General features: G+C 25.0%; 31 protein-coding genes across 42 annotated transcripts; 22 read left to right on the top strand and 9 right to left on the bottom strand.

Annotated features, from left to right (window-relative positions):
- Nucleotides 1-5214: 5214 nt before the first annotated feature.
- On the bottom strand, nucleotides 5215-51538 carry LOC129614239 (sodium-coupled monocarboxylate transporter 1). Of its 5 annotated transcripts, XM_055528723.1 has the most exons (14): nucleotides 28087-28214; nucleotides 27905-28027; nucleotides 24566-24599; nucleotides 13272-13482; nucleotides 11353-11500; nucleotides 8585-8759; nucleotides 8376-8511; nucleotides 8116-8275; nucleotides 7270-7488; nucleotides 6899-7172; nucleotides 6705-6809; nucleotides 6279-6412; nucleotides 5723-5868; nucleotides 5215-5599 (listed from the first exon to the last, which is right to left on the bottom strand). In XM_055528723.1, the coding sequence occupies exons 4-14, from the start codon at nucleotides 13480-13482 to the stop codon at nucleotides 5379-5381; spliced, it is 1929 nt and encodes a 642-aa protein (XP_055384698.1). In that variant the 5' UTR covers nucleotides 24566-24599; nucleotides 27905-28027; nucleotides 28087-28214; the 3' UTR covers nucleotides 5215-5378. The 5 variants fall into 5 exon arrangements, with proteins under 5 accessions (XP_055384698.1, XP_055384697.1, XP_055384699.1 ...); XM_055528722.1 differs by lacking the exon at nucleotides 24566-24599; XM_055528724.1 differs by lacking the exons at nucleotides 24566-24599; nucleotides 27905-28027; nucleotides 28087-28214 and adding an exon at nucleotides 51410-51538.
- On the top strand, nucleotides 30215-37178 carry LOC129614241 (zinc finger protein 567). Its single transcript, XM_055528727.1, has 5 exons — nucleotides 30215-30527; nucleotides 33351-33485; nucleotides 34945-35768; nucleotides 35829-35925; nucleotides 36250-37178. The coding sequence occupies exons 1-5, from the start codon at nucleotides 30341-30343 to the stop codon at nucleotides 36387-36389; spliced, it is 1383 nt and encodes a 460-aa protein (XP_055384702.1). The 5' UTR covers nucleotides 30215-30340; the 3' UTR covers nucleotides 36390-37178.
- On the top strand, nucleotides 45160-48175 carry LOC129614242 (glycine N-methyltransferase). The gene is made up of 4 exons (XM_055528728.1): nucleotides 45160-45483; nucleotides 47317-47444; nucleotides 47520-47776; nucleotides 47857-48175. Exons 1-4 carry the CDS (start codon nucleotides 45251-45253, stop codon nucleotides 48121-48123), a joined length of 885 nt encoding a protein of 294 aa, XP_055384703.1. The 5' UTR covers nucleotides 45160-45250; the 3' UTR covers nucleotides 48124-48175.
- Nucleotides 51539-52145: 607 nt separating the features above from the next.
- On the top strand, nucleotides 52146-53147 carry LOC129614369 (mesencephalic astrocyte-derived neurotrophic factor homolog). The gene is made up of 5 exons (XM_055528943.1): nucleotides 52146-52260; nucleotides 52327-52402; nucleotides 52461-52585; nucleotides 52721-52862; nucleotides 52919-53147. Exons 1-5 carry the CDS (start codon nucleotides 52258-52260, stop codon nucleotides 53083-53085), a joined length of 513 nt encoding a protein of 170 aa, XP_055384918.1. The 5' UTR covers nucleotides 52146-52257; the 3' UTR covers nucleotides 53086-53147.
- A 1354-nt stretch (nucleotides 53148-54501) lies between these two features.
- Nucleotides 54502-55282, top strand: LOC129614297 (uncharacterized). The gene is made up of 2 exons (XM_055528837.1): nucleotides 54502-54736; nucleotides 54797-55282. Exons 1-2 carry the CDS (start codon nucleotides 54597-54599, stop codon nucleotides 55242-55244), a joined length of 588 nt encoding a protein of 195 aa, XP_055384812.1. The 5' UTR covers nucleotides 54502-54596; the 3' UTR covers nucleotides 55245-55282.
- A 269-nt stretch (nucleotides 55283-55551) lies between these two features.
- LOC129614296 (pre-mRNA 3'-end-processing factor FIP1) lies at nucleotides 55552-58011 on the bottom strand. Its single transcript, XM_055528836.1, has 5 exons — nucleotides 57811-58011; nucleotides 56453-57721; nucleotides 56014-56313; nucleotides 55896-55963; nucleotides 55552-55792 (listed from the first exon to the last, which is right to left on the bottom strand). The coding sequence occupies exons 2-5, from the start codon at nucleotides 57623-57625 to the stop codon at nucleotides 55663-55665; spliced, it is 1671 nt and encodes a 556-aa protein (XP_055384811.1). The 5' UTR covers nucleotides 57626-57721; nucleotides 57811-58011; the 3' UTR covers nucleotides 55552-55662.
- A 2004-nt stretch (nucleotides 58012-60015) lies between these two features.
- LOC129614346 (protein winged eye) lies at nucleotides 60016-68017 on the top strand. Of its 2 annotated transcripts, XM_055528917.1 has the most exons (14): nucleotides 60016-60326; nucleotides 60747-61190; nucleotides 61255-61377; nucleotides 61867-62013; nucleotides 62094-62207; nucleotides 62266-62429; nucleotides 62523-63081; nucleotides 63148-64832; nucleotides 64966-65188; nucleotides 66319-66605; nucleotides 66679-66807; nucleotides 66868-67080; nucleotides 67149-67307; nucleotides 67464-68016. In XM_055528917.1, exons 2-14 carry the CDS (start codon nucleotides 60785-60787, stop codon nucleotides 67710-67712), a joined length of 4458 nt encoding a protein of 1485 aa, XP_055384892.1. In that variant the 5' UTR covers nucleotides 60016-60326; nucleotides 60747-60784; the 3' UTR covers nucleotides 67713-68016. The 2 variants fall into 2 exon arrangements, with proteins under 2 accessions (XP_055384892.1, XP_055384893.1); XM_055528918.1 differs by having other exon boundaries at nucleotides 60016-61190; nucleotides 66349-66605; nucleotides 67464-68017.
- Nucleotides 68018-69637: 1620 nt separating this feature from the next.
- On the bottom strand, nucleotides 69638-71618 carry LOC129614371 (dnaJ homolog subfamily C member 22). The gene is made up of 5 exons (XM_055528946.1): nucleotides 71534-71618; nucleotides 71230-71401; nucleotides 70842-71171; nucleotides 70301-70773; nucleotides 69638-69980 (listed from the first exon to the last, which is right to left on the bottom strand). Exons 1-5 carry the CDS (start codon nucleotides 71606-71608, stop codon nucleotides 69768-69770), a joined length of 1263 nt encoding a protein of 420 aa, XP_055384921.1. The 5' UTR covers nucleotides 71609-71618; the 3' UTR covers nucleotides 69638-69767.
- Nucleotides 71619-72549: 931 nt separating this feature from the next.
- Nucleotides 72550-74078, bottom strand: LOC129614358 (geranylgeranyl transferase type-2 subunit beta). Its single transcript, XM_055528931.1, has 4 exons — nucleotides 73986-74078; nucleotides 73471-73932; nucleotides 73073-73417; nucleotides 72550-72998 (listed from the first exon to the last, which is right to left on the bottom strand). The coding sequence occupies exons 1-4, from the start codon at nucleotides 73986-73988 to the stop codon at nucleotides 72813-72815; spliced, it is 996 nt and encodes a 331-aa protein (XP_055384906.1). The 5' UTR covers nucleotides 73989-74078; the 3' UTR covers nucleotides 72550-72812.
- Nucleotides 74079-76047: 1969 nt separating this feature from the next.
- Nucleotides 76048-79920, top strand: LOC129614307 (myotubularin-related protein 10-B). The gene is made up of 7 exons (XM_055528851.1): nucleotides 76048-76641; nucleotides 76705-76756; nucleotides 76816-76952; nucleotides 77055-77213; nucleotides 77422-77540; nucleotides 77763-78825; nucleotides 78881-79920. The coding sequence occupies exons 1-7, from the start codon at nucleotides 76561-76563 to the stop codon at nucleotides 79607-79609; spliced, it is 2340 nt and encodes a 779-aa protein (XP_055384826.1). The 5' UTR covers nucleotides 76048-76560; the 3' UTR covers nucleotides 79610-79920.
- A 6537-nt stretch (nucleotides 79921-86457) lies between these two features.
- LOC129614276 (uncharacterized) lies at nucleotides 86458-126128 on the top strand. Of its 3 annotated transcripts, XM_055528804.1 has the most exons (18): nucleotides 86511-87513; nucleotides 99111-99540; nucleotides 114629-114862; nucleotides 114930-115234; nucleotides 115617-115666; nucleotides 115726-115835; nucleotides 117725-117808; nucleotides 118724-118780; nucleotides 120690-120744; nucleotides 120890-121050; nucleotides 121117-121283; nucleotides 121392-121473; nucleotides 123019-123216; nucleotides 124125-124317; nucleotides 124451-124590; nucleotides 124703-124944; nucleotides 125065-125186; nucleotides 125690-126128. In XM_055528804.1, the coding sequence occupies exons 2-18, from the start codon at nucleotides 99184-99186 to the stop codon at nucleotides 126124-126126; spliced, it is 2994 nt and encodes a 997-aa protein (XP_055384779.1). In that variant the 5' UTR covers nucleotides 86511-87513; nucleotides 99111-99183; the 3' UTR covers nucleotides 126127-126128. The 3 variants fall into 3 exon arrangements, with proteins under 3 accessions (XP_055384781.1, XP_055384779.1, XP_055384780.1); XM_055528805.1 differs by lacking the exon at nucleotides 123019-123216 and having other exon boundaries at nucleotides 86512-87513; XM_055528806.1 differs by lacking the exons at nucleotides 117725-117808; nucleotides 118724-118780; nucleotides 120690-120744; ... (7 more) ...; nucleotides 125065-125186; nucleotides 125690-126128 and adding an exon at nucleotides 115983-116219 and having other exon boundaries at nucleotides 86458-87513.
- A 7278-nt stretch (nucleotides 126129-133406) lies between these two features.
- Nucleotides 133407-136261, bottom strand: LOC129614347 (growth hormone-regulated TBC protein 1-A). Its single transcript, XM_055528919.1, has 7 exons — nucleotides 135905-136261; nucleotides 135605-135792; nucleotides 135442-135552; nucleotides 135240-135386; nucleotides 135001-135183; nucleotides 134837-134949; nucleotides 133407-134781 (listed from the first exon to the last, which is right to left on the bottom strand). Exons 1-7 carry the CDS (start codon nucleotides 135946-135948, stop codon nucleotides 134560-134562), a joined length of 1008 nt encoding a protein of 335 aa, XP_055384894.1. The 5' UTR covers nucleotides 135949-136261; the 3' UTR covers nucleotides 133407-134559.
- A 1583-nt stretch (nucleotides 136262-137844) lies between these two features.
- Nucleotides 137845-139283, top strand: LOC129614363 (XK-related protein 6). Its single transcript, XM_055528937.1, has 2 exons — nucleotides 137845-137889; nucleotides 137955-139283. The coding sequence occupies exon 2, from the start codon at nucleotides 138014-138016 to the stop codon at nucleotides 139157-139159; it is 1146 nt and encodes a 381-aa protein (XP_055384912.1). The 5' UTR covers nucleotides 137845-137889; nucleotides 137955-138013; the 3' UTR covers nucleotides 139160-139283.
- A 2125-nt stretch (nucleotides 139284-141408) lies between these two features.
- On the top strand, nucleotides 141409-142439 carry LOC129614397 (uncharacterized). Of its 2 annotated transcripts, none has more exons than XM_055528974.1 (4): nucleotides 141409-141555; nucleotides 141661-141746; nucleotides 141942-142084; nucleotides 142158-142439. In XM_055528974.1, the coding sequence occupies exons 1-4, from the start codon at nucleotides 141469-141471 to the stop codon at nucleotides 142340-142342; spliced, it is 501 nt and encodes a 166-aa protein (XP_055384949.1). In that variant the 5' UTR covers nucleotides 141409-141468; the 3' UTR covers nucleotides 142343-142439. The 2 variants fall into 2 exon arrangements, with proteins under 2 accessions (XP_055384949.1, XP_055384948.1); XM_055528973.1 differs by having other exon boundaries at nucleotides 141939-142084.
- A 5549-nt stretch (nucleotides 142440-147988) lies between these two features.
- On the top strand, nucleotides 147989-148764 carry LOC129614393 (uncharacterized). The gene is made up of 3 exons (XM_055528969.1): nucleotides 147989-148139; nucleotides 148208-148462; nucleotides 148515-148764. Exons 1-3 carry the CDS (start codon nucleotides 148025-148027, stop codon nucleotides 148604-148606), a joined length of 462 nt encoding a protein of 153 aa, XP_055384944.1. The 5' UTR covers nucleotides 147989-148024; the 3' UTR covers nucleotides 148607-148764.
- A 1399-nt stretch (nucleotides 148765-150163) lies between these two features.
- On the top strand, nucleotides 150164-152710 carry LOC129614407 (eukaryotic translation initiation factor 2 subunit 3). The gene is made up of 5 exons (XM_055528995.1): nucleotides 150164-150395; nucleotides 150752-150926; nucleotides 151290-151744; nucleotides 151801-152456; nucleotides 152520-152710. The coding sequence occupies exons 1-5, from the start codon at nucleotides 150336-150338 to the stop codon at nucleotides 152590-152592; spliced, it is 1419 nt and encodes a 472-aa protein (XP_055384970.1). The 5' UTR covers nucleotides 150164-150335; the 3' UTR covers nucleotides 152593-152710.
- Nucleotides 152711-152973: 263 nt separating this feature from the next.
- LOC129614419 (eukaryotic translation initiation factor 2 subunit 3-like) lies at nucleotides 152974-155244 on the top strand. Its single transcript, XM_055529009.1, has 5 exons — nucleotides 152974-153002; nucleotides 153330-153460; nucleotides 153824-154278; nucleotides 154335-154990; nucleotides 155054-155244. The coding sequence occupies exons 1-5, from the start codon at nucleotides 152974-152976 to the stop codon at nucleotides 155124-155126; spliced, it is 1344 nt and encodes a 447-aa protein (XP_055384984.1). The 3' UTR covers nucleotides 155127-155244.
- Nucleotides 155245-155507: 263 nt separating this feature from the next.
- LOC129614418 (eukaryotic translation initiation factor 2 subunit 3-like) lies at nucleotides 155508-157778 on the top strand. The gene is made up of 5 exons (XM_055529008.1): nucleotides 155508-155536; nucleotides 155864-155994; nucleotides 156358-156812; nucleotides 156869-157524; nucleotides 157588-157778. The coding sequence occupies exons 1-5, from the start codon at nucleotides 155508-155510 to the stop codon at nucleotides 157658-157660; spliced, it is 1344 nt and encodes a 447-aa protein (XP_055384983.1). The 3' UTR covers nucleotides 157661-157778.
- Nucleotides 157779-158589: 811 nt separating this feature from the next.
- Nucleotides 158590-161123, top strand: LOC129614327 (polyribonucleotide nucleotidyltransferase 1, mitochondrial). The gene is made up of 5 exons (XM_055528883.1): nucleotides 158590-158724; nucleotides 158788-159204; nucleotides 159254-159791; nucleotides 159867-160892; nucleotides 160946-161123. Exons 1-5 carry the CDS (start codon nucleotides 158618-158620, stop codon nucleotides 161099-161101), a joined length of 2244 nt encoding a protein of 747 aa, XP_055384858.1. The 5' UTR covers nucleotides 158590-158617; the 3' UTR covers nucleotides 161102-161123.
- A 2172-nt stretch (nucleotides 161124-163295) lies between these two features.
- Nucleotides 163296-173692, top strand: LOC129614401 (NADP-dependent malic enzyme). Its single transcript, XM_055528987.1, has 9 exons — nucleotides 163296-163489; nucleotides 166869-167052; nucleotides 167124-167464; nucleotides 168087-168642; nucleotides 168701-168844; nucleotides 168943-169095; nucleotides 169405-169699; nucleotides 169785-169950; nucleotides 173335-173692. Exons 1-9 carry the CDS (start codon nucleotides 163473-163475, stop codon nucleotides 173342-173344), a joined length of 1866 nt encoding a protein of 621 aa, XP_055384962.1. The 5' UTR covers nucleotides 163296-163472; the 3' UTR covers nucleotides 173345-173692.
- A 910-nt stretch (nucleotides 173693-174602) lies between these two features.
- On the top strand, nucleotides 174603-185295 carry LOC129614402 (MFS-type transporter SLC18B1-like). Of its 2 annotated transcripts, XM_055528988.1 has the most exons (10): nucleotides 174603-174799; nucleotides 181995-182183; nucleotides 182568-182696; nucleotides 182763-182949; nucleotides 183035-183341; nucleotides 183412-183507; nucleotides 183711-183862; nucleotides 183942-184083; nucleotides 184150-184287; nucleotides 185030-185295. In XM_055528988.1, exons 1-10 carry the CDS (start codon nucleotides 174680-174682, stop codon nucleotides 185121-185123), a joined length of 1554 nt encoding a protein of 517 aa, XP_055384963.1. In that variant the 5' UTR covers nucleotides 174603-174679; the 3' UTR covers nucleotides 185124-185295. The 2 variants fall into 2 exon arrangements, with proteins under 2 accessions (XP_055384963.1, XP_055384964.1); XM_055528989.1 differs by lacking the exon at nucleotides 184150-184287.
- A 2068-nt stretch (nucleotides 185296-187363) lies between these two features.
- Nucleotides 187364-189206, top strand: LOC129614317 (putative inner dynein arm light chain, axonemal). Its single transcript, XM_055528862.1, is given in 4 exon segments — nucleotides 187364-187639; nucleotides 187724-187758; nucleotides 188375-188472; nucleotides 188722-189206. Coding segments are annotated over 4 exon segments (789 nt in total). The 3' UTR covers nucleotides 189102-189206.
- LOC129614314 (RNA helicase aquarius) lies at nucleotides 189131-199535 on the bottom strand. Its single transcript, XM_055528860.1, has 16 exons — nucleotides 199347-199535; nucleotides 198820-199288; nucleotides 198654-198763; nucleotides 198349-198576; nucleotides 193664-193777; nucleotides 193363-193575; nucleotides 193067-193280; nucleotides 192638-192922; nucleotides 192179-192579; nucleotides 191907-192112; nucleotides 191563-191853; nucleotides 191373-191508; nucleotides 190697-191307; nucleotides 190463-190634; nucleotides 190001-190369; nucleotides 189131-189888 (listed from the first exon to the last, which is right to left on the bottom strand). The coding sequence occupies exons 1-16, from the start codon at nucleotides 199416-199418 to the stop codon at nucleotides 189202-189204; spliced, it is 4578 nt and encodes a 1525-aa protein (XP_055384835.1). The 5' UTR covers nucleotides 199419-199535; the 3' UTR covers nucleotides 189131-189201.
- On the top strand, nucleotides 195117-198291 carry LOC129614316 (probable G-protein coupled receptor Mth-like 5). Its single transcript, XM_055528861.1, has 8 exons — nucleotides 195117-195199; nucleotides 196077-196364; nucleotides 196433-196545; nucleotides 196868-197023; nucleotides 197091-197275; nucleotides 197332-197717; nucleotides 197782-197917; nucleotides 197975-198291. Exons 2-8 carry the CDS (start codon nucleotides 196190-196192, stop codon nucleotides 198231-198233), a joined length of 1410 nt encoding a protein of 469 aa, XP_055384836.1. The 5' UTR covers nucleotides 195117-195199; nucleotides 196077-196189; the 3' UTR covers nucleotides 198234-198291.
- Nucleotides 199536-201319: 1784 nt separating the features above from the next.
- On the bottom strand, nucleotides 201320-208293 carry LOC129614306 (neuropeptide SIFamide receptor-like). The gene is made up of 5 exons (XM_055528850.1): nucleotides 207782-208293; nucleotides 205312-205411; nucleotides 204773-205221; nucleotides 202274-202448; nucleotides 201320-202113 (listed from the first exon to the last, which is right to left on the bottom strand). Exons 1-5 carry the CDS (start codon nucleotides 208254-208256, stop codon nucleotides 201837-201839), a joined length of 1476 nt encoding a protein of 491 aa, XP_055384825.1. The 5' UTR covers nucleotides 208257-208293; the 3' UTR covers nucleotides 201320-201836.
- A 7460-nt stretch (nucleotides 208294-215753) lies between these two features.
- On the top strand, nucleotides 215754-222291 carry LOC129614387 (vasotab-TY1). The gene is made up of 3 exons (XM_055528961.1): nucleotides 215754-216389; nucleotides 221265-221447; nucleotides 222049-222291. The coding sequence occupies exons 1-3, from the start codon at nucleotides 216362-216364 to the stop codon at nucleotides 222081-222083; spliced, it is 246 nt and encodes an 81-aa protein (XP_055384936.1). The 5' UTR covers nucleotides 215754-216361; the 3' UTR covers nucleotides 222084-222291.
- An 885-nt stretch (nucleotides 222292-223176) lies between these two features.
- LOC129614364 (40S ribosomal protein S29) lies at nucleotides 223177-223818 on the bottom strand. Its single transcript, XM_055528938.1, has 3 exons — nucleotides 223693-223818; nucleotides 223357-223456; nucleotides 223177-223303 (listed from the first exon to the last, which is right to left on the bottom strand). Exons 1-3 carry the CDS (start codon nucleotides 223752-223754, stop codon nucleotides 223295-223297), a joined length of 171 nt encoding a protein of 56 aa, XP_055384913.1. The 5' UTR covers nucleotides 223755-223818; the 3' UTR covers nucleotides 223177-223294.
- Nucleotides 223819-224831: 1013 nt separating this feature from the next.
- LOC129614279 (exostosin-3) lies at nucleotides 224832-228375 on the top strand. The gene is made up of 2 exons (XM_055528812.1): nucleotides 224832-224906; nucleotides 224969-228375. The coding sequence occupies exon 2, from the start codon at nucleotides 225083-225085 to the stop codon at nucleotides 228035-228037; it is 2955 nt and encodes a 984-aa protein (XP_055384787.1). The 5' UTR covers nucleotides 224832-224906; nucleotides 224969-225082; the 3' UTR covers nucleotides 228038-228375.
- Nucleotides 228376-230127: 1752 nt separating this feature from the next.
- On the top strand, nucleotides 230128-251810 carry LOC129614322 (protein Malvolio). 2 transcript variants are annotated; one of them, XM_055528875.1, is made up of 12 exons: nucleotides 230128-230423; nucleotides 239173-239371; nucleotides 239444-239628; nucleotides 239697-239861; nucleotides 240489-240627; nucleotides 240751-240906; nucleotides 240963-241121; nucleotides 241188-241624; nucleotides 241682-241797; nucleotides 241919-242010; nucleotides 242411-242478; nucleotides 243499-243602. In XM_055528875.1, the coding sequence occupies exons 2-12, from the start codon at nucleotides 239183-239185 to the stop codon at nucleotides 243518-243520; spliced, it is 1728 nt and encodes a 575-aa protein (XP_055384850.1). In that variant the 5' UTR covers nucleotides 230128-230423; nucleotides 239173-239182; the 3' UTR covers nucleotides 243521-243602. The 2 variants fall into 2 exon arrangements, with proteins under 2 accessions (XP_055384850.1, XP_055384851.1); XM_055528876.1 differs by lacking the exon at nucleotides 243499-243602 and adding an exon at nucleotides 251647-251810 and having other exon boundaries at nucleotides 230129-230423.
- Nucleotides 251811-253888: 2078 nt separating this feature from the next.
- Nucleotides 253889-259038, top strand: LOC129614302 (glutamate--cysteine ligase). Of its 2 annotated transcripts, none has more exons than XM_055528845.1 (9): nucleotides 253889-253997; nucleotides 256020-256201; nucleotides 256312-256423; nucleotides 256548-256910; nucleotides 256966-257347; nucleotides 257395-257764; nucleotides 257825-258010; nucleotides 258067-258248; nucleotides 258478-259038. In XM_055528845.1, the coding sequence occupies exons 2-9, from the start codon at nucleotides 256052-256054 to the stop codon at nucleotides 258653-258655; spliced, it is 1923 nt and encodes a 640-aa protein (XP_055384820.1). In that variant the 5' UTR covers nucleotides 253889-253997; nucleotides 256020-256051; the 3' UTR covers nucleotides 258656-259038. The 2 variants fall into 2 exon arrangements, with proteins under 2 accessions (XP_055384820.1, XP_055384819.1); XM_055528844.1 differs by having other exon boundaries at nucleotides 253940-254141; nucleotides 258478-259037.
- A 3865-nt stretch (nucleotides 259039-262903) lies between these two features.
- LOC129614298 (organic cation transporter protein-like) lies at nucleotides 262904-270604 on the bottom strand. Its single transcript, XM_055528838.1, has 10 exons — nucleotides 270460-270604; nucleotides 268309-268640; nucleotides 267668-267817; nucleotides 267352-267604; nucleotides 267013-267280; nucleotides 266606-266900; nucleotides 266270-266450; nucleotides 266071-266216; nucleotides 265853-265974; nucleotides 262904-263252 (listed from the first exon to the last, which is right to left on the bottom strand). Exons 1-10 carry the CDS (start codon nucleotides 270479-270481, stop codon nucleotides 263246-263248), a joined length of 1776 nt encoding a protein of 591 aa, XP_055384813.1. The 5' UTR covers nucleotides 270482-270604; the 3' UTR covers nucleotides 262904-263245.
- Nucleotides 270605-277884: the final 7280 nt, after the last annotated feature.

Here is a 277884-nt window from a genome sequence, read left to right as displayed (position 1 = left end):
ACAATAATGATTATAACATTAATAATTATATAAATTTAATTATAAAACAAAAAATAATAAATGGATAAATCAAATATGCAAAAAAAAAATCAAAATATACATGTACATAAGTTGATATATATATATATATATATATATATATGTATAATTATTTAAATTAAAATCTCCATATTATTATTATTAAACATAGCAAAAATGACTAAATCAAATCAAAAATATTTACATGTATGTATATAAAATCATTATTATATGTATATGTATATAAATATTAGCAATAATTTTCTTTTCCATATATATACATATATAGTTTTATTAGTCAGAAAACGCAGTTATATGTTACTAACGCATATATTATTTATATTATATTTATTAAATTATTGTTGTAATATAACATACATATATTATTATAATATCATTATTTATACCTATTATATATATATAACAGTTGATTAGCAGCCCATTTAAAAACTACATATATATAATTATAGATAATATATAAATAAACATATTTAAAAACATTTCAAGAAAAATTACAAAAAAAAAATCTTTATTATTAAAAAACACAAAAAAAAAATATAAAACATACAATTTTTCAAACATTTGAAAGTAGAAAGAGAATTAAAGTAAAAAATAACTACTATATACTACTAACTACTACATTATTGAAAAATAAAAAATTATCATATACATATATATATATATATATATATATATATATGAAAAATGATGTCAGTATTCTAATATTATTTTAATAAAAATATTCGAAATTTTTAGCATTAACAAAATAGTACTTTATCAAATTACAATTATATTATAAAATAGTAAAAAAACAATACATAGAAGAAAATGTTGTAGGACTAAAAATAATTAATAATTAATTTAAAAGAAAAAAACAAACAAATTTGTTATTTTTTTTGTTCAAAATTTTATTAAAAAAAAAATTAATAAATAAAATAAAATAAATAAATAAAAAAACATTTATAATAAAAACAAAACATTTAAAAAATAAATAAAATAAACACAAAAATTCCATTATATTTTTAAAATATTAAAAAACAAAAACCCAATATAGCTTATAAAAAAATTAAATGTATAAAATTATGTAATAAAAAAAATTTTTAAACTAAATTCTTTAAAATTCATGACAATGTAAGTTTTAACAATTTTTAAAAAATTGTAAGTTTGTAAACTAAATTGAACAAAACCAAAAAGAGAAAAAAAATACAAAAACTTATAAAAATTGAAAAAAACATTATTAATGGCTATAGAATAAAAATCTATAAATATACAATTATAAAAAAATTTTTAAATAAGCGAACTATCAAAAAACCAAAAAAAAAAACAAAAAAATAACATAATAAAACAATAATGATATAAAACATAAAAACAAAAAAAAAATTAGTAAAATATTAAAATTATAAAATCAAAAAAAAAACTTGTATTCATACATAACTATTGTTTTAAAATCAAATTTTATATTTTTCACCATTATTCGTATCGTATTTAATTATTAAAAAAAAAAAAACAAATTCTGTTGAAAAAAAAAACATTACATATTTAAATTAAATATTACAAAAATAACAGAGAGAATATAAATAATAAAAATTAAAAAAAAGAAAAAAAAAAAAACAAATTACCCTTATTTACATTTAAATATTCAAAAAATTTTTTTTGTTTTTTATTTCAATATTTCCCTTTCTTCGTCTACTTTCAGTGTTCCCACTCGGTAAAAACAAAATGTATCCGATTTCGAGAAAAAAATGTATCTAAAATGTATCCAACCTCATAAAGTCTAGTTATAATACTAAGTCGTCTTATTTTGAACGAATTAACTCATAATTAATAAGAATAATTTATTCAGCAATGTGAATTTTATTATTTATAGTAAATTCTTTAAGGAATCACATGCAATTTCACATTTTAAATGTAATAGTTAAGGTTAGAAAATACATATATATATGTTCTGTAGCTGTTGAACTATGCGGTAAACAAAATTCATAATGAAAACTGACAAATTTTAGAAAAAATATGTACAGCCAATACATTTTCTATTACAACTAATTTACACCAAAATATTTCTGGTACGTTCTTGTCTAAATGTTCTAGATTTGAATACAGAAGGAGACAGTACTTATTTAATAAAACATTTTTCTTACTTTCTTCTAGTAAATTCAGAAATCTACTTAGAAAAGCCAACAAATAACATTTTTTAAAGATAAAGCAATTTCGTGACTTAATATTACCAGCATTTTAATAATTTTGTAATATTTATTTAGTGTATGAGAAATACATGTATCCATATTACAAAAAAATTTTGAAATGTAGCCAATTCCGGCATTTTAGCAGATTTGAGTATCCAATTGGGAACGCCATCTACTTCTCGCTCTCTCTCTCCCTCTCTTAATAATATGGGAATTATATCAATAATTTAGTTCTAACCAGCCAAACGTACCATTTATTAGACTCATGTACCCTGAAAAATTTTGACATGTGTCATTTTTTGATTAAGATTGAAAATTTTCGGTTGTTTTTTCACGAAAAAAAATTTTCCTCAAAAGAAATAATGTTAAGGAAAAATTTTTATTATACAAAAATAATAAAACAATAAAAACAACAAAGATACTTGTGACATCTGTGACTGCGTCTATGTTTTCACAAAAAGTAAGAATAATCTATGTAGTACAATGTCTTAGCATGTTAATTTACGAAATATTCCATACGTTACAGTTCTACTTGTTTTGGTGTAATAAAATAAACTTCATTAAAGATTATGACTTTTACACTTCAAAATTGATTAACGTCATAATTTGGGAAATTTTTCATTTTTTCAACTTTTCAGTTTTGTTTTGTAACTGTTCGGTTTTGTTTCCGAAAAACTGTTTTGTTTTTTTAATCAAGTAGTTTTTTTGTTTTTTAATCGAATTGTTTTTGTTTATTTAATTGGTGCAAGGTACTCAAAATTAATAAAAAAATATACCAATTTTTTGTCGGCGGTACCATTGATTTTAGGTTTCCTGTACCACTTTCTGAAATTCAAATTATGGCAGACCCCGTTCTAACTTAGGTTTTAATATAAAGCACGTTCGATGAATTCAAACTGCAAAATCTAGAAAAATACCATGTTTAAAAATAACAGTTCTAAACGATTTTTTACATATTTTTTTAAACTACTACAAAATAGAAGAAGAGCATAATAGAAAAATGTTGGATATTGAAGAATTGCCCGACTATAGTATACAAAAGAAAATATTCAGTTTCTGCAGATTTGTAAGTATGCGTGAATATCTTTTTTAAATTTATTTTAGAGCTTTTAATGCATGTCCGAGTTATCAAAGATCCTCAATTTTTCAATATGGTGACAAATAATTTTAAACCAAAATTTGATGAACTATATACACATACTTTCAGAAATGTATTTGATATTGTACTTGGAAAAAAAACCCAGAAAATCACATAAAAATCAGATAATACAATTTATTAAAAAGAATTCGAGTTACCGGAGTGCAAAAGGAAATATGAAGTAAATATGATGTAAAATGCAACAAAATGCAGTTTGTAGTCGAAGATAATTTCAGAATACACATGTTTTTTAATTGAAGTTTCACTGTAATTCGCCGTTAAAATCTATACCTACATACAAACGGATATATGCATCTATGTATCAGTTTATATATCAATATATCTGTAAGAGAATGAAATCTAAATATTTTTTGACCACTTCTCACTTAAACATACTATTCAACTCCTCATCTCGAAACTTTGGAAAGTTGTTCAGAACAATGAACTGGGATGACCCTATTATATACTAAAATTAAAAATCATTGAAGTGAATATACTAAGTATTTATTTTTTTTAATCAAGGAACGTTTTCGGGTACGCATATTGATGGTAAGTAAAGAAAATTACCAGAAAGCATGTAAGAAAATATGAAAACTCCATTAATATTTTTCCTTAAATACCTTATTTTTTCAACAAAATTCTTTTTCAAGCATTTCCGAAATTAACTCCGGTCTTCAAATAATTTTTTAAAGCTTTGTTTTCTAAATAAATTTACATTATTCATGTGAATTCACTTTTATAAGTATATGAAAATGTATATATAGATATACATATTACATATATATATTAATACGTAATGTTAAAATTCCGTTAGTATAATCAACTATTATTTAACAATAAAAAAAATCCAAATTGTTCATCTTTGGGGGATTTTTTCAGGGTAATTTTTTAAAAGTCGTGCTTATCTTAATGACGTTATTTTTCCAAATAAATGTAAATTTCTAAGATATTAAATTCAAATTTAAAAATGAACAATACAAAATTATATACAAAATATATAATTAAATACTAACAAGTCATTATTTCAAACATTGCCCCGCCCCAGTGAATAATAGCATTCTAAATCTCAGGAAACGGGGCTATTAAATTTAAATTTAATAATTAAATTCATATATAGTTCCTTACAATGAAAAATTACCATAAAATTCATAAAATTTTAATAAATTACTAGAAAACTGTTAAATTAATAAACTGTTACTAAGAAACGAAACTTGAAAGCTATGATTTATTCTAATTAAAATACAAATTATTCACTTATTACCAAACACTTTAGCTATTGTCAATTTTAATTATCGTGACTCTGTTAATTAAGTCAAATTAAAATTTTTGAACAAAATGCATATACTACGTACATATATGCGATATATGTGTGTATATAAGTATAATATATGTAGAGAGAAAAAAATTTAAAGTATTGATGAAAATTCTTTCAGTCATAATTAATCCACATTTTGTATTAATTAAAATCATAATTAACAAGTTTATTAAATATCTACTAATCAATTCAATTAATATCAATTATTTTTAATGAATTTCAATTGATTATAATTAGTAAAATATATATTTAATTGAAATTTACGCTATAAAAACATTATTGTACAACTAATATTAAAACTATTTAAACATTTTCTTACTATATTAGTAAATGATATTTACGTACTTATGTAAGTGTACTGTGATGTTTGAACTAAAAGGAAATCAACATTAATAGTTTTATATAAATTATTTGGACTCAAATACAAAAATGTTTTCGAACAGAATCTGAATAATAATCAAGTAATCAAAATTTAAAAAACTTTAACAATTAATAAATATTTATTTTTTATTTTTACAATTTTATCATACATACATACAATTTCGTACATAGTTTTAGTCAATAACATAAGTATATAATTAAAAATATAAAAAAGAAACATAAACGGACAATGATTTTAATTTTTTTTCAGTTCTATAAAATTCAATTTAAATAAAATATTTAAATAAAATTAGGATTATTGTCATACAGGATCACAAAAATAATTAAATTAATAATATTTCTCTTAAGTTTCTGGTATCTTCCGAAAACGTTGTATCGGATGTTGTAAATTATTTGTTTGAGTTTCTAAGTCATTAGAATTTTTTTGTCTTTCAATTCCTATACAAATTTCTGTTTTAACTAATTCAGTTGATTTATTTGTTGGACTAGACATCACTTCGGATTTATTTATTTCCTTAATTAAATATGGTTTTGCAAAAGGAAGTTTTTCATATAGTTTTAATGCTAAAATATAAAAAAAAAAAAAACAAAAAAAAATAATTAATATTTGTGTAAAATTTAAAATCTTTTTCTATAATATAATATGATATTTTCAATTTAAAATATATATTTTTGCATTAAAATTACCAAAGGGATGTAATAACTCGGAATCATAAGAATCTTCGTTAGATTGAGTAAATATACTAATGATAATTGCAACAATCAATGTTAATAAAGTTCCAATTATACTATAGTACATATAACTGACTGAATAGATGTTGTGTAAAACGGAACTAAAAAATAAAAAACTGGGTTCTTATAAGTTTCTACAAGATTCTTTCTAGGTACAATAGAAAATTAAAACCTTAAAATTCTCAAATAGCCATAATAAAACAATTACATACATTTCAAATAACTAAGATACCTTATATATGTATGTAAAGAAATTTTTAAAATTTATAGCAAGTTTCCATTGTTGAAATCCAATGGAAACTTGCTATAAATTTTAGTTAGTTTATAAGTTAGTTATTATTTCTTATATAATAAGCTTGAAGACAAATTAAATCTGTGAAAATTTAAAAAATCCAATACCTAAATATTACAATTATTTTCGATTTATGGCGATTTGAAAATTTAAAAAAGGATTTTGAGTTTTTTTAGTAATATCCGCATATCATAAAAATAAAATATTTAATATATCTACCTATTGTCAGAAAATATTGGATTTGTTACTGGATTTGTCGTATTTAATAACCAATTCGATTCAATACTTGGTTCTGTTGTTGTAGCAGTAACTGATTTTATTAAATCTGATGCAAATGTGAAATTTGAGCAGCCCTAAAATATAATATATACTTAATGAAATAATTTTAAATAATATGAATATATTATAGGAAATATTTTTATAGTCTTCATAAATTAATCATTGTTCCTTAAATATAAACACCGAAATATTGAATTTTATTAGTAATAAACCAAAAGTAAGTGATTTGATTCTACCAAATTAAAAAATTCTATTACTTTGGAATAACTTTAATTATAACACGCAAATAATTTTAATCAATTAAAAATATTATTGTTCACATTAGTTGTAGCACTGTTGTTCTTCATAAATTTTGCTGAAACTTGCCTCAGTTGATGTTTGTAACATAAATTTTTTATTATTTATACTTCGACCCCCAAAAAATAACCACAATACTACACAATGTGAAGTAATCATACCAACTGATGCTCCCTAAAAACAAAAAATATTATTTTATAAGTATACATGAATTGAAAAAAAAAATTAAATTAAATTAAATTTAAAAAAAAAATCATATTTACTTTCCAATTTGCAAATGGGACCAACATTGCTAAAAGAAAAACTCCCAGTAGTGGTCCGGAGGTAGTTGAAAATGCAATCATAGCTGATTCAATAACACCAGTAAATAGACCAACACTAAACGCAACACCCATTGTTAAAAATCCAACAATTATTGTAATTATTTTAATCATTTTTAATTGCTGTTTTTCGTTTAACTTCTTAAATTTAGGTAAAAGTAAAGCAAAATCTTCCCAAACAACTATCGATAAAGAGTTTAAGTTTGAAACATTTAAACTGAAATAAGAAAAAAAAACAATATTAAAAAATTTACAGAGCTTGAAATCAACTGAACCTAACATTATTCAACTAAATAAAAACTTTATTGTCTTACCTAAGAGCACCATTAAAAAGGGTTGCCAAAAAGAGACCAAAAAATCCTGGAATATATGATAAGCGGTCCTCTATAAAGAATGGTAGTATTTCATCTGGTTTTTTTATATATCCTTCCAATAACGGATCACAATTAAAATAAGTTGAATAAATTACCATACCACTTATCCATGATAGGGAAAAGAAAACAAATATTAACGGGATATTAAGCATCATTGCTCTAAAACAAATAAAATATAATGAATATTTTATTTAATAAAAATTGTAAAAATTAAACAAAATAAAATTGAACCAAACCAATATTTTCAGGTCAGTGGCACTTTTTCTTTTAATTAATGAAAATACTGCTTTTAAAAACATTAAAAATTACTTTCCTTCATATACAAAATATAATGCAAAGATTGCATACTTTTAGGATGAGCTATGAAGGGAATTTGATATAAAAGGAAATGAAAGAGGTCTAAAAGAAAAACGATATCAAAAGTTTATAGATAAATTTTAACGGCTATTTTGTTTTCCTAAAGCTCAAATATGGTATGCCGTGGCAGAAGAAGGCATCCTCTGCTTTCCTGCATTTCCAAAATTTGAATAATGCTTATGATGTTGCTGCAACAAATAGTTAAAAAATAGCATTTTTAGAGTTTTGGGGCCATATCTTTAATAAAAATTTTCTTCTACGGAAATAAGTTCTATTAAAGATCTATGTGCATATAAAATTTCAGCTTTTTGTCTTCAAGAGCATAGAGTTGAATGGACGGACGGACAGAGTGAAATTATTAAGCACCTTTTTTTAAAAATTTTTTTGAAAAGTGCTAAAAATTACAAAAAAAATTCCTTTCCAACTTACTTTTGAACTTCTCTGACAGACTTTAAACTAACATAACGTTGCATAAAATTCTGTTGGCAGCCAAATTGTGACATTGACATAAATAATTGACCAAGCCACGCAGATGTTGTATCAACCCGTACAGTCATGTCTCCAGTAAAGTTAAAAAATTTAAGCCGACCTGCAAAATAAATTTACTTATTTCATTATTGTTGATCAAAAAAAAAATTAATATATTAAATGCATCACAAAATCAATGTTTTAAATTTCAAGAAAATTACCATTATCTTTATTTAAATTATAAACATTTTTTGGACCACCACTTTCATACATCCCCTGTATTATTATAACTATAGTAACTACAATAACCGTCAATGTTTGAATAACATCTGCATGTATCGCTGCACGCAAGCCTCCCTATTTTAAAAATTATTAAAATAAAAATCAAATTATATTTTCGGCTTTGAAAATTAAAATATTGAGAACCTACAATAACTGTAAAAAATATACAAATTAAGGATATTGATACAATTGATGACCAATATGGTATTCCAGTAGCAGCGGATAATGCAACACTTGGTGTGTACACAGCAATACCAAGGGAAAAACTTTGTCTTAACAAATATGTAAAAGATGCTAGACATCGTACCAACCGACTTTTAAATCTAAATATTAAATTAAAATATAAAAAAATTATCTTAATCATATATTTGTGTATCTATATGTATACGCTTACAACATAAAATTAATCCATTAACAAAAACAAAAAAAAAAGATAAAAATTTTAAAACTAAAAAAACATAACAACCACAACCTATAACAAACATAAGGACAACCAGCAAACATTCAGTATAACTTATCAGAACTTTTTCTAAAGCATACCATAATCGAGAAAACTTCCATGATTTATTAAGGATTCTGACAAGAAATTTGGACCTTCCATATTATGGAGGCTTTAAAAATTTGGTAAGAGGATAAGGATCTTCAGAGTTGTTTATTCGGTATTTACACAAAAATTCAATAATTTTTTTGTAGCTTAACTAGAAAAAATTTCAAAGAGAGCAAATTATTCTGAAATAATAAATTTAAAAAAAAAAATATTCCACTTTCTAATCAAAAATTTCATGTTTAAACATCTCGAGAGCGGCAAATCTAACATCAAGCATATACACAACCGTATATGTATGTTGGTCTATTAATTAGAAAAATGATGCGAATAACAGATTTCTCTTCAAAATTTAAATAATTAAATTGGAATGTTAAATAATTAAATTTTTTCAATTTAATTTTCTTTAACATTCCAATCTTATCTTTAAAAGTTTGAAATCCCCTCCGCCCCAACCCGATACACGAGCAAATTTTTTTCCTAAAAAAATCCAAGGAATCATCCCGAATAGTTTTAACATCAATTTGCGATCACCCTGTATATGTATTATGGGTATATAAAATATATGGTAAAAGTTTTAGAAAACTAAAGAGTCTCGTATTCTACACCCACGCCACGACGTGTTCTACGTGTTTTATGATCTACATAAATTTGCTGAATTCAAATGGAATGGAATAAAATATAGGTAATCTTTAAAAAATTCAACTATAATTTCATTTAAAAATGACTCAGAAAAAATTCAAATGTACTTTCTGTATTATCAACATTTTTGTAAGAATTAATATAATTATAATTGAAAGATGATATTATTTGTGCAACTAAATCATTCTGTCATTCATTATTAATGCCGATAGATAATTTCGGAATTAAATTCCGGAAATTACGAAGTATTTTAATTATCACTTATTGTAACAAAAATAATTTTAATTCATCTGTTAATTATAACGCCAATTACAAAACAATAATTACTTTTAATTGTAATTCTCGCTATTTAATGACTAATAAAATACAAATGAAATTATTAAATATTAGCTTTGAATTGCAACTTTGGTAATAAACCTACAACCTGACTTATAAATTTTTTATAAATAATCTTAGCTAATCAAAAAGAGCTCGTATATTCATATATTTTGTAACAATGTGAACATATATATATTAATTTAAATTTAGGAATATTGTAGCAAGGTTCAATCAAGAAAACAAAGACAAAAATATAAAAAAAGGGAAAATACCTTTAAAATTCAAAGCCTTTAATTAAAGATTTCAAAATTCTTACAAATTCATGGAAATTCAAATTTTTAGCAAATGATTAAGAATAAATTCCAAAAGTTTTTATTGTTTAATGATATTGATTAATTTGTGTGCACAGATTCTATTTTATGAGCTTTTCAAACACCATTTTTACGTTATGATTTTAAACTATTGACCTTATACTACACCAACCAACACAACATTTACCCTACTAAATATTAGAATAATGAAACTATATGTTATTACATACATACATTAAGAACAAAAATTTGTAAATTAATTAAAATTAGAAATTATTAAATGATGAATTTTAAATGAACAATGAATTAAAACTAGCCTTGTTACAAAAGGTTTTTCAATAAGATTGTCCGAATTTGTTATTGAAATAAACCATAGAACGAATCGTGGAACATGTAAATATTTTTATTTTTGTTGGAAGAAAGGACAGGAAAGGATTTTTAAATGACGCGTTCAATATTAATTTTTAAAGTGACAATTTAATATCTGGCTCATTTGTCTTATACACTAACAATCTACGGCCAACTGTAGATCGTTAGTGTAATTCATTCCTGTGTCAGGAATGAATTTCAGAAAATAAAAATATGGTTCCACTAACTATAATATATATAGCACCATTATTTTGTTAAATTCATTCTCCGTTTTTGAAGAAAATGAAGACCAAAAATTTTGCCGTACCACACACTACACCAAACGCTTCTATTAATGAGTTTGAAGGTTGCCCGTTAACAATTTGTGGTTTTGTTTCGCTCTAATAATAATTTTATTTATTAACGTCTTGAACGAAGCGCTTATTATAAATCGTTTAACTAAAAATTGATTTTATACTGCAATTATCATAAATTGCAAACCTTACTAAATAAAACTCAATATGACAAACATATAGCTGTCATTTCAGTTAGCATCACACCGATAGTTTATAATTCGAACACTCCTATTAAAAACCTATTATATTAATTAAAAATATGTAAACAAAAAATAAAAATAAAAAAGCAAAATAGAAAAATTTGATTAAAAATTAATGAATTTTGAGTATAATTATTTTACAGTGAGATCGCTAATTCAACTTACGGATGATAACAATTTGTGTAGAAATTAGTCACCTTAAATCTATATATTGATAAACGGAAGTGATTCGTAGATTAAAATATACTGGAACAAATATAAAGCAAACCATTGGATAAGCATTTGCCATTCCATAAATAGTCTCCCACATAGCTGATCCATAATAAAATAATTCACTGGGAAAACCTAAAAATAATTCAAATTTAATTATATTTGATAAAATAATTTTAATTTTTTATTTACATATGTCATACAGAGACGCATTGACGTACGAGGCCGGTTACGTTTAAAATAGTTGCTCCCACCCTGTTCGAATCTGTTATATGTATGTTTGACAAAGTTTTTTTGTGCGTCAAATTCAATTCAAATTATAAACTATCGTGAACTGTTGACTAATTCGGTAATTGCAAACAGTTCAACTAATTCTTCCTTTTTTCAAATATGTTTCGTATATATAAATACACGTATAGTTAATTTTAGATGTACCAAAGATCTGCAAGAAAGATATTTCATTTGACAGGTCTCAAAGAGGAAGCTTGAAATTATATAACTAAAATTTTCTTTGTACTTCAGTGATTCTTCCAAGGCTTTTTCAATTAACAACAAAGGTAATAAAATACGATTGCAAAAGAGAAGGAGAGGGGAACACTTAATTTTGTTTTTGAAATACGAAGACATACTACGGTCATCCACAAATACTTTGAGCAGCACATGGATATTTGCGGCGTTTTCTTTAATTAAGAACAAAATATAGATATATAAGTATTATATTCAAATTTTTAACGCGATATTACAAACGTATAATCTATAAAAATAGCGATCAACTCATTACACATATATATATTCATACTTGTACATATAATCAAATTTTTTTCTATTTTTCTCTTTTATCTTTTTTATTGCTTTATACATTGTATGGCCATAACAAATTTATCAACGTTAAATAAGTGCTAACGTCAGACACAAAAACAATAATTATTAAGCGCTTCTTATTTAAATAACAAAAGGAGGAATTCCGAATTAAAAAATCAATCAATCAAACAATAGTTATAATTTTTATGTTCCATGATTTCAAAGAATAAATCAATAAAAATGATGTATTTCATATAGGTATACACTTACAAACAATGATATTTGTAAGAAATTTTAGAAATTATCGATAACTGTTATAAAAATAATTCACAAACTAATTTGCCGTAATTATGATATCAAATTTTTTTAGAATTTCAACATAAATTTTGTATATTCACTAATTTATAACAATTATATGGTTAAATCAATTTTATAATATATCACTTTTAGTGGTTTTCCATAAAAAATGAGGAAAAAGTGCTTATATGTCCTACTCTATTTCTACAGTCCATTTGATTACAAAACTTCTACACTCTTTTAAGTAAAAAAACTTATTTCTAGAAACCTATTTCTGTAAAAGAAAATTTTTACTCATCCACCCTTTTTCTAAAAGTTACAGCCTCTTAAAATCTTAAAAATGCCATTTATTGGCTACTTTTGTAATGGAACTACAAACACTTTTTAACATCTACCAGTAACACTTTTTAACATACTTCAAACATCTACCGCGGTACAGCATACGATAGTAATAAGTAAGCAAGCCATTGCAAACTTTTTGATAAGTAAACAAGGTAACGGTACTCGTAAATGACATGCCACCAAAAAAAATATAATTATTTATCTTAACTCTCACACCTCACCATCAAATTCAACGTTTCTCTCTAATTTTTTTTTCTCATTCCAAATATATGCAATAATTTAATATTTTAATATACTAGTGAAAGTAATTTAAATAGCCAATAGATTATTCAATAAAAAAAAACAATATTTTGAGTTATTCAAAGAAAAGTGCTACTTCAAAAGCCATTGGTTTGATCCGAATTAACTTTTATGTTTACATGTATACGTATATGCGTATAATAGAAATAATTAAATTATTACAAACCTAAAACAGATCTTACTCCTAAAGTTCCTCTTGATATTGAAAGCATCATAGCGAAAAGTGATACACCAGTTGTCGCGAATACAAAATCTGATTTTGTTTTTTGTTGAAATTTTCCAAAAAAACGACTCCATAATGGTTTTAGAATTGAAAATATTATGAATACTGAAAAAGCAATTAAATCCCATATGAGCGTTGACCAAGTTCTTGCCATCTAAAAAAAGAAATTAATTTTAAATATTATTATTATTGAAACTGTTTGATACTATAAGAAATTTTAATAATTAAATTTGAAATTTTCCACAATTAAATCAAAAATATTTTAATAACATTTAGGTATGAGAAGTACTCGTACAAATATTATTTAAGTAAGTGATGAAAACCAATTAAATAATTTTAAAAATTATTTGGCTCACGTATTATTATAATTACTTATAATTTACATTAATCTATTTTAAAATTATTCAATTTTATTTTTCAAGAGTAGCATGTAGTTTATTATTAAAATGAACAAAAGTATAAATGTGTTATCCGATTGCCCGAAATGAATAACACTATGCTAAATTTAAAATTAACCCGCAATTGATATAAAAAATTAATAATAATTTAATATTTTCCATTATAAACAGTTATTAACGAATTTACGTAATGAAAACATTTTAGCACATTTCTGGTTTAATATTTTATCTACATACATGTATATGGTTGTATATAAAATTTTAATGTTAAAAGTAAACACAGAGCATGTTTGCAAATTCATAATCAAATAAATACATTTTTCTTAAAGTGCACTTACAAAGCAAACAAATATGATTTATTTTATAAGCAACTATGGAAAATAAATCACTAAACTGCAAAGTAACTGTTAATGTGAAAATGTGCAATAAAATCTATAAAATTTAGTATTCTTCTAAAATTCAGGCCGGGAAAATTTTTAATGTTTTTATTAGTATAGTAGTTCAGGCTTACATTCCCTAACGAAGATGCCCACAATATAATTATATGTATGTACAATATGTAATTTTTAGGCGACTATATGAATTTAAAATTTTTCCGTATTTTATTAATTATAATGAACTAAAATTTCCACTATTATGGCAAATAATGCAAATCAACTATTATGTAACATATTAAGTATTTATATTTCACATTTTATAAAACACAATAAGGGTTTTGATTTAATTGTGCATCGATATAAACTTATATATAAAAAAATTAAAACCTTACTTAAACAACCTAATGCAAAATTTAAATGAGAAATTAAAAAATTACAGTTGATTGCAAAAGTTAACTGGTTTAAAAAATGCTAATTGGTTCCTTTCCAAATATTTACTGTAACTATTTTAATTATGTACTAGGGTTTAGATAGAATATATTTTTAATCTGGGATGAAATATCCGTACATATTTTTTACACATCAAACAATAACAATATGTGTCATAAATTTGCACAAATGCTCAAATGTGACGATTTTCTATCTCTGTTGCTAGATATTTCAACTATACCGTGAAGTCCCTTAAAATTCAATATTTACTTATTCTAACTTTTGAAAATTTGTGATACCAGTTTACACTATGGTAGAGTTTTTCGTTTTAAAATATATAAAAGAGTTTAATATTATCAGCATTTGAAATAATAATTAAGCAGTAATTAAGGTATCTGTCAAATTCTTTCTGAAGAAGCAAGAATAATTAAAAAGAGCAACTTATAGCACAAATTATAGAGCAACTTATAGGGGACAGATTAAAATGAAAGCCTACCACTTTAACATTTAACACACAATTGACATTTAACATTTTATGAAATCGTCATTTAAATGCACTCACGCGTTAAAATTGTCAAAAATCCCACTAATAAAATTCTATTAATTTTCATTAATTTAAGACAGCAAAAATTAAAAACAATACTTCTAAATCAATAAAGTTTAATATTGTGTAGGTACACTAAATATTTAAATGAGTTATTGAATAAAGTGAATTAAAATTTTAATATTAAATGACAATCTGCTGGCAACTCACCGTTCCGTTCCCTTACAAAAAAAAATAAATTTGGGTTAAACAAAATAATGGCTTGTAATGTAGCACTTTTCCGATTTAGTATGTACTACATTAAAAATTATTTTCATTCATATACGAATATATTTCAAAGATTGCGTAGCTTTAGGCTGGGCAATGTATGTAATATATGATATAAAACAAAAACAAAAAATAATAGAGGCACGTAACATATTGCTCGAATTTAAGAGTTAATTGTGTGAGTTAAGAAAAATAATTATATTTTTTAATTCAAATTTCGAGAAGCGATAATTTGAGAGGAAATTTGAATTTTAATTTGAAAAACTTTTCTTTTAACAAAATAAACTATTTGTTAGTGTTTAAAAGTTGCTGAAATTTCAAACTCCTACAACCTGCAGTCTAGAAAAAAATGACATCAAAAATTTGAAAAAAAACTAATTAACGGTAAATTTAAACGGCTCTTTTTATTTTTGTAGAGTTTAAATATGGTATGCCGTAGTAAAAGAAGCTAGCCACTACTCTTCTGAGTTTGTAGATTTTAATAAATGTTTCTGGTTTTGCTACAATAATCAATTAAAAAATAGCATTCTTAGAACTGTGAGGACCTATAACTTTTAGACAGGGAGAGATAGGTAAAAATTTTTTCTACGGAAATAGGTTTCTTGTTTTTATGTACATATGAAGTTTTAGGTTTCAAGGGTTTAAAAATTTTGTTAACATGTCCATTGACGGACGGACACAAAGACGGACGCGTGGACAGAGTGAAACTAATAAGTTTTTAGCACTTTTTTTCGAAAAAGTGCTAAAAACCATAATATGCGAGAACAAAATAAACAAAATAGTATTGTTATATTGTCTGTAAGCATAAATCGAAAAATGCTATTCATACATATAACCAATGTATGTATATACAATTATATTCATAATAAATGTAAATATAAAGTGCTTACTATATTGTTAATCTAAACAACAAATTTAAAATTATAATGAATGAAATGCCTATATTTAGAAAATTCATTTAAAATTACGTATTTTAATGGACATTGACTTTGCAAATCAAAAAAGTGTCAACACAACAATATACTTAATAACCGTTAATGATATATGATAATTATTTAGACATACATTTATGTAAATATATGTATATATTTCAAATAATTTGTTTATCATTGCAAAAATTATTTATTATAGCTAATAAGTTATTAAATTTCCGCAAAATAAGTAAATTTTTAATTTAATATAATAGGAAAAATGTTTATAATGTGCTTATGTCTTCTTTTTCAAAAATTTACGGTATTATCTTCTCAAGACATGTATGCGTACACATGTAGCATGCGCGCATATAAAACACTTCTTAATTTAAATATTCCACAAATTGTTTTTAATTTTTAGTATTTATTGTCAACTAAAGTTCAGAACTTTTAGGCCTCAGCAAAAATATACAATTTTTAGTCACCTACTGCTCCCCTCTGAAAAGACAAGTTATAGAAGTCTGAGAATTTAACAGTTTGTTTTGGATAAATTAATTACTAAAACCTATATAAATTGAGAATAATAAATTTAAGATAAAGTTTCTTTTTAAAAGAAATATCGCTCAGAAGAAATATGCCACTTTTCAATTAATTGGTCGCCCAATTTACTCATTTATTATTTGAAAAGTGTAATTTTGATTTTGTTATTCAAAAAATTTTTTTTATTTGCTAGAACTTATTGTTTACAAATAATATTTACGATATTTTTGAAAACAATTAATAAACTTTAAACCAAAATATTTTCTAGTTGGGTTGTCATATGCAAGAACGAATGAAAAAAAAATTCAATTGTATTAGTAATCTAACTAAATAAATATTTGCATATGTATGCACAAATTTATTCCAAAAACACCAAAGGTATTAGCTACTCTAATTTTTTGTCACCATTAAAAATGTTGTCCGTAAACAAAGAAAACAATGACCAATAGAAGTATTTGAATTTAAGCATTTTATTCTTGAAAAAACAGTTTTTTTGCTAAAAGTGTTTATTTTTGCATATGCGTATAATACAAATAATATTCAATTCGCTATAATTATAGCAACATAATATAGATATATGCATATATTTAGTTTCCGAATTATTTGTATTAAGTATTTCATCTGTGCATTATCGCAATTAGATATGCATACATACATTAGTCTCATATTAATGCTAATCAGTAATATAAAATGCAATTTGTATTTTATCATCATTATAAACATTTATAATTGTTACAGTTGAAATAATTTATTTAGATAAAGTGTTAAAAACAATAGCAATTTTAATCAAGGTAACGATCTTGACTAAAAAAAAAAATAATTATATACAGAATATTTTGATGTTTCTGCATTGTAAGTTGTATGACATAACCAACTTCATTTTTCGGATGTTTACTATTTTAGTATAACAATATTTAATTGTAAAAAATGAAATTTATTTTTTAGATCGGTAAAAACTTATTGACATAACGCTAATTTTTGCTTTGAACTTTTTGCGTTGAATTCCGGTGACAAATCAAACTTTATATCCCAAAATGTAAAAAACAAGACTTTGTTTGTGTTTGAAAATGCAGTCTTGTTGTTGATTCATATACGGTTGGAAGGCGGTTTCAAAACTTTGTTTTTGAAAACACGGAATACTATCAGCTTTCGGGAAGGAAACTAGTTTGATAATTATGGAAATTTTATAAATACATTTAATTTTTTTCTACTTTTACAAATTCATTAACTATTCCATAAGCAACATATTAACTTGAAATGCTCTACATCACAGATTAATTTTGATATTGTTTCTCCAATAGAGCCAAATGTGTAACATGAAGAATACGTACGTTATTTCCACCTATGTACACGTTTACTCTTGAAAAGTTTTAAAAAAATTAGTAAGTAACTAATTATTTATGCTAAAGATTTCTAGAAGTCAACATGCTTAATTTTTTTTTCATACACTTTTAAAGCGGTAAATTAAAAAATTTTATAGTGATAAGAATGATTATTTAAATTTTACGCAAATTTTCAAACTAAATTACGCCCATTACTTTAAATAAATTTTAATTGACTGTGAAAATACAGTGATTACCATAATTATTAAACAGCCTACTATTTAGAATTTTTTTTAATTAATATATCATTTGTATTTCTTATGTTTTGCAATAGAATATGATACACATTTAAAATTATTTGAAAATTTAAAACAAAACTAATATTTTAAACAAATAATTGATTATTTTATCAATTAATTACGGTCTTGTTCCAAGACCACATAATATCTAGCTGTAATTTTAATTACAATTTCTACAATTTCGCAGTCAAAATATAATAATTTAGCTACAGTGTCTAATTTAACATTAGTGCAAATAATTTTGGAATTTACTGTACTGTACTCATTTTTAAAAAATTTACATAACGATAAACGAAATAAAATAAAAGTTAAATATGATAAAGAAAATAAAGAATTTTAAGCATTAAAATTTTAAAAAGTTACACTCGATAATTACATGGTATCAAAGAACCAAAAAGAAAAAATTCGATATTATCGACACTTTTTAGATTTCCAGAGTAATATTTACAAATTTCTAATATGCAATTTACTATAATTATGGCCTAAAAATGACAAAAATTGGTCAAAATATTTTTTTCCATATTAAGCCTCAATAAAAGTACATAGTTTCTGAAATTGAATTAAGAGAAGGCGTAATGGAACTGGACAAGATATCAAGGAATGAAAACGAGGATCCGGAAAAATTCTTCAAAAGGCCGGTTGGATAAGCCGTCTGTTAACGTACTCTCAATGAAAACCTGATGAGCACCGATTAGTGCTAATTAATGTGAGATAAACCCGTCGCATCGGCTCAACCAATTAACGTATCAATAAAAAATAATATAATTTTACAAAAACGGAGATAAAACGGAGATCCCCTATATAATTTGTTATCGCGCCGCGATGACAAAAAATTCTATTAAATTCTACTTGAAATTTCGCCTAATATACCAGTTTTTCATATACAGTAAATTTATAAAAGTTCAACTTGTGGTCATAACAAGTTAACAATGAGCATTAAAATTACATTATTATGTACTACAGCCTTGAGAAATCTTCCTTTTTACGTCAGTTGAGCGAGTTTATTTGAGTTTAAACCGCAATACAGTCTTACGAAATGCTATTGCTAAACAACAATCTAACTTACAATGCTTTATTTTGGTTTTTAAAAATACAACAAACAAATATTGTTTTAATTAATTTATTGTATTTTTTTTTTTCTATCAAATTTACATAATAATAATTTTTAATTACAAAGTGTTACAATATCAATTAATTAAGTTTTATAAATTGGTTTCATAAAAAATGTGTATATATATATATATATATATATATATATATATTTTTAAATATTGACTGTATAGATAGATAGATTTTGATTTATAAGTATTTTTTCTTATAATAGTATTTCACTCTAATTTATTCATTTTTCAAACAGCTTCTATAGCTACTCGTAAGTACATACATGAGGGATCGTTGAATATTTCTTTGGACTACTTAAATATTATTAATTATGCTTAGATTTCAATAAAATAGTTATAAAAAAAAACTTGAGATAAATTTTAATCATCCATAGGAACTATTGATCTTTTCCCTTGTGTTATATAATAAATTTAATAAAAATAACAATATAAGTATATTAAGCTTGTTTCTTATAATGCACACAATAAAAAAAAATATAAATATTTTTATAATTAATTAAACAAAGTTGGGTGTAACCAATGGCTGGTAAAGTAGCACTTTTCCCTTCAACAAGTTAAAATGCTGCTGTTAAAAACAATAATATCATTTAAAATGTTACTTTCACTAATATACCAAAATATTTCAAATAATTACATACATTTAGGATGAAAAAATTAAGAAAGGTGTTGACGTAATGGTCTAATTCAATGGTGAGTTAAGGTGAATAATTTTATTTTTTGATGGCTTGGGATTTATCTTTAGCTTTCTATATTAACACATTGTTGACCGGGTGTTTTTTATAAGAACTAACGCAGTTGTCCGGCGATTTTTGGGAAAAATTGAAAATTCTCAACACTTTTTTTACGTAATATATTTATAAGGAACTTTGCACACATTGTATTAAATTACATGTTTTAATGTTTTTTAAGAGTATGATAGGCTTCGTTATCGAAAGACGTCATATGACGTTCCCGGTCAACAATGTGTTAATACTGGAAAAGTTTGCAGTTTCGGAAATATAAGGGGTTGAAAATTCAAATTTTACTTTCGAGAATAACTTGAGAGGGGATGAAAATGGAAAAAACCTTTCTTCTAAAAAAATTTTACCATTTTTATGCTCAACTATACTATGCCACGGCAGAAGAAGGCAGTCACTACTTTTATACGTTTCCAGAAGGTTTCTATATGGTCCGTTACAATAAATAGTCAAAAAAATGACATTTTTAAGATTTTGAGGGGCCATAACTTTTAGAGAGGAGAAAAAATTTTCTTGCACAGAAATAAGTTTTTATTAAAGATCTGTTTACATATAAAATTTCAGTTTTATATCTTAAACGGCGTGGAAATTTTGTAAACAGACACACAGAAAGACGGGCAGACTGAAAAGCATTTTTTTTTCAAATTTTTTTCGAAGAATGTAAAAAAAAAGAAGAAAACAAAACAAAAACCTAAGTAGATGATAGGTGTAATGTAAGACTTAATAAATAAATTTAAATATTTTGTATATATATGTACCTTTTCAAATTTTAAATTTTCGTGATGACCGACCCTTCTATATATGTATGATTGAAAATTAGCTTTTACAATTAATTATAAAAGACACAATATTAATCCGTTGAGGAATTCTTGTTAAATTTATTATAAGATTTACTATAGTTATACAAAACAAAAATATCACCAAATTTTAATAACAAATTACAAATTACAAATTTTTGTTATGTTAGTGATTTTATTAAAAATATGTATATATATATAATTTCGCTTTATATTATGTGTATATAAAAACAATTAATGAAAAACAATTTAATACACCAATTCAATACTTCAAGGTCTTTAAATGTCAAGTTTAAAAAAGATTAGTTCTACATATATATTTATATAAAAATATGGAATTTTAATTATTATTGTTATTATTATAATTTACAGAATATTATTATTATTAATAATATGTCAATATTAATTAATTATATATGTGGATATAATAGGTAATATTAAAGTAATACGAGTATAGTAAATTTTTTTTCAACATATTTTATATGCGTATTCCATTTCATTTTTTATATATTTATGTACATATATACATTTAATGTACATGATATTAATTTAATAAATTTGGAAATTAAATTAATTAAATTTTAGGTATAGTAAGTATAATAGAATTAAGTTTGCTATGATATAGAGTTAAATTAATTATAGTTCAATCTATTAGAATTGTATTTTTTTCAAAATTTGTAAAGTTTATTTTTACTTTTATTCAAACTTGCAAAGTATAAGAGTTAGCTCATTGTCGAATTGCTCTGCAGATCAAATTCATATACAGAAGTTCATAAATTCACTGCAAGTTATTGTACTTTAGTTACATTTGAATTGTAATTTAAATATTATAATTCACGATATGTATTTTAAATTATATATGTATTCTAATTATAATAGTAATTGCTAGGAAAGTGACAAAATTAACAAGTCATTTATTAAAAATTTTTTATATTGTGCTACATTAAATAATTATTTTATATAAAATCCTTTAATAGTAGCTTATATGCAATTAATTCTTCTACTTTTCATTAATCAAAATTTACGAATTTTTTTTTATATATTAATTTTTTTTCTATTTGTAAAATTTGTCACCAAATTTATTTTATTGATTGTACGTGTAATATAGTTCATTAAATTTAAATTATATTCTGATTTAATTCATATTTATTAATTTTAAACACAAACCTATAAATTTCACTATAAATTTTTCATAAAAACATAGAAATTAAAAATTTAAATTTAAATATTATCAAAAATTCAAACTATTTACATACATATGTATATAGCACAACTTTTTTTCTTCTTTTAAATATATTTTAAAATAAAATAAAAACAAAATTATAATTATTACAACATTAATTTAATATTTATACCGGTTAAACTAAACGACCGGTGATCTATACGGGTCCAATAAAACTAAAGTAAAATGTTTGACTGATCAATATATTTAAAAACAAAACAAACAAAGTCAATTTAATTAAAAAAAGGAAAACGAAAGAAAAAATGAAAAAACCAAAATAAAATAACAGTTTTTATACAAGCTGATTTCAAAATAAAAATTTATTTGAGCTTCTATAGAATTCTTTTTCAGACATGTACATAATATCAAATATTTACATATGTATATTCATTACATGTATGTATATGTAAATACAAAAGTTTTTTTACAACGCTGTACTATACTCTTATGATTGTTTCGAATTCTCTGACATAAAATTGCAGACTAAATAATTCAGCAATTTAAACTCGTAAGATTAAGTGCATTTAAGTATTATTTTGGTACATTTTTGAAATCATTGTCTGTAAAATTTTGTTGTATATCAAGTAATTAAGATATTTACGGAATAACATAAGAAACTTAATAAATACATTATAGTAAAATTTTAATTTAAAAATAAATCAGTTAATTAAAATTTAATAAATTTAAATATTAATCGAAAAATGTAATTGAAATTTTGTTGAAATTTAGTAAATTTTATATAAGTATGTATGTAAGTATCTACATTTTTTTTTACCTTTTTCACTTCTAGTGAGCAGCATAGGGCTAGCGCCCCATCATGCCCTAGTTTTATTGCGTCATAGAGTTTTAATTAGAGATAGGTGACTAGTCTGTCGTAGCTTTTTCATTATATTAAATATTTAAGTTTATTAATATCTTACTGTTTATGTTTCTTAGTTTTAATATCGAATATTATGAATATATATGAAAATTATTTGTATAATATTTAAAATATTGTGTACTAAATTATCCCTAGAAGAAATAACGTTAAATAACTTTAACGAGCTGCCTGAAGGATTTGGAATATGCAAATGACATCGCTCGGCTATCCCACCCGCATTTAGACATGCAAGCAATTGAATGAGCTGCATATAAAAGCAGCAGCGGTCAGTCTGAAAATAAATACAAGAAAAACCACGTCACTCCGAACCAACGGAGCAAACACTACCCCCCCGTCCTAAATACAACCGCTATACAAGATGTTGAACAATTCAACTACCTCGGCATTTGGCAGATTACGGACCATATAGAAGTCCTCACATTTTTTCAGGAATACAAAGCTGAGATTCAACACATGTGTTAAGTAATATATAACACATGTTAAAAATATTCAACACATGTGTGAAGTCGGTCCTGTTGTATGGCTTCGAAACATAGCTAGTGAAAAATTAATACACAAATAAAATGCAGGTATTCATAAATAGGAGCCTAAGGATCATCTGCCGTGTTTTCTGGCCCAGGCCAGAATACCAGGCCAGTTATAATATTAAATACAATTTTTATAATGACCTGACCGGGGTTTGAACCCCGGTAGATGTACATAATATTTAGAAATAATTAAAAATCAATTTTCTTCTTAAATAATAGCATTTTGGCGGTGATCATAATAATAATAATATAATATTAATTCTTTATTTCAATCTTTTTAAAACTATTATAAAATATAATTTAAGAAATACAAAAAAATTTTGTCCACAGAACAAGTGGCGATAGATCAACAAAATTTAAGAAACTATTTACAATTTTAAATTCATAATGAAGTATTGAAATATTGGTGGAAAAAAAATTATATAAATTGACTTAAAAAATAAATACAAATGCATATATTAAATTAAATAATACTTTATTACTTTAAGCTACTTTAAATGCAATAAAAAATATAAATCTTCAAAAAATATAAGAATAGAGACGCATACATAGCAAGTTATTGCAATACATTATCAATCAGGTGGCAATATCTTTAGTTTGAGCGATTTAGAATTTAAATTTTTCAACCAGTCCCCAATGAATATCACAAAATGTGGAAGAATGACATTTATGGTAGTTATTAGGAACAACAGTCAACAACTAGCAACCTAGCATTAATTCTTAAATAAACTTGAAAAACTTTAATTGATATACAATCAAACAATTAGCCAATTTACACTTTTACAATATACTATAGATTTTAGAATATGATCGTAAAGAAAAAAACACAAAATATCAACAACTAATATCCTTAGAGAAAAACTTACCTCGCTTCCACAATGTTTATTTTGTAGTAAGCGACTTAAAGCAAAAAAAAAATAAATTTATTGATAGTCATATTACAAATAATTTTATGTTAATAATTTACATATTTAATTTTACTAAATAAAGCTACATGTTTGATTAAAAATATTTATTAAGATGCAGCAAGTGTTTCGAAAGCAAATATGTACTGCAAATAACGCGATATAAAAATATTAACAATTTACAAAAGTTTTTTTTGGCATTTTTTAAAAGATTAACACCTGCATATTTAGATTAAAATAAGCATAAAAATGATTATGATCAAAATAGTCGGTTGATTACGATGATCGATACGCAGACGCTTAATAAAAAATTTTATACTTTAAGACTTTACAAAATAATAGTACTAATATAAAATTAACAAACAATTTTACGATATTAATTAAAAAACTCTCGTATATTTATGACATGAGAATGCTTGTTTAAAAAAATGGAATCATTCTTTCAGTTGGTAATTCATTAAGAAGAGAAATGATAAAAACTATAATAATTCAAAATGGGCAGTATTCATGACATTCATTTTGCAAATAAAACTTAAAATTATCAATGTCACATGATCCAAGTTAAAAACCAAAAAATAGTTTAGTTAAAAATTTTTGTAGATGCAACTAAAATTTTCATACGCAAACAAGTTTTTTGTGTTTGCATTTAATTTGCATTTCGTTTTATATTGTTTCTTGTACATTAAAATATCTAAAATTATTTTGGATTTACTTCATTTACTGGAACAAAACAAAAGCTCTTCTACCACAATAGATACTCACATAGTTAAATGTAAATTATTTAAAAAAATTATAAAGAATAGAACAGCCAAAAACAAATTATTTGACAATAATTATTTATGACGTCTAAAAAAGTGCAAAATTATGATCCAAAATGCAAAATGTAAGCAATGCGTTATTACGTACAAGCAACAAAACTGTTTTAGAAGTATTGCTGGTATGTGCTTTAATTGTAAAAACTTTACAATTACGTTCCCAAAATGGATGTCAGGGTAAACAAATTACAATAACAAGTTCGTTTTGAATTCGGCCACATGAAACTGAATAGGTAAGCTAATAAACTAATAAAATTTTTCATAAAATCCAAAAAAATATTATCACGAAACACAGCTCTTGGTCGAAACTAAAAAAAGGATATATTTCTTGTAGCGATTATGATTATCTATTTTTTTGATACTTAATTTTGTAACAGTGTTATTCTGTAGGTGTAATTAATGTACACAATATATTAAAACGCTCTTAATACTCATTGGTAATGTGGGACGCAATTTTTTGTATTCTATAACTAAAAATAAAATTAAATGTCGTCATTGGCATTTAAAACAATTATAAACTTATTTTGTTATTATTATTAAAAAAGAAAATTATTTTACATTTCTTAAGATCGTGAAAATTAACAATATTTCAAATAAAAATTATTGAAACTTATTTCGAAATTTACGTACATTACGTATGTACATATATTTGTTTAGCTTTAACCGTCTCAAAATTTTCCATCTCGTCACATCAGAACAAAACTTTGGTAAATAGATTAATTTTGATTATGACGATAATTAAAAGTGCCTAAATATAAAATTTCATATGAATTTAAAATCATTTACGTATTAATTAACCAGTTTTTTAATCAACCCGGTTTTAAAGAGTTTTTTTAGTCTTTTATTAATTTTTTTTTGAAAATTATTTATTTAATTAAATAAAAATATTTTTATATTGATCAAATGTTCAGATAGAATATAAGAAATATACCAGTGCCTTTCTATATTTTTCGAACACAAAATTAGCATTATTAAAAAAATGTATATTATTAAAATATAGTTACTTAATATTCGGCAAAAATATTTTAAAATTATATGAACAACGCAAAAGCAACACGCGTAACAGTTGTAGTCTTTTAATACAAATGGGACCATCATAATACGACCGATGTACGTATGTTATTAAAAGCAAACGGATTTGAGAAATGAACATGTTTTATAAACATTCAAAAGAATTGAAACATGTTTTCTAAAATTTAGGTTATAATCAAGTTAGAAAACAACTTTTAATATACAATATCAATTATATCAAATATTCAATATGAATTCCATGTAAATGATTATTTTATGAAGTTTTAAATTTACTGTTAATCAGTAGAATAATATATAGACTCTATAAGTATCATGAGCATAATATTTCCGAAAAATAATAAATTTAGGGAGTACCTAAAGAAAACTTTAGATCCGCCATCAAATTAACATTTAAAATTATATTAAAAAGAACATTTAGATCCGCCTTCAAATTTTAAATCGGAAAACATTTGAAAATTGTAGCTGATTTTGCAAAAGACATTATTTTTGTTTAATAGAAAGCGAGCTAAGGATACAATTAAAATAAAAATTGAATTTTATAAAAAAAAAAAACACATTTTATTAAATTTATTTTAAACTCAATTTCACCATTAAAACTTTATAAATTATTTATATTGCCTCATCACTTGAAAAATAGTAAACAAAGACATTTATTAGCCGAAAGAATTACAAAATTGCACTTACATACTTATACTTAACGATCAGTTAGTATTATTTACCAAAGAATTCTATCCAGAAACATTTAAATAAGAATAGTATAAATTATATACTTAAATTTGCAATGTTCTTGTAATAATCTTGAATAAATTTCAAAAATTTAACTATCATATATGTACATACATTTTATTTTTTATATAAATCTCTATAAGAAAAAAGTATGAATGCCTTGGGTTAGTCCAGTCGGTTTTAAAATCACGTTTAGCAGTTGTTATTTCCTATTTATACAATACTTGTTCTTCTTAGGCCGGAAGTGTTTAACATTTTCTACAGTTTTGCGTGATTATAAGAAAATAAGGTTATTTGAAGTTCAAACCGTAGTGAACCGAAAAGTACTTTACTTCAAAACTTTGTTATTTTTGTGTTTTACAAGGAGACTTACCCGATGAAGAAATTTAAGAAATTACATTATTTTAATAGTATTTAATTTTAAAGATTTAAATGTTATGTTAAAAAATACTGACATACTTAGAAAGAAAATAATGACTTATTTTTTATTACATTGTTTCATGCCAACACAAAAACAAGCATTTTGACTTCAAAATTTTAAAATAATACGATAATAATAGATAATTTAGGTTATGTATCGTAAAACAAAATGATGCATTTTATCGAAAGATACTTTTTTGGAAAAAGTAAATTTCCTAAATAAACAGAAAAAGAGTGCAATTGTATAACTATTTAACTTTTTTACGTTAGGATTTCATCACAAATTCCACATATAAGAAAAACTTACATAACTGCATATATCCTTTTGTTTTTTAAATAAGGATCATGAATTCCCAGTTTTCTTCTCCCTCTCTCCTTTTCTTTAAAATATTGACTGAATGTGAAAAAATTGCTTTTAGACCATAGCCGGCTAAAAAATCGATATTTTACATAAAATTTTAAGCTACAAGCGTGAATAACAAAACTTACTTGAAGTTTATTCATTTATTTTATCATTTTCATCAAAAATATTCAGTAATGATATAAAATCACAAGAGAAACACTGATTTATTACACTAATCATTTATTAATACACCATATAAACATTAATTTAAAAATCAAAACATTTATAATTTTATTTTGTTTCATAGTTTATAAACATTTTCGATTTAATTACCGCAAATTCTCTGCAACATTTTTTGATAACTGAACCAAATGTTGCCATTAGGATTTTTCGCGTTTTTAGATAAGCTGCCGTTCTTTAAAAAATATCCGACATTTGAATTTGTATTGTGAAACGTTAAATGTCATCGTGACTCTTAATATAAATGATATTGTGAATTCAAAAAAGTAGAACTCATAACTTTAACTCTAGCATTAAATAGTAAAATTACTAGGTCGATTCACAAGGTCGCATTGAATTTTATCTTATTTAACTAGAAAAAAATAATAAGCTTTGTCTCCTGAGCGTGTTTTTTTTTAACCACGGCCTCGGAGCTGATTTTGTATTAAAATTTAACTGTGTAAAAGAAGGTTCACAAATTTTAATAGTTTTATTTTCATTCGATCATTTAGCAAAATTAAGAAAATATGTATAAATATCATATGTACACATTGACCTTAAAAAAGTTACCTATAATTGTTGTAAGTGCATTAATAAATGAGACTATTACGAGTATAATACTATTGTGATAGAATTTTCAAAATCCCAGATATGTGGAAAATCTTAAAAACAAATTAAAAATCTTTTTTACGAAGTTAGTTTATCTTCAAAATCTAAATTCACACTTAAGAATCACAAATCAAATACAGACGAAAATGATAATTGAAATTACTTTACAATTTTTTCATATCACATCTAACTGAAATACAAAAATGCGAAGTACAAAAAAACAGAAATACAAAAAAATGCGGAAAGAACTCGAAAATATATAAAAAAAAGTTATGGTTAAAATTTTGAGTTGAAATTTGAACTTTTGATATGTTGCTCAAAAAAAAACATATGGAATTTTACAAATAAATTCACAAAAAAAGCATGGTCCAGGCCTTGATTTTATGTTATATCAGATTTCACAAACAATTTCCAATTTTTTTAGCAATCAGAACATTCACATCTGAATAATCTGAATCATAATTTGTCTGCCTTTGATTCTTTTATTTTTTATATTATTTTTCTTATAAGTGAAAACAAAAATCAAATTTTTTTAAAATAGATTAAGTGTGCAAATGAAAGTAAAACATTAACACAAAATATTACACTTTGACATAAGGAATTGTATGACTACATTTAGAAATATATATATCGCCACGTGAACTAGTAATATAAGACGCAACGCGTGCATATTGTATTTTAATCAAACAGTTATTTTATTAGTGCTGCCATTTTTCAAAATGCCGTCTGCCGTCAACCATTTTTTAATTCTCAAATTCTCATTCAGTTCAGTTCTTATTAGTCGGCTGTTGGTGAAAGTATATTTATTTTTTGCTGTGTTTTAAGTTATTGTGTTGATAACCGGTTAAATAAAATTGTATGATTTTTTTTTTATAATTATCATCAGTTCTCAATACTGAAGAACTTCCATTTATTTCATTTGAAAATTTGTATTTGTTAATAATAATAAAGTTATAATTACAGCGAAAAATTAGCATTTCTGAATATTAATATCATCTCACAAAGTTCTAATTATTTTAGCTGGAAAATATTTTCTAATATCCTTGAATACAATTAAAATCATTTAAATTAATTTCCTGCCGGGGGTAATGTTCATAATTTCAATAGTTGGTGCAAACAACAAAATTACAAAAAAAAATTCTTGTACTCTTGTTAATTATTGGTATTTAAACCATTTTTTTAAACTATGTTATTAATTGTAACTATCAAAACTTAAATTTTTTTTTCTAAATAATATGGAATTAATATAACATTAATATAAAGTTGAAAAATAAATTCTATAAGACCATAACTCTTGCGAGTTTATTTGAATTACATTGTATTTCATAATTTTTTTTTTTTGAGCAATATTTTAAAATAATTATTTTAGAAATTAAGATTATGGATTTTTAAAAAAATAATTGACTTTATATTATACCAAATTAGGTATAATTAATTTGTTTAATCAGCAATAACCTCAAGTACAAATTTAAGGAGCCGGTATATTTCCTTAAAACTGAAACAAATTTTTTAACAGAAAGAAAGTATAAAAAAAAAAAATTAAAAAAAAAGAAGGAAAATAAAAGTCATAGAATGAATTTCTCAGCATTTGGTGGGCCGTTTTCCGGTATACACCAGTTTGCAGCAAAATTTGGTCATGATAATCAAACACCCGGTGCATTTTCAACACCCAGTTTGAATGGTACTGTCGGAATACAGGATAATCACACACAACGCTATCAAACAAATGGAAATCATTTTAATCAAAATTCGACTTCCGGTAAGAAAGTTTATCATATATTTTTGTAATTTTAGCAAAAAAAATTTTTTTTTTTTTAAATATGAAAGGCTTTTTTAGGGGAAGTTTTATACACTCGACCTTACAACCTAAAATAATTTACGTATACATGGAAACGTATACAAAAAAAAATGTTTTTGCCTCTAATGGCGTTTATATCGATTTTTAGTTCTTTCCTCATATAATCATCAACCCTAACATATCATATTCATGTATACACAGTTCTTTCCTATGCCTTCACACCAAAATAAGAAAACAGGCACGGAACAAGCTAGAGGACTAATGCGAAAGCAAAAAAATTCTTTACACAGTTCACTTTAAATTTCATCCTCTTTCCTTACAAACTATGTACCTATATGCTTATTGGTACTTTTTTTTTTTTATTTATGTACATATATAAGTTTTTCGTATGCATGTAAAAATGTATATATTCACATAATTATATATATATATAAATACATACATATGCATAAATAAAAATTCTACTTTATTTGTTTATTCATATATTATATTTATATATATATATATATATAACATATCAGGATATATATACATAAATATAAATGTTTTATATATTGTATTTAACTTAATATATAAGTATATATATATATATAAATATAACTATACTTATATATATATATATATATGAAAATTGCGTATACAAAGGTGTATGCGTGAAGAATTTTAAGTATAAAACATGTCGTCTTTTGTCCTTATATACAAAGCTCCATCTAAATAAGAATATAAAACTTGATTTTTAAAAATTGGAAATTTAAATAAGTAGGTACAGGATTCCGCAATATGGTTATTCTAAAAAAGTTAAAAAATTTAAATTCAAAAGATTTAAATTGGAAATTCGTTTGATTGATTTGATGCTTTAAATAACTTATTTATAAAATTATTAATCTCCTTTGAATTTATGTTTTTAATTTAAGGTAATAAGAGAAATAGCTCTAGTTGTGTCAAGAATTTTTAGCTACGTTTTCAGCTACTTATAATATAAGATCAAATTTATATTTATTCCCCTATTCATATTTTGCAATTAATTGAAACTTAAAAATTCGTTTCAAATATTCATGCAGCGGCAAATAGGTAGTATACTGTCACCTTTGAACTAAGAGAGTTTTGGAAAAAAAAAACACTATTTCGTTATTTCTTTTTCGTTTTTTTTTCTTTTTGCCGCGGCCATTTGATTTGTTCACTTTAGATAACATGTGCATAATATATCAAAAATAATTTACTGCCGACAAAAATTCTCATACCCCCCAAATCTTAAATAGTATTACCGTTTTTGTTTCAAAGAAAAAGTTAGAAAAAAACAATTTTTTTTCATTTATAAAATTATTTTTAATAAAATCATTAATTTGTACAATATTAAAGGAAGTATATGCTTTTCAGATATTTTGAATTCTTGAGAATAAAAATAAAAATATATTTTATAAAATTAAATGTAATATACTAAAACAATATTGTATTACGACATTTTATTTCGGGTTTATATTATGGAATGCTACGTCTTTGAAAAACAAAAACGGTAATATCGTATTCAAGGACTTGTGTTTTTGAAGCTATATATACGATTTTATTATATTTATTATGCTTACATATTATGTAAAAATTGTATATAAAATGTATACACACAAATTTAAAAATTTCCTTATATGTATTCATACTTACATACATTTTACATATATTTTCTAAACAATGATGTATGCATATAAAAATGTTATGTATAGTACCTCGATTAATTTAAGCTTTTATTTTCTTTCATATGTTAAAATTTTCTTATATATTAAATTAAAAAGCTCTCATATTACATAGGATATCCTTCAATATGTAATAAAAATTTCATCCTTAACAATTCAATTTTTTTAAACATTTAAAACACAAATATAAAATGTTCATTTATACATTTTATCTACATATGTACTTATATATTTTGTTGTTAAAATGTTACAAGAAATAAAAATCTTTCATTTTAAAATCAAGTGGTAATATTTTTTACAGGATTCTCCAATTTTATAATATCGTTACATTTTTGTTTATATTTCTCACAAAAAAAAAAAATTATTTTGCAATTCCCGGCTACATATCCTTGACTAAGCTTTTGTATTTTTTATCAATATTTATTCTCAAATTCCATCGATTGTGAAAACTGGTTAAATGCAAAATATATTATTAAATCATAGTACAATTAATCTTCTGTAAGAAAGTTTTAAGAACTTTTATTAATTAAATTTTGTCTAAAAGTATTAAAAATTGTATAAAGGAATTTTTTAAGAATTAAATATTTGACAATTCAGTAACGGAGATTACATTATTTACGAACTAATTAAGAAAATTTCCCCTGAAATTGATCCCTCACTTTAGATGAAATTTAAAATAATTTTAAAATAATTGTGAAGAAAACGAATTTTGATTTTATAACAATCTAACAAATTTTTGTTTGCCCAAAATTAGGTAAACTGGCTGTTAATCAGTTTTATTTTTTTATCATATTGCTTTTATTATATACCATACAAGTACCTATGTACAATAGAAATCTTCCTATTATATTTATTATAGAGAATGTGGTTTGATGTATATTTTTTATACACATTTTTGTTATACCTACACGTAATATTACTTTTAGTTGATTTTATTAATCATATGGAATTGCCACGAAAAGTTTCCCTTTAAATTTCATTGTATAAATTGGTATATAGGATTTTTATCTTTGTTGCAGTTAAACTTAATATTTAATATTTTAAAAAATTTTAAATTTAAATATTTTTTAAAAAATTTAATTAAAAAAAAAAATTTAAGTGGTTAACGCTATGCAGTACGGCCAAAATTTATCGATTCCTTATTCACAACCACAGCCGGATTTGAATTTCCTCAATACGAATATAGAGCATAAGCCGAAAATTCATCCAAAATTGGAAAGAGATCGGGAAGAAGGTAAAAAAAAATTCACATTCTTTCCTAATAAGCATTTCTTTTTTTTGCTTCTACATTAAATATATTTATTGTTTTTTATATATTTTAAATATTATTGTATATGTTTCCATTTTATTTGAAATTTTTTCTTGACTTATTGTTTAATATTTTGTTTTTATACGTTATTTATTTGTGTATAAAAAAATTATATAAAAATTAAGCAAAAATTTAAAAATCCTTTTTTTGCACGAATTTTTTTTTTAATATATTTCATTTTAAAACGATATGATGGTGTCTATATATGAATACACACATAAGTATATAAGTTCAGTGGTTCAACTTACTGACAACAGCCGATTTTTTTTATAATATATTCCTCTAATAAATGAATGTCCTTGTATCTATTTTTGTCCATGTTAAAAAGGAAAAAAAAACTTTTTTAAGCTTTTTAAAAAATTTCAGAACATTTTCCTGCAAAAACTTACACGAACCTTTTGTAATTAAAGATCAATCTTTTGATTTAAAATAATATTTTAATTTTATTAAACAAATTAAAATATACGAGAATCTATTTAAATATTTTAGGTTTTATATATTTAATAAATAAGATTGTAAAACCGGAAAAATGAAAGAGCTTTGATGGTCTTATACAAAATTGACATTAGAACAAAGTAAAAAAGATATGTATACACCTTAATATAAATAAGCTTCCTGATATAAAACTCATCTGTTGTATATTTAAATCAACACATTCTATTACAAAACAATTAAGAATAATTTTTGTAAAAATAATTGATATACAAAAAGTTTGTATATGTATATATAAGCATATCTATATATTTTTGGGAAATGATTTTTGATAATAATTCTGCCGGTTGCATTCATTTGATTGGCCTATAAATTTCGTGCAAAAATTAACCTTATTAACATATGATTATTACTTAATAAGAAATTCTCATTATAAATAATCATATTCGTGGTTCTTTTGTTTATGTAAATTCTATATTATATAATGTACGAAATGTATGGAAAAAATTTTAGTATTTGTATTTCTCGAAAATTCTTAAATAGAATTATTTACCAATAAAATTTATAATCATGTATGTTTCTCAACATCCGATTATCCGATGATAAATATTTTAAAAATTTAGAGTGCATATTTAGGATATCATACCAAATAATCATTAACATACTTTAAAGCAGTAAAAATATGAAATTTGCTTAAAAAATCACATGTATTTGAATTAACTGGGATTAAGTTAACACTAAAAACATTTTGCGTTAATTTTTTTTATTTATTTTTATTTTTATTTGTTTTTAAATTAAATATTCTCTTACTTTTTTTTTTACCATTTCAGTTGATTTTTTTGAATTTTTTTTATTCGTGTCTTGATTTGCCTTAAACTCATTATTGCCGAGATCAATTCAATTTTAAACATTAAGTTATAGCATTATTAACTTTGTTACTTAAAATTTATAGTTATTAATCAACAAATTCTTCAAAATGTAAATCAATCTTGGCAAACCTTAGCTAATTCAGCAAACACTGTTGACTATTCATCTCATTTGCTGTCTGCTACGCTACCAATTTCAATTCAACATTTTCTTAAATATTCAGAAACAATAAAAAAAGAATCAACAGGTATTGCTAGTTCACAAATTCAATCGCCAAATATAAATTTAGGCAATTTGGACCAATCGAGTTCAGGTTTCAATATAAAAACTGATATCTTTAAAAATGGCACAAATTTGGCTGGTATAGGTTTAAGTAATGTCCAACATCAACAACAACAGCAACAACAACAACATCAGCACCAATTATCTCAACCCCAACAACAGTCACAGCAAGAACAACAACAGCAACATCAACATAACAATCATCCAGCTGTCACAAATAATGAAACATTAAATGACATGAATGGTTTGGAACCTGTACAAAATAATGGACAACATATACCTAATGTTCCAGAATCGACTACAACTAATACCAATACAACTACTACTCCAAGTGGTCGAGGAACTGGTACAAAGAAAACTAAAAAGAAGAAAATTCCGAAAGAAAAGAAACCAAGACCTAAACCTGGAGAGATTCGTGAAACTAAGGCTTTGGACGGATCAACTTTATTTTGTTGTCCAGAATGTCAGATGGCTTATCCTGACAGAAGTTTGATAGAACAGCATGTAATATCGCATGCCGTAGAACGTAGATTTGTATGTGATGTATGCAATGCTGCATTAAAACGTAAAGACCACTTAACAAGACATAAATTGTCTCATATTCCAGACAGACCACACGTATGCAATGTGAGTAAATAAAAAAAATGTTTTTTTTAATGCATATAAGAAAAAATTTTAAATTTACAGATTTGCTTGAAATCCTTCAAAAGAAAGGAGCAACTGACACTTCATATTGTAATACATTCTGGAGAGAAAAAACATGTCTGTCAGGAATGTGGAAAAGGTAACAAATTTACAAAATAAAAATTTAATTCAAAATTACTTAACTTACTTAATGTACTTAATATTCAATGGATTAATCAAATATTATTATATTCTTATTCTCACATTTTCAAACGAGAATAAGTGGTTAACAAAAAGAACTCAATCCTCCTTGCGTATACCAATTGTTTTTCACCAAGTATTTGAACTATTTTCAAGTATATGTACATTTTTTACTGCTTTATTCAAAGCACGGGACAAATAAAATGAAATTATTTGTTTAAAAAAAATTTTACTTTATATCTTTAAATTTTTTTTAACATCAACGTTTTTAAATACTTTTCAGGTTTCTATCGCAAAGATCATTTGCGTAAACATACACGTTCTCATATTGCGAGACGTGTCAAATCTGAAGTATCTGCATCTGGTAATCCAAACAATACTAATTCGCAGGTTGCTGCAGATGGACAATTACAGGCCTCCTGAAGTTCGTATAAGGATTTCTGGTAAGCTATATTACATTTCATCCAAGGCGTCTAAAAAATAGATAAATTTTGCAAAATATCTTAATATTTTGAAAAATTTATCTAAATTTAGATTTGAAAAGTAATAAAGCTCATCAGGAATCCTTAGGATACAACTGACTACGACAAAATGAAAAAAACATATTTTGTTTTTAATTTATTTTCATTTATACTCTTTAAAAAATATTAATTAATTTTATTAATTAGACAATTTAGATTTAAAAAAAAAATATTTAAGTTTTCTAAAAAAAAAATTTCTTTTTTTTATGAGTTCAAAATTGAAGGTTTTATTAAAAACCAAGGAAGGAGCTTATGTAGTATATTATGAACTCTGCAATTTGGATTTTAGTTAATGTTAACAAAAATTCCTTTAATAGTTTTGTGGATTGTACAATGTTAAATTTTTAAAATTTATAATCAGTTCATATCTGTTAATTTAACAATTTTTATTAAACGTAAACAGAAAGAATTAGAAATAGAATTCAGATTTCATCAGTTAAAATTAAGTGCAATCTATAAGTATTATTGTAATTATAAAACATCTTAGTATACAACCGCATTTAAACGATAACTTGTATAACTGCTACACAATGTTTGCAATTTAATCTTACATCATTTTTATTGGGAAATTAATTTTATTTAGAATAAAGAATAACTAGAATTTCTTATTTTGTATAAATAACTTTCAGCAAATCCATTATTTTTCGTTCAAAAAAAAAAGAAAGTGAAGAATTTTTAATATTCTCAATTACTAAAAAAATTATTTTCATTCAATATCTTATTGATAATTTCGTGATTATAAAAAATAACTCAACGAACTTATTACAGAAACTTTTTTTACAAAAATGTAAAAACTTGAAGCTTATAAAAAAAACGAAATGATCATTCATCATGTTAAAATATATTTGATTAATAGTAAACAAATTTCAAATTTATATTTTAATAAAAATATTCATACTGTAATTTTAGATTTTCTTTAATAAATAATTATTAGCATTAAATCAGCTTCATGTGGAGTTAAAAATATTGTGAAAAAAAATATTTAAATTAATCTAACATACATTAATTATTATAACATTGTTGTATAAAATATTAGGCTTTAGGAGAATGTCTTTTGTAACAGAAAAAAAAAATGATTGCAAAGCAAGCCTATATGGACACAATGCGGATAAATTGAAATCTGTACTTCATTTTAAATTAACACGATGTTAAAACATTAAAGTTTGAAAATTTTTTCAAAAAAAAAATAACATAATTCTTTATCTGTAAAACGCATAGATGTTATTATGAAGTAATTAATTAAGAATCCAAACAAACACACACAAAAAAAGACAAAAAACAAAAAAGAAAATTTTCAGTTTTAGATATAATTGCTTTTTATATAATTTTTAGGTCGCTGTGATCAAATTTTTATATTTGTTTAAAAAAATATTTTTTTTTCTATTTGATTATTTTAAGTGATAAAAAAAAATAAAAAACAGAATATTTTAAGTATAAAGTAATCCTAAGATTCAAAATTATATTCACAAATAATTTTTGACAATATTATAATACTTGTATTCAAAAATATACTGATACCTGATATGAGTAATACCGTGAAATTTTGAATTGAATTTACTTTTTATTTTTCTCTTAATATTTAATTGATTCATATTAAAAATAGAAATTTAAAAAATATAAAATTAATTGTATTAACTTTAGCTAGTTTGATAATTTTAAATCAAATTAGAACTACATTATGTCACTAAATGCCATAAATTATAAAAATTTAATCGATGTAATGATCATAAATTGAATCGTCATTAAAGCGGTGCAATGATAAACTTAGATTAGTCCATATACAATAAATGTGATAAAATTAAGAAAATAGGCGAAAAAAAAATATTTGTAAGAGATCTTTTAAATTGCTATTATGTAAGTGATGAATTTTTAAATTAATTTCATCATATTAATTTGTCGCATTTAGTAGTATAATGTATGGTAAATACACGTAAACAATAATGTACCATACCAAAATCTTTACCGAATATTAAATCAAAGTGAATTTAAAAACGGATCAAATTCAATTTTTAATTAAACGCAAAAATAACTTCAAACTGTGTTATTGAAATAATATTCTTTTGAAAAAAAAAATAAAACATTAAAATCAATAATTTCGTTGTCAAAATGCACCGCCTTAATTGTAGTTTAAATTCTCCTTTTAACAAACTACATGTTCACACAAATGCAAAATAGTACAAAACTTTTTATGATAGTTATACAAAAAACAAAAGAAAACTTTGGGTAAATTTTAAATATTCTGATATATCCGACAAAAGAAATTTAGTTCATAAACTGAAGCCACCTGAAAAACATTTATTTAACTTTTAAAATACCAGTACAAATCATAAATATGTAAATGCAAAATCAGATGACTTCAAAATATTAAAAATAAGAATGAATTTTTAATGTCTTCAGTTAAAAAAACAATGAAATTTTAAAAGGTACAATTACAAAAAAAATAAAAAAAAAAACAAACAAAAAAAACACGAGCCAAAAATTACAAAAATACAAATTCATAATAGAAAATAAGGACACTACAACAATAGTTACTAAAAATATTGATTTTTAAGAAAATAAAATAATAAAATTACTTACACTTTTAAAAATTATTTAGATTATATTTTAGATTAAAAATAATATTATTACATACATTGTAAGTGCAAAGAAAAAAAATTTTTTCTAACAAAAAATTATAATAAAAGCTCATACAAAATGTACATCAACAAATGAAGCAAACAAAAACTAAACAACTGAAAAATTATTACGTAGCACTCTTTGGATATAGCAAAAGAAAAAATAAAAACAAAAATTTAAAATTAAAATTTAACAATTAACTAAATTTCACTTATACCTCATATATACACCATTTTACAAAATATAAATACAAAAAACAAAAATGTATTACATTATATAGATTTTTATCTATCTTATATACAACGTAGATATATAAACATTACAATTAAAACGTAATTTGAAACTTAATCCTTTTACTTGTTACCAGTGAATTTTAAATTCAATTGAATTTGCTATTTGTAATAAAAAAAAAAATAAAATAAAATTAAAAAATATAACACAAAATATGCTAAATTTTCTCTTATGTATGTTTTATATAGAAGTTCATTAATATATATTTACTTTTAAGATAAAAAAATATTTGTAAACATAAATAAATTATTATATATGTGCATTTATATTTCATATTTTTATATTCGTTTTGTAATATTTTAATTCGGTACTTACATAAATTATAAATGAATTTGAGAATTGCATAATATTTTAAATTAAAAAAGGTAGTTAGAAATTTTATAAAAGTGTGGAGAATGTTAGACTAAGCAGTTCCAAAAAAAATTATTTTATTTTTTTTAATTAACTTTCAGAATATTACTATTGCATTTTTCTTTTTATAGGTTTTCATTTTCTGTCAGAAATTTTGTTAAGGAAAAACATCTATGCCAATTATTTAAAACATTTTACATTTTTTTTTTCCTGATATTTGAAATTATTTTAAAATAAATATATTCATATTACCATTTAAAATAATCAGAGACAGTTTAAAAACCAAATTAAAAAATAACTTAAATTGAATATATTATTCTATTATTAAATAATATCTAAATCAGTACAAAAAAATGTTTAGTATATATAAAATTAAAAATATGAAATACCGATTTAAAATATTTCAAAATCACATAATAAAATTATTGAGTAAAAAAATATAATTATATACTTATTATTAAATTCAAATTGATTGTAATTATAAGTAAAACAGGTGTAAAACAAATATTCATAGTTCAACTCACAAAACCGATTTATGGAAAACTAAATAATTGAAAATTATTAATAAAATAAAACAAAAAATAAAAATAACAACTTTATATATTGAAAGTTTCTAAAAGACCTCAAATTCAAAGTACAAATATTTAATACAAAATAAATGTTTTTATCAAAATTTTAGGACGAAAAACAATCATAAAAAAAAAACAAAAAACAACCAAAAAAAAAAAAACTTTTTAACAATTTCCAAAATATACATAATTTGTTAAACTTCGTGAGGAATTTTCTTAAAAATTTCCGCCTATTAGATGAAATTTTAAAATTTTGATGTGAATAAAAATTCAACAAAGAATATATATTATATACATATAATTATATATTACATAAATTTAAAATATTTTTTTTTATAGTGTATTAATTGCAATTAATTCATTTCATTCTATATCTTGTATATGAAACACACTAATATTGATCAATAAATTTATAATAAATTGTGTATTTAAAGTATAAGGTTGAATTTTTAAACAAATATTTAAACGTATTTCAAGGGTAAATTAATTGCATAAATGGTTAATAATTATTGTCTCTAAGAATCTATGGATGATTTGTTTAAAAAAAAAAAATATTAACTATTAAATTTGCGAAATTATATTATGCACACCCGTATTGAAATATTAGATTTCATCTTTTTTTTTTTATTTGTAAGAAATCATAAAAATATTTTCGGTTTATGTTAGGAAGTATGTTTCTTAGAAAATTGTTTCAGTATGATGTAAATTTGTTTATTTATTTTTAATTTATTTATTTTATTTTGTTTTATTTTGTTTTTTCTTTTATTTTGTGGCAATAAAAACATGTTAGATAGGTGAAATCAATTTCACATTTTGAATGTTATTATTAATTTTTTTCATGTACATAATAAAAATATTAAATGGAATGTTTCTCGCGAATACGAAAATTTCTTTTATGGTCATTTAAATAAAAATTTAAGGCATTTATGTAAAGCAAGGAATGATTTTGGGAATTGCACTTAAAACTTATGTGCTTGAAAATAATTTTTTCAGTGTAATTTCAATACATAATTAAAACCTTCAATTCATAATTTAATTTTTTTCTTAAATATTTTGTAACAAGTTGATAAACTAAAACTAAAAAATTCCTATTACATGAAATATTTGCTTATTTATTTAAAATTCCTGTTTTTCCCTACTATGTGACTGTGCAATTTTGTAACTAAATCTAGACTGAAATTATAATCCCTGAAATGTATAATTTTTTTTGTATTTTCTCGTTTTTTCTAATTTGTTAGTAGGTTATTAGAATTCTAATTTTCTTTTATTTTATTACATACATTTTTCTGTTTAATTTTGAAGCAAGAGTGAGGTGCAATAAAGAAAATTTATTCAAACAACAATGAAAAAGAATATGACAACCGAAACATTTATCGTGTAAAGAAAAAAAGAAAATCTATTTACATATTAATTTATTAAGATTAAGTCAAAATTGTATTTTATGGATAATGTATGAAGTATTATATAAAAAAAAAGGTACATAAAGTAATTTAGTAAAAGGGTATAAAATAAATAATAAAAAAAATGTAAATTTGGTATTTTTGTATTGCTTGAATTGGAAATGTACATCAATGATGATAAAGATTAATTACATTATAAAAATTATATTACTTAGTTTCATTAGTTTTGCGTTGTATTGCCTAGGTATAAGATTAGTTGTGTGCGAATTTTTAAAACAAACATTAATTATTATTATTATATAATTGTAATGTATACAAAATATACAAATATATTTTTATAAATATTATTATTATTTGTATACATATTATGTATAATAAAATTTAGAAACAAAAAAAAGGATAGAGATATGGAAAAACAATTTTGCTAAAAATAACTTAATATTTCGTCTTTAATATAAAAATATTTCGCAAATTAAAAAAAAAAAAAGTAAAATGAAAATTATATTCTTGATTTCTTAGTTATATATGGAAAATTGCGTAAAATCAAAGAATATCTAATTTAAATCTTTGAAACATATTAATTAAGTCAGGAAAAAATATTGTATAATATAAAGTGGTTTGAAAATTAAATGTTGTTTCATTTTTAAAGAAAGAAATATATCAATCAACCCTTGATCGTGGCAAATTCAGTATATTGCCCTGATTTTAAAAAGTTAAATTTTTAAGCTCTTAAAAAATATAGTCAACAATAATTTTTTAGTGGGACTAATTTATAAATCCTTATAAAAAAAATTTCGGGCTAAATATTAAAATATTATTTTGAGAAAAGCAGCATATTATTGCATAGCACTTTTCCAAAAAATTACCAATCAATGCGACGGTCATTTTCATTTGCAAATAAAAAAATGCATTTGCGTACATACTTAGGTGTTTTTGATAATGTAATATGCTTTCGCATTTCTAACTTAGACAACAGAAAGGTGCAGCTAAAAAAAACTACATATTCTTCATTATCATAAGAAAAAAGCTGTTTTAGTTGTGAAAGTTCTTTTAGTTGTGGATTGTGATTTGCTTTTTAGAGTTTCAAAAATAAAACCACAAAATTAAATATTTTCTTGTTTGAGTTCACTGAAATATAAATTTAAAATTTTTATTAAAGTATTAACAAAATTTAAAAGAAACTTATTCTAATAAATCCTGTAAATCCGACATTGTTTTTTTTAAGTACAAAATAGTTTCCACAGCAGTAATCGTATAGATCAAATGTGATAATAAAGGCAGAAATTTTTGAACACTTGTAGATTTTTTCAAAATTGCAAATTAAACTGAGAATTAATTTAAGTTTGTTTGTGATGATTGAACTTGGGAACTAATTTCAACAAACAAAAATTTTGGCACTATGCAATTTAATTACATATTAAATAAAAATGCTTGTACTAAACTTGCATACATACATTTGCATAGATTTTATATATTATAAAATACATCAACGTTTTTTTATCTCATGTTCTTTAACGTTTTTTCTTCTCATTTAAAATGACATCAATCATTAGCACGCGTAAAAATGATTTGACGACTTCATTTGTTTGATCAAACTTAATTTTTTGGTGCTCATATATTTTTTAAGTACAAAACTAAATTAACAAAACAAAAATAATCATCTACTAATAAACACTGCATGAATAATTTAATTTATTTGAACCATGGTTCTACGAAAAAAGAAGCGTGTTAATACCTTTATGATGTAGAGTAAAAAAAGAGGCATTCCATTTTAAATACTCAACTCTTATGTATTCAATACCAATAAATGATGGTGCTTAACAAGATTAATTACACGCTAAATCCTTAATTGAATTCAAATATGTATTACTGGTAGAATTTTTGCATAACTTGAAGCTCAAGTTTATCCCATAGAAAAATTACATAACATGTATGAAAACTTACATAATTATGTACATATGTACATATATACACATTCGCATGACAGCGCAAATTAATTCAAAAGATAAGAATTTGTTACATCTGCACAAAATTCTTATATTTTTTTTAGAGTTGTACATGACGTATAGATAATGAAGCTCTTTCAAGATTTATTACTATAAAATAACAAAAAAATTTAAAGATTCTTGTATTTTTGTCAAAATTTCACGTTAGTATTTTTGTACATGCATAATACGTACATTTTAAAGTTACTAGGGTCAATTTTTTTCCGTACATACATACATACAATTCAATAGAATATATACAATTCAATATTTATTTTCATGTAATTTTTTGATAATAACATAAACATGAACATATGTACATACTTATGTGCATAATATATAAAATTAAGAAAAAAAAAAATCTTCAAATATCGAATACTACTGATTAAATTAAATATTTAAATATTTTTATTAATATAGTACATAGGTACATACATATGCAATATACGGTAGTTAGACCTGTTAACTATAAGAAATGGTTTTTTAATAATCGATAATGTAAAATGAAAATCGACAACAATTGCATCTGACGATCACCAACAGGGAATCAACAATTTATGCTAAAAAAAATTTTTGTTCGCATAAAACTTTTACGTGCAATCAAATAGTTTTTGATTTTATTTAATAAAATTATTTATCGCCTTCAAAATGTTCCATTTTGTACAAAAAACAAAATCAGCATTTGAAATTTTTATTACAAAAATTCCAAAAAATTTTAACAATATGACCTACCGGCAATAATTGACAACTTTGATTTTCAGAAATGGTTACACTACAAAATATACATAGATATCTGTTGACCACATTAAAAGTTTTAATACTTTTATTAACTGCAATATCGATTAAGATTCAAAAGGTTAAATTCAAAATTAAGTCGCATTTCACCATTAACGATTACCCCCTACGTACTTGCGAGCACTCATACTTACTTATATAGATTACAAAACATTCCTCCAACAAAGATTTTGCTGCTGAATTCGCCGGAGTAACTAACGAACTATAAAAATTTAAAATATCAAGATCAACACAGGCCAAGAACTTGTAGAAGAGAAGAAAAAATTGCTACAGAGTTCAAAAACAAATACGTACTTAGTTAGAAAACATTCTCTTCTTAATATTTTAAAAGTGAAATTATACAAAAATTTGGAATTAATTCAAAATTACTTTAATGATAAAAACCCTAATTATAAAAGAATATTCATTAATTGAAAGTAATACTGGAATACTGATAAAGAACTAGAATAGAATTTAACAGATTTGACGAATTTCAAAGAGGAAACAATTTATTATTTTAGTTTTATAATTCATTTAAATTTAATAAAAACAAAACTAAGAACATACTGGATTCAATAAGGGGGTTCTTAAGGTCAAAATAATATTTTTTTTATTTCAGTTTGATAAGAAGATTAAAAAAATTGTTGCTAGAAACTTTTGTGAAAGTAATATAAATCGAAGAATAGAAATTATTAAACTTTTAGTATTTGATTTTAATTCATCATATAGGAATTAAATTGTGTAGTAAAATTGAAAAAAAAAAAAAATTAAAGTAAAATGGCAATGGAAAGAAAAATGTCAGCAACACAGGATACGGTATTTCATGCACGTTCTGAAGGTATTTCAGCAGAAGGTATCCGTGATCAATATGCAGATGGTAAAGCAGCAAAAGTTTGGGAAATTTTTATTGGTGATAAACGTTCACGAACCGCCAATTATAAAAAATTTTTAATAGATATTTTGAGAGCAAAAGGTTGTAAAAGAATTTTAGACGTTGCTTGTGGAACTGGGTAAGAATTTAATTTCTATTTGTTACTTCTTACGTATTTTTTAATAATAAAAAAATCTTTGTATATGTGAGGTGCTATTTACACAAAGAATAATTAAAAACGAAAACTATAATTATAAAAAACAGAAAAGTTTTATATTATTTTATTTAAAGATTATTTTGTAAAAACAAATACATAAGTTCATATTTATTAACTCTATTCATCCATTCTTGTTATAGACAAGAATTCTTAGGGTTGAGCAAATGGTTCATTTGCTATATAACAGTGAAATAACTCAAAAAATAAGATTTCTGATAACAGAGATTTTATATAGAGATAAACACTTAAAATATTTCTTTTTTGTTCAAAAACACCTTTTCTTTAGCTTCAAAATTTCTGCTTACGAGAAAAATATATTGACTTCAACACCTTAAAATTTCTTTTTTCTCAAATGTACAAATTTTGAGCTACGTTAGTGTTGGAGTAAGCTAGTGAAATGTATTTTTCATTTATACTTTTTCTTATACTTTTCTTTAAAAACCTTGAATTTATTCTGTAATAGTTTCAATAAAGAAATTACTCTATATACGTAACATTATACTTAATACAATATGCAATGCGATCAGTGAAAAATAACATTAATATTTGATTATAATGAAATGCTATTGTTAAAATATTTATTTAAATAAATGTTCCAAAATTTTTTTCTAAATTTTTAATAAAACGGTAACAAAATGTACGGTAAAGGTTTCATCATATAGTCAATTATTACTTTACCACGTCTACAATATAAGCAGTATAATTGTAGTACTACATTGTACCTGGGACCAATATTATATGTAGAATAAAAAATTCATACAATGTAGCAAATTTTAAATTGTCAAAAATGGGTTTTAACTATGCAGTGAGAAAAATAACAGCGTAGTGAAAGAATCGAGACTATATACAATGCAATTGTTTGAGTCAATGAACAAAGCATTAATAATGCAGTTAAACTGTAGTAAATTTTTTACTGCATTTTGGATGTCACGAAATTTTAATGAATCTAAAACAAAATGCAGAAATTTCTTATGAAAAGCAGTTTTTCAGAAGAAAAGAATTCCAAACAATGCAGTTGTCACAGCCAACTTAAAGCGAAGTTTGCCTTTTTTATGAAATAATTTATTTTCCGAAATATTTTCGAATTGTATTTTTTTCGAATATTTTTAACGCAAGTTTTTAGAATTATGTAAATTCTATTTATATGTGAATAAGGAAATTTTTCACCTTTTTCATTTTTGAAATTCATTAAAATTTTTCATGTATTTGAAACAAATTTCATTTGTTTTAAAAACTTTAAAAAAAAAAATTTCTAATCACATGGAAAAGACGTGTAAATAAGTAAAAAAAATTTCCCAATTTATAACGTCACGGAAAATAAGACGATCGATCATAATAGGCAAAGTTCAATAATTGACGTATTTACAAAATATCGAATTTGATAAGAACTTGCGACAGAATAATTAATCATTAATAACATAAATAACTTTTGCAGCCAAAAACAATCTTAAAATAAAATATTAATTTTACTAAAACATTTGTACAAATAAAAAAACAAAAGATGGCAAAACAAAACATTTTATTTTTTAAATTTAATAATATTTTTGTTTAGATACGTGCTAGGTCATTTTATTACTAAATGGGTGATTTCGAAATTTGTAAATTTTAAAATATGATCCCAATTTACCAATCCAGCAGATAAAATTTACTTGTGATAAAATTATATATGAATCATAAGATGGCATTAAAAATTTTGATTGTTATTTAATTTATTGCCTAAAAATATTCGTAATAAAATTTTTGAAATAATTTCAGGGTAGATTCAGTTATGTTAATTGAAGAAGGCTTTGAAGTTGCTTCTATAGATGCTTCAGATAAAATGCTAAAATATGCATTAAAAGAGAGATGGAACAGAAGAAAAGAACCAGGATTTGATAATTGGAGTATACATAATATAATATGCATTTTGTTAAAATAAATTTATATTTCATACAAATTTCATATGTAATTATATATAGTAATAGAGGAAGCGAATTGGCTTACACTTTACGATGACATACATCATTTTATTGGAGATGGTTTTGATGCTGTTGTTTGCTTAGGGAATTCTTTCGCTCACATGATGGATTCCTATGGTGATCAACGCGAACAAAAGCAAGCAATAACAAACTTCAAGAAATGTTTGAAGAAAGGTGGTATTCTTTTAATTGATCATAGAAATTACGATAATATATTAGAAACAGGAGCAACACCTGCGAAAAGTTTATATTATAACGTAAGAAAAAAAAAAAATTCTGCGATCATTCATAATTGAATATTTAAAAAAAAAAATTTCTTTTTTTTTTTTTGTTGTAGACTGCCCACACAGTTGATATCAAAACATCAGTACTATTGTATTGTGGTAAACCATCAATGGTCACTATGGACTATCAAATATTAGTAAATGGAGAAGTAAACGAATTTCGATTATCATACTATCCACATGTTTTAGATGTTTTTACAAAAACTGTCAAAAATATTTTTGGAGATAAAGCTGAGCATAAAATTTTCGGGGATTTCAAACCATTAAATGAAATCGCAAAACCAGCTTTTTATATTCATTTATTGGAAAAAATAAATTGATGCAAATATAAAAGTACAATATAAAATAAAAATACGTTTTAAATAACATCAATTTCTAAGCTTATACATATGTAATTTATAACAGAAATAACTAAGTTCATTTATTAAAATCTCAAGTTCAAAGTCAATTTTAAACTTTTAAGTTATAATTTAAGGACTTGAATCTAAAGTATTTTTGAAAAAATTCCTCGTTCTTGTTTACAATTTAAGTTAACAAAAGCTCCTTTAGAAACTGTTTTGAATTCTGAAAGTTCCTAATGATTAAGAAAATAATGACGATGATGTCTGAAACTTCTATTCAGACAACATCGTCCTTATTTACAATTATAGGCACTTTCTTTCCCATCACTTTAATGCAATTTGAAAAACAGCTTGCCTCAAAAATGATAACTATTAAAGTACCAAAACAACTAGTGTGAATAGTTATTTCGAAAAATCCTTAGATGCGATCATTGTTTATGCCCCTGATTACACACAGAAATAAAAATTACTGAGTAAAATATTAAAAAATTTGAGTTGTAAAATACAAACAATTATTTTTATTAAATAAACGCCAAATTGCAGTAAAAACTGAATTTTCATGACACTTTAAATTTTTGAACAAAGTAAATTACCCTCTATTTTCCTCTTTTTTCCACCTCCATCCCCTCCCAAGCTATTGCTTGTTGAAATTGCTAAAATTTGAATTTTCGGCATTTTATGTATCCGAAACTGAAAGGTTTTTCAGATATAATGACATGTCATCAAAAAGTATAATTTATTTAATAATTAAGATAATTAATATAATTATCTTAATTATTAAATTAACTGACTCAACCGTTCAGTTCAACTATTATGTTAACGCTTCTTTCAATATTTTTCTTGTGCCCATCCTAATTGTATGCAATGAATTATTATATATCTGTATACATATGAATTAAAGAAATTTCAATAACGTAATGCATATTATGTAGATTGTTTTTAAAAGTAACAATTTCTCTTGTTTAAAGGAAATAATGCTGCTTTACATGATTTAATCCAACCTTTTTCAAAAATATTTACATACCCATATAAAAAGCACTTTTCCAAACAACATCAAAAAGATAAAAAAAGCGTTATTAAATACATATGTTCCGGAAATGTTGTCCGTAAATCAAAATTCCGTTAAAAATCGAATCTTTTTGTTTACATTACGTTACAACCACATAATTTTTTACCTAAACTTATAGAGGTTACGAGTACATATATTTCTTGTTAATTTGCAAAAAATATAATAGGATTTTATTACTATTAAAACATTAGACCACAAGAATCAGCAAGAAATTTTAATTCTTGGAAAAAAGCAATTACAATTCCTATAAATAAGTTTTTCTTAAAAAAATTTTAATTTTTTATACTACTGTTGTTCGTATTTTCGTAAAAATTTTCCGTAAATTCAATTATTTTTCCGTAAAAAGAGATTTTGGTTTAATTTTTGTATTCCGTAAAACCGAAATTTAGTATAAGGAGCTTCTGTTAAGCGAGGGATGTATTATTGCATGAAAAAAATGAGAAAATAATATAGCCGAAATATTTACATAATTTTTTTTGGAATATCTCAGATTTTCTTTGTGGATACAATAGAGATTTATCTCAATCTTTATCATAAAAACTTTAGCAGATATCTTCTACATATACGTATGTTACATAAGACAACCATTCGCCACGGACTTTCCAAAACCACAGTCTTGTGCCTCGCAAATCACATCATGTTTACTAAAGCTTTATTTAAAAAATTTATGGAAAATGGAAGTAAAATAAAAAATTTATTCCATTGGGTGTATTTAAATTTTACTAGGAATTCTAAATACTTATTAAGATTATTATTTTTATTTAGTTTTTTTTAAAAAATGTTCCTTTCTATATGATCGACAGATCGAATTCCCGCTGCAAAATATTAAAATTCATATAAAATGAACATTTATATAAACGGGACGGCCTAAAACCAAACGAAATTACCGCCGTGTACATAACAGTCGGCGCTAAAATAGCCTAAAATTTTTATTTACCTTGCTCCTTGAAAAATAATCCAATAAAAATATTATTGCTTTTTAAATTATATTTAAATTGATCTCCCATGTTTTTTCACTGATCATTATCGTTCGTCATTTTTGTTGTCAAATTTAAGTCGAACTAAAATTTTTTGAAAGTTGAATCATTTTCATAAACAATTTTTTAATGAATCCCAGCTAAGAACTCTTTATGCGTGCACGAAAATGTGTGGCCTTCACATAAATGTATGGTCATACATACCTACATTTATTTTTATATTTTGTGATTCCTGATTTGGTGCCAAATTTGTTAAACAGAAGAAACAAACAAACATTAACAAAAATTCAAAAATATTTTTTATTATTGTAATTATAAATTTTCCGCTAATATCGGTACACACATACATATGTATGTTAATATACGTCTAGTCTATGATATAATAATAATGTTTATTGCTTTTTTTATAAAAATATATAAATAATATGTTGCAGACAAGGGATGGCAAATATTTATCGATGTTCCTTGTAACGATATATGCCGGTATTTACATTTTTTCATGCTAAAACTCAAATAATATATCGATTTCACATACTCGAAGGATGCATACTTATAGGCAGTTGTCGCGCTATTTAAATCTGTGTACTGTCCTATATACCACTTAGATTTTTGTTTCAAAAAACAAACCCATCGCAAATTTTTCATTTTTTTTTTCTAAATTTTGCTTCCAAAGTTTAAAAGAGGCGCTTTCTTTAAATAAAATTTACTAATTGTTTTTTTTTTAAATGAAACATACCTTTTTGTTCCCATGCCACTAAGGCATGTTTGATTTTAAACTACGATGCAAAACACTTCGCACATTTTTATGATTTAAATAATGACTAATAACATATTTTTAGTGTTTAAATAATTTTAAAAAAATATGAATATTTAAAAAAGATTTTAACAAACAACTGTAATTTTGATTAAGGTTGATAAGATGCTCCATCTCTAGTCCGTGTATTTTTCAAAATTACTTCAATTATTCGAATATTAATATAGCAATTAAATATATGTAAAAATCAAATTTTGATACGTTGTACAACTGTGAAACTATTTTTTTTATGACACGTATATTTACGTAATTTTTAATTATACAACACATACATATGTACATACATTTTATTAACCTTAAAACTTTAATTCATTTTTTAAGAACTTTGATTTAAATAAATGCAATCAGACAATTAAAATAAAACTATAAATTTTAAATTAAAAAAATTTTGTTATTATTACTCACCCATCTAATTCAAGAATAATAGTTACATTTACAAAAGTAACAGAATTTAATATTTTGTGTTGCATCTATTTTTGTTTAATGCAAATCCAAAACTTATGAAACAATAAATTGGTTAAAATGCTACCTTGCTACATAATTGTATGTATAGTTCATCTAATGTAAGTATGTATAAATAATATTAACATTAGGGATATTGAAACTTCAATATGTTAATATTTTGAGCAATGAGGTAATAATGTGAGTTCTAGCAAAATTATATACATTTGTCAAAATGTCTGATCAAATATATTGCACAATACCCTTTTTTTGTTAATGTCAACATAAATATTGCTTAAAAATTTTAATTAAAAGTTTTTCATTTTAAAATAAATTGAAATATTTTTGATTAAACAAAGTAGGCTTTGGTAAAAAATTATTAGAAATTTCTATAAATTTTTATTAAGACAATTTTAGAAGATTTGCTACTTTAAAAAAAGCTATTACAAAAAATTTGAATAACCAAAATATGTAATATAAACAGATATAACACTTTATCATAATTTGACATCACCCACATAATATAATATAATAATACATTAAATTTTCTTACTTCGAAAATTTTGTTAACTTTTTCCACGTTTTCGTTTAAAACAAGCATGTCTATAACAAGTAAATTACCTTATAACTGTTCACAGAGCGCGGTCACACTGTATTTGACGTTCCTCATTTTCAATGTCATATCGTTAAATTTTGGGATGTAGGAAGAGATTTACAAAGACTGACGTGGTACAAACATCTATCATTAAACTTATTCAGAGTTGAACGGCATTTAGTATTTCTTATTTTTTACAGATAGTAATAATTTAAAAATGGTGTGTATATTAAAAATTGAATTATTATTTGGTTCATTAAATAATAACTAAGATTTTTTATTTCAGAAATTAATTCTTATGTATTTCTCAATTGTTTTATATTTGATTTATTTAGTTGGAGTGAAAGCAAATGATTGTGAAGGTAAATACCATTTTCTTAAATAAAGTCTAGCATATAATTAAAGCATTTATCATTTTAGTATGCGTAAAAACTATAGAGAGATTTGCGCGAACCCTTACGGATCAGCAATTAAAAGATACAAAAACTATTGAGAATGCTTTCAGAGAGTTTTGTAAAACTGCTGGAAACAAAGAGCAAAGGCTTGTAAGTATAAAGTTTTTTCAATATAAATGTGAAAGCCGGTACATTTTTTTTTGTTAAACAAACTGGGTACGTTTCTAGTGGATATGTACACATACATACCTACTTTTCTGTAACCAATTTTTCTTTTTACGGTAGTGTTATTATCTCGGAGGACTTGAGAGCTCAGCAACTGGAATACTAGCAGAATTATCAAAGCCTTTAAGTTGGTCTATGCCTGCTAATAAAATCTGTGAAAAATTAAAGAAGAAGGATATACAAATATGTGAACTACGTTTCGGTAATTTAAAAAAAAGCAAAAAAAAAATGACAAAAATTAAATGATTATTATTATAGATGAACAAATCGATGTAAATGCAGTGGATTTAAAAAAATTAAAAGTAAGAGACTTAAAACGAATTTTAAATGATTGGAATGAAGTATGTGAGGGATGCATAGAGAAAATAGACTATGTCAACAGAATAGAAAGCTTGAAACAAAAACATGCTCGAAGCGATTTATAATTATATTTAATTTTGTTATACCTAGAATCAAATTAAATTAAAACGTGTATACAAAAATAGAACGCTTTATTCAAAGTTTCATTCGGTGAGAAAGGAATTTAAGTTGAGTATCAGAAAATTAGGTATATAAACTTAAGTTTGTACATATTATGAGCTTATATTTATTGCTTTCATCAGCTTTTTGAAAACTCAGTGCATTCGAAATTTTGAATCACAATAAAATTACTTTATTTTTACAAAGCCAACATAAATATAATAGCTGTACTTTGAAAATGTTTGTCATTGTTAGTAAAAAAAAGGTGTAGGTGGGTAGTAATTTACGATCACCGTTTTTGTATAAAACACAATTTCCCTTTTTCGGAAAGAAGCATTTTGTCTATTCATTTTTTCATGTTTCTGAGAGCTGCTCAACTGCAAATGCAGAATTTTGAACTATGTAGAACGGTTCCGTTAAAAGAAAGAAACTTGATTACAATTTTTTTTTAATATTAATTTAGTTTAAATTTTAATTACCATTATTATTATAATTAATTTTTTTTTTAGCAGTTTCCGCTTTTTTCTACTTCTTCTAGTAGTACGGGATATAACAATATTTTGTTTCCCGTACTATCGTGCTCCTTCCCCGTTTTCTGCACATCTTTTTATATTTTCTAACAAAACAAAATATTTCGGTATTTGCATTGTAGAAGCTGCAAAAGCGATTTCAAAAGAAAGTTTATAAGAGGAATTTATTTAACGGTTGGGAATCTAGTTAAAATTTATTGGAAACTTATTTTAGAAAAAAACTAATTTCTATATTATACATACATATGTAGTAAATGCCAAAAATGTATTTAAACTTTCTTACTTATGTTTGTTTTAAAAGTTTCGCCGTAGGGGATTTTCGATAATTCAGGAAAGTTCTAAATTAAATCTTAAAAGTCTTTTCACAAATACTTACAAATCTGCAAAAACTGAATATTTTTAGCAGATTTGTAACATGCTCTACTATTTAATTCTTCAATATCAAACATTGTTCTGTTATGCTCTTCTTCTAATTTATAATATTATTGCAGTGTTTTTAAAAAAATTTAAAAATTCCTTTAGAAATTTGAGCAAAATTGTCATTTTCAAGTTAATTTTGCATATTTTGCAGCTTAGTTTTAGGGACGTGCTTTATATTAAAACATAAGTTATAGGTTTTAATATAAAAATCCTCGTGGGTTGCAGTTTCATATTTGTTGTAGGAAACCATGCCCTCTTTTCTCGAAAATAACTCCCTTTTAATTGAAAAAACTTCTCTTCTACTGTATCGAATGACAACTGTCAAATTTAAGCGCAAGCAGGAAAGTATGCGCATCTACTGTCAATTGTATTTTCACATCGCTAACAATGTGTCATACAAATTTGATTACAAATTTCTATGACATTTACTTCAACTTTTAAGCTTAAATGTAAAGTATACGGTAAAGACCAGATAAATTGCAGATTAAAAAGAATTTTTTTAACATTGTTTCAAAAATATTTAAAATATGGGAGCTGATAGCACATTATTATGCAAGGGTACCGCTAAATTTGATCTTCTCTGTTTAATTGAGAGTCGAATTGATAGTTTGAAAAAAATTCTAAATTCTGTATCCAGCAGCACTGGTGATGAAGATTTTTGTGAAAGGTAAAAATATATAAAAAAAAATATTTAACAAGGTATATAATAATAAATCATTTTCTTCAGTTTAATATCTGCCAATAGTTTAATTGCAAGCACGATGAGTGGGCACCAACAAACAATTAAAGCTGCAAGCAGATATGCAGAAATAGAAAGTTACACAAATTCTTTGGAGAAACCGCAGGATGCAAAAGCAAAACAAATGTGTGTAAAATCAATTGCAACAACTTTGGCTGTAACATTTGAAATGCTAAAAAAAATTAAGGAACTGGAATCTACAATAGGTGCTGAATATTTTAAATCACTTCCAGACGTAAGCGATTTAATAGAAAGAACCAATAAACAGTTAAGAGAAGCCAAGCAAAATAATGAACTTATAGAGGAAAGCTTAATACTAGCTATGCAACGCTACAGTGCTTTACAGAAAACAACAACAAACTTCTTAAAAAGTATAGATGAGAAATTGACCGAAATTGAAGAAAACACACGTCCTAAAGATTATGTTTGTAATTGATACGGAAAGATATTTTTTTATTGCAAAATATTAGTTAATTTTGCAGTTTAAAATGCATTATTCAATTAATCAAATAACTTAAAAATATTTAAATTTACATTTCAAAAACTACGAAGATATTGGTTATGTCGCAATAATACAGAAAAATTAATAAAATTATGTTATAAATCATTACGTAAAATGTATTTTTTAAATAGGCACTGCAAAGATATCAATAACTTCACCCTTTTGTGGAAATGTAGGCACAATAGTTTAACAATTCCATATTGAATAGCATAAAAGGATGTTATCTTTAAAAGTATGTATGTGTATACGTGTAGTTTCATATATTAGCTAGAGAAAATTTCTTACAAGGCTACATATATTTTTTTTAATTAAAAACTTATTTACAATAAATTGAAATATTGAAAATATTAATTCATTCGCTCCCATTTTTTTCCTTAACTTTCTTTTTATCCCGCTTTTCTTTGCGATCACTGCTTTTTTCGTGACTTTTGGATCTCCGTTTAGATTTTTCTCGAGTTCTTGAGCTATCTCTTCTTGAAGATCTAAATATAATTTAATATAATTTTAAATTTATAATAATTGTGTAAAATAACGCAAAATTAATCAAGAGAAAAATTTTTCAGGATAATTGTATGGATGGTTTACCTTTCTCTGTCACGATCACGTTCCCTTCCACGATCTCGACGACGTTTTTCTCGGCTTTCATCAGATTCCTAAAAAGAAGGGTGTATTAAATTTCTTTTAAGTAGCACCATCAAATTACCTCTGATTTTTCTTTATTTCTTTCCCGACTTTTATCTCTACTTCTTTTTTTATCATCTGTTCTCTCTCTTTCGCGGTTATACTCTCTATCAGACCTATCACGATCAGATCTTTCTCTTTCTATAATTGAATCGCGATCTCTACTTTCTCTTATCCTATCTTTATCTCGGCTACGTATTTCTCTCTCCCGATCTTTGTAATGCATGTCTTTATCTCGTTCCCAATCTTTATTCCAATCTCTATTAGGAAACGGAGGAGCTACTTTTGGCGGAAGCATTAAACTTTCAATTGGCCGAGGAATCTAAACAATAAATAAACAAAAAAAAATTTATCAAACCGCGCCCGTTAATCGACATGCTGAAATAAGCTTTGAAAATTTTTAGAAAGAAAACCGATTTTCTTTGAAAACTAAGATATTTCGGGAAAACAAAAGTATTTACCGTTGTTGAAGGGGTCATTCCTGTTGGTTGTGGAATGTTCATCATAGGATGCTGGCCCATTTCTGGGGCAGAGTGATTAGACATCTCTGCTGGGGGTCCAACAAGTCCCGGATCTAAAGTAAGCTCTTTAATGCCGGTTGGCTGCCAACTTTTGTTTACTTGATTTAACCATTGCAAATCTTGCGTTGGCTCAAATCCATAATTATAACCATCATTTTCAAAAAATGAATCATCATGTCCCCCAGCAAAATTCATTTTGCTATAGTCTCTACATTCTGCAGTCATCACTTGAATAGCGTTTTCTCTAGCAAGCTGTTGACTTGGTGGAAAAGAGTTGCGCGATCTCATTTGACCTGAATATTTATCAGTATTTGAAACTGGTGTAAGAGTTCGATTATTGGACATAAATCCAGTGGAGGATATAACTTGGGGTGTTTGCCCTTGCTGTTGATTATAAGTATTCGGTTGAGGATTTGGCATTCCACTTAATGCGGCAGTTAAAGCTTGTAAACCTACGCCACTTTCATTAATACGAATACGTTTTTGACGTTCACAATATGCTCTCCAAGTATCTTCATTAAAACCATAGTTAAAATAATCCGTTATATCTGCTCCCGGCTTCCGCCACGGTTTTTCGTCTAAAGAATCTATACTGAATTCATGAACGGATACTCCGTTTATAGAACCCATGCTTTCAAATTCTTCAATACTAAATTTTCCGCTAGTTGGCTTTTTCTCTGTCTGACATACGACATTTGGAACGAGAAAGTTTTGCCTTTGTTTTGTATATACGGGTCCCGTTTTTATGCTGTTAATAACTATATTTATGTCGTCATCATCGCTATCATCCTCGGAATAGTCTTCATCAGTGCCCTTACTTTTTCCATTTGCCAAATTTTCCGTTTCTTCACCACTTATATGTATTGTCATTTGACTTTCTTCTTGTTCTTCCATCTCCATCGCCGGATCATCCTCAATACTAACCTGCTTCTGCTGATTCGAGTCAACATTTTCGGTTGTTTCCTCTTTTCCTTCAACTTTATCTATATTACTATCGTTATTTTCATCAACAGTTTCAGCATTCTCCAAATCATTTTCTTTTTCATTACTGTCTTTGATATCAGTGTTTTCAGTTCCATAAAGCCAACTATCTTCATTAATATCTTCAGACATGATTTTATTAATTTTATCTACGTAAACCAAAAACTTTATAACATAACTCCAAAAATTTAAGCACTTGCCTCCAAAGAATGCTTCTAAATTAAGTTTCTAAAATATTTATATATGTAGGTACTGTATACAACTTTGACTTATTTTGTAATTTTAACCTATACAAATACAAAATTTTTAATTCTTACCAAAATACTGTTCTTTTAGTTTCAACTGAATATCCAATTCAATTGAATTTAAAAAAAAATCTTTAAATAAGTAAAATTATTCTCTAAAACCTTGTGAAAATAAAAAATTAAGAATCCTTTTAACCACTTTAAAGGAATTGTTATAATTTACGAGTAAAGAAACAGCATAATGAATGCGATGGTGGTAGGTCGTGAGCGTTTTAGATTATTGACGTTTTGACTAATAGTGAGGTGTATCAAGCGATTTTCCGAATTTCGAAAAGAAAATATACGCACACAATAACGTGCCGTAAACGATACGCCATTTCATTTGGTTATATTCATGTTTACACTTTTAAGTTACTACTGTGCTGTTATGTTTATTAATTTTATTTGAAAATATTCACTTTGTTTGTTTTGATATTTTTCATTTTTCATATTTCTTGCAAATGGATGTTTTTATTGGTTGACATATTTTAGTTCCATCGCGTTGCCGCTTTAAATATACGTATAAAACGTGGGATGGTAAGAAGTATAAATATTAACTCAACCTGTATCACCACTTGGCCAAAATTACTGAGTTAAATTTAAAGCAAAGCTGTTATCAAAAAATGATTTTGATCACTTAAATCTAAAAGGGGTCAAATATAATTTGGACAAAGGAATTTTAGGGGGCAAGGGAATGAGACGTATGACAGCCATTCATACAAAGGTGATCGTATAAACAAAGGTTATGATCGTAAATTGATCGGCACCATGGCTTATTTTTGCCATGATGTCAGCTTCCCACAAAAGATCATCAATATGATTTGGTTTGCATTTTATAGAGTAATAATCCGTTTGGAAGACATTTTTCAAAAGTAACTCAGTTAAATATTAATAAATAATAAGCCTCAAGACTTATTTTAAAATAACACCATTTCTGATTTTTACCTAAGTTATTTGTTAAAAGCTACAAAGTATATGCTAAAATTAACACGATTCATCAAAATGTTAAATAATAATTCCTGTTGAAGAAACATCCTTCCGAGACCAAGCTTATTATTTTTACTAAAATAACTGAATTAAAATTAAATACTTAAAAATCCATATTTAAAATTCAAATTCAACTTTAATTTAAAAAATTATTATTTAGGTTTTTGACAACATGTACTTATACAATATGTATATATATTTTTTGCCATCCGTAAACCATGGCGTTCGTTTAATATTAATATATATATATTTTATTTTGAGAGTATTTTATTTTATTTATTATTTTATTATAATATTAATATATATATATTTTATATTCTCAGTCGCTCTCACACTGAATAATGTCTCAAAGCGTGTATAATATTAATCAATTTGTTTATGATATTTTATTTAAACATCAATCTTATAGTAATAAAGGCCAATAGCAATAGTTGCAACTTCTGTATTTCAATTACCGAATTTCACGATTTTTTAAAAGTAAAATGGCTACAATTATTTTTTTTTAGGCATTGTAGCTGATTTTCATTTTGGTTATCATTTTCATAGAAAAATTACTAAAGTTTGACGTATGGTGTGATCTGATAATTTCAGTGTGATTCATAAATAGTCATTAGAGTTATTCGTAGATTTACTTTTTAGATAATGTCGTATATATAAACAATACCTAAATATTTTTCTAGAATATTCGCTCAAAATTTTATCACTGTCAATGTAAACTGAATTGGAACAACGACATTTCTGCGACAACTTGTATGATCCTCACTGTTGCAGTGTCGCAACTATGTCATCCTCCATTAGAATACAATTTGGTGGATACACAGGAAAAATGTTGATCGGTCGGTTTATATGCCGGTTATTGAATATCTATTTCTTGTAAACGTTAATAAAATTTTTCTGTAGATAAAATGAATAATTCTTTGTTGCAAATTTTAATTCCCGTCGTATATCTCTTTTCATACCTTCAGATGTTCTATTAGCTGCCTTCCATATAAAATGCAGAATAAGTATTAAAAAGTAATTTCATTTGGAATATTTACCATTTCATTTTCCTAACTTATTTTTAAAAAGGTACTTAGATATGTTATAGAACTTATTTTAAAAGGTACATAGCAAAACTGTCAAATAACATTTGTCAACTTGTGTAAAAATACAAGAGATATACAAATACCAAATTCTCTAGTGAACAAACGTAAATATCCGAATAGATAGCCAAAGTATTTTGGGGTATAAACGACTTGATTAGGCAGGAAATTTAATAAGCAAATTAAAACTTGGTTACAAAAAAAATTTGCAAATGGTGATATTCATGCTACATATTAAAGCCTAAATTATTCAAAACAAAGATATAATTTTCTTTCCAATATGTTTAATTAATTTTACTTGAAAAGTATTTCAAAATTAAAAGAAAATTCAAGAGGAAAATATTTTCTAGAACTAATAATGAAAATGAAAGAATTTGTTTAAATTAGTGTGTAATTACTAATTACACATTCATATTGCAGTTTTAAAATTATCTAATTAGACTTTTTCGAAACGCAAGTGGTTAAAAGAAGTTATAGAATGTAAACGAATACAATAAATAAATGTGTAGTTATTTAAAAATTTAGTTAAAATCATTATATTTATGTGGAAATATGACACATGGAGTATAAATTTATGTTTACTGTGAGCGTTTTTACGGAGGATTGAAAAACTTTTGTAGAGTGTATTAATAACACTTTAATTTTTAAAGCTAAACAATATTTTATTTTAACTAATATTTGTTTATTTATAGTTATTTTTAGTGAATCGTGGTAACGTTGTTTGATTATATTGTATTTTGTATTTGTCTATGAAATTTTGTGTATAGTTGCAAACTTGCATATTTTTGTGTCGCATAAAACTGAAAAAAAGCAATTTGAAGTGAACATATCTTTAAAATATATTCCATCATAAAAAATCTGTGTAATATGTTGTAAACTCAGATTAAAATTTGGTTTTAGGTATAAACAATGTGAAAGCGTATTCAAATACATATATTATGCAACAATTTGTACCTACAACAACGACCCTTGTATATTCTAATTTCTCCCGATGTTGCAACGTATCCACTCCCAGTTCCTGGGGGGGTTCAAGTAACTCTGACACATCGAAGAGAACACTTACTACTATCAAGGAAACAGATAATCAAAATAAAAGAATATGTGATAAAGTTGTAATTCCTGAACAAAAATTTAGCACAACTGATTTCAATTTAAGTGAATTAAATATTAAACAGGAACCTTGTCAAGTAGCTGAGATATCAGCTTCGGACAATATTAATCTAGAGCAGCAAACAGTTAATCCGATAAATGACTCAAACTGTCCTATTTATTGTACTTTTACAAAAGCAGAAGGTTGCCAAAACAACCCAATGGATAATGAAAATACTTTACAAACCAATAATGGTAAATACCAATAAATATGACCATTTTTTAAATTAATTTCATTTAACTGTTTTTTGTATTTTAGAATTCACTGGAGTTCCTATTGGTTTCGGTTATGCCAGACAAAAGTTGCCGGAGCATTTAAACAATCTTAATACACCGAAAGACACGAATAGATTTGCGGTTGGCATAGATCTCAGAAACATAGGTAGACGTTCAATTTATTTTTCATAACCTTCCTTTGATAATCAGATTTTTGCAATATAACGTAAGCGTTACGTATAATGGAAACATTAATATATAAGATTTTACGACTAAATGCGGAAATATGAAATAAATCAGTTAAATCAACTTTATCTAGCATGAAAATAAATAATCAAATTTATTCACGTGTTGTTTTGCTGAAATATCTGATAAACAAAATTTCGATTAAAACCTAAAATTTTATTATTTATAGGTTTCTAATATTTACTCATTCTACATTTGAAGGCTTTGAGTATTTTAATTTAAAATAAACACTAATTTATTGCTAACCTATTATACCTATAACAGTTTTCTATCTTTTATTTAATTTTATTAAAACAAATCTTCTGCTAGATATAAAAAATAAAATTGCAATAACCTTATAATATAAAGCCTTGAATTTTTAAAGCTAATTTTGTGAAATTTTTTTAACTTTTAAAATGCTTTATTTCAGAGAATCGAAATGCACCTTTTGCTGTTAATCAAGAAATATTGATAAACGGTACAAATTCAGTGATAGCTCTTAACAATGAAAATCATAATCACGCCGCAATCGGTATGCATAATTTGAGAACATCAAACTCCTTTTGGCAATATCCTAGTAAGTATAATTTTTTATAATTTTTGTTTGGTGTAAAAATAGCCAAGGTTCCGAAATTTTAAATTAAATTTTCGTTCTAGTTGCAGTTCATGAGTCCTTACTTGCTATGCCATTTCCTTCCTTAGGGGTTCAATTGATGAGAGATCATAATACCGGCCATCTTTTATTTTTACCGCCATCCACCGCTGCTATTGGTATGGAATCATGCTTTGTTATCATAGATTCTCTTTTTTAATTTTTTGTTGTATTTAGATACTCTTCATCCAACGATAGTCTGGCCATCATTTCAACAACCACCTCAAACAACTCAAATGCCGCATATAGTATTTCCATCGATACCACAAACTCTTCCTACACCCTTTGCTCCTTTACATTTGACGGGTTCTGACTTTTTAACTAGCACAACTTTGCATCAGGTATAACTTGTTTTATTTTTCCTTTAACACTTTAATACAAATTGCATACTTGATATTTGAAAATTTAATATACTTATAACACATATTTATTAGCATACCCAAACTCAAACACGATTAGTTGCTGTTTCAACTCCTGATAATAAAAGGAAAGTAGTTATTGGGCCAAAGTTTCAACAGAATACAACTATAAAAATTGAGGATAAAAATGAAATGAAAATTGAGTGTAAAAGCTCTGAATTCATGTCAAATATAGACTCTAAAACATGTTCTAGTGAAAAAACTGCTAAAACTACTTTACATTTCAATCAAGAATTGAAAGACACAATTTTATCTAGAGTGCAACAAAATAAGAGCACGCAATTAAACCCTTTTACGTGCAATCCAATGGATCCTGTTCCTGCTTTAACAGCTTCTGTTAGTCAGAATAATAAAAATGAAATTTCCACTACAGAAATTTCTTCTTCAAGTGAGTATATGCCCGGGGGGCTAAATAATGAATTATTTTGTTATAAAGGGAACGAAAACATTGAGTGTCAACATTGTCCATATGTCCTTGAAAGACAGGATGCAAATATACAAACTGACAATTTAATCATGAATAAAGAAGATGATATGATGGAAGAAGACGAGGAAAGTTTAAAAAGTGAAACTGGTAGCTTTATATTTGTTACAATAATTTCCTCTATTATTACAATTCTTTTCTTTTTTTTTGTTTTAGAAAATTCAATAAAAGCAAACAATGTATGCTTCAGAAGCGAACCGAATCCGAATCAAAATCCAAAGTATTGTGAAATGGAAGAAGATTGCGAAAATGTTTGCAATAAAAACAGGATGGCAAATAACTCCATGGTATGCGTTCCACCTGAAAATTTAGAGGAACAAAAAATACCATCAAAAACTGACAGCTCGGAAAACTGTAATTCGATAGCGCCCGCAGAAGAGTCTTTAAACCCAATTGATTTGAGTGGACTTGAGCTCTTATCTAATATTAGTATAGAAGCGATAGAAAGTAAGGTAATGCATTTAAAAAAAGAAGATAAAAAAGAAGAAACAAATGATTACTGCGAAAATCAAAAAGAAAAAGAAACTAATAACAACCTTCAAGAATCCTTGGAAAATTTGGAATCTAGTCAGTCAACTTTGGGCGGTTTAAACCTTTTGTGTGCCTTGGCTGAACAGAGAATTCAAGAAGAAGGTAATAATACAGATCGCGAGATCTCTAAGTCATGTAAAAAAGAACGTATGCGTCAAAAGAAACGCAAAATTGTTCGGTGCAATAAAATTCGTAGAGGAAGAAAATTAAAATATTTAAAAGGAAGAAATGAGAATGGGGAAAACGTCAGCGATGATATTCGACACGTTCTTAAACATGTGAAATCAAAATGTAATTACTGTGATGAATGTAGGAATAAAAAATTTTCTGAAGTGTCTGATTGCTTCCACCGTGATGTTAAATGGCCTACAGCCGCCGAAATATTTAGAGCTATGGAGTTGAAAATGCGTCGAAAATTAGCTGCGATAAGTCAAAAATGCGAAGGCAAAAAGAAAGAATTAGATAAGAAACCAATTTCGAACTTTCAAGAAAATAACTCTGATGTAGGAAATCATAATGATTTCAGTTCTTCTAATAATATACAAAATCAAAATATATCAGCCAAAATAAAATCTAGATCTCCTTCGCCATCAAATAGTCAAAATGAAATTATTAAATTTAAATCACTACCTTCCATATTAAATAATGGCACTAAACAACGTCAAGCTCACAATATTTTACAAGCAGAAATTCCGACATTTTTGCCAAAAGATTCTTTAAAACAAAAAATTACTGATTCGAATGCATATAAAAAGTCATTCAATATTGATGGCGAAAACAAGTGCATTTCGACTTCCGTAAACATTTTGCCCAGTGTGCTAGGAAATAATTTAGCTTCTCATTCAACAAATGCTCATTTTAATAACCCTAGTATGCTTGTAGATCATAATAATTCAAGCTTTACGGAAGAATCTTCAAATGGGAGACCAATTGTTCTCCGATTGCAGAAACCTAGTTTTAATGAAACGCATTTTGCTGATATGGATAAAAAGAAAGGAATTTTAAAAGATAGACGTTTACGGAAACTTTTGAAAAATCATTCTAATTCAAAAAAAATACAAAAACACAAACTCATGAAGCATAAATATATTCACATGGAAGAAAAGAAAAAAATTATTGACGGTCATTTAAGAATATCTGACAATCACTTGAAAGAACCAAAAGTACGTGTTCTAACAGCAATGGGTGGTTTATTTTACGCGGGATATTTGCAACCTATAGAGCCACCGGATGTGTATGCAGTAACTTTAGATGGGGAGAGGGGCAATAAACCTCATATTATGTGCAGAGAAGAAGTTTTAAGAGACGTGGTAAGATTTTTTTGAATTTTATTTATATAACATTAAACAACAAATAAATTCAAATATAAATATAAAATATTTACATAAACTAATGTAAAAGAATTGATTGGTAAAAGTTTATTGTAATTTTTTTTTTTTTTAGATTTTAGAAATATCCCCTGCTTCTATTAACGAGGTGCCACAAGGCACTCGAATATGTGCGTATTGGAGTCCACAATACAGATGTTTATATCCAGGAACAACTGTTGAAATGAATGAAGAAAGCAAAGATGGGGTCTTTGTCAGTGTTGAATTTGATGACGGAGATAGTGGTAGAATATCATTAGAAGATATACGATTTTTATTAAGTGATTATCCTATTGCTGGTAAGTTCTTTTTAAAAAGCTCAGAATTTTTCAAAAAACACTAACATCTTATTAGGACATTTGAGGTGAAAAAAAAAATTTTCATTGTAGTTATTAACTTATATTTATTAATTATTATTTGGCCTCCTTCATTTTTGTGCTATATTTTTTAACACATAACATTGTAATTTTGAAATAGGACATTTGTTTAACAATTGGCTAATTTTGTGAAATTTCTGACACAAATTAATACATACTAACATATTTACTTTTTTTTAAATTTTCCCTTTTGTTTTTATTCTTTTGGTTTTTCTCAACAAAATAAATTGTTTTCAACATTTCTTGCAGCTTAATAATTATCCAGAAAATAAAAATTAAATAGCTAGCATTTTCTTGCATTTGCTCTCACGTAAATGAAGTTAAAGCACTTCCAATACCATTATGTTAAAATTCTTGCTTCTAAAAATTGAGTAGTAATTTTAATTTTTATTAAAGTAAAGCGAATAAAATGAACTTTTAAATATTTATGAACATGCTATGCTCAAACTTAAGTCAAGTATATTAATCATATAACTTAAAAGTTCGGCTTTCAAATATACGTTTAGATATTGATATCCAATCTATATCTTCGTTTGTTTTTATTTGCTTAATCGATACCAAAACGTTACCAAAGTTTGTTAAATTTGATTAACACATAAAATAGCAGTATTATGTATAATTCGTCAACTAATGGTCACTATCTTAATTGATGTTATTTAAAAAGTGGATATAAAACTAACACATTCCTCCAATTTTTAATTGGTTAATACAGAAAACACAAATTGGTTCTGAAAATACTCAAAAACTACACGTTTTGTATTCAACCGTTTGTTATAAAGAAAATTTCGTGAACTAGTTGCTACTGACCATTTCATGAACCGCTTTTATTACTGTACAGTTTTCTATTCAGCTTTAACTCGCTAAAACATTAATTCTCATTTTTAACTTCATTTAAAATTTTATTGTAGTGTCAAATTTAACATAAAATTTAAGTTTCGCTTATTAATAGTAGTACTTATCAAGTATCACGGAATTGTAATAATAGTGGGTAAAATAGGCCTTGCATTTATATAAAAGACAGTCATTTTAAAAAATTGAATAATTATTTTTAGAATATAATACTAATCCGTTGACGTCGCTAGGAAAAAAAAAATCTAGAAAAACTGAGGATGTGTTTATTAGAAATGACAATGTTCCACAACTGAAGACTGATAATTTGGCTATTGAGCGATGTAAACATCATAAAATTCGGAAAGATTCATGTATTGGTTTTCATTATGAACACTGTAAAAAACATAAGCAGAAATGTACAGATGAAAGCTGTTGGCCAAAAAAACAGAAAAAGAAGAAAAAGCATAAAAAGCATCATCGCAAAAGAAGCACTTCATTGAATAGACAGGTAATTTAAGAAAAATTAATACTATCAATGGCATCACTAAGAAAAGATAATTCTTGTTTCTAATTAAAAAAAGGTTAAACATGGTGAATCCAACTTAAACTATAATGAAATTTTGACAAATGACGAATTTAGCTTGCAAGAGGATAACTTAAAAGATGTCGATGAAAATTCAAATAATGATGTAAAGGTTGTCATAAAACAAGTAACTGATTATTGTAATTATTTGAATGTTAAATTTTTTAACAAGAGTAATTTTTTTTAGGAGATTGAAACCAAGAATGAAAAGCAATGTAATAAAGAAACTGAGGTTAAAAGTGAAAGGAAATTTGAAAAGAGTAACAGTAAAATTGCTGCATTTTTACCTGAAAAACAATTATGGCAATGGTTAGGTGACTATTTTAGAAGGCCTGGAGCTAAGGGTAGAACTAAAAAGAAATTCTACAAATCCATTCAAAGAGGAGATGAAACATTAACGGTTTGAACTTATACCAATAATAATTTAACAAAATATAAACCAAAATCAAATTTTTATATTAATTTCAGATTGGAGAATGCGCGGTATTTTTATCAACTGATACTGATCGACCTTATATAGGAAAAATACAAACTATGTGGGAAACATCGACAAATAATAAAGTTGTTCGTGTAAGATGGTTTTATCACCCGGAAGAAACTGTAGGATGTGCGAAACTTAAATATTCCGTGAGTATTATTTTCATGTCGCCCGAAATTAAAATACATTTGTAGTATCAAAATATCATTCTAAATTTGCCCTAATGCAATTTGTTTTGGCCATAGAATTTTTATATCATTGTTATTGAAAATCTCATTATTTATTTTATTCAACCATAATTTCAGGGTGGCCTTTTCGAATCTTCTCATGAAGATGAAAATGATGTGCAAACTATTTCCCATAAATGTGAAGTTCTATTGCTGAATGATTACATTGAAAAGTTTGGGGTGGATCCAAAGAAATATTCAGTATACAATAACAATGATACTTATTATTACGCCGGTTTTTATGATCCAGTGACACATAAAATTAAAATGCAATCCGATATTCCTACATCAGGCGATCATCAAAAAACCGAAAATTTTAGTACATAATATAATTTCTGTAGCAATGAATCATTTAAGTTATGTATAAAAACTTTTCAAATTATTTTTTTAGGGAAAGAAGTGAAATAATAAAATTATTAAATCTGGACAGAATTTTTTAATATTATTGGTAAAGTCTTCTATTATTTTGTTCATTAAAAAAATGAAATAAAATAGTTGTAAAAGTAATTATTATAAAAATACATCGTTATATTTTTTTAAATTTAAAGTAAAAATTAAACTTGAAACATTTAAACAGCAGCTTAAATTGAAATATTTGTTAGATTTAATTCGTCCAGTAGCAGTTTCATTTAAATAAAAATTAGTAGTCTAATCTACTACATGCGAATTATATACATTTGATTTTTTATTTATTTTATTATCTAAAAAATAGGAGTTATCTGCTATTAATTAGGTTTTTAATTAAGATTTAAGTGTAACAATTTATGATGTTTTTAGAAGCGCTTATTTTTTTTTAAGTTTAATTATAAAATAATTTTATATAATATCATCTATCAGAGTTTTAATATTGTTGATGATTTAAAGAAGCGCATTTTAATTTTTTTATGATCATGCTAATATTTTTTTTTTTTTTGCAATCGTGCACTAATTTACGTACTTAATTGTCCAAAAGTAATTTTCGATCAAATTACATACTATTTTAATCAAATTATACTACATATTTTAATATTTAATAATACCGATTTAAAAGAAAATTCTGACTTTTAAAACTATTTTCAATTTTAAAGACAATTCTGACTTTTACAATTATTATATGAGATCATTACATTTAGAAAAATAAATTTCCTTTATTTTATTCTTGCTTAAGATAATAAAAAATGCAATTCGCCAAAAACTACTGCTACAACCTAAGGAAAAGTTGAAAAATTTAAATCTTGTATTTAAGAATTTTTCATTATTTTATAAACTCCATATATTGATTAAATAGGTTATACTAAAAGTAATGCAAATTCAATTTACGTTTATATTTTTTTCTTACCTCCAAAAGCATTAATCTTTAAAAAAAATTAAGTATTATGTAGATGCACATAACTTAAATTTCAAAAGAATTCAATCAAAAAATAAACAACTTGAAATAATATAACTTGAAATTTTATGGATTAGTTGATGAAGATTTGTCTAACTCTGTCATATAGGAGTAATTTCATAGGGCTTTTAGATTTTGTAAATATTTTGTAATTTTAAGTAAGCAAACACCTTTAAAAACTACATTTTGTAATTAATGTTTTGGTTTTTGTAAATAAGAGAATTTCAATTTCAATATATTTTAAGTTAATGCATTACTTTTGTGCTTACATATATTAATTTTGCAATTATTTTATAATATGTTTTTGGAAAAAAATGTTAATTATCAAAACTAAAGCTATAATAGCAATTCACAGCTTTAAGTTTGTCTTTAAGTTTTTTTTTATTTTGTGTTATTTTGTAAATAAAGTTTCTTATTTCATATTATAACTTTAATTTAAATTTTATTTTTAATGTGTTAAATTTTTTTTTCTGTATAATATACATAAATAATACATTTTTAATCAATAAGATATTAGATATTTTTTTTTGATAGATTTAAAATTTTATTTTATTTAAAACTCATTAAGTCTTAGTTTTCTGGAGTGGTATTTAATCTGTGTTGCAATTTAAAATTTAAAGATTTCGCTTTTATGGATTTGCATAATCTTCTTTTTAATAAAAGATTAAAGCAAGTTTTTCCTTTATACAAACTTGTAAAATAAGGATTATACAACTTATATACAATTAAGACCGAAAATAAGGAATTGCTTGACTTCAACTGACCTTTGTGTCAAACCTTAATTATAAAGTATTGGCATAAAAATGGTATACCTAGTATTGCAAAAAGTGAATTTAAAACAAAATAATTTTTAACTTTACGTTAAACTTATGGTATAAAAATGATCGAAGTTTCCAAAATTTATTTGAATCAATAAATAAAACAATTTTTCTACATATGTATAAAAATTTCTAAAAACTAATTACATAATCTTGCAATATATTCTTACTTTACTATTATAAAAATTTGATAATTATTTATAAATCGTCATCAAATTTTTTGTTGCGGTTTTTTCTCTTCATTTTATTTTTACTAAGTACTTCATAGGCTTGTTGGATTTCCATAAAACGTTCTTGCGCTTCATTTCGTTTAACTGGATCTTTCTGTTTATCAGGGTGATATTCTTTAGAAAGTTTCCGCCAAGCGGCTGTTATTTCTACTTGTGATGCTGTCGGACTAAGATCAAGGACCTGAAAAAATAAATTTGTATGTACATATTAAAAAAAATAAAATTTTCGCCAGAATGATCAACAAAACACACAGTTTTTTTAATAAAACGGCTAACAAGTTAATGGTAGCTACGAGTAATGTACATAGTTTATTCGAAAAATTATCTTCAAAAAATATTAAAACATAATACTAGCTATGCATATATATGTATAACCTAAAGATGATTTTTAAAAGCGGTATTGTTGTCCGTGTATTCATGATATAAATACACGATTAAACGTAAAAACGAAAAAACCTCCACGTCATTTACTTATTTACATACGTATATACTATTTCTTACCTTGTAAGAATTTTTTATTCCATCTTCGTCCATTAAAATAAACAATTCTTTTAACACTTCGTACCAACCTCGGTGTTGACTGTAATTATAAATTTCGAAAAGAGTATCTTTGAATTCAGCCCACATAGATGAGGATAACAAATGTTTAACAGCTTCGTGTACAGGTATTTCTTCTCCTTCATAATCAAGAACTTTTCCATTGAAATAAAAATAACTACACCATAATGCAAGATACAATGTAACGCAAAAAGAAAAACATGTAAATCTTTTGCAACAACCACTCTTCTTTTTAGGCTCTACGCGCCACTGCTTTGAACAAGAGTCGAATACTAAGGCTGTAAAAAATAACACTATTATCATATACCAGGATTCATCATAAATGTAGTAGCGAATTGGGTAAGAAATGTAAGCAGCTAAAAGACATTGCCAAAATGAGCCTTTTTCACGTCCTATATTTCCCACAGTCCAAACACCTAAAAATATTTTTCATACATACATATATTATATAATTCAACTAAATGTAATTTGCAATTAAAAGTACCTAAAGCAATTCCAAATGGAACCAACCAATGCAAAAATCCCCAGTCAATTTCCAAAAAATTGTTTTCTGGTATTGCTTGCTTTATTAATTCACCAAAAAGATAGCCAACCATTATAGCACCTAAGAAGCGGATAGTTGAAAATGGAGGTCTTGGATATTTCCGCAATTTAATTCTAAATTTTTCAATAAAAGCTTTATCTTCGTTTGCATCTCGTACATAACTTGAAATTTTGAATATTTCAAAAATCCACCCTATTCCAAAATAACCACCTAATGTGCACAACCAAATAAACGCGTGGCGATCTCTTCGTAAGTACAAATGGTGAGCACCTGTATGTAATAATTAATTAGATGACAACCAACAATTTAATATTAAATTAGAGCTTACCAAAAATTCCGCCAAATAACCATAATAAATAAGCAATAACAATTGATTTATTATTAAGTTTTTGGGTAGATTCCTTTTGTATTGATTCAAAACCAAATTTATTGCCAGAACTCATATTTAACTTATGTTCTTTTTCATTTAGGTCAAGTGAAAGTTTAAGATGTAATAACGTCTACGAATGAATCAGATAAAAAACGGTAGAGGGTACATACAACAGTTACAATGAAATATCTTTATGTTACTGACGTATTCTAAATTTAATATTACAAAAAAATGTATGCAATGAATTTTTTTTTATAAACACCTTTATTATTAATAAATTGTAAACAAACTCAAAATATTCTTTTTTGCAACAGATACCTGTTGCTCTTCTTATCATATCATGTCGTTTACAGGAATACTATGTTTTACGTGTAAAGTTCAATGTCATTATTTTCTGCAAAACTTTGAAAAAATATATATACTTCAGGTGTGATAATCGCAATAATTTTCTTATTTGTGGTTTATTGGGAAGACAATAATTATTCAAAATTCGCACGCAGGCTTCCTTAAATTAAATAATTATCTAAATTGGATAAGTTTTGCTGACTATATACATAATAAGCAAATATTTGTCTTTACTACAGATATTTTAAATATTTATACATATTTTATAATATTAACATAATTTAAAAAAGTAATACCGAAAATAGAATATTAAGTAAATGTTATAAAAAATTAATAATACTTACCTAAAACAAATTTTTGTAATTTGATAAAAATTTTATGTATCTATTTTAACAGTTAAAAAAAATTTTATATTTAAACAACATTTGCATTTTTGAATAAATTACTTGCATTTATTTAAATTGCTGGTGAGATATGTTAGAAATTAGATCCGTTTTTTTATTAACTTTTTCTTTTGTATAGTCTTCTTCATTTAGTTTTTTATCTCAACATAACTTATGGCAGCACTTTTATAATTTGTGGTAATTTAATGCTAAGTCTCAAAGGTAGCGGGATACGGTATGCCGTGATCAAAACTACCGCAATGCCGCTGCGAAAAACCGATATTGTACCAAAGAATATAACAAACACTGTTTGTTACTCAATAGTCAATTTCACTTCTGCTAACCAAGAGTATCTTCATAGCGTCCATTTAAATTGACTATTTATCAATTACCAACTTTGTGTATAAACAAGGCATTAAAAAATTAAGTAAATATTGCATTATTGTTCGATCGGTAACCTCAAACTGAATTTTACGCAATCCATAGCGGACTATGTATGGAAAAACAGACATATTCAACCGTTGAAAACAAAGAAAAAAATCGCTTGCAATTTGTTCGGCAATTTATTTGAATTCAACAATAAATTATACATAAATATAGTAATATAGTATCTTAAAGAAATAAACAGTAATTGTCGATATGCACATACGTATTTACATACATACAGGTTTATTTCCCCAAATCTTATAATTTTAATTGAAGAAGAAAATACATTTTAGCTATCTCAATCTTTTTTTGCAGTAATTTCAAAACTTAATACTTATTAAATAGTTAATTTATTTGTGCAAAAGGATTAATTTGATTATTCTTTGTTCAGGCGCATATTGTTTGTGGATTGATATTTAAACGATCCAAAACATACTGCGGCATGCAGAAAGTTGGATTTATTTTAGATAAATTTGGATGACCTAATAATGACAGCGCACCCAAACCAAAAATTGTATGAAAAACATCAGGTAAATTTCCACTTCTATCACTAAATCCACCGACTTCACTATCCTTTAAATATTTTTTAAAAATGAGAGCCATATCTAAAATATTTTTAAGAAAAACTTGTTTTATAAATTTAGTACCTGACATGAAAGAATAAATTCTTTCAGTTTCTCTCCATCTATCCAATGAAGTCTTCCTAGAATTGATAATGATGCTAAAACCCACCATGAATAACAAACATCAGACAACTTTTCTGGGCGTCCGTTCAGTCCCCCATTGCTTAACTGCCTTTCACAAAGCCACCAAGCTAATTTTTCACTATCTAAACGGTGTAATTGTTTAGTAATAGATAAAAACCCTACACAACAATAAATTAATCCAGCATGTGACTCAGCATTTGGCTTTGAACCAAAACCGCCATCTGAATTGCAGCAAGATAAAACAAATTCTACAGCTTTAGGCACATTAATGCAATGTAATCGTTTCTGTATGACAAAATGTATTAGTTTTCAATATATTGACAAACATTCATTTTTACCAATAAAGTTAAAATCGCAACTGCACAAAACGAAAAACGGGTATCGACTTCTCCCCATTTATCTCCGAAGAAGCTTCCATCAGGCTGTTGAAGGGACGCTACATATTTTACAATACTATCAACATCGATTTCGTCTAAACTATCATAAATGCACAAAATTTGAACTGCTGACAGAGTATACAGGATATGGGGATCATGACCTTTAGATGCAGATATTCCACCGTCTTTGCTTTGACATTCTTTAATAAATTTTATAATAGATTCCTTATTTAAATTAGAAATTTCATTAAGAAGTTCTAAAGCAGTTACACCCCAGTATACGCCAGACATTCTCAAAAACTGAGTCATGCAATACTCAAAATCCTCCTGATTATTTCCATGGTCTATTATATATTGGACATGTTTAGCAGAATGTAATTCGTCACATTTCTTTTTTGTTTGACAAGAGGTGTTACTACAATCCTTAAAAAAAATATATTTTATATTTTGGAATTTGATGAACAAAACAAATTTACCATTTAATAAAGAATAATATAAAAATTACTGCCCTCTTAATTAATAATTTCCTATAACAAATATATTTTTATTTATTCCCCGTTAGAGATGGGAAATTTCAACTGCAAATAAGTATAAGTAGTTGTACTACATATTTGTAAATTCAATAATAGTGCGATTACACATTAAGCTGTTCAAATTAAACAAAGGGAATCGTTATCTACAAACGCTACCATCTCACATTTTTTTTTTTTTTTTTTTCCTTCTTCACTCCTAGAAGGAGCATAGGGCTAGTGCATGATTTCTCATGCACTAGTTTCATAGCGTCATAGAGTTTAACTAGGTAGGTGACTAGCCTGCCGTAGTTTTATTTATATTAATTATTTGAGGTTATTAATATTTACTGTTTATTTTTCTTAGTCTTTAGTATCGAATATTATGAATATTTGAAAATTACTTGTATAATATTTATTAGTATTGCATATTAAGTTATATAATATTGAATATAATTTTTATAGTGACCTGACCGGGGTTTGAACCCGAGACCCTTCGGTTAAAGGGCCGGTGCCATAACCACTGCACCAATGGTCAGATACCATCTCATATACTTCACCATTAAGGTTATACATATATGTATGTACATTTATTTTGCACGAGCTTTAGAAAAATTACGTATATTAAGGGTGAGGTTTCCAAACGATTAAAGAAGATTCTTAAAGAAAAGAAGAGCTATTTTCGCATGAAATGTATTAGTCGAAAAAATTGAAATTCAACAAATTGAAGAAACCAATAATTACTAAAATATTTTTTTTTTTCAATTTCTGTTCAAATTTAAAATGTTCAAATTAAAAGTAGGAAATCGCATTAAGTTTTAACTCAGTTATTTTATTAAAAAATAATAAAAAGCAATTTTTTTCACCAAATACTTCGACGTTGTCAAAGAATAACTCAACTCTTTTTAATCAAGTTAGTCGAAAACTAGGCTAATTCTTCTTTAAAATTTTAACTGATTTATTTCTTATAAAGATTTGTTTAGATAAATTACCAGAATCAGAAATTCTGATAAACTGGTAAATTACCAGTTTATCAGAATTTCTTAAATTTTATTATCAGAAAATATACCTTGTTAACACATAAGATATCCACTTATTTCCAACATAAGTATATTTTTATCATAATTGTCGGTAAATATTAACAATGTTATCATGTTAAAAGGCGAATAAATAGTGATAGTTTTGAAAGATATTTTATTTTTTTTTATTTTTTTTTTCATGATTTTTTAATGAAAAGGATTGTAAAATTTTTTTTAAGTATAAACACTGCCTAAAAGGCCTACGTAACCCAGCATTTACACGTACAAGTTACTTGCAAGAAAGTTGCAATACATACAAAAATTTTACTAACACATTGAAATATTTCTACTTGCTTGTTTACTTGCAGTTCAACTTGCAAGAAAATTTTGCTGCCAGTAATTTGAGCAAGTAATTTGACATATTCAGAAATTCACAAAAAAAAATTTGTTGTTTTGATTTTTTTTTTTTTTTAATTTAAAATTTTTGAATTTTGTTTTGAAAAAATTAAACTTAGCAAACTTATGGTTTCTAAAATTTATAAACAATTATTATTGCTAGTTGTTTTCTTCTCAAAGACATTTTCAAAAATTAACTTGCTAAACGCCTACGTCATAATAGCAAGTAATTTGACATTTCGAAAAACTAATTGACAATTAATATTATACAAACTTGCTTGCAAGTAACTTGGATGTGTAAATGCTGGGTAAATGGAAAGTAAATAATAATTATCAAAAAAGAGGAAATCTTCATTTTGACATTTGAAATTCGATCAAAGAAGGTTTTCGTGTATTTGAGAAAATGAAAATTTAAAGCATTCTTGTAACAGAATTTATATGTATTTTTAAAGAATAACTAAATAATTGTTTATTTTAAATTAATTTTTAAATTATTTATTAATATTATTAACTAATTTGTTGATTTAATTTATTAGACTGCTTCACGTATAGATGACATTTTGGTAAGAAATGACAGTAATACAGAAGTGTGACTTCGGTTTAATATTATCATGTTGTTGAATATTGCAAATTAATATTCATAGGTGTCCTGTTGCATGTCTCAAAATGAACTGTCAGTAGTGAAAAAGAATTTTAAAGAAAATAAAAATTTAGTAATTGATAATAAATTATGATCCTACTATTCGTTGCAAAATTTTCAAAAATTTTTTAGAAGCGTATAAGGGTTTAGAAAATAAATTAACATAGTTTTGGGAAAATTTTTAAATTTGGCTGTATTGTAAAAATTATTCTTGCTTATAATAGATTTTACAGCAAAAACATAAAACAAATCGTATTGAAATTGTAAAAAGTTTCTTAGAATAGTAGATAAAATTTGCTTAATAAATCCAAATAAAGGCATTAGTTTCTAATAATTTTGCAAAAGTTTGCTGCTGTTGCAAAAATTTTAGCTATGCCAGATATTAACTTGAATTAGTTTTCCTTTATTGAATTTTGCAATTGAAAGTTTATAAATAAATACATACATATTACCTACCTACATTTAGTTAAATTTCTTCGAAAATTAAATGAACAATTTAAATTTGTTTAGTATGTTAAGCAGTAATCAACAAAAGTTTACGTTTACTAGTTATGTAAATTGCACAAAGGTGAAAAACCCACTAAGATTTGTACCTATTTTAAATTACATTGTTTAATTAATATTATTTTAGTCTGTTAATGTAGAACAAAGTGCTCTTATTTTTGATCCAAAGCTTTTACCTGGTAATAATAAAGAAGGAAAAATATCAATGATATGAAATTTATAATGAATTTAATTTTAGGGGAAATTGGTACAGTATCGGCAGATGCGTTTATGTTTCCACCAACTGCAAAAATTACAGAAGAACAAGGTGGAATACCAGGAAAATTATTTGTGACCAATTTCAAATTATCATTTATTCCATATGATGTAGTAGATGTAAGTATATTTTTGAGAAAATCTACTTTTATAAATATATGAAACAATATAAACATAAATATTTTGATAATCTATTGTATTATAAATATCATAATAATACAGGAGCAAATTTCCTATCAATACAATCGATTTTTACGTCGAAACGATGTTACATTAAGTAACATAGATGTAATCTACCAAATTGTTGATAAGAAGAAAAAGAAAATATTGCCCCAACAAAAAGTCAATTCCAAAATTGATGCTATATATGTTATTTGTAAGGTATGTTAAAGATCATGCAAATGTAAGCGTTAAGTAGGTATCTAGTTAATTATTTTATTATTATGTTACTTTACACTTCTAAATTGAAGACGTAATTTGGATAAGTACTAATAATGTGCCAAATTGAAATTTATTAAAATTACGAATTTTTTTTTGTAGATACATATTTTGAAATTCGATTGAGAAAAATAATGTAATTTCATTTCAGAATTTTCGTTTTCTCAAGTTCAGCTTTAAAACCAAAGATCAGGGAACCCTTATTGCATCTGCGCTAGCAAGATTTGCATTTCCATCGAGACATGATTTATCATTTGCATTTTATTACAAGTAAGTTAAACAGCATAAAATATATTTTAATTTAATTTTCCATTGACGTGCAATGAAAAATTAAACTTTTAATTATACGTTTGCATTTTGAGATTCGCAAGTAATAAAATCCTAACTGCGAAACATGGAAAATATTTACTATTGCAAAAAACTACTTTTAAAATTGTTTCTTAATATATAAAGTACAAAGTTTTATTTATATTATAATTTGAAATATTGCAGTGACATATATTGCAGTCCTTTCAAATCGGATGTGTCAATGTTTAATACGAAGAATGATTGGATATCTGAACTGAAACGTTGTGGAGCATCCGAATGGAAGGTTGTCTCTTCAGAATGCCTTGAACCTACATCAATGAAAGTCTCGTCGAGAACCTCGCAAATTATAAACAAATCTTATACTCTTCCAAAGTTCTGTGTAATTCCAAAATGTTTCAACGAAAAGGAGTTTTTTATTTCTGCAAGTTCATTTTGTGATTCCAGAAGTGCTTTTTGGGTATATAGTTATGGCCCAACAGGTGCCTCGTTAGTAAGGATGGGAGAACTGAAATCGTATAGAGAAGGACGCACAATAGAAAATGTAACTTTAGAGAAAGTTAGAAATTGCGATCCTGAAAGGAAATCTTTGGAATTCAAAAACCTTTCAGAACAATTACTCCCAACTAATTATGATGTTCGTCAAAGTTACTTAAAGCTTAGGGAACTATGCGTACCAGAAAATTTTAGAGAATTCTTATTGCAGGACTCCAAGTATTACAGTTTAATAGATAAATCAGGATGGTTAAAATGTGTTTCAGCTTGCTTAGAATTTTCCTTAAAAATGTCAGAAATCCTCCGAGCAGGAACAACAGTTGTATTGCAAGAAAGTAATGGAAGAGAAATGTGTTGTGTTATATCAAGTATCATTCAAATTCTTTTGGACCCGTATTTCCGAACACTGAACGGGTTTCAATCGTTAATACAGAAGGAATGGGTTGCTTTAGAACATCCCTTTTCAGATCGCTTAGGACATACTTGGAAACAAGAAAATACGGCTAGTACGAGTAGTAATGTTAGCAATAATTTAATAGTTAACAATTTGATTAGCAGCAGTAGTACTACAGCAGATGAGGAAAGTCCATTATTACTTTTGTTTTTAGATTGTATATGGCAACTAGTACAACAGTTCCCAGAAGAATTCGAGTTTAGTCAAACATATTTAACTACAATTTGGGATTCTGCTTTTATGCCTATTTTTGATACATTCCAATTTAATTGTGAATACGATCGTCAATCAATGGTTGTGGTAAGGTATCTCTTAGTCTTGTTTGCACAAAATTTGATTTTGCTCTTAATTTTAGGAAAAAAAGTTAATTCTTCGACCAATTTGGGATTGGGATGAACAATTCGATGAAAAGGATAAAACATTTTTTTACAATCCCCTGTATTCCAAAAAACCGTTCGCAAACAAAAATCCTATTCCGAGAAATGCTATGCTAGTTGTTTTTACAAACAATGGAAATAATATTACCCGTGATATACACAATATTAATCGATCAACAATTCCAAATAACAGATATTTAGAGCCGTTGTTTGGAGTGTCTGATTTACAAATATGGCAACAGTGCTACTATCGTTGGATTCCTATAGTTGAAATCGAGCATGGTGGCTATCCCCAAATTGATTTGCTTCATCGATTAATTGCGACTAATATATCTAAATTGCAACGTGCGTTAGAAACAGGAGAATTTAATGATCTTCCCAGCTGTAAAAATTTTTTGTCCCGTAAAAATAAGACCCATATTGCGACAAATGAAGAAATTTTTCAAAAAAACGAAAATGAAGCCCTCAATACAAATGAGATTGAAAAGGATGATTCAATTGATAATTCCGAAGGTTCAAACAATAAAAAAAGTGCTGTTGCAGATGACGAATCTGGTTTGGGTTTGCCTATTGTAAATTCATTTTTCCCATTTAGCATATACAGTGGAAATTCTTCGGAGCTAAGTGACATTTTAATGCATAGTAACGAACCTCTTGGTGATGACTCAACAGTGGACCGATTAATGATTACACAAATACCTGATTAATGATACAGCTAATATTAAACATGTTAAAACAGATAGAAATTCAATCACATTTAAGTAAATTTTATTTAATTTATAATCCTGTAAAATAAGAAAGTTCTATCGAAATTCCATTGATTTTTAACTTACTTCTTTAAATATTAAAGCTGAAAGTTTTTATAATACTAAATAATGTTTTTTAAAACTCTTTGATACTTGTCGAAGAGTTACATTTCTTATAAGTATAATTTTTAGTTTTGTTAATGTTTAAATGGAAAACCTATTTTATACTAAGATTTTGTTGTAGCCGTAATTACAACATAGGACGCTTAATTAAAAAAGAAATTTACAAAATATTAATTTATAAATATATTACAATACATGTTTATACATATTTAAACTTAAATTTTTGAATGTGTAATACAAAAATTTTAGTCTTAATACGTACATCAAAAGAATTTTTCATTTTAATCTGCAAAGCAAAATTGATAAATCAAAATTGGTGTAACAAGTATATTTTGAACTTAAGATTTTCACAAACATTTTAGTATAGGCAACATATTAGTAGAATTTTTTAACGTAAGTAGTAATATCAAATTTGAGCCTTCTTAAGGTTGTGATGTCCAAATCAAAAATGCATTATCGTATTCGGTTTTTCTTATAAACGAGTTCAGTTATGAATAAAAATTTTGCTTCCAAGCGAGTTTACAAAAATTCTTTCAAATTGTATTGATATACAATAATGCAACGAAAACTTCGAGTAGATAATTTTGTTTAAGCGTATTGAAGTATAATTTAGAACAACTGTAATGTCAGAAGTTTTATATAAAATTAAAAAAAATTTAGAGCTAAAAGTTTTTTTTCCTATTAATGGACCTCATTAAATGAAATAAAAAGGTAAATGAGACAAGCTTATTTGTGTTTGCAAAACGCTTTTGCTTTTAACTGGAGTGTTAACAAGCGATCAACAAAAAAGTAAAAAATGTATAAAACCAATTTTTATTTTCTCTTTTGAATATACATATATGTATTATTTACTTTAGGTGAATAACATAACGTAATCGATACGTTTTTAAATTTGCGCAATATTAAACTTCTATGGAAGAAAACTGAAGAAATTTGTGTTAAGGTAAGTTCATAAAGAGTAAAGATGTATGAGTTAACATTTCATATTTCAAAATACAGAAACGGAATCATTTCATCTCGTTCAGGAAAAATCTTTTATAAGAATTCAAATTTTTCTAAAGTTATTTTATTAGTAAGAATTCGTACTACTAAAATTATTTTTAAAAAATTTGCATGAAATTTACATAAAATATTTCGCATTTTCTTTCAATTAATTGCATTGAATATATAAATTATCAAATTAATTGTATAGCATGTACATGTTGAGAATACTTATTGATTTTGAACTATTTTTGATCAAAATAAACTTTATGAAGGTAAACTTCAATAACTTGAATTTGAAATAATTCCGTTTTGCTATAAATTTATAAAAAATAATTAAAACTTCCCATTATGAAAGCGTAACGTAAATACTCTTGTTTTTTATGTTATTTCATCAAATTTTATGATAATGAAATTAATATGCAGTTTATTTATCTTTTTAAGAAGTCGAAAGTTGTCAATTTTCTTGCTAAAAGCCTTCATTCTAAACTTTGATTCCAATAACAATAACTATTATGAATTCTTTGAAAATAATTTTTGTAGTTAATGTACGTTTACATGGATATTGTTTTTATACTAAATCTAAGTACGTTATTTGTCATAGATTTATTTAAGATAAGTTCCAACGATGCGTGAATCGAAAGTCATAATCACTTTCATGCGCTAAATAATTTTGATATTTGATATATGTATACATACATATGTGATTCAGATTCTATATATGTATACTAGTACTTTTCTTAAAATTTCTTTTCAACTTCTTTCTGCAATTATGTCTACATACTTTCTTTTATTTTATGAATTATTAGTTTATTTATAAACCTCATAAATATAACATTACATTTCAAAGCGTTGACAAAATATTAAACCTTTTTTTTTAACGAGACACCACAAAAGCAATAGTGTACAAACATACACATACATATATAAAACACTGAACTTTTCAAGTAATTATTGCCAAAGATTAAGGGTAATGTATCAGCCAAATATGCAAAACTCTTGGAATTATCCATTTCCGAACCTGTATGCAAATCAAAATCCTTATCAACAAGATATGATAGCAAGCTCATCAATAAACAATCATTATAACTCACATTACAGGTAAGAATGTAGTCCTTCTAGAAAAAAAATATTTGCAATGGAAATTGAGAAATTAAAATAAAGTGGTACTTGTAACATGAATATAAAATATTTATATATATTTTATAATTTTATAATAATATAAGTATTTGGAAGTTTAGTGCAATTTTTAACCGTTATACAATATAAATATTTTTTAAGCTTGATTCAATTTTTTATTCTTAATTTTAAATTAATGAAAATTAAATAACATATTACATTTATATATGTAGGTATGTATGTATATACAACACAAGTAAATAACGAATACTTTTAGCCAATTTAAGTTTTCTAATACATTTATAACATAATTAATTATGTGTGCGTATTATGTATAAATATTTATTTATTGGTAATATTATGATTATAGAGACCCTGCAAGTGGACATGAAGAGCAGCATGTTGCACCAGGACATGTTTTTCATCATAATCCAACTGACTACGAATATGATTATAATGTTAGACCACGTCATCCAAAAAGTAATTCCGAAAGTCATCAACATTCACACGTTGAAGTTGTTTCTACAACTAAAAATTTGAAAAGCAAACGTAAAAGTTCTGTAATAACAGCATTAACTCTAATCTCATTTTTATTTTTCATAAATTTGTTGCAAAATTGTTTAAAAGAAAATATGTTGACTTTGAATCCGACGGTTATGGTCATGACAGCTAGAAATTCTAGAGGCGTCAACGGAGCTTCGCAACATTCTCGAGAAATGATTGAAGATATTTTTGATGGAAAAGAGCTACTATTAAACTCTGAAAGCTCTAGTGAAGATCGTACTACAAAACTTCCAGATGAAATATTGGATTCAATAAGTAACAGAAAGAGTAGTAAGGAAAAGAACATAACATCTATCAAAAAGTCGAATTAAATAAGAAAAATACAAAATTTAATCATTAATCTTATATTATATAAAATTATATTTATAATTTCTGTATAACGTGTATGAAAATAGAATGTACATAGGGTATATTATATTGTATGTTCTTTCATTTCAATTTTCAAATAATATAAACTAAAATTTTTCTTTATGAAATGATAAACTAAATTTTCAAGTGTTTAAGATTAGGGCTTATCATTTAATCACTTTCAAAAACAAACTACAATCACTTACAAACTACAAACTACTATCTAAAACTATATACTTTATGACAATGGGAAAATATCCTAGGGTTCGTATTTGCAGTAAATACAAACATATTTGATTTGTTGCTACGAGTTTCTCGAGCTAAACCTCTATCTCGCTATGTTACTCGATAAGTAAGAAAAAAGTAAGAAACTTGTATCATAGAGCCTAATCGTGGATCTTGCTATTTTACGTAGCAAGTGAAAAGAAAGATCACATATTTTTATAATGTAATTTCGAGTGAAAAATATTAAAATTATAAAGAAAACAAAATGTTTTTAAAAAACTACGGAATTATGATTTGAATTGAAAGTAAAAAAAAAATTAAATGAAAATGCGGGATGCAGTCAGCAACATTTAGCTTTGTTAGGCTCTATGTAGCAAAATTTTACAAAGCACACATTTCCGGACAACGTCAGTCCGGTATCAAACTTGAAAAATTCTAAAAAGAAAAAACAATGACGTAATTTCTCGCAAAATAAAAAAAAATAAACCAGACAGAAAAGTTGAAAAAACTTCTAAAAATTTTATAGGTGATAAGTGTCATTTTTAAAATAATAAGTAAAAAATAAAAAAGTGTTTTTTGGTTATACAAAAAACCGAAAACATTGATTTTGAATTATAAACGTGTGAAACTTAAAAAAACTATTTGCGAATCAATTTTATTTATTTTATTTTACTTTTAGTTTTGAAGAAAAATTTATGATGAAAAAATTTTTTTTTTGAAAAATAAAATTTTCTGATATAACCAAGCGACAGCTTTAAGATTTTAAAAGTTTTTAAAACACTAAATTTAACTTTACAAAACGTTATACCAAAAATTTAAAAAGTTTTAAAGTTTCCAAAAAACTTCACAGCTGACAAATTTACACGTATTCTGATGGGAGCTATAGAGAGGCATTTTTACCTTTATAAATTTATCCCACAAGATTAACTTTTTTCAAATTTCTGTTTAGAAAAAGTTAAAATACAATCTCTTTATATTTTCCTAGTTCTAACATTCTTATAGTTTTGTGTTATAAAAACATTAAAAAATTGATTTAAAAAAAACCTTCCGTCTTCTGTTAATTTTTTTAACTGTGAAAAAAAAATCAAAGCGTTAAGCGGCTGCGGCGGATGATTTCTATTGTGAACCCAGAAAGAGGCGGGAATGTTCTCGCCCGATATGTATCAGGCATTTCGCAAAATGTGACAAATAATTTCAGGGATGATTCTTTAATCAATTGCCAGCAAAAAAAAATATATGGTTAGGGGGAGGTGCATATATACTTGTTTTCGAGATACAGTTTGATGAAAAAAAAGTTATATTTTTTTTTGCATATAAATAAATGCTTGTAACTTCAAAACGATGCGACATAAAGTTAGCATCGGGGGCTGGTTTGACAGTCGATTGATTGCTCCTTATTTTCGGTCTTAAATATGCTCAGTTTGCTTTGAGCCATAGCTTTCTAGATAAAGCTCATCAGAGTCTGTTTTTTTTTTATTTTTTTTTTTTGAAACTCAAAATTGTTTGCGCTAGAAGTTAATCCATATAATATTTTCCTCTATCACTCATAGTTTTGTCTGTAAAACGTGTTAAATGTGTTTGAAAAACCTTCGAAAAACGCCGATCTCATACATTTTCCTCCTACTATGACCTGCTTATATGATCCTGTATAATGTTACATATATATGGAAACAGATAATGTGAAAAAAAGCCATCCGCGGTAAAAAAAGAAATTAGCCGATTTCAAGGCCGGCGTTGAAATACGCGACGGTAATTTTGTTATTCGTTTTCTATTGAATTCTGGCAGCTTATGATTAATTTGGTAGCCTGAATAACAATATTCATTGAAAAATATCGTTGCGCAATCACTGAAAAATATGACAAAAAAAGATTATTATTTTTATTAGTAAACAGCTGCGCAAATGAATTGCTAGCGCACAGGAATGATTTCATATCGTTAAATTTAGCGCTGCACGAGATGTCAAAGAAATGTCATTGTCGCAATTCAGTTTACATTGGTAGCAACAACGACAGTAAATTAATCAAATCAATCTAAAATGATTCTGGCTTACTTTTTACTAGTTGTATTAATTACTCAATTTCTTCTTCAATTTAAAAAAAACAAAAAGCAAGACATTTAAAAATTTTACGTATTGCTTATTCTTCTTCATTTGATAATAATACGAATTTAATGCTTCTTGAATTTTGAGGTAAAATTGAAGATAATGTCAATTTCGATATTGAATATTGAACTTAACTCAAATTCGGCGAAGGAGTGAATAAAATTGAAAATCAGGTGAATTTTTTATGACTTCACTTTATTATCTCTTAAATGTTTTAGAGAATCAAGAATCATTTTTACTGTAAAAAATAATTGCGTACACTCTCAGTACACTTCTCAGTCATTCAATTTTCATTGCGGTATCAAAATTTTAAGTGAAATTTTTGAAAATTTATTTTTTTGTTTGTAATTTTAATAAATATGACTATGTTTTTTGTCATATTGTCACAGTTTGAGATTCTAAAAATTATTATTCATTCATGTTATTGAATAGTTTAAACAAAAATGAATCTGATTTTTTTTATTGACACATCAAATGTCGAATAGTACAAAACGGGGCAAAACTATCTTGTGGATTTTAAATAACTAAAATATCGAGTTTCGATTTCTCGATTAAAAATTGGAATCATATGCTCATATAAATATATAAATATCAATTTAAAAATTAGTATAGGTTTCACTACGAGACAAAAATTAAAAAGTAACTTAGTACAGTTTTACTAAATAATAATAAGCTTCAGTACTAGTTTTAAAAAACCTTGTTTAAAAAATAACTGAGTTATTTTTTGACAATGTCAAGGTACATTTTAATATTATTAAAGTTTATTAAAAAATTAAATAATAATATTTGGCAAAAAAAAAATACGTTCACAGAGTTAAAAAGAAAACTGAGTTTAAAATTTAATATAGTCTCGTGAAGTAACTTATTACATGTTAAAAAAAAGTCTAATCATGCAGAGAAGAATTGAATTAACATAACTTGTGTTTACATAAGTTTCTATAATTAAAAATAATTTTTATATTTAACTAGTATCTGTTATGTAATTTCAAGAATTCTTTTAAATAAACGATTATTGTATTTGGTATTATTTGTTTTGAAATTTTTGCATTTTTCTAGAAAAAATGTGAAAAAGTGATTTTTGGAAAAATTAATGAATTTAATGTGATCGTATTAGTTATTATATTACAAATTTAAAATAGCTTCATATATTATTGCTACACTGTTAGTCTATTTAGTGTTCCATCATTGATTTGTTTTCATTTAATGTACATATAAATTTTTTAGGTGCTGCTGCTACAAAAAAGTCGGATGGCCAACAACAGAATATCAGATTTGCAGACGTTTAGTAACTAAACAAACCGGTTTCTTTTAACTTTGTAAAAAATACAAAATGCACAATCGAAATAATTTCTAAAAAAAAAAAAATTAAAAAATAACAAGAAAAAAGGAAAAAATGAAAATAAATTAACAGTGTTGGAAATTTTAAAGATATTGTTTTTATTAATTACAATAAATTAAATTTTACATAAAAAAAAATAAAATGTGAAAAAATAATTAAAATATTACATTACATAAATAAAAAATTCATTAAATGAAAAATAAATTCTCATTAATTAAATAGTAAATGTAATTTTACAACTTTTTTTCAACCAAAAAAAAAAAAAAAAAAAATTTCTTAAATTGAAAAACGAGTTTCGCGCATACTCCAATTTTTAAAAAAAGAAAAAGAAAACGTAAAATCATATAAAAAAATGTTTCATTTCAAAATTTAAAGCAATATACATTGTAGGTACAAGAAAATTTCAAGACTTCAGCAGTAAATAAAAAAAAAAATTTCAGTACACTGAGTAAATTTCTTAGCTTTATTAACGTGTGACCTATCTATCCGAAATCAGAATATAAATGTTAGCTTAAAATCAAATAAAATTTAAAATAAAATAAAAAATACTTAGTTGTTCTGCGAAAAATTTTAATTATTATTAAAAAAATAAAACAAATACAAATTTGAAAAATCTTATTTTAAACAATAATTGTTAATTTTATTAAGAGCGCATTTTTAATTTATGTATAAAAGATGAACAAAATTTTACAATAGAATTTTTTTATATGAAATTTTATTGTTTATTGCTATTATCATTATTATTGTGATGTAAATTTATAAGTTTCAAAAAAGTTTCAACTTGCAATTTTGATAAATGTTTTTTTCAAGCAATTTGAAAAATTTAAATTTTTGTTTTATTTAAAATATAAGTACCTATCTATAATAAAAAAAAATTCCATCCTCTTGTCATTTTATGTTAAAAAGTGTAAAAAAAAGTAAAAAAAATGGGTTTAGAATTTATAAAAATAATGAAAATTTTAAGTGAAAATTTTAAGTTTCAAGATAAATTTGATTCTTAAATCAAAGAATGATCAATTGAACATGGATAATAAAATTAAGTTTGCAAAGTCTTTGTAGAAATGGTAAGTTGAAAGTGAATGCAAAATAAAATATTCATTAAAAAAAAAACATAACCTTCTTGTTAAAATTTCAAATTAATTTCATAAACTTCTTAATTACAAATGATTTTTTCAGCATTTTTTTTTTTTTGTACTTTTTCATTGTATTTAAACAATATTTGAATGTTAAAATATTTATTAAAGTGTATACAAATTAAGGTACCTACGTAAATAGCTAGGTACATACATAAATAATATGGAGAATTGCATTTTTTTCCAATTTTTTTTTTTTAGTTTTGATTTAAGAATAAATCGCTTTTGTAAGAAAAAATTCCAAAAGAAAAAAGTAAAAGTCACAAAACTTTGTTGAAAAAAAAAGAAAAGAGAATAAACAAAAAAAAAAAAAAAGAGCATAAATTTTTTTACATAAACATTAAAAATTTAAAAAAATTACAGAATGAAAACTTTTTTCATTACTCCTCGCAAATCAGTTTTTGATATTGGAAAGAAGAATAAAAACAAAAAAAAAATAAGCAAAAAATAAAAACAATCAAATAAAACAAGAGAAAGGATTCAAATATTTTTAGATAAAATTTAGATAGTTTCTTTAAGAAAATATTCTTTAGGGAATTCCTATAATTGATTAACAATAATATCAGAGTTAAAAGAATCATGCGCACAATTGATGTTCTCCTATGCTTCTGATTCAGAGTTCAAATAAAAAAAAAAAAAGAAAGAAAGAAACAATGTTGATGGTACAGGATGGTTGAAAATTTTTTGAATGTTTGTTTTTATGAAATCTGTCCTTTTGTTTTATATCTGCCCTTTTATTGGAATAAGAAAACGGTTTTATAATATTAAGTACCTATGGGTCGAAATAAAAGGTGATTTTCAATTAAATGTAAATTTATTTATTACATATTTAAGTAGTATAATAAATTAAGTAATAAAATACATACATATAGACCTTATCAAAATGTATAAACAAAATTTTAATTCAAAAAGTATTTTAACTTAATTTGTGTTTGAGAATTTTTTTTGACTTACAAAACTAGGTAGCTAGGTAGGATAAAACTAAAATTATAAGCATAAGTAATCAATCAAAGTTAGTTTTTATGGTCCTTATCATAAAGAGTATACATATACATTAATTTGCTGAAAAATATAGACTTTACGATATAAAAATTGACGAAAAAATAGTATAAGGTTAATACTTACATTAATATTTGTTCAATTCAGATATCATTTTTGTAGTGCAAGTATGTTAAACTATTATTTATAATTCTACGAGCCATCTGATTTCTGTATTTAAGTAGGTACCTACATATTTGCTGTAACACATATGTAATTATAATTACCGATTAAAATCAATTGATAATATTAATCAAACTTCAAACATTTATTGTTTTATTTTCTTTTCATATTAGTTGTTTAGTTTCATATAAAAAAAATCAAACACATCTAGATTCCAGCCAAAAATTTCACTTCAAACTGTCACCACATAATTTTCATATTATAATATGTAGTTACATATGTGTACATACTATGTATCAAGTCTTGGTTTGAACATTTCTTCATTACAAAGTAGCTGATAAAAACTTAAATTTATTAGATAAAAAAGTAATTGAAATTCTATGGGTACACAAAATCTATTTCATAATTCATATGTATATATATACAATTATCTACGTGGTTTGTTACAAATCATGTTAGATAGTTGACTTAGCTCTAGGTCTTGAATTCGAACGTGAAAAGAACAAGTTCAAACGAATTTGAAATTCAAATAGAACTCAGTTACTTTAAGCATAATATACATAACACCCCAAATTTATTTCGAATAAAATGTTTTTGATCTAAAGGAACGTTTCCAAATTCAATTATGTTTCTAAAAATAATTTGTTTTTATAACAGCTATCGGTAAATATTTACAATTTTTGAATAAGATTTTTATAGGTAAAATACTGTAAAAACTTTATCCATATATAGTTAATAATATGTTTACTAGTTAATAGAAACACTAATTGAATTAAAATTTATAAGACTCGTCCCCAAAAATTTTTATATTCACAACAAAGAAGATATTTTATTTTGAAAGATATTGATTAATAGTTTTGGTTTTTTTGTTTTGTTTTTGTGCTAATAAAGTAATGGGCTATAAAATATTTATTTGTTTTTTTGTTTTTGTTTTCAACAAACACTTTGTTGATTCGACACAAAAATATTTATACATAATTTTGTTTTACTTATATATTTTTTAAAATCAGGGACGATAACATCAAATTAAAATTGCCACTTTTTGGTGTCGAAACATTATTATTTTGTCAAAACTATGTAGCATTAATACGTATAATTTCTATGTATGTATATAGAAATATAAATTTTTCATAAATCGCTAAATATACAAATTGTTCTAAGAACAATGCGAACTGCTGTGTTCTAATTTAAAATCCTTTTTATAATATAATAACTTAGAACTTTTGAAAATATATTGAGAATTTTTGCAATTAGCTCGTTAACATTTTAAAGATCCAGAGGAGTCAATTTATTATTGTAAAGGATGTTTCTCTGTCAAAGATCTGACGATCATGTTCATCACGCCATTTAATTTATTTTGTAAATGGAATAATCATCTGAATTTTAGCTAATTGGCATTTTAAAATTTATTTTAACAAAGCGACAAATTTAAAATTTCAATCTCACCTATACATCCTTTATTGCATTGGAAACATATAATTATTGTAATTTATGACGCGTTAGAATTTATGACTGACGTCATTTGCACGCATTTGATATATATTATACTTACAGGGAAACGGCCGAAATGATTAACATACTGTACAGTTTAGAATCTGTAAAAATTTTTTATAAAGATAAATTAGTTAATTTTTAAAAGCACAAACTTGTTTTCTTAAGAAGAGAAGCAATTATATTCCATTAAATTCGATTTCATTCCATTTTATTGGATTATTTCGGTAGTACATTGTAAAAATTTATTTTGATATTGAACAGATAACTAAAAATTCTTATTATATAACTGTTGCGTTGCTATAACGTGCCATATTTACACTTACATACTTAAATTTTTTAAAATAAAAAAGTTTTGATTTACTGGGGTAGTTAGATAATTTTGTCGCTTAATAAATAATGGTACCCTGATCAAACTTTTACATACATATATTAAGTATAAATTATTTTATCAATTTATTATCTGCGGCAATATTTATGAGGATATTTAAAATAATTTGTGTTTTATAAGAAGAACAGAGTTTTTTTTTCTTCTTCTTAGGAGAAAAGATTTTGTATTTTGTTTTTGGCATAAGTACCAAACATTTAGTATTGAACTCTAAAAATGAGATAAAAGTTCGTTTGTCATGTTTTAGTATTTAAATACACGTGAAAGTCATAAAAGTTCTTTTTGACATTATAAATCTCGATGATACTATAAAATTGAAAATTTTTCTAATTTAATAAAAATAACCAGAGTGTTTAAATATTTTTATGGAATTATGATTAGTAACATTGAAAAAAAATTAAAAAATATTGTTTTGGAAAAATATCAATAGCAGACAAAAATCTAATGGTTATTTCAGAAAATTATGAGAAAAACTCAAAAATGATGTTGCAAATTTGAAATTAATTTGCTGTAATCAATTTGAAAGAGTCATTTCGCTGTAAAAATCATTGATTATAATTTTCATGAAAAAATAATGCCCAAATCCAAGTCGCATATTGTAATAAAATGATGTTTTGTTCATTATGTTGTATAGAGTGGTTGCTAATCCTTGATCTATTCCAAGACAGCCGGGTTGTATTCCTATATTTAATTACGTCACTATAATATATGATTCCATATTCAACATATTCTTTAGATTTTGTAGCTCCCTATTAAAAATAGAGTATTATTATAAGATGACAAGAACAAGAACTTTTTAAGAGTTGGCTGTTTTTTGACATGCAACATTCCTAGCGCGTATTTCACTTTTACTTGTATTGCATTTCAGCTATTCAATTTCAATATTTACTTATACAATATAAGTATTTATATATATACCTATTTGACTCTTTCATTTCAAAATCATGGAATTTTTAATTTGCTTAACTACGAACTAAATATTCAGAAAAAAATCAAAAGTTTATTCTTATGTTATTCATATGGTATGAATGTCTATATATACTCGTATATATATTAATTAATGTAGTTGCAACAACATGCTTAAGATATTTAAAATAGTGCCTTCTAATTCTGATTTTATAATAATTTAGAAAAAAAAAAAGAAAATTACCACCAAAAAATATGTGAAATTTCATTTTGTTGTAAATTAAATGTTACAATATTTGAATGTCCTATATTTTTTTTTGTATATATATATACTTATATTCAAAATGTTTATTTCATTATGTTGTCTGCCCTATTTTTGAGATGCCTATCATTAATGGCTTGTTTCTAATTTGATATAACCATATATATATATATATATATATATATATATTAGGTATTATTATTTTTTTTATATTTTTTTGTACAAGTACAATATATAAATATTCAGATATATATACTTATATGTACTGTATATTCTTATATATATAATAAAAGTATAAGTATTTTTAATACATTTATGCAATGCTGGAGTACTCTTCATATCTGAAAAATTTTTTAAGAACTGATTTCTTCTTTTTTGTTTTTAATGAAACATAACTACCGTGTATTCCACTTATATGTTTCATTTGAGCTATTCAATTTCAATTGAAGTTATATTTCCTTAAATATGTTATAACCCCTTAGTGTGTTCCAAAAATAAGTTGAAAAATGTAACTTTTTAGTAAGTATAATTTATTTTTTTTTGTCTATTTTTTGTTTTATTGATGCAATAGTTTGTAAATTTTTTCCAAATTTTACTTAGTACTTATATACGAGTATGAATATATGAACTTATGTTCTTATAGATGTTATGCATACGTAAAACTATAAATATAAGGTGTTTCTGTATTGTCAAAATTTTTCTTTTACTTATAGAAAAGTAAAGAAATGTGGAAATTTCTCAATAATTTTAAAAAGGTAGTTGAATCGAATTTTTTTAGAAAAGAAAATTATTTTCAAGTCAGGCTTTTACCATTAACAAACAAAACATGGTTCTCTCAATGCTTTGTATCCCTATGGATGGTACTTAAAGCTTAATTTAAATTTAGTACAGAATATTCGTAAAATAATATTTTATTTTCCATATCTAATCAAGGATCTTTAATACCTGTACTAGATTTGCAGCTGGAAGGAGGAGAATATTTTTGTTGTGCTGTTCTTTTGACAAGTTCGTTAACTACCGCTGTTTCAGGTTCTTCAACATAATTATTCATTAAGATTGTCCTGATTATTTCAGGGATAAAGCTATTAGGGGTAGGTCTTTTAGGTCGTCAATAGTTGTAATTCCTTGCCACTTATGTCGTAAGAGGCATTTGTCCTTCTTTGTTAGGATTGCTTGTTAAATTTTAATTTTCGTTTTCAATTTTTCTTTAATCTATTGTTCTGTCTAATATTAACAGGTTTAATCATGTTGAAAAATATAAATAAAAGAATAAATCATATATTACGAGATTCAAATCAAAAATTAAGTTGGATTCCAAAGTTTTTTTTGTTATAAAAATTTTATAAGTAAATGCAAATTATTTAGTGGCATTCACTTGTTTTTGATTTTAATAATTTTTAGTTATTTCAAAATTTTCCAACGAAACTTATTTTAGTTTCGTTGGAAATTTTAGAAATTTTCGTTTTTGCAATATAATTTTCTTGCGTTTTATTAGAATCGTCCTTTTTTTTTATTTTATTTCATTAGAATCGTTCTTTTACATTGGTCGTGAAACAAAATACAAAAGAAATTATTTTTTTTTATTAAAAAATATTTCTTAAATAATGTGGAAAATATTATTTTCTTTACTGTTAAAAGGGTTAATTTAAACAGATTTTAAAAAATTAATCAAATTAAATCAACAAAAATTAAGCAAAAAAATTATTTTAATTAATTAAAATTCTTTCCCTACTTAATTAAAATTTTTAATTAATTTTTTTTCTTGCAAAAGTTAAAATCTAGATGGTTAAGAAAATGGAATGAAATTGAAAGAAATTTCTTAAAAATTATAATTTTATTTTTTCTTTCTTTTATTAAATAAAAAAGCAAAAGGAAAACTGCGGATTTTAAGATTCATTAAATGCAAAACTATCTGATCCAGAAAAGTGATTTGATGCAATAAATGACAAGAATTTTATTTATTGCATATTAAGATTCTAATTCTATAAGAGCTCCTCACAAATATTGCCCGTTATCAACTAAAACACTTTAATTAAGTAATATGTATATATTTGTTAAATACAGACAAAATTTTTACGATTTTAATTCACATTTACGATATATCTTTACACTTATTTACGTGAGCAAATAATATCGCAGATATTGAATGTAGAAGCTTCACTTCTAAAAATTATTATGAACATTTAGTTCTTAATATAGTTAAGGCTAAATCATTTGCTAAATTAATAGACTCTTTTCATTATCATAATAGTTTTAAATAGTAAAATAAGTTGGTGTAATAGGGCCTAGATATGCTTATGTTATTGTTTATAATACTTACATTATTTTAAATGAATTTAGTTTCGCAGGAAATACTAGAGAATATCAGAAGAAGTTAATTTTTGTTTTTTTATTGAATAACAAAATAATTTATTTAAATTATTTAAACAACATTAAGTCAAATACACTTAATGTACTTATATGTAGAAGACTCTTTACTCTAATGAATATTAGAGTAAAGTTAATACAACTTTACAGTTATTAAGTGATACAAGTTTATGGTCTTTGGAATATGTTTTTTGAAATAATTTTAGACTAGGTATATATATATATATATTATTTTATATTAAGTCAACGAAAAAAATGGTTTTAATTCAGGAAAATATATATATATATATATATATATATATATATATGTGACCTTATATAGAGCAAAAAATTTTAAATCCTTATTAAACTAAGTATATATTTAAATAGAAAAACCTTTGTTAATCAGATTTTTGAAAGGCTTAATTGAAATATTTTTCTTTGAAATTTAAATTCCTGTTTTTTCTGTACTTGATACTTGATAATCAACCTTCAATCAACCTTAGTTGTAAATTTGAAAATATTTGTACATATATATATATATAAGTATACTAAAGTATTAAAAGACAATCAATAGAGGACATTAAACCAAATACATAAAAAATTTCAAATTACACTCAAAGGACCACTTGATTTTTAAAGAAAAAATCTTAAGCAATACTTATAAAAGTATAAAAATTTTTGTTTCACTTTTTTTTTTTTTTTAATAATATACTGTTAATAGTCCTTTTTTTTCTTGATAATCCACTTCGTTAGCCATTCTTATGGTTTATAAGAACTTCGACTTTATTTTTTTTTTTACTCATCCCATAACTTTTTTGTTTTTGTGTTTTTTTTTCTGCACTAACTATGTGCTCTTATAAAAATGATGTGAGCTTTAAGTTTTTATGAAAACCGCAGATTTTTAATACCTGTTCTTTTCTTTTATTGTCATTACCCATATTTATCTATATAGTTTTGCAAGTTTTTTTTTTTGTAAGAAGAAGAAAACAGAATAAAATAAACAAAGTTGTCATTAATGCGGTAAGTGTTATATTGCTTTGTTGCCATTAACGTTTATGAATTTAATAGCTTGTTTTTACCATGCTGCGCTATGCTTATATACATATACATTTTGTGTTTCAGGAGTTTTATTTTTTAAAAAGAAGGTTAATAATCTTACATATCTTTTTTTTTGCTGTTTTTGTTTTTTATTTGAATTAAGAAAAAAAATCTCTCTATACGCAAAATAAATGACTCATTTTTAGTTTATTTTTGCAAAAAAATAAAAAAAAATGTTAAAAATAATCATAAATATTATTTTTTTGTTTATTCCCATGTAAATTAAGATTGTTTTTATGATGTTATGTAATTCTTATGAATTTTTACTAAAGCGTAAAGGAGTTAAAAAATAGATGTGTCATTTATGTCGTCTATTCTGTTCAAGTTTCGATTTGAAAGAATATTCACTTTCGCGCATAATTTTAAAGTTGCACTAATTATGAGAACGTAATCAGTGAGTAGTCCTAGTGGTCGAATAACTTTGCATTCACTTGCTAACATAAGTAATTATTTTTGAATAATTATACATACATATAGTTAAGAACTAGAAACAAATTCTTGACATTCAAATTATATGGACAAATTCAAAATACTTATTTTAAATAGCATAAAAACTAAATATAATGACACTGCATTGACAAAAAAAATTTTTGTTTTTCTTACATTTCGGGATGCAAAATTGAGTTTCTTGCGTTGACATTTCTCTTTTCTTTTTTAACAGATAGTTTTTTTAAAACTCTTTTATTGCCATCCTCCTCAAAATTAAATCAGCCTTTTGACAATTTTCTAGAAAAATATTTAACAAAAATATTTAATAAAATTTACATTATATTAAGTATGTCAATTTAAATATTACCTGACGTGTATACTGATAATACTTATCGTCAAAATTTTACTAAAAGCATCCAGAATTTTTTGAATTTCCTTTCGTTTCGAAAATGCATTTTGTATCATTTGGAATGATAATTAAAATTTAACTATCTTAAGTTTGCGTTATTTTGACAATGCGGAATACCACCTATGTTGTTTTTTCTGTTGTTAATCTCAGAAAATTCGAATATTTTTTTTTATTGGAGTACAGCCTGCACTTATACCAATATTTTTCAAGACATCTGGTTAGTAAATGTCTACGAGGTGTCTTTTGTCAAAAATGGGCGAAATATTAAAAAATAGTTAATCAAGTTGACTAATGAATTAATGTCGAAGGGTAGACCTCAATAATATCTAAATTTTTGTTTTAAATTTTTTTTTAGCTTTAATGAATATATTGTATACACTTTAAGTAATATTTTAACATCATACTTAATTAAACAAACTTTTGAACAAAGAATTTCTTCGTTATATATCGCACTAATTTGCTAAACACTTAGTAATTGATACAACAATAAAAATAGTTAAATAAAAAGGATGTAAAAATTCTAGACACAATTGATTATCACATTAGCTCTAACTTATATTTACGTTGAAAATTAAAATTAAATGTTTAGTCAGCATTATTTTAGTTTTTTTTTTATTTCGTATATACTTAGTCTACTTTATTATGATATGGGTAGAAAATTTACGATTTTATTTTTAAAAAATCTTAGTGAATTCTTGTAAGATAAATTCTTTTTATTATTTGTAAGGAACTTATATTTATATATGTATGTATGTATACATATTATTCATTGAAATGATTGTCCTAGTTATCGCAATACTTTTTAAGCTCCCGTAAAATGATATAAAAATATTTAAGAAGCCTTTTTTCAATGTTATTTTATAAAGACGTCAATAATTTCGGGTACTTTAATATTTCACACACAGTTTTCTTGTGTTTAATACCGAAGCAATGTGGTCTGGATCGAATTATGATATTTAGTTCATTAATGAACTAAAAGATGATCTACATTTATATACAAATAATACATGCACTTGTGCTTGAAAATATGACAACGTGTACTAAAATATTACCCCTATCTAATTTTGAGCTAATACAAAGACAAAATATTCAGATAGCCCATCTTATGTATACCAAAAAATTAATAAAAACGTGTTATAATGGACTTTTTACCAACTTTCTACCCAATATTAATTAAATTTATAATTTTTGCAGTATATTTACTCAACTCAAGTTTTATTTATTTATTTAACTTTTTTTGTATATTTATACCTAAGACAAAAATTATATTTTTATTTATTTAGTACAAAAACAAAGAAAAAAAATAATCCAATTTTCTTAGCGTAATAACCTTATTTATTTTTTTTAATGATAATCTGGTTTAAGTCATGCAGGTACTGTTAACACATTATCCTTTTGAGAATCAAATAATATTTTTCTTTGATTTAATTGATTTTGTATTTTCGGATTTTATTGCAAAAATTTTTATTTTAAAATTAAAGTATACATAAAATATTCAGAAAGAAAAAATGTTTCAAGTTAGTATATATACTTACCTCCCCAGGTTAAATTATCGATATACAACAAATTATTATAAAGAAAATTTAACCCGTTATAAACTCCATTTTTTCTTTATAATTTATTTAAATTTCTATGGTATAAAAATTCCCAAAATCGAAATATATTTTATATGTGTTTAATTCTTGTTAGTGTTGCTGTGCAGCAAATTGTGGTTAGTGTATACAGAAAATTTTATTGTATTGATTGCTTATTTAAAAATTTATTCCTTTCCTGTTATTAGAAGAAAAATGAGAAGTCTGAAAATCAATTTCAAGAAAAAGATTTAGTAACTTCTTAAATTATGAAAAAATTGTCTATAATCATTCGAGTCTATGTGGAAATTAAGTTAAAGTTAAAATGGAAGAAATATTGCCGAATCTTAGAACCATTATCGAAATTGATGTAAAAATAAAATTTCAATGTTTTTCTTTTTCAAATTTGTGTTTAAATTTAAATACTAGAGTATAATTTTTGCAAGAAAATGTACTTAATTTTTACGATCACATACGTGTGACTGTTTAAAAGAACTAAGTCGTTCAGAGGGAATTAAAGTTCATTTTTCACCTTACTTATTGTAACTTAATAATAAGAAAATTTGTTTAAATTCTCCGAATTCCCCGAATTAATCCGAAATAGTTGAGAATAGTTATTGTTGAGTACTTAAATGAATTCTCTGTTTTTTCCTCTATAAATCTAAAGGCGTAAAAAGTAATCAATTAAATAAAATTAAGAAAATTCGAAATTTGTATTTTAATTTTAAGTAAATTTGACATTTTAAATAAAATACTCATTGGAATATGTGTAAATAAATACTCTGCTCAACAAAATTTTTTTATTTGCACGCTTGTTTAGTTGGAACGGAAATATAGTCGATCCGTTCGGAAAAACGTTTGACTTTTTTCGATTTCTGAAAAAGGGAGTGTGAAATGAAGTATATAAATAGGTGACAACACTGAAAATAATATCAATTGCAAATATTAAATTGCAAATATTAAGTACAATAGGTTAAAAGGGTTAATTTGAGAAGTGAAAATGAGCGTTCAAAAATTTATTTTTTAAAGGTTAAAAACAGGAATTTTATTCCGAAAAATTAATAAATGTGGTATATTGACTTGAATTTTAATTAGGTTGTATAAGTATTAAATAGTTAAATAACAAACATTTTTATAAACGTGGGTATGTATTTACTTACTGTTTGTAATAGTTGGTTACATAAGTACACCAACATGTACATACACAATAAAAGTTTATAGAAAACTTTTGATGCTTTTGTTTTTTTGTTGTTTATTTTTTTTTTTTAATTTAAGAATCTCCTTTCATTTGAAAAAACAAACTTGAACAAAAATTGATAAAATTCGTGATTGTTTTATTTTTAACCTTTTTAAGTAGAATAACGTCTTTTTATTCCCCATAGATTGTAAAAAACAAAAAAAAAAAGAAAAAGTAATCTAACATTGTATTTTTATTTCTTTTTTTCTCTCTTTCTCTCTTTTCAGTTTGTGTATAATAAATTTTAAAATTAGCAAATAAGGAATTTGGAAGGAAAAAAAGGATCAAATTAATTGTAAAATGGCTGTTAGCAACATTGTATGTGAATGGTTGCGTGCTTTAGGGCTAGGTCAATATGCCGAGAGTTTCTTGGATAATGGATATGATGATTTGGAAATATGTAAACAAGTAGGAGATCCAGATTTAGATGCAATTGGTGTTGTCAATCCTCAGCATCGTCACACATTATTAAAAAGTATAAGACAATTAAGGGAGAAAGGTGCTGCTAGTGTATATTTTATGTTAAGTGATCCAAGTTCATTATCAGAAAGTATGGAAATTTTATGTGAACCATCGGTTAGTGAAATTGAATTAATATTAAGACAGCAATTAGAAGTTGATGGAATTCAATTGACAGCACATCCATATTCAACGCCGGTAATTTATATATTTTTTTTTAATATTATTATTTTTTATTTACTACATATATACATATATTTGGTTCAAATATTTTTTATATTATAAATATTTTACAGGGTCCATTTTTAGTTATTGTACATGTCAAAACTTATGGAATCTGAATTTTGTTAGCCATAAGATTATTAGAAAAGTTGCAGTTTAAAATAATTCAACCATAAAAAAATTTCAAGTTTGAAAATTCTTATCAACCTTTGTACACATTTTTAGAACAATCATTAAATAATTTTCTAAAATAATCTCAGATTTTCTTGGAATACTACTCTCAAATAATGTGTAGAAACTGCATCACATTCTTAATTCAAACATTTGATCGCCCGATATACAGAGTTTGTATCCTAAAGTATTCCGAAAAATATAATTGTGTAAATTCGGTTTGTAGTATTGTAAAGTTAACATATTATTTACATATGCAAAGTAAAAAAATTTCAACTTTTATAATTATTGTATGTTTATATATATGATCCTCCTAAGTCGTAGAATATCAATAATGCCGAAAATAACTTTATTATGGTGAAAACTTAAAAACTCGCAAACCTAAGAAGGCGTAAATATTCTTGAGTTACAGATTTTTTCAGTTTGTCATAAATTAATTCGCATTTTACATTCAAACTTCATAAATATTTATCAATATTTTTACTCATAAAACAATAAAAATTAATAAAGTCATAAGATTAAAAACACCATTTTGAATAAATGCATTAAATTGGTTCATTTGCTATAACCAACTCTAATTATTTAAAATTAAAATAACTACAATCGAAAAAGAAAATAGACCGAATGTAGGTCTTAGTTTATTATTAAAATATTGCAACATTATATTCAAATGGGGTAAAATTTAACCATGATATGAGGGTTTACAGATGAAAAAAATTCTTTACTTGGATTACTTAACTAGAGTTAAATTAAAGTACGCAAAATTATACGCGTACTTATATACGTTGACATTTTACGCAATACAAAAATATAATATTTTTTAGTATACATATATCTATAACTTTGGACCTAAATGATAGATTTTAGGATATCAATGTGTGCGTGCAATTACATTTAATTATTCTCTTATTTCATTCCGGTATAAAGGTACTAAATTTATTACTTATTATCACATTACCAATATTTTAAAGGACTAAGTAATATGATTTTATTTGAAAACTTTTGAATTATGTTCACAAAAACCGCAGATCATTACGAAAACAACAATTAAAATAACTGTCATTTCTTTGAACGCATTTAATATAAGTACAAGTTTTTATGTTGCGATTTGTAAAATGCCATTTCGTGTCTTTTTAAAATTATTTGAAAAAAAAAAAAAAATGTTTTTATTTTGTCAAAAAAAGGAAGAATTTTCTTTAAGAAATTGTGCTAAATTTTATTATTCAACGAATTATTTTTAGGATTTTTATTGCTTGTTTTTTTTTTTTCTATTTTGCTTTTCATTTTCTATACTGCTCCTTTTGTAATGTTATCCTATAAAAGCTTTCTTTAACAATAGAATTCTTATTAAAATTGTGTTTATGTACATAATATGTATGTAAATATGGTTGTCTGTATTATATGGAATATTTTAATATATGTACGTATATGTGGGAGATGTAATCATAAAACAATACTGTACTTGTATAAGAAACCTAAGTAACGTATCAATAGATAAAACATTGTTAAAATAATCCTTTATGTATGTATATATGTGTATATTTATGTACACATGTACTTACCTAAATACAATTTATGTGTTTATATTGGTTTTCGTTTTTTATTTAAGTTTTGCACTAATAATTTTATTCAATTCAATTCGAATTGATTTTATTTTTATACAATTGTTTTAGTCAATTAAAATGAATATTTTTATTGAATAAATCAACCATTAAATTTTATGTATATGTATGTATATGGATGTATACAATCTGATTCGTATATATATGTGTATAAGCAATTCGCATAAAAGTAAAACTTCTTTACTACAGTAAATCAAATTTCGACGATCGAATCATTTACAAATCGAATTGTCTAATCAAAACTAAGGCGATCGAGTCTTTTACAAGGAGTAATAAAATTTAAGCAAGAATTTTTTTATTTTTCTTAATTTCATAATATATAAAATCAAAGTTTATTAAAAAATATATGTAACCTACATAAATATTTTAGTTTAAGCATAATTTTTTCGGATTCGAAATTTTATTTACAGTCACGTCTCACTTAAAAGCAAAAGCCTATTTGTAACTGAATTCGATTTTAAGAAAAACCCATATATAAGTAGTAAGAAGCTTAAAATTTTATTATGTTCTTATAAGCGGATTGTACTGTATCTCTAATATAATATATAGAAAATGAATATGGTACAATGTATATATTTATAATAGATTTATTGTCGAATATGTTATAAATAATTTTATATTGAATACTATATAGATATGAAAATAAAATTCCATTTTTAATAGTATGACCTATATTTTTCGATAATCTTTCTTCAAAAAAAAAAAACAAGAATTATAATAATAAAAATAATAAAAGAAAACAAGAGAAAAAATCTTAAAATTCATAAAATGCAAAAAATTTTTTTGTTTTTTCTTTTTTATATAACAAGGACTTTATCTATATCTAAAATATATCGCCTTTTTTTTTTCTCTTTCCTTATTCCTTTTATTATAATCCTAAGTGATTAAACCGTTTACAATTTTTATGTAGATTTTCTAATTATGTAGCACGTTCTTAAGGTAAATTTTTATATATATACCTATTATATATATGTATATATATATGATATATTAAAACACACGTATATATATATATATATTTGTACCGAAAATTACAAAATGACCTATAAAAAAAATATATAACTCACAAATTTAAAAAAAAAAAATTCCGTTATCTTGAAACTTTTTAACAGAAGAATCTTCCCCATTTTCTTTTTAGCACTTTTTCATTCTTTTACAAAATTTTTTATATTCACATACATATATATTAAAATATAATATGTATATATGTATATATAAACACTTTATGTTTCTAACTCGATATGCTACAATCCATATTATCATCCTGTGAAAATTACGTGATATTTCATTTCATAGCTCTTTTTCATATAGTTTATAAGAATGAATATATATAAACATTATACTTATATATTAAATATGTATAAGAATGAAAATTTCAAGATATGAAGTATATGATATGAAATGACATTAAGATGTAAATAACTATGTTTAATGTATATATATATATATATATATTCACGTGTAAATATATTTTACATAATAATATATGACATAAAAAAAAAAGGTTTTTTTTTTTTTTTTTTTAATTTTTCGTGAGATAATTTTAGTCGTGCATCTTCATACTTATATAAAATAATTAAAAAGTCGTAACGCCAACATTCTAAATTTATCAAAATAAGAAATTTTTTCTTGTAAGAATTTTTTGTTCTTTTCTTTATTTTTTTTTTCCTTGATCAAAAATAAGAATACTACTTTAGGTAGGTCATAATTTCTGGTTATCAATGTAGGTACATAATATGTAATATATATGTAATATTATATTATAAGTATATGTATACAATGGAGAAGAAAAAAATTCAATATCTTTTCTGTTCTCTTATCAGATTTTCTTATAATATTCACAACGAAAAGAAAGTAAAAATATCTAAACAAATATATGCCATCTTCCATATTCTTCTGAGATGAACAAATTTCTTTTCATTTTATTTATTTTCACTTGTATAACATTTATGATATATCAAATATATATAAGTATATATATATACATATATGCAAAATATTACATATACATTTATGAATATTATTTCTTTAAGCAAGTAATAAATATAGATAGTAAATTTTTATAAAAAAAAAAAAAAAAAGATTTAAAAAATTTTTTTCTTGTGATTCAAAGTTGATCATACAAGTAAAAATTTTTATTTTTTTTTTACTTCTTACTATAAATTACTTTCTTTTATTTTTTTTTTCTTTATTTTATTTTCTTTACTTTTCTTTTTTTCATTACACAATACCATAATATAAGTAAGTATTGCATTTCTAAGTGTTAAATGTTAGGGTAATTTTGAATCAAATAAGTAAGCAATAAAAATTTTGGTTTCGGTTTTAAATATATTGCGGATGTTATTTATTAAAAGATTATACAAGAATTCAATAGTTTTTTTTTATGTTTTTTTTTTTCATTAAAATTCTACAATATTAACAATATTTTTTATGTTTTCTTGTTTTTCGTTTTCAATCATTCATTTAATCGTTATTAAATCTAAAAAAATAAGTTCAAGAATAATTTTAAATTAAACCCGTGATCACACAGGAAATATCATAGTATTTTACATATTACGTCGAAATAAGTAATACGAATTTTCAAATTATTTTCTTTTATAAGTGTAGATCGGTTTTTGGCATTTCAAATGAGCTTTCATGAATTTTCTGTCAAAAAATTTTTAACTTGTATATTTAAATGGAAACTACCAAAGAACACCTACTGTACGTCCAACTTTTAAAATTTCACAAGACGTATAAAAATTTTTTCTTCTTTTTTTTTTGTTATTTTTTTGATTGTTACTTATCTCTTCTCAAAAAAAAAATATTTAAGTATATACCTATATTATTTTGATTTAAAGGCTACATGTTATAAACTTTTTATATTTTTTAAAAAATGACAGTTATACGAGCGTATCAATTTCGGTATACGTACAACATTTTGTAATACGACACCATTTAGATTGGGCACTAAAATTTAATATATTTTAAAAACTAGATTAAATATGGAAAATTTCATTGGAATTCAATATAATAAAAACATTAGATTAATTGATGTGAGAAATAAATATCGTTCGTTTGCTGCAGCAGTGACATAACTCAAAAAATTTAATTTCTGAGGTATTTATACAGGTATAAGCACAACCTCTCTATAACAAAAACAACATTTCTCTAGAACCCCGAAACTTTAAAATTCGCTTTTTTCAAATGCGCAAATTTTGAGAAGTCAGTTTTGCACCAAACAAGCGATATATGCTTATGTTGTATAGGCTAGCGACAATGGGCTTATTTTATTGTCATAGAAATTATGCATTTTCATTGTAAAAAATATAAATACGATATTTTATGTTTGCTTATACCAAACCATTGTTAGCTCCGGTGTCACCTCACAGTAAAATATATGAAATTACGTATTGTGATAAGAACATTTTTTTCTTAAATAAATTTCCTTTCAATTATGAACATTTATTTTATTATGTATCTATATACTTACATCATTCAACACATGCATGTTTATCAAAAATGATTATAATAATACATACATACATATCTATATGTACGTACATTGCTTCAAGTAAAAAATTAAAAAGTACACACAGTACAAAATTTTCATTTTCAGATTCAATTCAATTCAATTTTCATATTTCACTCAGTGGCAATTTTAAATTAATTTTATGACTTGTTCTTCACATTGATTCTAATTTAAATAAATATATGTACATATACATATGTAATGTATGTATTTTTTTTTTTTCGAAAATATTTTTGGCATATTTGAATTGAAAATGAAAACGAAAACGGGCTAGTATGTTAAATGTGTAGTTTTAAGAGTTTAAGCTACATCAATTGTAAAATATCAATTTAAAATATGTACCTATCCACCTACATGCGACAGGTATATAAAAGCAATATATTATGTATAGGTACATATCTATCAATGTACATTTATATATGTATATACATACATATACCTACATACATTAAATATCTATATGTGAAAAATTTGTTTTCAAAATAGTTTAAGTTTTTTAAGTTTTTTAATTTTAAAATTATTTCTGTTTGAAATTTAAGAACAATTTATAGATTTTCTTCTTTAAAATATTATAAAAATATTTAAAACTAAAATAAAATTTCATGATTTCGTTATCATAATAAAACTTTTGTCCTATTTGTCCTATATAAACAAATAAAAAAAAACAACAAAGACTGCCGGTTTCAAAATAGCACATTTGTCTTTTAACAATTGAACAATACCCTTTAGGTAGAATGAATATGATCAATTGAAATAATTCTGTTATTGCCATTTTATTTGCTTATATGTAGAAGGAACTTTACAGTAATAATTTTCGAAAATTTTTTATACTAATATACACAAAAATTCGGATTTATAGTTATTTAAATTTAAATTTTATGGCTATTTAATTTTGTTAAGTTATAAAGGACTATATTTTCCGGTATAAAATGGCAATTACTGTTATACAGTTATTTGCATAAAAGTTCGTCAGAGCTTACAGTATTAAATGACGAAAACTATAGTTTTTTGCTAAGTTTGTGGGTTAGTAGCTCGTTACAAAGAAATTTAAGTAAATTAACAATAAATTTTATAAAATATTAAAATTTTAGACATATCTGATTTATCGTGTAGGTAGGAGCAACATTACTGTTAAAATTTGCCAAAAACAGATTTAATATGTATGATTAATTTAAAGAGTTCACTTGACAACGTGATATTTGCTTACAGTTTCTTATTACAAAAAAGAAGTTATTTTTGGCCTGATCAAAAAGAAATTTTATTTACTTACATAGTAGGTACTCGTATATACCTCCACATGTTATTTTTTTTTAATTTTTGAACTTGATGAAATAAATGTTTAAATATAAAATAAAACATGTATGCATATGTTTAAAATTTATTTGTTAAACAAATAAAAGAAAGGCATTTTGCAATATTGAGCAAATTAAAAGAATTGCAGATTGCATTATTATATAAGAGCATACGAAATTGATGAAACCATTTATTTAAAATGTAGCTCAAACTGAATAAAAATGTTGCTTATATTGGTCAATCAATTATATTATTCTTACATGCATTCATGTGTTTGAATATCTACATGTATACGCATATACATTTATTTACAGTTACATTTTCAGTTTATGTAGAAAGAAATGAAATACATTTTGTATAATGATAAAATTTCAATTAAAATTTTGAAAATTTTTTTTTTTTTATGTCCTTTTACAATATAAGACTAATGTACATAATTTATGTATTATGTACAACATAACATATATTGTGCATACACACATATATTGAGATGTATGGACCAAAGTGTTATAAATGCCTTTTGAGTTAATGTGTATCTCTGTTCTTTTTTAATTAAAAAATTAACATGAGAAATGAAAATTTACATGCTTTACATTTTTGTAATGAAAATTATGTGATATTCCAATGGGATTGTAAATTATAGGTTTATGTTAGAGGTAAAGTTTATACTTTGATAATAATTTTGACGTAACCACTCACCAAATTACATTAAATACATTAGATATTTTTACTTACTTACACACACTTAAATAATTTGTATTTTTATTATTATTTTTTTTTTGTGTTTTTTATTATTACAAATTCATGAAAAACAAATTGCAAAATTTTTTTTTTATTTTAAATATAAAATGTATTCAATAATATAATTTTTTAAGAATACAAATTTTTTCTTAAAAGAATTTAAAATGCTTTAAGAAATAAGTGATAAAAGTGAAAGTTTTTTGATTAGAATCGAAATTGAAAACAAAATGTGCTAAACGTACTTTTCTAAAACGTCACAAATCTGACAATCGTTTCAATCACGTCAATCACTTTCATTTGCAAATCGCAGCCATGTGCAAATAAAAAAACTCTTGCCACCTGATGTTTTACAATTTATAAATATCTTAAATCTCTTTTTTCTTACGTATTTCCTTTTCTACATCAAAATCAGTCATTTTTAACAATTAGTTTTTTTTGATGTAGTAATACCTGAATAAATTCAAAAAAGAATCATTAAATGACAGTTACCAAACTGGAATTTATGACGAAATAAAAAAAAATGTTTTTCAATATTTCAAAAACTAATAACGATATTCGTTTTCCACAACTGGTGAAACCTGGGCACAAATAAAATTACTGGCAAATAATAGAGTACAGTGCGGAGGCTATTTTGTAAACATGTGTCCAATTACATTTTGCATATATTCTGAAAATTGGCTGCACTGACTCGAGCTATTGCCTTAAAACTCGGGCTACTGCCTTAAAATTGCAAGAGCTAATTTTAAATATTTGAAAGAATAATAAAGTTAGATTCGCGTGTCCAACTTATAGGTCATACATATCCGCTTGAAGTTTTTATGTATTAGTTTGATAGTAACGAGTAACTTTACCGCCATATAACCATGAAAACAAATTTCAAAATATTTTAGAAACATTTTTATATTCTCAACACCGTTGTTATATTCTCAAGGTTCATATTTTTATTTTGGAAAAATCCACGGCAGGCTATAATTCAATCGGTTGCGATCGAGTGAAACAGCTCTACTTATTAAATTTCTACTTTGTAAACGGAGTTGTATAATTAATTTTTACGTACTCGTATACCAATAAATTAATTGCTTAACTTCAAAAAAATATCACAATTGTCAAAATTGTTAATTTTATAAAAGTTCTTAATATAAAATTCGCTTACATGTATGCACACACTTGTATGAAATAAAATTGAAAAAAAAAAAGCATTTTTCTGAGAAAAAATTTAAGTAAAATTAAGTAATATGTAAAAATTTGCAAGGGAGCAAAAGAATTTGTACAATAACAATAATTTTAGGACATAACCTTCGAACGTGACCAGGATATTAATAATTTTTATCAACATTTAGCATTTAATTTTCTTGACTGTGTAAAAAAAAAAAAAAATTTACTTTTTTTGAAACTTTATTGACTTTTCCCTTTCCACAATTTTTCGTTTTTTTTTTTTTTGTTCTTTTGCTAATTAAGTATCTCGTTAATGAATTTTTCAGTTTTTTTTTCCTCTATCGGTAGAAAAATGCCAGCTGTAATATTTTTCCACAGTAAAAATCTCTTGAAAGCTTAAAAGAATTTTTTTTTAAGCATAAAGCATTTATAAAATGTTTTAAATAATTAATATAAAAGTTTTTTGTAAGTTTTAATTTAAAAGAAACTTTGAATTTTCAGTTTTTCTTTTTCTCAACGAATTAAAAAAATTAGTTTTTTTTTTTTCCACAGAGTTTTGAATTTTAGATAAATTTTATTTATTAGCTTTCGTAAATGGCGACAACTAAAAAATATTAATTTTAAATTACTTTGTAGAAATTAATTTTTTCTTAATAATTATTAAATATTAAACATTAGTTTTAATAATGTTTTTAAATTGAATGATTTATGAAAAGTTCATTTTGAATGCTATTTTGAAATTTATTTTTTATGAACTGATTCTTAATTCTTTTAATAGTGAAAAATCTAGTATACTAGTCGTAATTATATGAACTTCGAAATTATATCTAAAATAAAATTTAAATTTTATAAAATCAAGTAAAAATTATTGAATTGTTTAAAAATATTGGATATTGAAGAATTACTCGAATATGTTACAAATCAGTAAAACTAAAATAATTCAGTTTTTGCAAATTTGTAAGTATGTGTGAAAAGATTTTTCAAAATTAATTTGGAACTTCTGGGTTTAATTACCTATATTGTATTTGTATGTGATGTATGCGAGAAGTAATTCTACAACACCCCCAACTACTATAATATTTCACTTAATACACTTTCTTTTTTTACACTAATTACTAACTTAACGAGTTTCTTTCCTCATTGAACTTCTTTAAAATAATTATACTTGTTATTAGAAATTACTTTACTATAATGTAAGCATATATTTTCATTAATTCACAAAAGGTTACCCTTTTCTTCAAAGCAAATTCTTTGCAAAGAAATAACACCAATGACAAAATGTGAATTTTAATTTGACCTCAAATAACGGGGCAAAAACTATGAGCATAATGTTAAAAAAGTGCGTGTTTGTCATTGATTAAAAGATTTAAGAAATTAAAACTTACTGTTAAGATAATAAATTCCATTGATGATATGCCGTTTTTATTGTAAATCCTTAAAGATGCCTTTACGTTTGAATATAAAAAAAAAAAATAAAAATTTAATTTAAATAAATACGAGTAATCAAAGCTAAATCTTACGGATGATGCAAATAAAATGATTACCTTGAAAAAAAATCCACTTTCCACTTTTGAGCTCCACTATAGGTTTTTGAAAAATATCTAGAAAATAATAATATTTAAATATTAATTATTAACATAAAATTTAATAGTTGTTGTTTAATAAATTCCTAGTTCAAATTTATTTATGAAAATTTAATTTTAACAAAACTAAAATAACTTTACCTTCAGAAATATAACATACAACTACTATACACTTTTATAGAACCAAAAAATATGTATATATACATATTAAACATCAATATTGTCTTTATTCTTTAAAGGGAAAAAATATTTAAATGAATAATTTTGTTTTAAAATAAAAACTTTCTTCAAAGATAAAACTTTTTAATTGCAAAACCACTCTGATTTGATGATGCAAACGCATTTCTATATTACGATTTTATTATGTATTTAAATGTGCATGTATTTTTTAATTAAATAATTTGCATTTTATAATTTTTTTTTTTTATTATATGCATTTGCATTGAACTGCAATATAAATTACAATTAAATATAAAAATATTTCTTAAATATCCCTTAGATATTTTTATTGTATAAAAAATCGTTTATTTTTTTTTTTATGAAATCATCAAATTGTAATTTCAATCGTTCAAAAGTTTTAAAACGATTACAAAAAAGAAAACTTAATATAAATAATTAAATTTTCAGTAAAACACTTTACGTTGGGCGATTTATTTGCTACAGTATGTGCATAAATATGTACATATATATATACATATATAAGTTGGGGGAAAAATATAACAGAACATTTGTAATTTTGAATTAAGAGATCAATCGTTGCCATTTTTTACTTTTAAGTATGTTTTTATATGCAAATATTGGCTCCGATTAGTTTTTGATCACTCATTCGAATGGTTCAAGTTACAATCATTTTCTTGCATTTTTTTAACCTAACATCACTAATTTCACATTCCGTACTGTTTTTCGGACATGTATGCAATTAATGCCGTGAAATTAATGTGGCAATAAAGAATTTCACTTATACAATTGTCCAATTATCAAAGATCCAAAAATAGTAATAATTACTCACCGAATGCATTCTTAAATAAAAGTTTGTTTAATAAATTTGAAACGTTGTATCGGTTTCTCTAAGATCAAATAGCAAACTAAAATAATTTTATTTGACGTTGACGTCTGTCTCTCAAGATTCACATTCTCTTTTAAGTCTTTTAATAATATACTTGCCTTTTTGTTAAGAAATATTAAATATTTCTTATGGATATATTTTTAATTCAAGCAGTCTTTAATCATCTAGAACATTTTTGAAATTAAGAATTTTTTATTTTTTGAAATTGAGAATTTTTGTATCAGCTATTAATTTTTTTATCATTATACAAAACTATGTAACGGGATTCAATGCTCCGACATTAAAACATTATGTAGTCTTTTTTATGTGTCTGTCCGTCTCATTGATACCTTAAAAACCAATTGAAACAAGTCAAAAACAAATTTTCACCAATAGTTTATTTTAGTAAATGCATGATTTCTATATAATCTAAATTCGATAGAGTTAATGGTTTGAGCTGCTGTTATTAATAATTGAAGTAAAAAACAATTACAAAAATTTTGATTTTATGAAAATGTGCAACTTCTTTTTTAATTTTCATAAACAACTTTTTACAAAATTTTTACACATTTTGTCATATTTTTGAAAATATTCAAGATTCACTGGTCCAATTTAGCAAAAAGTCATTTTCATAAAATTTTATTTTCATCATACTTAGTTGTTTCCGTGCAAATTTTTACTCACTATTTGTTTCCGTACAATTTTTACTCATTTAGATACCATATAGTTGACATGATCAACTTACAATATTCTTATTTAAAATTAAATTGGTGTTTTCGATTTAACACAAAAAGGGTTAACGAATATATTTACTTACCTGTTAAAAAAAATTTCTTTAATTAAAAAAAGGTACTTTAGTTTATAATTTTTTTTTTAAAATAAGTAAGTATAAGGTAAATATTAATGATTTAATGAATGATTTAATAAGGTTGTTTTATTTTTTTTTTTAATTCTCTATGCCAAAATGTAATTGATAGTTTTTTTGTTTGTTTATAAATAATATTAATTAATTCTATAAATAAATTATCATGATATCTAAAGTATATAAAGAGCATATTTCATAATTAAAAATTGTTTTAAGGATAATAGGATCAATTATAATAGAATTGATAACATATTCTTGTATACATACATATGCATATAGTTACTTATCTACTAAAAATTTGATTTACGTATACGAGTGTGTATAGTTTTCATTTAGTTATACTTGCTAAAATTCTTTATAAATATGTACATATATTACGAAAATATCATTATAAATCATTCATTTATATAAAACAAAAGTTTTAAAATAAAAATTATGCGAGTATTTTTATATAATTACTCAAGAATTATATAATTTTTTTAGATAATTGATTTTGTTATATAATTGTATATAAATTTTCATATATACATACTATAAAATTATTTAAGTACATACACGTATTATAATATTATGCTCTTAGAAATTATGACCTAGTTATTTAAAAAAAAAATTTGATTATTTTTAATTTATATTAAAATTTTCGAGAGATGTGTTAAATGTTACCAAGTATGTATGTATTTTTAATCTTTATTCTGTATTTGAAATCAATAAAAATTAATTTCAAATTTAATGACTTCCTTATCAGTTTCTTATCATTTGTATACAAACTATGGTTTGACAAATCAAAAATTATTCATTTTGAATTCATTCGATTCATTTTGAAGGCAGAGAAACGCTTCTAAGAACGCTTCGATGATAAACAGTGACATTTGGACTTTACTGCGACATATAATTATTAATATAATCAAAATTTATCTTTTTTTATTTTATTATAATGTAAATATTTGTTAAAAAATTAAAATTTATTTTAAATTTTTGTTATAACACCATAGAACTATTTTTTTTTTTGAGTGACGATGTTTTAAATTAAAAAAACTGAATACTCGCTAGCGCCTCTCAAAAAAGAAATTCGTTGTGTAATTACAAAAATTTTCTTCTGTATAGCACTATAAATTATAAACACTATGTTATTATTTACACGAGTAGAACTGAGTTCAAAAGAACTGAAATTAAGCTTTTAAGTAAATTGTTAAATAAGATCAATGCCAATTTAAGCAGCATGCACTTTGCAAATTTGCAGAAACACGACGGAGAAGTATTTCAAATATTAAAACTAAATTTGTCTCTTGTATTTTAAAATAAGAATTATAGAATAAAACAAGTGCGACAAGCTATACCGATCACTATTAAGTTCGTGATCGCGATTGAAATTTTTTGTTTACAATAGAATCTAAACCAGAAAAAAATAAAAGAATATATAGATCCATATCTTTTGTTAATTACATTAAATTTTAAAAAATTAATAAGAAAAAATTGGAAAAAGGAAGAGATGAAAAGGGTAGGTATCTGATACTATGATGGTTACGATTGGAATAATCATAAGGGAATATATGTAAATGCTATGACATTTCTATAAAATCCTATAAAAAATAATTATTTCAATTGCTATAAACTTTTTCCTTATTTTAAGGTATATTTTTAATAAATATGCGACAAAATTTAGTAATATGCAAGAAACTACAAAACGATGATTTATTTTTTTTCCGTGTTGGGCAAATTCAGAAATACTAAAATGCTCGATTCAGCGCAATATCACTTAGAATTATGCTGAATCGTGTATGATGAGCGCTTCGATGCATTTTCGAGCTTATCCATTGTATTCAATTGTAAAAGAGTTTTTTTTTAATATTATGTATGTAGATTCATGCACATGCATGTATGCTACATGTATACATATATATTTATACATTATATTGTATATAATTTTGTGCATTTTTATTTTTTCACACTTATGTACTATTATAGATAGGCATATTTGGAAACTAGGACAATTATTAAATTGTGTATGTATATATAACTATAAGTATATATTTGCATACATATACATATTTGTATGTACCTATATACATATATGTATCTATAGGAAAAAAAAAAAATTTTTATTTTCAAAAATATTGAAATTTTTTTTTAAATTTTATTTTTTTGGAACATTAAAATGTAGGACACACATCCTTACTAAAGAAATAATATTTTAGTTGTCTTTTTTTTCCATGTTTAAGTTATAGTTGCAAAAAACATTTAATTAAAGAACTCTTAGTTTTAAGAAACAAACAAATTTTATATATTTATATATGTGGATATGTATGTAATTAAAAAAGTGTGAATAAATTTTCTTTTCTTATATGAATGAAAAAGGGTAAATAAATTTTTTAAAATTATGAGCGTATACTTTTTGCTTTTTAAATCCTAATTGAAACATAATTAATTTAAGTTTTTTAAATTCAATAATTACTTAATTATTTAATTGAAACATGCAGGAAAAAAACAATTCGGATGAAATAAAATATTTCTTATGAGTAGATTTTCCGTTAAAAACTCTTGTACTTGCTATTCTTACAAAATTAGCTGCGTACGTATTTGACAATGAATTCTCGAATAGTAGATTATTAATTTTTACAAGACATTTTGGGCTTCGTTATTTTGTTGCTTTTATAATAAATTCAATTAAAATAAAGTAATTGTTAAAAGTAGAAATAAACAAGAATTTGATATTTTTAGTCGCGTTGAGATTTAAGAACATAAAAATTGTAAAGCTAGATTGAACATTGGTGGGTTAGCTTTAAGTTGAACTATTTCAAGTTGAACTGATTTTTCACTTAAAGGTTCATTGGTTTGTTTTTAAATAAAATGAGCGAATTTTAGGCGAACCAATATTTTATGAAGATATTATTTTTTTAAAAATCAAAAAGTGAATTTTGAATTGACGCTTTAGGTTGTTTATCTAAGAAAAGGGCTAAGAGTTTTATTGTTAAATCTTTTGATACATTTCTCGACTACAGATCGTATAATTTATATATTATATTCACATCCTCATCACATCAAGTTTATTAATAACCCTAAATATAATATTATTTTTAGGATGGTCAAAGAGGTCATTTGGAAGGTTTAGCATCAGTTTATTGTGAATTGTTAATGACACCATTCGGTGATGTTTTAAGTGCTTTAGAAAATACCAGACAATTAGCATGGGCAGAACGAAGTCCTTTAAATCCTGCTGGACTCGGAACACAACATGGCCACTGTGGTAGCTCACATCATGGAGGACTACCAAGTAGTCATAGCCAACCAATTTATGTGCCAGGAAAATACTCAGTAATTATTTTCAATGATCAATATTTTTTAATTAATTTATATTTTAATAATTTCGAAATTTTTATAGCCTTCCAGTTGTTTATCTGATAAAGAAGAGGATGAAATTTATGGTTTTGGATATGGTGTATTTGCTCCTAGAGTAACAAGAAGAGCATTTCAGCAAAATACTCTTCACCAGCAGCAACAACAATTACAACAACAACAAATTCAACAACAGCAACAGCAACTTTTACAGCAACAGCAAATTCAACAACAACAGCAACAACTGCCACAACAACAATCACAACAGTTACATGAAATTTCACAGCAACAATCGCAGCAAAATCAACAAGAACTTGTAACAAATGCACCTAATGTAATAAATCAAAATAGGTAATGACAAAAAAAAAATTAAAATTTACAATTTTTTTTTTTTTAATCATGGATTTATTAGTAGCCGTAATCTATTTATTTAAATCATTTTGGCACGGTTAATAATTTGTAATTTTTAAAATTTAAGATTTCATCCATATTTTTCGGTAACCAATTTTTGATTAAACGTCCTTAAAACTTACGAGTATGATATCCTTTTTAATTTCTTTGAATATAAATTAATAATTAATTTAGCATAATGACTAAATTTTTGTTATAAATTAAACTTATTTTCATTTCCATATAAATTAATTTCTACCGTTTATGTTCTTATGCTAATTTAAATTTGAAATAGAAATAATTTTCAAAATTTGAATATTAATTTTAAATTTTAAACTTTCAGCTGTTTAAGTCCGAGATCAGCATATTTTTATGAATTTCCACCTACGACAGGTATAATTTAACTATGTTTTTAAGAATATTTGAAAATTAATAAATTTTTTGTGTTTTAGAAACCCGAGGCGAAACTAAGAAAAAAACAACATTAGCCAGACTTTTAAAAGGATTGAGGACAGTAAATAGACGTGATAGAAATAATCAAAATTTAGCTATTCAAATGCGGGTGAGAATATAAAAAAATTTAAATCAAATTTTCTTAAAATTTGCACATTTAACTTTTCAAAATATTTATTTTATAATTTATTTTTGCGTCCTCAAGAGTTAATTTAGGGTTTTTTTTTAACAAAATTAAAAATTTTTAATCATGCAGGTAGACTTAGTGGATGTATGTTAAACCAGCGTTAAAATTTTTTAATTTTTTATTTGGGTCCACGTACAAACTGATTTTAATAATTTGTAGATTTTAATAATTTCAATTTTAAAGTTCACAATAGTTTAAAAAAAAAATTTATTAACTATTTCAAAATAGATAAAAGATAAACATTCAAATAGATAAAAATTTCGAAGCAAATTATTCTTTTATCAAAAATATTAATTTCGCAATGTGTAGAAAGAAGGTTTGTATTTTTATAATAAATAATTGAATTTTTCGCACATCCACATAACTGAGTGCCGCCATTCGTAATGCTTCATCATTTGCATAATATATATCATAAATTTAAGAACGTAATTGCAAACTGAATTTCCGTTGGCAATAATATAATTTCCTATAACATTATTTCAATGTATCGTTTTTTTTTTTTTTTTATGCTCATTCTATTTTAGTTTAGCATTTGAATATTTTTCCCAAAGCATTTTCTGTATAAGCATACGGTTGAATAGTGTGGGAATTAAGCTACTTTTAATATGTGCATTTTTTCGAAATACTAAGCTTTTTATGATGCTAAGTTTGTGTTCTTTAAAAAATTTCTTTTTGTATTTAGAAAATCGAAATGTGAATGTAAGAAAATATTAGCGGTTAAACGTACAAATATATACTTTATAATTAACCGATAGAACCGAAAAATGTACGCTTTCAATAAATGTACGCTTTAATATTTTTTATAAATAGTTTATTTCGTATTACTTTAATTTTATATTCAATGAAAAAGCCAGATATTTGGAATTGTGCTTCTGGTTTTTAATGATTTTAAAAAATTTTCCGTTTTATTTTACGAAGCTTACAATATTGGCTTTTATCACAAGTTTCACATGAGGTTTTTAAAATATGCTTTAGTAAAATAAATTTGCAGAAAAACAATATTTAAAGTAAATTATAATTTTTCGATTTCTAAAACAATATCTAATTTACATGTTAAATTTTCAGGGCAACATTTCCGCAACCTCTTTAATTTTTTTTATTCTATTACGATTTTTTGTGTTTTCTAATTAAAGTTTTGTTTTTTTTTTAATTAAAGTTAAAATTCAATAATTTTTTCTGTTTAAAAAAATTAAATTAAAAGAAAACTTGTATTTGTTTTTTTTTATTTGTTTATATTATTATATGGGTAGTTTTGATAATTCAGTTGTTCTAGTATTAAATATACAGTAAATTTGAAAGTTAAGCACTACAAGAATTATCAAAAAAGTATTTCTCAATATGAAAAAATGTGATGGCAGTATTTTTCTAAACTGTATACAACTGCAAACTAGGATCTTAAAAAATTTGTCGCAAATAATATTTTGTATTGCCCCTTTTTAAAATCAATTCAATTTTTTAAATTGAATAATAACGTATGATTTTGACAGTATTTCTACAACTGCAAAAACTTTCTTTACTACAACTAACAAATTCGTAAGTTCTTCCAATCATTTTTTATTGCTGCTAAAGCTATTTAAGTTTTAGGTCAAATGTAAACGCAAACTGTATTTTCAAAAATACCCACTATTAAACAAAATATTTATTTTAATTAAATTGTCTATTTGTATTGTGTTACAAATTGTTTTACACAAAAATTTATACACGTCTTTGAATCATGTTGTTTTTTATTCTTAAATCATATAAATTTAAGTAAATAATTTTAAATTTTTTAGCAGATTTCATTATCAAAAATATATTTAATATATTTTTAGGTAAATGATCGAACACAGCAAGGGCACATAGGTAGCCGTGGAGAAGAAATAACGCAACAAAGTTTTGAAGAAACAATTCATAGGGTAATTTAAGTAATATTAGAATTGCTACGCTTATTTAAACATATTTTCTTTATCTATTTTAGTTTTAGTTATTAAGAAACAAATATTAAATTATAATTGATAATGTAAAATTAAAAATGACACTTGTTAATAATTAAGAATTTTTTTTAAATTTTTTTTTCAATATTTGTATAATTTACTTTATTTTCTATGTAATTAGTGTACCTAATTACATATTATAAATATCTATTCAAAATTAATCGATTTTACTGAGACTTTCATAATTTAAATTTGAGAAGACTAATTAAAGCTAAGATAAGAGCTACATATAAAAATTGCTTATGAAAAAATTATATTTTTGATATTTTCAAAATAAATATAAAACCCAAATGTTTTTTTTTTTCATAATTGATAATATGATCTTAAAATATACAATTTGTTCTTTTCTATGAGAGTTTAAAGATAATAATTAATAATAATAAATGTCAGTCGACAATCATTGCCTCTGACGGTCACCAATTGGCAATCAACAATTTATGCTAAAAAAATTTTTGCGCATCAAATTTTGATAAATTTTTCCACATTATTAATTACGAAATTTATTCCAGTTACATTATAAATGTAATATTTGTTGAATAATTAAATTAAGTAATTAGGTAATTGAACAACATTAAAAATAACAATGCTTTTGTTAACTGCAATACCGATAAAGATACAAAAGAATTCAACGTACAATTTACATTATTGATTATACATTTAGTACGTATACACGTATGCAGTAAAACACGCACATTACGTATGTGTTTTATAAATAAAAGCTTATATAAAATTACATCCAAAAAAAGAGAATAGGCAAAATAATTAATTTAAATTAATATATAATATATATGATAAAAGTATGTTATTCATAGTAGCATAATTTAATTATATTTTCAGCTCAAAGCTCAGGAAGCAATGAGGAAAAAAGAAAAATTTCATAGAGAACATGAAGAGGTATAACCTTTTTCAGTTTTTAATACTAGTTTGATTGCTTAAGAAAATTATTACATCAAGCAGAAATATAAGAAAGAATAAACTTAAAAAGTGTAATTAAATAATTAATCGAACATATTTTTTATTACAAACAAATGGATTTTTGTCTTAAAAGGATTTTTAGTTTTTTTTCTAATGTATTTTTACGTTAACAAGAAGTTGTTGTTATTTCCCTCTGAAAAGAAACAAGAAAAAAATAATATGAATAGCTAATATTAATCCAGAGTGTGGTCATTTAAAAATCTTAAAATAAAATTTTTAAGTACCGCAAAAGTTAAGAAATGGAATAGAGGAACAAGACAAACCAATTCTGTTGATGATGGTAATAATCCCTTGCCAACGCAATAATTTTTTTTTGTTTTTTATTCTCTCTTTGTATTGCATGTTGCATTTCATTGTCGGCCATCCTTATTCATTTTTGTCCTTAATAAGCAAATTATTCATTTATTCTTTTTCGGATTAAATATATAAACAAAAAAATTTTCTACGTCTCTCTGTGTCACCCTTTTCCTAGTATGACTTGGATTTTATGAATATATATTTTTTATTTGTTAAACTTATGTAATCACGCATGAAAATCTTTTTGCAAGATTTTTCTGATAATTGCATGGTTTATTGTCAAAGTAATGGCGATTCTGTTAGAGTAACCAAAAAAAAACTATTTTGAAAAGTAAAATTTATAAGGACAATATTTTAATTAAAATGACCATAAGTTGTTTCGTGTTGACAAACAATTATTCAAAGATTTTGGCAATTTTAGGATATTATATTTCTTCAAATATAACAAAAGTGCGTTTACTTATATATGTTTCTTTAATTATAAACTTCTATAAATGAATCTGTTAAATCAAATTTAATTGAACAGTTTTCAATAGTCCGATCACAAACGAACAGTTTTGAGAAGTCTTTATCGTCAGCTAGCGTCACAAATTATGAATCGATCACCACCTTTTTATTACAATCCATACCATTTGTTACAATTCGTAGTTTGAGTATGAAAACAAATACCACATTTTTTAAATGCGATTGGGGCAGATTTGTGTTCCGAAAGATAAGAGTTCCTCATAAAGAATAATTTATTTCAGGAACTATTTAAGTAAGAAATATCTTATTTTGCCAAACCATATCCTTTCTAAGAGCATTTTGAAATTAAAATTTTGTAGGCGCTAATAGAGCTAAAGAAAAATTTTTCAGTAAGAGAAAATGAAAAATTTCAGTATTTTATTTAAAATATTCAGATTTTTTTGTAGATATACATTTAAATTCATACCTAACAACTGTTTTTATTCCTTTTTAATTGTCGTTTTTATAAAATAAATTTTTATGTCTAGAAACAACTTAACTAAAATTTTTTGTTTAGTACCTAACATATAAAAAATATTACCATCCGTATTATACTTCCCCGTATAAAGATTCATTTTTCTGAGTACAAATTCTAGGCATTAGTAAATTTTAATATTTTTTAATTTTTTTGGCCAACGACTTACATTCCAAAAACTTTCCATTTACCATGTTTTTGTAGAATATAAACTCTTGTTTAATATTGATAAAATTTAATGTAACTATTTCCAGCCTAGTCTATGATCTTTATATACCGTTATGTCGGCTTCAAATTGTGCTGACATTTCTTTAGACTTGTTTTTTTTAACCTTTTTAATATTGCTTCGGGATTAATTGAACTTTTGTAAATTGTCGATATTGTAAAAATACACCAGTTGATTTCCAAATTAAATAATGGTTCTTTTAAATGTTATTCCAGTTATTTTATTCGAAAATTTTGGAAAGAATTTTGGAAATTGGTGTATACATTTTAAAAAAATTTATTTTTTAGATTATTCAAATTCTATTCAAGTTTTTCTTGATTTTCCAGATATTACGTGACATTCGACAAGGACTTCTGCAAATGAGTAAGGAAGGCAGAATAGGTAATTTGAATTCTTCCTTAATACTCATTTTAGTATTCAGTCTGAATGAAAACCAACTTCTTTTTTTAAATTTAAATTATCAAGACTTGTTCTAATTTCTATGTTAATTTCCATATTATATAATTTTTTTTTGTATTAATTTAAGATGATACCTACATGTATGATGATGCAGTACAAGAAGCGTATGGATTACGAAATATTCATTATCAAGGACATTGGTATGATGAACCACCATATGAAAGTGATCCTGACGATTTCCTTATGTCAACCACTTTAGATAAATGCGGCCCAACTGCAACTATACAGGTAAAATTAGATTGATATGTAAAAAATGAAAAAACTGGGTGTTATATATGTAATATTTATTTTAAGGGTGGACGTGTTCGTTTTTCTTCAAATGCAACGGAAAACACCGGAGTTATATCATTGAGATCGGCTGGCGATATATCGCTGTTGCAAAGAGGACCCCCAAGAAGAGGGCTCATTGTACCACAAAAACCCCCAAATCCACCTACAATAATACCATTGACACATGCAAGGTAAAATATTATTAAAATTCAGTAAAAACAAAATTATTCAATTTCTTGATTCATGAAAATTTGAAAATATTTATGTGCCAAATAAATGAATATTTATATTTTTCTTAGATCTCACGATAGAGAAAGCGGAGATTATGCTGGTTCTATATCAGATTTGCAAAGTGTTATTTCAAGGTTAAGCACGGTTTCAGTAAGTATATCAAATAAATTCGAAAAATATTTAATTATAAATTATTTTCATTTTTATATTTATCTAAAAATAGAGATTTTACATATTTTCAAAATTCCAATCAAGGCTATTTCATTAGTGGGTTTAATTTTTCAAGATTTACATTTGTACATATACATTAGGTTGATTTGAAGTTAAAAATTTTTAAAATTTATGAATTTACTTTTATTAATTTTAATTCTAATGGTTCAGCACGTGCAATTATATTCCATTTAATCTAGTAATTTTTTCTTCTAAAATCACAAACGTTATCACATTTATATGGTAATATAAGAAAAATCATCATAGTTGAAATTATAATGTTGGATCGAAATATAATAATTAGGTTCTATACTACAGTGGTTGCATCTCGTTTTACATGTGATAACAACCTATTTTCTAAAAATTCTTGTGATAAAATAGAGGCAATTAAGCTTTTTCAGAGCCAACCAGTTAGGTTAAAACACCTAATGTGTATGTCGTAAATTTTTCAAATTTCTCATATACAAAATATAATTTAATTAAAAAACTAACATTTCCACGTATTATGTATAGAAAAGCATCATTATCATGTTTTGAGCAAGTCTTTGTTCTTAATTTATAAATTTTTAACTCTTATTTTCTCAAATTAATTCTTTTCATTTCTCTAATATTTATTTAGTTTTTTTAATTACGAAAAATGTAAAGCTAAAAATAAATTAAATTACTTTCATTAAATTGAATTACATTATTTTTGTTTTGGTTAAGGAAAATAAATTAAATTTTAAAATTGTAGAAACTGATCTATTAATAGTTTTTTAATAATAATTATACGATAAACGCTTCTTCATACTAAATATAAGTTTACTGAAACTAAATTAAATTTTATCTAACTTCTTTCTGACTTTATTAATAGAATAATGTTTTCAATTTTATTTATTTCATTGTATTAATCATAAATTTTTTTCCCAATTTAATTTATTATACTATTAATTTAAAAATTAATTATAATCTTTCAATAATAGTTAATATTATTATTCAACATTAAAATTCATAATTAATAAGTTTGGTAGTGTTAAATCAAAAAATTATTTATAAAAAGGTGAAGGTACATCAAAAGAATGTGATTGCAATTTTTTGTGCCAATATATAGTTTTCCAAGTTTATTTACAAATTTCAAATTTATTTCCTTAAATACAGAAAATATCAAACATTTCTTTTTGAACATATTTATGAATATTTCAAGTATTAGTTCTTATAATCTGATATAAACGATCAGACAACAGATCTTGCAAGATGTCTTAAATAATAATTGTACTCAAAATTATTTAAAAATTTGTTTAACCTTTAAAAGAAAAAGGTTGCAATTTGTTTGTTTATTATTTCTTTATTATTATCTTATTGAGAAATCGAAAATTTAGTTTTGAAAATAAATTTGTTAAATAAATAAGAAATAAATAATTTTTTTTTATTTTAATTATGCGTGAATATTATTATATGTTGAAAGTTTTTTTTTTTCTTATAAATATTTAATTAATTTTTCCAAAGATCGGCACAAACAATTGTAACGCTCACTACACTACAATATACGGTGATATCGGGGAATCTCCTTCTTTGTCCCCGAGTCCGTCTTCCGACTATGAAGATATAATGTTAAATAATCGTGGTATGCTATCCAATAACAAGGATACAAAATTTAAGAAAAATAGGTGTACAACCATAAGTCCGAATGCTAAAGTTCCTCATGTAAGTCAAAATTTAAGAATCGTAAATTAAAACGTAATTTATTAATTATTTAACACATTGCAATTACTTAAATAATTCTTTTGGAACCTAACTAAAAACAAAATTAATATAACAAAATAATAATTAATTTCTTAGAATAGAAATATATGCAATTCTAAATTTAATTATGTTTTTATTACGTCAACTACATCCCTATTTTTTTCTATTAAATACCCTTTAGTATTTAATTTTTAGAAAAGAAATCTTTAGAAATATAACATGGGTTCACAGTATTTTGTAAGTCAAGAAATCCTCTTCAATATTTACTATTATAGTTGCATACATTTATAAATTTCCTGGAATGCTTAATATTAATACGCCAATATAATTAGGTTAAATTTAAAAAATCACTTAAAATAATTTTTAGTTTTGTAAGAATTATATTTCTTTTTAATTTTATATAGTAAAATTTTTTTGATTTCTACGAGTAAGTAAATAAAGGATTGTGTTGGCGAAATAATACAAAATATTTTAATTTTAGTTATTTGTATTCGAAAAATAGAATTTAGAGTTCATAGCGAACTTAAAAGCAGTAAATATAGAAACATAAGTTGATTATTATTTTGTTATATAAAAAAAGCGGTTATGTATAAAAAAATAGCTTCCGAAACCTCACATGCATATTTTGCACTTTTAGGTTTTTTCCCCTTATTTTTATTTATTTGTTATTGGTAAAAACTTAGTTTTTTTTATTTTCGTTTATTCTTGCTTAAATTAGTGAATTATTTAAACCTTAAAAAAAGTATTTTTTTTTACAATAACTAAAATTTCATTGCAACTTTTAATTTAAGAAATAATGTTTTAATGTGTCTAATTATTTAGCATCCATATTCATACTTCTTCTAACTTGTTTTTATTGTTCCTTTAAGACTAAGGAATTAGGAAAATCTCCAAAGAATGTAGGTGGGGAATGTGACGATGGTAGAACTTTCAAAGCTACAAAAGTTACATCAAGAGATTTTAGTAACTCACAGGAGAATACCGATAAAGGTAGTAGTAGCGATCAAGCATTTGCCTATTCTGCTAGTTCAGTAGAAAGTTTACCTAGTGCATCTGGTTCAAGTAAGTAATGCGTATTTTAAAAAATAAAATAATAATGGTTTTTTTAATTCTTTACTTTATTATTTAAATAATTAATTATAAAAAGTATTGTAATAAATAATATAATAATAAATAATGAATATCTTTTTCGTAGGTACACAAGCTCTAGTACGTTCTGGTAGCCATAGCTCACTTTCTACCGAAGATAAAATTTCAATGACACCTATATGTAAAGTTAAAGCACTTGTTGATAGTTTACCTAATCCTTATGACAATGAAGCTCTTATATTTAAGGTAAATTGGCATTAATGTTAATTACTTTTTTTCTTTCAATTCACATAATTTTTGAAAAACTAAGGTAATACATTGTGTATGTACACTAATCTTTAATTTTTATTTATTTTAGAAAGGCGATATTATAGATGTGATTACAATGAATGCTTCTGGAATATGGAAAGGTTCTTGCCATGGTCGAACCGGTCATTTCAAATTTATAAATGTTGAAGTTTTGCCAGAAAAAAAGATAGTTCCTAAAAATAATAGTAAAAATTTTAAACGTTTGCCTAATACAAATGGGCTTAATTCAATTGAGGAACTTCTTTTTCGAATTGGACTTAAAGAATATACCTCTGTTTTTATCTTAAATGGGTATGTTTACTCATTATTAAGTATATTTTTTTTAAAATTCATGCATATAACTTACAAGAATATAAAAGATAATTTAACAAGATAATTAAAAAAATTAATTTAATTCAAAATTAATTCTAGATATGAGGACTTAGAATTATTTAAAGAATTAGAACCAACCGATCTTGATTATTTAGGAATTATTAATGCAGAACATAGAGCAAAGTTATTAACTGCGGTGCAGTTATTACATGACATAGAATGTAAGTTATAAATTTATTTTTCATAGATATTTTATTCATATAAAATTAAGGATTATCATAAGGAGGATAAATTTTAATTAAATAATTGTTTAGCATTAGACTTTATATAGTTCAAACTAAATTATTATTAGTGATGAAATTAAAACAATTTAATATAAGTTTAATACCATGTGTATCGTAATTTTAATTTTTAAACTAAATCATTCCTAGCATTGTCTCAAGTTTAATTATTTTGGTTTTTAAAAACTTATAGAAAAGCAAGAGATTTTGAATGAAAAGAATCCGGGTTATTTTTAATCAAATAAAATTTATTGTACTCGTAAGGTTATATTTTCGGATCTCATTTAACAATTTCATGCAAAATGTATTTAATATTTATTTTTCTTATGATTGCTCGATCAAGAAATATACTCGTACATGGATATAAATATAATATCTATGTATGAATATATGTACGTAAAATATTATTTTTATATTAATTATTAATAAAATTAATTAAATAGGTTTAGATGGGGACGTCGCTGAGTCTAGTTCTGAAAATGATGAAGCTCGTCTTCACAGTATAAATAAGAAACATAATCCATCACCATTTAAAAGAAATCATCTTCCACGTGATTCTGGCTGCTATGAAGGCTCACCTATTCCATCATCTATAGCAACAACTCAAACCATAACTTCCACAGATGAATCAAATAGTTTAGATGATGTTGTTGCAAAATGTTCGAGTGAAATTTTGAAACGTGTTGAAAATGCCCGCCGTGCCAAAGAGGAAAAGTGTCAAATTAAGGGGTTTTCACGTATAGGGAAAAAGGGACTTATAACAAATAGTTTAGTAGGAGATGAAACATTAACACGGGGTGGTGCTTTAAGTGAAAAATCTAGTGATTCTGGTGTGAGTAGCAGCTCTCTTTCATCAGGACCAATTAAAAATAGCTCTTAACATATGCCAACAATTCTATCATCAGATCTGAACTTATCCATGGTGGAAAATGATACATTAAAATTAATTAACGGTTATAAATTAGAAAATGCATCAACTTTAAATAATGCATCTCCTTTATCAACTACATCTTCCATTATGTTCTTACCATCACCATATCCGCCTCCAATAACATCTATATCTTCTACATGTAGTTATAATAACAGAACAAATTATCCTGCCCAATCACAATCGCAATCGTATTCAACTATAAATATTTTAAATAATATAAAAAATTCTAGCAATTTAAGTAGAAATTATGTCATTTTAAGAAATCATTTACGAAAGACTGTACAAGGTAACACAGAAAATAACCATTAGCAATTTATTTAGTTTTATGACTTAATATTAGCTTATCACAAATTTTGAATATGAAATAACGAGCTAAACTCGAATTTATATATAAAATTTTTAATAGTTAAGATTGAAAATCATAACAATATGAGCATTGTTTTGAAATAAAATTATTGTTAAATAAGTGACTGACATAATTTTCTAATTAAAAATGTTTTAAAATTTATTTATTAATAGAATATCTTACAGGAAATTCTGCTGTTAAAATTTAATTTGCGTAAATATTCCGTCTTAAATTTGCATAATATACTTATTTAAATTAGAATGAATTAAACTTTTACAAATTCTATTGAAAATATTTATTGAGATTATGTAAATCAAATGTTTTTAAAGTTATATTTCAAAAAAAATAAGACTAACCCTCTGTTTTTGCGAGGCAAGCAATTTGTTTATTTAAAAATAAAGTAGTATAAATTTTTATTATAGAAAGTTGAAATGTTTTTACCACATGCTGTATTTATTATAAAACAAAAAAATATTTTACAAGGCTACTGTATGTTAGCTGTTGTTGTTCCGATTTTTTAAAAGTAAAATTTTAAAAATTCAATCATGAATTTATAATTAACAGGAACGAGAAGTTAGAAATTATTAGTTAATTTCCTATTTTTTTTCAATCAAAAACTTGCAAATTCTAAAAAATAATTAAATTTGCATTTTCGTTTATATTTGTAAGAAAGGCAAGAATTGCGCACTGGTATAGTCTACAAGTCCTACAGGCACTTATAATGTATTCGGTGCAACGGATCTTCGTACAAAAGTTTTTGTTTGCTTAAAAACAGAGTGGTATGGTTTCCGTCATACATAAATTTATAATTAAAAAAAATAAAAATGCATTTTGTACTTTAAAATTTTTTGACTGAAATTTTAGCCATAAAATATTTACGTAATGTTTTTCTGCTGACAATAGTGGAACATTTAAACTTTACTATGAAAAAAAATTTAGTAGCTAAATATTTATGTATGCTTTCCAGTACTGCCTAGTTTACATTTGGTTGTGTTAAATCACAATGATGTCAAGACGTTTATTAATTTTAAAGTAAACAACAAAAATTAATAATAATATTAATGTTACTATATGCATTATACTAATATTTCAAATAAAAAATTAGTAAAAAATTCAAAGTTACATTCATTAGCAAAATTTTTAATGCCAAAACGTAAATTCAAAAATATGTGTTTTTTTTATTAGAAATCATGGCCACTTTATAAGAATTTATTGATAAATTTCTTGAAAATTTTCTGAAATAAAAATATGGTATGTTGTATCTGAATTTACTTTTGAAAGAGTATTATTTTACTTTTTTTTTAAATTTATTTTTTTTTAAATTTGTATTTTAGAAATCGAAATTCGAAACAAAAAATTTCGTATCAATATCTGTATTTTATTGGAAAACCAAATTTTTGAATTTACGGGTTATGTAAACAAGGCGTAAGAGGCCAACTTATATTTTTTGCATTTCATTTTATAAATAGAACACCGAAAATTCTTAGGAATTTTATATTAAAAGAAGATAGGTAGAATTTTTAAATCTAATACCTAAAATATTATAATAAAAACAAAAATTAATGAAATTTTAACTTAATTAAAAAAAAACCAAATATGTATATTCATATGTTTGTATATATTCATATACTGACAAGTAGAAAATTGATAAGATTTTAAAAATAAAATATATAATTATTTGGATTATCTTCCCTTAAAAATTAGAAATTTAGGAAATATTATAAAATAAAACTTTCATTCCTTTTTAAGTTAAAAAATTTTTGAATAGAATTGTAAATGAAACATGTGCGCACGATAAAGCTAAAAAATAAAAAAAAAAAACTTAAAACAAAAAAAAAACCAAAAAAAAAAAGATGAACTTGGCGTTGTTATAAAACTTTGTTTAAGTAGGAACATAAATGTTAAATATAAAACAATTAGATAAACATTTTATCTTCATAAAATAGTTTTCGAATCGTGCAACATAAATAACTTAATTAAGTGAATAAAAATGTCATCCTAAATTAAGAAATTTCATTTAGAAGCAAAAAATGTCGAAAAGAATAAGATATTGAATTAGGGAAAAAAATATAAAACACATAGCTTTGAACAAAGAAATTTGACAAAATAATTCAATATAATTTCCAAAATAAGTGAATTGATAATTAAAAAAAAAAAAATATAAAATTTCTATATTGCAACTTAACGATGTCTTTTTTAAGTTTTTCTTAAATGAATATATCTATAACTAATGTTCAATATTTTGTAGATTTGAAAAGAACTAGTTAAGATTTTCCACCCGATGTTTCATTTTAATTTAAAATATGAACACGAAATTAAAATTAACTTACGTTTCTTAAATATATATACATATATTAAAATTTTTTATTCCTTTTGATTTTAAGTTTGCAACATAAAAGGGGGTTATTCGACAATTCAGATTCAAACTGAAAGTTCTAAATTAAGCCCTAAAAATCTTTCTTCACATTCAATTTCAGGAAACTGATTATTTTACTATTGCAGATTTGTAACATAGTCGAGTAATTCTTTAATATTCAACATTTTTCTATTATGCTCTTCTAATTTGTAATAAAATAACTATAAATAAACTTAAAAATTCCTCTATAATTTTAAGTTCATACTGTCTTTTTCGAACGTGCTATTTTTGAAGATTCGGCAATTTAGATTCATCGAACGTGCTTTATATCGAAAGTGCCCAAAATTTAAGGCCGATTTAAAAAATGAATAACTATTATGAAGAAAACATATTGGATGGGTGGAAAATTCTTAAAATTTTTTCTAGTTGCACTCGTTTCGCGTCGATTAAAGTTAAATATAAAAAAAAAAAATGCACAAAATTTAAAAAAAAAATTTTGGAACACGGTCAGCACAAGAGTCAATATTTTATATTAAATAGTTTCATTTATTTACAAAATCAAATTAAATTAAAAAAAAATGTATTTATTGAAATTACTTTTACAAATATGTATGGTTCGAAAACATATTTCTTAATTTTTATTTAAAAAATTAAAACACAAAACGAATACCATATGTTCATATCATAATTATATAATTGAAAATCGTCATTTTGCGCTTATTAATTATTTAGAGTTATTAATAATGTATATCAAAATATATTATAATACTTGATATAAATGCATTTGTATATATATAGTTCATATATATATATATATATATGTACATATATGTTTTGTCTATTTATTTATGTATTCATATGTAACAAGATATCCTAGCTTTACGTAAATAATATATGTATAATAAATAAAAATATTTGTAATATTTGTAAAGAAAATATAAAAAAATAGGTTAAATACTAATAATTTTGTAACATAATTTTTCCTAAAATAATTTTATTTATTTGGTCCTATTATTTACTGCCACAACTTAGTGTTAATTTTAATTTAAAATACAAAGTAAATAAATCTTTAAAAAAATCAAAATATTTTGTACATAAGTAAATATATGAAATATAAGTACTATTGTAACATATGTGTTTTTTTTTTAAATTATTTTTTATTATTTCGTCTTAATGGCTAATTTAAATTACTAGAACGAATTTTCAAATTTTAAAAGGTAGTATACAAAGTCCCAATCTTTTTCAAATTTTAAAACCATTGCAGATTTTAAAGCGCAGTACCTAAAATTTTTCAAAAAAAATTCCATGTTAAATTTCAGTTACAGCAAATCACGAACCTAAAACCAAAAATCTTTCTAAAAGAATTTTGCTTTGAGTTCCCTTCTGTGCCATTTTGACATAGATTTCGTTTTGTCTATATTCATCAATATTTTCAAAAATTTTATAAACAGACACAAAGGCATTTTCCAGAAAAAGCAGCTTATAAGGTTTTCGTACGCTATGTAACTTTACAAGCTTAATAAGTATTGTATGGCGTAAACTAGTTGAATTCCCTTGAGCTTAGGAATTTGCTATCATTTGGTATTATGTACATATGTACAGTGAATGGGTTCATTCTTAAATCTTTTCAATCTTTGTACAATACCGTATTTAAAAAAACTACCGCAAAAGAATTTTTTATACTTTTGACAAATTCGTGTACTTATGTTTTGGTTACAAAAGGCACTCAATTTAACATTTACTACATTTAAAATAATTTTCGAATAGTAATACAATGTGGAAGTTCCGTTTAACAAATAATTTACAAATACATATCTGATGAAATAATTTTAAAATTTTTCTTTTTATTTATTAAAAAGTATACATAATACAGCACCTAAATGAAAAATTTCATATAATTTATTATTGTATTTATGTAAAATTTCTATTCAATATTTATTGCAATTAAATAAATTTAAATAAGTAACAGAAAATATTTGCATTAACAATGCCAACATTTTATCATCAATTCTTTTAGAAAATTTTTTATTTAACTTAACTTTAATCTAACAATAATCAATTTAAAATAATTATTTTTAACTGATAGAAAATTAAAAAGGAAAAAATTTTGTTTTTTAAATAAAATTACTTATATTTAAATTTAACATTTTTTTTTGTGTTTAAATAAATCATTTTGCTTTCTGATATGTATAATTCATAAAATAGTTGATTCTTAATAAATGCAATAAAAATAATAATTTTATAATAAAAATAACACAACTATAACTAAATATTTATTAATTTACTAAAAAAGCAAAAGTGTAACTATTTCATTGTTTTTTTTTCTCGGTGGGCAAAGATTAAATATCTAAATTTTGAATTTAATGAAAGTAATAGCATCTGTGAAAGAATCGTAACCGATTTTTCGGTGAATTCCTAACATTCATTTGATTCTATAACTAAAAATTCATAGTGAATTTAAGAAAAGTTTTTAAAAAATTATTCTTCTGCCTTATTAATTGAACAAAACACAGAGGCTTATTAATATTAAATAAGAGTACACATTAATCTATATTTAATATAAAATATGTTCTCTTACAAAATAATCTTACTCTATGGTTAAAATATTAATTGTCCCAAATTTATTCAAGAACAGATGGAAACTGGGCTGAGGCATAGAACCTCGGGACAGAAAAAAGGATAAATTAAAAACAAATATAAAATAATAAAAAAATGCATTTTTTTCTTGAATGGCAGCTAAAAAGGAGAAAATCTATTAGGAGCTATTAGGAGGAAATTAGTGTAAATATAATTAAGTATTTAAATGCTATATAAAGTAAATGATAATGTATAAGAGAACACTTTTAACAAACTTTTTTTAGGTTTTTGAATGTAAAACAATTTTATTTTTCTCACCCAACACTTTTAATATAATTATTATTGAAAAATATTATTTTGCACTTGAAATGCTTTCTCTTATCACTTCTCTATTATTCTCTACCCTAAACTAAATAACTGATAATTCTAATGTAAAAATGCTGCCTTAAAAAATGTTATATACTTTATTACTTATTTGGTATACAATAAATATTAAGAACATAAAAAAATTGAAAATATTTTTAAATTGGCATTTAATAATATACAGATGTATTATAACATTTCAAAGAAAAATAAAAATTATATTATGTGAACTCTTTATATGTTATTTTTGTGCAAAAACGTAAAATTTTTGAATGATTTTAATCTTAAACAAAAAAAAAGCATTTGCAACTTACTTAACATAATATTATACGAAAACACCAATAGCAAATTATTCATTTATGTACTTAAATTAATTTTTATGAAGAATTAAATTGATTTTAATGGCAAAGTTAATATAAAAATATTTATAACTCTTCCAATATTTTATTTTTTTCAATGCATTTTAAATTTTATTTTATGTGATACATATTGTTAATTTTATAAAAATATTTCCAATAGATTAGCTATTTTTTATTATACTAGTAGATAGAAACTTATTAGGAACAATATGAAAAAGATGTCATGTTAATTTTATATGATTTTCTAATTGTAAATACGGCAGTTGAGTGTGCATATTTTCTATGGCATTATAATTATATAGAACACTTTGTAAGGGAAGCGTATTCAAAAATTCTCATTATATCATTGATCATTTTTACATTGCATTATAGAAATGATTTGATCTAGTTATTTAGGTAACGAAAATAACATGTCACTTAAATTAAACCCTTTATTAATTATATTATTTTATATTCTTTTTTTATATTCAAAGTTTTTTTTTGGCGTAAGAGTTAAATGGAGTGACGTAATTATCCAAATTATAATGTTAATACAAATTATAATGCAATCAATTAAATTTTTTTTTCAATTAAAAATGATTAATTAGAAATATTTAACTCGAGCAGTTCCTATATATGTATATAAAGTATAGTTCATTTTGAATTGAAAAGGATCACATTGAAATTGAAAATGATAATTTTGAAATTAAAAAAAAATTTATTTGAAGTAAATAAACTATACATAAAAATAGAAGACGATTTTTCAAAATGGATAGTTATTAACTCGGAAAAGTGATCTGCTTGAAATTGAGAACATCGAGAATGATAAATAAATAATATGTCACGACCAAAATGTAATTACAAATTTTTCTTCCTCTAATTTACTTTAATATACAATGTCCTATTTATATATTACATTTATATTTATTTTGAATTTCAAAAGTAAATTCAAATCGAATTGTAAAATTAAAATCCTTGAATTTAAATAAATTTTAAATAATCTCTGAATATTTTAACATACTCGAATATCATACTATATTCAGAAGGAAATCGTTGCAAAAATATTTTCGAATAACCTTATAGACCCATAGCTGAGCAATAAAGTTTTTAAATAAAATTCAAAAATTTACGTTTTAAGTGAAATTAATTCAAAAGCCTGTTACTGGGTTATGAAACTCAAAATAATTAAGGGACAAAAACCTAATTACATGATAAATTTTTACTTAAAATATTATTTTAGACGGAGTAATTAAAGCATAGCTTATATTATTTTTTATACACTTACGTTATATTTCACTTTAAAACTTAATCATTTAAGACTACTATTGCACAAATTTTCAATAGTTTAAAAATGTGATGCATTCAAAAATAATAGAAAATATGACATAATTGCTTTCAATAATTTTTAAAACAATGATACTTCAAAACTATAAATTTTAAATGAGTACGCAGTTCTACTTCACATTTGCTTCATAGTTAGGAAATAAAACGTTATTCCTTTATTTAAAAATTTTAATACCTATAAATTTAAAATTAAAATGTAGATACATATATTTAAAACCTTGGTAGTTTCAGTGTCAAACTGAAAAAAATGATACAATTTCTTCTGATTGAGTGCATTATATAATTTTTTTATTGAACTAAAATAGGCCCACGCTTTTCTAGGAGAATTTGGGTGATTTGTCCCAATTTTTTTTTCTATATTTTTAACCAATGAATTGAATATAGTGTAGAAATGCGTGGAATTTAGAAAATAGAAAAACATCTTTTACTAGAAGATAACTTAATTGCAGTATTATTTTTAAAAATGGAAAATATTTTGTGTGTACTTGATTTTAATCAGACTGATTCAAAGTTTATTACTGAATTTTCCAAATAAATGTATCTTGAATTAAAAAATGAAATATGTAATTTTAAATTAAATAATTTCCAATTCCTGATATAAGTTTATGTAAAAATATACATAAAAACACCTTAATTACAATAATTCTTACTTTTCAAATAATTTATAAGTTTCCACAAATTTTACTAAATTTTCTCTTTTTCTTAAACTAAAGCTAATTTATTATAATTGTTCGTTAAGTTTCATTTGATATTTAATACTTATGTATTTATATGCCATTTGTTTTTGTTTGCTATACATACATTTTTTATATTCAAGCCTGACGCGCTGAATAATCTGTATTGCTCATTTTTCTATTGGAAAGATAATGCATATACGTGTACTTTATTTATGCTTTTTTTTTTAATAGTACCAATACTAATTTTTCTCTTTTTTTTCTAACAATAATTGAAGAAATTCTTAAAACCAATTAACTAGAATTTATTCTAACAATTCAGCTAAATACAGATTTGTATTTCGTTTCTATGACTTGAAACTTATTTTATAAAATCTTGAGATTTTATGTACTAGTAATACCAACACATTGTTTTCGTAAACTTTCTAACTCCGATCTTTTAAGTTTTATTTGAAATACAGTTTCCATAAATGTATGACAATTTGTAGCTATTTCATCTATCGGCATTTCTACACGAAATAAATTAGCAGCCGCAGAAATTTCCTCACATTTAATTATTGCAGTTTTATGGGTAAGAATAAGTGCTAACGCTACCCGAAATAATATCTACAATACATATTAGACTAAGACAATTTAAGATGAAAAAATTGCTAAATTTTACCTTATATCCTTCAGCAAATACGCAATCCCATATTCTCAACACAGTTTCAACTGGAAGTACTTCAGCAAATACGCAAATGAACCATTTACTGGCAATAACCGCATAAGGTAAGCCTGGAAATGTTTTGTATTAAAAAATGGAAGAGGGATAATTAGTTTTCTTACTTAGTTGTTCAAATTTTCTATTAATTTCGGGATAACGCCGAGTTACTAATCTTTTAAAAACTGCTAAATCTCTTAAAAGATTTGCCATATTCTTTGTATGATATTCCGGACATATGTGCTCTACCACAATTTTTAATAACCAAAACGTTGTTTCCTCATCGTCAGTTACTATCATTAACAGACCTACAAATTAAAACTTAGAAGTTTAATGCGTTTGCTCCAATTTAGACTTCAGTTACCTGCAATATAATTTAACCCTTGGCAATAACCTACTTCACGATTATGATGAGCATATGCCATAAGTACATTAAAAAGTTTAGTTTTCTTAGTTTCAAAGTAAATGTTATCTGGAAATGTTCGTGGCAAATCAATCAATATTGAGTCCCCTAAACAAAAAACAAAATTTAATGTTTAATTTTATTTATAACTACTGATTCTTACCAATCTCTTTTTCATAGTGTCCTCTCAATAAATTTTGATATAAGTTAGGTGAATTTTTTTTTAAATTGTGAGCACCAGATGTTTTCATCCAAACATCTGGTCGATACGGAGCTAACACAAAAATGATGAAATATCGAGTAAAATATTATTTAATATAACTTACCAGGAATGCCTTTTCGAATGAACCTCTTTAATTGTGAATTTATGTTAACATAATCAATTCCAGTGCGGATAAGATAATCCCACTTGACCCGTCTTCTCGCTAGAACGTTTATGTAACTTGACATAAACTTTTGATAAATTTTAACATCGAAATTTTCGCTACGTTTAAAACCATACTCGTCAATATCACTAAAATCAATTAAAAGAAAACAAAATTTAGTTTTTATTGGTGTTTTTTAAAAATATATTCTACATGTACATATTTATAGTTTACGTATTTGTTAGCGTTATTTTTACACACCTAAATTTGGAATCAGGTTCTTCTGCCTCCGATTGAGACTTCATTTTTTTAATATAGATTTTATTCTTTGCAATCGGCTAATTAAAATTCTTCAATAATCTAGTCGAATCATTTGTGGTTCATGATTCACAGATATTAAATTGTAATTCTTCCTTCAAAATTCAAATGTACTTAGGACATTTTTAAGTGAATAGATGTTCTATAACAATTAACAATATATTAGTCTGCTTTAACTTTGGTGACTAATGACATTGGTTTTCAGGTATGTGTATTTTCTATATTTTCAAAAAATTTACTAGTTTCAGTTAATATTTAATATTAAAATAAAACCAATTTACTTGGTATTTAGTTACTTAATAAAATTTTTTACTGTTTTGAAGTTTTAAAAATGTCAACTTTTTGAATACATGATATTTGGTATTTAGTTTTAATTTATGCCACCATGAAATTGGCGCTAATTACCAAGAAGAAGAAAATATGACATTACATAGAGCTTCCACTGTACAATTGTCTTTTATGCCACAATAATTCCACATTTGCTCTGGTAGATGGCTGCAAAATATTACCCAAGAAGAAATTTTTATCTTCCGCGACATAAATTTAATTTCCCTTGACGTTTGTATAAAACGTCAAAAACAATAAGAAATAATTTTTTACCTCCAATACGGCACGCTTGGCATTGTTGTAGGTACAATTTTGTTTTTTTTTGACAAGTGTATGCCGCATATTGCGTTAGGTATAAAGATATCGCGTTTAGGTAGGTAGATATATTTAAACTAAAGATTATTAGTATTTATTGTTTATCTTTCTTAATATTTCATATATCCATAATATCGAATATTATGAATATATGAAAACAAATTTAGAATATCATCATTTAATGCCAAAATAACTTCGAAAATATGCGATATTTGTAGTATATAGTAAAGTTGTGTCAAACCAATGGTTTGTAATGTAGCACTTTTATCTTCAACAAGTGAAAATACTGCTTTTAAAAACAATTTAGCATTGCATCACATTTTACTTTCATTCATATACGAAACTATTTCAAATATTGCATACCTTTAGGATGATCAATGTATTCAATCTTTAAAATAAAGCAAAAAAAAATTAAAGAGGCGTTAACATAATGCTTGGCTTAAATAGTTAAAGAATGCCATTTTTAGGGTTTTAGGGGGGATATACGTAAGTATGTTTCTAGTAAAGATAAATAAGAAATTTCTGCTCTCTATCTTCAAGGGTGTAGAAGTTCTATAAACATACACACAGACAGACGGGCGGACAGAGTAAAAAAAATAAGAACTTTTAATCAAAAACTTTTTGGAAAAGTGTTAAAAAATACTATTTTCATCTATAGAAAACAAAATTCGTAACTGCAGAATTCATTCGTTAAGTTATTTCAATTTTGGATAATTCCATTTACAAACTATGCCTAACTTATAGGCTCATATATTTTTAATAAACCTTTATAAAAACAATTTATTTTCTTTAAAAAAAAAATTTCGGTTAAGCTCGATAAGTTTATTTCTCAAGCTCATATATGAAGACAACTGATAAGTTGTTTCCATGTTACCGCTGTTCGCGTTAACTATGAATAATAAAGAGGTTTGATACTACAGCTACCGTAGAACTGAAAATATGAATATTTTTTCCAATTTTTTTCTAGTAATGTAAATAAGCATTGTAATAATACGAATAGCATAAGTAATAATACGAATACATTCGTACATTATTTGTTCATTAATAACGGTGACACTACATATAAATTAAAAAATTTTCTATAAAAGTATATAAAAACCTACTAACAGTTTTTATACTAAAAGTTTTTCGTAAAATAAAAAATGATTTGCAATTGTACCAAGTTTGGTACCATTGTTGATGTGTACACACCACCTCATTAGCAATAGATATCTTATATAAATTAAGCTGATTGCGCAAGTGCGAAATTTTCTCAAAGTTTGAAAGCTATTTCTTACTTCACTAAGGTAAATATTTATATTTTTTCCATTTATTTTTATTGTTTATTGCTATGTATTATAATTTTTTTTAGAAAGTAGAAAACATCTCATTTCAAAATGAATTATATTTTTTGCCATAAAAGCAGGTAACATGATTATTGAAAACTCAAGTAATTCAAATGAAGAATGTGTTCAAGACAACGATTTAGAATTATGTAAAGTCAAGCGAGTTTCAATATTAGATTTAATATGGATCGTTTCAATGATACTCCAAAGGATAATTAGTTTTGGAGTAAATCTATATTTGTTGGTGCATTACTACATGAATAATCTGGAAGATTATTTTATTTGGACATTAACTTGCATGATTGCATCATTAATTTTAACTACAATAATACATTCTTATATTCATTCTCACGGAAAAGTTGGAAGCTTTATTAAATGTTGCCATGTAATAATATTTGCTATTACCTTTCGATATACTCGATTATTATATTATTCCCTATTATCCCGGAAGCATGATAAAGAGAAAAATAAGCATTTACACTTAGAATATTATAAGAAAGTTATACGTGAAGATAGTGATTTAGCACTTTTAAGGATATTTGAATGCTTTTTTGAAGTTGCTCCACAAACCATTTTGCAAATAGTTATTGTGATCTTAGGAAGAAATGTTGCATGGATTCAAATAAGTTCTATTTGTCAGAGCTTAATTGGTTTAAGTTGGTGTATGGTAACATATCAGCGTTATAACAGATTTTCTCAAGCAGATAAGGAAAACATGTCATTGCAAGGGGCTGCATTTTATACTTTATACCATTTTTGTATAGCAACATCCAGGATTTTATCAATTTCTTTTATACTTTTAATTAATGAATTTCGTATTATTGTTCTATTAGCCGGTATATTTCATTCCTTGATTTGTGGATCATTAATTTTTTTCTATTTAAAACCAGTGTTTATGTCGGAAAATATAATAAGTAGTATTTTGTTTTGTGGAATTTTAGGCGTTATTTATATTTTTGTGTTTTTAATGCCCGCAGAAGGTGATACGAAGATACCCAGTACAATTTATCATGCATTATCATTAATAGAAATTTTTTTAATGTCATATGCATTTTACGCTTATAATAAAATTTTATTTGAAGATGGCCTTGTCATATTCTTAACAGTTTTGCCGATCTTTCTTTTTTGTTTTGGAATTATTATAATGATATACTATTATATGAAATTACATCCAACTAAAAAAGCTTTTAGAGATATAAGCAGAAACATAAATTCATCAAATGAAAAATGAAATAAACATTTTAGAAGTATTACATGTACATACCTACATCATTACAACGCCTTTTCATCAACTAATAACTTAATGTAAAAAAAGTATTTGTTTTTTAAAAAATAAAATTAATAATTAATTAATTCGAAAACTGTCGTTTTTTTCTTTACATTGTGATAATAGTTGTAAGAAGTAAATTCCATATATGACAAGTACATAAAATGTACATATTTACGTAGGTACCTGCATGCTATATTACAATCTTTTACTATTTTAAAATTTTATTTGTAGTATAGTAAGAAAAAAAAAGTTGTACCTGTATTAGATCCCAACTAGTTGGATTGCATGTAATTTATGTCATCCATTAATGTTCAAATATAAGTGCATGCAAAGAATAAAGAATTTTTATAGGAATGAGAACTCGAGTATTTTTACTGTTATTGAGAAAAAACGTGAGACATAGTAATATAATTAAATTTTGGGACCGAAAATTCCCGTCATTACATGAATTGTCAGAATATAGGGAAATTTATATACATAGTGAATTACATACGCAGTAATTGGTACCCATAAGAAAAATAGATTTATTCTATAATTATATATAATATTATATTAAGATTGTGTTTTTGAAGTTTAGGGACATTGTTTTAAAACAAATTAACATATTTTTCTTAAAATTTGTTAAATTTTATTATTTTAATTAATTAATTTATTTAAAAAATATTTAAAAAAACGTAACTTCAAAAACTATAATTATTGGCACCTTTGAAACTGCATTTATTAGCATTCCTCTATAACAATTAGCATTACAAAAACTACAATAATTGGCACCTTTAGAACTATAATTATTGGCACTATGTAAATATTTTAAAAATAAATTTATTTCATTTTCAAGAAAAATTAGTTTTAATCAAGTTTTCTAAAGAAATCTAATCTCAATCTAATTTTCTAAAAAAGATTAAAACTAGTTATTTATTTTTTCCAGTTAAATTTTTAGAAATTTTAAAATTTTCTTCAATTTCTTAAGCTTTAATTATAGTACAGGTGATATAGGAGAAATACCTTTTGTAGCTCTAACTTTTAAACCTAAAAAATATATGTTGTAATATAAAAATAGTAAAGAAATAAATAATGAATTTATGTATATAAATCAAATTTACCGTTACTTTACAGATTGTAAGTTTCTTGTGTCACCACTTCTAACAAAATTAAAGATATAATAAGATTTCGCCATTTTAAGGGACTATAGGATACCAATCTTTACTTTTAAATTTAGTCATAAGTGTTAAATTCTGTTCTTCTAAACAATTTTTGGTAGAATTTACATGCCTTAAATTCGTAAATCATATTTTATTCATAAATTACTAGAAATATGTACATAGATACACTAGAAAAAGGTATCTCAGGCTTCAGCACAAGAAAGTTGCAAACTCTATTTTTTTTTTTTAATTATAATTGATAAAGGCATAAAAAACAATTATAATAAGTTATTGCCCTTTATTCATGAAAAAATACTGAAAGATTTACAAGATACAAGAAATTTTCTTTCTTTAATTTATTTAACTAAATTACTTTACATTACACTAGAAGTGTTAACCTTTAATTTTTGATGAGTTTTATTCCAAAATTACTAATATTAAAATTAAGGCGTCAAAATTAAAATTAACAAAAATAAAATATATATGTATGTATGTAATCTAATTAAAGAGTTTTTTTATAACTACATAATTTAGTCTCATACAACTTGTATTAACATGTAACTAACGTTAATCAATTATATTCAATTGCAATTTGATTTACTTAATGATTTTTTAAAAAATTCAAATTTATTGACACACAATACAATGTATTGTATAAATATTTTAATAACAATACAATTATATTAAGTTATCTATAATTATATAAGACCTACATCAATTTCATTTAAATTATATAAGTAACATAAATACTTATGAACGTATATATTATGTATGTTTATTAGTATGCAAAATAGATAAATCCTTTTCTAACATCCAGCAGTGAATTAATTTAATTGGTTATTGTTGACAACAATAAATAAGAAAATTCAATTCTAGTTATATATTCATTTTTAATGAAGATTTAAGTTTAATAAAGATTGATGGGTTTAACAGAAATATTTTCCAATAAGTATATCATGTACATACTTAGTAGGTAGAAATTATATACGCAGACAGAAAAAAATATCATTTGAAGTAACCTATAAAAGTATAACCAATAGTAGATCAATCTCCAGTTTCCTTTTTGTTTTCTTTTGTAAAAGTTGAATTATTCGCAAAAAAGGAAGAAAAAGGAAAATTTAATAAAAAAATATGCACTTTAGTTTGTATTCAAGTGCTTTATTTGCAATAATCATATTGATTGATTCTATTGCTGCAGCTGATACCGGAAAGGAAAAAGTAATTTTTTTAATGCACTTTCCCATATTTTAATTTTAATAATACTAATTTAAAAATTAATTTTAATAAATTAAAATAATTTTGTTTTTTTTTCTATTTTAACAGGAAAATTTATTGAATGATTTGTTGTTAGGAAATAAATTTGATGCAAACAAGAAACAAGAAATTAAAAAAGTTAATCTTAATTCAAGGTAATTTTTGCATTTTATTGACGATTGTTTTTTTATAAAATTACTTGTAAAATTTTTTTGTTAATTAAAAGTATATAAGGTTAAGTTAAAATTACTTACATTAACTGTACAATTTCAGCTTAGATAATATAACTAGTTCATTATAAAATTTAAGTTATTAAATGAAACTGAAGCTATGTTTGTTTTTTTCAGCAGATTTAAGAGAACATTAAATGAAGCACAAGAAATTCCAGAAAATTATTATGAATTTTTTCAGCAAAAACCTTTACCAAATAACACATCTTTAGAGAAATTACCGCCATGGGCGTTGAAACAACTCGTTTGGCTGATTAAAATATGTAATTTTTTTTTATGAAAATTCCATTCATTTTTTTTTGTTTAATGTTAATATTTTATTTAATTATATTTTAGTACAAAATTGTGCTTCTACACCTGATACAATTCCGCCTAGAAGAGGAAGGCAGGCTTTATATGATGACAATGAGCGAATTGAATTCACTCCTAGAATGGGTAAAAAATCTGTTCCATTTAAGCCCAGGCTAGGTAAAAGAAATTTTAATGACGAAAACAATAATATGTTAGAGTCATATTTTTAATTTTATATTTCTAATGTTTAGCATTAAACAAATATATTCAAAAAAATTAAACTAATAAAGAAGCAAAATTCAAATAGAATAAAAGATATGAATCTTATTTATATGACTTTAATTTAATTTTTTTAAACTTCATAATTTTTGTGGAAACTCCAATTTTTTATTTATCTGTAAGTAACATAAGAATGTTGAAGTCAGTTAAAAAAATCATTAGATTAGTATTTGTTTAAGTTTTAAAATTTGTAGATCTATGTTATTTTTACTTTTTATCACAACTTGCGTCATATATAGCAAAAGTAAATACATGTAGGATATTTATAATTGGAAAAGAATAATTGTGATCGAAGCCTCTTTTGTACAAAGTATTTAATATTTTTTCTATTAAAAAAAAAATTCTTCGACTGCCAAAAATGTGGAACTGAAACCCTTAATTTTTTGTGTTTAAATGACATTAAAAATTACTAATATATTTTCAGTAAGTGACTTTCGAAACATAAGATCCTAATACTATATTATAACATGTGTCTATTAGGTATATCTGTAACTTTTGAAAATATGTAGATCATAACGGTTATTTGAACAATTGAAACTCAAATTGATTATCATATTCTGTAATCAATTTTTCGATTCAGTACTTGATTACACAGATTCAATATGAAAACATAGGTTGAAATACGTTTCATCTTGTTAAAAAAGCTTGTGGGAAATATTCGTAAAACAAACTGATGACTCTCATAGTCATAAATATTTGATAATAGATAAAATTAAGTCAGATTTAGTTGTTTTTTTTATTGTAAATAAAAAAAAATCAGTTAATCACACTTGCACCGCATCGAAAATTTTAATACTCGCCATTTTTAAATCCAAAAACAGTTTTATTACATGTTTATTCAATATCGGAGCTATTTGAAATAACGTTCCACCAACATCTTTTCTTAGTAGAAATCCCTGCGTTACGAGTATATGGCGGACGTTATACGAGGGATGAAAATGTGTTATAAGAGTACCGCGTTATAGGGAGGATTATATTCATTTTAAAAAATTTATTAGATCTGTTCAAGAAGCTCGTTAAGGAAAAATAGAATAAATTTTTCGTTGCCAGGGATTCAAATTAAAGGAAAGACAAATTGTGATAAAGAATCTTCGTTAATTAACAACGGCTATTACTTTTAATGAATTCGAATGATAGAGTGATAGAAACAAGTTTTCTCCAAGAATTAATTCCTTTTCAATGACAACCATGCTGGTAACAAGAATTATGCCGCAATAGTTCGGGGAAGAGAAAAATGAATATGTCTTTATCATAATTAGAAATTTTGGTGGTACACTGTGGTTATCAATGACATTTAGAAAATGATGATGTTTATGAAATATGATTAAGTTTATAAAAGTCTACAATTTTAATTGTTAAATAGACTGCAGATTGCAAGATTGGAAAATGTAAAGTTTAAATAAAAGTTCAAGCAAAAATTTATTAAGAAATGGGGTAACTGAGCATCTGCAAACATGCAGAAAAAATTGGAATGGCTCCCTGGTCTGCGTCTGATCCCTGAGGGACGGCAGTTTTTGAATCCTGACAGTAGGTATAAAATGCAAAATTTAATCATTTGTGTTATGGAGAAAACAAAAGGATTTAGTACACCAGGTGGTAATCGAACTACGTTGGAGAATCCACCCTCTTCAGAGGTCGGCTCTACGGATTCTGTAGAGAGCCATTTATTGCATTTGATTGATCCGTTTAGGAGGAACGTGAAAACCCGGCGTTCACCACCTACATGTGATGTGCGGATTTTAGGAAAGAACAAAAAAAATATAGAAGGTGGACTACCGAACACTCAAGCTCCATAGACCAATAAGGATATAAACATGAGTAAAGCTCAAGCCAAAAAAAGTGGTGATCAGAATGCTGACATACATAAAAGGATTAGCCAACTAGAACAGCTCTGTGTGGCTTTGAAAAACGAGGTTCTTCAACTGAGGGCTGAGAATGAAAAGATAAGAAAGAGAAACGTGTACAAATTACAAACAATAAGTCTAATAATAGTAATCATAAAGAAAAAGACGCTGCACCACAAGCAAAGCAGGTGAGGTCAATCTTGGACGCCTCTTCAACAGATGAGGAAGAACTCGCCAGAGAAACAGATTGGATTCTAAAGCAAAAGAGGTCCAGTAAAAAAAGAAAAGCGGAATCATCTCCGGAAGTGGTCTAGGTGACGATCAACGCTGACGATCAGAGGTGACCTAGGTGACGTCTAGGTGACGATCAAAGCGGATGTTCCTGATTCTAAAAGTAGAGGCGATGTCACGAAAACCTATAGGCCGTCTCCAGTAGTCATAAGTAATGTGGTTGACTATAATCAAATAGAGTCAACATTAAAAAATAAGGACATCAATTATAAGGTTAAAATGAATAACAATCAATTTAAGCTTATTGTAAGTTCCGAAATTGATTACAGGAATCTTATTAGGGCCATGAATGGATCTGGACTAGAATGGCATACCTATGAAAACAAGCAGGCCAGACCAATAAAAGTCATAGTAACAAATCTTCACTCCAGTTGTAAACCGGAAGATATAAAAGAAGACTTAAGCTCTAGGAGTTACAAGATCTTATATGTAACCAATAAAATTAAAAAAATAAAAGAAAAAGGAGATGAAAAAAATTTATGAAATCGATCACATAAACCGAATGAAAGTTAGGATAGAGGCACTTCGAAAGGATAGGACCATTCCGTAGTGTAAAAGGTGTTAAAGGCATGGCCATACACAAAAATTTTGCCAGAGAGAACCAAATTGTAGACACTTAACATTAGATTGTAGTAAGCCAAAGAGTACTGCAGCAAAGTGTTCCAATTGCTTGGAGGCCCACCCAGCAAATTATAGGGGCAGCCTTGTAGCATGGAACTGCAAAAACGTAGAAATAAGAACAGCAACACTCGAGAATAGTTTCAAAAGATGTAACATACGAGTACAAGGACGTTCTCCAAACGAAAACTGATGACGGTGGCACGAGCAATAAAGCGAGGGCCAGTGACGTGAATGTTTTGTATAAAATGCAAAATATGATGCAGAACATGCTAGATATGATGGGCAAGATCTCTCAGAGTTTGAGCATTTTAGAGAGCGAAGGGAAAAAATCGAGTACCTGGTAAATGATGGCACGAGGTAATTTTAAAATAGCAACATGGAATTGCAATGGTATTGCAAATAACAAGGACATGCTTTCTATATACACAGAATATAGACGTGTGCCTCGTAACTGAAACAAATATGACTTTAAGAAGGAGGATTCGGTTTTCGGGTTATAGAATGTACAACTCGAACCACCCTGGAAATATAGCGAAAGGCGTAACAGCGATAATAATAAAAGAAAATATAGTGCATTGCGATCTGCACCAGATGCAAACCGAGGGAATGCAAATGACGGCGGTTCAGATCACTTCGACTAAGCAAAAATTTAGAGTGGCTGCATTATATTGTCAATGGCGCTGACAAATGGAACTACAGATTGGTCAAGATTTCGCTTAGAGATTGAACGATAAATAGATCTAAAGAAAAGAATAAGAACGTCCCAGCACATAGATGAGGTGGCCGAAAACTTTACTAAAATTATTCAAAATGCGGCTTGGAGTAGTTCAAAAATTAATGCTATTAGGAGGGGAGGCATAAACTATACCCCACATATACTAGCAAAAATAACACAAAGCAGGCGGGCGAGAAAGAGGTGGCAGCAAACTCGTGATCCTACTGATAAAACCAGATATAATCGTGAATCACAGCAGCTAAGACGCTGTTGTGAAGCAACCTATCAAACATCTCGCTCCTATTAAAAACAAAGATAGAACTTGGACAAAAACTGACAAGAATAAGGCAAATGCGTTTGCGGATCAGTTGGCCGATATATTCTGTCCGCATGACAGTCAGGGCGTGTACGAAAATGACTAATCTGCTTTTGTTGAGGATAGCGTGACTATTCCAATTGTCAAGGAAAGAGATGTTATAGAGGAAATCCGGACTCTTAAATCTAAAAAGGCCTCGGGATTTGACCTAATAACGGCCGATATTTTGAAAAAATTACCCAAAAAGGGTACAACGATGCTTACGCGCCTAATAAATGCGTGTTTAAGATTTAATTAAGGTAGTGCCTGAAATTTGGAAAGTTGCAGAGATAATCATGCTGTACAAACCTGGCAAACCTATAGACAGGGCGACTTCTTATAGACCAATCTCATTGTTTCCGAAGATTTCAAAACTGCTAAAGAAGCTTTTATTGTGAAGGCTTCCTATAATTGAAAGTAGAAGGTTTATCCCGAATCATCAATTTGGTTTCCGCCGGAACCACTCAACCATAGATCAGATTCATAGAATAATTGATTTAGTACAAAATTCACTGGAAGAAAAAACAATATGCTCTATCATATTTTTGGACGTAGCCCAGGCTTTCGATAAGGTTTGGCATTGTGGATTAATAAAAAAACTTAGACGATTACTACCAAGGCAGTATGTTGACTTGCTCGAATCTTACCTGACTAATAGGGAATTTCGAGTTAAACAGGAAGAGGAGTACTCTTCGCCCAGGGATATCAGGTCGGGGGTACCACAGGGGAGTATATTGGGCCCGATATTATACTTGCTATACACATGTGATACAGCTACATTTGCTGATGATACAGCAGTTGATGATGGAAGGAGCACATAAAGAAAAGGAGATCTCAACTCGAGGAGGAATACAGAAAGTTTGAATGGCTTTTGACAAGGCGAAGCCAATATACAACAAAGTTTTGATATATAATCAAATATTTAAGCCTGTCTGGGCTTACGGTATTCAGTTATGGGGCTGCGCTGCGCAGACTCATATCCAATCTATTCAAAGATTTCAAAATAGGGTATTACGGGATATTGTAAACGCCCCTTGGTATGTCCGTAATGCCGATATACACAGGGATATCACGATCCTAAGTGTCACAGATGAAATTAAAAAGCAAGCAGCAAATCACAAAATGCGTTTATCCAATCATGTCAACATCGAGGCGGCTCGATTGGTTGATAATCAAAACTTTGTTAGGAAACTTAATCGGACGAGACCTCTCGATTTAGTTTAATGTTTTTTATCTGGAACAATGAGTACTTAGTACGCTATTGTGCCAGATCAAAAGCTTGTAAATAATCAAAAAGATTAGAGCAAAATTAATGGTTAGTCGTTTCCGACTAGTTTTATAATTTATTTGAGGAGGGTGTTTTTTACTACTGCTTTTCGTCTGGCAGTGTCTTTCTAGATTTTTCACCCTTTCTCTCGGTAAAAAAAATAAAAAAAAGATAAAAAATAAAAAAAAAAAATATGATAAAATATAATGATCGATCCATTAATTCAAATGTCATATGGGGGTACAATGAAAATTTATTAACATTTTTATTCTTAACTCCAATACAACTTCTTGTAATATATACACAAACATTGAATTCAATTTTGAATTATTTTAATTTATTCTGAAATATTTTTGATACAGAATCGAAATCTCAGAATTTTATAAAGATTTATCGATTTCCATTTGGCAGCACTGTATGTAAATCTTTCTATTGTGTCTATGTACATATGTTCTATCTAGTTGTCAGATAGATTGATATTTAAAGTAGTAAACAAAAGATTTATTAAAAACTTAAAAAACCTTCTAAATATTTAGAAGTATGGAAACTTTTTCTGCTGGTAAACAAATAGAAGAATTAACAAGAACCCTTGCAAAACTTACACAAGAACTACAAAATCAAATTAAACAAAATCATGATATTTTAATATTTCAAGGTAAATATCGTTTTTTATTAAATACATATGTGGCATTTTTATCAATAATAGTTTTTTTGTTATTTAAGCAACTTGGGTTGGTCTTTTAAATTCGGCTTTGGACGTTAATGATACAAATATGCACAATTTTAAAGATCTTACAACCAAGACCAAATCAAAAGCTCTTCTGCGATATTCAACTATTGAGGAACAATCAAAAATTCTGGAAAGGGTTTGTTTAACCGCCCACAAAATGCGTTTATGCAGTCAATTAATAAAATTAGTAAAAAAGTTGAAGAACAATAGAGATAATGTTTCACAAATAGGACTACAAGCTCAAATAGGTATAACAATAGTCAATGTTATCCACACTTTGCTTACAATAGTTATTTTTAGACACTCTTCTTCAAGACAAAGACATAAAAAAATTCAAATTCTTACAAAATGAGATTAATGTTGTAAAAAATGAAAAAGGTGTGAGAATGTAATAATACAGCAATAGTTAAAAATATTCGATAGTAATTACGTTATAGAATCCTATGAAATTTCTATACATTAATTTAATATACAGTACTATGGCATTACTATACATCTTAGCTTTCCCAATAAAAAATATCAATTATGTAATGAGATATGAATGACTCTTATACGATCCTAAAAACGGTAGTGTTGATCTGCCAAATGTAGTAGTTGGGCAAAGTTCAGGCCGGGCACTCCTTAAAAAGTTTAAGCACATAATATTCCTTGATTTACCGCAGTTAAAACTATTGAGTAGCTGAGAGTAAACTGCATATTTATTTTAGGAAAGAACGATAAATGTTAAAAGCCTGATGAAAATCTCGTGTGTAATTGAAGTCTGACATCAGGTAAAATCTAAAGAAAAAGTAAAAAAACATCCGATCTGATGATATCAGATTTTTAAAAACAACGTGGCGGAAAATAAATTTTTAAAAAATAATTTGCTATGATCAGCTGATTCTTGTTCGTTATAGATTATAAATGTTAAAAACAATTACCCAGTGGTCGAAGTGAGATACTCACAGTAGTGGGATGATAAAAAAAAATAAAAAAAAAGTATTATTTCAGTTATTTTTTAAAAAAATAATTAAACAAAATTTACCAAGCTTGAAAGTAAACTAACGAGAATATTTATATTCAAAATTAAATCAACTGAAAATTGAATCAAAAACTGTGCAAATTGTTACCAAAGAAATGCATAGACTACTATGTAGTAACGAAAATTTCATTAATAGAAAAAAATTATACGTTACTATTTGAAATTGGTATTATTTAAAATTACATATAATTTTTTGTTAAAAAAATTTTTAAAATTCATTGGAAAATTTTCTTAAATTTTTAAAAAACATGTTCCGGAACGCATTTTAAGTAGTAGGATGGATTTCCAATTATTTAAAAGTACTGGGATGGCATCCCACTCCATACCGCCTCACTTCGAGCACTGCAATTACCGATAAAAGTTTGACGTAAAAATATAAATAAAGCCTGATCGTCTATTTCGCTATTTTACTCGGAAAGTGAGCAACTATCATAAACTTGTATAATTTAATTTTCGAGTGAGAAGAATTATTCCGATTGCGTATCTCGTTGTTTTTTTTAATTGTATACAAAAGTTTTTCATTTAGTTTTTGAAGGGGAAACATCCCAGTTGATAATTAGGGGAAAAAATGCAAAAGTCCAATTAAAATGAGTAATCTTATTGGAAAAGTAAAACATCCATTAGAAAATGCTTATAATTCTGATTTGAAAGTGAATAAAAAGTGAGTAAAAAAGCGAGATACACGAGGTTGTAAGAATCACAAATGTAAATGTTCATCCGATTTTATCATAGATTAAGTCGTAAATTTAGTCTTATGTGTAACTGGAACCAATTAATCTGGACTATATGATTTTGCTTGTTTCACCCCTTCGGTTTTTTGATTGAATAAACGCCATAAGGGTTGCTTACTTTAGTCAAATGTACAAATTTAAGATTATACTACGATCTCTTTCTATCTAAGGCCTTGTTTAGGAAAATTATTGCAAAAAAATGAAATGTATTAATATTGATGTGTAGACAACTTGTAATATAATATAACTTGCTTTGCATCGAAGGAGAATATCTCATGTACGAATTTCGTTGAAAAAAGCCGATACATTTTGTTAGCTACGTAAACAAAATATTTTATTAAAAAATAATAAAATAAAGAAAATTTTAAAATGTCCGCGGCTGAAGATTATAAAGTTTCGAATTTACAAAAGCAAGATCTTTCTAAATTGGTAAAAAATTTTCGGAAATAAGAGTTTCACGTGTCTTTTAAACCTCAACTTCAAAGTGATTAAATCTTAGATATATTATGATTTACTAAAGATAATTGTACTTATTTTAAGAAAAAAATTGAATAAATATACATATGAATTAAATTAAACAAAAATATTACAAAAAAAAATAAAGAAGTTGAGTCGTAGAGGATGGAAACTTTTATCTGCATATATCGTTAGCTATACAGTACAAAATCTCCAGGGCCAATTTGTGATTTCTTAGTCAATTTTCAATTTGTGATAAACTTAGATTTGTTTCATATATTGGAAAGTATTAAATTTAGTTTTTTTCAATACATTTTTACGTGTTTTAGGATATTAGCAAGCTCACACCACTTTCACCTGAAGTTATTTCTAGACAAGCCACAATAAATATTGGCACCATTGGACATGTAGCCCATGGTAAATCGACAGTTGTTAAAGCTATTTCTGGAGTACAAACTGTTCGTTTCAAAAATGAATTAGAGAGGAATATCACCATTAAATTAGGTAAGCAGTTAATATAAATTTTATATAAAAAACCTCCTTTATTAAATATTCTGGTGTAATATTATATTTAATGTGATTTATTAGATTCATGAATGCACGATGTAATGTGTAGTCACGATTACGAAAATGTTGAAATTTTTAATTCTAATTCTAATTGCGCTTTCTTTCTACACCTTAACAAAAAATTAAATTATTAGATAAAAATATACATGTATTAACTTGTATACCATGGAAGACGAAACCTTGCAATATTGCAATTTAAAATACAATTTTCATTCACATTAATTTGCAAATGAATTTTTAAAAATTAAAATATATTTAAAAATGGTTTCTTAAGTTATGACAATTAGGTGTATATTTCAGGTTATGCTAATGCCAAAATATATAAATGTGACAACCCCAAATGTCCGCGTCCAGCGAGTTTTATATCTGGAAGTTCCAATAAAGATGACAATTTTCCATGTACAAGACCGGCGTGCTCTGGTCGTTTTCAACTTGTTCGTCATGTAAGTTTTGTGGATTGCCCCGGTCACGACATTCTTATGGCAACTATGTTGAACGGTGCAGCAGTTATGGATGCTGCGTTATTATTGATTGCAGGAAATGAATCATGTCCACAACCTCAAACTTCAGAACATTTAGCTGCCATTGAAATAATGAAATTAAAACATATTTTAATTTTGCAAAATAAAATTGATTTAGTAAAAGAAAGTCAAGCAAAAGAACAATATGAGCAAATTGTAAAATTTGTGCAAGGCACTGTTGCTGAAGGAGCCCCCATAATACCGATTTCGGCTCAGTTAAAGTATAATATTGAGGTATGATTTTGTCTTTATACTTGTTGAACATTTGCTTTATAGTTTTCTCTTTTAAGGTTTTATGCGAATATATCGTTAAGAAAATACCTATACCAACACGTAATTTTATTCTACCACCGCGGCTGATTGTTATTCGTTCATTCGATGTAAACAAGCCAGGATGTGAAGTTAATGATTTAAAGGGAGGAGTTGCTGGTGGATCAATTTTGACTGGAGTTCTGAAAGTTGGTCAAGAAATAGAAGTAAGACCCGGGGTAGTTACAAAAGATTCTGAAGGGAAAGTCTCCTGTCTACCAATTTTCTCCAGAATAGTTTCGTTATTTGCTGAACAAAATGAATTGCAGTTTGCTGTTCCTGGGGGTTTGATTGGTGTTGGGACGAAAATCGATCCAACTTTATGTCGAGCAGATCGTTTAGTAGGACAGGTTTTGGGTGCCGTAGGCGCATTGCCAGAAATTTATGTTGAATTAGAAATATCGTACTATTTGCTAAAGCGGTTGTTGGGTGTGCGTACAGAGGGTGACAAAAAAGCAGCTAGGGTTCAGAAATTATCAAGAAACGAAATTCTTTTAGTAAATATTGGTTCTTTAAGTACAGGTGGTCGAGTTGTAGCTACAAGAGCTGATTTAGCAAAAATTATCCTGACAACTCCAGTTTGCACAGAAGTGGGTGAAAAAATAGCTCTAAGTCGGCGTGTAGAAAAACATTGGCGGTACGTTCGTTTGATTGCATAAGCACAATGTCGTTTTTACATTATTTATTTTTATTATTCCAGTTTAATTGGCTGGGGACAAATTCGTGGCGGAGCGACAATTCAACCAAATCTTGAACAATTTAAACCGCATTAAAAATATAAATGTGTTGACCTCAGTTAATTTACAAGATTATCAAATAAAAACGCGAATATCAATTGTTATTTTCATTATTTATTGGTGTAAAGTAAATGACAAGGTCATCTTAATAAAATGTATTTTTTATTTACATTAAAAAAAATGTTCTATTCTTGGATCGAAATTTTGTCTTTTGCAGGCTCCCATATAAGATTAATGGTTTTCCAGTTAAAAACTTAAGTTATTTATTTTCATAAATGAAAATTTACGGAAAAATTTAAATGAATCATATTCAGTTTTTTAAAAAATATTCAGCAAAACACCTTGAATTGCATTGTACGATTTTTCATTAATCAGGTACGTGCAACCATCAATATGTAACTTAAGTTTTAAACGGTGATGTATCAACAACATCATTTTAAAATAAAGTACTTTAAGCACATTTAAGTTTTTAGAACATATGTATGCGTTTACAAATTCATACAAATACTGCGTACCATTGATCTACACTACGGTAACACGTTATTTCATTTTGACATTTTTAGCTTTAGCATGATTACAATAGCATACATCTAGGGATGCATTTATACACGTACCTATAAATTATTCTTATTTTTAATGTGAATCAAAAAGGATCAAAAATACGCATCGTAAAACATTTTTGTACTCTAAGTTTCTAGCTCATCAAAAACTACTTCAATACTTTATGGACGTTATTAAGGTAATTTTCCAGTATACCTTTTTTATCCTGATAGACAAGCCACAATAAATATTGGCACCATTGGACATGTAGCCCATGGTAAATCGACAGTTGTTAAAGCTATTTCTGGAGTACAAACTGTTCGTTTCAAAAATGAATTAGAGAGGAATATCACCATTAAATTAGGTAAGCAGTTAATATAAATTTTATATAAAAAACCTCCTTTATTAAATATTCTGGTGTAATATTATATTTAATGTGATTTATTAGATTCATGAATGCACGATGTAATGTGTAGTCACGATTACGAAAATGTTGAAATTTTTAATTCTAATTCTAATTGCGCTTTCTTTCTACACCTTAACAAAAAATTAAATTATTAGATAAAAATATACATGTATTAACTTGTATACCATGGAAGACGAAACCTTGCAATATTGCAATTTAAAATACAATTTTCATTCACATTAATTTGCAAATGAATTTTTAAAAATTAAAATATATTTAAAAATGGTTTCTTAAGTTATGACAATTAGGTGTATATTTCAGGTTATGCTAATGCCAAAATATATAAATGTGACAACCCCAAATGTCCGCGTCCAGCGAGTTTTATATCTGGAAGTTCCAATAAAGATGACAATTTTCCATGTACAAGACCGGCGTGCTCTGGTCGTTTTCAACTTGTTCGTCATGTAAGTTTTGTGGATTGCCCCGGTCACGACATTCTTATGGCAACTATGTTGAACGGTGCAGCAGTTATGGATGCTGCGTTATTATTGATTGCAGGAAATGAATCATGTCCACAACCTCAAACTTCAGAACATTTAGCTGCCATTGAAATAATGAAATTAAAACATATTTTAATTTTGCAAAATAAAATTGATTTAGTAAAAGAAAGTCAAGCAAAAGAACAATATGAGCAAATTGTAAAATTTGTGCAAGGCACTGTTGCTGAAGGAGCCCCCATAATACCGATTTCGGCTCAGTTAAAGTATAATATTGAGGTATGATTTTGTCTTTATACTTGTTGAACATTTGCTTTATAGTTTTCTCTTTTAAGGTTTTATGCGAATATATCGTTAAGAAAATACCTATACCAACACGTAATTTTATTCTACCACCGCGGCTGATTGTTATTCGTTCATTCGATGTAAACAAGCCAGGATGTGAAGTTAATGATTTAAAGGGAGGAGTTGCTGGTGGATCAATTTTGACTGGAGTTCTGAAAGTTGGTCAAGAAATAGAAGTAAGACCCGGGGTAGTTACAAAAGATTCTGAAGGGAAAGTCTCCTGTCTACCAATTTTCTCCAGAATAGTTTCGTTATTTGCTGAACAAAATGAATTGCAGTTTGCTGTTCCTGGGGGTTTGATTGGTGTTGGGACGAAAATCGATCCAACTTTATGTCGAGCAGATCGTTTAGTAGGACAGGTTTTGGGTGCCGTAGGCGCATTGCCAGAAATTTATGTTGAATTAGAAATATCGTACTATTTGCTAAAGCGGTTGTTGGGTGTGCGTACAGAGGGTGACAAAAAAGCAGCTAGGGTTCAGAAATTATCAAGAAACGAAATTCTTTTAGTAAATATTGGTTCTTTAAGTACAGGTGGTCGAGTTGTAGCTACAAGAGCTGATTTAGCAAAAATTATCCTGACAACTCCAGTTTGCACAGAAGTGGGTGAAAAAATAGCTCTAAGTCGGCGTGTAGAAAAACATTGGCGGTACGTTCGTTTGATTGCATAAGCACAATGTCGTTTTTACATTATTTATTTTTATTATTCCAGTTTAATTGGCTGGGGACAAATTCGTGGCGGAGCGACAATTCAACCAAATCTTGAACAATTTAAACCGCATTAAAAATATAAATGTGTTGACCTCAGTTAATTTACAAGATTATCAAATAAAAACGCGAATATCAATTGTTATTTTCATTATTTATTGGTGTAAAGTAAATGACAAGGTCATCTTAATAAAATGTATTTTTTATTTACATTAAAAAAAATGTTCTATTCTTGGATCGAAATTTTGTCTTTTGCAGGCTCCCATATAAGATTAATGGTTTTCCAGTTAAAAACTTAAGTTATTTATTTTCATAAATGAAAATTTACGGAAAAATTTAAATGAATCATATTCAGTTTTTTAAAAAATATTCAGCAAAACACCTTGAATTGCATTGTACGATTTTTCATTAATCAGGTACGTGCAACCATCAATATGTAACTTAAGTTTTAAACGGTGATGTATCAACAACATCATTTTAAAATAAAGTACTTTAAGCACATTTAAGTTTTTAGAACATATGTATGCGTTTACAAATTCATACAAATACTGCGTACCATTGATCTACACTACGGTAACACGTTATTTCATTTTGACATTTTTAGCTTTAGCATGATTACAATAGCATACATCTAGGGATGCATTTATACACGTACCTATAAATTATTCTTATTTTTAATGTGAATCAAAAAGGATCAAAAATACGCATCGTAAAACATTTTTGTACTCTAAGTTTCTAGCTCATCAAAAACTACTTCAATACTTTATGGACGTTATTAAGGTAATTTTCCAGTATACCTTTTTTATCCTGATAGACAAGCCACAATAAATATTGGCACCATTGGACATGTAGCCCATGGTAAATCGACAGTTGTTAAAGCTATTTCTGGAGTACAAACTGTTCGTTTCAAAAATGAATTAGAGAGGAATATCACCATTAAATTAGGTAAGCAGTTAATATAAATTTTATATAAAAAACCTCCTTTATTAAATATTCTGGTGTAATATTATATTTAATGTGATTTATTAGATTCATGAATGCACGATGTAATGTGTAGTCACGATTACGAAAATGTTGAAATTTTTAATTCTAATTCTAATTGCGCTTTCTTTCTACACCTTAACAAAAAATTAAATTATTAGATAAAAATATACATGTATTAACTTGTATACCATGGAAGACGAAACCTTGCAATATTGCAATTTAAAATACAATTTTCATTCACATTAATTTGCAAATGAATTTTTAAAAATTAAAATATATTTAAAAATGGTTTCTTAAGTTATGACAATTAGGTGTATATTTCAGGTTATGCTAATGCCAAAATATATAAATGTGACAACCCCAAATGTCCGCGTCCAGCGAGTTTTATATCTGGAAGTTCCAATAAAGATGACAATTTTCCATGTACAAGACCGGCGTGCTCTGGTCGTTTTCAACTTGTTCGTCATGTAAGTTTTGTGGATTGCCCCGGTCACGACATTCTTATGGCAACTATGTTGAACGGTGCAGCAGTTATGGATGCTGCGTTATTATTGATTGCAGGAAATGAATCATGTCCACAACCTCAAACTTCAGAACATTTAGCTGCCATTGAAATAATGAAATTAAAACATATTTTAATTTTGCAAAATAAAATTGATTTAGTAAAAGAAAGTCAAGCAAAAGAACAATATGAGCAAATTGTAAAATTTGTGCAAGGCACTGTTGCTGAAGGAGCCCCCATAATACCGATTTCGGCTCAGTTAAAGTATAATATTGAGGTATGATTTTGTCTTTATACTTGTTGAACATTTGCTTTATAGTTTTCTCTTTTAAGGTTTTATGCGAATATATCGTTAAGAAAATACCTATACCAACACGTAATTTTATTCTACCACCGCGGCTGATTGTTATTCGTTCATTCGATGTAAACAAGCCAGGATGTGAAGTTAATGATTTAAAGGGAGGAGTTGCTGGTGGATCAATTTTTACTGGAGTTCTGAAAGTTGGTCAAGAAATAGAAGTAAGACCCGGGGTAGTTACAAAAGATTCTGAAGGGAAAGTCTCCTGTCTACCAATTTTCTCCAGAATAGTTTCGTTATTTGCTGAACAAAATGAATTGCAGTTTGCTGTTCCTGGGGGTTTGATTGGTGTTGGGACGAAAATCGATCCAACTTTATGTCGAGCAGATCGTTTAGTAGGACAGGTTTTGGGTGCCGTAGGCGCATTGCCAGAAATTTATGTTGAATTAGAAATATCGTACTATTTGCTAAAGCGGTTGTTGGGTGTGCGTACAGAGGGTGACAAAAAAGCAGCTAGGGTTCAGAAATTATCAAGAAACGAAATTCTTTTAGTAAATATTGGTTCTTTAAGTACAGGTGGTCGAGTTGTAGCTACAAGAGCTGATTTAGCAAAAATTATCCTGACAACTCCAGTTTGCACAGAAGTGGGTGAAAAAATAGCTCTAAGTCGGCGTGTAGAAAAACATTGGCGGTACGTTCGTTTGATTGCATAAGCACAATGTCGTTTTTACATTATTTATTTTTATTATTCTAGTTTAATTGGCTGGGGACAAATTCGTGGCGGAGCGACAATTCAACCAAATCTTGAACAATTTAAACCGCATTAAAAATATAAATGTGTTGACCTCAGTTAATTTACAAGATTATCAAATAAAAACGCGAATATCAATTGTTATTTTCATTATTTATTGGTGTAAAGTAAATGACAAGGTCATCTTAATAAAATGTATTTTTTATTTACATTAAAAAAAATGTTCTATTCTTGGATCGAAATTTTGTCTTTTGCAGGCTCCCATATAAGATTAATGGTTTTCCAGTTAAAAACTTAAGTTATTTATTTTCATAAATGAAAATTTACGGAAAAATTTAAATGAATCATATTCAGTTTTTTAAAAAATATTCAGCAAAACACCTTGAATTGCATTGTACGATTTTTCATTAATCAGGTACGTGCAACCATCAATATGTAACTTAAGTTTTAAACGGTGATGTATCAACAACATCATTTAAGCACATTTAAGTTTTTAGAACATATGTATGCGTTTACAAATTCATACAAATACTGCGTACCATTGATCTACACTACGGTAACACGTTATTTCATTTTGACATTTTTAGCTTTAGCATGATTACAATAGCATACATCTAGGGATGCATTTATACACGTACCTATAAATTATTCTTATTTTTAATGTGAATCAAAAAGGATCAAAAATACGCATCGTAAAACATTTTTGTACTCTAAGTTTCTAGCTCATCAAAAACTACTTCAATACTTTATGGACGTTATTAAGGTAATTTTCCAGTATACCTTTTTTATCCTGATGGGTGCAATAAAACTCAAAAGTAAAATGTGTTTTCCTCCTTTATCAAATTTGAAAGAATTTATAGTGTTGTTGTTTCTTAAATTTTTTTACATTTAAAATTTTAGCTTATAAAAAAGGTTGTAATAGGAATCGTATTCTGTTTCCATCCCTGATATCGAACAAAAACATTAAATACATAACCTCAAATTAAAAAGCATAGAATTAAAAGAAAAAATATTAAAAACTTAACCTTAACAAATGTTTCGAAAGCGAAATTTATTAAGTTTAAAATTTCGAAACTGTTTAAATTTTTTTCAAAATTTTAGTGAAGATGCAGCAACAGTCGAAACAAAATTTAATAATGGGTAAATTTTTAAGTTATTCAAATAAAAAATTTCATTAATTCAAATTATATTATGGTTTTGCAGAAGAAATATGCTTTTGTCAACAGGAAAATATGCTCGTTTTGCTAATGCTTCCACAATATGTGAAATGGGGGATACTTCTGTAATGGTTACAGCTGTTTCATCAAAGCAAAAAACAACAAATTCTTTTACACCTTTAACAATAGATTATCGTTTAAAATCAGCAGCAGCAGGAAGAATACCTACAAATTATTTTAGACGAGAACTTGGGTCTTCCGAGAAGGAAATATTAACGGCACGTTTAGTTGATAGATCTATTAGGCCATTATTTTCAAGTGATTTTAAATATGAGACACAGATTGTTTGCTCAGTGCTAGCAATGGACAGTATATTTTTGCCAGATATTCTCGCGATTAATGCTGCTTCAACCGCTTTGAGTTTAAGTGATATACCATGGAATGGTCCAATAGGAGCAGTAAGGTAAAAAGCAGTATTTTTTCTCAACAGCATTCTAATATTAAGATTATAGAGTAGGTTTGTGTGATGATGAAGTTTTAATAAATCCAAGTAGAAGAGAATTGCAATCTTCAATATTAGATTTAGTAGTTACAGCTACAAAGCAAAATTTAGTAATAATGTTAGAGGGAAAAGGAGATGTTGTGTCAATTAATGATATGGCGAAAGCTATAAGGGTTGGTGTTCAACAGGCCCAATTAGTAATTACTTCAATTGAAAATTTGCAAAAAACGGCGGGTAAACCTAAACAAGTTGAAGACTTACCTGAAATAAATGAAGCAGTTCTTGAAGCGGTAACAAGTATGAGTGAAATGCGTTTGAGAGAAGTTTTCCAAGACGAAACTCACGATAAAACTTCAAGAGATGTAGCTGTAAATCAAATTAAATCCGATGTTTTGAATCGAGTCTGGTCTAATTTTCCTAATGAAGATCCCATTAAAATTGGAAATGTTTTTGGAAAAGTATGTAAACAAACTTTTAGAAATGCAATATTTGAAGGAAAACGTTGTGATGGACGTTCAGTTGACGATTTAAGGAAAATTTCTTGTCAGGTATAGTATTGCATAATTCCTAAATTTATGTATATAATAGTTTATAAACATTATGTATATAAAAGTTTTTTATAGATTGATTTGCATAAACCTCTTCATGGATCAGCCCTTTTTCAGCGTGGTCAAACACAGGTGTTATGCACTGTTGCTCTTGACTCTTTAGAAAGTGCTTTGAAATTGGATTCTTTAACCTCAATAGACACCGGTGTTAAATCTAAAAACTTTATGTTGCATTATGAATTTCCACCATATGCTACAGGAGAAATAGGTCGTGTTGGGTCAGTGGGAAGGCGTGAAATTGGTCATGGAGCATTGGCTGAAAAAGCACTCGTACCAGTTATACCAAGCGATTTTCCATTCACTATACGTTTAACATCTGAAGTTTTAGAATCTAATGGTTCAAGTTCAATGGCAAGTGTATGTGGCGGTTCACTAGCTTTAATGGACTCTGGAGTTCCCGTATCCGGTGCTGTTGCTGGAGTTGCTGTAGGTCTCGTTACTAAATATGATATTGATGATTTCAAACAGTTATTGGATTATAGATTGTTAACTGATATATCCGGTATTGAAGATTACATGGGCGATATGGATATGAAAGTAGCTGGGACAAAACAAGGTTTTACTGCTATACAGTTAGATTTAAAAATACCGGGAATTCCTCTTAAAGTAGTAGTTGAAGCATTGCAAAAAGGTACTCAAGCTAAGTCAAAAGTATTGGAAATAATGAATCAATGTATACGGGAGTATCGGAAAGTTCGTAAACAGTCATGGCCAGTAACTGAAAAAATTGAACTAGGGCTAACGCAGCGTTCTGCTTTGTTTGGACACGGTGGAATAAATGCCAAAAAACTTCATGTAGAAATTGGAGTTCATATTACTCAAGACGAAAATAGTTGTATTACCTTATTCGCACCCTCCCAGACTGCTTTAGACGAAGCGAAAGAATTCATAAGCAAATTATCCGAAAAAACCCCAGATCTAGAATTCGGTGGAATATACAATGCCAAAATAGTTGAAATAAGGGATATGGGAGTAATGGTTACCCTTTATCCAAACATGCCCCCAATACTGCTTCATAACTCACAATTAGATCAAAAAAAGGTATGAATTCTTATTTGTTTTAGCCAATTCTTAATGATTTTCTTAAAAAATAGGTAGCCCATGCCAGTGCTTTAAATTTAGAGGTAGGGCAAGAAATTCAAGTTAAATATTTCGGGCGTGATCCAGTTACTGGCTTTATGCGTATATCTAGAAAAGTGCTACAAGGACCAACTGCACCGTTTATAAAAAATTTAGATAAAACTAGTTGAAATAAAGTACATACATACATACTTCTACAATACAATTAATCTTTTATTATCTTGAAATGAAAATTTTATAGTTTGAAATTTTGTAAACGAAATTTGCGTACATTATGTATATACATACATACATATGTCATTTTCAAAGTTTTTAAGGAATGTAATTATAACACTTATATTCAATTTGCAAGATTACTACACATTTTTGCAATTATGACTTATAATTTGAGAAGTAATATTTCACTTGTCTGAGTGTCGGATAGCTGAGTGATAATGATATTTTTTGAATTTTCAAAACCTACATTACAAACACAAATTATTTGAATTGGTTTGTGTCTACAATATGATTACATATAAACTTTTGTACGACAAATATCACTGCGGGCGTTTCCACTAGGACAAAAATAGCAAAGGAGTGGTACCCGGGTTAAAACTAGCCTACGAATTTTTGCAGTGTCAGTTTTTGAAACTGAATTTTGAAAAATTTTGAAACAAAAAATTGAATTTTCTTTTGCAATTCTGACTGTGGGAGAACTTATTAGTGTAAATTAAAACATCACTATAATAGAACTATTAAAGCAGCGTTACTAACGAAAGCTCTGGAATAATCTCAATAATATCTTCCTAATCTCTTAATAATGAGTTCTCTACTAATTGAGGTTATGAATATCAAAGCACGAAAAAATTTTATGCTGTCGATTTAACTGAAAATCTTTTATAGTTCTATCTACCAATAAAATCGTAATGCTCCTTGCAGCAAACTACAAAAACGTGCTGCCATTATTGCAGATCTTTGTTAGAACTGCAGAATTTTTGTAATCAATTTTACTTTCATATTATATATACATAATATAGATATAATGTATAATTGAAATGTTGAGTATAGAATAGTAAGAAAAATTTATATTGATAAATAAGGGAGTTGAGTTATTCAAAGTTACAAAATGATTAAATTTGGAGCTTATTAAGGAAAATTCCGTTGTTTACCTCGATAGAGACTGAGTCAGATCAGATTCACAGTTGTCAGAGCACGCTTTGTTGAAATGAGGAAATTCTCTAATCTGAAAGTTTTGATTTCAGGTTAAAAAATGTACATGGATCTATTTTTTGATAGATTTAAATCTGCTTTGACGTCAAAAACTAAAACTTTCTATGTATGGCAAATGCGTTAACTTGACTGTTGGTTTTACTAACAAAATTGTCATCTCACATTATCAGTTCAAATGTTTTTGATTGATAGACTTGTCAATATTTCGTATAAATTTTTGTTTGATGCTTCATTCATTAGTTAATATATTATAATTGTGAATTCAATTATAACCCCAAATTTTGTATAAAGCTACAAAAAAGTTTTTATTAAGCTTGTACAAAATTAACATATATTAGTTTATTTTTTACTTACATTCGTCAATTGTTAATGTTAATGGTTTGGGGTTATCCACTTATGGTTCTTCTAAGCCTAGTCAGGTTACCAAAATTTTCTTTACTAATGGGTCATCAGCCTGTAATGCACAAAAAAGGTCCCTTTTTATTACCTAATAATAAAATAAAAATAAAAGATTTCATTTACTTATATTTGTCTAGATATTTTACAGTTAACAATCTAATTGACAATAATAATATGTAAGTCAAATTTTTGACTGGAAGCACACAGTACAAATATTTAAAACATTTGCATAAAAGTTTGACATAAAAATATAATAACAACCTATGTGTAAGTACTTGTCAAATTTTATCGCACAGTTTCGTTTTTGGTTTGTTTTGAATACCTGCAAATATTACTTTCAGCAGTATAAAGTTTCAGGTTTATGAAATATGGTCCTTTTTGTCCTTTTACTTGTCTCATTCCTAAAACTACTATAAATAAACCTTGTTACTCCATAACATGTTATGGGCGAACAGTAATCTATATGCTACAATCCCAATTAAACATATTAAATCAAATATAGCTAACTATGCGCTTGAATTTAAATTGATAAACTTATTCGAAAATTGAAAGGAAACTAATTTTGAAATATTTTTTCATCTATTTTTCATGTATTTCCTTGTTTCATTTGAAATTTCTTCATAGCACCTTCTTATATCCATTTTACCAATCAAAAGTTTCAATAATTTTTCGGTGTTCAACTTCAAAATTCTTGATGTATTTAGGGATATATAATGTCATTAAAAATTTAAATGTCATAACTTATTATGATAAAAAAAAATTGTTTCAGTATAAATTTATCGTTTTGCAGGAAGTTTTTGCTTAAATTTCAGCTACCTAAAATTAATATATAATTAGAAGAAATAAATAAATTTTGGAAATAAGATATTTAAGTATATTTTTAATTATACATAATTTATCCTATTGTGTTTATCAACAAATTAGGGGAACAAGATGTTTTCAAACCGGGTGTAAGTCGAAATTTATTTTTTTTAAAAAACTAGAATTAAAATATATTTCAAAATTTATAAATATAAATAAATTATTTACAATGTTTCTAATCCCTTTAAAAGAAAAAGCAAGAGATTGTTCTGTAGTTTAGTCAGAATTTTTTTTTATAAAATTATTATTTCAAAGTGTTTATGTAATCGTTTTAGTTTTAGGTTCTAATTTTAAATTTAGTCTGGTAAATTTTAAAATGATTATTAAAAAGTAATAAAAATTTTGAGTGGTTTTTCCGGCTTTTCAACATTTTCATTTTCAAACTTTAGAAACAAAATTTATAATTTCCGAAATATTTGAATCTTAGAAACCATATATTTTATCGTATTAGTTACATGTATACTCTTACATATGCATATATGAATGTATGTATAAAAATATATAATATTTTTTTGCATATAGATACATATGTTCATATGTATGTAGATTGATATCCAACTTTTTTCAATTTTGTTTGATAATATCATATCTACCTTTTTCATTATGTATTTTAAAACAGAAATAGAGATTGCGCACATTAAATTTTGTGCAAAAGTCAAATTTATTAAATTTCTTTAGTGGATGGTGGAGTTAATAAATAACATTCTAGTTGTTGAGTAAGTTGAGTTCTAGAATATCAGAAATATCAGATGATAAAAATTGTAAACATTAGATTGTATTTTACGCAAAAACTTAATTGTTGTATTAACTTGGGACATACTTATCCATCTATGTACATACATATGTATAACAGTATATGTAACACGAAAATATATCCTTTTTTTATACTATTTTTTTTACTCTACAAAATCTCCGTACATACATCTAAGTACTTGAAATTTATAGCAGAAAATTAAATAAAAATAGTTAAAAGCACATTCCGCTGTCTTTTTCCTTATACAACATAATATTAGATATATGTACATACATATATATGTTCATTCAATAAAGAAGAAAAGCTGATATTCTGCGAAAACAAAGCTATACATACATACCATAGATACATATGTATGTACAAACATGCATGTACTTTTTTCAATGCATAACACTAAATATATTTTACGACTTTCGTTTAAAAATTAAAAATCTAGGTGCCTATATATGAAATGTATGATTTAAAATTTCTAGAAATTTTAACTTAAGTTCTAGAACCTAGACTCTTTTAAGATATTTTAAAATTTTTTTTGCAATGTATATACGTACATATGTACATAAGTACAAATTCACATTGTAAATTTCCGATTATTTCAAATTAATTTCTTACATAATATAAAACTAAATTTATTCAACCACAATATTTAAGCATTTGAAATTAAATTTAAAATTAGGATATTGTATTAGACTAAAAGTACATATGTATATGTATATTCGGATATTTATATTGAAAGTGACCAAGGTTTATTTCAGTTCTGTTTGGGTTTAAAGTAACCTAAAATCAGTTATGCAACAAAATAAGTTTAATTTCAAACTATTTACATTATCATTATTGCTTTAGAAATAAAAACGATTTGAAACTGTAAGTGGATTTAGGTCACTTTCAAAATAAACCATCCAATTAATTTGAATAGTTTTTAAATTTATGTTTTTAGAATTTTTATAATAATATTGGAAACAATTTCAATAAACTTAAAAATAATTTTTTTTCCATTAGTTTTAAAAAATCATTTTATCAAGAAATCAGATTTGTACTATTTTTTTTTTGTGCCATGGCATTCGCAAATATGTTCCATGTTATTTCTACGATTCTATGGTTCCATTATTCGCATTTTGTATCATGTTATTCGCAGATATAAATTTAATGTGGAAAATCAGTTTACACAACAATTGTATCTGCATAATGTTTTAAATTCTATTATAAATTAAAAAAATGTATAACGCATACCACCAATTAGATTGATTCTATAATTATCTTTTTTATGACGAAAAATAATTAAAAACCGTAAAATACTCCAGACTATATAAAATAAAATTTATCCAAAAATAAATTTTTAAAACTTATCCCTTCATCTATGAATCGTTAAAAAATATTTAAAATAATAAAAAAAAACATCGAATCATAAAATTCAAGCTAAAAAGTTTCGAATTTAAAATACGCCGTTCTTGCTTTTGAGGTAGTTCTTTGAATCATGTATACATGTTTGTTAATACCCCCTAGTTTTAACCACAGCTTCATAGTCTGTTTGGTATCGAGTTTACTCATGTTTTGTTTTTTGTTAGTAAGCAGAAATGTTGCTTTCGATAATTTTAACTTCTTTTAAAGGAGGAAATTTGTTATACTTTATTTTCGATAATTTTTTTTAGGTTTTTTCAATAAATGCTTCATTGCTTTTAAGTATGGTGGACTGGAGTGGATATTTCATCAAAAGCATTTTGAACAATCATCAAAAGATCTCAGATCACATTATCGTTGGATATTTCGAAACTCCTTTTTTGGGTTAAAATGCTGACAAAAATTTTACATGTAATCTTCTTGGGTTTCATCATATTTGAATTTCAAATTATTTATTTTTCTTACAATAATCTTGACTCAAATTGTTTCAATTATAAACATCTATTTTAAAGTAATATTTCTGCCAATTGCAAAACTAGCAAATTTATCTACTAAATACATTTTTTAAAACGTAATGATATTTAATATAATTCAAAATCCATACTTAATATGAGTAATAAACTTTTTTGAATCTGTAAATACAATGATATTAACTAAATATAATAAAAGGCAATTTAAATTTGTATAAAATATAACAATTTTTATTCTAATATTTCAATTCTAATATTAATATAACCTTCAGTGTATATATAGAAACATATACATTTAATTTAAACTTCGTTTGCAATTTCCTACTGAGAAATTAATTTCTTATTCTGATATCATAACTTGTAGATCATATTTTATGCTGGAAAATATAATGAGATTCCAGAAGGGTGTAACATGAATAGACGATAACGTGAATATTGAAAATTAAAAGCTTAATAAGTTTGTAAAATTAAATTATTAAAATTAAATTGATGTTTTTTTAAAAAAAATTTTCAATTTTTCTTATATTATTCTCCATACATTTTGTATATTGTTTATAAATTTTCTTGTATATAATCCCTTCCCAATTATAAGGGGACGAAAAAAGACTGTATTTTAGAATTCGATAAAAAAAGATTATTTTTCAATGTTTATGGTGTTTCTATCTAAATAAAAAGTCTAAGTTTTGGAGAACTATGTAAAGAAAAAATTTATTTGTATATTATTTATTTAGGTGAATTTCAGACTAAGGATTTGACTTGCAAGATAGCTCGTTAACCAACTTTTAAACGCTAAAAAATTAGTATTAATTATTTTAACTTATGTATTTTAAAGATTGAATATTTCTGTAGGAACCATGTTCGGAATCTAGCCAACGCAAAGCTTTCTTGCCTTACGGATACTTCCGTTTTAAGTGCACTACGATTAGATAATCAGAAAAAAAATATAAGACAGTATCATGAAGTACAAGGTGACATTATTTGCCCAAACATAGTCAAAGGAATTGATTATATAAAAGATCCTCGATTGAATAAGGTGTGTAATGGTATAGATAGCGTTATATTATCTGCTGATTTAATTGTTTTTTGTTTTTTTTTTTTTTATAGGGGTTGGCATTTACCCTTGAGGAACGCCAAATTTTAGGTATACATGGATTGCAACCTGCAAGATTTAAAACTCAAGAAGAACAATTAGAACTATGCAAAATATCTGTAAGCAGATATACTGAAAATCTTAATAAGTACCTGTATTTATCCGATTTATCAGATCGTAACGAAAAATTATTTTATCGTTTATTGGCTGAAAATGTAGAAGAATTAATGCCAATAGTTTATACTCCCACCGTAGGTTTGGCATGTCAAAAATTTGGTTTAATTTACAGAAGACCAAGAGGTTTATTTGTCACAATCAGGGATCGCCACCACGTCTACGATGTTCTGAAAAATTGGTAATTTACTCGTTTTTTTTAATTTTAATTTTTGTTTTAAAAAATTGGAAATTTCTCTCTATCAATTGATTTATTAAAAGACTTAAGCTTGCATAGAAATCTTTTTTTCTTAATCTAAAATTTTTGATATTAAATATGAGTCTAGAAGTTTAAACATTGATCTAAACTCGTAATACATTTTAATATTTGTTTATTGTCAAGTTTTTAAATAGAATGTAAACATTGAGAAATAAAAGATCACTAATTATTCATTATATTTTTTATAAAAGCTTCCTATACTACTAAAATAACTTTCATATAAGTAGAATTTTTCAAAGCTTTTCGCCATATATAAATTATACGAAAAATTTAGAAGGCGCTGGTCATATTTGGTTCTAATTATAAAAAAATATCTATTTTAAAATTACTAATTTTTAATTGAATAATTTAATTATGAGTAGTATTCTAACAAAAGAAAAACAGAAAAATTCAAAACATAATTTCGTAAAACGAAATAAATTTCACACTAATTTTGCGCAAGCTAAATTTTGCACTTTACTATAAATGAAACTTCACATTAGTACGGGTACGATTCTTTTGCTGTCGTATTATCGTTTTTTAAATAATTTTTCAACCCTTTAAGGCCTGAAAATGATGTCAGGGCTATTTGTGTTACCGATGGAGAGCGCATTCTTGGTTTGGGAGATTTGGGTTCATGTGGAATGGGTATTCCTGTAGGTAAACTTGCTTTATATACTGCTTTAGCTGGCATAAAACCTCATAAATGTTTGCCAATTCAAATTGATGTTGGAACAAATAATAAGGATCTTCTCGAAGATCCACTTTATGTTGGCTTAAGGCAGCCAAGAGTTACTGGAGCAGAATATGACGAATTCATTGATGAATTTATGCAAGCCGTGGTGAAACGTTGGGGTCAACATTGTCTCGTTCAATTCGAAGATTTTGGAATATCAAACGCTTTCAGATTTCTTGAGAAATATAGAAATTTATACTGCACATTTAATGATGATATACAGGGCACTGCCGCTGTAGCTGTAGCTGGGCTATACGCATCTGAAAGAATAACAAAAAAAAAGCTATCTGATCATGTTTATTTATTTGCTGGGGCAGGTGGTGCCTCACTTGGAATCGCAGATTTAACTTGTAAAGCTATGCAACTTGAAGGAATTTCAATAGAGGTTTGATATAAATTTAATTATAACGAAAAAATAAATATAATTTGACTGTGCACTAAAGGAAGCTCGATCAAAGATTTGGATGGCAGATATTGAAGGATTGTTAACTACTGATAGAAATGTTACCCCACAGCAAAGGGTTTTTGCTAAAAGTCATGAGCAACTAAAAAGTTTGGAAGAAATTGTCAATCAAATTAAACCTACAGTAAGCTATAGATTATAACAATGAAACACGAAAAATAAATTCAAAATAAATTCAAAATTCACAATATTTATGTATTTCACCAATATGTTTTAATATAGGTTTTAGTTGGTGCTTCCGGTGCTCCCAACATTTTCAATGAGAAAATTCTAAAAACAATGGCAGCGAATAACGATCGGCCAATTATATTTGCATTGTCAAATCCAACTACCAGAGCCGAATGTACAGCTGAGTCAGCTTACAAAAACACTGATGTGAGTAATATCTATTTCTTAGTAGCCAAAATTAGTTTTCGTTCGAATATACAAAAAAATTTTTATTTTCCAAAATGAACTTTTAATATTTTTAGTTTGTTAAAGTACTTTTTTTTTATTAAATTTAAAAATATTTTGTAAACATTTCAATTTATCACTTTTTAACGATTGACCGTTAACAATTAATGATACTTTAATGATATAATGATGCTATTTTTTTTTAACATGTATTTTAATCACTCTAACATTATTGTGTATACATACTTTATATGGGAAAAATTTTTTTCAATATTTCTTGTTTTTTGAAAGGGTCGAGCTATTTTTTCATCTGGTTCACCATTCGGGACTGTTGAACATGGTTCGAAGGTGTTTAAACCGGGTCAAGGAAATAATGCCTATATATTCCCTGGTGTAGCACTTGGTGTAATTTGCACAGAAACTCATCATATACCAGATGATATGTTCCTAATAGCTGCACAAGAACTTGCTCAATTTGTAAGGCAAGAAGATTTAGATGCTGGTTCTCTTTATCCGCCTTTGAGCAAGATTCGTGAGGTTTCAATGAAAATTGCGATCGGTATTACCGAATGTGCATATGCAAAAGGTAACACATATGTAAAATTTAAATTTAAATAGAATCGTTATGAAATTTTATTGTATTATTTTAAAAAATTTTTTTTAATTTTTAGGACTTGCTGCAACATATCCTGAACCAACCGATAAGAAAAAGTGGCTTGAGGAACAGCTTTACAGTTTCAATTACGAATGTTCTTTACCAATAACATGGAATTATCCTGAACTGCCACCAATTAAAACCCGAAAATTAGAGCCTACAAAACTTTTTGACGACAAAAAGTAAAGTATCGCATTTTACACTAACAATGTTTGCTCTGAATTACAACAAACTACAAAAAGATTTGTGTTTCCTACTGTTTAAAAAAATTCTTAATAAATGTAATTTGCAGGACCCGCTTAAATTTCTCATTGGCTATATATACATATATAACTATTTAATTCTCATTAATCTTTTCGGAATATTTAAATTTATTGCAAAAAGTCACGCAAAAATTTTCTTAAGACGTTCCTTCTTTATTTGCAAAGAGAAAAAAAGCTATAAGCAAAAATGTTTATGCTTGATTCCTGAAACATAAAATTTGGTTTTAATCTTCGTGACTCTTTTGATTTGGTGTTATCACCAAATATTATTCATATTTGTGCACGTATACCTATTTATATATACCCTCTTCTATGTGAATTATGTCTTATTTTAGCAAAGTTAAAAATTTGTAGCTGAAAATTTTATAAAACAAAGTTAGGCGAATGATAACTTAAACAAAGCAACAAAATAATAAAAACATTATTTGGAAATTACGTGAAAAATAGATCTTGATTTGTGTAATTAACATCGTTAACTTAAGATTTTCACAATAAACCTAAAAATTTTAATTGTTAAAGTATAACATTTTGAATTAATAACCATCTTTTACATTTCAAAAAGTTATCCATTCACTTTGCATGGTATGTCAAGACTTTATTTTATTACATATGTTTATAACCAAAATGTTTTAAAATGAATGAATTTGCTTAATTATTTAGTTAAGCAGTTTTCGTTATCGATAACTTTATTACAAAAGCTTAGAAATTCGTTTTTCTTAAAGTTTATATAAAATATTGTTAGTATAAACCATTAGTTGAACATGTTAAAATTTCTTTATTATAATATTAGACAAGTAATAATAGATCTTGAAGATAAACAAATTTAAATACTGCCGATTAGCACAAACTTGGTCAGTTTATTAAAATAATTCAAATTATTCAAAACATCTAATATATAACCAACTAGCTAGATAATGAAAAATTCGGCTATTAAATTTTTTACAATAATGAATTTTATTATTCAATTACGTACTTAAAAAATTAGTAAAATATTAAATAATTAAAAATGTTCTTTACATTTTTACTTCCTTTTGATATAAAATGAGATATTTAATACACTATTTTGTAGAAATAGATCAAGAGGTTTTGCTTGTAAGTGAACGTTATATCCCAATTGCACAGAAACAACTAAATAAATAAAACTGGCTTTGGTTCAAATAATGTAACAATTAATAGAAACAAATACATGTGTACTTTTTTATGATCCAATTCTAATCATAAAAAAATATATGTAAGACGTTGATTTTATATTTTTTAAATACAAAGAAAATTTTAGATTTTCAAGCAGTCATATTCTAAATATTAATACTTTAGTCAAAATGGCTAATTTTTTTGAAAGCCCTTTCTTGAATTAGGATTTAGTAGGATTTTTAGTAGTTTGTCAGCAAACTTATTTCGTCTTTTGTGTAGTTTAAGTTTATATTTTTCAATTTCATATTGAAACTTTCTATTTATAATTTAATTAATTCTGTAAAAATTTTATGCTGTAAAATTCTGTTAAAAAGTATATTTTCTACCTTGTTTATTATATGAAGTATTATTGTTTTTAAAACAATTTGCAAACTGTGTCAATAAAAATAATGTTATCTTTATTATAGCAGGCACTTATTAAAATGCTTTTACGCTAGTCAAATCAAACTTTAAATTTCTTGTTATTTTTTGAAAAATGAGAGTAAGTAGGTAATAAACTTTAAGTCCGTATTTTACTTACAAGAAAAAATTTTTTTTATGTCTTAAATTTAACTCTACTTTATTCACATCGGTTCTAATTAAGAATTGAAATAAAATAGATCAAAATTTTTTTAATTTAATTGAAAATGCAAATATGTATTTATTTTTTTTACTGAATTGAATGAAAACTAAATAAAAATAAGGATTTTTATAAAATTTTTTCTTGTAGTTTTTACGATTCAACTTTTGTTAATTTTACAATATAAAAGTGGTTCTTTTATTAGAAAGCATTAGCAATTTTGATGGCAATGAATTTATTTTTATTAAAAGATTTAATAAATTAAAATAATGTAATAACATACTTAATATTTTCAAAATTTGTTAGTAAATTGCGAAGAACATTTTATGAATTGGGGTACAAGACAATTCTTATTTGAATCAAATTATATATTTCAAAATTATGAACTTTCACTCAAGTTTCGAACATTGCACCATTAAAGAAATCTATCGCAAGAAAAATTTTAATGCTTTCAAATTTCTTTTGATGTACGTTTCAATGAATGAACCAGAACTGTTAATTTTTCTTAACAATTACTTAAGAAAAACAAGTTATTATTTTTTTGAAAAACTTTGTATTCTATCAATTATCTCATTTTTCATTTACACAAAATTATTGTCAATACTTTTATGTGTAATTTGTACTATTAAAATTCTAATTATTTAAAAAATATAAATGTATTTCATAACATAAATAAATGTGGTTAAATAGTTGTTATTATAGAAAAAATAAAATAATTTATTTGAAAATTTCATAATGTTATTATTGTTTTTTTTTACATAATTTAATTATATAAATTGTGATTTTCGTTATGTATCCCAATTATAATGGTCAGATTTTGTATGTTTCTAATAATGTTATAACATCAAACATTAAAATCGTTTTTCTTTGATTTTAACCAACTTACTCGTATCAACAAATATGTAAGTATTTTGTGCAATATTTTTAATATAATAAAATATATATAAAATATATAAAAAAATATTTAAATTACAAAAGCAGTTTTCTTGTATAAAAATATTGAATTTTTTAATTTATTCAATATTTTTAAACTTTTATTTCAGTTTTTTTATATAACAGTAAAGTTAAGCTGTAAACATAGCCTAACTTCACTGTTATAGCATAAGTGTTAACTTAACAAATTATAAAAAAAAATGTAAAAGTTGATGTCTTAAATTAACATCAATGCAAATTCTTATAAAATTGTAAATGAACATTTTGTATCTATTCTTTTGAAGAAAGGTATGCTAGATATAAGATAAGATCGAGAGTAGGGAGCCTGCTAAGTAAGATTGGCATGAACATTTAGTAAATAATTAAAATATTAATGAATAAGTATTAATAACTTTTGTTATACTACATGTAATACATATATTTTCTCAAATTGCGATTTTATTAAGAGCATTCAATTTTTAAATATTTAATTCCTGTTCAGAGTAATGGAACTATTTTGTATTAATACTAATTCTTGATACATAAATTTTGCTGTTTTAATGTAAAATTATGTATGTATGTAATTATTTCTATTTATTAAAAATTTATTATTAAAATAATATTTACTTATTTGTTTTTAGTGAGGAGTAAGAGGAAGTACGGTCAAGTTACAGAAGTTTAATTGAAGTTTTTCAATCAATGATGTTGTGACATAACATACATAGAGAGATTCTTGGGACTCAAAAATCGTCAATTGATTTTTAACGATTTTTCCAGAAAAAATTTACATTAAATTTTATTTCGATTGATATTTAAAAACAAAACTAAAAAATTAAAATATTAATTTTAAATTACTAAAATTTGCACTTAAATATTACATTATTTGATTTTATGGCCCTCATGGAAGTAGAATACATACATGCATACGCATACATATTGCTCAACTATTTATTTATTCCGACTTCTTTTAACAATTTAAAAAATTTTCTTTAGTTTCACAAAAATAAAATTTTGTTTTTGGTAATTAATTTGTTTTGATTTTTTCAAGATCGTTCTGTAATGATTGTTATGCAATTTGCTTTAACTCTTTATTATAGGCTATTGGATTCCCAATTTTTAGTTCTTAATCTTTTATGCTAGTTTATTCACCGCTCACAACTAGTAATGATAATTCTAGATAGTTTCATTATTTAGTCATAATTCTAGAATGCTTCATGAGATTATAGGTTTTCCTTTGAAAATTCTTTCGATTGGTGCATTGAAAAGAATTTTAGAGCAAAAGTTTTTTAAAGCAGTCGTAGAATGTGACGCCAAAAACCTTTTGCATGAATTATCCAAAAACTTAAGATTTAAATGATTCAATTTTGTGCTATGTCAACTTATAATTTTTACAGATTTCATAGGAAAAAGTTTAGTTTTTAATTTATGTATATTATACATTCACATATTTCTTTCCAGTATCAAGTTCTCTTATCGTTCTATTTCGTTGCTTTAATTTAATATTTTTGTGCACACTGGTAACATTATAATAAATATTATAAAGATTAACAAAATATGCATAAATATGGAGATTAACCGAAAATCAGTATTTTTGCCTTTTGAATAAATACCGAAGAAAATTATAAAGAGAGAAGAGCTAATTAATTTTCTATAATTATTCTGTTTTATTATCTTTTCGATTTTAAAAATAGTACGGATTCGATCAGTTAAGAAGGGATCGTTGTCTAGGCTAAAGATATAGGCAAAACGCAACAAAATAAATAAAATATATTTTTAAAAAATAAAGTCATATATTTACAAATATTTATTTTTCTTTTTGTTTTTTTTTTTTTTGTTGGTATTAAATTAAAATAATTGATAATAAATAATTAAAAGAAAAACAGAATAATTAAAATAGGATATGTATTGTTTTGTATAAAAAAGAATTGTGAAAAGAATTTTAATAGTCCCTCTTGGAAAATTTGAATGAAATTTTAATGCTGAAATATGATTTTTCCAAATGTAAATTTTACAAAAAGACAGTGGCTAACGCTATTGGTTATCGGTTTAGCTGATTTTTTCAATGCAGTTTGTGTTAGTTTACAAGCACCATTTTTCCCACATGAGGTAAGTTATATAAAATTAATTTATAATATATGAACAGGCAATTAATAATTACATCGATAAAAATTTTATTGCATTCATTTTTGTTTTATTAAATTTTTTTTTATGAAATTTTGAAAACATGATGTCAACAATTATCGTTTGTTTCGGGAAGTTTCGTTGAAACGATAAAAAAAATGTGTAAAATGAATAAATGCCGTTTTAAAATGTATATTGGTGTTACCAGAAAAGAGTATTAAACTTAATATAGTGCGTATGTAATTTAAATTTTTAGAAATATAAATGCGAACATTTTTCAAACAAATAAGTTGAATTTAATGTATATGTAAAATAATAAAAAGTAAAAATTAGGTTTTTAATAAAAATTTAATTATGGTAGAATTTTGGGCGTTCAGTAAATTTAGAAAAATTTGCACATTTTAATATTCGAAAGTTTCTGATAGAATAGAGGGACAAGTATAGGCAAAATAAAGTGAAATTCTATTTTTTTTTTATTCTGTATACGAGATTTCTGTATTTTTTATATAAAAAAAATTTAAAATTATCGTAATCTGCGTTAAACTCATAATTAATGTAAGAAAAACATAAATATATATATATATCTTAAAATATTTTTTCATTGATTGGATAAGAGATCAAGTGTCTTCACAAATTGTTTGCAAAGTAAGATATACTTGAAATAGTTGGGGCCATAAAGATAAAAAAAATTAAATATTTAGAATAACATATTAGTAACTAATAATGCAATTAAAGAGGTAGTACCTATAAAAAATAAACCAATGTTAACATTTGACCAATAATTACATAGGAGGCTTCTACAGTCTGGGCTCCAATTCATTATTGTGAATAATAAAATTTTTATAAATTGTAATATTAAGTTATGATAATTTTTTATTGGAAATCAGAATACAGGAATAAATAAAAATGCAAAAAATGTTATTTACATAAATCCATACATATACATAAGCATGAGTTATAATATTTCATTCTTATATACATAGGTATAACACTTGAAGTCCTAATTTTTTAAAGTAATAAAATAATATAATGTAAGTGATAATGATAAATTATAATTAATGAAGGAAAGTTAAAAAATTTTATATTAAAGACTAAATTTTATATGCTATGTGCATGCACAACATATATATAAGAATAAATATTTTTAGCTGTTATAAATACTATTTAATTTTTTATTAAACCATAAACTAATAAACCATATAGAAATTTAATTTAAATTTTATTACTACGTCTTTGCAATTCTTAAATGTATGTTGCCATATAACACGAATATTAAAGCAATCATTATCGATATGCTATTCTAAAAATAATATTTTCAAATATATAATAAAGATCACTAAATAATAATATGTATGTAGTTCGCGTTCATTTTTTTACTATTACTCTAATTTACTTTGTAATCATTTTTTCGTTATCATTTAATTTTTCTCGTTAAAACTGATTTGATTAATAATTAATTTTTTTATTATTTTTTTTTTCTTTTTTAAAATGCAATGTAATGTCAGTGGTATTTATTTTTGTGCATGTTGTATACGTATGTATACATATATACAATAGATTTTATTTTGTTAAACACATGCACGTTTTATAAATATTTTATATTGCATATTGCCTAGTTTTAAGTCATATAGTCTTTATGCATAAGTACCTTGAATTATTTGATCCATTTTACTTTTTATTTTACTTTTCTGTAGAATATTTTATATACAATTTCTAATTTGTTACAATAAATAAGCAGGTATTATATGGAATAGACATGTAAATAACAATATTCGAATAATATAGATAATTACTTTTACAAATGCCAAAATATCAGCATGAAACAAATTCATTTCAATTATTTTTTTTTGTGTTTTTAAAACAATAAAATTTTATAGGTATTGTAAAATAAATATTTAACTTTTAAACTTTAGGGCTTTATTCAACTAGAAAAATTAAAGTCCGTCACGTAAATCATGATATTTCAATCATTGATGTTTTATCAATCATGAACAGACAATTAAGAAAAGGATATTTTAATAAAGAAAAATTTTTTATTATCGTATAATGTTGCATACATTTAGGCGAAATTCTTTAAATGATAATTTAAGCAAAAAGTTTTGAACTAGCAAAAAGGATTGAATTAAATTGCTAATTAAAGTAGTTAAGCATAAAATAAGACACGTAAAGTATACACCATACAAAGATATTTGGAAATCTGTAATACAAGTAATACAAAGTTGAGATATATTTTTTATAAATATATAAGTTTGAAATACTTTTCTAGTTTTTCAAAAGTATCCTCAAAATCTTAACCTTAAACTCATTAAAACTTCAGAAAGTATATAATTTATAGTACCAATATTTCAGTTTTCAGTCAATGAAGGTGTTAATTTTTGCCTTATTTAATATTGAAATTTTTTTTTAATTACCATATCTAATTTAATTAATAACTTCAGCATCATAATGGGTAGAAAGACGCTTCACTTATCAAATTAAATCTTCAGACTTGAAGTTAATATAAATTTTAGTTCTATTGTAATGCCAATTTGAAAAAACAGTGCGGTTTAATCCTCCTTATAGTTTTAAATTTTATAACTTATGTCATAACAAAATTTGACAATATAAAAATAACTTGTGTAGATAATAATACGAGCTATGAACTTTAAAAATCATATTTAAGGAAAAAAAACAAAAACTACCTAAATTGAATTTGGGCATGACTTGGTATTTTTGAACTTGTTATTTCCATACAAAAATTTCATTTCCTTATATAATAAGGGTGAGTGTATTCGCAATGGTAAGGGTATTTTGGCATGCTTTTACTCTAAGTATTCTTATTTAGTTAGATTGTATTATGAATTTATAGTTATAATTATTTTCCTGCATTATATTTGAACATATGTACATTCAGAAGTATATTGTTTTTATTGTAAATTCCTATAAGATTAAAATATGATAATATGTGGGTATATTTGATTTCATTTTATGCGCACTTATTTAATTTTTCTAAATTTATTATGTGTATATGTATTTAATATGTAATAAGTATTTATACATTAATATTTTATGAATATCAAAATATTAGAAATAATCTAATGTTATAAATTCAACATCATATTAATTGTATGTATAAAAATTGATATATGTATACTAAAACTAATCAACATGATTAATGCCTTTACACTTAATCTTCTCTCTTAAGTATTTGAAAGGATCACAACAGAAATATAAATGTTTCAAGAGACTATAATAATTAGTGTTAATGATTCTAAATTCTATTAGTCAATTCCATACTGAAAATTTCATTTTTGATATTCATATTCTTTCTCCATCTATTCTTATCAGCATTTACAAACATAAAAACATTAATTTTGTATACAGTTTTCAAATAAATGCAAAAATTTTTTATTATTGGTGACATATAGGTGAAAGTTTCATTTAAATGCGGTCTCATTGATTTTTATCTTAATATTATAATTTTTATAATTAATTAAATATTAAACATTATCATATTTTGTAATCTTGCCATTTCGTTCTAAAATCATTTTAAACGTCGTAATGACATTAGATTGTGTTGCGTTTAAATAAATTTCTATTGCGCTCATATTAAAAAAAAAACCTTATTTATTGTTTTGCTTCTTGTGTATTTTTTTTTTGTTTCTTCAAATAAGCAATCTTTGAAATTATAAAAACATGACTCCGACTAGACTAAATAAGATAAGGATTTTTTTATTTTTGATTTTAACGAAAAAAACAAAACAAAAAAATTTTCATTCTAAAAAATCTCTGCTTAAATTTAAAATCAATAATCTGTATTGCAGACTTTCGTATCAGTTTTATATAATTAATTATATAATTAACTAAAATTTAAAATGAGAAAATGCTATCTTATTAAAAAAACTTGATTTATTGAGAATAATATTTTTGTGCATCAACTTACTTTTCACATTTTTTTGATAAACCGTCAATATTTTAATGAAACTGTTAAGTTTTTACTTAAAATAACTTGCATATAAAGATGTACATATATGTACATATGTAAATGTCTTTCCAAATAAATAAATAAAAATAAATAAATAAAATTCTTAATGAGCACAGGGTGGGAGTATTTATGAATACCTTGACCGCTTTAAATATTTTTAATTTAGTTTTGAAAAGGAAAATTTTCTTTTATTTGCTATAAAAATTCAAATCAATAAAATTGAAATTGTAGGTAGAACATAGGACTTTATCAAAATTTTTGAATTGCATTTTGTTTTGGGCGACGCACTTTATTTACGACCAGCATTTTCTATTACATTTCCTTTTTAACTGTGAGTTCTACCCTAGTACCTGCCTGGCTATTGTATTATTTACGATTCGAAAAGTGTGAGTTATAGTCACGTTTATAGGCTTCTGGTGCCTAATCACAAATAGTTCATTGTTTGTTATTGTTTTGGGTCTAAATATTCCACATATTCTCAGGCATCTGTTCTATTTGAAACATTGTTAAACAATAAGAAAAAAAAATTCTTATGTTACAAAAGTAGTGGTACTCTAAAATTTAATAAAATATCAAAACATGGTAATTCATGTTTACATATAATACAACAATATTTCAATAGTACAACTAACAAAACATTGTTTACACAAAAAAAATCTTATCACGCAAATAATTCTTACAAACTATTCACGTTCCAGCTAAGCGGATATAGTATTTGACATGTGGCGCTTACTATATTTACTTATTTTAAATATAATTATTAAAAAAAAAATAGATTTTTTGTAAGATTATTAATTTATAAGCTATCAGCAAGTGAAAAACGAAAATGATTGATTGCGTAATGAGAAACTTGAAATGTCTAAGATTAATAAATTTCTATTAAGTATATTCTATTAAGTATGTTTCTATTAAGAGTATAAAATCATAAGATTTAATAATTGAAGTTCATAAATTATAATACATATATATGAGATATATATATGAGAACCCGCTATACGTATAGGTATAGTTCATGTTGTAAGCCAATACAACTTTTGATTCTGATCTATAAGTATGATCATGTTGCATTGACGTAATAATGTAACAAAACTATTAAAGTGAAAACATTTAGTTTGACAGAGGTTATCCGTAAAGATTTAATCACGGTCATTTAACATAGTATAAATATTAGTAATTGACAAGAGTAATGACAAAAAAAAAATATATATATATATATATATATATATATATATATATATATATATATATATATATATATATATATATATATATATACATATATGTATATGCATTCATTAAGAGTTTATTGCATTAAAATATGTGGGGAGACATTACTTAATGAAAATAATAGAATATTTACTGGAAAAGTGGAAAATATATTTCTTTGCAAATCTTGTTACAAATACATATATATATATATATATATATATATATATATATATATATATATATATAAATGCATTGATTTATATTTATGATTTTAGAATTTAAATTAGTTATTGGATAATATTATAAAGATTTGATATAACTGGATGGAAGAAACCATTTTGTTTTTAAATTTCAGTGACAAACAGTTATAGTTCATCAAGCCGAATCGGCATACATATATTATTATATTAAGAAAACTTAATTCAAACTAATAACATGTTTATTTATATTTATTTTTGTGTCATTAAACCACAACATTATTGTAAAAATTAAATATGCAGAGGAAGCTCTTTTACTACATACATATGTATATGTATCCCTTCTCAAGTTAATAAAACTGCAGTTCAGTGTTTTTGTTTTACAACAATATGCTAGCTTATTCAAATTAATTTAATAAATATAAAAAGATATGTATGTATATTTGTGCTTGTAGGGAATTGACATAATGCCGCACCAAATTATTATATCAGTGTTGTCATAATACAATTAAGTTATATTATAAAAATTATAATTTATAATTTAAAATTTGAAAAATACATTTATTATGATAAGGAAAACAATAATTGTTGCTGATTCTATTTTTCTACTATAAGAATTAATTGTAGTAAGAAATACAACTCGATTTTTGGAATATATAAATCGCATGTACATATATGTATGTATGTATATATATACATATATATACATATACTTATAGCTATAAGTATATAATATTATTTATGACGTACAATAAAAGTTCCACAATAGGTTTGCAGGGAAGAAAAATGATGAAATTACAGGGAGTTTATAAGTAATGCACATAATAGATAACAGTAATTATAATTGGAAGCACTTGGTTCAAATTTCAAAAAAAATTTTTTTTTTAATTATATCTGTACATAAATTTAGTATTACAATTGACAAAAAAAATTCAGCTACATATATTGTATTTTGAATTTTATTTCTTATACGGCCATATTTATTCTTAATAACATCCTGTCTTCTTTTTTGAATTAAGCAGAGAAATCAATAGGAAATCAGGGTCATCAGCATGTTGTATGAATGAATTTTTGTATGTTTTTTTTTTCCCTAATTACGCAGTTAAAAATTGTAATTATTTTTCTTTGTAATAATTTATTTATATTGAGTAAAGAAACTTTCAAAAATTTTTAAATATGCTTCTTTTATATGCAAATTTACTAAATTAAAATATAATTGGATGTACATTTATGCAAGTAGTTAGTGTTTGATTAGTGTCAGATTAGTTGTTCAAAATGTGGTTATTATTTCGACTATAGGAAACAGTTAACATTGCAGAATGATTGACATAAAATATGAATTATTTTTTATCAAAACCATTTTTAAACTAATGATGTACTAAGTATGTACATAAAATGTAAAACTAAAAAATAAATTACATATTTGCATTTCGTACTTCAAATAAGGTCAAATGAGATATTTGTAATAAAAGGTTCAATTATAGGTATTTGTTCTTCTTTTTGTTTTAAAAAGTCTTTATTCTTACTTTACTGTGAGAACGAAAGTCACAGTATAAAAAATATACATGTTGATGTACTTACATAGCTGACGTCATGCTAATTAAAATTGATTTGGATAATCGCAATGTTTAAGACAACATCTAATTAAAAAAAAATGGCAACGATTATGTTGACATTTTCTTTGACAACCATTATGTATATGTACAAATGTATGTATAGAGTTCATATAAAAAATTATTGCCTTTTTATGTCTACATTTTTAAACTTATATGGATTAAAATTAAAAAAAAAAAAATTTTATTTTTTATAGGCTGAAAAAAAAGGATGTAACGCAACTGAATATGGTTTGGTATTTGGTGTTTTTGAATTAGTTGTATTTATCATCTCCCCAATTTATGGCCAATATTTAAACCGCATAGGGCCAAAGGTACTTTTTAATGGAGGGATATTTACCACAGGGACATCAGCAATATTATTTGGTCTTTTAGATAAAATACCGGTAAGTACAGATATTTAATGTCAGTGGACGCTTTTTATCTAGTATTGGATTAAGAAACTGAACCAATTTTCTAAAAAAAAATAAAATTTTAAATTTCCAAAAAAAAAAACCCAGTAAATTATTTATTTATTTAAAATATACATTGATGAGTTGATTGAGAACAATTAACTATTAGTTACTTTAAATTCTATTTGAAATCATAGTTAATCTTTGGTTTAAATAAAATCAATATTTCCAAAAATTACATTACCATGTCTGCGAAGATGTCGGTATTGTAGAATACAAAAATAATATTTTGTATAGAATTTCATAGAAGTAGTATTTATATTTGAATTATTACAATTATAAAAACTTTATAATTAAATCATTTTTCCATTTTTATAGGATCACATCCCTTTTATTACTTTAGCTTTCATAATAAGAATCGTAGAGGCGCTTGGTAATGCTGCCTTCTTAACTGCTTCTTTTGCCATAATAGCAAAAGAATTTTCGCAAAATGTGGGTGTGACATTTGTAAGTATTAATATAAGTTTGTAGAAAAAAATCATATTGTTAATAAAAATATTAAATTATTTAAAGGCATCTTTGGAAACGTTCTTTGGATTAGGTTTAATAGTTGGTCCAATGGTTGGAGGTGCACTTTATACAATTGGTGGTTATTTTATGCCTTTTGTAGTTTTAGGTTGTGCATTATTTTTAATTGCACTACTTACATTATGTGTATTACCTCGGCATACCAAAGATGTAGATGATAAAACTAAAGGCTGTAAGTATTTACGATTACTCAAATGTTGTAATAAACTTATATTTTAACCTATAAAACCTTATTTAACTATTCTTATTATATATAGTATCTATGAAAAGTGTTCTAAAAATACCAGGTGTTCTTGTGTGCAGTTTTGGAATTTGTGCAACTAGTGCTTCAATTGGTTTTTTAAATGCAACTTTAGAGCCTCATTTAAGACAATTTAACTTAACTCCAGTTTTATTGGGTGTCGTATTTGTTATAAATGGAGGAATTTATGCTTTGACTGCACCAATTTGGGGATGGATGGTTGATAAAGTATTTAGTCCAAAGCTTGCTTCCTTATTAGGAACATTTTTAATTGGAATAGCATTTTGTGCAGTTGGTCCAGTATCGTTTATACCGTTAGAAACGTTAGTATATTATAAAGAAACGATATAAACAAAAATGTTTTAATTTTTTTATTTAATTTATAAATTATAGAACACTAACCGTCGTTATTTTTGGTCTGGTAGTTCATGGCCTTGGTATAGCAGCTATGCTTGTTTCAAGTTTTGCTGATGCTTTACGTTGTTCAGTGTAAGTTTATATAAGTGTCATACACACATAAATATTGTGATATATAAATATGGGAATAATTCGATTAATTAAGAATACTACCTTATAAGTGTTCTTAATTAATGGCAAGTTGCTCACACCTGGAGATTTAAATATATATATGTCCTCTAATAGTTTCAAGTTAATTATAAAATATTTATTATAAAATTTAAATAAATTTTTAGTGAAAATGGTCTTCCTGATAATATGGAAACTTACGGTTTAATATCGGGATTATGGACATCAACATTCGCTTTAGGTGCTTTTATTGGACCATCTGTTAGTGGAGTGTTGTATGATACAGTAGGTTTTCGGAAAGCTGTAATTTTTATTATAGGTATTTATTAAATTTTTCCATTTCGATAAAGTATTTATTTTTTTATTTAAATTTTGTTTAACTTTTATTTCGCTTTCAGGTCTTAATGTATTAGTTGGACTTACAATAAGTATATTCCTTTGCTTTAATAGACGAAAAAATAGGCAATATAAAAAATTAGTGGACGATGATCGAGGGCATAAAAAACACAACGCAGAAGATGGAATCAAAAATGATCAAAAGTGCGTTAATTAAAAAAAAAACTATTGTTATTTTTTTATCTTGTTTTTCAATATTTTTTATTATAGTGGAAATGCAAAAGGAATAGTTTTATTCTCTTCAGAAACACAAAAAATAGCTGATAATAGTAATCAGATATTACCCTGCTCCTTAACAGATCAATTATACAAAGACAGTTATACAAATTCAAAAAGTCGACTAATTAGGTACAAAATGTTGAATCAAAATAATTAAGAATTTAAAATTTTGTATAAAAAAAAGTAAAACAATACACGAAATTTCATTGAGCTAGGTGATTTTAACCAAATATGAAATTTACTTTCACCTTATATGCGTATTACACTTTTCTTTAACGTTAAATTTAAATTGATTTTCAAAAATATCCCTAAGAATTTAATATGTTATTAACAAATTCATCTAATTTAACAGCCAATTTTCTTAAAATGATATCTTAAGCTTTAATAAGCTATGTTTATTCTACATTTAACATGGAATGAAATTTCCTCATATGTTAAGGCCTTTATAATCTTATTTTGGAAGATTTTTAAAAAATCTTAAATTTTAGTTGTCAGTACGCAGTAAATAAAAATAATTAACTAGTTTTTGGGCAAACGTATATAGATTATACTTTGATCAGGTTTTAGGAGTTTTTAAAAATAATTAAGCAACGAAAGTGATTGCTTTTACGTTCTGTATGAATATTTTGAAGGATTTCATTCAAGTTAATTAGACAAAAATTTTTCTTCTAATTCTCAAATAAATCAATCTTAATAATAAAATGCTTGAGAGTGTTTTTAAGTCTTTTAAAAATCTATAAAAATATTTAAAACATTAATTTATGTGATTTTAATTCGTTTTACTTTTTTATTAAATTTTATTTTTTTTTTCCAATTATTAGTACATTTTACTCATTTTGAATTTTATGAAATTTTTTATAAATATTTTCAGGCCGCCAGAAACTGTAGCTGGGATTAATTGTAGCTCTTATTATGGTAGTATAGATATACAAACAAATGGAACATTACAACAAACACTTTCCTAGTTATGGGAATTTTTAATATTTTTCATAACGATATGTAAATTTTCTAAATTTTAAACTAAAATTCTATTGATTAGAATGATGCATATTTATAATTTAATAAAATAATTTGTGTATATGTTAAGTTACGATATTGTTAAAAAAAGAAAATTTCTACAAAGTATTGTAAAACAAATTTTTATCTTAGTTTTATTTGTGCTCATATTTCTATTTTTTTTTTTGTTTAATTTCAATTTATTTCAATTTCATCTTCTTCAAAACTTTATTATTAGATATTGTAAATAAGACCTTGCAATTATAAATTCAAAATAATTGATATTGAATTCATAATATTATTTTTAAAATATCATAATTACCGACGAGTAGCTTAAATTGAAATTTATAATGGTAAACAGAATTTTATTTTTTACGAGATTTAAAAGTTTCAACTATAGAATTAGCTAAATCAATAAAATTTTAATTCGCCTAAAATAAGGGATAAAAACTAAAAGCTTAGTTCATATTTAAACAGGGTAAGTATAAATTTATTGCAAATTTTTGCTTAATTTAATAAGAAGCTAAATTACATATACAAATATAAATTATTATAGTATAGATATTATAAAATTATTTATATAATTTAGTATTTAATGTTAATTTTTTATCGTTTAGCAAGAAACAGGCGGAAATACCAATCTTATTTCTTTTTACACACCACGGAATTGGCGAATTGAAATTGCAAGGGACCTTTATCGGTTTATCAGTTTTTATAAAAAGCTCGATTTTTTTTATAATGACGGGAGGGGGGGGGGGGTAGTGTTTTGGATCCATTGGCCTGTCTATATGTACCTTACGATATCCCTGTCAACCTAACCAATTCGATAAATCTTTTGTTTATATGACATTGAGTTTAAAAAAAATTTTGTAACTAAAGTTGAATTATTTCATCTACTTTTATCATGGTATTATAGAAAATTTCCACTATATGTTTACATACATATGTAAAGATGATGACGGAATTATAATGTTTATTTTTTTTTTGGATTTGTAATGCAGTAACGATATGCAACAGTTTTATTTCATATTAAAAATGGTTTTGGTTACTGATTTAATAGTAAAATTCTGCACTACATTTTAAATAGTCGGGTTTATACAATAAATTACTGTTACTATAAACAATATCTAAAGAAACTAAAGAAACTACCTATTATTTATTGTCGTCTTATCGATTTAACAACTTAATTAAATATTAGTGAATTTCAAAAATTGCTGTGCTTTTATTAAAAATCAAAATACATATATAGTTAAATATAATTTTTTTTCGGAAATTCTGTTACTTTTAGTCAAATTTTTATAAAAAATACACATTTCAATAAAATTGTAAATAAATATATGTACATATATCTTTAATACAATGCAACGTTAATTCACGTAAAATTTATAGAAACAAGTAAACAAAATCAATGTGTTTAATCAAAGTTTTGGCTTTTATTTTGTTCTTTTAAATTATATTACATACATTTTTCGCATATTGCGAATTCCAGCACCTTCGAAATCACATAATAATACATAAATTTAGATATATGTATATATATATATTATATAAATTGCAAATCAAATAATAGTTATTTACCAGTCATAATAAAAATATTGCAGTAGTTGGTGATTGTTATTCTAAAATATTGTATGATAGCAAAACAAAAATTAAAAAAAAAATTCGCATTCCATTAGATTTAAGATTAAAGATCATTATTAAAATATCTTAAAATAAATTAAATAATAGCAGAATTTGAAGAAATATTAAGGTTTATTTAAGGGTTTCCACAAATTTCATGTGTCCATAAAATAACTACTCGTAATATTGTATTAATTTATTCTTCATTTGAATTGGTGCAATTCTAAACTTATGATTTTCTATTTTTAAAGACAAAGGTGCTTCATTAATAAGAGAGGAGCTCCAGTTTTTCATTAATAAATTGGAGATCGATAATTTGAACCAAATTATTTTCATCTTCGTGTTATTAGTGTCTTAAAATCATATGTGAAGTGTATTCAAATTTTTTTGAACATCATAAAAAGAAATCGTGAAACAAATTTTTTTTTTTCGTAAAAATTAAAATTTTTTTCAAAATCAAATTTTTTTTAATTTCTTTTGAAAAGAATTTGTCATAAATAATAAAATTAAAATTAAAGAAAAATTAAAAAAAAAAAAACAAAATTGGAAAACGTTTCAATTTTCTGATATTAAACAGTAAAAATTGAAAATGGATGAAGTTTGGAGTAGTAATGACACATTAGTGCGATACAATAGTCCTGTTATAATTACTAGACGAAGTGATAGGAAAAGCGATAAAAAGGTATTTCGATGTCCAAATGTAAAATACAAAGAATTTATTTAAATTATTTATGTATATATGAAGGAATTGAAAAAAGGTGCAGGTGATTCAGCTATATCAGATTCAAAGGAAAGTGAAGAAATTTTAAATTCAATTTTACCACCAAAATGTTGGGAACAGGATGGACAATTATGGACTCAAACTGTAAATTTGCTTGTTATATCGTACATAATTTGTTTGGAAAAAATATAATTTGAATTTATTTTTTATTTTGATTTATACTTATAGGTTTCTACAACTCCTGGAACTCGTCAAGATGTAATGTAAGTTGAAGTCTGTAATTTATATATTAATCTATGCGAGTACACTCTTTCTAATTATTGTAAATTATTTTAAAAGAAAATAAATATACACAGCTAATATTTCGATAACGCGGTTGTGTAGGTTTGTAATCTAATTTTGCAACACTTTTGTTCCTTTTTAATTCCATTTATAAACTTTTTTTCATAAAATTTGATCAAATAAATTAAATAGTAATATTTGATATTAAAAGTAAATACATTTAATTAACTTAACACGTATATTTTAATAATATTTTCAATATAATGTACATAAGTACATAATATGTATATTTATGTATAATATTTTAAAAATATTTTTTGATATTTCAACTGATGCAATGGAGTTATTAATGAATATTATTAATAAATATTATAGAATATTATGTAACAAAATATGATTTAGAAGCGCAAAACGAAATTTTTTATATTATTTTATTTGAGATTATTTAAAATTTACATGAAAGTTTTGTATTTTAGATAAAGATAATAAACATGATCTATTTAAATTTACTATGAATAAATAAGAACGATCACAATAAAATAAACGGTTTTATACAAAATTTCAAAAACTTTAAATATATTACCTGCATTATTTTAGAAACTTGCAAGAAATGTTAGACACAAGATTACAACAAAGTCAAGCTCGTGAAACTGGAATTTGCCCAATTAGAAGGGAGTTGTATTCACAATGTTTTGGTAAATACAAAGTTATTGTAGAACATAAATATACTTTTTAGTTAATGTTAAATCATGTAACTTTGAGATGACTTTGTCGTAAAAACAGTTTTAATTTGTTTCAAAGATAAAATTTGTTTTAATTTTTATTTCAAAGATAAAATTTTATTTTTTTCACATTCGATAGTGATTATTTGATTAAATATTCTTGAATTTGTTCTATTCGGTTAATTTTAAAACAAATATTTAATTTCTTATTTTTAATGAAAGATGAATTGATTCGGCAAGTGACCATCAATTGCACAGAAAGAGGACTTCTTTTGCTTCGAGTGCGAGACGAAATTAGCATGTCCATACAATCGTATGAAACGCTATATTGTAGCTCTGTTGCATTTGGTATGAGAAAAGTATTGCAAGCTCAAGAAGAGAAGGAATCACTACGAAATAGAATAAAAAGCTTAGAAACTGAAAAAAATTCATTGGAGGAAGTTATAAATGATATTAAAGTTAAAACAGAGCAATCAGAAAGACGAAATGCTGAATTAAGGGCGGCTGAAGAAAAAAAATTTTCAGAAGAAATCGCTTTTCTAAAAAAAACCAACTCCCAATTAAAAGCACAATTAGAAGGAATTACGGTACCGAAAAAATAATTAATTGTAATTTACTTGTGATCTTTATAAAAAAATAAACTTTTGTTTTTGAATGTAAATCTAATTGGGCTTTATTTTAATTTAAATTTTATTAGTTTAATCATTCATGAACATTTTCATCGTTTACTAGATCTTTCGTGTTAGTTTCGGCCAGAGAATCTTTTTGAGACATTTCCTCATCAATTACCTCACAACTATTATTGTCCTGAAAAGTATTTTTATCGTCATTCTGGAAAGAATTCTCACCTTCAGCAGCACATGTTCCTTCCGAATTTTCATCCACAGTATTTGCCTTATTTATTTTTTCCTCTGATGTTTGCATTTCTTCTTCAATATAATTGCCATCTAGAGCAGGTTTTTCAAACATCCTATCTTGTTCAACTGTTGTATCTGTTTGCATAACTTCTTCGTTTTCTTGTTCATCAACAAGATTTTCAATCGGACTTGAAACTTCGGGTATTTCAGATATTATTGGAGTGACTTTGTGAAGATTTATTGTGTTTTGTGCTTGCTTGCCATCTAATTTAGTCTCATCAAATGCTTCTGAAGTTTTTGTCTCAGATTTTTTTTCATTTTGAAGGTATTCTTCCTTTACTTTTTCTTGCTGTATGAGTTCAATTTCATTTTGTAAACTATCTACCTTTGCCATATATAAATGGTTAATATATTTAACCATGTGAGACATATTTTTTATTATAATTCTTTGAGATGGTTCTTCTTGAATTAGACGAGATGTTGGATAAAATTCTTCTTCAACCAGATGTAAATCTTGTGGACGTTTAGTAAGCTGTAAAAAAGAACATTTTTTACAAAACGTGTAAATGAGATAGCACTTTTTAAGTTAAGTTTATTAAAAAGTTGTAATAGAAATAATGAAAATGCATTCAAAACATACTTACAATTTTAAAGGTGTGCTGAAGTTCAGGACAATTCTGGAATAATGCTAGATTTCCAAAAATATATAAACCTAATTTGGAACGACTCATTGCTACAACCAAACGTCTCACATCTCGTAAATGACCAACTGCTTTTGTTCGAACTAAAGATATTAATATGTAATCATTCTGCTGACCTTGATACTTATCCACCGTTGTTACTTTACTGGGCCAGCCTATTAATGAATTTTGTGCACATCGTAAATTTATTACATCTCTTATTAAGTGCTTTTGTCCATTATACGTTGTTAAAATGGATATTTTTTCTGCAGGATACCCTAAAATTCTCATATACATATAGACTGCTACAATATATTCAGCTTCGGCCAAATTCTATAAATATACAATTTTATAAAAAATTTAGTGTTGAAAATGTCCTATGCTATGAAAAATTATTAAAAGCAATGTTGACTTAAGTAAAATTACTTGGTAGAAAAATGGATTAGGTTCACTCTCCCCAACACCGTTGAATTCACCGACATTTATAAATTGATATTCAAAGGCAAATCCAGGATTTGCAGTCTTGTATTCTTCTCTGCTGATTACATGATCAAGATCGTTTAATTTATTGTATTTCCATTTATATAAACAAGAAATGCTAAAATCATAAAAAAATTTTTATGGTTTTTAGTTGTACAAACTTGGAATAATTATAATTACCTTGGTCGACAACGTCCTTGTGAGTCCAAGTTTATTGTTGGCACGTTCAATCTGACTAATCGGGTAAAAAGACTTTGTTCCATATTCGAATATTTTTGAAAAGCCATATTTTTTATAATTGGAGGTAGCTGGTGATGATCGCCTATCATTATCCATCTTTTCAAACGATTATAACCATCAAATGTGTTTTGTAAAAGTAAGGGAATAAATGTCTCAATTTCCAAAATTTGGGCTGATTCCTCCATTAATATGTTATCATACTTGAAACCCAAGCTAACTAACTCTTTTCGCTTTAAAGCTGCATGTGTACAAGTCATAGCTATAATTTTAGCTTCCTTTACCAATAAATACTTGGATCTATCCAAACCATTCCTCAAAAGCTCAAATGCTCGGAATTCTTCTAATTCTGCAAAAATATGGGATATATAATAATAACAACTTTCAGCTATCCGCATATTATTTTCGAATGAATTATCAGAAAAAAGTGGTTGTTTCACATCTGCAAAAAAGTTTTTAAAGGGAAATTCCTGTTCAAACATAGTTTTCCATTCAGTGTGAGAATTTTTGCATGAATTTATCTTAGTAAGAAATTTCTCCCAACGTGACACTATCTGAAATATAAAAATGCAGCATTTCTAGGCATAGTACATAGAAAGTTTATTGTAACTGCTATTACTTGATATAAGAAAAAATATCCCGCAGTTTCGCAAGTATAAGAACTGTCACCAGATAAATTTAAAGACTCTTGCAATTTTTGGACATCCCTTAGCAGCTCAATTCGTTTAGCTAGGACATAGTTAACACGGCCATATCTAAAAAAATGAAATTAGAATATATACATACAATAATTCAAAGTAGAGATTTACCGGCTAAAGTCTTTTTCAGTTTCAAGAGCTTCTTCTCCATGTCCTAAACGAAGTAAATGTCGTTCATCAATGTCTAAAGCCATAATTTTTTCAAAAAGTTGGTTTAACGCTTGATTAGAATGTGTCACAATTAATGTTCTTTGATTTGGATGATTATGGTATATGTTGGAAATTATTTGAACAGCAACATCTGTTTTTCCTGTACCTGGAGGACCGACAATTAACGTTAACCCAGGTTGCATTCCAGATTTTATAGCTTCAATTTGAGTTGGGGTGAAATAAATCGAATTTCTAAAACATAAATCATCATTATAAAAGTTTAAAAAAAAATGTCTTTGCAAAACCTTTTTGGAGTATTTTCTTCATATGGGCCACGGCTTTTGATAACATAAGATTCGGCTAAAATTGTTTTCGTCTCATCTGCAAATGTGAGTCGAAATGGTGGTTTCATATCATTTTCGTTTCCTTTGAAATCAAAATTGCAATCGGGGAAGCTGTTTTTTAAGTGATCAATATCCAAAAATGTATCGTTAAAATCCAAAAAGGAGTCCTTAAATATATTCAAAATTTAAAATTTTTCTTTATACTGGCATGTTTACAGATAATATCCTCTTACCTTTAAATCCATGTTTGTATAATGGGCGGAACTTGGATCTCCGTATCCCAATAATATATCATGAAGCCATAAAGGAACAACACACTCCGAATTCATTAAATCACGAATTGTTTCCAAAACTGCTTTAAAATTATTCTCCTTTGGTTTTCTTCGCATTATGATATTAAATCCATCATAAACATTGGGTCTCCCATCATCCAAAGACTCCATATCCGCTTGATATTGATTTGGATCTAGCCAAACTCTATAAGTTCGCTGTTCTCCGACTAAATTAGGTTTAAGATCCGGTCCCTCCTCTATTATTCGACCATTTGCGTCTAGCATTCCTTCTATTTCACAACCACGAACATTCACTAAGCCCACTTGCGGAATAAAAGGTTCTCTTGGATTATATTTCGTTCCTTGTTGAAAAGATTTTTTTTGAATATTAAGTTTAAAATATGTTTATTTATTAATTACCGTAAGGCATAATTGGGTCAACTGTTATTAAAAAGCAAACATCATGTCTTTTTAAGTTTTCCCATTCTTCTTTAACTTCTTTTCGAACGCTCAATGTTACAGTCACATCTGCCCGAACTTTTGAAGGCTTTCGATCTCCAATACGTGGCTTTGCAACTTCTGAAATTTCAAATAATGAAATTGGTAATGCCATTCTTGCCCAACCTCCAAAAACAATATCATTATCTTCAGATTTCCAAGGCAACATTCGACTAACCGCATCCTCAATATCTTGTCTTATTTCATCTATGAATGGAGATCAAAATTATAGATTATTTGTAAAATTATTGTAAAATATGAAGTTACATTATTTAATCTAAACAAAATAAATGAAAATCTCTAAAATCTTTTCTTATATGTACAATATTCATCAAGTTAGTTTATACATACATGTTGACTCCAAGCGAAACAAATTGAAATTTCTTAGGAGATAATCATGTAAAGTTAGAAATTGCAAATTTAACTTCGGGAGTGCAAAGCAACCTTCTCCCGAGTAGAATTCTGTTGGTACAATATTTTCATCCCAAATTATATCTTCAGTTGGGTATAATGGCATTTTATTCAATGATTCCAATTGGGACACCCTGCGCTCGTGCCGTGAAACCTTAAATAATATTTTTTCAAATACTAACTTTTTCTATCTAGATACAGATATGTACTTTTATTGTTTATTAATAAAAATTTACCAGTAATTCGACCAAAAATTCTTTATCTAATCTATGCCATTCCAATTGCTTCTCCGTCGTATTTGGAACTAACTTTAAAAAGGAAGCAATGTTTCTTAAATTTTCTTGATCTAAAGCACTAAAATGTTTTTGTAAAATTTCATGACTATCAACGTTTGCAACATTTTTTATAGTAAAAATTTTCAAATCTGGAAATTTTATAAAAGCTGCCCTCTGAAATCAAAATTATAGATTATTTGTAATTTCAAATAAAAATTAATGTAAATCAGAAAAAAAATTAAATTAAAAAACCAAAAATTACCTGTAACGATGTAATTTTAGAATAATGTAATTGCGTCATATCATGGTCAGTTAAGGGATCACCTGTTACATCGTTTATTTCAAATCTTGCATAAAATTTGGCCATATCTAAAAGCTAAAAAAAATACCAACTAAATATTTAATTTCATTATATGTATGTATTAAAAAGGTTTTTATGTGTGATATAAAACAAATAACAGGAAACATAGTTTAACTGATTACTACTTCACAAGTTTTGGTTGCACCGGTTCAAAATTGCACATTTTCCAACTGACGGTAGAGTTTGTGCACTATTAGCTTTCATTTTGGCTTTATGTTATAAACAACTAAATCTTTAATAGTTCTTGGGTTGAGGATCATAAAATTGCATGCTCCTTCCTTTCAGTTCGGCAATACGAAAAAGGAAAGATTTCTAGTGAAAAAGAATTCTTTATTGGTGAAGAAAAATTAGAGGAATCACAAATGCAGAATTTCAGAACTTTTGAATAACAATTTCTCATTTTAGTTAACAATTTAATCTCGTAGAAGGAATCATTTTATTTGAAGGTTTTCTCTACAAAAATTTTTAACGGGGAAAATTATTATTATATTATTTTAAAATTTATAATGAAAACAAAAATTAGCTATGCTACAGAGGCAATTAATGTAGATCTCGTTACTAACAATTTACTTTAGTTAACGACATCTATTTTTGACGATCAAAAAACAAAAAATACTTGCTCGTTTTGGGACTTACTGCATTATCGATATTATTTGATGTAGAGCAAATGTCATATTTAGAGTTCCCGTTTTACTTTTTAAAAATTTAGAGAAACATTATTCATTCACATAAAAAAATTCATGGAGAACTAATAGGTTTCGCATTTCAATTATAAACAAAAAAGCATAAAAATTATGTTATTTGCTTTCATGAAAATTTAGTATCACAAACAATAAATTTAATAATAAACAAAATTGAAATTTCAATATTTTAAAAAATATAATACTGATAAGTGATATTATTTTTTCTTAATATTTTATATGCATAAGTAAATATCTAGACATTAATATATGGATTAATATATTATTCAATAATTCAGCACTTGAGATATTTTCGTTTTCGGAATCAAGCAAAAACATACTTAACTAGTAACATCTATTTTACTTCTGCTCTATTCCATATTCATTTAAAAAAAACAACAATTTTTTTATTTTATTATAGTTGAAATATCCTCATTAAATGATAAAGATCCCGTATTTGCAATTTTTAATGGAAAAATTTCTTAAACCAAAAACGGTGTTTGCTTAAAATGTATCAAAATAACTTTACATACGATTAAAGTCCCATCACTGCGTTAAAGCTGAGGTTTTACTTAATAGTTGCTAAATTGAGTTAAGTATATTTAAATGCATTTCTGGGGATTGTGTACAAAATGGCCTTATAAAATAAAAATAAAATAATCAAAAAAAAATCAAAAATAAAAATAAAATAAATATTTATTTATTGTTATTACGTGAAGAATTTCTCAAAAATATAACAAATTTATTTATTCAAAAGGTAAGAAATTTTAACATAAGCTCAGGTGTAAACTAGAAAAGGTGTAGTGATCAGAGTTCTTCGAAATAGCTTTCTTTGTATTTATTGATTTACTTAATACCCAATACAAGTGTATTAAATGCGAATTCCTTAGAAACGCATACATAGTATATTGTAATATAAATTGAATTGTAACACAGCATTGCCGGTTTTTGTTTTTATTTCATTTGCATTCTTGCAATAATTTTTATGCTACGCGCCGAAAAAATATATGTATGTATGTACATACATATGTACATACATTGTACTGAAAAAATTGTGAACTAAAATGTAATTATAACTCGTTGATACTCAATAACTAAGCGCAATGAGTCACTTAAATATTAAATTGGCTTCTTTGCTAAATTGTAAAATTATTCTTCCTGTAATTTAACAATATCAATAAAGAAAACACAAAAACTATCATAATACACAAATTATGCTCTGGTACCTATCTACTTAATAAACTATATTTTTATTTACAAAATATTAGATTCAATTCAATTTATTTTTAATTTCAATTTTGTCGCAGTCATTAGTGAAATTTAATTTGATGTAACTTTATATCAATGTTACTATAAATAACATTGAAATATTTTGCAAATAGAAAACAAAAAACAGGTTTAAAAATAATCTAATTCGTAAACATATGCACATACATATGTATATATGCACATATTATACATCAAGTGCCTCAATTTGGCAAAATAAGAAACTGCTCAGCAAATGTTTTGCGAGACTAAAAATTTTGACAAAAAATTTTAAACAAAAAGAAATAAAAATAAGAAGTTTGAGACTTGAATTAGATTCCTACATAATATTCCTAATTATTAAGTAAAATATCTGCAAATATTTTCAGAATCATGCTTTTTGTGCGGACCTTAGAATATTGGATAAGAAATAAAACTTGTTTAGAATCATTCAACTAAATCAAGGCTTGATGAAAAAAATCCTACAGCAAACATTAAAAAAATGAGTATAATAAAATTTCAAGTAATATTAATCAGTTTGTTGTATAAGAACAGTTTACCATTCGCTAGAGCAAATTTGGAAAATGATTCTGATAAAATTAAAATCAATAAATGCTGTGAAAAATTCGAAATATATCAAGACCAACTATGCGTTATTGCAAATGACACTGATATAGGTAAAATTTTGCAACATTTACATTTTCATAAATAAATATAAAAATTAAATATCTTATGAATTTTTTAGGGCAATATGTACCAACGTTTGTGAATAACCATAATAATGTAGGATACACCTTTTTAATTGGAAACCCAACATGCGGATCTAACCAAATATGGCCAGTGTTTGATTATCACGGGGTAAACATTTAAAGTTTTTTTTCTTACATGTTTTTCTTTTTTTGATAAATTAATCGTCAATTTTTCCAAATTATTTTATGTTTGGAAACTTCCTGATAACATCCTTTAAGGATAATTAAAATTAAAAAAATTGTACGACATTAATTTAATATAATTATTCATAAATGTATTATTATTAAAAAAGGATGTATTATGTAGCTAATTAAATGAATGCCTTTAAATTTATGAATAGCATTGAATTTGCTATACCAAATACACTATTATGGCATATAGATATTTTTGAAAAATTCATTAGATTCTTAAAACAAATTTTACCATGTAGGGTTCAGATAAATTGGTATTACTTGAAGATGGAAGATTGAGGCACTACACCCTTCGTTTAAATAATGCTACTACTGATCATTTTAATATTACTGATGAAAACGAAAGTACTTCCAGATACTACGACTATGTGCAGGGACAATATTGTATTGACAAAGTATGTTGTCTGTTTTATTATGTAACTAGCTACGATTAATTTCAGTAATTTTTATAAAATCTTTTAGGGCATATTAAGTAATGGTACAACCAAAGAATATATTTTCGCAAAAATATGCTCGCCACGATCATCCCCAAAATGGGCCGATTATGATTTTATATTGAGAAGCATTTTGAAACCCATTTTCGACATAATTTCCATTTTTATATTTTTGATAGTGGCTATTGTGTACTTCGTTTTGCCAACGTTACGGTAAAAATAATGAAATAAATTAAATAATTATTGCTGTTTTTTTTCTTTTTTTGCAGAGATTTAATAGGAAATATTATAACAACAATTTCTATGTGTCTACTCTGTAATCAAGCAGCAAATTTGATAAAAGATTTACAATTAGCTAACTTAATTAGTTTCATGATATTAGATACAATTATTTATATAAGCTTGCTTAGCGCATTTTTATGGTTAAGTAGTTTTGGATATTATATTTGGAAAAAATTCCGCGCACGCAATGTTTTCCTTAGAGTAACTGATGGCCAAAAATATTGCTGGTATTCAAGTTATGCTTGGGGACTAACTGTAGTTTTATCAATTTTAGCATTATTTGCTCACTACTTTTTGGACATAAAGATGTATAAAAGTGATGAAAATTTTAATGTAGATCATGAAAATCATGATATGAATCAGAATACTATTGGTAATTTTTTTAACATTTTTATCTTATAATAATTTATAAATTTAATTACATATATTACATGAAGGTTGGCTTGGAATCTCAATTTTTTTTTCACCAATCGCAATGTCTATACTTATAGATATATTTTTTCAATTAAGTACAATTAAATTAATATATAAACGGAATGTATATGGACGTATACAACAAAAACTAAGATCAAAGTAAGTAATTTTAAAAAATTTCTTTGCATTTCTTATTTTTAAAAACAGATCTTTCAGTTTTATCATGTTTATATGGCTATTTTCAATTATGACCCTGAATTGGATTTTTCTACTGCTCTCTTGGTGCAGCATTAAAGGACTGGTTATTTTATTTATTCTATTTAACACGTTACAAGCACCACTTATATTTTACATATGCATTTTGCGACAAAAACACGTGACATTCCTTCTTAAAAAAACATTCTGTTATAATGAGCCACCAGCGTTTAATGATTGGGGCGACGAGTTAACTCATATAAATGATAATAATTATTAAGAATTTTAGCTTTTAAGATAATAATTGGAAAAAATACATATATGTTTGAACATATTAATGGAATTTGTTTTCTTTCCTTAGTAATTAAAAAAATTATCTTAAGATAATTACATACCTTTCTAAATAATTTTCCTTCTTCTCGTTTAGCCAAATTACTTAATTTGCATCTTACTAATAAATGACAATCGTCAAGAACCGTATTAAAAAAGCGTCTTGTCGGCAAAAGTGCCTCCAAATCAATTATGAACTCTATAAAGCGTTCACAATAGTTAACTAAATTAGCATTTATTGGTTTGTCGATTGTGATTGTTTCCAAAATTTTTATAAATTTGATCATATAATGCTGCAAAGATTATAAATTCAATTAATATCATTTAATAATAAAAATTTTCAATTATAGTTGGAAAGTTTGCTACACACTTGCAAAAAATTATTATCAAAAATAGACTCCTCGGTAAATCCTTTTTTTTGCAATTTCTTCCAAAATTTTTTCCACTCAGGAATATTTTGTAACTCATATTCTCTTCTTCCTGTAATCAAATACCTAAATTAAAAAAAAAATTAAGATATTACTTTTTTTGCATACTTGACTGCAAGCAATTCCACATCGACAACGAAACTAATTTCTTTACTTGTTCTCTGCATAAACTTACTTCCATGCTATTGAAGCAATGATCAATAAACATGGTTATTGCGGTGAGCTCTTTTATGTGAGTTTCTGAATGAAATTCATCTTCAAGAGCTATTTGCATGACTTGACGAAACAAATTTGAAAACTTTTTCTGGTCATTTTCAAAAATATGCCACACTTGAACACGTTCCCGAAATTTTTCATTAACCATAATAACAATTGACATAATATGAGCCTTACTAGTAGAACCAACTTCGTAATTAGGCCATAAGTAATTTTCTAGATATTGACTAAATTCTAACATCATTACTCTTTTTACTAAATGCTTGTCAGTAATCTCATTTTTATATATTTCTTCTATTATTGAAGAATCGAAGGGTAAATGACTTTCACTTGTCTCGTTCGACCAATATTTCGATGCAAGCTGTAAAATACAAAATTGTAATAGGTCTCATGTTTATGCCTGAAAACAAAAATTTTACCTGTGAAATTACATCGGCATTTACTTGCGTTAATGTAATGATTGGAATCTTCGCTTCCTTTGTTTTTGTCATGTTTCTTAGCAAACAGTATTATAAAAAATATAAATTTTATGCTATATTAAATTAGTTTAAGTTATAAACCTCCAAACGTTTTGTTTATTGATGTTGAATTTTGAAAAAAGAAAATATTTTGCTGTCAAGTGTGTAAGTGTTACCGTAGATCATAAAAATAAGAACATTAGAACGTAAGTAAGAACTAACGGTCACTACTCAAAAAAACAATGAATCATCAATTGACGATGACTTCCCAGAAAAGTACAATTCAGCCGTTTAATTTTAATGGGTAACTTCCCACAAATATTTTAAAAGTCTTATAATTTTAATGGGTTGAAATTTATTTTTGTGGGACGTGATCGTCAATCCTCAATGGATTATACCATTCGGCTCATTAAAATTAAACGACTGAGTTGTAGTTTTGTGGGAAGTGCCGATTGACTATGAATCAATCCAATCGTCAAAGATCAACTATTGTTAAACATAATTTAGCAATTTGATAAAAGTATTTTCCTGTCGGTAAATAGCAAAACTAATTTCCTTTTGGCCATCTGCTGGCATATATTGACAGTGAAAGAAGATAAAAATTTTTAAAGGTTGATTTAAACGAAAGTTTCTATAAAATTTTTACCATTATTTTATTATTATTTGAAAATTGAATGTTAACATTTTCAAATTTTTTTTTAAAAACATATATTTGAAAAATGAAGTTATTAGTATAACACTTGTTAAACGATAAAACGTTACAAGTGCAAATATGAAATGAATTGCATACATTGTGCATACAGATTCAATAAGTGTAAGAGTTACATTTGAAAAGTTTGAAATTTTTTTATAATTTTTAATAAATTTGCAAAAATCTTTTACGAAGCACTGTTATAACATTGGAAAACTGTGAAAAGTTTCATCAACTTAACGATCTAGAACAAATCTAGAACATTCGATTCAATCCCTTTTCTAACCCTTTAACGACTTCTTTTCTTTATACGTCTTTACGCAAAAACATGCTTATTAATTTCGTTCACGCTGTTCAAACAACTGAATTTTTTCAAAATTTCTGCACTCTTTTAAATTCGAAAACTAAAATTTTATACGCTAAAATGGAAAATTTTTACCTACCTTTTCCTCTCTAAGTCCTTATTTTCGTATTTCGTAAACGCAGTAAAATACCAAACTGCCTTCTTCACTGCGGGTCAGTTTCAAAAGAAATTTTAACAGTTTAAATCAACTATTTGATTCATAAATCATACAAACTGTTGTACAAGCTGTTGTAAAGACACAGCTGTTATTTCAAACTTTCACATTGTTTTACTCTTAAACTTAGGTATTTTGTTTAACAAAAATTTTTTTTACTCTTTCCCATTCCTCTGAATTTATGATCTCTCAAAATTAACACAATTTCAATTTGATAACTCATTTATTTGAAACTATAAGGTTTATAAATTTCGTTAAAAGAATATAAAGAAAGAAAAATTTCTTTTTACCGGAAAATATAATTAAATATTGCAAATCACTTTGAAAATGACATTAAACGTATAATTCTATAATAATTTTGTTCTTGCCCCAAGAGCGGGCAAAATTTTATAATATTAATATGCTACGTATGATTTTAAAATACTATTCAAACCCTTAGTTTGATTCGATTGTTTTTAATAAATAAGGTATGATTATTTTATTATTTTAAGCGGTTAATCTTTATTAAAAAGTTATGAATAAACTATAGGTATGATCCAAAGTTTGATTTTGTTTATTTTTCTATATAATGTTATTTTGGGATTTGGAATTTGGACTACTTTTCGACTATGATTTATATCGTTAAATGCAGAATTATGATGAATATCAAAAAACTAATTATCCAGAGTACGAAAATTAGGAAAAAAGTAGTTTAAAAATCACGAAAGCTCAGCTTATAAAAAGCTTATTAATATTACACAGATAAAATTTGATATTCAAATATACATATATATGCTTCTATGTATGTATACATTATTTCATTTGCAAATCGTATAGCAAACAGGGTCGAAAGTATTAATGAAAAGCCTCGCCAAACATGAAATTACGAACTTCACGTTTGTTAACAACTTCTATTTTGCTGTTTGAACTATCCTTATACAATTACTGCGATCACATAATTTATTATGATTGCCGATAATAGCATGAATTGGTTTTTTTTTCTTATTTTTATTGGAAGAAATTTTATATTTTGCTATTTATAGTTTTTGTAATACATAAATTTTGATAATTATATTTTGTGAATTTTATTTTTTTCCTTTATATTAAACAGTGTTATGATGATTTGATTTGTAGGGATACTTAAAACATTGTGCCCATTTTGAATTACTTTGTTTTTGTAGTTGATATTTGTATGTATGTATATATTATTTTTTCCTGATTTTTGTTTACTTATTAAAAACTTCATTGTTTTGCAAAATTGTGCTAACGTATCAAATATGAACGCCTTGAAATATCGCTTCCAGCGCTCTCTTGTTTTACTAACATTTGTCTTGAACCTTGAGAATCCTGTTGACAAAGTGTATGTCCCATTCTACCCAAATTTTGTCTGCGAATTATATTTTCTTCATAGTTATTTGAAAATTCATCATTTGCTGATTTGGTATTAATTTTTCTAGATTCTCCTCGAACACCATTCTGGTAATTAAAAGATCTCCTTGTGCCTGTAGATATCGATGCTACGGCCAAGTTATTTGTATATCTACATATACATAAAAGGAAAAAGAAAATTAAATTAATTCATATAATTTAACAATTAGTATTGAAAATTTTAAAGGGATTAATTCGTATATAATATAAAGATTGTTGCTGGAAAAAAAATATGTATTTGTATATATATATGTATATGTAAATGTATATACCTCAATCGTCCACAGCATGTGCGAGACTGAACAATTGCAACAAATCCACGACGATATTTTTTATTAAAAAATGCATACAAAATTGGATTAATACAAGAATTTGATGACCCCAACCATTGAGCCATTGGTGTTATTTTATTAAGAATTTCTCCTTCTTTTTGCGTTATTTCGCCACCTAAAAAATTGAATTTTAGTTGTGAATTGATTTCGCATTAATTTATAATAGAAATGCATACATGCTGATACATGTATATTGTAGCCATACAAACGTTAGTATTACACAATTTATATTTTCTTATAGCTATATTTTCTATTTAATTAAATTTCGTTCATGGTGTTTGTTCCAAATTTTTCTAAAAATTTATGCGTATCTGAATTACCTTTTAATATGAGGACAGTTTCAAGCAATGGGAATATCACATTTATGTATTACATTTCATTTACTATGGGATAAAGTATTATCTGATTTTAACCAGGAATTTGTTTTTTGTTGAAATTTCCTTGGACACCATTTACAATTTCTAGGTTTTGAGGAATATAGGTGCCCAAAATATAAATTTTACAAATTTCGAGAGGCGTAACTCGAAAGGCAGTGGAGCTAGAAAAGAATTTTTATATACCGAAATGCACTATTTATTAGTGTTTAAAACCTGCTAAAATTTTAGACACCTACAAGATGCGGTCTAAAAGAAAAACGATGTAAAACATTTGGAAAAACGAATTTTAGATGGCGGTAAATTTTTGCGGCCATTTTGTTTTTCTACATTTCAAATATGGTATGCCGTGGTAGGACAAGCCAGCCAACACTTTGCTACGTTTATTTTCTGTGTTTCAGAGACAGGTAAATATTTTCATCTACCGGAAATAACTTTTTAGTAAAAATCTATGTTCTTCAAGGGCGTAGAAACCCTGTAAAAATATCCACGGAGGTAGTGAAACTAATAAGCACATTTTTTCAAAAACTTTTTGGAAAAGTTCTAAAAATATGTAAATATTTTTAGACTTTCAGTCATAACTTTGATTTTAAGTTATAGGTAACACAATACATAACGGCATGTTAATGACAAATAACAATATACGCTGGGTTTACAGGTGCAAAAATAATAGTAAAAAAAGTTGACAAACAAAATAAATTTTTGCATTCGGCATAATACAAGAATGATTTTAGATTTTAGAAGAAAAGAACAATTTTCATTTAATGAATATATACACAAATAAAAAGTATGAAATTTTAGGTGGCCGTTCCCTCTAAACGAGCGAATTTTCTTCTGGAAACATCACATTTGGTATAATACTATTACATTTTCCATTACTGATATGAAATATAAGGAAAATTGAATTCTTCTCATCTCACACGTTAAAATAAAGCATTCATACATATACACACATATATTACACCGACGAATGAACATAAAGTGACCTTGCAGATTATCGCCATAATTAAATCTGTCTGTTGGAATTGGAATTTATTTATAAAAAATAAAAAAAAAGTTTTGAATTAAGGAAAAAAATTTCAAATTTAATTATTTCTTATATTTTTATTTATTTGAAAACATGTTTCTTATACATAAGTTTGCCTTCCCGGAAGGTTCAAATAAAATTTGCCTTTGACAAGAAATTTACAATATTTTTAATTGATGCTATACACACATGCACAATATTACACAAAATATTTTTCTCTTAAGTTTTTAAGATTTTTTTCCCATTGTTGTGTTTAAGTATGTCCTTAAGAAACTCAATTAAATCCGTCAACATATTTTTGCTTTTACAATTAGCATTTGTTTTTCCAGTATAGTTTTTAGTTTTTAATTTATCTGATTATAAAATCTCTCTGCTGAGAATATTTATAAAAGGCCAAAAAAAAAAAGTTTTTTAAGCTCAACAACGAAGTAACGGAAGAACAAATTTAATTATTTCAGCCAAAGACACAAATTTTAATATCTTTTGTTATTCAGTTTTTATAAAATTAGAGGCTACATCTGCAATACACGTACAACGTATGTATAGGATTAAACGAATAGCATCTAGCACATATTAAATCTACAATCTACAACACATATCGGATTCTTTTTTTTCCGTGGTGAATATAGGCTTCACGATGTATTTTGGGTTTGCTCACCGGGGGCTCGTTAGAGACTTAAAATGTTAATTATAATCTAAATTAGCAATCAGAAAATTTAAGAAAAAATCGAAATTAGTGACAAATATTATTAATTAGAAAATTTTCTTAAAATTCTTGCAAATTGGAAAACGCTGAGATTTGATACCTAGCTCTAAACAGAAAATTTTTCCCATTTTCAATGCTCGTGAACTGTTATTTATGTTATTTGAAATTTTGATTTCAAATTTCTAAAATTTTGTATGCTAATTTCTCCCGTTTATTTAAAGAAAAATACATATGTATAAGTTCCACTTTCCCATAGAAATTAATTACATTGGAAACGTTTTAATATTTTTATCGAAATTTTATAACAAAAAAATCAATAAAAAAAAACTTACCAAATTTAATTCTTGCGAAAATCGCATAAAGTGGTAACCAAGAAATTATGAAAACTATGACGACTGCAACTATCATTTTAATTACTTTAATTTTTGATTTTTGCCGCATTCGTTCTGTTTGTGCATCTTTTGAATCACCAGGTATAGATCTAGTCCATACTTTTATCCATATTAAAGCGTAACATAAAGTTATTACCACCATTGGTAATAAATAACATGCCACTAAATTTGCTAATAAGAAATATAAATTTCCATTTATACCGGGCGGCCAAACTTCAATACATAATAGCATTCCAGGCGCCTGTGGAAATGAATCCATGGCAGGCACTAAATCAAAAAATATTGCCCATGGCAATGTTGAACTTAATGCTATTACCCAAATACAAAAAATCATAAATCTAGCTCGACCTTTTGTCATTTGCTTAAGAGGCCACCAAATAGCGATGAACCTACATATTAAAAAAAATCATCCAAAAAAAAAGATTTATTTACAAAATTATAAAAATTTTATCAAATTTTTTTTTTTTTTCAAATATTACCTATCCAAAGAAACAGCAATAAGGCTATAAACAGATGCTGCAACTGAAACACCTTGAATGTATGGAACTGTTTTGCACATAAGCCAACCAAGCACCCAAGCTTTAATATAAGAAAAGAAAATATTAATCATTTATTTATGTTTATTTTTATTACTAATTTGTATTAATTAAATTTAAATTATGAAAGCGTATAGTTTAATAATTATCAAGTCATACTTAAAGGTGTATACAGTCTTTAATTCACCTACCATATAAATTTTAATAAAAATACTATTTTGTTCTTTTATTAAAATTAATGTTTTCATTAATTACTTAATTTTTAATTTGAAATTTGTATTTTCTTAAAAATTAAAAATTGTAATTTAAAATTATTTCATTACAAAAATAAAAATATTCCAAAAACCAGCATAAATCGATTCAAAAAGAATCGATTTATTAATTGTGTACATATTGTTAAATTTATATGATACTGTATTAAAGAATCTGTTATATACAAACTGTTGAATAATAAAAATATTATTGTAATTTGTTGAAAACCAATTAAATAAATCGATTTTCATTTCTAAAGGACTCTCACGCCATAATCCGATTGAAAAATTTTTTGATTATATATTGTCTTTCTATTTTTTTTTCGTGTTTAAAATTAACGCCATTTATACAATAAATCACTGTTAAAACTCTTGATTAAGAGATCATTGCAATAAAAACCTACAGTTTCCTATATATACGTTATATACAGATTAATTAACGTTAATTAAGAACTTACAATTAGAGCACAAAGTTTTTTCTAATTTTTTTATTGCTGTATGCGGTTTTACATAATAACGACGCCTTCATACCATATGCAAATTATATAGTATAGTTACAAAAAAAGAAAAATTTAGTCCTCTTGAGAAAATTATTATACAAGATTTTAATATACTTAGAAACATTTTGTTATTCAGAATGTGCAAATATAAGGGGAAAACCATAAATATTTATTTCTTCCTTTGTGTTGCTCATGCCATTCTAGTTCGAGAAAGAATATTCAAAATTTTTGCATGTTTTAAATTGAAATGATTATAAAAAGATTTCCTTAGTGAAGATTTTTTTTTTCATTACAAACATTAAACGTTTGTACATATACATATTTTTATAATATACACATCTACATACTTATAAATTTTAAACATTTTCCCATAATAATTTTTATTGGGCCAATTTGAATTTTGTATGAAGATTTTTTTAATATATATATTATATGTATATGTACAATAAATATACTTGATTAAATAAATACGTGATTTTCGCACTTTTAATAAATTTTATATACATACATACACATATATAATAATGTATAAACATACACTTGAATCAATACGATATAATGATTTCGAGGACATTTAAATTTTTAGTACAAAAAGTTATTTATTTATACATGTTAATGCATATATATGAATGTAGCAAATACATAAGAATATTATGTATACCCACAAGTATTTCTTGTTAAATAAATATTGTAATGAATGTATGTACCTACATACAATAAGTACGAGTGTTCACATGTAACTTGAGAGTGTGTCAAAATTCTGAAATTGCTTTTATTATAATCATATTTTAAAAACTTTAATAACACGTGGGTTTTGTTTGAATTTTTCATATAATATAATTAAAATTGTTACAAAATGAAAACGAATTTTAACAATATTTAAAAATTAAACTTTAAATTGGTCATATACATAATATATTATGTATATATGTACAAACATATATGTACTAGTTTGTTGAAAAAAGAAAAAAAAACGTCCTTGTACACCCATGCTACAACACCCATTGTAAGATTTATTATGTACATTATTTTAAATATATAATATACTCCTTGCTTAAATACATATTTATTTAGATTTTATGTATATATGTATATAAAGAATATTTTATATACACAAATGTATATATTATTTATATAAATATATATAGGGGCATGCATATGTATCAATGCTTATGAGTCCACACATCACATACAATATAAAAATTTATGAATGTTTTGTACTCTTATTTGTAATTGGTATAATATATATATGAAGTGGTATATAATGAAAGGCCTTACATATATGTATATACCTATAGGTATAGCTGTAAATAAAAAAAATTGTTGAATTATATTCATGAATATATATATAAATATGTATGTAAACATGTATATATTTCGTATATTTTTTTATATTGTTTAGCTGTAGAATTTAAGGTTCCATACACAATTTTTATAGGGTTCAAATATGGGTCCAATATGGTTTTCTAGATTTTCTATAAAAACTATCAAAAAGAAATAAAATCAATTTTAATTTTTCCGAGTGCAGCTTGACCAGAATACTGTATTAGGTTCTTATATTATAGATTTTTGCCTTCAAAATTTCTTTAAAAAACTATTTTCTATATATGGGAGTTTACTTCTTCTTACTTTACATTATTATATCATATGTTATATACTTACGAACAAATATATTTCCCATTAATGTTGCTGGTAAACAAAATATTACTACCAATATATCAGCTATAGCCAAATTAACAATAAAAAAATTGGTAACTGTTTGCATTCTTGGTGCTCTAAAAATTACAGCAATTACAAAACAATTTCCAATTAAACCAGCAACAAATATAATTATATAAGCAACACAATATACAACGGTCATTGTGACCGAATGCCTATAAATTAAATCAATATCATTTGATTTTATTTGATAATCGTTGTATGATGAAATGTTACTATCATTATAAATACTATTGTTGTTGTGCAAAATATCACTTATATTCCAAATATTTGATAATGTATTTTCAAACATGTTCAAATTTTTAATATCAAAATTGTTGTTGTTATGATACTGTATGAAATCATCAGCAAAATTAACATTTCCATGTATATCAACATGAGAATAAAAAAAATCTTTTTTAAAATTATTGCTTAACATTAAAATTAAGATTTTTTATTTTATATAATATGCGCGTTTTTTTATTTATTTTTTAAATTTTTTTACTTATTTTTATATAATTCGATTAATCAATATATATAAGCATAAATTTTTTTATTGTTTAAATATATTTTATAATATAATTTGTGTGTCTGTTTTTTATTGTATTTTTTATATTTAATTATTTAAGTTATTCTTTTACGTTATTATTATTATTCAAATCACTAAAGGCATTTTCATTAAAATTTTCTAATTATACATATATAAATGTATATATAATTATATTTATTATAAATTTTTTTATTTTACTTAAAATTTGACTTTTAATGGTAATTTTTTCTTATTAGTTAAAATAATTTTAAAAATTTGTTTTTTTCTTTTTAATTTCAAAAAACAAATTTAATAATTCTTATTAAAAAATTGTTTATGATATTTTTTTTATTTTGTTAATAAATGTCAATGTTATCTGGACTCAAATCTTGCCTAAGTATACATTATGTATAAGAAAAATGTTTGAAGAAGGTGCTCTTGACCTGAAATAAATAATGTTAATGTTTATATATAAGTTATATAATTTAGCATTGTAAAATATAAGAAAAAACTAAAAAATAAAAAAAAAATCAAAAAAGAAAGAGAAGCATATAAAGAAAAAAAATGAGTAAATACTAAATAACTGTAATAACAGTAAAATAATAAAAAAAAGAGAGCGCCAAAATAATAAATAGTACATACATATATACATGAAATAATGCTTTTTATATATGAAAAGGTAGGGTAGGTAACTAAAGTATTAGCATATATTTTATGAATATTCCATCAATCAAGTTGATATGACAACAATATAAATGTTCTAGATTAAAAACATATATACAATATATTATGTTTTATTGTACATAGAAGATATAAGGATAATATATAATAAGGATTAAAAATATAAATTGTATATAATAATGATTTATGTAAAATATATGTACCTAGGTCACAAAACTTATAATATATCCAAATATTCTTATATACTTTTCTTATTTGTTTAGTTATCACTGAATATTTTTTATTTTCTTTAAACAGGAACATTGAACATTGTACAAGCCAAATGAACACAAGACAGGATATTATATTTAATATATATATGTTAATGTTATATGTATATAATTAGAAATAACTGGTATATATATATAATATCCTTTTATTATTGCAATTTTTCCTTAAAATTATTATAATTATTTTCTGAGAGTTTTTCTTATATGGTATTTTTTAAGGGTTTCTTATCGTAATAAATTTTTGTTTTTTTTTTTTTGGATAATTATTAATTTTTTTTTTAATATTATATTATGTTATGTATTTTATATATCTATTATATTATATTTTAAGTATATAATAAATTTATTAAAATTTTTACCATTTATTAAATTTTTTTTAACAATATATTTTATTTTTTTCATTTATTTTTTAATTTTAATTAAATTTTCTTTTTTTGTATTTTGAAAATCCATTTCTAATACTGAAGTATCAAAAATTATTGAAGTAGAACTTTATATTTTATTTATAATATATAAGTACTCTAATATATAATATATTTATGTATGTAGGGATATACTATATGAAATGTTAATAATAATAGGTTTTTTTTTACTATTATGTGCTTTTTGATAAGTGTTTCTCTTATATATAGTTTGTAAATAATTTCATATCCTTTGTGCTATTTTTCTCTTACATTTATATAATTATAATTATATATGTATGTACTTATATAACTCTTATATATATTAATAATTTTGTTATAGAAAATATTTGTAACAAGTTACACGGCCCGTTTATTTTATTTTTCTTTATTAATTTTTTTTTATTTAATATTTCACAAAGAAATCGCCTATTTAAAAATTTTATTTTTCCTTTTAAATCTAATTTATTTTATATTATTTGATTATTTTTAAATATTTTAAAATAAAAAGAAATATAAAAAAAGGAAAATTTTGAAATTTCTTTAACTTTTTTTTTTTTAATTTTAAATTAGCTACGTTATTTTATGTAAGGAAGCAAAACTAAATTAAACTTATATATTTTACAGTTCAGAAGCTTTAATGAAAATAGTTTGAGTTTTAAGGCATGGTATAACAATATGCACGAGTATAAAAAATTAATAAATGAGCTTAATAAAAACAAGATTTAGATAAATGTGTATACATACATATATTTTTAATACACATTGTGTTTGTATTTTAATATACTTAAATTACACAGGATAACATTCTAGTGCTGTTGAACTTTTAAAACTACATTATTTTTTTAGGCATACATACATATTTTTTTTTGTTATAAATTAGACCATGTTACATAAATACACCAGAGGTATAAAATTAAATTATGGTGACCATATTAAAATAAAAATTTTAAAGAAATTTTATGATTTTCATAAAAAGCAAAATGTTGAAGTAAATATTTGCGTAAAATCGAAAACTACAAAAAGAAATATAAAAATTTGTAAAAATGAATTGAAAATCCTATGTTGCGTGGACAGTCGAACGAAGTGTGAAAACTTAATTCAATCAAGGGATTTAAATAAGATAAGTTATGTTATTGCGGCATGTGACACCGGCCGTCGCAGAATTTCGAAAAATTGAATATTTTTCACTGTAATTTGCGAAAATAAAAGTTGCGAGAAAAGCGGTTTCAAAAGAACATTAAAAAAAAAGTGAGAACAAAAAAAAAATTCAAAAACTAAAAGGAAAAGAAATTAAAAAATTAATACAAATTTTTTTAGTTTGTTTTTAATAAATTGATGTCACTATCACTGTAAATGCAATGTGAAAACAAAAAAATTGCTTTTCTATATTACATTTTGGAAGTTTTGTATATTACTTTTTGTACTCTTATATTAACTCCTTTGTATTACCTTTTTTCTTTATACTAGTATGGTTAAGTTGCAAATATAATTTTATAATTACTAAATAAGGTTAATACCTTTGAAAAAATGCCTTACTAGATTATGTATTTTATTTTATCTTACAAAATTTTAGAGGGGTGACAACTCGTAGAATTAAAAGGAAATTTAACAAGTTTTCAATTTGCCGTTTAAGATAAACAAATCATATAAAAAAAATTAAGCTGGCATTTAACGAGATACTAAAATTCTTTAAATAAAGATTGCGAACTTCCTGCGCTCGCCAGGGATAAAAAATTTCTCATAGAAAATTTTTATAATAAATGTCATAGAACTTTGACTAGTAAAAGCAATGGAGAAAGCGTAAATAAGTGAAGAGTTAAGTATAGATAAAATTGATAAACAAACGCGAAGATGGGCTATGGAACTAATAATAATAGAATAATAGTGAATGATGGTGAATGTGGCGAATGAAAATTGTAGCAGAAGCGTGATTCAACATGTTGGCACATATTTCATTTAAAAGTTGACAGTTTTTTCATTTGAAAGTACCTATTTTACGATGATTACTATACACGAAATTTAACTTAAAAATTATTGAAAAAAATTTTAAATCATAATACAGTACTTTTATAATCATAAGATATTGTTTTACTTTTGTGTTTTTGGACATATGGTGACTAAAATAATGTTTTCATTGAAACTTCGAAGCTTTTTCAACATACAGCTTTTTTAACATAGAATGTAAAAAAAAATGTCTTATGTTTGAAAGAATATTTTAAAGAGACATGTGTAAAATTGAGAAATACTCTCGCAAGTAAATATGTATATATGTATATCTAGTGAAAACATATATATATGTATCATATACATTTGTACGTTTATGAGTGTTTATATGTACATTTAAGGACATTTGAAAATCTGTTGAAAATTGAAAGAAAATTATTTTTTTGAACCGTTTTTTTTTGTATTAATGTTTTCCCCTCACATCAAACCAAATAAAAGTCCTAAAATATACTTGCATACTGTGTTTGTTATACTGTATTTTCATGTTTTAATATTATGTTTATACTAGCCAAAATGGCACCAAAGCTTTTCGTATACAGTCCATTTAAAAACTTAAAATAAGTCTATATAGAAAAATAAATCATATTATATCGCCAGGATACATGTACATGTAGCACTACACCTCCTTAATACTTAAAACATTATGCCTTACATATACTTATATTAAAATTATTGTTTGTGTTTCTTATCAAAATTATATAATTTATATTAGTTTGGAGCTTTATAAATTTGTATAAAGGGGGACAAGTGTATATACATTATATACATGTTATGTATTTACATTTTATCTTTGGATTGTATATAATGTCATTAAGACTGCTTTGATGTATTATATGTGGTATAGGTTAAGTTTTCGAATCAATTTTCAAAGATTTATTGAAATATCGAACTGAAATAATGTTGCACATATTATATATCGGATTAAAATTAATGATTTTTTTTTTGCTATTATTAAGCCAAAAACTATTTCATTACTTTTTTCTCAAGCCTTTATATACAATGAAGAGTATTATTTTATTCGCATATTACTCAATCAAAATTAATTAACAAGAATAATTTTCATTTAAAAATATTTATTAAGATGGTAGATTATACTGAAATTTCTTGAAAATAAAAAATTTTCGGAAATACTTCAAAGACGAATAGTGAAATTTCTACTCTATCTAATTTGTTTTCCTTTTAACCGAAATATACTTATGGGAATGTGATATGCTACATGCAAACTGCCAGAAAGGAAAATTTTCCTAAATATATGAAAAACATATTTAGGAAATAAAGTTTGCGAGGTAGATTTGTTGATCTGAGGTCGGAAGTGAAATTCTTGGCAGCATTTCAAAGGTTTGAGAGGACTGAAAATAATTTAAAAGAAAATGTATAATGTACTTCTTGTATTATAATTATATAAAATTATCAAGTTAGATATGTATTTTTAAATGGAGTAGTTATAATGCAAGTGACAATTGACATAGATCTAAACCAAAGCAAGACAACAAGTTCGAATTTAAAGGGTTGTAGTTGAGCTGTTAAAATAGACGCAAGATGTAATGCTCAAAGTTTTCCCAAACTTTGATTCCGAAAAATTGAAGTACAAAAGTCTTGGAGACAGATATTATAAAGTTCTCGTTCTTGTTTTTCCTAAATTATAATCGAAAGGCCTTCAAATGTACAAATAAAAGTACTACATATATTCGGATGTATTCGAAATCATTTTGTATTCATGCACAAAAATAATATCTTCAGGATTTGAATTTTATTTCTTTTTTGTTTTTACGTATACCAGTTTTTGCTATTTTATTGTATATTTTCGTTAATTTTTTGTTAAATTGTCAGTCCATTTTTTTTATATTATCACCTACGAGTGTTTCATACAACTGTTTGGTCGTACTTATTTGTTTGTTGTTGTAGAGTTTTGTTACAACAAAAGCTATTCAATTGCTCTCAATTAACCAAAAATTAATATTAATAATGCTCTTCATCATCGAGCTTTATTCCTTTTTTTCGGACATCTTTTAAGAAATTTTGCTTCATATTTATTCCATCAGACTTTCTGCATCATTGAAATTGTTAATATGAATAAATTCACACTTTATACTCTAGCTAAGTTCAGTTTAATTACTAATACAATTTAAATTATGTCCAATTGAACTTCTCTAGGAACAAGTTCTTCATATATCTATAAATAATTGTTTTGAAAATAATAATTTGAAAAGAAATTGTAAAAATATTCTACAAGTATAAAGGGTTAAAATCATTTCCTTTAGCATTTACAACATCTCTTCAACATTAAATCTGAATATGTGGTATTATTTTTGAATCCTACTTGAACTTCAGCACAAGAATACTCCTATAATATTAACATTTTGTTTAAATGCAATATTACAAATTTACACATGTTGTATATCATCGACAGTACTCTTAGTTTTGACGAACTTATTTCAAATGAAGATAAGGAAAAATGTGTAGTATAAATTTATATATAACATACGTATGTATACATATACATACGTTCATAATATGTACATATCTTTAGATAATTTTTGGAAATTGTGCAGAACATGTAGGGTTACCAAATTACATATGTACATATAAAATTTTTCATAAATCGTAAGTCATCGTTAAATAAAGGCATTGTGATGTTAAAGGTAGAATGTAATGTTCATGTAAATGGATTTTTTTTTTATTTTGATTGTCACATGCTACAACTAAAGTAAAAAAATAACTTATTTTGTGCTTCTAGTTTCTCGTATTTTTCTCTTTGATACGCGTTTTACTCTTTATTTAGTAAACTCCTTTCCATTTTTTACTGACTTCTTGGAAAAAATTCTGGCCTACGTATGAAAATATTTGGGCCGTCTGAATTCCATATATCCTGAAATAATTGAATTTCAGAATGAACTACTAAAACAATTAGGATTTGATACTGATCTTATTGATAATGAAAAAATATTTGGCATACATAAACACATTTTGTTTTTAACAACACATTAAGAAGAATTTTTTTTAATGGAATAAATGTATTTAAAAACAAATATAAAACAAAACTAGTAAGTAATTTGAACAAATCATTTAAAACGAAAGTAGAATTTGTGACTCTAACTAGAAGAGTTAAAATTACTCATTAGCCCGACAATCAAAACACTTTTCAAATTTTCATCTTATTTTAAAACATCTTTTATGATAGATAACGGAAATTTCGAACACTAGTTAATAGCACCTCTAAATGTTAGGTTCCTTACAAAGTCCTAAAAATGCAGTTTTTTGAAAATTTATTGTATCAAACCTCAAAAACTTTTAAAATTACACAAATTAAGTTTAAGTATACTTATACACAAAAAACATATCACTCTTATAACGATTTTATAATAAAAATTCATTAAAAATATATATTTTAAAAAAATGCACCAGTAACTAAAAAACTGTTTTCTTTGAACTTCTAGTTGATGTTTTTGAATGGTAATCGCATATTTTAAGCATTAATAACAAATTAAACCGAAATATTTAAACCTATTTGATGTGAATACACATGTGTTTTAAATATTTTTTATATACCGCAAAATAATTATTGTAGTTTCCAATTAATTATAGAATTTCTGAACTAAATTGAATGAAAAGATGACTTATGGGATCCAATTTGTCAGAAGATTTTTTGTATACATAATGTAAATAATTAGTTATCTCTGAATTAGAAATTAAAAAATATTTACACAATTTCAAAAATTAATAAAACATAATACATACATATTAAAGTTTTTCATTATAATGTAATACCACTGGCTACCCTAATTATTTTACATTTCTGTCAGTTTATATACAAATTATGGAAAAAAATTTTGTCGCTGAATGAAAATTTAAATTGAAACAAATAAGTCAACCTGGAATATTATACATGTATATATGTATGTATGTACATTTATATATTAATGTATACACACATCCATAAGTTAGTAGTTGATATTTTGTGCCGCATAAAATTGACATTTCAAATAAATGAATTATAATAAAAGCTGATAAAGTTTCTCTACTTATACAAAAAAAGTTGGAATTTTGTGTTGAAAATGTTAATGTATTGCGCCCACTGTTTAGTGGTTTACCCGTTGATTTAAATTTTTATTATTATTTTTTTATATTTAAAAAAAAAGATATTATCAAGGAAATATAAATGAAAAAAAAATTGCGAGGAAGAAAATATAAATATTAATTAAAATAACATAAAAATAGTAAAAAAAAAATATAAGAATAATAAAATAATTGCGTCATAACTTGTGTTAATCGCGTTTCTTGGCAGTAAAAGTATTAGTTATAATTAAATATCTCTATTTGGTTTAAAAGATATTCTGTTTTTTAGTCAGACTAGAACATTGATCAATATAATATACAAGTACAATTAAAAGGAAGTTACTCCAATATATATGCATATACATATTTATATATATATATATATATTTACAATTTTTTAATTATATTAAAATATAAAAATTTTTTTATAAATTTTTGCAAATCTCAAAAATAAATTTAAATAATAAAATAGCAAAAAAATATTTAGATTTTAAGAGTGAATTACGCAAAGACAAAAGAAAAATTGTGTTTAAGGCACAAATTTGAAAAGTTTGAAAGAAAAAATAAGAAAAAAATAATTTTGGAAAATAATTAATATAAAATGGATAATATAAGTGTATTAATTTTGTGTAAGTATAAACAAAAGAATTTAAATAAAAAAAAATCATTCATATAATATACATATGTAGCTATGTACGTATAGCAATTTCATATTTACGCAATGAGCGACCATAACTTAAGAGGATACGACGAAGTTATCGCTCACGAGGAACTTGTAATAAATCGCATCTCTAAAATAGTCTCTATGATTTTTTCAATTTTTGATCACATATTATAATATGTGTACAATAATATTTTCATTAATGTATCATAATGAATTTAATTAAATATAAACATAAAAATTTCAGAAATAAATTATATTGCGCACCATGTTTTAAATAGATATGTATGTACAAATATGTGTATATGTATATGTGTGCTGTTATCATAATATATTTTTTATTTACATATACAGACATACCTATTAAAATTTTATATTGAATTTAAATTAAAATTTTTAAAATCCTATATAATGCACTTTTATAATCAATTTTCCAACTAAATATTATTACATAAGTGCAAAAGAAAAAAAAATGAGTTTTAGCTTTTTTACTTACATATACATAAATTATATAATTTTTAAAACTAAAATTTACAAAAATTTTTTTGTGGAAAACCTTATTATTATTACAAAATGTATGCAAAATTTTTGTTATTTAAAAAAAAAACAGGGAAATTCCATTATGCAATTTTGGATCTTTTTTTAATAAATAAATTTTTCTCCGAATATAATAAATTAATTACATATATATGTACATACATATATATGTATATTCGTATTAACTTTAAATATTGCTTTAAATTCAAACCAAGTATGTATAACGTTTTTAAGATAACCTTTAACAATAAATATGGCCTGTGATACAAAAAAATTTTCATATTAAATTTTCTATTGAAGCGGGCTGTCAAAAATGATGCTTTCTAATTAAATGGTTTATTTAAATTATAAAATGAATAAACAAAAAATTAACTAGAATCAACAATGAATTTCAGAAAAAAAACAATGGTTTTTTTTCTTAATATTTATTTAAAAGCAATATACAAAATCATTTTTAATTTAATATAAAATAAATTGAGTATTTGTTTTTTGTTTTGTTCTTGAGTTGCTAAATTTTTATAATTGATAACAAAGTATTTAAATTCATATTTTTTCATATCTATAAATTACTGATATACATTCGTGTATAAGTATGTATGTACATATACATATATGTATGTATATATCAGTGCAGTGGTGACTAAAATTCATATTTTTGTGTAAACTGGAAGATTTTTTTTTTATTTTTTAAAATAATGAAGAATATTACATAAAATACTAAAATACTATAATTAATATTGAAAATACCCCTTGAATTTAAATAAATATTAGTATTCAGCTAAATATTTTTTTTAACCAAAATTAAATTTTTTTTAATTCAGCTAACTAGAATTTATAGAACAATATGATATGAATTTTTTTTAAATTGTTTTTAAATTGATAAGATAGACCTGCATATACTCTTACTATATTGCTGGATAAAATAAATTTGCATATATTAAGAATGCCTGCTCATATGCAATTTATATATAAACAACTTTATTTTTATGTATGTAATTTTATGAATATGTTTATTGCAATGTCCTCGAGTGCAATTTTCAGAAAAAAAATTCAAAATTGTATTTTTCCAATAACTACTTCATATTAAGCTGAGCTAATTAGAACGTTAATGTTTTTTTTTATTATACCTACATTGTTTGGGAGAAAAAATAAGACAATTTCCATAATTTTTGAAAAAACTTTTATCTTCAAAAAATAATTGCTCTCTTAATATTATAATAATTTTCTACTACGTTTTTGAAGTCAGAATTACGAACTTACATTTTAAGAAGAAATAACACATTTTCCTCTGAAAACTTATTGTTAAGTATTATTTTGTAATATTTACTTAGTAAATCTAATAGAATAAAACTTTCAAAGATATCAGAACCTGAAAACTTGTTTATTGTATTTAAAATTATAATTATTGTGTTCGCAATTTGTGATATTGAAAAACTGAACTATGTGTACAAAATCCTATTCTATGCAAAATTATTTCCCAATTTATTTTTGGCACTAATTGCTAAATTAAATTTTTATTAACTAAATTAACTTATTAAATATTAAATAAGCAATTTGCTGGAGTTAATTTGAATTCATGAAGTAGGGCATACATACATATATAAGTATATATTATATAACGAGCATATTATATATTTCAATTTTTTTTTTATCGATTAGCAAACCATATTAAATAAAATATTTTTATACTACAAACAATCTAAACAATTTTAAGTAATAGAAATGTATGCCTTTCTCTTATAAAGCGAATTTGTCTTGTATGAGCGTACTATAAACTGTAAATATTTTCGACAATCATTTAAAGTTCACCACTGTTTAAAACATCTATGTCTGTTTATATTATATAAATAATTCAATGGGTGCAGTTGTATAAAAAAATTAAGTTTATTAATCAATTGGAATAATATTTAAACGATTGATAATTATTGTAAATTTCGCTGCCATTTGCCTGAAATTAATAAAACAATATGAAAATTTATTATTTTAAGAAAAAATATCAGTATGTATTGTATTTAGCCATTTAATTATTTTTTGAATTTTTAATTATGGATTTTTGGGAAAGAAAAATTTCAAACAATAGTATCTCGTATATTCACGTTTTTTTGTTCTGCCTGACAAAAAACTATCATATAATAAGAAACGTAAATTACTGATATAATAAATAAATTAAAATATATTTGCTGTCTTCAGCATTATAAAAACTCGCATTCAATTAAGGATTGTACGCACTTCTTCAAATTCAATAAAGGCTCAGCGTACTAAATGCATTATGAAACTTAAGTATAGAAGTGAATACAAACCATTATTCTTATAAAAAAATATTCTGACTGTTAGTTAGAAATCGCGATGCGAATTCAATACTTTCATTCTTTTTAATTATTTTATTGCGGAAATAAGTTTCGTTTTCTTTTCACATTATTTAGTACATTAAAATGCGCAGATAAAAATTGTTTTTGGTGAAAAACAATATTATTTTCAAGGTTTTTTTATTTTAAAAATAGAAATACCACCATAGTGAAATTGAAAGCACAATTTTAGTTTTAACTGAAAAACAACCGAGAATAGTGAACTAAGGTCAATGGTTTATAAAGTAGCACATTTTCTTTTTAATAGTTCAATTAAAGCGTAAAGACAACAACTTCATTCATATAGGTATGCACAAAATAATATTCTTTAATATTAAGACATTTAATGCAAAACATCCAAAAGTTTTCAAGACAGCTATTAACTTGAACAAAAGCGTCAACACATTTTTGAAGCGTTTACAAAATTTAAAAAAATGAAAAATCGACGGACAAAATCACACTAGTGAAGTCATTAATTTGTCAGAAATGTGTTAAAAATGATAAGATTGATGCGATATTTGCTAATATGAATAAAAACGCAAAATGTGGCGATTTTGGGTATTGAAAGTTTAATAAAAAATACAACAAATATTAACAAATATAGAAAAAATTGCTTGCGGAAGTAGATTTTTGAAAATAAAATTTTATTTATACAGCAATATGTTCATATTTTGATGAGAAAATGAAGTCATGGTAGATTATATTATGATGTCAAACGCTCAGAATTCAAAAATTTAAATTATTATACATATGTATATGTATTTTGATAAGTCTTAAACAAATCTAAATCTAATATAATTTTGGGATATAACGATAAATTATTTTTCAAACATAAATTCATTATTGCCTTTTTTTAATTTTTAATTTAATTTATGTATTAAAAATAGTTTTGATTATTTTTTGAATTAAACAAAAGACGATTTAGTGTCAATGCTGCTTTGTAATGCAATTTTTCATGAACCAAAATTAACGAAATTATTCTCGATTATAGCAATTGTTCTGTGGATGCAAATGCACTTGTAAATGCATTCTAAATACATTTTGTATGTGTTTTCAGAACAGTGATAATTATTTTCATTCAAATTTCCGGTCAAAATGATATTTAAATATTTACATACATACATACGTGCATAAATGATGTATAAAAAATTTTCAGTAGTCTTCATTCACATTTTCAAATGAATCAAAGAAATATGAAAATATTAAATTTTCTTTCATTTGTTTTCTCTTTTCTTAAAAAAAAAAAAGAAATAGAATTGAAGGGATTATTTAATTAAAATTTTAAATTAACGTGCTATGTAAAGCGGAGGAGGTAATTAATTAAATAATTAAGTAAAATCACTTTTGACGTTTCTATATGAACTTAAATTTTCTATACAAAGAGATTGGCTGAATTATTACAATTATTATACGTTCACACTTATGTATACGTATGTATGTATGTATTTAAAGTTTCTAACAAATGTACATACATATATACACAGTTCAGAGAACGAGATATACGGAAAGATTCATTATAAGTTATTTTCCTCGTTTTTAATAAAGATTTTATTGAAAATATTCAAAAATTACAATATTTTAGGGCAAACAAGCTTGAAATTACATACATATTTTTAAATAGCCTTTTTTTCTAATAAGAAAAAAAATCAAGTCAAAATGAATGTCTTATTTGACATTTGCATAATATTGGGAATTCGGGATATTATTTTATTGTTTGCAGTTTACCGCTTTGGTTCTGTTTTTACCATTATGGTTGCATATAATTTTAAACAGAATTTCGTTTCGGGTGCATGTTAATTATAAACAGGCTATACTGTAGCCGTAAATCTTTTTTTTTTTAAATAAATTTTATTTTGGTTAAAATTAATATAGAAGTTAAATTTTTAAGTATTTCATTTCAAATCTTCATTTATAATATTTGTAAATACACTATACAAATTAAAATTTCTTTTTTATTGCAGTTTCTCTATGTCTTACCGCAGTTATTTCTCAACCAGTTGAAAATAATAATAATAACAATGGAAAATGTGATAATCATTGTGATTATTCTTTTAATCCCGTTTGTGCAACAAATGAGAAAGGTGAATCGAGAACTTTTAACAATGCTTGTATTCTTGAAACGGAAAATTGCTTGAGGAAATTAGGTAAAATATTGAATTAATTATTTATTTTAATTGAAGTAATTATATATGTATATGTATGTACATATATGTAACCACTTGGAAATATGTATGTACACATTGTATATTGTAGATTAACTAAAAATCAGTTTACATATATTTCAAATATAACTACATTTTGTTACAACAGCCATATTGAGCACATCATCTATTTAATTCTCTTTGCTGTCATTTAATTTTAGGCATTGAAAGAATATTTATAATCATGCTCCTAAGAATTTTGTAATAATTATAAATAAACCTTAAATACTAATGAAGTGTAGAAAACACGACTAAAAATTTGAAATTTATTATGAAAAATATATAGTGTTACCAAACGATTTTAAACTAAAAATAGTATTCAACATGAATAATGAAGGTTTTTTTCAATTTATGTACATACACAAATATTATATAAAGTTTTCTGTTTAATCCTAACTCAAGCTCATATCAATATACATACATATACATACGTACACACACACCGAAATATAGAATTCTTTATGACTTCAAGTAACATTAAGAGTGCCTCCTATTATTAAGGTATTTGTTTAAAGTATCAATAATGTTTTTTTTTAATTTTTAGGTTTTCAAAAAACAGGTGATGGAGCTTGTCCTTGAAGCCAATACACATATTTAGGTTATTTAACTCCAAAGCAACTCAAAAAAAATTAATTCTTAAGTAAATTATTTGTAATATTAATAAAAATGAATTTTTAATTATACTTATGATTTAAGATCTAGTTATACATACTATATTTTAAGTATATTTAGGGGTCTCTAATAAACTTACTTTTCATCTAATAACCAGATGAAAAACATAAAGCTATCGATATTTTTTATTTATAACATCTGTTAGGCTACTAAAAACAAGCTTTTTGATATTATGTACTTACGGAGCCTGAGTTACTTACTCAGCCATCGGAACTATGATAATACCGTATTAATACATAATTCAGTAAATGGCATTTATAAGCTAAATTCTGCATTAATACTGTAATGTTATAATTCCAACCTCAGGTCGGGCGATATTCGAGTTATCCTCAATTTACATATTGTATAACAATAATTAAATAAACAGCATTGTTATGTCACATAATTGAACTTTAAAATTATAAATTTATGAAAGTTGGTTTGAGTCTTATGTACATACATACATACATATGTAACTTACATGATCACTGATAAAGTGTTGTTTTCCTCAAAATTAAAATTATGGTTACAATTTTTAAAAATAAAAGAGAGGATACAAAAATTTAGGAAAGGAGTATGAATAATGAATGTATTCACAATTAATGCAGGCAAAACGAATACTGAGCCTATTCACTCAGATTTATCAGAATTTATAATGTATGACTTCAGTTCTCTAACTCTTTTCGCAGTTTACTTGAGCTCAAGTCAGAAAACATTTAAATACAGGTAATAACTGATGACGTATTTGTAAAATATGGAAAACACCAACCAAAAATGGACATTTATGGAAGCCTGTTAAAGGAGGGTGATTTATAAACTTTGCTTTCCTCAAATCGGCGCTGTCAGTTCAGGGGCCTTACTATTTGATTTTCGTATTTGCGGAAATGGAAAGGTAGTACTATACAAATTGATTGGTACTACCTTACCATTTTTTTGAACACGAAAAACCACAGAACTATGGCAAACTCAATTCCACGGAGTAATTTTAAAACTATACCTGGTTAAATAATTTTTAAAAATATTTATGAAAAATAAAAGTCTTTATTGAATTGTATTTTTTTATTCTTTGATTTAATTCAAAATAACCACCATTTCGCTTTTAGTTTGGTTAAAGTAGATATTCCAAGTAGATAACCGAGTTAATCAAGCTAAAAAAAAATTTGGTTTTAAATTACTCTAAAATCAAATGCAAATAAAATACCTTTTTGAATCCAATATCATTAGCATATTCTCGGAAGCATTGGCGGCATATATTCAAACCATACTTGCGAATTAAACCGTGTCTGTTGGAGCAAGCACGACTGAAACAAAGAATTATAAACTGTTAAAATTTAATTTAATAAATATGTATATGCGTTTGTTTAGCTTTAAATTTAAACAATCTAAGTTCGAATGACTAAAATTCTCCCAATATACTGGGAATTAGGTAGCGGAACCTCGTGTTTACAAAAAAAATACATTTTCATATAAGTTATTGAAAAATTTCAAGTTATTTCAATTTCTAAAAGATAAAATACAAAATTCTAGCAATATTTACCATTGTCGTGAGCCTTGACCATATTTTCTAGGATGTGAATACCAGAGATTTGCAAAACCCATGTTTAATCTTCCTAAGCTAAACGAAAAGAGAAAAATTGATAGGCCAATTTCGACATTGTCAAAATGTCACGTTGTAATTTGACGTATGCATTTTAAACAAATGTGAAACAGGGTTGAACGAAATGAAATATTTACGTAAATGTATAAAATTTTACAACTTTGAATGTTGCGTACAGGATATCAATTACCTATAATATTTGAAAGAAAGTATGTATTGCCTTGGAAAGACGTTCAGTCAAAAATGAAAAATTTACTGTTTCCAGAGAAGAAAAATTTTTTTACCTGCTCTGAAATTTTTAAAAATAAAATAGAAAGTAGTCGTTGTCATAGTTTATTTGTTTTTCGTTACATAATACATATTGTCATAAGTTTAAACTTATGACAATAAAATAATTCCTATTATCCTATTTAATATTTTATCTAGTGGTTCTGTGTTTCAACGGTGTTCGAATGAATATAACTATTTTGCTTAAGTTCTTTTGCTAAATACAGCTTTTGCTCAAATTTTTGCTAACAAAAAATATTTAGTTTTTTTCACTTCATGATGACAACTGGTGAACAAAATATTTTCGTAAATATATATGTAAATGCTTGGTATAGTTGTTAGATCCAAAGAACTTTCCTCCCTCAGATTTTTGTTGGATTACGCATATTTTGCTCTAACCATACTGATGCTTTTTTTTAATTGTTTAGTATCTCGGCGAACTTTAATATTTAATTTTTCCTTTTTTTTCTTTCTAATTGAAAAAATTTTTACTTTAAAATACTTTGAAAAAATTTTTTATTCCATCCCTAATGAAGCGCTTAGAAAATTTATTTTGAATTGGAAAAAATATTTTTACATATTGAATATTTATAAAATTCATATAAAGTATTATAAGTCACTTTAATATTTGTAGATAATAAAAAACAAATTTTTTTTTGTGTTCATTTAGCTGTGATGCGCCTTAAAGAGGTGATTATATATTTCCTTCCAATGACGTCACATTCATTAAAAATAACAACTGTCATCAATTATGTAACAGATCTTCTAAATTATATGACTATGACGCTGATTAGAGCAAATAATAATGAATAGTGACGTTTTATTAAATATATAAAGTTAAAACTGCAATTGTGTACGAGTAAAAAATGTCAACAAAATATTATAAGGCAAGGTTTTTTATAAAAACCAAATTTGTTTATTCCTAAGGAATCATAAAAAATTTTTACAGAACATATCAATAGCATATAACTTAAGCAGAATTTTTTAAACAAAATTTATATACAACACTGGAGAAATATTGTGCAATATGTTTAAAGGGTTAAACTGAAAAAAAAAACGATTTATGTTAAAGTACAAAATGAATTATGAAAGCTTAGAAGAAAAGAAGGTCCGAGATCGAGAGAGCAAACCAAAATGGCAAAAGGAAATACGTGTATACCATTCCAATTCCGTTCATCAAAAGAACAACTACGAGGGTCATCAAAATCATTCGTTCCTTAAGACTTGGGTTCGTCATTTAAGAATATATAAAATTATATTAATTCTCATTATGATATTGCTTATAATGTCAATTTTCGCTCATCGGAGCTTGCTCAATCCTGATACAGATGTACCTCATAACAATATGCATTACAGATCGAGATCTCAACTGGATGCTTATGAGGACTTTACAAGTATGAGAGCAGCTGATTTAAAAATAAGAATTGAAGAAATGCTACGGATAAAAAGCACTGTTTCTGTAGAATTACGTGAACTAGAATCTCGACGTCAGAAATTGCAGTCTGAAATAGGAATGTACAACCAAAAAATTGAAGACCTTAAACAAGAACTATTGCGCGAGCAAACTGAGTTGGAAAGATTGAAAATTTCAGTTGAACAAGCTCAAGTTGCTCAAAGAGAAGCTGTGCAAAGAAATACCCCAGATCTTGCATTGCCTCGTACTATGTTTTCAAATACCTTACCAGCCAAACTGCCGTCTATATCAAAAGATATTGGAACTAAATGCCAAATGTACAATTGTTTTGATCATTCGAGATGTAGTTTAACATCTGGTTTTCCTGTATATTTATATGATCCAGACAAATATAATGTCTTAAATACTGGGTATGACATTGATGGATTTTTAAAAGCAACTATAAAACAAACTCTAGGACTCAATGCTCATGTTGTAAATGATCCTAAAGTGGCTTGCATTTACATTGTGTTGATCGGAGAAGCTCTTCCTGAACACGAATTAGTAAAAAATAACCGCTATGCTGCAGAAGAAGCAGCGGCGAAACAAAATGTTAATCAACCCCAAGGAAATAATCCTATTGATTTTCATAAATTGACTAGGATTCCATTTTGGGGTGGAGATGGTCGCAATCATGTTCTAATAAATCTTTCAAGGAGAGATTTAAGTTCAATGGCCACAAATGTTCTTCACGAAAAAAATACAATGCGTGCCATAATTGTGCAATCCACTTTTATGAAAAATCAGTTTAGAGATAATTATGATATAGTCGTTCCTCCTGTACTTGGACCTCCAACAGGGGATGTCTGGCAAGAATGTTCTGCTATGGTACCAGCAAGAAGACCTTATTTGCTAACATTTCAGGGAGAAATCAGACCAGATAATGAGACTTTATATGAAAATGATGCTGTTGCTTTGGATGATTTTATTGTTGAACATCTACACGATATGTCTGTCGGATCTACTCAGGATAAGTTTCTTCTTCAATTTAAATGTATTCCCGCTACAGAACAAAAAGTAGAATTAGCGCTATCTGATTGGGCTCTTTGTGGTACTGACTCGTCAAGGAGAAATATTTTAAAAGATTCAACCTTCGCTCTTATATTACCGCCCCGATCGGGACAAGTAAGTTCAGTATTAATGCAAGCAAGAATATTTGAAGCTTTACGATCTGGATCTATCCCAGTAATTTTAGGGGCTGACGAGGTTCGTTTGCCTTATTCTGAAACTCTTGACTGGAAACGCATTGCCATATTGCTACCTAAAGCCAGAATTACAGAACTGCATTTTCTTTTAAGAGCTGTTCCGGATTCTGATTTGTTAGTAATGCGTCGACAAGGTCGTTTAATATGGGAACGATACCTAAGTACAGTTCAAGCTACTGTGGATACTGTTGTAGCTAGTTTAAGAGATAGATTAGGGATTCCTCCTAGACCAATTCCCATGTTTGTAGCTCAAAGTGTATTCAATTCAAGTTTTGTTCCATTGAAGTCTGATCCACCTGTTTTGGATGCGGAACCGGAAGAGTCTCTTGGCCCGATAGAACCTCAATACCCCAGCCCACAATTTCGTAGAAATTATACGATCCTAAGGATGCAATCGAGAGAAGCTTGGAATGATTGGGGTGATCCATTTTATTTGTACCCGCAAATGCCTTTCGATCCCGTATTACCTTCAGAAGCCAAATTTTTGGGTTCGCACATGGGATTTCGGCCCATTGGAAAAGGAGCTGGAGGTGCAGGAAAAGAATTTAGTGAATCATTAGGCGGAAATTATCCACGAGAACAATTTACCATAGTAATGTTAACCTATGAGAGAGAACAAGTTTTAATGGACTCTTTGGGTAGGCTGTACGGGTTACCGTATTTACATAAAGTAATAGTTGTATGGAATTCACCTAAACCTCCTTTAGATGATTTAAGATGGCCTGATATTGGTGTTCCTGTGTCAGTAGTTCGTGGGCAGAGAAATTCATTGAACAATAGGTTTTTGCCTTATGACGTTATAGAAACTGAGGCAATTTTATCAGTTGATGATGATGCGCACCTAAGACATGATGAAATTTTGTTTGGATTTCGAGTTTGGCGAGAGCATCGGGATAGGATTGTTGGATTTCCAGGTAGATTTCACGCATGGGATTTGAACAGCAATCACGCATGGAATTACAATTCAAATTACAGTTGCGAATTAAGTATGGTACTAACTGGAGCCGCATTCATTCATAAATATTACACATATTTATATAGTTACTGGCTTCCGCAAGCCATAAGAGATAAAGTTGATGAATATATGAACTGTGAAGATATTGCAATGAATTTTCTCGTCTCTCATATAACAAGAAAACCCCCTGTAAAAGTAACATCAAGGTGGACTTTCAGATGTCCCGGATGTCCAGTTTCTTTAAGTGAAGACGATACTCATTTCCAGGAGCGACATCGCTGCATCAACTTTTTTACTCAAATCTTTGGATACACACCTTTGTTAAATACACAATACCGAGCTGATTCAATACTCTTTAAAACTAGAATACCACACGATAAACAAAAATGTTTTAAATATATATAAAATCTAATTTTCAATATCAATTTTAAACCATTTATCTTTTGCATAGTACAGAATGTATGAATTTTATATAATGAAACACTAAGGCGGCCATATTAGTAACGTAAATCAATTTATTGTGATTTTAAATAAGTTGCAAATATTTTTATATTCTAAGTTGTAATATTAGTATTTACACATATGTAATTTTAGGCTTAAGCATCAAAATACGCATTAATAAGACTATCTTTTAATATTTTCGAAAATATTAAATAAGGAATTAGTCAAACTTCTTGTTAGTTACTATATAATAAATTACATACTTCTATTTATAATTTCGTTTTATATTTTTGATTAAAAATAAGAAAAAAGAAAAATAAAATTTCACACATTTAGTGGGTATTAATTTTAGTGTAAATTAGTGTTTTGGTACATTAATTATTTTTAACAATTAAAAGGGTCAATTATGAATCTGTTTATACTAAATCGAAAAATTTCTTTAGTTTCAAATAAAAAAATCGAAAAATTTCTTTAGTTCTAAGTTTCAAATAAAATCGTACAAGGGATGAATTTTTGATTAGTATCATATTTAAGGTGTGCTAGTTCGGAAAAGATCATATTAAATTCTACATGTCGCCCGCTGAAAATAATACATTTCAAAATAGTAAATTACTCATTTAACCGTATTGGAAGCGCAGAATGTTTTTCTATAGTACTCTAAACTTCTCCATATTCTTCAATTATTGAAAACCCTAAGAATTTTAAAAAAGTATCAATAGTCTAAAATGGCCTTAAAGTTTTTTTTGCGGTTTTCTCCAAAAGTACCACACAAAATATCGTATAACATACATATACTCGTATACATAAAAGTAAGTATTTGCGAACGTAAATGAAAAATTTATTCCGTTTCTATTTCGTACATATACCCAATTTTTTCCCAAAATGAAAACCAAAACTGTTTAAAAGAACATATTTATAAGAACTAAACAGAACTAAACAGAATTAATAAATCTTTGAAGTTAGAATAAATTGCTATAATAAAGAATTTGAAAAATCCTATGATAATTTAAAAATCGAATAAGCGAATTATGAAACTGACTACCAAAGTGTATTCTACTTTATTATTAATTCGACTTGCTTTAAGCCGTTAGTTTTCGTTTGTTTGCCGAAAACTAACGGCTTAAATTCTCAAAATATTCTATTTTTATTAAGAAATATATGATAATAAGAGTTGTGTCGGCAAGAAGGAAACAAAGTAGTGTAAACAGACAAGTGTGTCAAAAACACCGAACTGTTTCTTCTGATGAATTCGAGCAACTTTGAAAGGCCGGTAGACCGAAAAGTTGCTCGAATTCATCAGTAGTACATATAATTGCTGACTAGTAAATGAAAAATGGCGAACATGAATTTGAAAAAACGAAAAAAGCTAAAAGGGAGAAACGACCTCTTACACCAGTTTTACGTAACTTTCCAAACTTAATATCCCTTTAATATGCTTTTATTTTTTCGTTTCGTTGAACAAATCTTTGAATTTCAGCGAAGATCAAATTAAAGGTTAAAAATCATCTTCTATATCTGTTATTGAACTTAAATACCCGTTATACATTTATAAAAATATAAACGTCTTTTTTTTTTTAAATATTAATGTTTAAATTGTGAATTAATGGTTCTTTTTCGAAAAATACGATATTGTTATATTATTTTTAATACCTTTAATTTTTACTTGAAACTTGACAACATTATAAATATGTACTAATCTTTATAATACTTGTAAACAGTTTGGATAATGTAAAGGTTATGTTTAAATTTTAGATTTTAGCGTAATATGAAAATATGTAATATGTACATCTATAAATATTTTATTCTACTTTTGTGGATGTACATATGTATATATTCGGAAAATTAATGTGAAGTTTTTACCTTTTTTAATTCGTCGCAATTTTCACATTATTCTTTTCGTTCCGTTTTGAACGTACTACTGAACGACATATTTCTCTAATTATTTTGAAAAGTTATTGAACACAAAATCCACAGTTGAATGCACCTTTTAGCTGTCGAACAAAACGTCAACAAGTAATATTGTAGAAAAAAAAAATAAGTTCTATACAATCCCAATCTGAAAATAGTGAAATGTTGTGTTTGTGTCGCGTATTGTGTGTTTATTTCTAATTAATTTGTATTTTAAATTTTTATTTTTCAAATTGTGATTTGTTTTATTTTAGAAATATTTTAATTGTTTAAGTTTTTATAAAGTTGAAAAATTGAAAAATGTGGGTTGATTATTGAGGATTGTATTTAAAAAAATTTTTTTAAGAAAGTCGACTAAAGTTCATTTGTAATATAAATCTTTTTTGTAATTATCTTATAAATTGAGAAAAAACAAAAACTCATCGTATACATAGATACATAAGTAAGTACCGACTATAAAATTTTAAAACCCCATTAAGAAACCAATACATTATTAGAAGTTCCTTATTGTAATTTAGATTGAAAGATCTGATTGAAGGTGCACTCAAAATTTATTTCTAGGATTTTTATTCTTAAAATTTATTTAAGGGAATTTTCCTATCCATGTCATCATGTTATCTCGTAACAATATTTTTTTTTGTGACCTCAAAATGATATAACATATTCAACAATAAAATGTATAGGCTTTTTAACCTGTATGTTTTGCAGTTGAAAGGAATTAATTGCATACTAGTACTAAAAATGGATTTAGTATTAGCCTAACAATATAAATTTTAGTGCAGTCAATTTTTTAATAGACAATATTTTTGATGTTCCAAATACATAATATGTATTTTCAATTAAGAGATTACTAACAAACGGAGCTTAAATTATTAAGAAGTAGAAAAGGAACAGGTTTTTTATTTGTTTATAAAATTATTGAAATTTTTATTGTTGATGATAATGAATCAAGTACTATTTCAATTTATCTTTGTACAATAATCTAACCATATATGTATATATGTATGTACATATGTATGTGATTCAGTATGTCCATATATGTATTCATGTTGACCAGAAGATGAAAATATGGTTTAGTTGAAAAATTAAATTTTTCATTGTTCTGTCAAGTTCATATCAATTTTTCTTTAAATTTATCGATAATATTTACTAGATGTTTGTGCTTTATTTTTTGATAAAAAAAGTTTTGTTAGATTAATGATTTTTAAAATCAAAATTATTAAGGTGGCAAACACAAGTGACTGCGAATATACAAGTATTAGCCAGAAGTTTTGTCTATATACTATTGGTCTTTTGTAGATCTTACTTATTTTATAACTTGTGTTTAATTTTTATAATATGAAGCGTTAATAGCAGCCATAACTACACTTACTCTTATTTATTTATTGTGTTTGATCTGTGTAGATTTTCTTACCAATATAAATTATGAACTTGCTACTACATGGAATTCTGATTCAGCTATTAAAACTTATATACTGATAACTGTATGCTTCTTAATTCTTCACGATCAATATTTGGTTATTTTGAACAAAAAATCAATTTGTTTTTGAAATAATATTTGATAATTTTTCTTATCATTATGTATACTTAAACTTTGTAGCAAATTTCATTAAATTTCTTAAGTAGGTACTTTAATGCGACTAATAGTGTTCAAAATCGGAAAGAATTATAATGGCGATCTATGATTCTATTTATCGTTTATGGAATGAATGGTAACTACGTTATATAATACGTTAAACCGTTATCCCAATTGAAATAGTGTTTATATTTAAAACATAAATGAAAAAAATGTTGGAAACTAGCAAATTTCAAGTTTCCATAATGCATTTCTTTGAATTTAAAAAGTGCAAATTTCATATGAAAGAATAAGTTTTAGCTTCATGCTTTATTACGAGATTTAATTACTTTTTTATTTCCATAAATAAACTGCATTTAATTTTATATTCTATTTTTTGAGATTAAGAAAATTTTCATATTTATTTACTTTTAAATTTGAAAAAAAAACTATAGAAATAATGGAAAATATTTTCATTTCCGATTTATTACATTAATTTTAATATAATTGTGTTGTAATTTAAGAATTTAAAAATATTTTAGCTTTCACGAACGGAAAGATATAAGAAAAGTGCTTACCCACCTATAAAAATTGATAGTCCAAGTAAGAGAAACTATAAATTTGGAGCCCACCTAAATTTTGATTTTGTAATTGAGATTTTTTTAAGTTTGTTTGAAAAGAATATTATTTATTTATTTATGTATGTCAAAAAAATTGGAATTAATTTTTAGAAAAAATATGTTTATAAAAGCATATACGTATATATTTAGTCTGGTGGTGCTGAAAAGGTGTAATAAATTCTTACAGGAAAATGAAAACATTAATTTGAATTAAAATTTTTACTTTATTATTGGTTATTATTATTGGATTTGTAGAGAGAATCAATTATATTCATATGCATATAAACAATACTCTGTTTAATAACAAATTATTTGATCAGAAGATGAAAATTTATAATTAAATCTATTTTTGTTAATATTTTTTTAATTATTCATTATAAATAAATTCGAGCTTTTTGCAAACTGAGACTTTGTAATTATTTTCAAATGAAACATAACATAAAATAGGTTCAATTTCCATCTGATCTTGAAAAATTTCATTATTGCAATCAATGCTTATATGGAAATAATAAACAAAAAATATCAGCCTAAGTATGTAGTTCTTTTTTCTTCAATTAATTACTTCAATTTTCAACTTCCATTACTTACTTACATTTTTTATAGATCATACAGTTTTGTGATATTATTACTTACGCATAAATTTCACTACTTACATGTCAGTATTTTACTTTCATGTTAATAAATAGTAAGTTATTGTATAAGCAGTTGCGAATTTCGAATACAAAATTGAACAAAGTTTGTTATACTTCAATTACTAAGGAGGTTATTCGAAAAATGTAATGTGACAATTTGATTATATATTATTATATAAGCTCATAATTATTTTGTTGCCATAAATTGTTATTTTTCTATATAAAATTATAATTTCCATTGATCTGGGGTATCTCGTATAATCTTATGCTATTAAAATTTTTAAAATAATTTTTTTTTCTGCCAATTTAATTGTTCTTTCGATGTAATTATTGCATATTAAAATTTTTTTAAATTTTAATTAAAAAAAAAAAAAACAAAATTTTCATTTATTTTGCCAAACTTAAATAAATCAACTTTAAACTAATTTTGAAGTTATAATTAAAATCGATCGCAATTCTCACATACATTGATATCGTATATGGCAACGGTATAGTAATTAACCTACCATATGAATAAATATTGTCGTGAATAGAATTTATTTACGTTATTATTTGTATGCTAAAATATTAAGTATTTTAAGAAATGGAAACGACGTGTTTCTAAAATTGATTAATAATTTTCTTTGAGGTAATTTTTCCGTAAAAAAGAAAAATCCCCTCATAATTTTTTTTTTTTTTTGTTGCTATTTCTTATTGGAGATATTCTTTACATTATTTACATATGTATGTATACAAAAAAGATTACAATAATTGCATGTACAATATTTTCCATACAATTTTTTCCATACAAATATAATATTAATTTACAGATAAAAACAATTTTTATACTGATAGAAAAAAAAAATACTAAAAAGAAAACAAAAAATTTAACTAACAAGAGAAAAAAAAAAGCAATTTTTATGAATGTTATTTAAATTTACACTTAAATTAAAATGATTAATGACTAGCTAGTTGTTGATGTGACTCATAGCTTTAAATTATTTTATTTAAAAAATAAGGGAAATAAAATTCCCTTAAAATTTTTGCAAGTTGTTTATCATCAAATGTACACACATAATATACCATTTAAATATATGTACAGTTTATGTATGTAAACGTACTTATATTGATAAAAATTATGTTCAGGATGTTAAAAGTCTAAAAACACTAAAAAATTAATATTAAGTGGAACTTTTTAAATTCTTACAAATAAAAATACTTATTGTTGCTAATTTTATAAGAACAAAAAAAATGTCTATAGTTTTATGTGTGTACTTCATTTAGTATTTTTTTTTATATAACGAAACAATGGAATAAGCAGGACACAAAGAAGATTTTTTTGTTAAATAACACATTATGGCATAACAAATTTCTATGAGTTTAAATATTGCAGTAAATAATATTCTGTTGCTACGCAGTTCTGCAATTTCGAATCATAAGCTGATGTGTGAATAATTCTTACTCCAATAAATTTGCAAGTTAGAATCTATTAAAAAATCTGGCATTGTTTTATATTGGATTATGAAATTGTAACTTTTGATGCTGTAAGTTTTCTGAAAGAGAAATTTTTTTTTCGTAAATTATTCTGTTTTAAGTATCGTTCCATTGACTTAGTACAAATTATTTTTCTTTATTGTTTTAAAATTACTATTTCAAGATCATAAATTTTTTGTGTAAACTTCGGATGTAGTAATGAAAGAATTACATTTATTTTTAAATACAATTTTATTAAAAATTTACTTGCATCGTTTGTAATTACATTTGTACTAGCTATTGTAGTTTTATAATTGTATATAAAATTACAATAGTTACTACAAATATATAAAATTTTCCAACTTTTTTGTATATACATATACGTACATACTTTGTTATTTATTAATTTATTTTGTACTTGTTACATTTTTTTCTTTCTTATTTAATAAACTTTAACTTCATGCGACAAATAAAAGTTATTTTTTATAATGAAAAATGCATACTTAGTAATTTGCATCAAAGAAAAAATAAGTTTTCTATTTAAATTACAAGTGTAATTATAAAATCTTAAATTAATTCGTCACATATGTAAAATTCTATAAGTACTTATTTTTTCAATTATCACAATAAAGACAACTCTTTTTTAGATTATGTGGGGCACTTAAATCGATATATGTATTGAAGCCGCATCTTGAATGTATTTCATCTTGAATGTATTCCGAATTGATTGTTAATTTTTTAAATGAACAGCTGAACAAATTCAAGTGAAAACTTAACTTATAAGTAATTATTATAAAAATTTCATTTTCAAATCAATTTTGAATTTGAAATAAAAAATTTCTCTCTGTAGTACTTTTATATAATTTAATTTTTTTTTCTAATTAGTTTTTTTTGTATGGCTATATAGCTACGACCTATGAGCAACCGATAAAAAAAAGTAACTCGCACTTAGTAAAATTTTGAATGATTTAATTTTATTTATTTATTTATTTTTTATTTTTTTTTGCAAATAACGCCCATTGTATAATATTTTGTAGACATATTATATTTGTTTTTATTTATTATTTTATAAAATATTAAATTCCTATTGACTTTTTGATAATAAGTAAAAATTGAAAGTTTTGAAATTCAAATTTAATTTTTTCATTTTTAAAAAAAAATTTTACCTGTGATTTTCATATTTTCATTTATTGAGGAATATTTTATTAAAGTACAATATTATGAATCTTCGGTAATACAAATATTATAAATTGATATTTAGTTAACCTTTTACTAACTAGAATTAAATTAACTGATAACAAAATAAAAATAAATTTTATAATGTTATTCATTTAAATATTTAAATTCCATTGTGGTTTAAGTGTACGTAGGTGTCCATATTTTTATTTTTTTAATTTTTTGTGAACACTAAATTGTAATCAATTTTCAAATTGTAATTAAAAACATTCATATATATATATATATGTATACATATGCATATACAATATGCTCTGGTATTTTTTATAAATATTTAATATTAATAATTTTTTTATTAAAATTTTATTATATAAAATTACAAAAGTGGTTATTAATTTGTGTTTGCAATATGTGTTATAATCATTGGCAATTAATTTTACATGAGTTTGAATCAAGGGTCAAAAGTAGTGTATTTCATGAATAAATAGTGTCATCTTACTATTTCTGTTACCACGTTTATCAATAATTCGAGAATAATTCAATAAAAAGTAATTTAAAATGTTGTTATTATTTTTTATGTTAAATTATTGTTAAATTTTTTTAAACAAATTCTTCAATCTATGCAATTAAGGAATAATAATTAAGTATAATGGAGATTTTCATGAACGCGACACTTTAAACTGCGAAACACAATTTGTATTTCAAAAGCATAACCTAATGAATATGCAATATATTTTTAATTATAATTAAATTATTTTAGTTATATAATAAATTTAAGTACATAAAACTAATACAGTTCATATATGATTTAAAAGCGCTGATCATACTAATTTCGCTATATTGCGAAAAATTAATCAATTTTATAAACAAATTAGGTTAACAATGCTTGTTTATGAACACAAATAAAGTACACGTTTCAATATTTATATATCGCGATATACTACATTTATGAAAAGATTTAATTTTTTTTTAAACCATGAGCGTTCTTATAGTGTTGTTATATATACTAAAATCTTTAATTATTTTAAATCTTATATACCTAGTCTAAATAAATCGTAGTCGATTGATAATCGATAATGATTAAAAATTTATTCAAAAATATTTTTTTGTATATGTGTTCATTTAGGAATGTTATATATCATTATGATTCATATCGTACAGGCAATAAACTTTTGATTTTAAGCTCTTATAATTAATTCTAATTATTAAATGCATTTATACTAAAATTAGATTTTCCATATTTATAACAAGTAATAAAAATATTTCCTTTTCGAAATTTATGATAACAAAATCAAATATTTTATTATTTATATATGAGAGAAATACAATTTGAGCAAACGAGATTTGTGTGTCTATTTAATAATAGACAATCCATTCCAATTTTATCTGGGAAACGTGAATGATAACAGGTACAAAAAATTTACTACATCTAACAATTCAATTTTATCTAACTTACACGATATACAAATAAATGTATTCTTATTAATTTTTTTATAAAAATAAATAGCATATTAAGATAAAATACTATGTATTGTGAATTAAACTCTAATAATTATAATTACACTTTAGAAAGCTTGAAAGAAAAAAAGATTATAAAAGACTTGAATAACATGGAAACAATTATAATTACCTTTTTATTAAAAATAATAAAATTAAGTGTCCACTTTAAATGACATATAAAATAATGTATTTTAAAATCTTTTTCGAATATTTTCAAGAGCCACGTAAAACTTCTTAAAATATTTAATAATTAATCTTAACTATTTCAGTTAATAATATAAAGAAAAAATATTAATAGCGATAGATTTTTTTACTGCAATAGTATTTTGCATGCTTTATATATAAAATATAAGTTATTACAGCCCCCACTTTTATATACAAAAGTTTGCTGCCTAACTTACATTAAGTGACAGACTAAATTAATATAAAATACTTGATTTTTCAATATTTGTGTCACAGTAAATAAATAAGAAAAATAGGTAAAAAAATTTGCTATACTTTATTTAATTTTTGATAACCATAAAATTGAAATTTTTTTGATACTTCTTTTTTTTTTTTCTACTAAATTTGCTGTGTTAAATTTAAAATTAATATTCTTGTAGTAACGATATCATTTTCAAAATCTTAAATAAGTTGTTTAGGTTATAAAATAACAAATAGAGTAAAATTTCATTAACATTTTAAGTGTATAGAATATTATTTATTATACATAACAAAAGCACATACATGGTAAAAATCCATGAAGAATCGCAAAATTTCGGCAAATTTGCATAGCATACATAACAGTAAAATTATGTAGAAATAATAAATTAAATCAAAAAAAAAAATGAAAGAAAAAATTAATTTATTTATCTACGTTTAATTTAATTATATTTTTTTGTTTTTTGAATTTTTCTATATGCATGTATATGTGATTTATTACATTGTGAATTTGAGTTCTTTCAATGACAATTTACCATTACCATTATCGTTTTTTGGCTATTATCGTTTATTTATAAAAATACAATATCAATCATCTAAATTAATAAATCGTCTTATGTGTCGCATTGATAGTTGTCAATCTAAAATTGAAAAAAAAAAAAGAATTTAAAAAAACCTCCGAATCATATTCATTTGGGAATAATGATTCAATTATAGTTTCAGTTTTAAGTCAAAGTGTCATACTTGTATATTTTTCAAAAAAGATTTGAATATCCAAGGAATTTTTATTGTTTCATGTATTAAGTAAAACACTTTTTTAATTTTATTAGTTTTTTTTATTTATTAAGAATTAAAATTTAATTTTCATCTTAGAAAATATTATAAATGTGCACCTTAAATATTAAGATATTGTGAATATTTTAGGCGTTTTCAGCATTTTATTTGTGTTCATAAACAGTTGTTGCTCACATAGTTTGTTCATAAACATGAATAATTTTTTGCAATATAGCGAAATTATTATGAGTAGTGCAGTTTAATTTTCTGAACTGCTTTGATTTTATGGAATAGTTAAAGATATATAGCATTTCCACAACATTTTATTTTTGCAGTATTGCGTCTCGCAGTTATGTTTTGCAGTATTGCGTTTATGGAAATCTCTTTTCATTTCATTCATGTTGAATCGATGAAAAAAATTTTAAATCAATCCAAAAATTTTAATCACTAAAAATTTCGCTGGTTTATTTATTTTTTTGTTTTATTTTTTTTTTTAAGATTTTTAATGAAAAATTTAAAGAAATAATTAAAAAAAAAAAAACAAAAAAATAATATGAAACTACATTCTACACCTTGTTTTCGTTCATTGACTTATTTGTTATCAAATATTAATCGTTTATTTTAAATTGACATTGCACTTGTTAAAGAGAAGAAAAGTGAATCAGTGACTGCATTAGCTTTTCGCGTATTTGATTTTTTTATTCTTTTTTTGTAATAAATTTTAAATACAATTTTGATGATTTTTCTTTAATAGGCAATTTCAAAGAAATAGGTTTTTTACAAATAATTTTATTTGTAGATATAATCAGAGAATCAATAAATTCTTTTCGTCAGTATTGAAATTAACTGTTGTGAAAAAGTAAGAAATAAATACGTTGTTATTAGGTAGTTAATTTAAAAAAAATTGTGTACAACAATTATTACAAATATGATCAAAAAGAATTCGTTTTAAATTAAAATTGATATTTTTTTTATAATATAAAAATTTAATTTACTTAATATACAATTTTAAAAGACCATAATAAAATATTAATGTTGATTTTTCTTTCGATACAAAATTAGATATTTTAGAATGCCCTCAAATAGCGGATATGAAAAGGAAGATAATGATGGAACTAAACCCGAAATTGATAACAATGTTCATTTAAATCTTGGTGATACAAATAGAAGTCCTACAAATGAATCAGCATATCTTAGAACTTCAGTTTTAGATTCATATCTAAATGAATCTCAAGATGTTCGAATACCGGATGTTGATAGAGTAAGAATATTAATGTTAAAAAAAAGGAAAAAACTAAAAATTTATAAATTTCTTAATTATTACTCTTTACAGACCAAATTTAGTTTTCGAAAACTTTGGGCTTTTACAGGCCCTGGGTTTTTAATGTCAATAGCATATTTAGACCCAGGTAATATAGAGTCCGATTTACAATCTGGTACATTGGCGAAATATAAACTTCTATGGGTTTTACTTAGCGCAACTGTACTAGGTCTTGTTATGCAGCGTTTATCAGCACGGTACACATAAACTGGATTTGGAAAAAAAATTTTAACATGAATTAAATTTTTTTATTAAATTATTTTAGGTTAGGTGTTGTTAGCGGATTACATTTAGCTGAAATGTGTTACAGAAAATATAAAACAGTACCCAGATTAATATTATGGATAATGATTGAAATTGCTATCATTGGATCAGATATGCAAGAAGTTATAGGAACAGCAACAGCTATATATTTGTTATCAAACAAACTGTAAGTTTTTTATTTTGAGGTATAAAGTATAAAAGGCCATAAAACTGTAATTGTTTCTGAGATAAATAGCTTTTTAATGCTGATTCTTAATGACATCATTATTTCTATACAAAGTTATAAAAAACTGTATACGCAAATAATTGAGTTATTTTCGCTTATTTATGGGAATTGCAACCCATCAACAGCAAAAAATTTACAATTTGCGCAAAAAATTGATTTTCTCATTAGAATTTTTTTTTAACTAAACGAAATATTTCAGAAAGATCGTTTCTCAAACTGAAAAAAATTTAAAATAGAAAACTGAGCCCCATTAAAAAATATATGACATTTTATAATTTGAAATGTAGAGAATATATGCCAATTAATGGCATGTAAGGTTATTTAGCTTTATGTCTACTGAACATATCAAACTTTCTAAGACAAGCTTTATGTCAGTAGTTGATAAGGATTTCGCCGTTCTAAGGCAGCAAGGATCCTTTTTAGTTCTTTAATTGATTTTTTTTTCATATTTCAAACTAGTTTATTCAATTCTAAAATATTGTAATTTTATATTTGTAATTTTTTGTTTAAGATAATGGAAGCTCTGCTAATTTTTTGGAAATTTTTTTAAATTTTTTCATATTTTAGCATACCATTATGGCTAGGCACTTTAATAACTGTGATAGATACGTTTACATTTCTATTTTTGGATAATTACGGATTAAGAAAACTGGAAGGTTTTTTTGGATTTCTTATAATGGTTATGGCTGTAACTTTTGGATATGAGGTAATCTTGCAATTAAAAATGATTTGTACTTTTTTACATTTTTAATTGTTAAAATATTTTCTATGATAGTGAGTTTCAATTATGTGTGTCATTTTATGCTTTCCTGTAATTTTTTAATTGTAGTCAGTTGTTAGCAAAGCTGAACCAACAGAAGTTTTAGAAGGTATGTTTGTGCCGTGGTGCAAAGGTTGTGGCTCCGATGAACTATTACAAGCTGTTGGGATCGTAGGTGCAGTGATTATGCCACATAATTTGTATTTGCATTCAGCTTTAGTAAAGGTTTGCGTTGATGTTATATCTTGTAAACAAAAATTCTTTTAATAATTATTTTCTAGTCAAGAGACGTTAATCGACAAAGACCTTCAGAAGTTCGTGCCGCAAATTATTATTTTTTTATCGAAACTTGTTTAGCTCTTTTTGTTTCATTTGTTATTAATGTTTTTGTAGTGACAGTTTTTGGTCATGGGCTATATGGCGTTAAAAATATTGATGTTGTAAGTACATAAATTAACTTTTAAATGTTTATATGTAATATACAAATAAATTGAAATCATTTCTAGGTTAATTCTTGCGCTAACACAAGTTATTACGATGATGCTTTGAAATTATTTGAAAATAATACTGACCTTGTAAAAGCTGATTTATATAAAGGTGGTATATTTCTTGGTTGTACATTTGGTAGTGCTGCATTGTATATATGGGCAGTCGGAATATTAGCTGCAGGTCAAAGTTCTACTATGACTGGCACATATGCTGGTCAATTTGCCATGGAAGGTTTTTTAAATTTGCAATGGCCAAGGTGGAGAAGAGTTTTAGTTACAAGATTTATTGCAATTGTTCCAACATTTTTAGTAGCATTTTATAGTAGTATTGAAGATTTAACTGGAATGAATGATTTACTGAATGCTGTCATGGCATTACAATTACCTTTTGCTGCAATTCCAACAATAGCGTTCACTTCAAGTTCCGATATTATGGGCGAATTTGTAAATGGGGTGTAAGTTATTCGGATATTTTTTTAGATATATATAATATTTATCGTTGTCATTTTTAGGGGAAACAAAGTAGTTTCAATTCTACTGACTATCGTTGTTATTAGTATAAATATATTTTTTGTTGTTTCTCAAATAATGGAGCATCACTTAGGAAGTGGATACATAGTTTTAATAGGTAAAATTAAATATTAATTTAAAGTCGATATTATAAAAATAACTTCTTAAATTTTTTTTCAATTAATTATTATAAATATGTAATACTTGTGTAAAATTTTTTTTGTGTATTACATTTTCAGCTTTTGTAGCAGTAGCGTACATAATATTCAATTTTTATTTGATAATTCATATGGCTGCCAATATGGGCCACAATAAACTGAGTAACATGACTGTAAGTAAATTTTTAATATGTATATTTTGCAAAATTTATTAATCTACAAAATCTTCTGTATTTGTACAATCCTTCAAACAGATTAGAAAAAAGTTTATTATTTATATAGTAATTATTAAAGTGTTGATTTAACTGACTTAAATTGACTTAAGGCTAATTAAAAGAATAAAGAACAAAAATATTTTCAATTAATTGAAAATTTTTTATTTAGAAATTCGAACAAAATTCACTTCGGTAGACTTTCATGATGGCGCGGTTTTATTTTTAATCCGTTTCACTTATGACTTTTATGATACCATCGTGGTAATTTTATATTTTAATACAGACGGTTTTTGATAACTTTAATTTATAGTGCTATAAACTTTCTAAAAATTTTTCTTTTCATATTTTTACTTTATAGGTTGTCCAAAAATATGTCTTACCAGATCCAAATAGTGCTCAAGAAAATAGTGGCTCACCATATACAAGGTAAAATTATCTAAACACATTTGTCATTATACTTACATGTACATAATCATAATCACTTGTAAGACAAAATTATCGGTTTCTATCAGTTTTTTCTACCTAAATATGATGTTAAATTTTTAGTTATCCTTATATTATTTAGTTATAAGATTTAATTTTATAAAATACAAAACTATTGTGTTTTATTAATAACTCTGTTACCAATGTTTCATAAATTTCTTTATTTTAATTTAATTAAACTCTTAATTTAATAGCATGGTTTTAGTAGGAATTTTAAACAGGGGTAAATTACTTGGTTCAGGTTTATTAAAATTGTTAAATCTAAGGTGGAAAGGAAGAAAAATCTTTTGTTTAAAATATTTCTTACAATTGAAATCCTTGTGCGAGTATTTTTTTGTTTTTTTTTTACAGTAATGCGTTTTTAAGTCCTATCAAAACTACTGCCATTGCGATTATTGGAATATTAAATATTGTTGGATAAATCTATTCAATTCATATACTAGAATTTTCATCATAATTTCAAAAATTCGTAGTTAATACATACGTTGTATTGGAGGTATGTACTTAGAAAATCTAATTGTAATAAGGATAAATATTAAATATGACAATTACCTAATAATTTGCAAGAAAAAGAGAATAGTCCAAAGATGATATCATAAAAAGTAGTGATCTGTTGACGTTAAGCTTCAGTAAATATTTAAGAGAGCTTGTTTATTATAAATAGAAAAAGAAAAAAGGAATATTTGATTATTTTATGATTATTTAGTGATTTAATTTAGTTTCTTCCCCTATAACAGTATTCGAATATGATGAAGCTTTTGTAATATCATGCTTTAATTGATTACATAAATTTTTAAAAAATCTAATTATTGCTGTCGTTCAACTTCCACCTAAAAAAATAACTTTTAACTTGCTCAAAATCATCTCATTAGTTGTTATACATTTTATAAATTATATTAGTTATCTGCAAAATGTAAAAGGATTCATCACAAGTATGCTTTATTTTTTCTTTCAATTTTATAGTTTTTCGATGAAGTTTTCGTAGAAATATTTGCTTTCTGGTCAAATTTGGATAAATGTGAAAAATAAAAATTTTCTGCGTGAGAGTTTTAATAAATTTTAAATAATTTTGTAGTTTTATTTTCACCTTATTTATTATTTGGATTTTATTTTATCTTTTATTAGTATACGTATAACATATTTTTTGTGGATTCTGATGGTATTTTGTGCTTGTATAGTGATTGAGACATATGATATTGCATAAAAAATCTGCTGAAAAATTCCTAAATATAAAATTCCTCAAATAAGAGGCAAAAAAAATTTAGTGCTTAAGTTTGTAGCTATACTTATACAACTAAAAACATATAAAAAAATAATGTATAGAATATCAAAAACTTAAAAGCTCCTGTTTTATACGAAATTCCAACTAATTTAATGTAGCTGTATTAAAACCTTAATAATTATATGATTAGTTCATTCTACAGAACTAACATATGAACGGGACTCAAATAGCAGTTGACCTTTTTTCGATATTCTCATTTATCTTGATAAATTCAAATTCTGTTTATTCTTTCTATTTTAATATCATCAGCAATATGCATTTGTTATAAGAATATTTGAAAAGATATACGAGATTGATACTTTTTAAATACCAAATGTATTAAAAATCTCAATTTTGAATAGAAATTCATAATTTTCCTTTACTTAAGCAGTTTAAGTTGTCATACGATGTGAATACGACTGGCAAGCAAAACTATATGAAGTCAAAAAGAAACAATAATGTAACAGTGTCTGAGTGTAACACTGCAATATTTGAATTTTACGACATTTTTTATATGTTTTAAATTTTGTCTGTTTCATTTAAATTGGTGAATGATACAATCTGTTTTCTAATTAATGTTATGTATTTTTTAAAAATGTTATTATTATTAAAGAAAATATCAATTAACCACCTAATTGAGGAAATAATTGTTCGGTGCATGTTAATTTGTGAAAATATTGCAATTACAAAAACATAAAACACAACAGTTTCACTGTTTGAAGACGAAAAAAACCGAACAAATTTTTAAAAAATTAAAAACAAAATGAAAAATGGTATATTTCATTCCATAAAAAAGGGTTAGTTTATTTTTCAAAAAAATTCTTAATCAATCAATATATAAAGCTGTTGATTATGTTGCTAGTAACACTGCTACAAAATCGTAGTACTTACTTTTTGATTTCACCCTCTGCTTCAAATCGATTTTTTTTTTTTAATTCGTGTCTTTATTCTTTATTGCTCTCTTTGGCAAAGTTGACAATTTGATATACCATCACCTCTATCCCATTTATAATATGATATTTAATCACTTTTATTAAAAGCTTATATACCACCTTGAAAGTTCGAACACATTCTGGACTGGCTGTTAGTACAAATTAAAACCAATTAATAATTATAAATAAATAATATTTTTGACTCTATAATAACTTGTACGTCTATGAAATGATTATGTTCAATTTTGTTGATTATTTCTCATTATTTATGAAATCTTACATTCCTGAGTCTTACATAACCTAAAAATCCTTGTTAAGAATTGATTTTTAAAAATTATAATTTTTCAATTGTTTTCACTTTATTATCTTATTTTTCTTATTCTAAAATTAATCAAATTATTTGTTTATTATAAACAAAACTTTAGATACTTAACCTCTTTTGATTAATTAACTTTAGACACATTTACTTTCCTAATTGCTTTGATTCATTTTTAATTGTTTTAATATTCACCTAAATTTAGTCACGAATGTTTCTGATCTGGAATTTAAAGTTTTTAAATATTGGAATAATAATTGTGATTTCTGAATTCCAGTAATACAGTATAAATATATAATTCAGCAAATATAAGCTGAATTGTTTTTTGAGTACCATATTATCGTAAAATACTTATTATAACAGATCATTACAGAAATGTTCGTGCTAAAGTAACTAAAGAAGACACATAACTTTATATTCCCGGCATTTTCCCTGCGTTCTTAAACCAAATTTTATTACCAAATTTTATTACTGAAAACTTATTTCTTATATAATTTTATTATACTATTTAAAATTTAATTCTTTTTCTAATAAGTGATAAAGCAGGTTGTATTTATAATTATTGTGTTTTATAAATTATGTCTAATAATTTTAAATAATAAACCTATTAATAATATTTTTATAGTAAAATAATAAGAAAAAAACAAACCATAACTTTTTCGTTGTTTTATTTTCTTTAAAAATTTAAAAAAAACTTTCTAAATTTCATTAAAAGAAGAAAATTTTAGTTCATTACACAGTCTCTTGTATTGTATAATGAACGTTCATTCAATATGCCTTAAATATACTTACTTGCTTAAATTAAAATTGTGTCATGCAAGAAATAAAACACATTTTGATGAAATATTTTATTCATTTTACTTCCATTTTCAAAAAAATATGTATTAATGTTCTTTACTTACTTACTTCTACGAAATCGTTTCGGTATCTTTATATGACAATTAAAATTAATATCGTATCGCTGAATGAGTAAATTCAAAGTCTGTATTTTAAAAATTTTATATTTCTTTTGTATTTATATTGTATTTAAATATTAAATACTTACTGTATAATATTCCGCACATTATTTTTTCAAAAACTTTGTATTTTTGATTACTTTTCTATTTTCCACAAACAATGCATTACCGTTGCAATAATTAACAAATCAGGGCAATATTGCACCAACTAGTTTTTTAATCAATTAATCAAAAATTTGGCTCTGCTTCTATTGCACCAAAGATACATAACACTAATTTATTTTAATAAAAAACTATTTTTTTTTTAAAAGGAAATTTTATGTTAATTCTGCTATATTTCTTTAATTTTGGAGTCAGAATTTTTTTTATTAATTTATTTAGTTATTGTTACCTTTTCACTTTTTTTCATTTGATTTTATTATTGTTTAGAAAAATATTTTGAAGTGAAAAAGTTGGCATTTTCAGAAACGCAAATTTAGTGTAAACTTGACTTATGACAGTGAAACAATTTTCAATTCTGAATAACATTAAATTAACTTTAGATCTTCATTTTGGTAGACGCTCAATATTTATTTTGTTCTACAATTTTCAAGAACGCAAACAACTGGTTAAATATTGACAAAGTTATGTGAAAAAAATTTTTTAATTATTTTATATAACAACTATAATATTATACGTAAATAAAATTTATTTCAAAAAGTTAGACCGAAGTTAGTACGACTTTTCATAAACGCAATATATCACGATATATAGCGAAAACTACCGCAGTATTTGTGTTCATAAAAGTAATGTTGCTATAATCTGGTTTATTCATAAACATTGCTAAAATTTCATAATATAGTCAATTTAGTATTATTAGCGCTGTTAAATCATGTGTACTGCTTTGATTTTACAGTTATGCTAAACTTTGCAGTATTGCGTTTTGCAGTTATTGTGTTGCAGTATTACGTTTATAAAAATCTCTAATATTACCGCAAAGATGTAAAAAAAGTAAAAATACCTCTGTAAAAAGCCTCTCTTTAATTGTTTCGTTTTCGAATTATTGTAATTAATTTTTTAGCTGAGATCCACCATATCAATGACAGTGTACTAGTTAAATAATTAGCTACCTCTTTAACACCCTATAAATAAAAAAGAAAATATGAATTGTTTTCAGAAACGTTAAGCAAACTTTAAATTAATTAAATGAAGTTGTTTTACTAAAAAAAAAGTTATAAATGATGAAATTTTATCATCTATTTAACCAGCTTTTTTTGTTAATCCTATATGCATATTTTAATTCTTGCCTTGTCTGCACATATATAGGAAAATACTTAAATTTTAATACGAGAATGAAGCTTTTTCCCGCAAACAAGTAAAAAATTATGCATAATATGAAGAATTTACTTTGTTAATGACATACCATAAAATTGCAGCGTGCATTTTTGTGGCGTTGATTTCTTTAACACTAAGTTTAACATTAGTTATTTTTTGAATTGAATTCTTTTTTTTTTTTTTGTTAAGATAATATTATAATCTCAACTAGGTCAATGTGAAACAAGTAGGGTTTTTTTAAATTGGAAAAAACAACTATTTTTGATTTACGTTTGTGTTTTTTTCATTACATTAATTGTAAAGTACCTGTTTACAAAAAAAGAAAAAAAAGAATAAATTTTGAGTGCTGATTATAAAAATAAATAAAATAAAAAGAGAACATTCACTTATCAGAAATTCACCTTTTCTTTGTTCAAATTCAAAAAAGAATTTAACATTTTCATTTATTTTTGTTTACGATTCATGCATTTCGAAACCTACAGAGCAAACTCCTAAATACGAGTACAAACTTAACGTCAATTTATGTTATTCAACGATTTAAGTTGTAACGTATTGCTGAATAACTTAAGCTAAAAATGTATTTGCATGAAGTAGACGTTCCTATTGCCAATTGCCATATAACAAATATATGGTCAACTTAACTTGTTCAGCAAATACATAAAATTGTATTTAGTCAATTCTTATATAACAGTTACACGCGGAATTTTATATTATCCAAAAATATTTAGGATAATATAAAATTCTAAAAATATTTCCAGTAGAATAATGCCTTCGTTTTAACTAAAAATTAAATTAAATTGGTTTGACATATTTGAAAGTTCTTTCAATCAAATTATTATCAAAAAATTTAACACTTTCCCTAAAGGTTAGAGTTTGTCATATAAGGAATGCAACAAGATTTCAGCATTTAGAACAATAAAGAGCTGAATTGTGTTGCAATATATTAGTCTTATTGTATGTAATTCCAATATGCGTGTTCTTAACAATTGTTCTTTGCAGGTACATTTATGGAACTTAATCGAATTTTTCCTTTAACATTATACATATGTATTAATACGTTGTAACTTTTGAAAAAATTTCACATATTTGGTGTCTATCAAATTCAAATCTACCGCCAAATTAACTTATTCGGTAATTAAAACAGTATTGCTGAATAAGTCATGTTGACATTAGATTTGCCTTTTTTGACGCTCATACAGTTCATAAATATAACTTACATATGTACTTACCTACTTGCTGTTGAATGAGATACTTCCATTTACTAATATTTATAGTAATTTATTAGGAATGTTTAAATATTTATTATTTCTTTGTATAATAAATTTTAAGTTTCTAAAAATCAATACTAAATACGTGACCTTACAGAAGAAATTTTAAAATAAATTAATTCATTCTATAATAATAGTTTAATTAGTTTTTTTATTCCCTGACTTCAAAATTACAATAATTGCATATTAGTGCACAATTCAGCCCATAAACTATAATCGGTGAATTTTGTTCTAATACCGTATAGCTGTAATTTTGAAGTTAGAATTCTTGAATTCTGTTGTATTAATACTTTTAGAACTCGAAGATAAAATAATATTTTAAATCGTGAGGTTTAATTCAATTTATGCACGTGATACGTTTTCATTTTTGTCAAAAAAAGGAAGTTATACCCGAAAAGACAATCTAGATATGTAAGTGTATTGTCTCAACGTATAATATAATATACAAGTGTATTGGATTCCGAAATAATTGCGTTAATAATTTTTTTTTAAATTTACAATTTACTTCTACATATTTTGGAATTCCCAACTAATATTACGTTAAAATAGGTTGCACATGTTTTCAAAAAAAAATAGTTAGTGAAACACTTGTTCAAATATCACACTTTTCGAATTGAATGTTAAAATTTAAAAATTTGAAAAATTAAAATTTTAGGAAAATATACTTGTGTATCTTCTCTAGTTGGCGTTTAAATTACAAATGAAATGCAAGATTCACATATAACTGTGTGTAGAATAAAAATTTATTAAGCTTTTTTAATTCTACAAAATGATGAGAAAATTACTTAATAGCAATATTGTGAAAAAGCTTAAGGTAATCATAAACAAAAACCACTTAATAAATATCATTGGTATCATTTTCAGACTAAACCAGAAAAAACAAAAAAAAATTAATAAATAAATTACCTATTTCAATGGCACTTATAAAGTACCTACCTACATACATGTGTACTTACATAATTTGTTAAACTCACGTAAAAAATGAATAAAGTGAAATTTTTTATGATGAAGCTCATTTTTTATTTTTATTACAATATTTACATCAAAATTCCGTAAATTTTTTTGCTTACTTCATGAAAAATTCATTATAAATTTAATTTTTAAACTTGACGATTTGGCATAAACAAAAAAATCAAATTTTTAGTGATAAATCAAATGGAATGGTGAATGATTTATGATAATCAATAATAAAATTATATTGTAGATTCTTCAAAAATTAATTTAAATTGTTGATGTTAAAAAAATTTCATTTATGCAATTTAATGTACTTTAGTTGTCAGAGCTTATTTTGTATGCAATTTATAAAAAAAATCTGATGTGGTTAGCGCATAACCGGGTGCAAGGTGTGTTTAGCAAAAATGTTGTATAAGATTATAAAAATGCCTTTTAAACACTTCTTTCAAATTTTAAGGATGCTAGTAAGCTTTTAGTTAACATACCTAGAAAAATGTAAATTTGACTCTTCGCTTTGTGTCATCCGAATTTCCTGACCTCAAATTGTTCACCTCAAATATCAAATTTCAAGATATTTCTTCAACCCGTTCTGTAGATATGGTAAAAATTGTAAAATTGTCCTCCAGTTTAGTTTCTGAACCCTGATCGTTCTAAAAAAATGTATATGTTCATTGTTTTAACACTAAAAATTTAATTATAAAATTTCGAGGAAATTGTTTGATTATTTCTCTTTACATGGGCAAAAACCTAAAATTGGCCTGCAAAAAGTTCAGTTCCCGAGGTCTGATATATTCCAAAAGCTGATCAATCTGCGATATAGGCAAAGCAAACACACATATAAAATTTCATGAAAATCGGTTCAGCCGAACTTGAGATGCACGAGTGCACAACACATAGACGGAAAATTCTCTCTGAAAATAATTTATTTACGCTTGCCTATTGTGGAGAAGTGCGTTCCTACTGAAAACTCGTTATTAAAAATTTTTTGCCATCACATAACCTTCGCTATATGCAATATGGTCCGTAATAAATGTGTACATGTGAATACTGTGTAAACTACTATGCTAAGCTTTGTTTCCTCTTTTTCAAAGTTAAATTTTAAAAATAATTTGTTTTTAAATAATAACAAATCAGTCTTGAGATCGATAATGCAGTAACTGCGGTTTTGAAATTAATTTCAAAAATATATTTCAAAGCTGGATTCAGCAATTCATATATAAGCTTAACCGAGGTTAAAGATAGTATTAGTGCAACATGGATCTCAACATAAATAAGGATTTTTAAAATGATCGAAAATTATTTGTTTTTTCTTTTTTATTTTTTTTATATTATATAAAAAGTGCACATCTTTTCAATATTTTAATCAACATCCTTAAATCGCGTATAAGATATTTTGAAGCTTTCAGATATCAAGACGGTTCAAATAAATTAAATTATAAAATTAAAAAAGAAAAAATGAAAAAAGGAAGCTTTTCTTTCGTCTATAATTTCACATCAAAATGTTCTTAGTTCGGTTTTCGGGCCCTAATCTTTCCAAAAAACATTATATTTGAGATACAAGCGTACACACAGAGCGACAGACAGGCGAACAGACAGACCGACATCCTACTAAAAGTAATTTGTTTACGCTTCCGTACTATGGAGTGCGTTGCCATCAAAAACTCGATATTCAAAATTTGATGCCTTGAAATAATCTCTCATATTGTATGCAAAGCAATTGGTAAAAAGGATTTATCAAAATCATAGCGTTTAATTTGTTGTTATATCGTTTTTATATTTTGAAGTTTCTTCCATTTGTTTGATGGGAGTTTATGTCTTTCAATTGTTAAGCAGATTGAATAGTTATTTGACATAGTTATTTTTACTGAAATACTAAAGTATTTGCAGAAGTATATTTTTTGCAAATAAAATTAAGAGAAAATTCCAGTTTTCTGAACTTCAAAATTTATATTTTTTAAAATATAAATTTCGCGAACAGCTGAATTATATGAGTTATCATTAAAAATTTTTTTTTTAATTAATATTAAATTGTTCTCATTTTTACATATACCTACATACATGAATAAAATTCCATTTAAGAAAGTGAACTTACTTATTCTTTTTTTTACAGATTTCTACCAGATTAGTTCAATCGTATGATGAATTGAACATAGGCTTATAACAACGATTTGGCAGAAATGGAATCTTGCTGAGCTATTTTTTTTTAATGCTGTATTTTATTTAACTGAGATAATAAAATTTTATGAAAAAATTAAATTTATTACATAAAACATTTATTTAACAATCTTGTAGAGCCTCTTGTAATTGTATGAGACTGAATTTAAACGGAGAACTACAAAAAATAAATCTTTAAAGTTTCTATATCTTATTCAATTGTAACTTGAACGTTAAATTTCTGTCATCAATTGAGTTTACAACAAATATTAGTTAATGCGGTAATCATTAAAAACCTTTTTTAGCTACGAAAAATTTAAAGATATAGCCATGAGGGTTTTGCTGTTCTACTTTGAGAACTACGCCATATGCACTTAGTTTTGCAAATTTAGCATGAATGATCTGTCGTTAGTTTAAAACGATTTACAACTTCAGTTACACAAATTAATTATAATTTTTTATTGTATAAAATTGAAAATATTGTATTTAATTATTTTTTTTATTTTAAAATATATCTAAGCGTATGTATTATAATATTTAAAAAAAAAAAGATGCTCTGTACTAGAATCAAACTCTTGCTCCCTGATTAGTCTATAATACGCAACCACTGAACTACTCTTTACAAATTACAATTCATACATATGTGTAAATATTCTGTCTCTTTTTCTCTTATTTTTTTACTTTTAAGAAAAAAATAAAAATCATAGCAAGTAAGAAAACTCGTTCGTCTATTTGATACTAGTGATCAATGTAGTCTTTTCAGGTGTTGAATGACAATAAGCTTATTGGCAATAAATTTTACAGAGTCGAATAAATCAGATTTTTTAAAAACCTAAAAGCCGTACGAAAATTAGTTTTATAAAATTTCATTCAGCTTATAATTTGTATTTGACGAATCGTGTTGAATTTGTAAGTAATGGACCCTAATATTAAGAAGGAAAATTTACAAATGGTGAAAAAAAGCGCTTACAAAGTCTCAAGTGATTTAAAAAAGAATTTGAAGTTGATTCGAACGTAATAACGAGTTCATTAAAATATTAATAAAAATAAAGTTTCAAATTGTACTGTAGCCGGTTATTGGCGATGATGACGGAGCCACGGTGGGATGACAAGAAATATAAGAGAACCCTCATTCATGATCATGAATAGGATCTTGTTGAGATTCAATAGATAGTCAACTTACAGCGCGGCCATCTTATATTACGATCTCCAGGGCTAAGATCTTGTCATCCGACTATCGAAGTTTGATCTTTAAAGTAGTGTTTTGGAAGCGACAATGACTGAGACAAGCTTTGCAGTGAAGAAGTACGGACCTGGAGTAAACTTAACTAAGACCGAACTATTATTTTACAGAACAAAATGCAGACATATTATTTCTTAAATATCACACGACAAGTACTATGACATAAGGTCACGAGTCAAATTTGTGAGTATTGTACTGTAAGCAACCCTTTGTTGGATAATTAACGTCGAGGAGGAAATTGTTATCAGAACAATTATCATATTTTGATCAACTACAGCAATTGTCCGATCAATTTTCCTACTGACTCAAAGGATGACCATCGATAAAAAAGATATATCGTCGGAACCGAGATTGGTTAAAAGCAAAAGACCGCGGGATCAGATTACAAATAAGTTTTCTTAACAATTTTCTCCATGCGGTTAATAAGAACAGTAAATGCAATTTGCTTTAGTTTTTTAACTAATAAATTATGTATGTAAATACTCCCAATTCTTCTTTACAATTCTGTTCGCGGAAACTGTAGTCTATTTTACTTACATTTTGCACCTTACAGTTTTGCGATGTTTTAATTCAAGAGAAAAAAGTTAGTGTGAATATAAAATGAATATTTATCAGAACATTCAAAGCTACATATGATGTGTATGTATAAAATAATTGTGTAAAATTTTTGATAACAGTTGATAAAATTATAGATAAAAAGAAAATTTAATAAATCAAATTAAATTTTAAGGTTTTTTAAAGTTTTTATGTCACTGAAGGCGAGAACTGTTATATCTATGTATATGTATAAAAAATCGTCATCAATATACTACATACGTTATCTGTAAAAGGAGCACCTATTCTACTAACCTTAAATTCAATTTTTGCCAAATGCAGTATCAACACTGTAATTTATATAATAAGACTATTCATTTTTATGACAACTGAAAAGCTGTCAGTAAATATGACAAATAATTATCAATGCTTAAAATTGAAAAAGTATAAAATGACAAAAACAACACAACAGCAAGGTGAAAAAGTAGATGCTTCGTAGTGTTTTTGAAACTATAGGACAGGTTTATCAGGTTTGGAATTTAGTTTAAATTAGTTCGCTACATTTTTAAGTATTTAACATAGGTACGGCAAATTAAAGAAATATAGAACAATTCAAACTTTGTGTACTTATTAAAAACGTAAATAGTGATTTCGCGTGTGATTTCGCAGTATTTGTAAGTATAAGAACATATAAGATTTTGCCGACAAAATTCGAAATAGTAAAATATTTACATATAAGCTATTGATTAATAATATGTAAATCTGTAAATTTAGCATATACATAGGAAATATTTAAGTTTATATAATGTGCATTTAATTTAATCAAGCTTGAATATACATATATACGTTCATATAGATAGAAATAAATTTTATTTTTTTAATCAGTGGTCAAACATAAAAATATTTAATATTTAAATATATTGAAATATTTAAATATTAAGTTCTAATAAAAAGACTAAACCTTAATATCTCGTATTTGTAAATAATTAACTATGTACATACTACATACATACATTAATAATGCATATCAGCATGATTCGTCCAAAATAAGAATTTTGGAAAATTACAATGAATAGCATGAATAATACATAAATATGAACATATATTTAATGGTAAAATCATAATTATAGCTATAGGTATACATTATATACATATGTATGTATCTAATAATATAAATAATAACCTCATTAAAATAGAAGAAAAAATATGAAAATTCTTGGAATTTTGATTTGTGACTTTTCAAATTTGTTTTTCATAAAAAAAAGAAATTCCGTGGTATGACAGTGTTGTATACAACTGAATAATATATCATCTTTTTGTTGTGCACCAAAACTTATGGTTGTCTTAACAATACAACTCCTCTATTTAACAAATTGAGACGTAATTTTTTTTGTCAATCTATTCAGAGATTTACATAAAAACAGTATTAAATTTGAATAAGGAATATATCAGAAGTGGTCACTACGACTTACTACACAACTCAAGGCAACTCCATATTTTGAATTTTTTACACCAATAATAAAATAGCTATAAATTTGAAAATTAATTTATTAGTGCAAGTAGCTTACAGTTTACGATTTGGTAAATTATCCCAGATATTGAATTTAAAGATAAGTGTGTAAGTAAATACATTCCTGCTTTTCCACTAGCTTGTACAGAAATAAAGAATCAAATTTTTATATAATAAAGTAGGTATTTATTATAATAATTGTGTATTATCGCTGTAAAATGGCATGTATTATCACAATATTGTGGCGTAATGCTGAACTTGCAATTTATAGCGACCTACTAGATAGATATTATTTAAAGGTTCCTATATTTATTTTTTAGTAAGGAAAATGAGATGTTAAAATTTTTTTTCTGGGTACTTAATACTGAAACGTTAATTAAATTTCTTTAATTGCCTATATAAAAAATATTAAATAACTTAATTTATTTTGGTGAAAAATTTAGAACCTATAATTTTTGTAATTCATTAACATTTTAATTTTTTTTTTAAATGTGGGTTTTCATTTAATTACAAAATATTTTTTAATAGGTAGGAGATTTTCACCTGCTTATTATTTCAAAGCTTATGAAATTCAATTCAGTATTTAATATAGCACATTATACCTAATTAGATAGGTTATACATGCATGTACATACATATTTACTACATGTGTATGTATATCATCATAATAATCTCAAAAATAAAAATAATTAAGAAATTATAATTTTATATTTGTGGAGTAAGCGAATGTCAAATTGTAACAATAAAATTTAAATTTTTAATTTGTAGATCTACATATTTTCACAATTAAAAAAAATGAATAACAAACTTTTTCAAATTATTTGTTGTCAGCATCTAATGTATATTATTCAGGGATTTGATTATCTCAGATTTGTTGGTGATTGCTGTTAATTAATAATAGTTAATCAGATTTATTGAAGCTATCAGTTTAGCGCATAAAACACAAAAATTCGACTTTTTAGAATATATGCATTACTATTTTATGATAATTATTAGTGTAACGATATTGCTGCAGTGCTAATTTAAAAATTTTTTTTATCAGGAAATTCAATTTCGAGAATATTTGTACTTAAAATGGGTTTACTAAGCGAAGGAAGTCCTTTATCATGGGAAGAAACCAAAAAACTATCACCACATGTTCGCAAACACGGCATTGAGCAATTTATTAATTTGTATCATCGTCTTAAAGATAGAAAAGGAGATGTTTTAAAATGGGGCGATGAGGTACGAGGAGTAAATTATTAAGGAATACATATACATACATACATACATATATTATATTCAAAATAATATATACATACATACATATTATATTAAGAACCATTTTTTTTTAGATTGAATACATTCTTGTTAAATTCGATGAGCAGAAAAAAAAGGCACAAGTTTCCTTGAGAGCTCAAGAAATTTTAAATATTTTAAATCAAAAAGAGCAGAATGATCCTGAAGGTAGTTAAAGTTATATAATTATATATTTTAATGAAATAGTTACCCAAATATATTACTTAAATATTATATTATATCTGTTGTTTATATTATTTACGTAGCCAGCAATTTATCTTTACTTTTTAAGGTGTTAAATCTTTGTGGAGGCCTGAATATGGTGCCTATATGATTGAAGGAACGCCCGGAAAACCTTATGGTGGATCTTTAGCTCATTTTAATGTTGTTGAGGCCAATATGCGTTATAGAAGACAAGAAGTATCTGCCTTATTGCACCCTGACGAATCGGTAATTTCATTTACAAATTTTCCCCGCTTAGGATGCGATAAGTTTACTTATCCAGAATATGATACAACTCCAGACGATGAATCATCTGCAGCAAGATCATTATATTTCCCTGATGAAGCCATTTATCCTGGTCACCCAAGATTCAAAACTTTAACTCGCAATATTAGAATGAGAAGAGGAGAAAAAGTTGCTATTAAATTACAGGGTAAATTTTAATGGTATTAATCCAGGATTAATAATAATTAAAATTAAATTTGCAGTATTTAAAGATAAAAATACAAAAATCCCTGTTGATGGCAGTCCTTTAGGCGAACCAAGTACAGTATTATTAGATGCTATGGGTTTTGGGATGGGCTGTTGTTGTTTACAGTTAACTTTTCAAGCCTGTTGTATTGAAGAAGCTCGTACTTTGTATGATCAACTGACACCGCTATGCCCAATAATGCTAGCTTTTACAGCAGCGTCTCCAGCTTACAGAGGTTATCTTACAGAATCTGATTGCCGATGGAACGTAATAAGTGCATCAGTTGATTGCAGAACTTCTGGAGAAAGAGGTGAAACTGCCTTAAAAGGAGGAGAAAGGAGAATATATAAATCGCGCTACGATTCTATAGATTCTTATTTATCTTCTGAAGGAGAAAAGTATGACAAAATATTTGAAGATTCCTTTAATAATTTCGTAATTTTAGGTATAATGATGTTTCTTTGATATATGATGAAACTCTTTACAATCGTTTAAGAGAAGGAAATATCGACCATTTGTTGGCACAACATATTGCACATTTATTCATTAGAGATTCGGTTTCACTATTTAGTGAAAAAGTTAATCAAAACGATGAAGAAGATACAGACCATTTTGAAAATATTCAATCAACTAACTGGCAAACTATGCGGTTCAAACCCCCACCGATAAATTCATCAATCGGTTGGCGAGTTGAATTTCGGCCATGTGAACTACAGTTAACTGACTTCGAAAATGCAGCTATTGTTTGTTTTGTTGTTTTATTAACGAGAGTTATTTTATCTTACAAATTAAACTTTTTAATTCCTATTAGCAAGGTTTGCTAATATTCAAGTTTAACCCAGAGTGTTACTCAAAAAAACTATTTTATATATTAGGTGGATGAAAATATGCAAAAGGCGCAAAAACGTGATGCATGTCGCGCTGAAAAGTTTTGGTTCAGGAAAAATGTTGACAATTCAAGCAATGTAAAATCTGAGCAAAATACTTTTGAATATGCCAAACAAAGTGAAACGGAAGAAGAATATGAAGAAATGACTATTGATGAAATTATAAATGGAAAAGTATGATATAAAAATCTTTCAAATAATTTTTTTTTTAAATAAAACTTCATTTTAAGCCGAAAACGTTTCCCGGTTTAGTACCACTGATCCATAGTTATTTGCAGTCGATGGACGTAGATGCTGACACACATTGTACAATTCAACAATACTTGCGCCTAATCCAAAAGAGAGCATCTGGTGAACTCTTAACAACTGCAACGTGGATACGTAAGGAGATCTTAAATCATTCTGACTATAAGTAAGTATTTGTAAAATATCAATTATTCTAGTATAGAAATGTTTATTCCAATTACAACCCAAAAAATCCTGAAATTTTTTTAGTTTTATATTTTATGTTATAATTTTTATAAATTGATCTAAAATATCAGATTAGTTTTACTAGTAAAATTTATGATTGGATAAACTGTTATAAATATAATTTACACAATTTTTACTTTTAAAAATAATTCTTTTTTTGCAAATTTCAGAGGTGATTCTGTTGTTACTGAATTGATCAATTATGATTTACTTAAAAAGGCAAAAGATATACAAGAAGGACGGATAGTGGTTCCTGAACTTTTGGGATTCGGAAATAATTCCAAAACAAAAGATGACATTCCTTCTGCTATAGAAAAATATTTAAGTGTAAATGGTTGTTGTAATTAGTTCAAAATTAATTGAAATATTCTTATAAATTTGTAAGATACATAAGTTATGTTTACGATTGTTTTCATTAATTTTAAAACAATGTTAAAAAGAAGAACTATTAAACATTTTGTTCAAAAAAAAAAAATCATTTTACAAAAAAAAATGTTATTTTTGCAATATTTTTATAAACTTAATTTTGTGTACAACTAGTTGTTATTTGTGATAAAATTAATACATAAATTTATATAATATATAACGGGAGACTTAAATTTGTTAATCTGTCGTTAGGATACTAAATATTTAATATACATTTTTACTTTTTACTTTTTATTAATTTTCTTAAATGAAAAAGAACAAAAAAATTATATTTGTCGTTTATAAACAAGTTTAATTAATAAAGAAGAAATAAGAAATAAACAAATTATTTTTAATTAATTTCTCATAGAATTTCCATTCAAAGTTATAGGATTTTTTATTTTAATTTCAAGCAATTGTTGATTTTTTAATTACTTCAATAATTGATCTCTAATTTTTGGTTATCATGTGCGTTAAAAATGAATTTTCAATTATTTTTTTTCCATTATAATTAAAAATAATGGACAGAGGTCTAAATAAAATCGTTCATTTACTAAAATACAAATATGTACGATCTATAGAAAAATTTGGGCAATACTCCAATCATTTTAATAAAATTAATGTGCGCAATAATTATTTATGATAAGGAAAATATACCATAATATTTTAAATTTTGCTTTCTTACATTATACATGCATACATATATATTTGATCATATTGCTTCAGTTATAATAATATACACACGCTATCTATATTTGTTCTATGCGACAGTAACTGAAAAGTGCTAATCATTCTAAAAAGATTGTTTTTTTTTTTTTTATTTTATTTTTCTTCGATTACGTAAGCGTTACATTTACGATTATTTTATTTTTTAATTTTTTTTTGTAATGAAACCGCACACAAATATGTACTTACTATTTTATGATAAACATTAAAGCGGTGTAAGATGAATTAAAATTCCTTAAAATTTTATATCAGAAAATCTAGATAATTTCTACGTTATCGCAATTTTTATATAACAGTAGAGTGCTTTTAAAATAGTAGTTTTTATTTTAGTAATAAATGTAATTTGAAAGTTTGTTTATTAGAAACTTCAAAGTTGTAAATTACAGCTATAATCTTTTCTATTTTAAATTTTTTTATATTAATAGAGACTCAGTATTTACTCGATCGTGCTGGAGTGGTTCGAAAATATTTCAAACTCCGATATTTTTGTAAAAACTCATAATTTATACACAGATTCCACTGAATTTATTTAAACTAGAAGAAAAATAATACTGTAACAAAATGTTGTAATATTATGTATAAATAAAATTGTACTTGCAATGTGCGACAAGATCCTAAAAAGACAAAATATATATTCTAAATACCCCTCCCACCTGTTGTCCAAACTTTAAACCAAATAAAGTTTGAGCCTACAGATAGCAAGCAATGTATATAAATGGTATACACAAGTGTAGTGATAAAATATAGTTTTTTGTTTTACCTATAATTTTCCTATGCATATTATAATTTAGTACATATGGTCATCTTAAATTCCACAAAAGTGGACTTAAAATGATTCTTAGCAATAAAATAACCAAAAATTATTTTTTGTCTCATTAGATTTTACTATTATTTTTAATGTTAATTCGAAAAACATAACACATATTTTGTTGTTGCTCTTTAAAAGTGAATACTAAATCTCAAATCTTTCTTATGTCAAGCTATCTTTAATCGACATTTTCTTATAGAAAAAAATGATTTTAAGGATGGATTTCCAAACACAAAGATGGGATTTTAAAAATTATTAACTTCTACTAATGAATTTAAGAAAAAAAACTTTTAATTAATCGTTCTTCTGAAAAATTTTCTAAATGTAACTTAGAATATGACGTAACAAGACAGATATTATATTAAAACGTTTATAAAAATATATTCAACAACCACACTATGTAAATATTCGAAAAATTGTTCTAAACGCAATACTGCAAAAACAATAATTCCGAAACGCAATAGTACAAACAAAATAACGTGATGATTGATGAATAAGTGTTATTTTTTACTATTCTATAAAATAAAACAGTTGAAATAATTTAACTGCGCTACTCTTACGAATTTTCTTATATTTATGAACAAATTATGTTAGCAACATTTGTTTATGTACACAAATATATTATACTGCATTTTCATAAATGGGCTATATAAACCATTTTCAGCAAAGATTTAGTGCAGAACACAAAATAATGTTTTTATAATATAATTAGTACCTAATAATATTGAACCTATTCAGTACCTATTCAAATTTGCTTAATTTTAAGTATTTTAATAATTATCATCAAAATTAAATGATTTCTTTAATATTTATACTTTAAAAATAGTTGTGAAGAACCGTGAAGTCAAATAAGGTTATTTTTAATACGTATTATATGTATTTTATTTAATCTAAATGTATTAACATTTAAAAAATAATAAAAAGTCAATATTAATAAAATTTTTAATAAAAATATTTTTAAATCTTGATTTTGTGATTGATTATTACATATAAATTTTAAAAATCGAGGATATTACATCAGGTGTTTTTTAATATTCAGTATACTGAGCTAACAGTTCTGAGAGCAAACAAGACAAATTTGTACGTCAAGTACTGAGAAAATATCTGGAATAGCAGTACTGTTTTAAAATCAGAAAAGTTCTTGTTAAAAAAAAATCATATAGTTGGCAGCAAAGAAAATTAAATTGCCAATTTGTTCATATTTCATACATGGTTAATTGACAGTAAATGATTTTCAAAATTATTGCAAAGTCAGCACTTAATTTTTAAAAACATTATCTTAACATTTATCATTAAACTAAGATACTGCATGTTACAAATACCAACTAACTGCTTGAAAAGCTAAACTGAATTTTTAAAAACGCGAATTCTTCCAAGTAATTTAATTTATACAAATGATACCATATAAAATTATAATTTATAATATAAAATAAATTTTCTTTTGTATATATATATATATATATATTTATAATGATTAATGCGTTTATTTATTTTTACTTACTAATGGTTGAAAATTATATTAAATTGTAGATAATATTTGAGAAAATACTCTTGGCTTCGATATGCCTCTTTCGAAAAAATAATTTTGTATAAAATTATATTTAATAAATCTTACAAAAAATTTATCCAATAAATTCTAAATTTATTTTTCCTTAAATACAACTTCACTACAATTTCTTTTTTATTATTGTTATAAATTACTATTACAATTTTTTTTATTATTATATGAAGTTAAATATTTCAATATTTTTGGACCAGCCAAATTAGGATGTTTTTTTATTATTAATATTCTACATATACAGTGTCAGCGTGTTTGATATATGTATATATATATATGCATATATATGTATATATATATGTATATATATATGTATATATGGGTATATATAATTTATGTATATAGATATATATATATTTATATATATATCATTTTAATTATTTTAAATTTATACTATTGTTATACAATAAAAATTTCTTGTTTATATTGCGTTTTTATTCACATTGTTTTTTTTTAAAAAATATTTTTTGAAAATAATTATTTTTGTTTTATTTTCAAATGAAATTCAAATATAAGTAAATTTCAGCGAGTTTTCTTATCCATATTGTTCTTTCTTACATCCTTATTAGAGCCCCAATATAACATTTTAATTTTTTATTTTAATTTTAGCTTAATTATATTTAAAATTGTGATTTAATTTATTCTTTTTTTTTTATATAATATATTTTTTACCAGGATAATCAAAGAGGTATTTTTAAGTAAAAGGAATTAGGGTATACCTATTCGATTTAATTTTTTATTATAATTTTTTTTTAGCATATCAGAATTTTTTATATAACAATTTTTTATGCTTACAAAAAAAAATTTTTTTTTGTGTTCTTTTTTTTCTTTAATTAACTTAAATACTAAAAAGCACGTATCTGAAATATTTTTAATATTTTGAAAATCGTACTTACTTTTTAATATTATATAAAAAGAGGTCTTAATTGACTTAATTTTACATAATTGTTTTTTTTTTCTTTAATTGACTTCATTTTATATAATTTGTTTAAAATTTACATGTATTTTTATATATATATATAAATATATGTATGATAATAAATTATATATAGCAAGAACATTTTTGTACGTCATATACTATCTAATTTCTATGTAAGAATTTGATAATTTATTCCATAATATATTTGGAAAATTTGTATATAGTGTCCTACAAAGATTATAGACAAATAGACAGACAAAATGTTTTATACAAGTATATATAAATATAAATTATTTTTAAGCACATAAGAAAAATTTTGAATTACATAAATATTTATAAAATTTTTTTGTTTTTTGTTTTTATAGTATTTTTTCCTTTTCTATATTTTGAAAACTAAATACATTATAGTTAATTTAATTTTCCAATTTGAAAACTACTTAATATCTTTTTAATTCCTTTTCTGCACTTATTGTTGTTGTATTCTTAAAAGTTTATATACGTTTGGGGTTTTAACATCTTCTTTTAACACCTGAAAATATTTAATTTTTTATATTAATTTTTACCTGTATAATAGAAAATAAATTATTTTTTATTAAATTCCAATTGTCATTTACAAAAGAAAAAAACAAAATAAAAAAAATTATGTATATTTTCTAGATTTAACTCATTATTTCCTAGCGCTCGCTTTAATACAAATGTTGACACAATTTTTTGAGTTTTAATGTTTTTTTGAGTACTTTTCAAATTGCTCTTTAGGGAAAATTTGTTAAATGTAAATATAGTCTTAAAAATATGTGCTATAATCGGTATATTGAGAAAAATTGGCTTAATCAATATAATATTGCTTTTATGAATTATTATTAGACATTTAAAAATTTATGACTTTCTTAGATTTCTCATTCAATCCATATAAGCTTTTCGATTACATTAACTTTCTTAAGATAAATTTAAATACCAGTTTTGAACAAAAAATCATTTTTTCAACGTTCATCACTATATTGTTTTTATATTAATCATAAATTTGTGTTCCGTATATCTTATAACACCAAACTTATAATACTTCGGGTAAAAAATATTTCCAACTTTACCACTCCGTTTAACGGAGTAGTTGAGAGAAGTAATTGTATTCCATTCGGTAAATGACAATATTTTAATATAGAAAACAAAAATGTCAAATTCTTAATTGATACTTAAGTTAGTTTCTACATAAGCACAAGATTTCTGTATAAAATATCGTTGTGTTTACAGAGTTGTTCAACTACTCCAAATTTGTTGAATATGTCCTTAAATGTACATACATATATAGCGCAAGCATATATTAAAATTTCAAAGATCCAACCAAATAGAAATATTTTTAAAGGTTCAATTTTTATTTTTGTACGAAAACATGCGTGTTATTTACAATATTTATTATATAAAAAATATGTTGTTGTTTTTCGGCAAATAGTCAAATAATATATAACCTTCGCGTAATTAACGTTTAATACAATAAAAACACACAAAAAAACAAACGATTTTTCAATCGGTATTGAACATACATATAAGCTATTTAAAAGCTGAGTGGCTATATGATTAAGTAATTTAAATAATTTATTTGTCCGAAATTATCTCAATGATGTTGAAGTGTATACAAAATTTATGAACATAGGATACATACATATATACATATTATATTACTATTTCATTTCTTTGACACTCCTGTACAAAAAAATTAAAATTTATGGAATTATTAATAAATATTTTGCTGATTTTTAGTTACAAATATTCACATACATATATGTACATATGGATGACAAAATTAAAAAGTATTTGTTTCTTGAACAAATTACACACAAAATTAATTCAAGGTTAGAATTAAGTAATTCCTTGTTTTTGCGGTTAAAGATTTTATCTGCTTACATAAATTTAATGATGTATAACACCCGAATTTGAACCAAAGTAAAAACACTGACGAATTTTAAACAAATAATTATTTATAAAATTTCGTTTAACGGTAAAATACGTTCATTTTTGCATTCGGCTAGAACTGATGAACACAGTGTTTATTTCAAATTGTTGCGATTTATTTGAACTTCTGTCAAAATTTCCCATTATAATTTTTAGCCAGATGAGTGTATGAAAAGAGCAAAAACTTTATAATCGGCGAATCTGGAAACACTGGAAGGATTGTAAATGCTTACTTTATTACATGCTTCAATATATATGAAAACATACATATATACATTCGATTTTGTTAATTAACATACAAGTGTACGCACATATATCTGTACATATATGTATGATATACTTCGAAAGCCATACATGTGTATGGGCTATCGTAAATTTACCTAAATTAAGTTTTGAATGAATAATAATGATTCCGCTATTGTAGGTCAATAGATGAAATTTCCTCATATACCTATGTATGGCTAAATATATTATGCAGATTATGTATAATATAATAGAACCCGGACAGTTGTGACAATTTAATAGCCTTTTTAACATATACCATTATAACATTTTCTAATTACTTAATATGTCCTTTGTCTACTTTATATGTCTTTTTCGATTTATCTGCCTAAATTTTCTTAACAAAATAGGCAATGAAACTCGGCTATCATTGATAATTTATTTTAAAGAGCAGACTAGTTAACAAGGATCTGCTTTTTTTTAAAGATTCTTAAAAATTGTTTTTGAAAACTATATCAATATTCACACTTTTCCAAAAGTGTGCTTTTAATTTTCTCTTGTCAAAAGACATAAAAACCTGAAATTGCGTTACCCTCTTCCGGTAGACCAATCTAATTATTAGTTTGAATTACCTATTCAACTTGATCGCTTCATGATTACTCACACGGCAGAAAAAGTTAAAGTTTAATCTTGTATCAGTTAGCTTCAGGCTATAGGATCAGTTAGCTTTGTAAAATTTTTCTTAATATTTAGTCATACTTATGTATAAATATAAAAATTTTGTGCTCGTTAATTGCGATTTAATCCAATCGAACTTAATAATTTCGATATATGGTAAAGCTAATGTTGTTTGTTCAAATAGGAATATGAAAATTGATTTTATGATTACGACAAAAGAGAAAAACATTTCGATAAGAGATGAAAATTCAAGAATTTAAAGATTTATTATTAATAACTTACGCTTCATATTTTGATTCCCTTACACTGCTTTTCATTCTTTCCGGTAGGAAAACTATAACGATTCCTCCAAATATACAGAATCCGGTGATTAATGCCATTAATAAATGTTCTTCAATTTTATTCTAATTTATATAATAAATAAATAAAAGTTGTAAAGAAATTTTAAAATATTAATCATTTATAATACAAAAAAATAAAATATTAACCATTCAACATACCAACATGGAGATATATGGTGTTATAATTAGAGCAAGACCAGCTGCTACATTACATGCTCCAACGCCGGCATTACGAATTGCTGTTGGATACAGTTCAGCCGTATATACTGGCATTATTGTATTTCCAGCACTTATCGTAAATTTACCTATGTTTAATATTACAGATTTATATTATTTTAAAAATTCTGGAACAATTTACCTATCATAAGAAGGGTTATTTTTAGCCATAAAATATTATCGTAGCCTTCAGTGAGTGTAGTACAGAAACAGGCAACACCAGCTGCAATAAGAGTTGTGCAAAATAGCCACTTCTTTCCAATTTTCATAATGATATAAATTGCAATACCAATTGCAGGGATTTCGACTAGACCAGCTAAAGCCTAAAATATACATACATATTACATTTCGAAAGTTTCAAATATTGTAAAGAAATTTGTTAAAAATTAACAAAAGTTACTAAAAACTACTGTCATGCGAGTTTTATTTTTTCATCCACATATACATACTTACATATTTAAATTTATTATATACTTACCGAGTTCAAGTAAACATTTCCTCCGAATGTATTCATGTTTAAAATTAAACCATAATAAACTAAATTCATAGTAAACCATATACAGAGGAAACAAATCGTAATTCTTCGTAAGTATTTTGAACGGAATAAATTAACAAAATCTTCAGAGTCCTCCTGTACTGGCGGAACCAACATTTTTTCATAATTATCTGGTAAAATAATACCATTAAAATCTGCTGTTTTTTTAACAATTTCCTTTACTTCCTGCACACGACCCTTACATAATAACCATCTTGGTGACTCTGGTATAATAAAACTATAAAAATTTAAATATTTTATAAATAAAATATTAAAGACTCCACTAACAATTTTTTTAAAATAATAAGAAATATATTTTTAGTCATAACATACTTATTGCATGTACTCACAATAAAAAGCATAAAAATATTCCCGGAATGCCGATACAAAGCTGTAATTTTTGAAAGTCTTGTGTCAAATAAGCTATTCCTGATATCATCATATATGATATAGGCAGTGGAAATAAGTTATACATTCCAACTATTGTCCTCCATTTGCCATCAACGTATTCAATTGCTAATATTAGTCCGGCATATGTAACTGAAACTGAGACTAAGCCCAGTAAAGTTCTAAGAGTTAAGTAAAATTCAAATGAATTAGGAAAATATAAGACCAAACCTAAATTAAAAATTAATATTCAGTATATAACATCCTATATATTGATTGAGTATTGTAAAAAAGTTATGTACCAAATATTGTTTGCAATATTGCTGATATGACAAGCATTTTTTTGCGTCCAAATTTATCAGATAAATAACCGCTAATAACTCCTCCAGTTGCTACACCAAGTAAAAAAAACATTTCAGCAACATTTTTTAAATATTCCTTGTCGCATACTAAATTCCACTCAGATGTCCAAGTATTTCCAAGGTTATCATTTTCATCGAATTCCCAACTTGTGCATGCAATCTTTGATACATCACTTGAAACTTTTTGCCCTGTCTAATAAAATTAATTATATAATTTTTAAATATTTTAATTTAGTTCGGATTGCAATATTTAAACCTGTAATTGATCGATATTCACTGTATTCCAGTCAATGTCTAGTTGATAGCAATTATCTCTGGAATCGCTTATGTTTCGCCAATATTCTATTGAAAAATTTTTACTTATAATACTCTCTGGTCGACTACACCAAAAGTTTCTACTAGCAGCCTAAAAATAAAATATTATTGTGAAAAAATAGTCTATTTGTATACGTATGATTTATCAAATAATAAATTTTGTACATACATACATATATGTATGTACAAACAACCGAAGATTTTTTTCATCGAGTCATATACACTTTATCTTCCGAAATTTCCGAAAAGACATCGAAAATTTATCTACAGATAATTCAAATTTGAGATATTTAATTTCAATTTATAAAAAATTATTAGATATTATAAAAGATAAAATAAAATTCAAATTGATAATTTTAAAATGATAATTCAATAAGTTTTTCAGAAATTTAAAATGGCGTAACAATGGGAAATGAAAAATTGGAATTCCAATAATAATCATATAGACCCTAAACTTTAAAGAATTATGCCTTATGTTATTGTTTTAGTTAGGTTTAAACATTTTAAATTTTAAATCTGTAGAAATTTATTACCTATTAAATTTCCTCGAAAAAAATGATTACGTTAATGGGAATAGCTTACCTGGTAAATAGGCGAAGATATATGAAATGTATTCGGAATTTGAAATAAAGAAAGTAAAATAGTCATAAGAAATTGCCATTTCCCAACATGACCAACTAAATCCCCGATAACATCCGTTTCTTCTCCAGCGTCAAAACTTTCATTTTTTGCTTTTGATATAGAATTCCTAAAATTTGTAACAGAGACATCTTTGTTATATTTTGGTAATGGCAATTCATCTGTTTGTGTATCTGGTAATTGATTTATAGGAAGAATTTGTTGCTTTGTATTGTTTACATTAACCGTATCATAATCAGATTTTGTTGCAGTATTGTTCATTTTCACCCCTATAACTATAACAAAAAAAACTACATAAGTTAGAAATCTAATAATTTTTAATAGATTTTAATAGATTTTTCAAAAATTTTTATTTAAATTTTTATAAATATAATATTAAAAAAAAAAAATATTTAAAAATTAAAAGATTTTCAATATTTCTATAACTCGATTAATTGTTTTAATGCAATTATGTGTGAAAATAAATTAAAAAAAATCACTACAACAATTGTTTTAACGCTATCTCATTGATAGTAGCAAAAGAGTGAGATAAGATTTTGGCCTAGTGCTAAATATGAGGTATTTACTACTAAATGTATTTTACAAAATTTTAAATATGGGCGTACGATTTCAATTAATTTTTATTGTAAATGAATAAAAGAAAAATGTTAAGTATACTGATCATTTTCTGAGTCAGTTTTTACGTTTACAATATAAATATATTATAGACTTCACTCAACTTAAAGAAAATCGTTCTATTTTATGCTAATAAAGTAATTTAGATATAAAAAAAAATGCATTGTAATTCAATTGTCAGTACGTGTAGTAAATGCAAATTAGCAAATATTTAACAATAATACAGTGTCAATAAATGTAAAATATTAAAAAAGCACATCACATGTGAAATTATTGTTTAATTTATATTTCTAAGAAAAAAAAAATGTCAACGAATGTGAATTAATTTTTTTTATTTAAAAAATACCTATAAATATAGGTAGATTTGTTAAAAATATGCACACATTATATATTTCACTTAAAAAGATTCTATAAATTTCTTAATAATACCAACATTCGAATAAAGTTTTCGGTAACAAAGATCATAATTAATGAATTATTGTATAAGGTTTCGACACTGCGTATACCGATTCTGAAATGTTAAATTCTAAAATAAAAAAGTGTTTTATCAATTATTCTTTCAAATAACTCGTGAGAATTTAGATCAACGAATGCTTAGACGATTGTACACGATTGACAATTCGAAGCTAAATAAGAGAGCTCGTATAAATGGTTATAAATTTCAAAAATTTATTTTCTACCAATAAAACATTATAAACGAAAATTGTTCAAAAATACAAAAGGTGCAGTAGTTTAAAAAATCACAAAGTAAATTAAGATAAATTTTTCACAAAAAAAATTTATTAGTTTACGGACAACACATGAAGGCGCAGAAATTTTTCTTATGAATTTATCAAAATGTTTCAGTATTTTTAAGATGTTTTAAATTAATTTTTCGATATTTATTCTACGTGCTGTTTTTTTACAGTTAAATACATATCTAGTCATATATGGGTACATTTTAAATTTTATATTTCAAGTGGTACGCTTTATTTAAACAATTTACTTTAATTTTCCCATATAGCACGCACGTTTCTTTATGCATATTATTTACAGTTTCAATTATTGTTTATATTTCTGAAAATTAGCAAGGCAAAGAATGTTATTTAAACATGTGTTTCATAGATATATAGAAAAAAATCTTGAAAAAACATTATTTATAGGAAGTATTTAAATTGAATTTAGATTGGTTTTACGCCATTGAAATGTAGAACACTTTACAAAACTTTCTCTATAATTTCCATTCAAGTAAACATTCTTTATACTTTAAAATACTCTTTTATTTTGCAAAGTATTGTCACGTTCTTTTGAAATGACGGAATACTCAATCAAATATATATTTAGGTAGAAGAATTAAAACTTCAAAAAAAAATATATCAAAAAGCTATAATCAAAAAAAAATTTAAATTCGGATCTAAAACCCTAATGTAATGGTTATGCATTATGTATACGTATATATCATTACTAACATTAATAACCGATGAAAAATAACATTCTTACGCAAAGTATCTGAGTTAGTCATTTAATAAATCAACTTGTTTAAAGATACGGTTCACCATTTTACTTAGTTCATTCATCAACCAGACGCCACCGTTGTTATTTTTTTGTTCGAAAATAAGAACTTATTCTTTTAGACACCAGTGTAGAAAAATTCGGCCTTGTTAACAATATTTCTTATTAGTGTGCATTCAAGTTAATTAAATATTTTTACTTTTAAAATATTTTATTATTTTATTTATTAGTTATTGCATATCAAATTTAATTATAGTTAACAAGTTTTTTTGTTGAAATTTTTTCAAAGACTAATTTTCACATTTAAAAATTAGTTTCTGGCTTTTAAAATCACATGAAAATCTTTATTGATTTAAGTTTAATTACTATTTATTTTAAATTCTAATAAAAATTTAAACAGTTTTTATAAAATTAACAAACATATATATATATATGCACCTTGTAATTTAATAAAGAAAACAAAATTTAATTTTATACAAAAAATTTATACGTTAAATGCAAAATAATTCCATCATTCGAAACAAAAATTTGTAAACTAAAGTATTTCTTCACTTTTGTCCACTTTTGATTTTTACTGGTTTTATTAGCGAAATTTCACTTTATTTCTTCGCATAAATATATATATATATGTATGTATGTAAATAAAACGAAATTAATATACATACGCGGAAGAACTTATCGTTGTTATGAATTTAATTTGAAAATATAACTTTTTATTATTTTTATTTTAAAACGAAATTTCCATACATATATAGAGTTTGTTCTTTTTTTGAAGCATTCTTTTTATTTTTTCTACACACAATAAAGTCCAAGCTTTCAAGCATGTTTCTTCCATATTATTATTCTCTTCACGTATATTATATATATGTACCTTTAAAATATTATCCGATCTTTTAATATTCAATTATAATATTTTTGGTATTTTTTAATTTATATCTTTTTTTAATTAAAAATTTCAATAATAATCCATTATCCTAACCAATACACAATATGATGATTGTGTTATTAAATAACAAATTATATGTGTGTATATAATCTTAATAATAATTTATCATAAACTGACATGAGATATTTTTGTTTTCTTTTTATTTACGAAATAGTATGTATAGATTTTGCGAAGAAATATTCAGAAACATTAGAGTTTTCTATTAAGAAATTTTTCCTATCAATATTTTTTTATATTATATGGTTCACTAATACAGATACCGGCGTTGATCGTTTCGGTCGGTATTCATGAACGCTTCATACTATCGGTAGCGAAATCAATAATGGTGCATCACTATATATTTCGTCTTTATATTATATTCTATTTGAGTTTTTTTCTATTTATAGATCCGATGTTAATATCTCAAAATAGCTGTATAATATATATGAAATTTATACACGCTAATTTTTTAATTGTTTGATAACACAATTCGAGGGATTCGCCGACAAAAATTTTTGTTTATTTTTTGGTAAAAATTTATACAAAAAATCAAATCGTGTAAATAAAATTAAACCAAAAATAAATAAATGTAAAGAAAAATATATATGGCAAAAAATTAGTTTTATAAAATAAAATTTTAGTTTTTCAAAGCGAATTTAAAAAAGCAGAATACTAAAAAAAATAATTTAAATTAATTTTATAAACACCCAAATTTACTTATTTAGGTTTAGAAATAAACAGCTGATGACCGCGTAAATCTTTTATAATGAAAATTGAAATAATCAAAATTCAGAAATTTTTCAAAATAAATAAAAATATGATTTGTCTTCATTCATAATTGGAAAATTAAATCGCAATCAAAAAAAAAAGCAAAACTTAACCTCAAAAAAATTGCCGGTTTCATGTAAAAACTCTATCAAATTTCTTTATCCTATATTTTGACAAAAAATGTAAATTCTTCATAAAAATAAAATTAAAATAAAAATAAATAATATTGAACATGAATTTTATTTAAATCATATCCTTAGGAATTACAGGAAATAGTTTATTTATTTATTTTAATTCTCTTTAATGTGATTGTGAAAAGAGTTATATATTATTTTGATGGATGAAAATTCCTTTACATAATTTACTGACAAAAACAGAAAATATTCTCATTTGACAGTATATTCTCTATTGAAACCTTATGAAAATTTTCTGACATTTTTCTCTTCAAATTTAATTCAATAGTACCATACCATACCCATACTGTGATGACATTATTGAGCATTATAATAGATATTTCTCTATAATAATTTAGTTTGAAAAAAAAAAAAATTATTTTTCACATGATTTTTTGTGCAACTATAACAAAAAAAATATATCTCATGCACGAAGAAATTTTTTTAATCACAATTTTATTTGGTTAAAGTATAATACCACACATTACATTTATATTAACACAGTTTATATTTGAATAAAGAGAATATCGGAATATGCTCTTATATATTATTGCTATTGGTTGATAATTTTTTCGATTTTATCCCAGCAAAAGAGAAAAAATATATGTAAACTATAATACTTTTATTCTACTATTATATAGTAGAAAACACATTGAGCAGCTGTGAGAGATGTGAAATGAAACGTAATTTATAATACGGTAAGATAACTTGAAAGAAGTGATTTGAAACTTCTTAATGGAAAAACAGAGAAGCAAAAGAAAACAACAAAAATAGTTCATCTGTGTACACTGAAGTCACTTAGAAGAACATTCTTTATAAAAAAAAAATAAAAAACAAAAATATAACAACAAAAAGAAAATAATATACAAAATATAATATTATCATAAAAGTTAAATGTATGGTAACATTTTTATATACACATTCAAATCATTTAAAAATATATTAAAAAAAGCTAAAAGAATTAAAGAATAATCTTTAATTTATAATATTAAATTGAAAACTTTATATACTTAACTGTATTTAGTAAAATATTCTATAAATTAGTTTACATTATTTGAAGTAATAAATAATTAAAAATGTAATGCGATCACAATAAGGTACACAAAACTTCTTCACAATTTAAGAGAAAACTGAAAACTAAGATTTTCCGAATTTATTATTCATATTTTATTAATATATATACTATTAAATAAAAAAAAAAAAAAAAAAAAAAAAAAATTTATATGAAAAAAAAAATTTTTTTTGTTACAACTCTTAAAATTTGAAAATAGCCAATAAAATTATTGTAAATTTATAGTTTTATTTTAAAATAAAATAAAATTGTGAATTCCATCGAATTTTATTAATTTTATTCATTTTAAATATCTGAAAGCATAATATTATCCCTATTATTACATTACAGTATAATATTATGATTCGTTCTCATTATATACAATATAAAAAGTATTTTACTTTATACATAATTGAAGATTAGGCTAGGCTATTTACAATTGCGGAAAGAAATAATCAAACTAAAATTGACCACAATAGCATAAAAATGTAAAGTCTCTAAAATTTACATTTATGTGTACATAATACTATCACAGGTCTCTTTACAACACTGAGAAATCCATGTACCATTACGGTAATGTGTAAAAAAAGAAATAAATACTATTAAAAATAATAATAAGAGCAATCATAACAATACAAATATGATAACAATCTTTCACTTTTGAATTATAAATTAAAAATTAATATAATTGGTGAAAATGAAGGTGCAAGTTATAATTTTTATTATTACTTCAATTTTTGTTAATAATAATTATTAGATAGGAATGTGAAAATTTTCCGAACAAGTGTTCATAATAATTTATTTTTTTATTGTTATTTTAGTGCTAATTATAATATTTTACCATTGTTATTATAAAATTAAAATATTAAATATTTTTAATGTTATCTGGTAGTTTTGTAGTTAATTATAATTTCTTTCTCAATATAATTTTTGATCAAAAAATTGTGTAATAATTTATAGTTTTTTTTGAGGATAATGCCTCATTATTTTAGCGTTATATTGTAACTTATTCAAATTGGCATCATTAGCCCTTATAAGTTATTATGTTCTAACTTTGCATTGCTTTAATATAAAAATATGTTTGCTATAGAATAAAAACAGGAAAATTGTTATGTTTAGAGAATTTTGTTTTATAAACCTTTAATTTGGATTCTAAGTTTATATGTTGAAATTATCTTGTGTATTCCGAAATTTAAAAAGATTATGTCATAAATATTGCATGCAGTATCATGTGGCTAGGACCCAGACTTAGGGTATACGCACTTGCAAAATTAACGAAAACTAATTTCTATCTTGAAAATGAAATTTGATTTTTTAAAATAATGTAGGTCAATATACAGTTTTATTGCTTGAAGATGTAAAAGAGACCTTAAACTACGTTTCAAGCCAACAAGGATATTATAATATTAAAACCATACTTTAAAGCAGGCTTACTTAATTCCTAATCTGAACATTAAATACGAAAATTAAAAAATTCAATTCTGCATTAGACAAGACGACAAATACATTTGATTTTAGATATTTGAATAAATACATTTTAAAAACAGAATAGACGTACAGTTTAGTTAAATGTAGCTTAAATAACTTCACTACAGCTAAAAATAAATCATTTTTAAAAAGGTAATAAGGCAACAGTTAAATTAAATTTCCAGCCATTATACTTATATCATGTCCTACAATAATGAGCCACAAGAGAAAACAAACTATACATCGTAAAAAAAAATGAATTAATTTTTAATGAACATTTTCTATAGTAGATAATAATTGTTTCTCTTTGTCGATTGTAACAAAAATAAGAGAAAGTAAAAATTACATATCAGTGATGTAGTTTTTATAAATGTAAAGTAGAACTGCTTCATTCTCTTTAGTAAAAAATACGTTTTGTAAGAATATGAAAATTTGATTTTTCCTCAAATAAAATATGGTTATGTGAAGAATCTATGTATGTATGTAAAAGTTAAAAATTATGATTTACATTAAATTCAAAAGTGTTTAAAATTTTTATTACCATTCGGAACTTTTTTTAACTATTCTCATAGAGTACCCAAAATGATTAAAATTTTTTTACTGAATGGATTTGACCTAACTGAAATTAAGCTAAATTTACTTTATTAATAAGCTTTCTTTATTTATAAAGTATTGGTTTTGAATAAGTCAAGTTGGAATCAATAGATAAAGTCTTCATTTAAGTGTATAGTTTCAGTGTTCAATTCGATTAAATTTAAATCTCAAATACAAAATTTCCAAATTTAATTGTTGGTTTCATGTATACGTACATGATATTTTAATTGATAAAAATGACGCGTTTGTAAAAAAATTAAATTGATAATTTTTATTTGTCAAGTAAATCACTACTTAAAGGTGTCATTTCAAAATACTTGATATGTATTATAATTTGAAGTATGTACATAAAATATGTTTTTATATAATTTTACAGCATTAAATGTGCTAAACTATAAAAGCTATCAGTCTATCAATAATTTAAATTTTATTCTAACAGTTCGTCAAAACAAAAGCTATAAGAAGATCAGATTGTGGGATAGTGCAACAAAATATATGTTATAAATACACTTGAGAGAAAACTTTTCTCTAATACTGTTACAAATGCAAAGTAATGCTTTGTTAAAATCGCATGGAAATGCAGGAGAACATATTCAATACGGCAGGCATGTATTTACAAATTTTGTTATGCAATAAATCTTAAGTTATAAAATTTAAACTTTTGTTAAAATGTTCTGAAGCATTTATATAAACTATGTTGTTAGAATGACAGTAATCGATTTTTACTATCCCAGAAACTAATTTTATTTGACTTTTTTCTTTAAAAAAAAAACATGTATGCTCAAAATCCCAAACCAATGACTTTCCAACATGAAATTTCTGTCTAGTTGTTCAACTCCTCTAAATACATGGCAATAAATTACCACGTTCTCTAAACGTTACAATTGAAAAAAATTATAAATAAGCTGACTTTCACTTTTGGAAATTACGACAACTATAATTTCTCCGTTCTGAATTCTTCGCTATTTGAAATATTTGTTCAAATTTTTCTTTTTATTAATTGTTTTTGTAAAATATTAGTCTTAAAATGATTCGAATTATTAATTAATAAAAGAAACAATACTAACAATAGAAAAACTGTTTGAGTATAGATTTTTAACAAAATTTGAGCATCTGTTTTGAAGTACATATTATATTAAAACAAATACGAAAATTATCACAATAAGATAATCAAAATTTTTCAAGTGAAATAATATATCTATTAATAAAAAGAAATCTGTTATTGTTTACCCACAATTAAAGATGATTAAATGTGGGGCTAAGTTGTTGTTTTTCACTTTTTTACTCACTGGGTAAGAAAGGACTACAAGGGTTTTCAAGTGAAGGAGTTTTTCGTTTTAAGTACATCTGTTGTTCTTTAAAAGCAAAATTCATTCAATTTCCTTTTCGAAGGCGACAAGTTTAAGATATTTTAAAACTTTAAACATATTGACAAAAAATGATAAGTCTAATTGAAAAAAATAAGAATCCAAACATGAAAAATGAAATACACAATAATTCTCTCAATAAAAATATATAATTTTGTACACTTATGTATGTATGTATGTTTATATTCCCTTTTATACCCCTTGAGCGTCAACAGACACATATTTTAATTGTTGATTAGTTTACTAAATAAAATCATTATATAATTATACTAATTATTTTGTATTTTACAAGCAAATTTCTCTTCAATTTTTCATGTTTTCTCCTATTTCCGGTTCAACTCATAAATTTAGTTGAATTTCGTTCAGCGCATGTCCAGAAAATGGAGAAAGGGCAACATTCAAAATTTGAAAATGAGTACATATTCTCATTTTTATTTAATAAAAATGTATCTTCATACATATATAATATTTTTTTGTAAATACATACTTACATATGTATAAAATGTATGTATATTTCTCGTGCAGAGCATAAAGAATTTTAAGGGAAAATTCGAGAAGAACATTTTGCACAAATTTTAAACATAACTGCCCGGGAAAATTTTCCTGTGCAATCAATTTCTGATTTTCATTCTTCTTAAAAATTATTCATTTTCGAAATGTCAGTTTTCGTATAAAATAATCAAAATAATTTTCTTCTATGTTGTGCGCATATGTAAATATTCATTTAAAAAATTAATTTTCATTTTCAAAAGTCATCTTTTATTTAATAAAACAAACTTCTATGTATTTTAAAGTCGAATTTAGTATTATTGATAGATTCCATTTAACTCAAAAATGTATTTTTCTTTTCAACACATAAGGTATAAGTGTAATGTTGTACAAAATAAAGCACTAGTAGCAAAAAAATAATGACAGTTGCAGGAGTCGCAGAAGTACCGTTGTGGAAATTCAGTTTACATTGGTTCAACAGCGACAGTAAATTTAACCGAAATGTGGTCATATAATTAATCGAAACTCAATCAATGTGACTAATAGGTGTTCACATAGCTGCCACATTGCGATAACGAC

Source organism: Condylostylus longicornis, unplaced genomic scaffold, assembly GCF_029603195.1.
Source record: "Condylostylus longicornis isolate FDR11 unplaced genomic scaffold, ASM2960319v2 ptg000107l, whole genome shotgun sequence".
In the NCBI taxonomy this organism is placed as follows: Eukaryota; Metazoa; Arthropoda; class Insecta; order Diptera; family Dolichopodidae; genus Condylostylus; species Condylostylus longicornis.
The sequence above is the reverse complement of the archived record's forward strand: the minus strand, read 5'-3'. Positions and strand labels throughout refer to the sequence as shown.

Bases quoted from the DNA above. Each gene is read 5' to 3' on its own strand.
- LOC129614239 (XM_055528724.1), bottom strand. From the start codon at position 13,482: ATGGCAAGAACTTGGTCAACGCTCATATGGGATTTAATTGCTTTTTCA. The intron at 8,512-8,584 runs GTAGGTTCTCAA...TTTTTAAAATAG, and splicing joins GTATATTTTTTACAGTTATT to GGAGGCTTGCGTGCAGCGAT. The intron at 6,810-6,898 runs GTAAATATGATT...TTTTGTTTTTAG, and splicing joins TCCCATTTGCAAATTGGAAA to GGAGCATCAGTTGGTATGAT.
- LOC129614241 (XM_055528727.1), top strand. From the start codon at position 30,341: ATGAATTTCTCAGCATTTGGTGGGCCGTTTTCCGGTATACACCAGTTT. The intron at 30,528-33,350 runs GTAAGAAAGTTT...AAAAAATTTAAG, and splicing joins TAATCAAAATTCGACTTCCG to TGGTTAACGCTATGCAGTAC. The intron at 33,486-34,944 runs GTAAAAAAAAAT...TAAAATTTATAG, and splicing joins GGAAAGAGATCGGGAAGAAG to TTATTAATCAACAAATTCTT.
- LOC129614242 (XM_055528728.1), top strand. From the start codon at position 45,251: ATGGCAATGGAAAGAAAAATGTCAGCAACACAGGATACGGTATTTCAT. The intron at 47,445-47,519 runs GTATACATAATA...AATTATATATAG, and splicing joins ACCAGGATTTGATAATTGGA to TAATAGAGGAAGCGAATTGG. The intron at 47,777-47,856 runs GTAAGAAAAAAA...TTTTTGTTGTAG, and splicing joins CGAAAAGTTTATATTATAAC to ACTGCCCACACAGTTGATAT.
- LOC129614369 (XM_055528943.1), top strand. The intron at 52,403-52,460 runs GTAAATACCATT...TTATCATTTTAG, and splicing joins GAAAGCAAATGATTGTGAAG to TATGCGTAAAAACTATAGAG. The intron at 52,863-52,918 runs GTAATTTAAAAA...TTATTATTATAG, and splicing joins AATATGTGAACTACGTTTCG to ATGAACAAATCGATGTAAAT.
- LOC129614297 (XM_055528837.1), top strand. From the start codon at position 54,597: ATGGGAGCTGATAGCACATTATTATGCAAGGGTACCGCTAAATTTGAT. The intron at 54,737-54,796 runs GTAAAAATATAT...CATTTTCTTCAG, and splicing joins GATGAAGATTTTTGTGAAAG to TTTAATATCTGCCAATAGTT.
- LOC129614296 (XM_055528836.1), bottom strand. From the start codon at position 57,625: ATGTCTGAAGATATTAATGAAGATAGTTGGCTTTATGGAACTGAAAAC. The intron at 56,314-56,452 runs GTAAATACTTTT...TTTATTGTTTAG, and splicing joins GAATGACCCCTTCAACAACG to ATTCCTCGGCCAATTGAAAG. The intron at 55,793-55,895 runs GTAAACCATCCA...AATTATATTTAG, and splicing joins CGTGATCGTGACAGAGAAAG to ATCTTCAAGAAGAGATAGCT.
- LOC129614346 (XM_055528917.1), top strand. From the start codon at position 60,785: ATGCAACAATTTGTACCTACAACAACGACCCTTGTATATTCTAATTTC. The intron at 61,191-61,254 runs GTAAATACCAAT...TTTGTATTTTAG, and splicing joins TACTTTACAAACCAATAATG to AATTCACTGGAGTTCCTATT. The intron at 62,208-62,265 runs GTATGGAATCAT...TGTTGTATTTAG, and splicing joins GCCATCCACCGCTGCTATTG to ATACTCTTCATCCAACGATA.
- LOC129614371 (XM_055528946.1), bottom strand. From the start codon at position 71,608: ATGATAAGAAGAGCAACAGGTATCTGTTGCAAAAAAGAATATTTTGAG. The intron at 71,172-71,229 runs GTAAGCTCTAAT...TATTACATACAG, and splicing joins GTTATTTGGCGGAATTTTTG to GTGCTCACCATTTGTACTTA. The intron at 70,774-70,841 runs GTACTTTTAATT...AAATATTTTTAG, and splicing joins TCCATTTGGAATTGCTTTAG to GTGTTTGGACTGTGGGAAAT.
- LOC129614358 (XM_055528931.1), bottom strand. The intron at 73,418-73,470 runs GTAAAAATGAAT...TTTGTCATACAG, and splicing joins TTGCGATTTTAACTTTATTG to AAACGATTACATTGCATTAA. The intron at 72,999-73,072 runs GTACTAAATTTA...AAATATTTAAAG, and splicing joins AATTTATTCTTTCATGTCAG to GATAGTGAAGTCGGTGGATT.
- LOC129614307 (XM_055528851.1), top strand. From the start codon at position 76,561: ATGAACAATTTAAATTTGTTTAGTATGTTAAGCAGTAATCAACAAAAG. The intron at 76,642-76,704 runs GTGAAAAACCCA...ATATTATTTTAG, and splicing joins GTTATGTAAATTGCACAAAG to TCTGTTAATGTAGAACAAAG. The intron at 76,953-77,054 runs GTAAGTATATTT...ATAATAATACAG, and splicing joins TTCCATATGATGTAGTAGAT to GAGCAAATTTCCTATCAATA.
- LOC129614276 (XM_055528804.1), top strand. From the start codon at position 99,184: ATGGCTGTTAGCAACATTGTATGTGAATGGTTGCGTGCTTTAGGGCTA. The intron at 114,863-114,929 runs GTAATTATTTTC...AAATTTTTATAG, and splicing joins ATGTGCCAGGAAAATACTCA to CCTTCCAGTTGTTTATCTGA. The intron at 123,217-124,124 runs GTAAGTCAAAAT...TGTTCCTTTAAG, and splicing joins CGAATGCTAAAGTTCCTCAT to ACTAAGGAATTAGGAAAATC.
- LOC129614347 (XM_055528919.1), bottom strand. From the start codon at position 135,948: ATGAAGTCTCAATCGGAGGCAGAAGAACCTGATTCCAAATTTAG. The intron at 135,793-135,904 runs GTGTGTAAAAAT...AATTGATTTTAG, and splicing joins GAACCTGATTCCAAATTTAG to TGATATTGACGAGTATGGTT. The intron at 134,950-135,000 runs GTAAGAAAACTA...AAACATTTCCAG, and splicing joins TAGAAAATTTGAACAACTAA to GCTTACCTTATGCGGTTATT.
- LOC129614363 (XM_055528937.1), top strand. From the start codon at position 138,014: ATGATTATTGAAAACTCAAGTAATTCAAATGAAGAATGTGTTCAAGAC.
- LOC129614397 (XM_055528973.1), top strand. From the start codon at position 141,469: ATGCACTTTAGTTTGTATTCAAGTGCTTTATTTGCAATAATCATATTG. The intron at 141,556-141,660 runs GTAATTTTTTTA...CTATTTTAACAG, and splicing joins CTGATACCGGAAAGGAAAAA to GAAAATTTATTGAATGATTT. The intron at 142,085-142,157 runs GTAATTTTTTTT...ATTATATTTTAG, and splicing joins CGTTTGGCTGATTAAAATAT to TACAAAATTGTGCTTCTACA.
- LOC129614393 (XM_055528969.1), top strand. From the start codon at position 148,025: ATGGAAACTTTTTCTGCTGGTAAACAAATAGAAGAATTAACAAGAACC. The intron at 148,140-148,207 runs GTAAATATCGTT...TTGTTATTTAAG, and splicing joins TGATATTTTAATATTTCAAG to CAACTTGGGTTGGTCTTTTA. The intron at 148,463-148,514 runs GTATAACAATAG...AGTTATTTTTAG, and splicing joins AGGACTACAAGCTCAAATAG to ACACTCTTCTTCAAGACAAA.
- LOC129614407 (XM_055528995.1), top strand. From the start codon at position 150,336: ATGTCCGCGGCTGAAGATTATAAAGTTTCGAATTTACAAAAGCAAGAT. The intron at 151,745-151,800 runs GTATGATTTTGT...TTCTCTTTTAAG, and splicing joins AGTTAAAGTATAATATTGAG to GTTTTATGCGAATATATCGT. The intron at 152,457-152,519 runs GTACGTTCGTTT...TTATTATTCCAG, and splicing joins CGTGTAGAAAAACATTGGCG to TTTAATTGGCTGGGGACAAA.
- LOC129614419 (XM_055529009.1), top strand. From the start codon at position 152,974: ATGTATCAACAACATCATTTTAAAATAAA. The intron at 153,461-153,823 runs GTAAGCAGTTAA...TGTATATTTCAG, and splicing joins GAATATCACCATTAAATTAG to GTTATGCTAATGCCAAAATA. The intron at 154,279-154,334 runs GTATGATTTTGT...TTCTCTTTTAAG, and splicing joins AGTTAAAGTATAATATTGAG to GTTTTATGCGAATATATCGT.
- LOC129614418 (XM_055529008.1), top strand. From the start codon at position 155,508: ATGTATCAACAACATCATTTTAAAATAAA. The intron at 155,537-155,863 runs GTACTTTAAGCA...TTATCCTGATAG, and splicing joins CAACATCATTTTAAAATAAA to ACAAGCCACAATAAATATTG. The intron at 156,813-156,868 runs GTATGATTTTGT...TTCTCTTTTAAG, and splicing joins AGTTAAAGTATAATATTGAG to GTTTTATGCGAATATATCGT.
- LOC129614327 (XM_055528883.1), top strand. From the start codon at position 158,618: ATGTTTCGAAAGCGAAATTTATTAAGTTTAAAATTTCGAAACTGTTTA. The intron at 159,205-159,253 runs GTAAAAAGCAGT...TTAAGATTATAG, and splicing joins GGTCCAATAGGAGCAGTAAG to AGTAGGTTTGTGTGATGATG. The intron at 160,893-160,945 runs GTATGAATTCTT...CTTAAAAAATAG, and splicing joins CACAATTAGATCAAAAAAAG to GTAGCCCATGCCAGTGCTTT.
- LOC129614401 (XM_055528987.1), top strand. The intron at 168,845-168,942 runs GTAAGCTATAGA...GTTTTAATATAG, and splicing joins TCAATCAAATTAAACCTACA to GTTTTAGTTGGTGCTTCCGG. The intron at 169,700-169,784 runs GTAACACATATG...TTTAATTTTTAG, and splicing joins CGAATGTGCATATGCAAAAG to GACTTGCTGCAACATATCCT.
- LOC129614402 (XM_055528988.1), top strand. From the start codon at position 174,680: ATGATTTTTCCAAATGTAAATTTTACAAAAAGACAGTGGCTAACGCTA. The intron at 183,863-183,941 runs GTATTTATTAAA...TTTCGCTTTCAG, and splicing joins AGCTGTAATTTTTATTATAG to GTCTTAATGTATTAGTTGGA. The intron at 184,288-185,029 runs GTACAAAATGTT...AAATATTTTCAG, and splicing joins TCAAAAAGTCGACTAATTAG to GCCGCCAGAAACTGTAGCTG.
- LOC129614316 (XM_055528861.1), top strand. From the start codon at position 196,190: ATGAGTATAATAAAATTTCAAGTAATATTAATCAGTTTGTTGTATAAG. The intron at 197,276-197,331 runs GTAAAAATAATG...CTTTTTTTGCAG, and splicing joins TTCGTTTTGCCAACGTTACG to AGATTTAATAGGAAATATTA. The intron at 197,918-197,974 runs GTAAGTAATTTT...CAGATCTTTCAG, and splicing joins CAACAAAAACTAAGATCAAA to TTTTATCATGTTTATATGGC.
- LOC129614314 (XM_055528860.1), bottom strand. From the start codon at position 199,418: ATGACAAAAACAAAGGAAGCGAAGATTCCAATCATTACATTAACGCAA. The intron at 193,576-193,663 runs GTAATTTTTGGT...TTTTGATTTCAG, and splicing joins CTAAAATTACATCGTTACAG to AGGGCAGCTTTTATAAAATT. The intron at 192,113-192,178 runs GTAAGAGGATAT...AATATATTTAAG, and splicing joins ATACAAACATGGATTTAAAG to GACTCCTTTTTGGATTTTAA.
- LOC129614306 (XM_055528850.1), bottom strand. From the start codon at position 208,256: ATGTTAAGCAATAATTTTAAAAAAGATTTTTTTTATTCTCATGTTGAT. The intron at 205,222-205,311 runs GTAATATTTGAA...TTTAATATGTAG, and splicing joins ATTGCTGTTTCTTTGGATAG to GTTCATCGCTATTTGGTGGC. The intron at 202,449-204,772 runs GTAAGTTTTTTT...TCAATTTTTTAG, and splicing joins TTTCGCAAGAATTAAATTTG to GTGGCGAAATAACGCAAAAA.
- LOC129614387 (XM_055528961.1), top strand. From the start codon at position 216,362: ATGGATAATATAAGTGTATTAATTTTGT. The intron at 216,390-221,264 runs GTAAGTATAAAC...TTTTTATTGCAG, and splicing joins TATAAGTGTATTAATTTTGT to TTTCTCTATGTCTTACCGCA. The intron at 221,448-222,048 runs GTAAAATATTGA...TTTAATTTTTAG, and splicing joins AAATTGCTTGAGGAAATTAG to GTTTTCAAAAAACAGGTGAT.
- LOC129614364 (XM_055528938.1), bottom strand. From the start codon at position 223,754: ATGGGTTTTGCAAATCTCTGGTATTCACATCCTAGAAAATATGGTCAA. The intron at 223,457-223,692 runs GTAAATATTGCT...TCTTTGTTTCAG, and splicing joins GGTCAAGGCTCACGACAATG to TCGTGCTTGCTCCAACAGAC.
- LOC129614279 (XM_055528812.1), top strand. From the start codon at position 225,083: ATGTTAAAGTACAAAATGAATTATGAAAGCTTAGAAGAAAAGAAGGTC.
- LOC129614322 (XM_055528875.1), top strand. From the start codon at position 239,183: ATGCCCTCAAATAGCGGATATGAAAAGGAAGATAATGATGGAACTAAA. The intron at 240,628-240,750 runs GTAATCTTGCAA...TTTTAATTGTAG, and splicing joins CTGTAACTTTTGGATATGAG to TCAGTTGTTAGCAAAGCTGA. The intron at 242,479-243,498 runs GTAAAATTATCT...TCAATTTTATAG, and splicing joins AGTGGCTCACCATATACAAG to TTTTTCGATGAAGTTTTCGT.
- LOC129614302 (XM_055528845.1), top strand. From the start codon at position 256,052: ATGGGTTTACTAAGCGAAGGAAGTCCTTTATCATGGGAAGAAACCAAA. The intron at 256,202-256,311 runs GTACGAGGAGTA...ATTTTTTTTTAG, and splicing joins TTTTAAAATGGGGCGATGAG to ATTGAATACATTCTTGTTAA. The intron at 256,424-256,547 runs GTAGTTAAAGTT...TTACTTTTTAAG, and splicing joins AGAGCAGAATGATCCTGAAG to GTGTTAAATCTTTGTGGAGG.
- LOC129614298 (XM_055528838.1), bottom strand. From the start codon at position 270,481: ATGACTAACTCAGATACTTTGC. The intron at 268,641-270,459 runs GTAAGAATGTTA...TTTTTGTTATAG, and splicing joins GACTAACTCAGATACTTTGC to TTATAGGGGTGAAAATGAAC. The intron at 266,217-266,269 runs GTAAATTGTTCC...TATTAAACATAG, and splicing joins AATAACCCTTCTTATGATAG to GTAAATTTACGATAAGTGCT.